We start from the raw sequence: 225255 nt of genomic DNA on the forward strand, positions 1-225255 counted from the left end.
CGCCGATCATCTCTTTGAGATTAAATACAGCCTAATTATATTGTTATATAATAATATTTGAGCACATTTTCCCACGAATCAGTCTGATTTTGGTGTGGTTGTGCTGTTTGTTGATTCACTTGTCTCCTTGATGTTTGTAGCTACATATTTTCGTTGTAGAAACAAATTGGCTGCTGGATCAGTCTATTACCACAAGCCATTGGCACGTAGAGCAGGGCTTGCAGAGCACACCGACATGGTGATGTCATGGCATTTTATGGTTAGATTCACCCAGATATCAGTACAATGAAAGAGGTGTTGGTGTGGCCAACAGGTTAACCCATCCTATGCTCAGTGTGGATCCCAATGCCCCAGTGCAGTGACATGGTAGCCCATCCTGTGGTCTATGTGGATCCCAAAGCCCCAGTGCAGTGACACGGTAGCCCATCATGTGGTCTGTGTGGATCCCAATGTCCCAGTGCAGTGACAAGGTAGCCCATCATGTGGTCTGTGTGGATCCCAATGTCCCAGTGCAGTGACACGGTAGCCCATCCTGTGGTCTGTGTGGATCCAAGTGCAGTGACACGGTAGCCCATCCTGTGGTCTGTGTGGATCCCAATCCCCCAGTGCAGTGACAAGGTAGCCCATCATGTGGTCTGTGTGGATCTCAATGCCCCAGTGCAGTGACACGGTAGCCCATCCTGTGGTCTGTGTGGATCCCAATGCCCCAGTGTCTTTCAAGTGTCTTGAAAAGCGCTATACAAATGTAACATTCATTCATTCATTCATACATACAATTCCCCTCCAGGAAATCTGCGAAGTGTAGAAATGTGGAAAATTCAGGTGGAATTTGACCCTACAGTCCTGGAGCCTCTGAACCGCACAGCTTTCACGTCTCACTGCTGCTGAAAATCTGCACTTTACAGCCACATCGGCTGACAGGGGAATCTTGACAGCAGAAAAGGGACGCAGACATCGTCCATCAAACACATGTGGCTCTGAAGAGTGGAACTGGATTATAGAGTGGACTGGTACTCGGCACTCAGTTGTTAACCTGACAGCCTAATGGTGACATCAAGCTATGGGAGCTGATCTCAGAAGGCAATGAAATAATGAGTGTCCTGGTGCATTCAGGTCTTGGGGTGGAGGACCGAAGAGAGTTTAGGTCGGCAGCTGCAGTCCTCATTGGCCACAGCCCTGAAGGTTTCAGAACTTAATCAGAACCCAAATTATAGTTCTAAAAGCGTTGTTATGAGTTAAAAAGTTTGTCGCCAAACAGTCTCATTGGAGGCTTTTTAATTAGTAACACCTTTGCAATAACATAAAACGCCAAAACATTTGTGTTTAGTATCACTTTGGGAGCCAGTGACTACAGTTGCAATGAATCGCAAAAAGACAAGAACAGAACTGAATGAGTCAGTCAAAAGATTATGAAAAGAAAAGAAAAATAAAAGAAAATGTCTGTGAGGAAAATGTGTACAGATACCTTAAACGTTGCTTGCCAATATACTTTTGTAATGAAACCAGTAAATTTGCAACATTATTACAGGATTCAGCAAGCGTCCCAAGACTTTCTGTGAGCGCGGTGTGTTTACACTGAGCCAGAGCCATGTGGAGAAATGCAGGCATTGATTTTGTGCCTTTTTTTTTTTTTTAAACCAACACCCTCGACCACATGACCTATCTTCTCCCAACCCCTCCCCCCCTCCTGTGTAGCTGCCTGTTTCAGACATAAAGGATGTTCAGGATGACGGGGGGAGCATCCTTCTGACAGAACCTTACCGGCCCCACTTCTGACCCCTTTGCTCCCCTGTAGATGAAATCCCCCCCCCCACTCCCAGGTTGTCTCCTGAACATGACCTCTAAGGGCTGGAACTTTCAAGACGATGTGTGCCGCCCCACAGTCCAGCTGAGGAGAGATCAGGCCTGCCGACCATCGCCCACAGCGGCAGTTGTGCGAGACGTCAACGCTGCTGCAGTTTGATTTAGCGCGTTGGACGCCCAGAAGAAAAAACCCACTCACTCTCTCCTCAGGCATCCCAACCTACCTGCGAGGTAGCGAACAGCCACCAGGTGAGTGCGATTGGGCCGGAGAGGCCAATGTAGGGTCTTTGGGGAAGTTTCAAAGTGAGATGGCAAAGTTCATGCACGCGTATGCTTATAAGAAGCTAAGTCAGTGTCAGTCTATGTCAGTGATCAGCAGGACGTTGGTTCGAATCCCACGACTGGCAAACTGATGTCACCGTCGGGCCCTTGGGCAGTTGTTCCAGGGATGCTGGAATGCTGTGCTTTCTCAGATGTACGTTACTTTACATAAAGGTCTATGGTAGTGATCAGAAGGACATTGGGTTGAATCCCACGACTGGCAGACTGATGTCAGTCGGGCCCTTGGGCAGTTGTTCCAGGGACATTAAAGTGTTTGCCAAATATACAAATGTGATGCAGCACAGGAATGCCCGTTTTGTTAAGTTTCGTTCTAAATAAACATTTAAAAGGAAATACTATTATTTGTCTGATATTATTCTAGATTATAAATCTATATTATTATAGTGGTTATGTCTTTCCATAGGACGTACATTTATGGCTGTTTTTATTAATATTATGATTTGGACACATTGGTTGGCAACATATAATTTTTGCAGCATAACGCAGTAATACATTTCACAAGTCTCTACTTTATGGACACGGTGGAATATAGTGTCACTGTTTACTGTCTGGAGTTTATATTTCGGTAATTTGTAGATGAGATTTAGGAATGATACAGGGCACATGGCCGGTAAGTTGTGGGGACATTGACAGGCGGCCTAGGAGATTTATGTTGCGACCGGCAGAGATAGCGGTTTAAATCTTTCCATTCTGCGGCCGAACAATGACTTGGGCCACTGCCAGAGATTTACTGATTACCATCTCTGGATATAGCGGCACCTGCAGCCACAGGCTATTTGTCTTGGAATAACGTTATAAGAAGCAAAATACAGTGGCTTGATTTTTAAGGTTTTTATTACAAAACTGAGGAAAAATGTACAACTCAGGAAACACTGTACAGTACATTTGAGAAGAACTGATCTTTACAGTCAATGCTAATTCAAACACATCACTGGTGACTTCAGTATCACAGGAAGGCATGAGGTAAGGACATTTTATTTCTGTTTACCAGGGTAAAGGGTGTGTAAACATTGAAAAGACATTCCAATGGAGAGCAAAAACAAACCAGTCTAAACGATGCAGTTTTTATCAAATTCCAAAATAATCCCATTTATTAAAGAAACATTGTCACCGATTCTCTGTATGTACATAACATTTAAATTTACGTTACTACACAGAAAATGCAGGTATTCGGACATGTTTGAAAGGATAAAAATGACCTATTAAAGCAATCGTGAAAAATGATATGAGGCTTCTTTTTCAGACTAAAGGTCCCTATGTCACATATGTCAAATCTTAAAACCATCTTGTCTTTGACTTAAATCTGACATAAAATGGCAATTCCTTAAATGGGAAAGGCTTGGAGAAAGGAATGGCGATGAGGAATGACTGTTCTCAAAACGACAATTATTGCCTTGATGGTGAGAATGTGTTGCATAGAGATTAACCATCACAAATACATCTAGAAGCCCCTACAGGTCACAGAAGTCATTGTAGATCCTAACATGCCACACAGACACACACATACACACACATACACACACACACACAAACAAATGAGTATATTTAGGCCCCTTGTGTAAAATTTCAAATACACTAAACATATCCAGTTCACACGTGGTCGTCGAGATTAATAGCAGTTAGTAGTAGTTACCAGGCTTGTAGCCAGAAATTATTATTATTTTTTTTTTGGGGGGGGGGGTCCCCTAGGGTGCGTTTTTCCAGGTTGGAAGCAGATCTCGAGTGGGGTTCAAACTTGCAGTATTTGCAGTGGGCTAGTATCTGTTTGGTTAGTAAAACATTTGTAATTTCACCATCTGCCTGGTAGTCACTTGCATATCTGGGATATAAAGCAGGTGATTGATACACAGTGTGTGACACCTACAGACACCATGCAGGACTGCAGTATTAATCATCATTGTTCCAAATGTCCTTCAGTGTATCAGGAACTGACTTTGTTTATTTAAAGACGCCCGGTGTCCTGTGGTAGGACATCATTTGTACCGTATAAGTGAACTTTGTCCGGAAGCGAAGGTCCGTAATGAAGACGAATGAACGGTGGGTCTCATGTGGCACGAGGACTCGGTCACAGTCTCACATTTCACTCCCACAAAATGTGCCACCTTCTAGATTTTACACTGCGGAATGTGCCACGCATACTGGCATGAGTCATAAACAGTGATGTCACAATGTGATGAGATTGGTTTTCCATTTAAGGTAAAAAAAAAAAATGAAAGACAGAAACTACTTAGAGTAAAAAGTGACTTAGGATTAAGGAAAAGCGGTACACCAAACTTAAGCTACTCTTTCAAATGTTTTGAGAAATTTGTCCCTGAATATTTATATTTTATAAGCTGTACATTTCGTAATTTTCTGCTTTTTAATGTTTTATAGAAAACATTTCCCTCACAAATCAAAACACAAAGCTTATAATTACATCTGTACATTTTATTCATCTCCGTGTTCTACAGAACTATATTATCAACAGTAGCGACTGAGATCTATCACACCAATACTACACCTGTGGACCTTTTTTGTAACATTGTTACACTGATTTTGAGGAAACAGCTTTAATTGCTCTAATTGTAGCCACTTTTTATAGGTATTCATAATTCTGAGGGTAAATTGGATTAAATGCATATTCAGTTCTGGAACCCAAACTGTCAACCAGTAATTTTCAATCAATTCCATCCCAGAGAAGAAGATGGCAGATATGAGCATTCATCTGTGTGTAACCTGCAGGAATATTTCTTATCCTTAATTCTTTAACATTTAAAATTCAGCACGTCTCAGTATACACAGTAAACTGCTGTATAAACATCTTTTAACGTGAACTTAGGAACACAGGAATTTAGTTTTTAGTGGATCGACAGCATTTCAGTCTTCGTTTTAGTCCTTAAATCTGATCTGTGTAAGTTTTCATCTTTGCAGAAATCTACACAAAGAGCACAATCGCGGACATTAATGATTTACCCTTCACCCTTCACTTTTTCAACAGATCGATTTTTTTTTTATAGAATCATTCCTCTGCCTCTATTGGGGATTTGAACCTGTAAGCCTAGCGATAGCAGCCCCAATTACTCTACACCTTCTAACCTCTAGAACACCTACTGATCAACAGCAAAAATCACCATAACGTGTTTGTCAATATGAAGGACACATGCGCTGATGGGCAGAATAGCTCACAAAAGCAATTTAAATAACTGGCAGGGGATCATTTAAGTTCCTGAAAAAAATTACACCTATGTATGGTCTGGTTTTATAATGGCTTAAAACAGTCATGTTTAATTCACCAAGAGAGAATCCATGTTAAATTACAGGAATATGGTTTCATTTTCAAAATAGCAGTTTCAGTAATAAAAAATGTATGGTAGCTATAATTCCTTCCATCAGTAGTTTAAATTTTACATTTATTTGATTATGCTTGTAAAACAGGTGTTATTTATTTTTGCAATACAATTTAAAGTTAGAGAAAATGTTACTCTGATGAATTTCAATTATGAAGGTGATATTTCTTAAGTTCCTAACTATGCATTCAAAAATAAGGTTGTTAATTACATAGAAGTTAAAAAAAATAAATGTCTTATTTAAAACAAAATCACTGTAATATTAAATGTTCTTCCTCCTAACAGTCAGTTACGGGAGATGTCGAATCTAATGTTTGTACTGTCAACTTAAAATAGGCCTGACACTTGCCTTAATTCTGCATGCTGAAAGCATGGAGAATCGGCATCGCTGTCACCGTGATCCAGTAGCAACGAAGCCAAATGTATCATGTGTACAGCCACCAAAAAGACAAAGGAAAAAAAAAACTAAATAAAGATGGATAAAAAGACGAATTGAACTTGATAGACAATTTTGAGTGCTTTGATTTTCGGGCAAAGTTAGACAGGCAGAGGCGGGACCGGCAGCGATGGCTTAGCGCTCATGAGACCTCCTCCCCCACACCCTCTTCTCGCTGAGGAGAGAATCCCCAATCTTCCCAGCTTTTTTTCATTATTCCACACTCACTAAGACACTCTGCGCAACCCCTGGTGGACCTCCTGGTTTACGGCAAACGAGTCTCTTCTCGACAACGGAAATGAAGCACGACTTCCCCCGGTGGCATGAAACGAAACGGCCACTCTCCGCGGACTTGGGGTTTTTCGGTGCGAGGACGCGACCGATCGGCGTCACGACAAAGTCACTTTAGTGGCTTATCTAGGCCTCAAGGCCACATGGGGTTGCCTGGTGAAAAATGAAAATGAATTTATAAGACCATTTAAAGGTTAAAAATGGGGCCAGGTGCCGGAACGAAGAGGAACAACTGATCAAAAAGAATCACCTGTGGCATGTGAACAAAACTGAATATCAATGATGGTGTATCCAGTGTTTTGCTGCTCTAGTGGCTGCAGGAAGCGAGACCTAATTGAAATCATCAGGAGGTCCAGGAGGTTAAATAGCTATTTTTTCCCGAAAACACTTCGAATATTTGAAACCCAGCCTGTTCTGGGTTCAGATGAAAGGCTTCACAGAATGCGTTATATGATGGCATAAACATCCACTGTAGCGTTACTGTCGAAAGAGGGTCATTAAATGGGGAATGGACACATAAATAGGCAGATGACTGGATGGGGTGACCATTTGTAGCACTGGCATATGACAAACGAACCAAAAAAGCGTTACTCTATAAAAGTGATCATTGTGCATAGTTTTTTTTTTTTTTTTTTTTAAATAAATCATTTATCCTTTCTTTTAATGCTTGTCTGCAGAGTGAAAAGGTGGTGAGATTAGATACTTTCTCTAGTGCGCATAGATCACTGTTGCACTGGAGACTTCCATCATCTTCTCCAAATAAAAATATTATCTTATTCATTTGTTTTTTTTTGTATTCAAACCTCCTCTACCACATTAACCGCACATATTGATACTAGCTCAGTCCAGGGTTGAGTCCATGTACATCGAGTTGAACATTCTAGCGTATTTTGGCCTAAAATCTTGCCGTCTTCTGAAATCCTACCGTTTCCCTGTGTTCATACCTCCCCAACCCAAACCACTGTGTTACCCTTCTTGATGTCTGACACCTCGCAGTGTGGCCTGTTCTGTTTCCCATTCAGCACGAAGATGGACTCCGTCGAGGGTGTGACCAGGTACTGGCCAAACAGACCGCTGGAGACCACCACCCTGTTGGCGCTACTCCAGGGCCAGGAGTTGGAAGGGATAGGTTCTTTGATATTCTGTAGAACATCTCTCCTCCCCGTGGACAGGTCAGAGAGGAACAAGTCCGTTCCTGACCGGGAGGTAGCAAAGATGGTGTATTGGTTGGCTTCTGTGAAGGAAGGCTGGAAAGCCAGATCTGAAACGTTCAGGACAGCCTCAAACTCATGACTCTGCTGCAGCACCCCCTGGAAGGTGACTGTCTGCACCATGACCTTTCCGTGTAGGTGGTCCGGCGTGACCACGTAGCGACCGTCTGCGGACACGTAGGGCTTGCCCGTGATGTCGCGGTTCTGCCCGATGACTGAGTCGGTGACGCCGTCGATTATGAGCTGGGGCAGGAGCGAGGACGAGTTCTTGCCCAGGCACTCGATGAAGTAGTAGCTACTTAAGTGTGTGTAGGCCATGCTGAGCGGGACGCAGCTGTAGTTCTTGAGGCTGATGGTCTTGATGCGATGGAAAGTCTCCAGGTCGATTTTGTGAACGGCGGTTTCCGACTTGAGGAATATGAAGCCAAACCTTGGTACAAAAAATCGAGGAAAAAGTCAAGAGATTTCAGTTTGACTTTTGCTAGAATGTTGTCTTATTTCCAGCCTTGGCGTTGACTTTGTCACAGAAACTCCACTTGAAATTTAAACCGTTTTTGAACAGAAATCCCTCTAAGATTAACAGGACTGGAAAACAGGCCTGGCTGAAGTCTCGATGGAAGTTGGAGTCACGTACCTTACATGGGTGATGATGAGATTGGTGGGAGGGATGAAGAAGTCGTCCACTCTCTGGAACCTTGTTCGGACTGCGTGATGCTCCTCTCCAATACTTGCCTGGGAGACGACCTGCAGAACCGCAGCGAGCAAAAGCAGAGTCGTTTATACTTAGGGCAAAAAGGCATCCCTAAATGTCTTCAGAAGAGCCAGCATCTACCATTAAGTCCCTCCCCAGTTCCACGCCAACTGCAGTTTACAGAAATCTGTGTTTTACCAAGAGTGCCAGCTTCAATCTCCCCACTCATGCAGTTTGGGCTGACTCACTGCTTGGATTAAAACCATCCTGTTAGCTTTAAACCTTACATAGTGAGTGCAGTTCAAATTACAATAAACTGAAGAGGTGCCAATCTTCAACACACTTCTTATAAAAGTAAAATGCAAACAGGGTGGGGGGGTGGATTTAAATTCATCACAGGTAAGGGAACAGATGGCTAGGCACAAAATCAGAATACATCGTGTACAGATATTTGGAATTTTTGCATAAAATAATGATTTAATTATAATAGCCGTTGTATGATTGTCACGAAGATTGCATGCTAACATTCTGTTAATGAATTAACGTTTAATGAAATTTCCAAAATGTTCTGTAGTCGTTGTTACATAGCAGATAACTGATTTATCTACGCTACGCTGTGTTTATGATGTATCAAAAACAGTTTGTACAGCGGGCTGCTCTTCGGGGGTTTATCTTGACACTAGGTGTGACGCTAACAGATCAGCACTGTGAAAGTGGCCTCTCAGGTGGATATGTGATTAAATTCCTACACATTTTATCTTCGCCCTATATGACCTTCCAGTTTGATGTGAATAAAATGCGGCAGGCAAACTAGCCTTGGACTGTAATGGGCAGACTGCTATGCAGGACCTTGAAAATAGTCCTCATGAAGTGGAAAACAAGACGATAGCATAAATATATTGAGGCCATGTCGCATCTCCAATGTTGGTGGTCCGAATCACGCCTTGACTCTGTGTGTGAGGAGTTTGCATGTGCCTGTGATCGGAAGGTCATTGGCTCAAATCCCACTGTCAACAGAGTGATGTCACCGTGTCGCCCCTGAGAATAGTCCTTAACCGCAATTGGTCCAGGGTTTGGCTGACCCTACCTTCTCAAATCTATGTTGCTTTAGAGAAATATAAAAAAAAAAAAACACAAAATAAATAAATACATCCATCTTCCATACAGGTTATTCAATACAGGATGACTCACAATATATGTATTTAGTGTTAAACGGGGGGGGGCGGGGGGGAGACACCCCATTCAGGTGATGTCAGCTGGCTTTCTGTCAGGTTAAACGGAGTATCTGCTGGGTTTGTTCTGCTCTCCTGAAGGACAGGGATTACATCGGCAGCAGCTGGCAGTGCCGGGAGCCCAGAATTACAGTGCTGTCACTGACCCATCAGTTTGGCATCCGCGCACTAATCACTGCTAGCCTTACATGCCAGGGCCTTTGTTTCTATGAGCGAAAGACATCAATACACGATTCCCCCAGGGTGGGGAGTTGGGGGGGGGGGGGTTTCCCCACAAACGTTTCCCATACAGGCCGATTATTAGAAATGAATGCCTTCATTAATTAGAGCTCAAGTGCAGTTCCAGAACACAAGATGTATTACAAACGAGAGACTCGCTCCACTTACCCAGAATGCTCGGTTCTGTAAATTTTAACGCCAGCTGCCATTTTTAATCACTTAACGACTGCTTTTCCATTTCGCCGTCATGTTTTTAGGCTTAGTAAAAATTGTAATGTATATATTCATTGAACTGAAACAAGCATTACCGTGAAACATTAAAGAAAACAAAATACCTGGAAAAACAAAGGATAACGTAATGGTGTTACATTTTTGTTTTTTGTTCTTTTTGAGCGAACAATGGTGGTGCAAAATGTTACACTTCTGCGATGCTTAATACATTAATTTTACTGTAATTAAATCATTTTATGTTAATTGTTTTATCACAATTGTTCCGCAAATCTATTTTATTCACTTACTGTAATGTTGATGCTATCAGTTTTCCCGAAACGGCTCGCATGCATATTCATAATGTTTTAATTAGGAAGTATGCTGGATAGCGCAGACGCCATTTCCCAGTGTGATTTCCGCCTTTTTTCTCGAGTTCCTTGATGGGTAGCTAGTCTGATGAAAAAGCATGTTTTTTTATTTTATTTTTATAACTCTCCACTACCAACCTGTCTGGGTACAGGACAGTCTCTGAACGTGTATAAAAATGCAGGTATTAATCTCTGCTATCTTCCAGACTTCCCTCGCTTTGTGTTTAATGAAAAGACGGTCAAACCCTCATGTTTGCAGAATGATATTGAGCTATTTAAAAGAAGAAGAAAAAAAAATACAGGGAGAGGTTTGATATTTCACCGCTCAAGCAAAATGGTTCCTCCGACAGAGATGAATTCTCAATGCTCAGGCCAATTATTTGTATTGCAAATGATAATGACATTATCGAGTCATTTATTTGTGGTGTGAACCATTTGCCCTACACTTTATTATGTGCTTCTCTAGATATTGCTTTATTGCATCTGAGAGCGATTCATATCCCGTAAATAATTATTCACTGCCCGCAAGCCCAAATAAGTTTCCCAGAATGGCTCATCTGGTGACCTCAAATGCATGTCGGTCATCCTCAAAAGCTGTTTGAGGAACTTCTCTAGCCCCTAAAAAGGAATAAAATGAGGATAAATCCTCCTCGTTTGATGGAGGACCTTTTCATAGGTCTTCTCCTCCTGTTTCGTGAGGCTTGGTGCTCCCTCTCCCATTCAAGGTAAGGAACGGCTGGCAGATTAAGGCCACGGAACGGGGAGAATTTGGCTAAGCACTGAGACAGACTCCCTTGTTAATAGGAAGCTCTCCATTACAATGTGTTGAGAAGGGGCTTTGTGGGATTCTTCCTTTGGAGAAAAGGAGGGGCGTTTTGTCTTGTGGAAGTGCAACTCGGTCCTTGGTGGTGAAGGTGTAATTTGTCCTCCGCCAATAGTCCATGGTGAAGATACCCATCCCCCCCCACAACACCTGTGTTTAAAAACAAAACCATGCACCTGTGGTCGCTGCTTGGCTGAGGTTTGTCCACCCCCCCGAGAAACACTAAACAAGCACACTGGTGGTGGTGGTTGGGGGGGGGGGGGTGTTACCATCTAGCATCCGGCTGACCGTTAAACACAAAACACATGGTGATAATTTTCTCTCTAAATGTCCAGAGACTGAGGCAACAGTGCTTGGGAACACAGCGACAATCAAATTTTTGGTTGCCATATGACAGAGCCTAAGAGAGAAAGCTCTTCATGATTGTTATTTAGTGCTCAAAATTTTTCCAAGTACAGTGGTACCTCAGAACTCGAACGTAATCCGTTCAGAACTCCGGATCGAATCCTAAGAAATAATCAATGAATTGGTTCCCGGCCCCAAAAAATGAAACCTAAATATGTTTTTTTTTTTTAGCATTTAAACACAAAATGAACTGGATAAAACAAGAAAAGCATATACCGTACTAAACACATCTAAGGACATTTATCAAAACAGTAATTTGTAAAGTAAGAAAATAAATGTATCCAATGTGTAAAGTTAAAAAAAAAAAACAATGGGTCCTGCCCCGATCGTCCGCTCCTTCCGTGTGCCACGCCCCCTCGTTAACCCCGTGTGGAATCCCCGTGTGATCAGCTGTTTCTTGTTGTTGTCATGAGTCCTCTGTATTTCGTCCGCGTTTCAGTTTGTTTCCCCAGTCCGGTCATTGTATTGTCCGTCTGTGTTTTGCCTGCCTTACCTGTAATTAAACCCCGTATTCCCCGATACCCTGACGTCTGCGCATTTGTCTCCGTTCCGGCCCCGCTTGGCACGACAATATTATTACGATAAAATGTATTAATGGTTTATTGTTAATATTAAAATAATAAATAAGAAATCTTTATTTTAAAATGTATTTAATTATATAATAATTACTGTTACTGTCTATCATTGTCTAAATATATTTTTACTGTCTAAATATATGTATTCAGCCAGTGTAAACATGCACGATGCTATCACAGCGAATGCGAGGCTGAGACTGAAGCGTTACCCTTTGTTTCCGCTGACTCATTTCCCCGCGCGTACAAGTTATCTTGGGTCAGCATTCACGGTTTGACCTCTGAGATTCAGATAGAGTACTAGGTAATTTTTTTTCCTAACTGGTTGGTTCGACTTTTAAGAAATTTGAGTTCTAATGAGTTCGAGAACTGAGGTAGCACTGTATTTGTTTACTCAATATGAGTCTGGTATTGTACAGTAATTTGAGAGCACGAAGTGTAGCGATCTTTGCGTCTGTCTCAAGGCAATTTCTCTCAAATAACAAATATGCCACCTTTCAGTTGTCATTATTGACTGTCTCCATTTGGTCGGTCTGTTCATCGTTTGATTCAAGGGGCTTGTTCAATCCTGATACCATGATAAACACCTCAATTTTTCCATTCTCGGCATGACACTGGGAATCTCGTGGCCATAAAAATGAATGCAATGTTCCGAGAAGGAAAATCACATACGTTTGTCAAGGACAGAGTTAACTTTGGTTGATTAAGTTGATGCTCAACATCAACTGTGTCCTGAATGGAGCCCATCATATTTAACATTCTGGTTTGATATAAATTCAAAACAATCTCAGGTATTCCATTCATTATGACTTTCATGACCATTCATTAAGATTCTACAATGATATCTCTAATATTTAATGGGTCAAAGAATAGATGTTTATTGGCACTTCTTAACAGATATCTTAGTCCATAATACATTTTGCAGTTGAAGTCTTGGGGAGTTTATACAGCTGGGTTTTCACTGAAACAGTCCATATTTGGCAGCCCGCATAAAGGGGTCTACAAGCCTACTTCCATAACCATAAGGTCACCTCAGGCCTTGATGAACCAGCACTCACCTGCAGGGTGGGATGCGTCTTGCGAAGATCTCCCCAGCTTAGCACCCAGACTTGGTCGTGCGACTTGTCGTAGTGGAGCTTCACTGGAACTGGGTCCGTCTCCACCACCTCGGGAGGGGGGAACCCGGGGGAAGAGTTCAGCTAGGGGTAACGCTGTCGTCGAGACCGCAGAACCAAGCCATCCATCACCAGCCATTACCTGCTCTGGCGCGGATGTACTTACACCAAGGTACCCTGGGCATTTTGGGTGTTTTCGCTCAAAATCTGACACACCATAATTGGGATGGGAACTCTGAATGATTGGGGGGAACCCAGACGTAGATGGTTTCTGACAAGGGACCTGGGATTCCTAGCCTCACCCCTGAATTAGCCCCCCTCATGAAAACAAAAACCCATCTACCACCTCCTGTGGCTCAGTCTACACAAACAGAATGGCCTTCGCCGACTCCCCCACGAGCCCCGAAGACAAACCATCAGCAAATAAGCTGTAAGCGGTGACATAAATGAACGAAGACAATGGCTACCCACTTGCACGACTTTCTGGGCTTGAGTGTCCACCACCAGCAGTCTGTTCTGAAGGGGCTGTGAGATGTAGATGTACTTGTCCCTGACGCTGACGGCAGAGGCCCAAACACACCTCGGAGGAGAGTCGCCTTCTGCTTTGGGACATATTTCCTCCTGCAGGCACAAACCAAAAAAGAAGCCATTTCCATTGCTGCGTCAAGGCAGTGAAGTAGAGGAATTGCTGTTTGAAGCACGGACAGGCTTTAGTGATTCTACATGCAACATCGATTTTATGCAAAACCCTATTACAATTACTCAGGACTGTGAAACTCTGATCTCTTGAAGAAACAAGTAACTTGGGCTATATAAAAGCTCCTGGGTCATTTGAGAGATGTTTCCTGGTGCTTCACTGATGAATTGGATTCGAGTGTAATATTCAGTTGTGCCTCAATAAACTGTAAACTCCCTCAGAAATGGGGGGCTATGGGGGGCAAGGGAGCCTGTAAACAAACAGCGTTAAGTAGCACAGCTGGCGTGCGAGAGCCTCGGGACGGTGCGGCAGGCAATCGTCCGCGCAGAGGAAGCCGGAGTTCAGTGGGAGGTCGCCGGTAGCTTTGGCGCTAATGTCTGTTAGCGGTTAATCCCCTAAGCGATGAAACCTCGGGGGGTCCCTCACGTAGCTCGCCACGATCCTGTCCGTGCGCTTAATGTGCTTGTGCGTCTCGCAGTCGGCGGGCTGGAGAATGGTGATCCCTTCGTCGGAGAAGATGTAGAACATGTTTCCAACGCTCAGCCCTGAGCGGAGAAGCAAAACCAATGAAACGCCTTGTTAGCACACTCCACTCTTCCACGTTGATCACACGAGGATATTAAATGTATGGTCCATTGATGAATAACTCGATTCAATGAACAAACTGACAGCAAAAGAGAAAATCTAAACTTAAACGCAGAAAATGATGAAACTAGATAAAAACAAAGGCCACTTTACAGTTGGTGTGCCGGTATGAGGCTTCTTGTAGGAGGTGCAAGTAGGTCAATCTCTATGGGACAAACTGTACAATTAACTGAAAGGCTGTACTGTGACAAAGGTGTTTTCAGCTTTACGCTAGTGGGCAATTTCCGGGCTACGTGAACGTAAAGAAAAGCTAGGTGTCGACATTTCGTGCGGGCAGCCATCTAAAGCGACAATCTGCTGTCTGTCAGCCGTCTAGCTGTTCAGATGAATACGCGGCAGCCTCAAGCCATCTGACCGGAGTTTACACCACGAGCGAAAAAAGTAACCAAAGTAACGAAGTACGAAAAAAAATATATATAGAAATAAAAGCTGAAAACATTTTTGTGACAGCACTTGACCTTGAAAATACTGCATTGGGACTTTGGGTACGTCAGGAAAATTTGGGGTGATGGAATTTGCTGATTATTTATTTGTTGATATTTGTTCAGAGGGCATCGTGACTGATGTAATGGACATGGATTTTGAAGCAGACAGACACGGATGGTCGATAAACACCAAAGGCTTCCTCAGTACCTTCCTGTCGCCACAGTATGTTTGCAACTGCAGCGTCGCGGTGCCGGTAAATAATGAAAGAGAAAACAAAAAACATATAAAAACGTCACTTTGAGTAATGGAAGATTAGGGCTTTAAAGAAGCGCACGTTGGCGTCATCTAGTGAACACGGTGCTGCACTGTCACAAGTCAAGTGTGAACAAAAATGTATTTTTAGCTTTTATTTCCTCATGCACAGCCTAATCACCAATAAAATCTCCATCAGCTGATGTCTGATGTCATTTCCTCCTTTGTTAGTTTGATGTGTATTACAGCCTCCCTGATCTGAATACGTAAAACGTAGCTAAACTTTCAGCCAGCAATTGTTTTCATTGTGAGTGTGTGCCCACTTATACACCACCAAACCTCACCAATCCAACAATCCAACAAATCCTAAGAACATTAAATTAAAAAGCTGTGGTTTGTGTAACAGATTATGTGTGAATCTTCTATTCTTCTATGTGTAGGTTTATGTCCCAGTTCCCACATTTCCTGTCTGTTTTGCACTGTTTGCAGTCAAGGGAATACACAAAGCTAAACTTAGAAGTCATCTCATTTTGCTTTAAAATACATTTCCTTTAGAAAACTGAATATTTCACTTTAATGCTTAGAAAACCAACAGAACTTCAAAGCGTAGGCTCTGCCTACTGTAAATAAATGTAAATATGGCGTGAATCTTGAGGACGTGTAAGGCAGGCCGTTCAAACTCACGCGTCTTCCTGGCCGAATCTTCCACGAACAGGGAGGAGATGTCCTCGTCCACGCCCACGTCGTTCTTGGCGATGCAGGTGTAAGCGCCAGTGTCCTCGTAGCGGACGCTGCTAATGTGCAGCTCGCTGCCGTTTGCTGTCGAGGTGACACGTCGATCACACTTCAAAAGAAATTCTTTCAAAAAGCCCCCGCCCCCCTCCTTAGCAATTTTGTACCACTTCACCAGGCCGCTTCTCAGAGATGCAGGCAAAGGGCCCTGCTTGGCATTGTCACCCCCTCATGACCCGAGCACCTTTGAAGTGCATCTGTACCGAACAATGAGACTTGCGGGGGAGCTACTTAAATTCGCACAGTTGGGGGTTATGTTATTGTTCGCTCAAAAGGGCCCAAGACAGAATGGTTTTCACGCACTCCGTCAAAAACGGCAAGTGCAACAGGTACGTGCGACCGAACGCGCCGCCGTATTCCGTCTCTCGTCGCTGTCGCCGTTTTTGCTTTCTCAGCTCTCCTGTCTCGCGTGAGCTGATGGATGCTTCTGGAAGGCATTTCCAGCTCGGGGCGAAATGAGCTGCGCTTTGAGCGCAGACGTCACGCAGAGCGTTTGTTTTTTTAATTGCCGCAGAAAAGGGGCCGATGTTACTTCAGGGGCACGTCGTTGCCTTTTAGACAAAGGGCAGGTTGATGGTGCTCTGAGGCGATGCTCAGTAAGTTGTGGTTTCTGAAAACAATTCAATTCAAGGATTGCAGGGGGACTGTCTCTACATTAAACCAACCCAGAAAAAAGCAAACATTGATCTATGCTGAAAAAACCAGTATAGATCAGTATATTTCCCTTGCTGGTCTATGCAGGTTAGTGCTGGTTTGGTGCCGGTGTACCTGGCAAACCAGGATAGCTGTGTTGGTCCACCAGCACCAAAATACAACATATACTGGTCATGCTGGTAACCAGCTATGCTGGTGTATGTGTTTTTTTTTGCAGAATCTCTAAGTCGACACTTTGAAATTGACTTGCAATTGATTTAAACAGAGTTCTAATTCTATTCTAAGAACAAATGTAAAAAGGTTATTTTCTGTATGTTACAAGCCATGTCGATAATGATGAACCTCACATCACAAAAATGATCTGAATGAATTTGAGATACATTTAGATGATAAAAAATACTAATGGAATTGACCATAAATACATATTGACCATGATGGATGTGAATAGAGTTGGCAGACCCCCACCCCCCATGGGGCGGGGGGTGTCCCTTATTTCTCCTGATTGGAAGTGGCAAACCTAGACTGGGACTTCTCCATAACCCTGCTCCACACATTGAGAGGCGCAATCACATAGCAAAGTGGAGCCATCCCCCACCCCCCTGCAGCTAAAGAGTGAACCACACACGGCGCTGTGAACCACCCTCCCCCCCCCCCCCCACACCGCCACGAACTTCAAAAACTGAGTGCGGCACTTAGCCGCGATGCCGGGGAAAATAGGTAACGCTCGCCGATTCCGCCAACGCCCTGCGAGCCATCGTCTGCCTCCTCCATCGCAATTCCCGATAAATATTCATACACTTTTTGTCAGAAATACCCTTGGAGGGAAGGAAATAAATAGCATCGCTTTACAGTTAGCGCTATCTCGGCAGACAAAAGAAAACACCTCTAATTAAATACCCAAGATGGTGTCTATATCTAACGCTTATTATCTCTCCACTCATCTTGCAGAAGAACGTTGTTTAGATTCACGGCTCCGGTTTATCTCCGTTTGCATGCATAGCGAAAGAATCCGCCTAAGAGAAATGGTTTAATAAGATAGCGTTAAGCTGTTATTTCGATGTATTTCTTTGTGCCAGGCCGCCGCATTAATACTGGGGAACCGCTACACTTCCAATCAGCGCTCATTCATCCATTTCCCGTAACTGCTTATCCACTGCAGGGTCATGATAACTCTAGTAAATAACAATGACGGAGGTGATAATTCTTGTTCTGGGTGTTCTGGGTGCGACTGAAAAAGAAGTGGCAAAAACGATATCATTGTTGGCGTGTGTGGAGGTCCATATCTGTAACACGGCGTCTTATAAAGCTTTTCTAAGACACTTAAGTGATAAACTTCATAGACGATAACAGGCTATTACAGTAGGTAATGACCCACGCACAGCCCATAAACTGCCCTCTGATGCAGGTCACGGGGGGAATGTTTACTTAAAGCTTTAACAGAAGGATCCACACTGGAACTCACACCAGATACCTTCAGGATATAAGGTCATAACCTCTTTAATACCTGATTCTGGACTTATGGTGTATTTTTGACTCTTTTGTTAAGACGGGGGCAGCTGTTAACTCTCACAACGCCAACAGCAAGACCAAGACGCACAATGTTATGTAACACAGCTATAGAGTACTGTGCAATAGTTTGATGAAAGGTTAAATAATAATAATAATAAAACGCCTTTGCTCTTGGCGTCAAACCACCTGGGCTGATCCTTCGGAGATGTTCTTCAGAGGCTTCTAACCGGCTGCCTTACCTATGACAGAGAGCTGCTTGGAAAGTCTGGGCTGCAGATCCATGCCGTTCTTGAGCCACACGATGCTGGGATTTGGGATACCGTCAGCATAGCAGTGTAGACTAGCTGCTACCCCGGGTTCCTGTGCCTGCGTCTCTGGGTACACAAGGATGACTGGGGGCACTGGGAACACATAGGAAGGGGGGCGTCAGAGACCCAACCAGCCCACCAGCGCCCACCTCAACTAATATTACCACCAGTGGTGGGTAGTCCAGGTCCAGAGAATAAAAGTCCAGACCAAGATTTTGTTTCAGCCAACCAGTTGAGTACTCAATGACTGTCACTCTTTATACTCAAGTGGTTGGTTCACCCAGCGCTGAGTTCACCCACTTTCACTGGGACTGAAGAACTTGGTTAATAAATTAATAAATGAAAATGGTAATATTGTGCTTATTGTGTGATGAGAAAGAAAAAATATACTATAAAACTCGACCCAAACTGTGAGGTAGGGGCAACACTACCTAATCTGCATAATGGTTTGCAAATATTTTTTGCATTATTCACATATGAAAATGCTTTAAAACCAAGGTCTGAGGCCCGCTAATCATGAAATTAGATAACCTGTTTTTTGGAACAATTATATTTGCTTAACGTATTGGCTGAAGGGCTTTCTTCTCTTGTAGCTTTAGAGTTTTTCAATTAGCAAAAAAAAAACCCACTTCATAAACAAGAACAATTTCATCTTTTCATGCCCGCTAATTCCAAATATTTCTGGTATTGGAAGATGCTCTCTTGTAATATGTATTTGATGGTGAGTAGTGAATGCGGTAGTTTTGGATCACTATCATCGATTTTCTACAGGCAACAAACTGTTCCTGAACCTCCGGCAGCGGGGAAATTCTGGTAATTGCACCGTTCAGCCCGAAGTCTTACGCAAATCATTATCTAAAGCCTCCCACATTCCACTAGCCACTAGCCATTTGATGTAGCTAAGCAATGTTGTTTGTCTCACTTCAGCATAACAGGAGTTGACTCTGCTTCTTCTAGTCTTATGTCCGACTATAATGTGATGCTATGCTTTGCAGGACAGAGAGCTGTGAGCGAGGTTATGGTTACTCTGTAACAAATTCGCCTTCGCGCGAACATATCGGAAGTGAGTGTCAATTTCATTCGGAGAGGTTCACTGGGGATAAAAGGTGAAAAATGCATAAAAGATCACAAATTTGAGCGGAAAACAGTCGTCTAGACTCAATGTCGTTTTCATACTTCTGCTTCCATAACATAATATCAAAAAAAAAAAAATCAAATATAAAAGTAACAATTTACTTGACGGGCCACAAGTAACTTAGTAACTCAGTTACTATTCAAGTACAAATTATGAACAAATGCAGTAACTGCATGAACTGTTATGATTGATTAATGATGAACGAACATGGGATCAATACATAATTAACACTTAGTTTCTGGTTAATTAATACATTAAGTAAGCGTGTACTAGTATATTAAGTGTTGCCAAGAAAACGTAATGGTGGAATTAAGAAACACTTTCTGAATGAAACGGAAAAGGTAGGTGTGTGTTTAGGCAGTCTGTCTTAAAGCCTTCAGATTCCTAGTAACTTTGTGCCCGGTTGTGACTGAATTGAACATGGAGTCCCACGTCTTCCATTACTAACCATTCACCTGCAGCACATGTATCTGGAAGAGGTCCTCATATCCGTAAGCGTGGCAGCTGTAATTGCCCATGTGGATGGTCGTCACTTTGGTAATGTACAAGGAGCCATCATCACCAAAGTCCTAATGAAGAGAAGGGGGGGGGAGGGGCAACGGGAAAGTCATGTGACCGCCAGCCAATCAATCACCACGCTTTACCGTGCGACCCCAGTGGAATGGTAGGGAGATTCGAGCCCTGACATCCAGCTCAATCATCCTGATATATAGGAAGAGTTAAAAATAAAAAGCGCATTAGCGTGATTAATGAGGCCAGTTGTTGTTTTTCAGGATGCACAACTCACCCGGGGGTTTCCGGCTGGGCCTTTAAAGGGATTAAGGGATGAGATCGTGCTTAAGTGCGTGGGAGTCAGCCATTCGTGGCAGGCACCTTAACACCAAAGGCCTGCTGTTGAAATGCCCATAGGGGTGGTTGGCCCCGCTCGGCGTTATAGGCCATCGCTTAGACATGCCTATTCCTCACCAAGCATTACGGCCACCGAACAAATATTTCATTTTCAGCCGCTTAAATAAAGCAGATTAATTTACTTAGAAATGAACAGCATTAGTGCAATATTAATAATACATCAGTAATGCTTTTTAAAATGTATCAGTAAATTATGCATTTTGAGATACACTTGTTTGGGTCCATATGTGCTAAAATCACAATTAAAAATGATGCATTTGGGAATGGGCTTCCCATCCAGTGTGTAGTGACTTCACGGCCTCTACCGGCTTGGGTTGGACCTGGGTCTCTCCCAATGAACCCGTCCAGGACATGTGGTTAGACGGTGGGTATAGTCATGATTTGCTCCCGCTCCGAAGTGAGTTATAAAAATTGTAGTAAAATGCGACTCAGGTGCAGGGCTGAGTGGAGAAGAACGAGACACTTCGGATCTCCAGGAGAGAAAATGAATGGTCCTGTACCAGGGCCATGGAAGAATGGTATTCGTGGCTTCACTGTACCAGGGGCGTGTACAGGGCGGGGCCACTGGCCCCAGTTGAAAGCCGATTGGCCCCTGGAGTGCCCCGCCCCTGTCACACACCAATTAAAAACATATCATTGGTTAATGATAAGGTTGGCCCCTCTGTCTGAAGGCCCAGCAGACGAATGAAAGCTGGGCTGACATGTTAATTCAAGCAACGTTTGGTGGCAGTCGTTTTGTTGTTGTTGTTTTCATTTCAGCGCTGTGAAGGTTCACGCTGGGGTGTGTTAGGACCCCGACACTGGGCAGCGTTCCTCGCATCATGCGCTGCCTTCCCTTCTACAAACCGGATTAACAAACCGCATCTGGGGACTCGGACGTCTGGGGAGATTATTGGGTGCGAGCGTGTTTGTCCGACCGCATCAAACCGCCGAACTGGGCTTGAGCCAGCTTACAGTAGACAACCGCTCCACAGGAGCTGTCAAGGACGGCACAGCCTCTCAGTCAAAACTCTGTTCAGATATCCGTGGTGGAGCTGCTCGCGTGATCCTAAAATGAGGCTGCAGTAAAAAGCCGCAAAAAAAAGTGTCCAATCAGCTGATAGCTGATTGGCTTGCTCCCCTGTCACTCACCAATTCTAAACATGTGATTGGCTATTGATAAGGCTACTCCCTGATTGCTGCATTAAACGGAAAAAAATAAAGGTCCGTTAACGCGTTCGAAATGCGAACGTCAGAAGCCACTGTACCGTTCGCGCAATAGCAGAAGAAGTCTGTGTGTTTTCGTCGGAACTTTGAGTCGTTTATTAATTCCTCCTGCTGACACACTTGTTTACCAACACGTGTCGTCGTTTGAGGCTTCGGTGGGCATGCTCAAAAGGGCCATTCATTAACAGGCGATTAAAGCGTTTTTTTTATATCAGCCAATCACAGGCTCGCACTGTCAGGTGTATAGGTGAGTGCCTTGCCAGCGAGACAACGCTTCGTTAACTCGGGCTGATTAGTGGCTGCAGCGCGCACAGATTCATTAGTCGTCTGTTACATGGGTCCGCGGTCTTCTGAAAACAGCATGGCTCCGATTACTGCGATCACCATGCACGGTCTGTGTATCGACACCGACGCGTTTCCTATGGTGTTGACTTAGTTGAATAGCTGAATATCGCTCTCCGACTTCTCACGTGTTGATATTAATTTAATGTTAAATTGTTGCTGCCACTGTGGTGTAACTTTAGACGAGGAGCAGAAGCCACAGTAGCTAGTGGCAGAGACTTTTTATCCTGAATGTTGCAGGTTCAGGTCCCAGAAAGGATTCTGCATTGTTCTTTACCAGAAAGGTAATTAAAACGACCAACTGTTGAAACAAATCTTAAAGTCATGGCGAGGCAGCTGGGAGATTGACTCTGACCTGGAGTATTATAGTATAGTATAACTTCATAAATTATAAAAAAAATGTCTTCAGAATCTATTGTAAATGGCAATAAAGAACTTAATGGTTTTGTGTAATTATATTTTTATATGTATATATATTTACTGCATCTACATAGTTTGCATTTAATAAGATGAATCTTTGATGTGCAAACCTAAAAGTGTTCTTGTTAGTCAAGCAACAAAAGAATAACAAGTTCATTTAAGAAATTAAAATGAATTAAACTGGTATTTGTTAGAATCAAAAGCCTGACTTGAAACTCTGCGCATTGGTATAATCTTCAGGGAATGCCTTAATTAGTGATCCCCAAAGACTGTGATACACGCAACATGAGCTATCGGGAAAAGCGTTAAATTAGTGTGTGTAGCTGGCAATTGCAACAACAAATGGGATTGGAGATTCTAGAACCTACATTGATGTCCTCCAGGTCCAGGAAATTGAGGACGATTCCGTTTCTCTTCCAGATGACCGGTGGCCGCAGTGTCCCTTGGATGGCACAGGACAGCATGGTGCTAAGGCCGACGGTAACCGTGGAGATGCTCACCCTTTGATCTTCCGGGAGAGTGAGCTGTATGACCTCTATGGAAACGAATAAAGAATTATTTTTAAAAACGTTTGCATTTACCTCTAATCAAATTAAGCTAGTGCTTGTGAGGAAGAAAAAAAAATCATTATATGGACTGAATAAAAGGTCATATTTACAGGGAATGTGGGAACGTTCATCTGCACTCGACTGAACAATGCAGTTGTCCTCCGCAAATCTTTTTGGGCTGTATACAATACAGGAGAAAAGCTCTAGGGTGCCTCTGATTGGCTCGTAATTGTAGTAAATAGGCCTGAATGACCCTAGATGAATAAAGGCACAGGTCTATTGAAAAGTGCCCGACTAGCCAAATGAATAATGATCCTCAGTGGCTGAGTGAAATTTAGAGGGACAAGCCAAGCGTGAGCACCGAGTGAGTGCCTACCCACGCCCCGAAATAAATTTGATTCCAACTGTTAGTCCTTTGAATCCATGAACCATAAAATCCCAGAGCAGGTACTTCCAGCATATTGATATTTTACAGCGTGTCATAAACACTTTCAAGGTTTTTATTGGTGTATCTGGAATGTACTACATCGACAGGAAGGGAGGCCGTTGTTTTTAGTGAATAAACAGTATGCTCAGAAAATTGCTGATCTCTTAACATTACTCTGATAGTGGCCCCCAAATTGTATTGTGAGAAATGGCTAGAGGATGGATGGTTGGAAAATGGAGAATATCAACCGCTAATCATCCTTATGACAAATCACACAAGCGTGTACAATATTGGCCCCGATTATAAGAGAACCCCCCCCCCCCCCATGCATTTGGCAAATTTTGCTGTCAAGCACTTGCCCCCTCAAAATCTCTGCGTAGGTCCGCTCGTAAGCACTAATATGTTACCCAGAGGAAAGTCACATGACACACAATGAACATGCGGACCTATGGGGGGCGGGATTCAGGCCTCGAACCCGGTACATGCGAGGCTCCTGCACACTACCCACTGTTTTACACACAGGCGGTTCGCAACATACGAAAATCTCGACTTACGCAAAAAATATCAGCGATACGTAATTTACAAAACCCTTAACACAAACAGGCAACATACGACTGTTAGTAAATTTCCACTTTGTGTTCTCATTTATTTAATCTGTATTCTTTAGTATGTATTACTAGTATATTTTTGGCTTATGTGTTTTTTTTGCCATAAATTGTCTTGTACGGTGTGGGAAGGTAAACCCAACATACTTAAAACTTGACTTACTTGAGGGTTTGTGGAACGGATGACTAGCGTCAATCAAACTGCTGGTATATTTATCTAATATACATATTTATAGCACATAGTTCACAGCATTCAGCTAAGTGGGCTCTCGTCTCCGGATCTGTCTCCCACAAGACATTCGTGATACAGACTTTCTTCCTACCTTTCAATCCCGCCTTAAAACACACCTTCTTCAGCTCGCTTATTCTGCATGATATATTTATTCAGTGTTATATTAACACTGGTTTTATTGTAACTGTAATACATTCTTTTATTCTATATTGTGACTGTTGATTTCGTGTTTGTAAGGTGTCCTTGAGTGTCTCGAAAGGCCCCTTATAAATAATAGGTATTATTATTGTTACTATATTTACAGTGGTGAGCCTATTGTAGAATGAGAAAAGCTGTCCAGTCCCAGTAATCTGCTTTCCCTACATCTTTTGATTAGCATAATTAGCTTCGCGCGGCCAGCCATGCGTTACCGCCAGCCGCAGTGTGTTGCAGTGCCGTCCTGTGTTGCAGTGCGGCCCTGTTGCTGTCCCCGCCAGCGTCTGATTAACATGTTACTTAGAGCTGTCTCCCGCAGTCACGGCCGGGGCTGGAATTCCACGGGGGAAAGGAATATGCAGTGGGGGTGAAGGACAGACTATCAGTCTCCTCCACGGAGCCCATGGATTTGACATGGCTGGGAGCCGCGTCACACATGAGACCCAGTCTGGCGCACAGTCCCAACATAAGCTGGCCTGGAACCAGCATTAAATGTGCTCTGATTTCAGTCAGTCCACTTACCTCTAGAGGAGTTGGGGGGGGGGGGGGGTCACTTTAGGACAGTGGTGGGCAATCTTATCCGCAAAGGGCCGGTGTGTGTGCGGGTTTTTGGGGCAACCTTTAGGTCAGCTGTTCAAACCCAGGTGTGAGGACTCCTCAGCCAATCAGTCCTCTAATTAGTAATATAATTAGGGAGCTGCAGCGAAAACCCGCACACACAGCGGCCCTTTGCGGATAAGATTGGCCACCCCTGCATCGTTAAAAATGCCGTAATGAACAGTCACGAAAAATAAGTACTGATAAATAATGTAACGCATACCGATTAAACGTTATTAGTAAGAGCTTGAATTTTATCTGTATATTTAAAACATCAGGTTATTCCAAAAGCAAACAGATAAGAAGAAATTATTGTATGTCCCTGCTCCCCCCCCCCCGTCTTGTGGCCCCCTCTTGTTCAGGTATGTTCCATGGTACATGGATTGTGGTACCAGTCAGGAGTCACTGTGATAGTGTGACCAGTATGGTCCTTCACCACGTTTCTGGTGTCGATCTCACATGGTAGACAGCGTATTTTCATTCTATTTTTTCTTAACAATGTTTTTATATTCTGTTGTATTAAAATTTCGGTGCATATTGGGTATGGAGAAATTTGATTAAGAAATCACGCTGCAGATGTATGTCCGACTGTGCCACGAATCTGGAAAATCGCATCATCCCTGGTTGTGTAACTGATACGAGGATTACTTTCTGAGAATCAGTCGGCATGCAGTTTATACCTGGCTAAGGACGTCTGAAGTGAAATTTCAGCTTTTGCACAGCCGAGTTTCTAATATTTTAATGCTGTGAAAGGCTGATATTCCTTGCTGAGAGCCGACCTCGCTTCCGCTTTCATACAAACCAAACAAACAAATTCCTACAACCGAATATGATTCAGACTCTTCTTCAATAGCGGACAACAGCCTTGAATGCCCCCTTTGTTCACAGCAGGCAGTGCGTGGACCCCGTTTGGTTACATTTTTAATAATAAAAATAATGATACTTTATTTGCCGTGTCTGCAAACAAAGGTACAGCTGCGTAGGAATGCTTTGGTTTTCAGATATACGACCTTGTTCTCCTATGAGAGACACTGACTCCTATACAGGTGAGAGTAAAGCTTTGGGTCTGAGCGCACGGTCAGCCATTTATCCGGCACCACTGGTGCAATTTTCGGGGTTAAGGGCAGGGCTGGAAAATAAGCTCGCCCGCTCGCCTGAGGCAGGTGATTCAGACAAAGGGCGAGTACAAAAAAAAACTGGAACACTTGCATGGAAAAATTGCATGTCAGATTACATTTTTTACTGAAGTAGCCCAGATGGCTAGTAGCAGGGCTGGACAGGGATTAAAAATCAGCCCTGGGGTCCCCTACGATAAATTTATCTTAGCGGGGGAGTCGCCCACGATGAATTTCGCCCGCCTACTAAGCCACTGGATCCCTGGGAAAAAGCCCACAATGCCTGGTGACCGGCCCTTGATCTCCAGCCCTGGCGTGAACATTAGCTTCCTATCATAGCTCAGGAATTTAAGTGATAAAAGAGGAAAATAAAAAGATAGACACGGCTAATTGTGGGCGTGGCAGAATAGCTAAAAACCTTCCCAAGATGGACGCCTATGCGATGCAAATATCGTTCTAATGAACTTTTCAGTGCCGTGACTCAGCTACTCTGACACTTCGCATTAGAAAGGCCGCCATTGACGTTCCCCCCCTCTGGGACCATCTGCGGACGAGCCCCCCCGCCTCCCCCCCCACCCCAACTTGTCCTTTTTAGCTCTCGGAACAGTAGGACCGTCCAGGCAGATCTGAAGTGTTAAGCTGAGCACTTAGGCAGGACCCTGCGGGACGGGCCGCCGTTATCGACTCGGGGGGGGGGGGGCTCACTGCTTCCGAGGCCCTGCTCTGGGGGGCCCTATTCCCCAGCCCTCTTAGGCGACTAAACGCATGGTTTAAGGGGAATTAGACAGACGCAAAGCTCATGTAGCACTTAATTGGCCATATTGTAATTTAATTTACATCCGCGTACATCATTGTCAGCCCTAGTCAGAGGTTCCTTTGTAGAATTCTCTCTTGGCATGAATGATAGTGGTTTTTAAGGAGAAATTGATCGCTTTCGGGAAAGGTAACCATGCGGCAGGCTAGCTAGATGGCAGGGTATGCGACGTTCTCAAATAACGGTGAACGGAAGCGTGACATCGTGGGAGCGGCTTATGAACTGTGACATCATCGCAGGTGCGGCCTTCAACCTGCCTGACTCATTGATGGGGGGCGGCTTTGACCGTTTACACCTTTCTTTGATTAAAGCAGGCCTGCTCTCTCTTTTCCTATTATGTTAACATGCTGGGGGGGGGGTTAGCCAGGTGACCTTGAGTCCCAGAGGTTTTTTTCCCTCCCTACGTGAGTTTTTGGTTCCCTCTATTCTCTTCAGCCTTAGGTTTGTGTTCATTCCTTCTTTCTGTCCTCCCCTTTTCCCTGTTCCATTTGGGATTGAATTGAGAGACGTGAGGAGTTTTATATATCTGGGTGTCCACATTCCTGATGACCTGACGTAGACCTGATGACCTGACGTAGACTGTTCACATCCGAGTCCAGTCCAGAAGGGCTAAGCAGCGCCTGTACCACCTGCGACAGCTGAGGAAGTTCAGGGTCTCTCCAACGATCCTACGGACTTTCTACTCAGGCGCTGTGGAGAGCATCCTGACTCAGAACGTTACTTCCTGGTTCAGGAATAGCTGTGTTCTGGATCGCAAAGCCCTCCGGAGGGTGATCCGTGCAGCAGAACGCTGCCGCAGGTCGGCCCTTCCATCTCTTCAGGACATTTACATCAGAGATGTAGGAGCAGGGCCTTCAGGATCATCAAGGACACATCCCACCCCAACAACAGCCTGTTTCATGTTCTGAAATCAGGAAAGAGACTCGGGAACATCATGACCAGGACTGAGAGACTTAGCAGGAGTTTCAGCCCCCAGGCCATACTGTAAGGTCTCTGAACCTAGACATGCCATTGCACCTCCCACCCTGATGTACATTGTGCTCTTGTACCACTCACCATATCCGTACTGTTACACTCACTCACTTTTTTATGTCTGTGTTACTGTTCATTTTGAATATACTTTCTCTGCTTGCATTCTTAGCTTTTTTTTGCACTTTTTTTTTTTACTTGTACCGTCTACAAAAGAGCGTTTTAGGACGCATTTCACTGCGTGTGGTACTTTGTATAACTATGTATGTGACAATTAAAGAATCTTGACTCTTGAATGTATATAATCAGAACTGCATGTGGTCGCTGTCGTCTTGAGTTCCTTTACGTACTGTATGTGAGCACTGACAAGCGGAGACAAACTCCCCGTACGTGTGAACATGCCTGGCCAATTAAACCTAGTGCTCGTACAGTAGCATGTGCTTTTAGGGCGTATCAGTGCCAGCCAACCCATTAGGGGCATTTTCATTGCCGGTATCCCCCCCCCCCCACCCCCAAGACTTGCCTAGAGCTCCACATGGGCTCTGAGCAGCACGGATAATTGTATCTGTCCATTATTATTGGATGTTGCCAGATGAGTTGACAGGGCCTTCTCTGCGGGAGGGAAGGTCAGGTGACTGGGAAAACTGCCGCTCTTCCTTTTCTCTTGCCCCCAGTCATCTTCCAAAGCCCCCAATGCCCCTCCTTTCGCAGTTCACGTCACCTTCCTTTATCCACTTCCTGCTGTTTCGGCTAACCCCGCACCTATGCCGACTGGGATCAAATCCCCGACCTTTCACCATTCCACTTAGCTGACCTTGAGTACTTCTTACAGGTATTTCGGCAGTGACAAGACACAACATTATTTCGAAAAATTTTAGCAGATAAAACAAGTACGGTATGTACAATATGTAGCATATTGTCGAGTCACTGTGTTAATGTAGTATGTTGTGCTATATTGTCTAGTAAATGTTGCATCATGGGACACAGGGAGACAATATTTCATCCTTGATGTTTACGCAAGGCTGTATACAATCTTAGGGAAACTAGGCAGCTACCTAAACATATGAACATATAAAACATATATGTCAAATTAAAATATTTATGTGCAGGCATAAATATGGCCAGCTCTAACTATAGGAGGAACAGGCAGTTGCTGAGGAAACCCGAATGACCTTGAAATTATCATCAGGTTACTTGGTAGGGGGGGCCTCCAAAGTAAAGATTTGTCTAGGGCCCCTAAAAAGGTGGAGCCAATCCTGTGTATATTGATGGGCTGACAATGAAAATCTCTTGAAATGTCATATATCTCATAAACTAGGCTTGCTTTGAAGCAGTGCGCTGTTCTGGAAAACAGACGGCACTGTAATGCCGGTTTGTCGCTCCACAATCCATCGGTAAGTTCTTTTCACAATCCTGGATACGCAGGGCTTCAAAACGAAGTTACTTATGCTCACTCGACTGAGAGAAATCCAGGTGTGCGAGTCATCGGGCTCGCCGCAGTAGGCGTTTCTGTTAGCGGCCCGAACGCCGTGAAACCGACCAGTCTGTTCAGCAGTAATGGAGATCTCAGATTAAGAAAGAGACAATTTGGCCTGCACACTCGGCAGCCGGCTCTAAACACGGTAATCAATCGTCGGCAAGGGGAGCCACACAAGACTAAATATTTTGGGAATCAGGATGAAACACCCCACTGCAACAAAATGATCTATGCTCTAATTTCTTGGTTGTAAGCTCATTTGTAACAAGGCAGCCGATTTCTCCAGAATCTCTGTGGGCGCAGAAGAGCTCCGTGTGGCTTTCGTGCCGTCGTTACGGAGAGCAGGAGGGAGATCGCAAACTACCGAAGTTCACAAAACAAGCTTAAAAGCCCTTAGGGTTGCAAACCATGTTTACGAAAGTCTCATTAACACGTGGAGGAGGAACCTTGCCTTCACGCTGGGCCCACTTTCTCCTGCTCTGTCGGAGCCACGGTCGCCTAAAATCATGCCGGTCTAAAATAAGACCTAATGTGGAGTCACTCCGCTGCTCGCTGGGCGAGACCATGCCGACTGTTTCTCACATTCTTCTCCCCGCTGTTCACCACACGTTTTATTTTTTTTTTTTAATGGTAACTACACGTCACACAATTGGCACAATCGCACACCTCCAACTTAACTCCTTTCAAAAAGTAATACAAAGGATTATACAGACAGAGCCAAGACAGAGGTCAGCTTTTGGAATGGTAAGGGAGATTCTGTGAAGGAGAGGATTCTGGGAAATATCTCGCGTGGGCGATAAGACACCCTCCCCGTATTGGCATAACTATGTTATTAAAATGTTGCTAGACAGCCAAAAAAAAAAAGAAGAAATAAACTACTCAGTGTGGTAATTCCCTCTTTCGGAACTGAAGTTTTTTTGTCGTATGTAATGTGACTGCGTCTCTTTGGGTGAAGTGCTCAGCGCATTTTTTTTCTGTAAGACGGGAAGGACTGCAGATGCTGCGATTGGACACACGGTGATGTCTATGACCTCATCAACCTGTCATGGGCTCTGTCATCATCCTATAAGTGCTCGGAAAACCAAAAATGCCACGTTCTAAATGCTTTTCTGTGGTATTAGTATTTAGCTTAAAATTAGCTTGTTTAGTGCAAACAGATATTTTTTATGCATTCCTGGTTCTATGGGTGTGGAACTTGCATGTTTTCTTGGATCCGCTTGCGTTTCCTCTGGGTGCTCCGGAGCCTGCCACGGTCACAGAACATGTGCCGTGGAAAAGTGGGGTCTCTGAATTGCATTAGTGCATGATTGTTTGTGTGCGTGTATGTGTGCAGAGGTGGAAATTTCAGGTCCAGAAAGTAAAAATCCAGACCATGATTTACTTTCAACCAACCAGTTGAGCATAAAGAGTTACAGTCACAGAGTACTCATCTGGTTGGCTGAAACAAAATCATGGTCTGGATTTTTACTTTCTGGACCTGAAATTGCCACCTCTGTATGTGTGTGTGTGTATTCTGTGATGGACTGGCATCCCGCTCAGAATGTCCGCTACCTTGTGTGCTATGATGCTTGGGACAGACTTCAGAATCTCTCTGTCCATTTACCGGATAAAAGGTTACGGATGGATGGATTGATTTTTCCAGTTTGTATAGTCAGAATCTGTCTGTCACCAGACGTAGCAGAAATCCATGAATGGCAGTCAATCGGGAGTTTCCCTCCTGAAAAGAGCCCATAACCATCATTATTCCTGCTCTGTCATGATGTCGGGCCTCGCCGACAGAATCCAGCACCTCAGGCAGCGAGACGCTCAGATTTCTCAGGTCCCTCTTAGCGAGAGTTGCCGCCTGGATCAGCACGCGGCTACCAGAGTCCCAGGGGAGGGCATTAACGCGAGAGGGCAAAAGGGCCAGCTAATGCGATTAATTGCCAGCCTGAGGGTTAAAGAAATGTTTACTGAAACAAGAGAAAAGGGGAACAACCGTTGCATATTTAGACTTTGTGTTATTAAAAACTGACACCATTAACCTGACTGTTACAAATGCTCTCAGTGCTTATACAGTATTCACAGAGGTTATAATGGACGGTCAAATATTTACAGCTAAAACCGTCCCTTTGCTCAGGGTACAGACCTATTGGTAATCAATCTGGTAATCCGATAATTAAAATCACATAGCAGTTCAATACTAGGCCGCAGCCAGAGCGCCTTTTAATTAATTTATCTGCTTGTCTGTTTATTTTCAAGGTCCGTGTATGGCCAGCAAGTACTTTTAGATTATTGCTTATTATTTAGCGCCAGAATCAGAACCACCGGCCTTTAAGATAAACCTTAATATATTATCAGTTAATTACGGCAACATCAATAACTTCCGTTAGTTTCCTTGCCTTGTGCTCCTTTTTGCAGGGATAGCCTCCAAGCTAACGGGTCTGTTACGCCTGTTAATGCTGTAAAATCTATAGAACAAAGATACCAGTTCAAAGACACCAGAACTCTTTCCACCTCTTGAGATTTCAAAGAAATAATCTGTAACGTTAAACAAGGGGCTTTTGCTTTTATTTACATACTTTGTAATGAAAGAAAGCACACAAGACAGGATCGCTAAGTTTCTGATATATTAATGATCATTTTCGCATTTTAGGGCTGCAAACCTAGCAAAAGAAGTCATTCTGTTAGAAATCGAAGCACAGAATGTACTAAGGAAATTAGATTAGACTGGAAAAAAACAGAACCAAAGCAGATATTGGTGCCCCGCTGGGTTGTGCTCATCGCTACCTAGTCAAAGCCGAGATCCGTACTGAGAGGTGCATGACGACCACATGCCAGGCTGGGATCGCAGCGATCATAACGGGAGGAAAATCAAAGCCTAGCAAGTGTCTCATTCAGATCATGAAAATGCGCATCGCGGGGGAACGGAATCAAAGACGAATGTATTTTCTAGTGCAAAGCTGTGAGGCGAGTGCAGAACCTAACAAGCGGACCGCGATCAAAGTGTTTTATTACCCCAAAACCCAACAGAAACGACAGAGGGAATAAGACACCGCACTCCGGACACACTGTAATTATGAGTCTGTTAGCCTGTTTCCCAAAAGAGTTGATAAATAACAGAGTACAAAGTTACATCCCTTACCTTTGGTGTCCCTTTAACTATTGGATCTAAAGTTTTATATTTTACGAACATCATCACGGACATTTGACTCATAAGGGGAATCTGCAACATATGTGCGCCCGATAATGGCCATACCGGTTCCAATCGAGTATTGCGAGATTAATAAATGTCTTTCACTATAGCAGCCTCATAGATAAATACAGTCGTTTTTTTATGGGTGCTAATGAGCGCTGTTGCTGCCTGGGACGAGGTGTGAGTACTGATCGGTTTCTGGGGTGTTCCGCAGACCCGCCGTATGCTCCGATTAGCGCATTTATTTACCGTGAATGGTGACGCAAAGCGCTCCAGTTATGAAGCGAGCGGACATCGTCTGCGGTTGGGGGAGATTTATGCTGTGTGCTGAAGAAACATCACTGTCATGGCCTAAGAGGAAGAGGAGCTGTTCTACAGCGTTTTAATACGACATGAAGCAAAATGCGTAGGAGATGCAGCTGGGACACCTTAAATGTCTACAAATGCGCTGTTTTAATTAGAATAAATGATGAATAACTTCAAAAACTCCCGCAATACCACGGGCATTGCACTTTTTAAATAATGGCATTGGAAATAAAAACGCACATGCGTATTATAAAGAACTGCAGTGTTTTTTTTTTCTTGCACCATCTTAATCTGCCCGTCTGTAAAACTTGAACCCCCCCCCCCCCCAGGGAAGGCAGGGAGGCAGAGGAACCGGGCCGGGTCGGATCATGCAGCCGCACCCCGCTACCCCGCGAGATGAGTGCCAGCCGCCCAGCATGGGGGCGCTTATTGTCGGCGCCAGAGGTGACGATGCCCGAGGAAAGGATCGCAGACGCTCGGTAGAGATCTTGGGGAGGCATGGGCCTGCCCGTCCTGCGCAGCTTGCGGGGGGGGGGGGGGGGTGAGAGAGAGGACAGCCTAATGTTACCGAGTCATGGAGGGCGGCCGTCTGAAAATCACAAGGCTGCCAAGTGTCACGCATCTGGCGTGACACTCACGCTTTTAGAATCTCACTCTCACGCAACAAATCTTACAGCAAATCTATATTATTCCATTATAAACCTAAAATTAACTACATCGAAAGCAAAAAAAAAATTGAGGTAGTTTGCAAACCCTACATATTATTTATAAGGTAATAAAACTCTTACATACATGTAAATGCGTGCACATGTGTGTGCAGACTTGTCTCGAATCAAGGGCATAACTTTGGGTTGAGCGTTGGGGGTGCTGAGGTCTCTACCCATTTAAGGGGGTTGAGGGGATTTTATTGCCTGCTTTTGATTATGGGGGGTGTGGGGGGGGGGGGGAGTGGTTTAGCCCCCCCCCCCCATCCCCCCATAATTCACACCCAATGGAAATCTCACTCCAACCAGCTGATCCAAATTGGCAACCCTGCGTGAGTTTGCAGTTCAACCTTTCCTTCCTAATTATCTTGACAAGGTTATGAGAGTAAACATCATCCATTAAACATCCATTGTTAGCATAAGCAAAAATGAAAGAGACAGAATGTGATGGCAAACTGTGGAATACCACTTCCGACGAATGCCAGCTATTTTAAAAAAGCTATTTTATATTTATGCTTATTAAGCAACTATAGTTAGCTTATTAACAATATATCACATATTACAAGCCATATTGACCGCTTTGCTTGCTACATTTATAGCAACTATCCATAATACTTTTGTTAGCAGGATAGATATTTTCTTAATCTAAAAATTCTAATTATTTGATGTTATTCTTTATATAGTTTATGTCTTGCGTAGATGCATACATGCAAAAGATATGTGTAGTAAAATTGGTCATGTACAGCGAAGTTTTCGGGGTTTATTTTTTGAAAAGTTACACTTTGGGAAGAAACCCTCAGACAAATTCACGCCAAATATGGTTTCAGAAACTTAAGTGGAAATTGTCTAACGCAATCCTTTATATTGTTTGAGAAAATCTTCCAGATCTCAAGATGATGTTCTCAAGATGATTACACAAAGCCCACAAATGATACAATCAGGAGTTATTGATTTTCTTTCCAGATAGTTAGGAGCAATCAGCCTGTTACTTTGAACATCCCATTCTATTAGAGAAATCACTGATTGTTTTATATTCTTCTTAAAGGAATTAAAATTAATCGATAATGCAAGAATGCTTATTTGAGTAGAGATGCATGCCAACACAATGGCTTGAGAATTCTGTGGAAAATTTTTCCATTACACCAGGTAATTGTATATATCAAGTCTAGACAACTTCGTGCATTAATTTCAGTAGCAAAAAAATCCTAGCTTGATCAGGTAATATTTCCAATTTAACTTTCCTGGCGGTTATATTTTGTTTTTACATAATTATTATATGTATTTAATGTTATTTAAATAAATATCTATGTCATTTGAAATTTATAATACTGATTAGCAACTCCTGCTATAGTTAAGAAACGGAGAAATTTCTCACAAGTACTGTAAGGCTAAAGGCTAAAGAAGGCATCTCGATAGGTGACTGAAATGATATATTCTAGAAAAGTCTGCCGTTCTACCTGCGATAGCTGTAGTGTTTGCGCCGTTGCCACGGGAACGGATCTAGACATGCGACAGAATGATGCTGTGCCGTCTACATGCATACCAACTGCGGCCAAGTGCAAATGGTGCGCTCTGAACGCACACGCGCTCCTTTTAGCGTGGAGTAATGCATTCCTCGCATAAACTACTGACAGAACTAGGTTACCGAATTACTGCGAAGCAACGTGTCCCACTGAGAACATTAAGCATGCTGGGCTTGCACCATAGTGCACTAACAGTGCACGTGCACTTTATTAAACAAATTGACTTATCTATACGCTAAGAAACGCTCCCTAAGTACAGTATTGAGTTCTTGAGGGTCTGGCCCACATAAATAGCCCAAATAAAGGAGAGAAATATATTTTGCAGGCTAAATTAGCATTTTAATATGATTCTAGAGGGCTTGCCTAATGGAGAACCCTTTCTCATCTCAGGCATCTGTACAAATGTTTTCGTAAAGCAGAAGACCCAAACATTTGGCTATGTGGGGGAAGGGGGGGGGGGGCAGAGGTAATACCAACATAAATTAATCTGACTAATTCCAGCTCTGGGACGGCCAAGGAACAAAGGTAGGTCCTGCACACAGGCATCAGGGAGGTTAATGGGGCTGATCGGCAGTCATCTGTGCTCGTCCTGTTGGGCACACGCGAGGCAGGGCCCAGACCATCATTTGGCCATGGCACCAAAGCCAGCGGGAATCCCGTTCGTGGCACTCAGCCTTCTGGACCCAGCTGTACACCCCTCCCCCCCACACCGAAAACGTGCCATCGTACACGTGACCCTGCGGGCACAAGGTTTAAAAGGACGCCAGGACGCGGACTAGAGAGAATCGTCAAAAACAAACAGCTAAACCAGATGGAGCAGGATAAAATCGGGAATGAAACCCAGAGCGGGGAATACGTGGAGAAAAACAGGAAGGCAGGAAGCGAGGACCCCAGAGAGGAAGCTGAGGCCACACTTAATCCTTTCATTTGTCACCCAGCATTTTACTTCCTTCGACAATCTGGAGCTAACCTTTCTTGTTTCCCCCGAACCAGAGCGGCCTCACTGGCATAAAATGTATAACGTGAACGTAACCGTGTGCGTTTCTCGTAAATCGCACCAAGGATCAGAACACATCAGAGGCTCTGTTAAGTAGGACTCCAGATCCATCTTATGTCTGAATGTCCAAGGTCTAATCATAATGGCTTTTCTAACTGCTGTAAAAGGAAACGTCCAATTCCCTTCGCGGTTCCTGTCATTCGTGTTCTGCATTTATTTAGCCCCTTTGTTCTTTCGAGATTTTATGCAGAGACTCATGGAGGTTATTCCTGTGACCGGTGCCCACGTTCTCTCCCTGGACCTTGGCTGATGTTTAAAAAAATTGTGCCTGTGATTTGGTGAGCCCTGCTGCTCCCAGAATGCTCTGGGGCAAAATACTTTCATGAAGTGATGAACATGAATTGTTCTGTGGGTCTCATTCTGGTGAAAATACTGGAAAAAAAAAATAAAAGCAGAAATAAAATCCATCTATTATGTTTATGGTTAATATTTTAATGTGGTGTGCAGTTATAAATTGACACCATTTGGTAATACAGCTGATGAAGACACAAAATACCTTTTGATCCTTTATTTTATCATGTTAGTCATAACTTTTATGAACAAGTTATTGACCATCTCTCCTCTTTCATATAAATCCATGCATCTTAAACTACTTATCCTGACCACGGTCACAGAAGGGTTAAACCTTGGATATGATACTAGATCATACAGGTCCGAACTACAGACGTCCCCCGGGTTACGATAGTCCGTTTTACGATATTTCGACTTTACATGGGCACATTATTCAATAAATTACATAAGATATTGAACACTTTATTATAAAATAGGCTTTGTTTTAATGATGTTGCGCTCCTGTAGGATAATGTAAGTGTTCTAAGCATGTTTACGGTAGGCTAGGCTATGATGTTAGGTTAGGTGTACTGTATTAAAATGCATTTTCGCCTTGCGATATTTTCGCCTTGCGATATTTTTATCGGAATGTAACTACATCACAACCCGGGGAGCGTCTGTATAGTCAAATGTGTAAAAACAAATTCAGTTATATAAAGACACAACACAAAGGTTTATAGAAGCGGACAGGCTTTTCTCTTCACAGGGAACAACACTATCCTTTGTTTGTTAAATCAGGACAAAGACACACTTTGGTCTCCGGTGCGTTGCGGCTGATCCGAGAACAGCATTGCTGGGCCACCGGGGGCCAGAGGGACCGGCCCGGCACAGTGCCACACTTGTTTGAAGTCGGGGGCGGTGGGAAAGGTCCCACTCGGGCCCGAATCGATGGGAGCGCAACAATACATCATTTGCCACTCTAGGCGCAAGAATCGGAGCGGGCAGGATAAAAGACGGCCGCGTGCTGGGGGCCTAACAGCCAGGAGTCTGCCGGTGAATAATTGCATGCTGGTATCCAAGGACCAATACAAAGCGGTAAAGGAAAATCAGAGATGCGGGGGGGGGGTGTCCAGCTGCCATAAATGCATATAGACTAAGTTCCCCAATCTCAAGTGGACAGAAACACATCCCCATTTAATTAACAGAAAGATAGCACTGCAATGAAATGAACAGACCATGTAATTAGCCTTAACGAATAATAGTATAATTGCAGCTTAAGCTGTATTATTTCAATGACAATAAAGTCATTCTGTTAATCAATTATGCACCGCTGTCACTGTACTGATATAGCAATTTCATTTAAATGCAGATGATGTCTAAAATAATATTAAACACAGTTAATTGCTGGGATATTAAATTTAGCTTAAACTTCTAATGTACTTATGAAATCTGATTTGATGGTGTACTACTCGAGTCTAAGCGCATCAGGGAACTGACTATTAATAGATCCATCCTTTCAAAGTCCTCCAGGACTAACCTCACATGTCACTGAGACGAAACCCTTACTCTGAAAAATGGAGAAGGTGTTGAAGGTTTAAGAACTGTGTGAGTACTGTGTGAGTACTGTGCGAGTACTGTGTGAGTACTGTGCAATGACTGTGCCATAGGGGCTGAACCATTATCACTGGCTCCAGCTTGTGAAAAAAAGGCCTAAAATGCTAAAATGCTGGTCAAATTCAGCCCCCACCCCTTGACAGGTTCTTGGCCAATATCTTGCCCTCTCTCAGGATATTTAAAACACCCCACACTCCCACCTGTGATGCTAATTTTCTAAAGCTAATGACATTGAGTCTTGCAGAGTAGCGATCACTGAGACATTTATCCGGCCCGGACACACTCCACCAGTTATGTCATTTTAATGTAAAAGAGGAGCATCAACACCTTCCTCCCATCCTTGACGGAGAGTAGGCTGTTCTTCAAAAAGTTCTTTAAAAAAAAAAAAAAAAAAAAAAAAATCTTATAAGTACACTGAAGTCATATTAGAAGTGCCGGATTAAGCGGGCATGATCGGAACGTCATGCAAAATGACAAGTCACGTTAAATTCAGTGTCACTGCACAGGACGTGACGGCGGGACTTCAGATTCCAGGGCATATCTCCCGTAACGCCGTCGCGAGCACATCACAGGGCGTTTACGCCACGCAGGCTCACGCGCGCGGTTTGTCAAAATGTTCTTCAGATGCCCTTTATACCTCATGTCCGATGGCTTTCTCGTTTCCGCAAATCGAGGAGCCTCTGCTCTCTTTCATCCCCGGTGTTGACAGAAACCCTGACCGCATTTAATGAGAATTCTAGAATGTTTTATACTTGTGTGCAAACTTTATTTGGTAATAATTACACAAAGTTGGTGTCCTTTGGCGTAACGCCAAGCCTGCTGATGCTCATGCTCCACAACTCGCTCGAGATTCTCATAAAGGGTCGTTACCGGTAACTGAGTTGTGAAGCGGAGCCACTGGTTCTGCCTGCACCAGTACCTGCTGTGCCGGAGGTGTTGGCTGCATGTCCTTCAGACGGGGCCCTCCGACCCTCTTGTTACAGCTGCGTGGGCTCGCATGTGGATTGCGGATTGTGAAGTTCACGCGCATTGGATGCCAAGCTGTCGTGAGGCTTACGTTTACCGCTTCACCGTTTGCGTTTCCATGCAGTCAACGTCATCATATAACTATTCATAAACTGCTCAAGAGGATAGGTGCACTTTAAGAGTCCTTCTTGCTGAGGTGGAAATTTCAGGTCCAGAAAGTAAAAATCCTGAAATTTCCTCCTCTGCTTTCTTGTTATGGTTCAAGCTTTAATGCAGCTGCATTGTATGGTGTTGCCAAAGATTTTTTTCCAGTATTTTTCATCCATCCATCCATCTTGCTATCAGAGGAATCATAAGGTAAAAGGCACAGGACAGTCAGCATGGGATACTCAGCATGGGATACTCAGCATGGGATACTCAGCATGAGATACTCAGCATGGGATACTCAGCATGGGATACTCAGCATGAGATACTCAGCATGGGATACTCAGCCTGAGATCCTCAGATGGGATACTCAGCATGGGATACTCAGCATGGGATACTCAGCATGAGATACTCAGCATGAGATACTCAGCATGGGATACTCAGCCTGAGATACTCAGATGGGATACTCAGCATGGGATATTCAGCATGGGATACTCAGCCTGAGATACTCAGTATGAAATACTCAGATGGGATACTCAGCATGGGAGAGCAGCCCATAGAAGGGCAAAGATAAACACAACTGGCAGTGACATGCACAGAATTTTTAAGAGGCAGGTTCTTGTATGGGGGCAAGGTTGGGGGCGTGGCTGTGTTGGCTACTGAGGTAGGGGTTCCCCTCGGTAAATTTTTCCAATGGGGTGTAGGTTTTGCATGATTGTCAGTTACTGAAAAGGAGCGCTTAGAACTTTTAAAGGGGAGCACCTCCAATTGTTCAGCCAAAGGGAGCAGGGGGCACAAGCACCGCCCCCCCACCCCCCCCTGTCTGCCTATATGATGCAAATCCACCTAAATACATGACTTGAGAAGGTGATGAAAATTACCCACAGAGATCCTATCAAATCTGGCCTTCTAATCATCCCCTATATCTAACTGGTGAATTTTCTCCTGCCCCTTCACCACCATAGCTACTGTGTGGTGAGCGTACTGGTGCAGAATGGCTGCCATCGCATCATCCAGGTGGGGGCTACACAGTGGGGGTGACTGAAGTGGCTCCCCATTGGAAACCTGTGTGATGGGAGAATGTGCAAACGGCACATAAACAGAGCGGGATTCGAACCCCAACCCTGCAGGAGTAATGCAGCAATGCTACCTACTGCGCCTCCTTTAGTGCTTTTTATGACGAATTTATTTATTTTCATGCTGAGATAAAAGTGCAGCACAGTCAGTGCATGAAACTCACGTCTTCACTCCGCATCGCTTTCTCTGACCTGCTCGGCACCAGTGCAGTGCGGCGTCACTGCAAAGCAGTGCGACAGGGAGAAACTCCAGAGCATGACTGGAAAGCGCTTACTGTTTCCATGGAGATCATTTTCACCCCCACCCCCATGCGGCGTGGCGTGGTGTGGCGTGGGGGGCAGGGATGCATGGACGCTCGCGACATGCGGCTCCTATTCCTATCAAACTCGGGCACCGAACCGATCGCTGCCCACCCCTGCCAATCCGGAATCGAAAAGGCTCACGGTGGACGCCATGGAGACTGCGCAGACGTCTGCAGTTAGCTGCGCAGTCGAACAGGGCCTCGCTGCAGAGGGCTGCTGTTTTCTTGGAAATAAATAATAAAGGCAAATAAAAAATGGATTTTAAAACGAAAAAACAACAAATGGTTTAATATGCCAAGTCCTTTATGTGAATTTATTACTTAGATATGAAAGGATAACCTGTTTTACTGACTAATAGGCCAATAACAGTACATTAGCTGTGACACAAAAACACTACACTTGCAGAACGCAAAAACATCAGTCTGCCTTCCACCTGCGTACCCAGTGCAGGGTCTTGGGGAGTGTGGAGCAAATCTCAAATAGCACTGGACAAAAGGCAGGGGACACCCAAGACGGGGTTCCAATCTATCAAAGGGCACACATACAATTCGTGCCAATATAGGGACAGCAATTATCCAAACTGGTTGTTAACTACATGAAGTATGGAAGTAAGCCAGAAGGAATCTGCACAACAAACAAAGAACGAATTCTATCTACACACAGCGTGGGCGGGATTCAAACCCGCGACCGTGGACCTATGAGATGAGAGCACTAGCCAAAAGTTCTTGTTGTAAACAGAGATCCGGCGCGCAGACTGATTGGGCCGGATTCAAAACGGCTTCACGGAGCTGCTCCGTTCGGTCGCCGTGGATACCGCTTACGGCATCCAAGCGAAGGTGTCTGTCCGATGGAGGCCGCGGCCGTAGACGAACTGGCCGGAGGCCGAGCGACGGAGCGCGAGCAGCACCGCGCACGTAGCGAGCAGCACCGCGCACGTAGCGAGCAGCACCGCGCACGTAGCGAGCAGCACCGCGCACATAGCGAGCAGCACCGCACACATAGCGAGCCGGTGGCTGATTGTAATGCGAGGCGTATTCGGCCGTTTGTCACACGTAAACGGTGTACTACAGATGGAAGGTCCGATACCACAGAGGGACAGCCTGAAATGCTCCAGTCGTTAATTGCTAATATAAATTTACCACTGCTGAGGACCATCTGGGACAAGAATCTTGGTTACGGAGCATTGTTTTTGTTGTTTTTGTAGGGTATGGTAGTCAAACCCAGTTAACGGTTTTGGAGGCAAATTAAAGTTCAACCACTACTATCTATACACTCAGAGTTCGATTGAAAGCGGATCTTCAGATAACAAACGAATTGTTCTGGAATCATTCACTTACGCACTCTATATGCATGAATATTTTACAATATGACTAAATTTGGATGTACATGTTGTGCTGGAGAATAAAATATGCTTTCTGGTTGCTCATAATATTCCTACAGAATACCATAAATAATAACTAGAGTAGTTCTTTGGAGACTAAAGTAAACCAACTTTGTATTATTATATTACATTTTAAGAAAGTTATATACATATATTGTGTTTTTTGTTCTTTCACTCCCAACAGCAATACTGTAATGTTTTGGGTAAACTGGGGAATGTAAACATTTTATTCCCAAAGAACTGAAAGCCAGACTATTTATTTTTTGCACGGTGAGTTAAATTGACCATCCCTAGCTAATGGCTAATTTGCATCCCTGAAATCACCCCCCCCCCCCCCCCCCCGCCGCAGTGTAATCTTAGGAGGAACGACATCACGAGAGAGATACGCAGAACAGCACATGGGGGTCGGCTGACCGCAGTCCGGGCCCCCGGGCATTTCAGTGGGGACCAATCACGTTTGTAGCTCCGCCCCCCCACCTCACCTCCTTAATTAATTAGGCAGATGATCTGCTGACTTCGTCGCCCAGGCCTATGAAGCTCCTCATAATTCCATGATTAACGGCGGCGATGGGAAACAAACAGAGCGACCTGCGCATGTGAGCAGGTGAGCAGGAGGGGGCGTGGCCATCCCCCACCGGCCCCGCCCCCAGGAGATCACCCCTGCCCCACTCCTGCCTCCCCCAGCTTCCTCCATTTGTCTCTTATGCTACCCCCTGTATGCCAGGCGTCAGATTTATGTGCTCTGCCTCGGTGGCCCTTGGGGTGCAGATATCACCCCTGCGAAACTCAAGCCGTTCGGCTTGTTTCTCTATGAGACACACACACACACACACACACACACAGCAGCTGGGGTGTTTTTCACAGAGATATTTATCTATCTACATTAATATGGCAGCAGAAAATTTTATAGCTTGAGCATATTGCTCTACTGTAAACAAATAAGAATATTGCGCTACTCTAAACCCACAAATTCCATCGATCCATCTATCCATTTCATAAAACTGCTTATCCTATTCAGGGTGGTGGGGGGGGGGTCCGGAGCCTGTCCGGGAGGCTACGGGCGCAAGGCAGGGATCAACCCAGGATGGTACGCCAATCCATCGCAGGGCACACACAACACCATTTACTCTCACACACACACACCTACGGGCAATCTGGCAACTCCAATTATCCTCTGCAGCCTATTGAAAGATGTATACAACATGCTACGTGGCTGCACAAAAACAGCCATTCTTACAAATACCAAAATGCATAGAGTAGTCTCTCATTTCATTTGTTTGCAACTGTTGGACACTGGTGGCACACAGGATGCGCTGCTAATGCTAACGCTAATGCTAACGCTAATGCTAACGCTAATGCAAAAGTCTCACTGTTTCAAGCAGTTTGTGCTGCAGCCAGTGGCATATAAGAAAGCCAGCCTATCCGGAGGGTAGCAGGTAGTTAATGATGCCAACTAGTATCTTGCTGGTTTCTGGTTCAAATCCCACGAGAAGGTCCCTGTCGTCGTACCTGCTGGTCGACGTACTTAACCTGAACCGTTCTGGTAAAACATCTGTCTGTATAAATGGGCAAAAACTGTGAGTTACTGAGGACAAAATGCATCAGTCAAGCAACTAAATTAATCAGACACAATTAAGTGAAGATTTACCTGTCTGAAAGCAGGACAGCTTTAAAAAAGTGCAGATTACCTCTCATCAATCCTGTTTCCCCCCTTTCTTACTTGTTGAGACAGTGAATAATGAAGCCATTACAGCTCTATCACATATAAGGCCCAGGGGCTTCTGGCATTGCAAGGCTAGCTTTTTAGTCAGGCTTGTACTGCACCGAGGTCCCCGGCTAATCCCAGAGCCGCTCCGATTGGGATCCGGATTCCAGGTCACCAGTAACGCGGTTTGTGTACAAGCAGGAGGGCAGTTAATCACGGCCGGGTAGCTTAACAAGCTATACTTTTTTTTACTAGTCTTCTTTCCATTCGCCGCAAAACAGCGAAAGCGTTAATGCGGCCCATCTGGACGGTAAAAGTGAAATAACTGCGCGACGACGACAGTGACTCCACTAAAACCAGTCATTACGATGGTTAATGACCAGCCGGACTTAATGGGTCCAGTTTGCGGGCCCTAGAGCTGAAACTTCGAATATGGCCAAACGCCATTACTAATGGGTTGATTTATGGATTTAATTAGATTGGGTCAAACTGTGTTTCTTTGGCTGTCAGATCATTTATTCGGGAATCACAAACAAGCAAATAAAATGAAAAGAAAGGAGTAAAATTGTGGAGAATGTTCTTCTTTCCCAGCCATTGATTCGACGAACTCAGACCTAGGTTTCTCAGTTGTCCTCCATCCATAACTTCAGTGGCATATTTATATCCAGGGTTAGGCTGTACTCTTCCAAATGACACCGTATGTTAGGTTATCAGTCCGGTGATTCTGGAAATGATGACTGGCAGTACCTGATATATAAGGATGGTGCAGCCTGAATAGGCTCGCTGACACGATTCCTCTGGAAAATTGGCACCAAATCCCATTCTGTGCTGAAAGGTCCAACCCCCCCCATCCCCCTCCCTCCCCCAGCATGTCACATGACCCCAGGAGGGTGACTCACGGAAGGCGGTGTAGAACTCCTGCAGGGTGAGGTACCCGTCGTTGTTGTAGTCATCGTAGCGGAGCAGGTCTTGCGTGGTGCAGTCCAACGAGCCGTCCTCCAGGTGAACCTTCATAGATATCTACACCAGGGTATGACCAGAGCAGCAACAGATCTCAGTCAGATCTTCTGAGTCTCTATGTTCTCAATACACTGAAGTATTACAATAATCTTATTTGGCTGGCTATGGGACCGGATTGGGAAACACTGATCTAGATTATTCAGGTGTGGTCAAACAGCATAGATCTACAGTGGAACACTGATACCTAGACAGGCAACCCGTATGCTGTTCAATTATTACTAGCATTGATAACATTTCAAAAACTCTATTCTACGACTAATATCTGCAATGACTTCTACTACTACAGGAGAACATGACTATACTGAATGTTCGGGCTTTCATCCTGATCCTGATCCATTGTGGCAGGCATGAGTTCTTCAGTGTTGCATTATGGGAAATGCCCACCTGTGCCAGCTCCTCCTTGCCCAGGTGCCCGTCGCCATCTGTGTCCAAGTACTTGAACATGCCGTCCACCAGCTCTCTCTTCTGGTCCATTCTCTTCTCCTGAACCTGTACCTCACCGCTCCGGTTTTTGGGATGCATGTCCAGCAGCACGCCCTTCAGCTTGTTGTAATCTGCCATTGTGCACGTGTCACCTGTGGTGTGACAAGAGTAAAGATGTCCTCCTCAGGATGCTGGCACGTGACAATTTTACTTACACAAAAGTGGTCTGAGGGCAGAATGTGAAATGATTGGTTCAGAGAGATAACCAATCGGATTGTAGAGGAGGTGGGACCAAGACATCTGATTGGTTGGTCCTGCCACCTCTAGTTGTTTGGTTCCACCTCCTCTATAATCTGATTGGTCATCTCACAGAACAAATCGTTTCTACCATCTGCCCTCATTACATTTTTGTATAAGTAAAACTCCCATGAGCAGGCATGACCCACCCCGTCATAGGCTTGGCCCAACCAATCACAAGATTGGATTACCTCGTCATAGGCTTGGCCCAACCAATCACAAGCTTGGCTCTTGGATAATCCTGTGACCAACCCAACATTTAAAAACTGGAGCTGAGCCCGGTCAGGGATGGCGGCTTGTAGACAGCATTATTGCGAAGAATTCCAAGTAAGATGTTTAATGTGTGAATAACGTGGCGGGGGAGTGAATACTTATGCAAGCCTATAATGCATATAACAGATGCTAAACGCTGTGTTTGGTTAACCGTGCATTTCCTTTTTATGCCCCGGAATCATTGCACATATTCAAACCTTACATGCCTCTAATTTATCTAATTCTGCGTTGCTGTACCGCGCGAGCTCCAGTAAATAAATGGAAGGTGAAAGCAAACATGATTAATCAAGGAGAGGAAGTGATTATTTCTTACTGGAAATGACATTATGCAAACAAAACCCCGCACGCCGTGCTGCGCTTTCAGGCCCGGTTTAAATAAAGAAAATCATTCTTTTGTTTTTGAAGCACGGCGGCGCGAGTGTCGAGTGAACGAGGTGTATGTTTCGGAGAGGCGGCGAGTGTGCAGTAATGAGCAGCTTATTGAGACAAATAAGCCTGCGGTCCAGACCCACCTCCAGCGAAGACCTACCTGAGATTTAATAACCAATTCCGAGACTTAGCATTAGTCATCGCTAATTAATATAACAGACAAATCTTTATTGAGATAATACACTCCGTAACCTTCATGAAATGCAGGTTCGCCTCGCTGTTTTTCTCCAAGCATTTTGAAGTTCTTGTAGTTCCCTTCCCTGCTATCTCGGAGATGTTATCCCTCGTTTGAAGCTCGGCATTTTAATCTCCAGGTACACAATGAGGCTGGGTTTAGCTACAGAGTACTGTGGACCTCCTAGAGAGTGTGTTTCTGTGCCATGTTGTGTTCTGTTATTGGTTTTGGGTTTACATCAAAACATCTTCAGAAGATGTTGCTTTTTTCCCCTCTTCTATTAGCTGTACTCTTCCATTCCAGGAATGGCCACATTTATTTTCAATGCCATTTCTAAGATGTCTTGATCAGTTTCATGCTCATGAGTATAATATTAGGCTATTTCCTGCACCTGTTCCCCTCCTCCTCCTTTCTCATACTCCAGATGATCAATCATTGATGAGCCTGTCACAGAGGTGGGGAGAGATTCTATTTTCCAGTCAAAACTCTCTAATGAAGTACATCTATCAAGCTTGAGTCGTACAGGAAAGGTCAGTGGTGAATCGGAACAAGTTGTTATGACACGCCATTAATCCGAGTCCCTCAATTACCTCTTATTTTTGAAAGGTCTCATATTCTCACACAAGGATAAGCAACCAAGGTAAATAAAGCCAGTAATCATGACAACACCTCAGCTAAATTTTTTGACGAATTTCCCAACAAAGTTCAGAATGGTGTTCTAGACAGCGCAGGTTATAGAACTCTATGATCTATCATTTTCCGGGAGGTACCTGAAATTCACTTGTACATTATTGCATCCCTGGATTGATGGTGTTTTTCTGTAAACCTTTAACTCATTTTTCATATTTAACAGGGAAAAACCAAAGAGTGACCCATCTTAAATATATTCCCTCAGAACAGATGGTACCACAAGGTTACTGGGCATCTTCAGGTACAGTACCAGTCAAAAGTCCGGACACACCTGCTTTTCTCTCTCTCATGTTATTCTCTTTATAGTAAAAGGCCTTGAGACAATCAGGTAGTACATATAACATATTGCACTGACCAAGAGAACTGCTCAACATCTCAAATTTTAGACTCATTAAAATAGCCCCCTTTTGTTCCCATGACAGCATTGCAGACTCGTTCAACCAGATCCCAGAAGTAACTACCTGGGATGCTTCTCCAACAGGCCTGAAGGAGTTTCCACAAGTTCTGGGCACAAGTTGGCTTCCTTCCTCTTACTCTTTGATCCAACTCATCCCAAACTAGTTATATAGGGTTTATGTCGGGGGATTGTGGGGGGCATGTGATCTGTCACAGCACCCCATCTTTTTCCTTTTTCGCAAGATAATACAGTGCTTACATAACTTTGGGGTGTGCTTAGAGTTGATTTCTTGTTGAAAAACAAATGATTTTCAATACATCTGTCCAGGTTTTGACTGGTACTGTGTGTGAATCTCTTTCCTCCCCAATGCCGTGCCCATGCACCAGAGAGCAGACAATAGCGCAGATGCAAACTCTTCACGTTGGAAAGAAATAAATTCACAAGCAGTGAATGTGCATACCAAACCAGGCCAAAGATAACTTCCAGAAAACACACATAATGGCCTCCTAAAATGAATGCAACACATTAGTAGGGTTTTACCAATGCATGAAGGACACCAAATGACAAAAGTAATATTCATTTTAGAGCTTTTAAGTTTTCTAAACATTTTTCCTGTTTTTGTGCCTTGGCTAAATTTAGCTCTACATTGATTCAAAAATAAGTTCTTCGCTTCTGGCTTGTGGCCTGGACTTGTGTGTGTGTGTTTTTTTCTGTAGACTGGATAAGTCTATCCTGGGAATATTACAGAGGTGAAAGTGACTTAGAGCATCTGGCCAGGGCGAGATGCTTGTGAAAAGTTTTCCGATGACTTCCAGGGCGCAAAGCACTTGTGGGCTCGGTTGTCGCAATGTCTTCCAAGATTTCACGGAATGCCCCCTTGTGGAATTTGCCGGTGACTTCTCAAATATGGTGTATCTGCTCTGGAGGGTAAACTTGGCAGGAGACAGACCCCAGAATCTCTCATGGAAGTCAAAATAAGTCATTGGCACACGCTCTTCTAGGCTGACAGGAAACACATTAGGGTGATGTTTTTATTTTGATGTTAAACCATGTTCTTGTACGACATGTGATGACTACAAAATGGCGGCGGAATGTCAGATATCACCCAGGCGATCCTTCATCGACACGAAGCCCTCAAACATCTCATGCTCGGCATCGCTTTTACTTAAGCACTGGCGCTACATTTCGGCAAGCCAGCTTATTTATTTATATTCACTCGCTCTTTTCCCTCCCTCTCCTCTCTTTTCCTGTGCCACTTCTCCAGTGCTTGTTTTTGGCTCCCACCCCCCTCTAACCTTTTCCTATTAGCGTGCGGCAAATTGCTTTGATTCCTAGGAGAGATGCCTTTGATTGGGTGAGTGGCCAGCTATCAAAAATATTACCGCTTTTTTTTTTTTACGGGGAAATCAAAATGGAGCCCTCAGGTAATGTGTGTGTGGGTGTGTGTGTGTACAGTAAGTGTGTCTGAGATGGCACGATATTTTTTCTGGTCCAGTCCCAGTACTGATATTAAAATCCTATCCTATCTTTTCCCCCTTTATCAAATACTAAGCACTACAGTAAATGAGATATTTGTATCAATATGTTTCAATTAGCATGGCAAACTGCATTTAGCGTCGTGGCGCCGTTGTTTGAGTTTGCTAAGAATAGGGAAGTATAAAGGCCATGCTGCTCAAACAAAAGCCGCGACGCTACGCTGCAGGAAGGAATCCATGGCGACGTGACTTACGGGCCGGAATCTTTGTTTCATTCAGTGCCAACTTTTGCAAAAATGAAACGAAATTTCTTCTTGTGTAAACTATGCAATCTGCTGCCAAATTAAATATGATAAATAAGAAATCAAGCATAGCAACGTCACTCTATATCCACGACTAACCATTTCTAGTCGAAAAGAAGTAAAACGGACGAAAATTAAGCAAACTTTGGAAAGAATACAAGTCTGAAAATATCTGGTTTGTGTACATTTTACTGTGTTGAGACTTTAGAAAACTCAGCACTGGCCTTACATTCATGTACTCTGCAGTTCACCTTTTTCCTTCCTACAGTGTAAAGTACAGTAACTGTTTTCCCACATGGATAACATGACAGTCACATGATCCTCACGTCTGTCGCACTAAGGCTACAAGCATTTTTGTGATTTTCATACTAAGTCTGCCTCTGATTGGAAACTGGAAGCGGTTTCTTACCCCCCCCCCCCCTAACTGGTATCAGCCCGATACTGATAGTGGGTATTGGGTTGATGCCATCTCTCCCAGATACACATAACAAAATATATGCCCCCCTCTTTAGCCTCCCTGCTTTCATTTCTGGGTTATAAACGAATGTGGAGGGCAGGTCTCTTCTATGACCCTGTTTAGATTTCTGATTACAGGTATATTCTGTGGTTACAGACATTATTGGTCAGATTATTGTTTTTTTCTGCATCTAACTGCAAGCGTTACTTTGTGGTAATAATAATATAATAATAATAAATGCAAACAACATGACCATAGAGTCTTTTTTGATGGATCATGATTTTTACCGAAATGTGAAAGTTTTCTGTCACCGTGACTTCACTGCAGATAGATTGGTATCAATGAATACCGTCCCTAAGCAAACCTCGAGGTCATGTAAGCACAAGGAAAGAGACAGAGTGCTGTGACAGATGACCTGCCCCCCCCCAGAATCCCCCCACCTGAACCCTATAGAGCTGGTTTGGGATGAGTTGGATCAAAGAGTCAGAGCAAGGTAGCCGACTTGTGCCCAGAACTTGTGGAAACTCCTTCAGGCCTGTTGGAGAAGCATCCCAGGTGGCTGCATCTGGAAGCTGGTAGAAAGAATGCCTAGAGTCTGCAACGCTGCCGTCGAAGTAAAAGAAAGATCACCATCGATCTACATTATACTCATTTCCATCCATCCATTTCCTCTAACTGTTTATTCCGTACAGGGTTGCATTGTGAAAAATCAAAATAAGCAATCAGTCCATCTGACGTCCTCACGCTTAGCGAAAATGCCTCACTGAGAATGTAGCCTCACGTCTGGCATCCCGACCTGGAGGTTCCGCTTCACGTCCACCTCTGTGATGCTTTATGGGCCGAATGGCGCCGCTGGCTGCACCATCGTGGTGCCGTTCAGCGGCTGGTTAGCGCTCTGTAGCTTATGGCCGGGTAAATGAAAGGAAGTAGCTAGAGGAGAATCAGCGTCACAGAACAGGAGCAGCGCACCTAGGAGGTCTTCGCTCGCACTGAAACCCCGACAGCTGGAAATGTCAGCACTGAACTCTGTCAGTCCAGGTCAATGCCAATAACCATGGAATAAGCTTCAGATCACATTAAAGAAGGCTTGCAATTTAGAATGGTCGTGGAGAATTATTCTTATGTATTAATCCTGAACGATGGTGATGCGAATGCGCAAAACTCGTCCGTATTGAGCTTGTTCTGTGTTGCTTGAAAGTAAGAAGCAAGTTTCTGAGCTCCTTCAAGGACGGAGGCTAGAGTTCGCCTGTAAGATACTACTGGTCAGGCTGTATGGGGACAGAGAATTACACAGTCCTGGGCGTCCACTGTCAGGCAAAGCAGAGGTGGGTAATTCAGATCCAAAAAGAAAAAATCCAGGCCAGGATTTTGTTTCAACCAACCAGTTCAGTACTCTGTGACCGTGACCCTTTATACTCAACTGGTTGGATGAAACAAAATCTTGGTCTGGACTTTTACTTTCTGGAGCTGAACTTGCCATCTCTGAGGCAGAGTATAGACTGGAAATGACACCCCTGACTGATTGGACTGATTTCAGAAGAGAAAATGAACAGAGCTCAGTGATTCTCTCCTACTAAGGGTGTTGTGTGGCCCATTGGGTTAGAATACTGCATCTATGATCAGAAGGACACCAGTTCAAATGCCCTGGTCAGCAAAATGATTCCACCATTGGACCCTTAATCATCACCCCTACATCGTTCCAGGGACTGACTGACCCCGCTCTCATAAACATGTACGACGGCTAAATTAACAAAATGTAAATATACTCCAGGGCCAACGTCTTATCTTATAGTTAAACACTGACTTTGGAACCCCTTGGTACCCCCAAAACATACAGTGATCCACAATAATGGAACAAATTGCCCAACCACTGATCATTCTGGCGGTGATGACATTTTCAGCATCAATAACCCCCCTTCCCCCCCCCCCACACACACACACCTGCAATGTGAGCCACAATAATCTCCCTGCTTCCTGAGGCTGTTCGCTAAGCTCTAAACACAGGACAGACATGGGGGGGTGGGGGGCTCTATGTAACCCGGATGGCTGCTCTGCTTGCTGGCTCCATTGCCTCTAGGGGGCACCGGTGTGCTCCTCACAGATGCCAACTGTTAGGTGCTTGTCTGGAAGCGTGACCTTGCAAGCGTGTTCACCCCGATTCACCCCACATTCTCTCACAGGCCGCCATTACTAAACCCTCCAACTGAGCCCCAGCTTGTGCGCTTACGCAGATATGAGACAAATCCCGTTTCCCTGAACGCCTCGGACCGCAACCATAAGGTGATCCCATACAAAACTCAGTTTTCTCTTGGCCTCTAATGCAGAGTGCAGCTTACAACCCCCCCCCCCCCCCCCAGCAATAAACGGCATCCTGCATCCCATAATGCAACATTTCTCCCTGACTAAGGAGAGTGAGGTCTCCCAAGATGACAGCTAGGCCCGTGTGCTATCCCCAGGTTCTGGAAGGGTGGGGTGGAGACAAGGCCCCCTCCCCAGTACTTGAGTGCAGTAGTTACTCTGTTAAAAATGCAATAAGTACTGCAACTATATTGATTCCTTCATCAATGTAATGTAACTTAATACATTTGATTTCTTTTTTGATTACTTTTCTAACATATGTTTTAAACTGGGCAATAAAATTGAAAAGTCCCAATGGCTTTGCTGGCCCATGTTACCTGAAAATACGCCAAAATATGGTATTTCTGCATGGTGAGATGATGCAAAGCAACAAAATGTACGTTATATTCTACATACAGTAAAACCTCGGATTGCGAGTAACTTGGTTTGTGAGTGTTTTGCAAGACGAGCAAAATTTTAAAATAAAATTTAACTTGATAATGCGTTGCAATACGAGTATTACGTATAGGCCTAATCCACGATTGTTTTCATCGGTAAAGTGCAAGTTAATTTGTTTTTATGTATTTTTACTTTATATTTAGTATTAATCATTTTATATGAATATTTTAGGGTTGTGGAAAGAATCATCTAAGATTTCTTTATTTCTAATGAGAAAATTCACTTTGATATAAGAGTGCTTTGGATTACAAGCACGTTTCCGGAACGAATTATGCTCGCAATCCGAGGTTTTACTGTATAAGCTTTTTTCCAAAAAGAATTTTATATTTGAATGCAACTCATTTGTAATTGTCCACATTTTGATTAGTAACTGCAATCTTAATCACATTTTTGTCTCATTAACTGTAACGGATAACAATTACATTTATTTTGCGAATTTCATTCGCAGTTTCGTGTAACTAGTTATTCCCTAACACTGGATATTTGCTGTATTTTTTTTTTTACTAGTGGCGAGACCGGCAAAGTGTTTGTACTCCAATGGACGCATTAAATGTCTCATTATCATTTCTTCTTGTCAAATGGAATGCCTTCAAGGGATGTAAAGACAGAGAGAGATTAGACACCTGATAGATATGCCGTCCTGCTAGGATTTTAATGATCGGATGATGTGACAGGCAATAATACCAGAGGCAATTCAGCTGTCCAACTAAGGCTGCTTGCCCGTCCAGTGAAGAGCTACCAGGCGAGATAATCATCTTAGATGCAATTGCCACCCAATTGTTTCTGCAAAATCAGAAAGGCTCGCCGTCCGCTGTTACCTGGCGATCGCTCATTAAAACCGCGTCATTCCACTTAAGATAATTACGATCGATGATCAAGAAGGCAGTCTTCACACATGATTACGTGTGCCGCAGTGAGAACGAGAGCACGCCGGCAGGTAGTGTGGAATGTCAAGGTGTGTTACACGTACAGCGATTCGCAATTAAGTCGAAGGTCTGGAACTGTCTGGAAACAAGCTCATTTTAGCGGTGGAAAAATCAATAGAAGCGTCTTCTAGGAGATTATAAAAAAAGTAGCACTTATTGGTCTCACTAAAAATCACTAAAAGCAGGGTAAATCAATGTTATAGATGTCCTTGTTTTCCTACTTTGAAGCACGATGTCAAGTTCAGGCTGGGCTCTTCTTAAGGAATCATCCGCAGAAAACAAATAATAAGCATTCGCTTGATATGTATTCTACGCAACACAACACAACACTGTTCATCATCAACAACTGAATTCCATTCAAATAATAAGTCATAAAATCTGGCTCCTGAGTAAAACTTGAGAAGCCTGAAACGCTTCTTCACAATCTTCAGGCAGCTAGACAAGAAGAGGTGTGACCCTCTGGTACTTCAGGGCTGTCACGTGACACACTCGGACCAATCACAGACGCACACAGCTCGCGGTTACGCCCACCGCACTGCGTGATTGACAGGTCAGTGTCTGCTCAGTGAAAGGTGGGGAGTGAATGCAAAATGAGTGCAAAACAACTGCAAAAAAATAAGCAAATTAACAAATGGAAAAAAAGAAATGAAATGCAAATGTATTCTTTTAAATTATTCACTTGTTATTGAGTTAACAATGTTCTGGTTGTTTTTTCTGGGTTTTTGTTGATTTATTATTTATATTCATCACATTTCACTACCCCCCACAATTTGTTTCAGTGTTCTCCAGTCTGCTGAGAATCACATGACTCCAGGTGAAAGAGAGATGTGTCACAGCTGTGTACCTTCAGGCACACGTACCACTCACGCTAATGCTAATTAGCGGCATATTCAGAGACGGCCCCAGAGAAAGTGGACATTAGCTTTGCCCCTCACATCTGCCCCTTGCTCATTCTTTGACACGAGACTCCACCAGGGGTGGGTTCAGGCTGATTCTAGGATTTGACCCTTAGTTGGGCTGATTATTTCTTTTGAAAACAAAAAAATGTGGTTTACGGAATGGTTAATTGTGTCTTGCGCTTCCTGCCCTTCCTAATGTAGTCACTGGTTTTGGTCTCGGCGGACCTTAATCAAATGCATGGTCTAATTCACAGGTGTCAGACTCCAGTCCTGGGGGGCCGGAGCCCTGCACATTTTTTGGTTTCCCCTCGTTTAACACACCTGATTCAACTCCTTGTGCTAATTACCACACAGCTCTTGAGCTGAATCATTTATGGTGGAACAGGGAAAGAACTAAGCTACACGGGGCTCCGGCCCCCCAGGACTGGAGTTTGACAGCCCTGGTCTAATTGGTGGTAAACTCCGTCCTTTTGAAGATGTCAGCCGATGGTCGCGTCACGATCAGTCATGAGGCCCCGCCCACTTTAGTCTGGTTCGCCGTGGTGATAGTTTTGGGCCCTCCTGTGCCTTCCTGCACCCCCCCCCCCCCCCCTTCCCTGCCCCCTGTCCGGTACTTGTCCACTCAGCGGTCACACTGTGGTTAAAATCGCCCCCACTGCCAGATCCGATTTCCTTTTTTTTTTTCCTGAGACATTACAATTTCACCAGGCTATTCTTTGAAATTTTACTTTCACCTTCAAAAATTATTGGATATTTACCCCCTCTCCCCCCCCCCGGTAATATGGTTGCCGGCATCACTGGGCCGTTATTAGCCGCTACAGCTGCCAATGATGGCCCGTCTCCCGCTGTTAGCCTGGCACTTGATATTGACCCATGAAACCAATACCCTGAAGCACAGCCTTCAAGGGCGACTTTAAAATGAGCTGTTCTCGTACCAAATAGCGCAGGCCGACCGCCCCACCGCACGCTGACAGCAGGCTGGTCACCCGGGGGCTTGCCCGCACCGCCGTCTAAACCAGGCTGCCGCAGGAAATGCGTTATTCAATTAGACCTGACGTTTGCCGATTTTCCTCTTTCCGTGGAAAACGCGATGCGCTGTACTGGGCATTAATGCACCGGACCTGAGCTTTACAATGATTTTGAGACTTCAAGTCTTCATTTTGAGACAGCACCTGTGGTGGGGGGGTAGTAGATTCCATAATATCAGATTTATTCTCTGTCTGTCCATCCGTCCATCCAGTACAGGATGGTAGTGGAACACCCTGCCAGTCCACCACAATGCCAGTCCACCACAATGCCAGTCCACCACAATGCCAGTCCACCACAATGCCAGTCCACCACAATGCCAGTCCACCACAATGCCAGTCCACCACAAATGCCAGTCCACCACAATGCCAGTCCACCACAATGAAGATTATTTATTATTACCAAAGAATTAAACAACAACGGTACAAACGACAACAACAAAAAGCAAACAATCTCATCAGTCAATGTGGTATTTTGTTTAGAGGTTTCCATTTCGTTTAAACATGGTAAAGTCTTTAGTTTACCGACAATAATGAGTAAAATGGGCCCCTAGGAACCACACAAAGCCCAGACCCCGGACTCATGGCTGCATTTCCACCCAGATCCGGCAGCCTGTGATTCCGCAGTCGTCTGGCTTGTCCGGGTGACTGATCTGAGAACAGCAGATGAGTGGAGTGCATTGGCAAAACCCTAATTAAACATCCTGACGAATGCTTTTAATTTCCCCTCACAGTAACATCTACAGATTGAAGACGGTGATAAAGACAAAACGAAAGATGTCGCTTCCTCCAGCAGAGATTTCCTTTCCTTGTTATGTTCAATACATGGTCTGAATCCTTCTGAATGCATTATTTCCACTTCCATAACTAACTTAATTTCCTAAATTCAGAAGGAACAAAAAACACAAACTCTCAGTTTTCTCTAACTGTTCCCAATCCGTTCCTCGGCAACCTGCAGACAATCCACGTTTTTGCAATTTGGCCTGATTAACCATAAACCCACCCACCCATCCATCCATTCATCCATCAGTCTGTCTTCTGACCTCCAGTACAAGGTCACAAGATCTCCATATACCTCTGTTTCCCATCCTGGTCCTCAAGACCTCAAGATGGAGCAGAACTGTGGACTGTGTGGCAGGGAGCTGGGAGGGAGCAAAAACCTGGACCGTTCATGGGTCCCAGAGGACCGGATTGGGACCCTTTACTGGAGGTCGGAAGACAGATTGATGGATGGACAGATTTATGGTTAATCAGGCCAATTCACAGAACCCCAAAAGTTAAACTCCTCAAGTATTTCACATGCTGCACAGAAACTATGATTACACTGGAGCATAATGTGAACACTTTGACTCAACTGCTACAATCCTTCTCTTGGGTCCCCTGAACATCCCATAATTAGTCTTTAGGGAACTAGATATGTAAAAGACATTGTAATTACCACATGAAACATGATCCTGCCGCTCCTCCCGTTCTCACCGAGCAGGTAAAACAGGTACAAATGAATAATTATACAATAAATAATTCATGAATGCATGTACAATGTATGTATTATGGAACATTAGTGAAACTGTAAGCAGGAAATATCATGATATTTAATTGGCTTGTATTGCAGGAAGATTGTCACAAGGTCGCGATATTTCAGTTATATTCAGTTATAAACCATCCTGTCAAATGGTCAGCCAATTGATAATGGCTTCACACCCACAGGGAAAGTGAGGTAGCACCGCGCCCCCCCCCATACTGTGGCTCAAAGTCATTTTATTTTCATGCCCAGAATTGTCCCCAAAGCCCAGTGGTTATTTCATTTAGTTCCGACGCTTTATTTATTTTTGACCGACGTGATTGTCATGCGCCTCGCGAGCGAGGTGAACGCGACGGCACGTCTGGCTGCGTCGTGAAAAGCGTCCCGTCATGTTCCAGAGCGTCAGATCGCTCTCAGGCCGCAAGCAGGGCTCGGACTCTCCAGCTTTAGGCATAGATATGGTTTGGTTTTAAAACTCGCAAAAACTGAAGTCCATTTAGCCAAACGCCGATTAATGCAATAGCATCACTAACAAAGTACAATAGGTACAATAGGTACAATAGGTACTTTGTTAAGTACAATATTTTTTGGAATTGCTGTGCAACTGATGCAAAAGTTCGATGCCTTTTCAATTAACGAACGTCGTCTGGATGATGCAATTTGAGTTCAAACGAATTAACCTTCGCTGTGCCGTGCTTTCGTTGTTTCCCGTCCCCGCTCCGCGTCTCCAACTGCATTTCGAAGGCCTCGGTTAATTCAGCTGCAAACCACGGCGACTGTGTTTCAGAAGCGCAGAGGTGTCCACACTCATTAGCCTGCTTATCAGACATGTCTTCTCCACAATCATCTCCTCTGATCATGCTGTCATTTTACACAAGACTACAAAGTATCCTGCTACTAAGGGTCACATCCGCGTGCAGAGAGGCCTAATTGAACTGGATTCAGTCTCCCTCCATTGTTTTTCTCATTCCCAATACCGCGTCTGAGAATCTGATACACAATCGGGAGTGGAATACAATTCAAAAATTTATGTAATGGGGTGGGGGGGGGTGAATGAATCCAAACTAAATATTAAGGAATACATGTCTTGTAGATGCCATGTTATACCTTCATACCTATAAGTAGCCCCAGTGGCCTAATGGATAAGGCACTGGCCTCCTAAGCCAGGGATTGTGGGTTCGAGTCCCATCTGGGGTGTGATGTCTTTACTGACTGATCTGCGGTATTACTCAAATTTATTCTATTTTATATTATTTTTCTTAATTTATGTTCCATGTTTTTTGTGTATGTATACATCAATACTGCAAAGGCAAATTCCCAGTACATGCTAGCGGACCTGGCCAATAAAGTAAATTATGAATCTATTATTAAGGCATTCATAAAAAAATCTAAGCGAGCATCACTTCCAATGAGATGAATAAATACCTTATCAAGACTTGCCTGAATCTGCCTATACCGGTGAAATTTAACCTGCAGTGTCTGGAGCAGTGTTTCGTACTCGAGGTAACGGAATACGAATCATTCGGGAGCGAGACCTGCCGGACGATCCCATCGCCCGCTGCAATGAGTGATTATGAGCATTAGGGGCCCGAATTGGAGAAAAGTAACGGGACCTTCAGAACGGCACGACCTTGTCGGACAGGACGCACGGAGCGGGCAATCGCTGCCGAACGCGGATCTGGTTGTTCCTGAAAAGCTTGTGCCAGGATAGGATCAAAGACAATTACACAAAAAAAGTTACATAAAAACTCCACTGAAACAACTTCAAAGGAATTAGCATAAGAATAGCCTTTTGAAAACTTACAAAGGATTCAATTACCTGCGACTGTATCCAGACCTATTAACGATACGCTGTGTTTAATTACAGTTTCTATGTTTAAATGTTCTGCTTAAAGTCATGATGAAAAGTGTTCAATGTCGTGTTATGTATTTCCATTTTACATACATATATCCCACCTGTTAATTGTATGAGATATTTATGTTTGTTTATTTCCACATGTTGATTTGAACCAAAATCACATATCTGCTGCAACAGACCCCAGCGCAATTCCTGCACTGTAGAGATCTGAGCTGGATTGTTGGTGCTTGTGTCTTGGCAGCTGCTGTGGGATGCAGCGTGCACCGTTGCAGTTGCGTTACCAAGCTGTATGTGGGAGTTGCATTGCTGCCAGAAAGCAGTCACTTCACCGCATAATAAATGTAACTCTAAATATAGTGAATTTTTAAAATTCCCCATAAAGCACAGGTGTGTGCATCCATGTTCGACGACATAACTATATTCCTTTAGGATTTTCTGGTACTCTACCTTCTCGGTTAATGTAATCAACAACCTCTGGCTCAGATTATCAAATAACAAAAATATGAAAACAATAAAGAAAAAGTACAGATTTAAAAAGTATTTTTCTTGCGGATACCTCTGCAGAATGCCTGTTTCAGGTTTTACTATCCTGTGGTGATATTTGTTCTGACCTGATCCCCAATACGCACAAACTTCACAGCAGTCTCCTGGCAGAGAAATCTACCCACCGGTAAATAATTCACATCGCGGGGAGCCTCGTCTTGACCCGGGGAGAATTTCCCAGATGTCTGTGCACCTGCTGATGCATTTGGAATCCTGCCTCTTGTCATGCCTGCTTGCTTTAATTTACAACTGAAGCAAACAGGCTTCAATTCCACTTTGTTCAGCGGCCCGCGATCAATCTTGGTTTTAATTGTTGCCTGCCTTCGCACGCCGTGCCATTTTTATTTCACTCGTTAATGTCGGAGACACGAGGCGGCCCAGGGCTGGGGGGGGGGTGGGGGGGGTGCACGTATTGCGAATCGCTTGTTTCATTATCTCTGTGGTGCAGGAATTAGGCTGGGATCTGCTGCAGCATATATGCGGTTCTGGTCCAGAAAACAGAACAGAAATGCATGAAAAAACCAACTGTGTTGATCGTCAGGGTGGTGTGAGCAGGAATGGTCCAAACCCATGTGACACACTAGATGAGATTCAGTGCCTGCTGGGGACTGACTCACTGGCTTAAAAACTGCCCCCCCCAGAAGATGGCGCCCCACGTGACTGCCCTTTTGCCTAATGGCCTGACTAGCTTTGTGCGAAGTTAGTTATTGGACACCAGGGGTGTTTCTAAATGTGCGTACTTGTGTTCTGGCGCACCCGTTTGATGTCATCTTCCATCGCCAAAGACTAATTCCAATACTAAGAACAGAAGTATAGAGGACGGTAAAAATCCCCGGATATTGCTGTTGCCCCGCCCCCAAATATCAAAATAGATCGGTTGCATCCTCGCAGAACGAGACCGATCCCATGATTCATTGCACCCCAAGTTCACTCTTGGAAGTCAAGTTAGCAAAGCAGGTCATGCTGAGACCACAAGTACGATATTTGCGTTTTTGGTATAGAGATTCAGCCCACGAAATAAGATGAGATCAGTACTAGTTCTGAGGTCACTATCTCAAACATTCATATTCTGTCAAAACAAAATATTGTCCATTTCGTTATTTATTTTTGGAGTTGTTTCACATAACAGTTAGACACCTTTAACCCCTTTATAGAACTTGGTATCTAATGAGATAATGAGTTTAGGTTGACCTTCTCAAAGACACAATACCAAGTAAAAATCTTGTGATTTCGACCTTAAACCATCTGTTCTATTTCTTAACCATTACGCCCCCTGCAGTTAATGACAAGGTAATGATGCTTCAACTTCAAAGACTATCTTTTAGAAATTACTTGATGCCTAACATCAATGCAGAGTTGTAAGTGCCACGATGAACATTTAGTTTGTTACACAATTATTTAAAATCAATCTGATGTCCATGTTTTCATATACACTTGCATGAATTCTTCTTCATGTCAGTTCAAACTGATTCATACGATTCATCCCTCAGATATCATTTTGCTGTAGGAAAAATCAGTTAATTTAACATAACACTCAATAGTTTAATGTGCTGTTTTAAACCTTTGAGAATTACAATGTTGTCGGGACGCTGACCTAAAATTGGCTGTTTGTTCTACTACAAATATAAACCATTACAACAGCACTACATATGCCATGTTCCATCTGAGATATTTCTGTAAAGTCACCGGAATGACAGCTAGTGTCAGCATTCTGAAACAGACACAATAACGCACCAGCTTGTAGTTATCTGACAGAGGTTTTTCAGAGAAATTTCAGATCCAGAAAGTAAAAATCCAGAACAAGATTTTGTTTCAACTGAGCAGCTGAGAATAAAGAGTCACAGTCACAGAGTACTCAACTGGTTGGTTGAAACAAAATCTTGGCCTGGATTTTTAACTTTCTGGACCTTAATTTTCTACCTCTGCTGACGAACAAACTAAACAACTATGTGAGATCAGAACATGCCCGCCACCGGTTACGGTCCCTCAGATACACTGTTTCCACAAAGTTGGCTCAGCGTTGGCTGATGAAAAACCTGTCCATGAGTCATACTCTAGAAATACTCATCGCGCACTCTCCTAAACCCATGACCCGGAATGAAACAGGCGACCCGCTGTCTGATTCCTCTCTTTCTTTTGATGTTGTAGAGGTCCCTCAGCCATTCCGAGAGTAATGGATCACCGGACCACTTCTCAGTACCACTGCAAAAGGGAAGCATGGATAGGCTTCACTTTAACGGATGCTTCAAAGATTATAGCAGCCATATGCTGACAATGTGCACATCTTCCCTGAGAGTAGCACTAAAACCCAAAGGAACTCAACAACATATCGGAAATAAAGTAAAAGCTTTTGAGAGTAATTCATCACATTTTTAGTGAAAAGATCACAACAAATGATGAAAACGCAAACACAACAATTGCACTTTGGCTTATTATCAAAGCACTCATCTAATGCTAAAACAAACGCAGAGGTTACATCACAATGTTCAGGTTTGTATGAATGATATAGGTACTACTTTAACCCTTAACGCGATATTCCGACTTTCTGAATTCTCAGATTCAGAGTTATCGACGTCTTCGCTTGTCCTCCGCGCCTCCGGTGACCTCAGTAAATCAAGTTATGAACTGGTATGTTAAGGAAAGTAATTTGTAGTTTCAGTGGGTAAATTAAAATTCCCGACACAAACACACGGCTGGCCGTTCCCGGTAATTGAGGCTTCGGGGAAGGTAACAGAAAAGAAAGTAGCCCCAACAGAATTTTAGAAGTGTATTTACTTTATTTTTGTGCAAACACATTTTGTTACGCTAGCAAAAACCTTCAGTGAAAAATAATCAAAAGCTCTTTTGTATGTATTGCAACATTACAAGTACATCTAAGAAAACCCTTCATTATACATTCAAATATGACTCTTTGTGGAGTCATAAGAGTGTCACTTAACCACTTTGTACAAAATATGTCAAAGCAGAGTCACACTCGACTAATATTTGAGACATGGTTGAGTCGCACTTGAATGATGCTTGAATCAGGTTTGAGTCACGTTTGAGTCAGCGCTGGAATATTTGCACGAAACCATGCACCTAATATACATCATATCAAATAAACTAATCAAGTTTCCTCTTTTCAGCCAAAAAAACTACACAATGCCAGTCAAATCTCAGAATTTCATAATATCATAATCTGAACCCCATTTTCCTGATGCTGCAAATGTCGAAGCTTCAACCTCTGTCTCGTGTACCACAGCTGGCTTTATAGTGATAACAAGCATTACCATCACTGTCCTATTTAATATCGTAAAAGCAGACAGACTAGCTTTTCCCAGATTTCCCTCTGGTCAAACCCAATTAAATTCAAAGAAAAGAAACTTTGGCCAGCGAGGTAATTACTTGCATTAATATTGCCCGATATAATCACTGCAAAGGAAATTATGCCATCACCTCACTTTGCTCGTAATTACTGGGAAAATTAATTGGCAACTACCCTTGGAATTAAAGCAAAACCAAAAATCAAGCCAAATGAGGCCTGAGGTTCACTGGCTTTACATAGCCATTCGTCCACCTGCTCGCAAAGGTTAATTACAGCTTCTCATTACTCTGTGTCGTGTTTGTTACACAAAACAACTGGTCCATTAACTTCAGTTACAAACAATTTTCTGGTACTGGGGTACATTCAGACCACCGACTTCGTAACTTTCCTATACAGAATGCTAACCTATGACTTCTGTTGTTCTTTTATTACAACAGTCACACAATGGTTACAAAAGGTTGAGTCAGGTGACGAGGATATTTATGCCTTGTTACCGACTGTATACTTTGTTGCATTCTTTGTTCAGAATACCCTGCACATACCCAGAACCTAATGCCTCAGCACAGTGGAAGCCATTCCTAAATCCAATGTTTTCCTCTATGATTTCTTTTATGTTATCGACAATCAAATCTTCTACATCCCTGTGTCACATGGATTTACCACCGCTGTCAGGGAAAACAAGCTATAGACGGCTGTTCTGTTACTTTGTGACACTCGTGCTATTCATAAGTTATGCTGTTTGTTTTGTACGCAACAGTAACCACTAACTGTGTGATCTTTACAGTACCTCTGCTGCCTTTGTGTTTTTATCACTTACGCCACATGACTACATACAAGGTGTCCTTGGGATTTACTACCTGACGACTTGGAATTCCAGTGTTTGCTATTGGTCACTAAAATCAGGAGGGTGTTTCCCAGCCTAAGGAAGTCACTAAGGGTGATTCTCCTGCATCTGTCTGAGATAGACACGCCCTTGTATGCATGTCCCTATTGCGCTGCTGAATAAAGAACGTAAATCGGACTGAAGGCTACAGGCAACTTTCCATGTTCTGGAAAACTTTGGAATAAGTAGCACAGCAGAAAATGCATAAAACTTTTCATCGCCATGGTGATCATCATCCACTATCATCCCATCTCACACGGTGCCTTTGATTGTTGATGTTATCTCCTCTCAGATCCATCAGAGGTATCCCCATATCTACAAAAACCAGATCGTTTCATATTTCGCCATTTTCTTCTTTCCAGCCAGACATTGCAGGACAGTGCACATGGGCCACAGGTGTAAACTGTGTTTACTGAAGTGTCCCTCCCATTTTCGGAGATATCATCCATGCCCTAGGGATGATACGGCCAACTGACCTCTCCTTATTCACCTTAGAGGCCTCACGCTCTTGAGATGAGCTCCTCAGATGTTCAGGGAATCATTTATGCAACTTCCTGCTCATGCAAAATAAAAGCACGACTACGTAGTAACTGGAGGTGTAACAGGAACCGGTGTACAGCTCCAGTTGCTGACACTGGTTTTGGAAAGCTAGATGGTCATGTGATCATTTTTCCACACACGAGCACCCGCATCTATAGTGGCAGTAGAGCAGAAATGGATAGCTCAGCTCCAGAAAGTAAAAATCCAGACCAAGATTTCGTTCCAACCAACCAGCTGAGTATAACGAGTCACAGTATACTCAACTGAACGGTTGAAACAAAATCTTGGTCTGGATTTTTACTTTCTGGACCTGAGCCATTCACCTCTGTAGTCATTGCAAAGCGCCACGTGAGGGAATTCTACCTTTTGGCCAAGATCAAAAGGAAGCCAGCCGGCACAGGGACTCATCAAAATGCACAACTCGAGGCACAAAACGGGACGGAACAGACAGCAGGGCTCTGGTTCCCACCAGCAGGGTTCCGGTCATGTGACCCAGCCTCTACGTGATGCGGTGGAAGTTCTCACAGTTCCTCCCCCTGACATTACTGTGCAACAATATCCACCCAGATGTATGATCTGAGCTTGACAGCAATCAAACTGAAAGCTTTAAGGCTTCACTTAAACAGGACCAGAAAAAAAATTACTTTTTAAAGTCTTAATTCTAGATAAGCCAGCTCAACTTCTTGTGGCCTTGCTATAGATATACATGTACACATTCAGTCTACAGTTTACAATCCCCATTTCTGTTTAGGTAATACAATGGTTACCATGGGACCATTATGACATCAGCGCCACAATATTATAATTGTCAAAGTAAATAATGCTAAGCGGCAATCAGATGGCAAAAACCCATTGATTCGGGACCGCGTCGTCATCCCATTACAACCTGTCATGCCTAGACTACTGAATAGATTTGTAAATCGAAGATTAGCATTAGTATTTGTGCGGCGAAAAGGTTGTTTAAAGGTTACCATCTCAACCCTCTCAGAAGTAATTGGTCTAGGAAATGAGTTTGTTCAAGCTATGAGTTTAATTGGAATTAAACACCAGCGTAATTTGGTGCAGTGCGCCATTCTAGCTGTTTGATTAAGCATGTGCATTAGCACGTGGCGGAACATTAACGCGACGTAAGAAAAGGGGAATATATACGCAGAACGCACACAGATACTGCGAAGCAAAAGCTGAACTAGCTTTCCATTCTTACATCCATCTAATTACTTCGACTTGGTGTCTATTTTAAAAGATTTCTCATTAGACTCATAAAATATATCACTTGGTAATGAGATGTGAAACGTTTCATACTGATCATTTACACCTGGAACACGGCGGTAATAAAATTATTCTGCGGTGTGATTCGGAATCAGTTATAAATGAGGCTTACCAGCTGTTGACATTCATTTCTGACGCCCTCACTTGCTTGTAAATCTGTAATTAACATTGTTGATCCTTGTGTCTTCCTTAATTAAATCACGGAGATCTAAGGGATGACTTTATGCAGTTATTGATAATGGCTCTCAATTAATTGCACACCCCCGCAACATCAATCTTATTTCACTGCTATACACCTGCTAATGTAATTAAACCATTCAGACAGTGTGCAGCAAGTCCCACATTTCTCCCATTTCAATATGACTACTATTAAGTGTTTATATCATTCGGGGGGAAAAAAAATAAGTCGAACGCAGATCTTTAATAGATGCTGAGATTGACTACAGCCAGAGGTGTAGTTAAAAATTTTAAGCCCCCAATCAAAATGTCACTTTGGGCCCCTGAGGCATTTGGGGCCTCAGAATTTCATATTCAGGGGCCCCTGTAAAGTGCTATGTATCCATGAGCCTCCGAGGCCCCTGAACACAACAATCGCAGTGCCTGGACCTAGACTGACATACTGCCTCACTATTACCAAAGCTTTTCTTCTATTTTAAAACAAATCCACCGCTAGGCTGACCCGATCCGCACCGATGTTCTCCGCTTTACACCCGCACCATCGGGCGAGTCATGCTAGGGCCGTCTCCGTAACCTCACCTGGGAGACGCGATGACTGGCGGGCAGCGGGATCATCACTGACTCACCGAAGGCTGGCATGGATTGCACCTCCGGGACCGTCAGTCTAGTTAGCGTGCTGAATCCTGCGTTCATTCTGTTTTATTGCACCGGGTGGGGAAGGGAGTGGTGTGGTTTAGGGTTAGGCACAGGAGAGGGAGCACTCTCGAGACACTGGAAGAAGACGATGAGTTACATCCACCCAGGGAGTAGCTGGTCCATTTCTTCCGTGTGCTATAAACGTGTTGCTGAGCGCTCGTCAAGTTTGGGGGGGGGTGGGGGGGGGGGTGGGATTGCATGTCATTGTGACTCCTTCCCAACAGCCACAGCGCCATTCCACTGGGGTTTCCTGCGCAGGAAAATGGAATTCTCTTTAAAAGCAATTATCAAAGAGACTTCGATACGTGGCTACCTTACAAACGACCTCTCGTTTCGAGCCGTTTCCGCCGTACGCTCGCATATTTGATTGATGAATTCAGTGTAGAGTATTTAATGCATGATTTAACTGCAAAAAAAGTACTAACCACCCCTCGTGAAAATGTTCACAGAGATTCACTATCTTTCGCCAGGTTCGTTTTTTTGAGCGGATATTGTATTTGCCTTAATTGAAAGAGAGAAGAGGGAGACAAACTGAGAACAAATATATTTGATATGATTATTATAATTATGTCCCAAATGATTGCTTTTTCATCTTCCACGTTAAATACTGTAGGTGTTAGGTTAGCCAATCATCACACCAAATAATTGCCACTTAGGAGAGAGCTGTAGATCTGGATTACCAAAAAAATAAAACAAGGTTAAATGATTAACTTCCCTTTCAGATGTTTAATTTTAGGTTAGGAACCTGGAATTTGCCGGTTCGGCTTTTTAACCCGAGGTGTCCCTTTCCACATTACTGGGGGATTAAAAGCGGACTTCTCTAATGCAGCAGTTCACAGAGCACTTCTGCATTAATAAGTAAGCCCTTCACGATGCGATTAGGCTTTGAAATCACGACTCCGTGGAGGCAGCAGCGCGTGCACACACGGACACGCGCGTGCGCGCATACCAACGCGCGGAAGATCGAACGAGGTCACCCGCGTTCCGCGCTCCCGCGTGCATCTGAGATGTTAATGAGCGGTAATAAAACACGGAAAAGCTCATCGGCTTTGCACTTTAAATCCCCAAGGTTTTTCTTCCCAACCAGTAGGTGTCTGCAGTTACACTTAAAGGGTACTTACTGTGGTACTTTTCAGACTCCAAGCCTCGGGAGACTATTAGTTGAACGTTAAAGTTGTTTATCTTTTAGGCTTCAGAGGCGTATGCATTAAGAAGTGATATATAAATTTCCATTTGTATCTGTGCGTGTTTTGTACCAAAAGGTGCAGTTCAGTCTTATGTGCATTTAAGTTCTTCCATTAAATTACTTTACCATGCCGCGACAACAGTTTACAAGCTTTGCTGCTTTGTAAAACACCTTTGTAATTGCGCCGTGTTTATAAATCGCGTTCTTCATCACTGCTGTTCTGAGATGGGAATTAACTCGCGTTAAGGAAGGACACCGAATTAGCGATTGTGACGCTGTGTGCTTCTCTTTCAAGGTCAGCAGCGAGGTTAAGCGTTTCGCAGATCAGTACATAAATCACAGATACTCCAGACATCACAGTCAGGACGAGAAAAGGCATTCTATTTTATTTTATTTGTTACATTCTTCCCTGGAATACAGCTTTAAAACCAGGTGTATTCTAAATATACCTGCCTGTATTCTTCACCATGATCTATATGACACTTCAAGCTCTGGACTTAAGCTCTCCATTTCATCTCTTATCTTACTACTTAAAATATTCAGATGACTAAGGTACAACCTCAGTCAACTGAATTTTCTAATGAAATATACTATGTACAGCCATTCCTTGTCTGTCCTATTAAAGCTTTCTTAAAGTAAACGTAAATACTAGGCACCAGTGAAATACAGCTAGGTCCCACAGACCTATTTACCGGCTGTACGTGAAAGGAGTGGCACCCCCTAATGTTGGTCTTAAGAACTGCGATATGGGATCTCCAACTCTAGGTTGCTGATGTCATAATGGTCCTATGGTAACCATTGCCATAGCTAAACAGAAACACATCTGCATCGTAAAATGTTAATTCCGTTCCCTTCACTGCCTGAAATTGAACCTATAGTCCAAATTTCACCTAGGGACAACTGCGATTGCTATATTGTCACACAACCATTAGCTAGATGGGCAAAATGAACCGGCTGGGCTAAATTAATTAATTTGTCAGTCTGAAACTTTGCTTTGTTCTTAGGCTTTTGCCAAAAGCTTTCACCAAACTAAACCATAAAAGTAATATATTAGCACAGAACTGCTCTAAAAAATGCTTAAGAAAATGTGAACAGAGGGTTGAAGTTGTGACGATGGCCGTTTCAACAGGTTCTGCATTTTTAATCTCTTGCTCCATCTCTGCCGTACGATTTGCAAACGTTTATGATTCTCAACCTGCAGCAAGTGCGAGACCTTTAGACCAAGGCGAATGGATCAGCTAGAGGCCGAGGCCGACAAAATCTGTATCACAACAATTAGCTCTACGTCTGTGAAAAATCGCTCTGCCCAAGACCCGGACAATAACGAACGAAAGTACTCCCCGTGCAGTCATGGCCAGCGCATTTTGGCTTTGAAGTGCAGTCGAAAAAAACGTATAATAGATTCAGTCAGGACGGCATAGGGAACACAGTCAACTTGGAGGATTGTAAAAGCAGGCTGGGAGAACAGCATTTTATTAACAAGGCAAAAAAGAACAATCGTGGATCAGGCGTGAAGATTACAGTGGGATATCCGTGGCTTTAAACACTGCAAGAAGAGAACCAGGGAGAGACGATCGGTTCTTTTGCACCCAAGACCAGCAAACTCTCTTCTCCTGGTCATTGCTATTTAAAGGGCCTCCCAATAAGGTTGCAAATTGCAGCACTGCATGAACAGGATCAGGTCCAAATCCTGAACTGCCTATCCGTCCGATCATAGTGTAGCTGTCCCAGGCTGAACTAGTTCAAGCTGTTCCACTTCATATGGAAGATCACATACCCCCCCCAACCCCATCCCCAGCTTGGATGTCCCTGTTGGCATGGCAACCTGTGACAATGAGCTGGGTTGATACCAGGTGTCTGAAATCCTTTTGTAGTAACGATGTGGATGACACACCATGAATGAAAATGGTTCTAAAGGATGTAAACCAGCTAGTCACTCAGAGCTTTGCTGTCTGTTTAACAGCGATCCACTACAAGGATGCAAGGTCCTTAATGAGGATCCACTCTCAACTTAGATTACAACGTTGCGGAAAAGTAACAGGCCATTTGTCAGCTAGTGCTTTCCTATATAAGGCGCAGTGTTTGCTTCCCAGGTACAGCGTGGGATGTTCTTCACTGTGAATCGCTTAGGAAGATCTGCCCTAATGCTGGTGGTACGGCTGTTTTTAAGGAAACACAGCAAGGAGAAGCAAAAATAAAATGATATGGTGCTGCATGCAAACCAAATGGGAGGATTTGTAAAGCGGAGAGACCGACCAGTGCTATAAGAGTTTATTACAAGAGTTTCCGTACTGCCAGTGATGTATTGACATGGATTTTTCATTTTTAACAGGTTAGTGTAGTACAGCTGTTGCTTATAACGTAGGTCTCTTATCTTGAATATAGACCTTCCCACAAAGGAAAGAGGAACTTGTTCTGGCACCAGGTGTAGGACATAATCCCGGGGATAGCGTTCATGTGGATCCACACTATAGTTATTGTTTATTTTTTAAACTCCCTGTGCTTGTACCATATGATCCCCAGGGGTGATGCTGCTTACATTCAGGATCTCTGGATTTTGGCAAGGTGTTCAACAATGTTTTGATGGGGATCAGATCGCGTTCCCCAGGCTTCTGGAATCAGTCCTAGCTTGTCCTTTCTGAGCAGGTGGAATGACTTGAAGCACAAAATTTCTCTAGTGTTCAGAGTGAGACATAGCATGGCTTTGTATGTTTAGTTAGAATACTTGGGCCATCTGTTTGTAGATGTGTTTTAGACTTGTACATTCGGGGTCTAATTGAGCTCTGATTCCAAGGACAAGAAATGGTTTGCTTTGCAGCTGACTAAGATTGATACCGGCTCTGCCCATTTTTGTCTTCAGGGCTCTATAACTGGTAGAATTCTCATTCCTTAAATCTTATTAAGCTTCTGGGCTTCTCCCGAAACACTGGGAATCAAGTCACCGACACAAATAGTTGAAGCTCATTGTTCTGGTTTCATAATGAAACACACAGCAATGGCTTTCAAAGAGCTCTGTTTTCCCACTGATGCGTGAATTAAAAAAATGAGAGAGAGGGAAACTTCTTTTGGGAAAATGAAGGTGCTTGACGATCTCCCCAAGCAGGGTTGTTTATGCGAAGATAACAAGAGAAAGTGTTGCACTGACTTCCGCTATCTCTGGAGTAATCCCTTGGAAACACATGTTTTGAGAAAGACCTTCGCATCCAAACCAGAAAATCAAAAGAATTTGTTTGTACTAGATCAAGGATGACATAACTCAATATTTTTTATGTGTAAACAGACCAGTAACATACACGAGAAATATTGCAAGCGATTAACCTGTCTGTGCATGTATGCATTTCATGCCACAGCGAGATTTACAGGCAATTGCATGCTAGGCAGTTTATTTGCGTTTATCCGTGAATGTGCACAGAAAAAACACAACCTTCCTACTTTCTCTGAGAGAGAGTGACGTTTATTGTGAATGATAATGGTGCAAAACAGGGTATTATTATCTGGGACAAGACATCTATTTCAAACAGCAAATAATTTAATACGGTTAATCTATGGGGAATAATTAACTTAATGAGGGTGACCATGTGGGACACCGGCCAAACTGGTATCTCACAGAGATTTTATTGTCTTGCCAGTCAAAAATGTTTGGGAAACATTCAGAGACATTCTCTGCGTGCAAGATGATTTTTATCGATATTTTGCAGTCCTTTACTATTCTGTTGTCAACAATTATGTGTGATTTCTTTGCATTTCTAAAGCCCATTTATAATCACTTTCAGTAAATATGTTTCAGAAATGTCAAACTAAGCTATAATTCCTAACCCTGCTGTGTAAAATATCTTAAGACCAGCCAGTGAAGCGGTGCATGACAATCTGTGCGATCATTGCAAAAGCTTTGTGATAGATCCACCTTTTTTTTTGCCCTTTGTGATTCCAAATCGAGTCATGCGGAGTCAGACTGAGAACGAGTGTGATGTCCCATAAGACTGTCTTTTCAGTCTCGAACACGTGCCATCCTGTCATCTGTTTGACTGTCAGAATCTCCAATTTATCGACGACCCTGTAAAAAGCAGCTCGCACCGGCTGGTAGTTTGACAGGGTCAACTGCTGCTTGCAAACAAAAGCGGCTTATGGTGGCCAACATCTCCCAAGGAAACGTGGTCGCCCCCTGGAGCGTGGAGGCCACAGTGCACGACAGTGATTTGTGGTGGATATGATGAATATAAAACAGACATCAAACCAGAATGAGATGATGAGAGTACCGGGGCCCAGAACTTACGCACGAAAGACTCATATCCATGTCTGCCAAATTGGACCTGTATGAGGTGCAATTGATTGTTATTTAAAATAAAAAGAAAAAATTGAAAAAAATTGATTTGACCCCCTGGTGATTAAAAGAGTTCATTCTCTTTGGGCTGGCAGATCCTCCTCCGGTGGATTAGGTTTGGCTCCGTAGGCAGTAGCTTCAGTTCAGAGACCTCCTGCGGGCTTCCCCGTCTAGTGAAAGCGGGCCGGTACCCTGGGCCGTCTCCCTGGCGGCTCCTCTTTGTCGGCACGGTGAGATTAAAAGCTCTCCACTTCAGCGCCGTTGTTGCTAGTCGCTACGTATTAGCCGACTGGATTTAATCGAACAAGGGTCAGGCCAAATAGCAGCCACTAAAACCGCTTCATTATGACTCTTAAGGAAAACAACTTTTCTATACAACAGATTCTGAAACAGGGGGCTTTAGGTGGGGTTTCTGTTAAGCCATACCTTTCCAGGAAGTCATATGCACAGCGGCGGTGTCTTGGTAGGAGGGTATACAGACGCTCCTCTACTTACGAACTTTCAACTTACGAATTTTCAGACATACGAACGAAGAGGACTGTAAGTCCAAATTGTGTTCATTGGGCTCCCGTTTCATGTCCGCAACATTGATTCCGCCTAGTATGACTTTTGGCTGCTACTCCCGCTGCACAGAAGCCCCCAGCATCCAAGCTCTTTGTACTTGCGTAAACCCTTAAAATGATGTTGAATGACGACTTACGAACATTTCAAGTTACGACTGGCCGTTCGGAACGTATCTCGTTCGTAAGTAGAGGAGTCCAGAGGAGTCCATATACGTACTTTTCTTCTGACTGAGCTGCATTTCTGACTATTTTTACATAGCTATACGGTAAATCCATTGTCTTAGAGGCAGGTATATGCCGTACACCTGTATGAACCCATGACTACACTTCTGATGTACAGCTAACAGTACATGTTAGACAGAATAGGGACCACGCTGTTGATGTCGTCTTGGCAACAAGCATCTAAATTCACTGCATTAACTCTTCGATGATATTTCTGACTAAGCCGACCGTGCAGTGGCCCACACAGGTGAACTGCTGCACATACAGTATGTAATGACGCGGCTTTGGCAGTATTATTAGTAGTCGTAGCTGTGCGTGAGTATTTTAAGCAAAAGTAACTCGCTCTGCCGTTATCCGCAGCCAAAAGGGACAGAAGTAGATTTAGGTTGCAGCTGGGACTGTTTGTGTTCCGGCTCCAATGAACATACCACCCACCTGTGAGATACAGTCCGTGTGTCTGCAAGCGGCAGCCAAAAGCTTACATAAAAACTACCCATTGGAACGACTACAGTTTTGCTGCAGCGCTTGGCATGAAAATGATTTTTCTGTTTATAGGACAACTGACATCAGATATTCCATCTGTCTTATCTGCATATCTGTCCACTTGGAGGATTTAATGTTCTGCACCTTGAAAACAATGTCAGTCTTGGCAAACTTTTAATGGTTCGCTAACACTTTTGTCGAAGCTAGTGTGTTTCCATATTACTATTATTAATAAGATTATATGAAATTATATGATAAATCAGCAGAGATTTGGGATAAAGACTTGGCTTAGAATGCTGCTGAGTGGGTCACAAAGATACAGTTACACTTGAAAAACTCTAAAAGCTGAAAAGCCAAAAATAAAATTTTCCATCCATCCATCCATCCATCAACTATTTATTCTGGTTTGAGTCATGGGAATTTTTTTTTATGTTATATGTAGTTACGCCTTCTGTTGTTTAGTTGATTAAATGCCTTATGTATTGGCTTATATATATATATATATATCATGTAGCTTATATTTCCCGTGACCCATAACAGGAATCTCGATGGCCACAAATGCATGCAGGCCAGAAGATGAAACATTACATCATAATGTACGGAAAGATGAGACTAATGCGTTACATTTTCTCCAGGTGAATACATGTGCAGTTGTTTTGCTTTAAAAACCATGCTGTAAAAATCAAATTCCCACTATATGTGTGTGTGTGTGTGTGTGTGTGTGTATATACAGTATATATATATATATATATATAGAGAGAGAGAGAGAGAGAGAGAGCACAATGTAAAAAGTAGTATTAAACCTTCCTGATAACATATAATCAACCAAATGGTAAAACTTAATTGATATTAAAGTTTATAACACAGCTTTGATATGGTACATTAATGTGTCATTGGTTTGTACTCTGACAAGCGTGATTTGTGGCTTTCTATTAAAAGATGACATTCATTACAGAGTTTGACCCGACACTGGTCGTGTACGTCTCGTCTGGGACATTTTCTGAGCTGTGTAGATTTGGGCATGGATGGTAGGGGCATGTCCCTATCAATGTTATGGGAGTACTGCGTGTGTTTAGGGGGTTGGGGGCTGATTTGGTCCCTAAAAAAACCCAAAGTTACGCCCTGAAGGAGAATTCCAACATGAAGCTCCTAAGTTCATTATTTACGCGACTATTTTCTGATACGAAAGACATTTAAACAAGATTTGGAAAGAGCAAAACAAGGAATACTTCTGAAGCAAGGACAGTTTGAGGGATAGTAGTAATATTTGTGTTCACAGTAAATTTGGCACTGTTTGCAGTACGACTCTCCGTTTGAGAAGCCAAGCACTTTGTGTTCCGTTGTCCGGGCGATTGCCACGAAGAGCTTTGCAGACATCGGGCAAAAATTTCATCATTTTCTATGTTTATAGTTTTTCTTTTCCTCCAGCAGTCACCATGAACATTAATTATGAACAATTTCTTGATGCGCAAATCAATCTGGTGTCACTGGTGACAAGTTTCAGCACTTCAGTAGTGGCCATCGATAGTGAAAGTAGCTATGGCGCTGCTTGTTTGTTCGATGTGATCCATCTTCCGCTATCTGCTCAGTAGTGCGAGTAAGACACAGGTTTTCCCGGTAACCGGAGCTGAGAGACGCTGCGCTTCGCTCCGCTCCCCACGCGGTTCAATCCCCTCGCCTGACAGATCTGACGTCACGCTCCGCCCAGTACGCAGGGGTGACAGTGTTCTAATTTCCCCACCAATTCCCCGCGGATGAAGAACACAGGGAAAAAAAAAGTGTGTCAGCACGTCTCCGCTAACCAGCCAACCTCAGAATCCCTGCAGCTGCAAACATGCGAGCGAACGTTACTCAGTCAGTGTCGGGAAAAAAAATAAAAAAATCAGCGCCAGCGTTGAAATTTCAAACTGCGTTAACCTCTCTTTCCTGTGCGATATGCAGCCTAGAATAAACAAATGTGGGTGGCGGTTACCTAAACTTTGTATACGCTCTGCATACATATTTATTGTTGGTGGATAAAAAAAATGATATAGATACTGCTTCAATCATTCATGTCTCCGGTACTGTCTAAGAGTCTACGGTCGTGTGATCATGAATGCAAACCACGTGTTACTGCTGTATATGTTGTTTATATATTACATGTCTTGTCTTGGCTAACAAATCGCTAAATCAGTCTGGTTGTGATGACACGTACAGTGACAAGCACTGAAGAATTGAACTGAAAAATAGGAAAATCGGGAAGCAGGAAATGGTATGGGTGTGTGGGGGAAGGGGATTGACTGTGTGCCAGGAATTAAAAAAAAACATAATGATCATCAATTTGTCCCTCTGTAATTTTTATTATAATGAATAATCCCCTGAATTCATATTCCTGCATCTCCATGGTAATATTGAGTCCGTTGGTACCTAAAATTAACAGACCTCTCTGAAAAGAATATTCCGGTATGCTGTGTTATGAGAACAATAGTAACAAATGATTCTTGCCTCCCATTAAGTCCATGAGGAGAATATATTAGGTAACCTTTGACCAAACGTAATATATTTAAAGACAGAACTGTTGACTTTTGCAAATAGCTTAAGGCTTATTGATGCAAATCTGTACAATCTATATGGTGACTGGAAGTGAATTTAACTTGTCAAACTGGATTTGGAAACGCGGTGCACCAATCACTGCACCTGCGTGCAATTTTTGTCCACATTATTACACCTGTTTGTTAACACGGATGCCAGTAATATACCAATAAATGAGCCAGCTTCTGCAAAATGGTGGGTAACCAGTATAATCCATGTCAGGGGGACACTTTGATCCAGGACAGGATTTGTAAATTACCATTTCAATCAAAAGGACCCGGATTTCACTTGACCACTGGGTTCTTGCCGAGTGCTGATTGGTCAGTCTCCTATAATCACGCATGTGTCACTGATATTAATGTGCAAAGCCGGATGGGTCTTTCAATCAAGGAAACGAACCAGTCAAAGCACAAGAACAGCTGAACTATTTAACACAGGAGCCTTTCGGGTTTAAGGTAGTTTGTAAAACCTGAAGTAGCTCAAAGTGTCCTCTCTGATATTGCTTGTCTGGTCACCCAAGTCAAATGTTATTCATTCTGAAATTATCAAGGAATTTGGTTGATATTTTGACACCATCTTCTGCTGTTCGTCTACAGAATGTCATTCTCATTTCATGCTGTCTGCCTAACGTGTTGAGCCGTACGCAACTTAGCGAACAATTCGCCCTTTTCTCCCTTGTTATCACCTATTAATCTGTTAAAATCATTTTAGCAGTTGTTGTCACCCTTAAAAATGTGTTGTTTCTTTCACACCACAATTTAAACAAGAAACTCAATTAACTTCCCGTTTTCATGTTTTAATCTGTTTTTGCATGGTTGTTCATTACTGGATTCTACCTCTTACTTTGCCCTCTCCATTTATATTCTAGAGTCTGTCCTTGTTTTGGAAATCATCTCCCCCGCTGTGGTCTGAAAAGATTGTTTACTCATTCAGTTATGATAAATGTTATAATAAATAAAATTTGACTTCAGTGAAGCAATTCAAAGCATGACAATGAATTCATGTCCTAATGTGCTTATTGAACACATATCTAGTCGAAAAAAACCCACACGATTCACAAAAGATATTCATTGCTCATAGACAGAATGAATAATTGAAATGCAAAACTGAGAACTGTCAAAATTTTTACCCCACATCTTGCAAATATAGTTCTTAATATATGTTTCTTAATTATGTAAATGCGTAGCTTCTTGAGAGATTTTTTTTTTTGTGATTATATTATTCTCTCAGTGAAAGATATATAAATAAACTAAAACTGACATTTAGAAATCGCTCTTCATTTGAAAGAATTTATGTCCCACAGTGCAACCGCTGTAATGTGCAAAAAGGCAATTGAACACCTGCCTAATTTGGATTAAACATGCATGACAGAAAGTGTTGAAGTTCTCTTCCCATCTAATGCAAAATGACTCAGGGCCCCCAGGATACTTGCTGCTCTTGCATAAGCAGCTCTGGAGAAGCCTTGGCTTTGGTTAGCAATGCAGATCTATAAACGAGATGAAGCGATGCTTTTTCGGGCTGCGACAGACGAGCGATTTAGCTCCCTGCTACTCAGCAATGGAATTAAAACTTTAAAAAAAAAAACAAAACACAAAGCATCTTCTCACTCTGGTATGTCTTTCACAGATTTATCAATTAGCAGGGTCTAAAAAGATTTCCGCAGAACTTCACTACATCACCATGCTAGCTCACATTTTCAAATGCCGCAACAAAAATATGATGTATCTTATCTAATCTCTGTATAAGATCCGTCAGCCCTTGCCATTATATCTAGAACGTTGGTCAGTGTCCGATACAGATTTTGGACTGAAACTTCTGGGAAAGTTTAACGAGGAAAACTACTTCTCAAAAGGTCACTTTAGGCTTCAGTATATTTACGTTCTTTTAATATCTAGGTGCCGTGACTAATTTTGAATTTCATAGAAAAATTCTCCATGAAAGGTAAACTAAGGGTTTAGAACCAAATCATGTTTAAAAAAACTGTTGAGTTCCACAGAACAGGTTCCACAGAACAGAAAGCCTAAAAATACATCTCTTTATACAACAGCCTTCAAACCTCTCCAAGTCTGCCTAAGTCTGCCTACTCCACTCTCTTTCTCATTGCCTTTTTGTTTATTTACCAGAATATATTATACGGGTACAGAATGTATATGTAAATACAGAACATGTATTAAAATGCCAGAAGGAACAAAATCACATGCAAAGAGTCTGTTACCATAGGGAGCAGAGGCATATATTCTAAAAATGTGCAAAATCTCAAAACCGTGTCTTTTGTCATTTGCTACTTTTCCCCAATAGATGCAAAGAAAAGACTATGGGTACCACCTTTTACTTTCAAATGCTAAAGTATTTTATTCTGCTTTCAGTTATTTTATAGCCAATCTATCAGTGGTCTTTTGGTTTTCAAACTATGTAATGATCAGCTTCGGTTTAGTGATAAAACTATTTTAACTGCTTTCCTGTGTTTCTTGCTATTACCAGCTGGTACACGTGCACAGTATATACTGCATGTACGTGTGTACGTACACCTGACATACATAAACAGCATTTCTGAGAAATTGTGCTTTGGGAAATAGCTATGTGATTTTGAAAAGTTTGATCTCAGAGGCCTGGACACCAGATACACAGTCTGAAGAACGATCGCTCGCCAAAGTTCTCCACACAGTCGATGACATTCACATTAGAAGAGACAAAAACATTTTCTTGGTGTGCCATCAAATGAGAATGAACAAGTACCTTGGCTCGGGTCTCTAGAGCCAAAATGAACCCGTCGTGCAGGTTTTGATCCAATGGGGTGACATTATGCTTTACGTGAGTTACTTGTGCAAATCCCTCATAAAGAATCAGCGGGTGAATCGTCTGATTTTGCCTTCTTCCCGGTGTGTGCCTTACCTTTGAAGAAGCAGTCCCTGCTGTGAGTAACATAGATCCTCTTTTTCTTCAGGCAAGCGGTGCGGTAAACTTCACAGTGGTTTTCGTAGAACTTGCCGTCGGAGCCACAGGCGGGCATGTAGCTGGGCCGGCACCTCTCCTGGCAGGCGCAGTGCGTCTGTCCCGTCCCCTCGACCAGCACACACTGCTGGCCCCGACGGCAGAGCCTCCCCCTGCAGGCAGCGTGTCGCTCCGATGCAGCGCGGCGCCCTGTGAGCGATGAAAACATCAATAGAAAAATACCAATAAATTGTTTATTAACAATCAGCCCTCTGGTCACACGATCTCTTGCAGTAGTGTGTGGCTCAGTGGATTAGAATGCGCTGCAGGATCAGAAGGTTGTTGGTTCAAATCCCATTGTTAGTAAAGTGATGTCACCATTGGGCCCTTAAGCACGTTTCTTAACCCAAATTACTCCAGGGACTGCCTAACCCTGCGTCCTCAAATGTACTTCGCTTTGGAATAATGCTAAAAATTTTTTTAATGTAGGTCTGATGTGTTATTTTTGCTGGACGATTTAAATGTTATTATTGTATTCATTTATGCTGGAGAGTTCTTAAAACTAGGCCTTTTTTCCAGAATCCCAGAGAATGACAGTAATGATGGAAAAGACTGAGAAAGGACTGAACTTAAATAAAAAAGACTGATAGCAAAATGCAAACGATTAGTCTTCATTTGCACGGTTAAGTGAAACCGGAATGAGGGAATTGCTGAAGGCCTTCTTGGTGTCATTCGTTGGCTCACATATACCTGTCAATCCACATCCATCACTATCACAACCATCCTGTTCCGTGGTGATTTAATACATTTTCTACTAAAATTGTGCAGAGGTTAGCAACTGTTCTAACTTGGGCCGACCTTGTTGGACCGAGGGGTGTTGAACGGACTGTGAATGCAGAACATGGGCTGCGCTTATGACGGGGGGCATCTATTTTGGTTTTCGACCCCCATCCACACAGAAAATTTCAGGTGAAACCTGGAATTTATGATGTGGAATGTAATTTTTCTCACTCTGAGTTTCTGTTACACTTTTTGTCTGCATGCAGTTCCTGCGCAAGGATTATATTTCCTGGAAAAAATGAATAAGAGTTTATATACATTCAAAATGTCCAGTTTAAAAATCAGCGCACAGAAAGAGAAAAAAAATATCCCAACCCTTTAAACTCAGTGTTAGTGAATGCACACAGCTTCATTATGTTGTTCATCTAGGTCAGTTTCAAGGAAATAGTTTAATTAGACAGATGAGTTTTCCTAACGACGCAGCCGTTCCAGAGGCCTCAAGGACTGACCTGGCCCAGTGGTACTGACAGTGTTTCTGCCACAGCGACACAGTGGGTGCCAAACAGGAAGAAAACAGGTACATTTCCTTTGAGAGCACATGCGGTGCCTTCAATCCAGTCCGCTAATTGTTCTGCGCGTCCCAGGAAGCCATCAATGGGAATTCAAGAATTCTTCTCCCACGTGACCTTGTTGTGGGTGTCAAGGTCAGAGAAGATTACTCGAGCATTTGTATTCTCCAAGCGCCGAAGATTAAATACTTAGTGTCTGACGTCTGTTGATGAAGCTGTTTTTTCCCCTTTCCCTCCAGCTACATTTCCTCAGGCAGGAAAAAAAAAATGGAATGAAAATATCACAGTAGTTGAGATTTTCGCCGTTTCGCTTTGGCTTGTCTGCGGTATTCCCGCTCGACTCCGCTTTGAGATTTGTCCTCACACCCGCATACTGTAAATCATCTTTATTCACTTAATTCACAAGCTTTGTAGACTCCATTCTTATTTACGTAAGCAACCGAAAAGCAGCTAATCCAGCCCAAATACGCTAATGCACAATAGCCGTGCGTGTTTCTTACAAATTCACCAAGAGATCTTTTTCAGTGCCAGGCTAACCGTGGGGCTTGTTTCCATTGATATGCTAAGCTAAGCTAGGCTAAGCTAAGCTAAACTAGTGAAATTCCATTGATTTTTTTTTCCATTGCAAGGCTTTAAACTTGCCCTGTTACCCAGTAGCAGTACAGCCAAGACAGCATTAACCTTTAGCTAATCACATATGTAACATTTAGATCCATGGTCATTGTTGTAAAGCCTGTTCCAACTTATCCTCTTATAATATTACCAAGGATGGCTTATTGAATGATTTTATAGAAGGGAGAGATATCATAAACTAGCCACATTCAAATTGTTTTCCCTTTCATCCATGATAACATACTTATTGAAAATGTAACAAAAACGTCCCCGTTTGGCTCTGAATAATACCAACAATGAAAAGCACAATTTCTATTGAAGTGTTGCAAAATGTTTGCAGGATTAGTCGCCGTTAATCACTGGCTTCCTGTTAATCACTTCAGTGTGGCGTTTGCGCATTTTCAATACCACTAAACTATTTTTTTAAATTATTGTATATATATAGAAAAAATATATGTCAATAGGCTCTTGGGAGAAGCTGCTTCGAGACACAGTCTGCCTGTTTGCACCTGAGGCGACGACGTTCTTGGAATTATTCAAATAAACAGAGCATTTAAAGGCGATCACAATGCGCTTTTCATCTTAATACCACCGAGGGATGAAGCGATGCTTGTTTTTCCCTAATGTGACTGAAGGATCTTGGCAAACGCTCCTAATTACAGGGGAAGTGCGGGAGCAGCGTTTCCTGCAGGGTTTCTGCCGCGTGACGCCCAAGAACGAGCCTCAGCCAGCTCACGCGCCTCTTTGTTTCTGTCAGATTTCTCCAGCTTCTGACATTTTCCAACGCGGCTTGGACACCGAGGTCACCTCCTGCAGGATCCATCACTCGCAGCCTGAACAAATAACAGAAATACCTGCCGCCGCGTCACGCCAGCTCGCCGGTTATTTTATTCGGTTTAAAGGAGCCGAACCTAATTACCTCCAGGTAAAACGCGTCAAGCGGCTCTCTTCGCGACACAGCCGGGCAAATTGCTTCTGACAAGTTTCCCCGTGCCTGAGTATCGATGGGTCTCAACAAGCGGTGGTCTCAGACCCTGTGCGGTGCTGGGTTCGAGTTAGAGAGGTCGCCTACCTGCGGTTGGTAAATGACAAACGCAATGCCTGGCGATCGCAAGCTGTGAGATAAAAATGCTTCTAACCTGCAGCTACATGGTCTGAGAAATATCTACAGTACTCTATCTATCTATCTATCTATCTATCTATCTATCTATCTATCTATCTATCTATCTATCTTTGTAGATACAAATATGTATACATCATATGTAGACAGGGCTGTCCTTAGAGATTTTGGGCCCCATGAAAGCATACCATATGGGGCCCCCAACCCACACCAATCTAATTATGTTTTAAGGCCCCTGTCAACCAGGGGCCCTTGGAATCATCTTTCCCGCCCCCCTGTCCTTAGGTGACTCTAAGTTGGGTTCTGCATCCTGGCCTTGCATTTCCTTTTTAAATCCACCCCTAAGCGAGACAATTATTGCTGATACTCCTCAAAGTAACAGAAATCATCAGTCCCATTTTCGTTTTGCTGACATTACAGTAGCACTGACAGAAAGCTCCGGGAGCTTGTGTACAGGCTACAGATCATTGAAAAATGTTAGAAATGCACCGCTAATGATAGCAAACTGCACTGTATGGAGGAGATAAGAAGCTCTTAAATCGCTTAAACGGCAGTAGTAGACATTATCTTCAATGAATGCTTATGTATTGTTTATGAGAGCCAGGTGCCTTGTTTAAGCAGGAATTACGGTTGCCTGTAGAAGCGTTTTATCTACATAATATGTCACAAAAGTAATTTATATCCTATCATTGCATGTAATCAGTGAGAAGATGGTTATCTTAAAATCAATAACTGGACCGAGCCGCACTCAGATGGAAATTTCAGCGCTCATAGCGATATCCCCTTTCATTAGCGCTGTTTACCCCTGTAATTTATGCCGCTTACAGGTATATCAGCATTCGGGTTTTGCTCCAGATCTTATCCGAATCTGCCGCAGGCTTCCACAAAGCCTGATTACGAGGACGGAAGCGGTGCTTTATCACAGCGGCGTGCGGCGATGTGATGTTTTGGGGGGGGGGGGGGGATGGACACTTGGAGGTGAGAAAAAGATCCCGGTCACAGCTGAGTAATTATACACGCCTCACCGGAACACTTCCCGCGCGGTATTAAAAGCGAATGAATTCTCGCTCCCACAAGGATTATAAAGAATCGTAATGGAAAAGGTAATCAAGTGAGACTCAGAGCTGGCTGTTTATGAGGCCGCGCCGCTGTGTCGGAAGGCGATATAACGCCTTTAATTTATTAGCCGTAAAGAAAGGCCATTTACCATGCTTGGAAGTTGATCATCGGGCAGAAATGTGCCTTTTTCAAACACTAATTAATTTTAAAGTGGTGCAAAAAAAAGGGGGATAATGGCAGGAGCAATATTTATTAAAACCTCCTTTTTTTATAAAATGTAACTGTAGATGCTGGATTTTAGAGATGACTTGCAGTTTAAACCTGGGGTACTGTGTGTGTGTGTGTGTGTGTGTGTGCATGCAGTGCAAAACAAAACAAAAAACACACCATACCCAGAATGCAATGCATCACACTGGGAGCCCAGCTGCCCATCTGGGAGTGCCATCTCATCATTAGTTCGGAAAGGTCCTTCAGTCTCTCTTAGCAATGCACTCAAACTCACTGATTAATTAAAAATGATTAACACACTTACCAAATGCATCTGAAAGTAGCATGAATTATTCCTTTAACTGATTCATCGATGTGCTCAGAAATAGCTCTTTTTCAAATAAATACTTTTGATTTTCATTATATGCGCTTACAGGTTCAATGTCGCATTTCCCTGAATTGCAACTCACAGATCATTCTAGAATTATAAAAGCACAAGCAAGCATATTGAACGTATCTGCTCGGTTTAGCGTCAAGGCAATGTGCTGAAAAGCCCAAATGATGAATCATTAAATTTGGCAGCATGGAAGACACAGTACAATCCGGGATTTGCCGGACTGAAGTGTTCAGCTGCGGAAGGGCCGATTTAACATTCATGGCCACTACAGCAAATTACTGTCTTTTTTCCTTATATGCGTTAAATTCACCAAACCCCCAAAACCATAAACAAAACTAATGAGAAAAACTGAAGCTAGCAATGTACTAGAAAATATTTACTGGCCAGTAACTGCTGTATCATCACACAGATGCAAGCAAGGTTGCCAAAATGCCAAGAGTTCCCCCATCATGATTAATTAATGTCGTTAATTACTGAAAAAGTAGAGCAATTACGTGAAACGCAGCCTTAGTTCCCGGTTCAGGCACCACTGCTGGCAGGAAATGGTGCTAGATATTTACTCAAAGTAAACATGCAGTAGTGAGTAAATATGTAATGAACATTGAGAGCACTGTTAAAAATGAATGCCATTTATAAATAATAAAATGTGTCTGTATAGTATGAATAAAGTGTGGAATAAACACAATCATTTGGAACACATACAGTATATAGTGTCCTTTCATGCACTGGCACACTGAGGTGGGTAATTCAGGTCTGGAGAGTAGAAGTCCAGGCCAGGATTTTGCTTCAACCAACCAGCTGACATAAAGAGTCACAATCACAGAGTACTCAACTGGGTGGTTGAAACAAAATCTTGGTCTGGATTTTTACTCTCTGGACCTGAACTACCCACGTCTGCTGTATCCTGTCAGGTGCTTTCTGGGATGGGGTCGCACATCATGGGGACCTGGTTATAGGTTTGGGAATAATGCCCAGCAGGATGGCGAGTCTGATACTGCATAAGAGGTTATTAAAGATGGATGGATGGATGGATGGATGGACGGATGGATGGACGGACAGATGGATAGATATGCAATACATTTTGCAGCAAAGAGTCCCAAAACCTCTCGAGTCTTCAGAGTAAATCAATAATCCCACATTGTAATTGCCTGATTCTGTATGTGTTGACAAAATATTTAAAACTGCTTTGCAGAGTTATACATTTTCCTCCAGTTGTAAGTGAAGTCAGCTTCGCATGCTGACGAAGGCCAGTACTGACCCGGATCAACGTAGCAGGTTCGACCTTCAGATCGCATCGAGCTGACAGGGTCAAATCTGACCTTTGGCTTATTGGCGTAGCTTAATACAGTCATTCATGTGAGTCTAAGGTTCAGCTACTATGAACATTGGAGGTCCGTCTCTCATTATGTATCTTATTTTAACCATGTAGTTGCATTCATGTTCTATTTAGAAACAGAGTCTATATCTGAAACACCTTCAGCATAATATAAAATGCAACTTCTGTTATTAAAGTATTGCAGAATTAAATGTATTTACTTGCATGTTCCTTTAGCTGAGAAAGTAGTTGTACCCAGATGTATGTGTGTGTTTCTAAGAGCAGGAAGGTGTAGGTTCCAAACCCTTTATTATGTCTCTTATATCTAACGCAGATACACATCCTAGAGAGGTTGACCATGTTCCTTGATGACGCCAATGGAGAACAGTGGCATCATAATTCGATCCAGGAATGACATTTGATTACTAGTCAATAATGTATCGCCCTTTTAGATTCAATCTCTCTTTTGTAACTTAAAATTACACCTGTCCGGTGGAATAAACAAGAATTAAAGCTGAACGACAACAGAATGCAGGTGCAATCAGGAAGGAACAAACTGTATCAATTGCTTTAGTGATACATTTAACAGTTTCGCATTGTTTGCTGCTGAATGATTAGCACGAGAAATACAAGGAGATAAGAGTTCTTTGCAAAGAGTCGTCCGGATTAATAGCCTGTCTTGTTCATGGGTCAGTCAGAATCAGGGTGATGGGACAGAGCAGGGCGGGGGGGGATCACTGGGCACCAGGAGGAGAAGGAGCTAGACCTGGCCTAGACTGGCCTTAACCTGCCTGTTTAATAAGTCAAAGAAATCAAGAAGTAACAGGGGAAAAAACACATCCATATTTCACAACTGGGGGGGGTGTGGGGGGCAGATGAGGACAGACATGGCGCAATGTGGTTTCTGGGGTTTTTAGAAGCCCTCCAACCTGGAAGGAGAGTTCACGAGGAGGACACGACGGAACACACTCGCTTTCAATCGGATCACGATACATAATAGATACCCGCATGAATAAGTGATAAGGGGCTTGCCATGAGAAAATGACAGCCTGTGAGAGACGCAAAGAGGACGGCGGCGGCTGCCTCCTGAGCCCTCGAGCGCAGTCTAGGCAAGGATGCAGGTATCGGAAAAGTGCCATACACTTCTGTCATTGTTTATGCATGATTCAGTCACATGTGCTTTTGGGTGCGCTGGAAAGGACATGTTTCTCTGTCGGCGAGTTGACATGGCGTGTATCGCCGCACTGAAAAGCAACATGGGTGGCTTTTGTGGACGTACAATGGCAAATCGAAGGATCAATGACCGTTGTTTCAGACAATTGCACCCCATCCCAGGTATCCTAGAGCCATCTAGACTTGCACCGTACGAATGGTCACATGGCAGTACGGGGTAATCAATTCCCTAATTTTACTTGCTGTAAATGGATTGTGTGGAACAACAGGAGCGCTTTGCCCCGCCATGACCTGTGTAATTACAACATAATGTTTAAAAAAGTGTTTAAGAGCAATGCGCTCATTAATGAGTGCCGTTTAATCAATGGAGCTGCGAATGAATCCTTCCGTGGTCCCTCCCGCGACTGGATCACAGTCATGAATTTTTTATGGGCTAAAACGCTGGGGTATAATTGTTGTCAAGTCGCCGTGGCTTTCAAAAACCTTGCTAATTCCACTTCAATAGAGTTAATTAGTTGAGGCTCACGTAGGGTCGCCAACCTTGACTTCTGGTTTCGGTGAGGAGCGTTTTTGCTTTGACTGCGATGTATGACAGATTCACATTGTCTCTCCTGTGGACTTGCAGGCATTGTTAGAATTCTATACTAGACCTGTCTGCACGTTTACGGATGGGAGGCAGCGCTGGAGTCAGGGCGGCGCACCCATGCGCTACGCGGAAGGCCGCTTTCCTCGTGCAAAACACCATACCTGAGCAGTTTACATAATTAAATTAACCATCCTTGACTTTTTCCCACAGTCACTTGCTCTTAAATGCGGAAAGTTGGGGCACTATCCACAGCCTGACATGTTCACACATACGCACACACACACACACACACGCGCGCGCATATATACAAAAATGCATTACTTGGATGTAGATTGTTTAGGGATGAGTGACTCTGTTCCCGAGAAGCAGTGATATTACGAGAGCAGATGTGATGCGTGACTCCCGGGACTGGCACAGGGGAAACACTAAAAGACAATTTTGACCCTGTCAATCCTGAATAATTCAACAGAAATCAGGGTTAAAATAAGTACACCATGAAGCAACTCATTATTCATGGGCTTTGGGGAAGATGGGGGGGGGGGCTCTGACATGGTGAAGTTTGAATAAGAGCAGCTTTACCCCCCCACGCCGTGTCTGAGCGGCTGTCTGCACGTATAACATTAGCTCCGTTACAGGGGCGGAGCCAAGGACCCGGGAACACATCTGAACAGGGAGGGGGACATAGGAGCATAAAGTCATGTCTGTGGGTGTTGTAAAGGGTGGCGTTGGGGGGGGGGGGGAGTTTGGAACGTAATTGGATTAGTCTAGACTGGGGCCCAAAATGATATGCTTTCATAAGGTCCAAAATCTCTAGCAGCACCCCTGGTCAATAAGACAGACGGGAGCCCTCAGCCAAACCAAGTGTAGCAGTAATGATGGGAACCATCAGAGATGGAGAATAGGAGGATAAAATGTTATCTGTGTCTCGGGATGGACGCCAGAATAAATATGTAAAGGAGTGAGCGGTTGTCAGCACTGATGTCTGCCAACTTTCTGGAAAAAATGTTTTTTAAAAAATAAAAAAAAAAACCTATTTTGATCAGGTTTGCTTTGACGTGATTTAAATGCACTTTTGGGAGAGCACTGAATTAAACAGGCTGATAAAGATTAGCATTTTTTCAGCAGCTCTCACTGCATCTTGTTTACAACATGGGGGGGGGGGGGCGCCTTTAGAGGTTCTAAGTATCTCCTTGGTTGGTTGGCAAAATCTACCCTAATCCATGCATGTCATCTTGCTGGGTGAGATGTGTAACAGAAACTTCATAGCAGGAAATTTGTATGGAACGTTAACTTTCTGTTGTTTCACGTGCGTGCACTAAATACTTTAATATAATTTCTATGTCTTTGGAGGAAATAAGACATCTTTTTTCAAATTTATTTTGATTTTTGATTTCACAGCATGTCCTCTTTAGTGTACAACAGGAATAAACATGTTTCCTTACATCAGTGAAAAGACAGATGCAAAAACAGAATGTCCATTACAATGGACATAAATGAATGGGTGGGGTCTCAGGAGGATATATTAAATATCAAAGCAGGAACAAAGTATGGGGTCACTGTGCAATTACAATCCAAGTATGCATTTCTTAGTTTAGTAAGACTAATTTTCCAGGGATTTCAAGGACAGTTTGAACACAAACATACTCATTTGCAGTAGACTCAAAGTACAACTTTAGTCAAGTTGAATACTGCTCATCTGCTGTTAGGGAAAAGCACGGTCTAATCTGTCTAAAACACCAGTATAACATGCCCACAAATTATATGGCCTATAAATGAACGAGTGGAACAAATGTATCCAAAACTTGGCATATTTGTTAGCCCGTCGGTTGTTAACAGAAGTTATATTGCCGGACCCTGACGAGCGCACTCTGTCAAATCCTTTTCCACGCATTCCTTTAATATTCGCTGTCATTTTTATGGGTGCATTCGATTTCCAGGGACGTTTTCAAAACGAATGTCTCTCTAACTGGGCACGGCGTCTTGGGGGGGGGGGGGTGGTCTTATGTGTCTCTTGCAGATTTGCGTTCTCTAAGCACTGGCAGATATGCGCGGCCCCGCGTGCATCGTGCCCGTAAATCCCTTTAATGCGTGTTACGCCCCGTGCTGCGCGTAGACATGCTGAAAGGGATTGATGAGACATTGCGTACAAGTTGCTTAAACTGGGAAATCGCAGCATAATTAGATGAAAGCATGAGTACATGCAGAAAAAAATGAATCGTTATAAGAGTGCATTTGGCAGGAGGTGTCGGTCTCGCCGGACAGGAAAATGCAAGTATTCGGATGTGCAAATACAATCACAGATGAGGGCGGTTGTTACGCTGGCTGCACAGTAGAGTGCTGTACTTCTTTATACAGTAAGACGTTTTAAATATCTGTTAAACCCATGTAATGATAAAGATATACGAATGTAGTTTAAGTTTTGCCTTGAAAAATGTAGTGGACAAATTAAATAAAAATAATTATTCTTACGGGGGGTCAATTAATGTGTTTGAACTGTCCAGGCTGGCTCTTGGTAATATTGTCACACTGCTAACTAGCTAATGGTGTATTTAGCCATGTTTATTGACATTATTTTCAATCAGCAATGGGAGGAAATAGAAAAGCATATGCAGAATAGCTTGACTCCAAGTCAGTGGTCTTATATGCAAAACGCTGCTTTTCGGTTATCGTAACGAGCTTTTTGGTTATCGTAACGAGCTTTTCGGTTATCGTAACGAGCTTTTCGGTTATCGTAACTCACGTAAGTTGTTCCTTTTTCCTGTAGGTGAACGGGAGTTTATTTTTACCCCAAGGTGCAACAAAGGAAGTTTATTGTGGACATTTAGCATCATTTATACTTCTGTTGATCCTTGCCAACGTAGCTACATGAGTTTAATGATGTTTCGCTCGTGTGTGAGCTGTATATCATTTGCAGATTATGTGTTATGGATTGCATATCGTTATTATACACGTAGGTGGAACGCCGATCTGACCAGACAATAAGAGCCGCTCGAACTACGCATCTAATAAGAAGCAACACATTTCTCTACCTGCATAAACAGAGTGAAAAGCAATTGATTCCCTTGAACCAATCGCAAGAGCAGTGGCAGTATGGAAATGATTCAATCAGACTTTACATCTGTGATCTGGATTGCTTGCTGCAGTGTTTAATTCTCAGACAAGGCATGGGCTGGAATGTTTTGTTGCTGGACATTTTGGTAACATTACCAATTTCACCGCTTAATTTAAGTGGCCGAGAGTAGATTCGTGAATAGTGAGGGAGCACATTCTCTGGAGAACGAAGGAGACAAACGACGGAGCGATCTGTGAGGAGCTCTGGAACATTCCGGCATCCTTGGCCTGTTTAAAATTCTGCCGATGTGTTTAATGTATAAAGGGCATTCATATCAAAGTTCAAAAATTTCATTCCATGCTGAAAAGCCCTTGTATGGTCATTGAATCCAAAGTCACAATGGGATTTTTTTTTACCTTAAATATATTGACCTAATGAGTGGACATGTGTTTTAATCTTTCCATCAGTTACATGTTAGCTGACTGTATGGAAGTACAGCAGACACCCACCACAAAGGGAAAAGGTAGTGGATAACTTAAACATTACATCGGACATGTTTTCATTAATGAGACAGGCTCATGAATTCTGTATTTTCTATTCAGTTAACTCAAGTCCATTTATGCAATGCCAATAAAAGTCAGTAAAGAAACATTTCTCTCTGGCGTTGACTGCTGTTTCATTGGCTTGAATTTAATCAGTTCAATTGATTTTTTTTCAGCGATCACTGCAATCTGCTATTGTTTAGCTATGTAAGGTAACTGTAGAATACAAATTATGATGCACTATATATAGTCTATCGCAAAGAAAACTATATGTGCGCACAAACATACTCTCGCGTACAGGTGAATTAATGGTGATTTTTTTAAAAAAAAAAACCTCGAATCAGGGATTAGAGAATTAAAGTAGAGTGGAAATAACCTTGAGTTTATTTTAAGTCCTTTCCTGGCAGCGTTGAAGCATTTATCAAAAGGGCATAGAGACAGACGTATTTTAGGTCATGACACCATTGACAGATACAGCCCATAACTCCTCATTGCATTGTGACTTTTTTTTTCCTCAGCAAATGCAGTTTTACAGCAGCCTATACAGGGAATAATTAACTGACTCACGGCACTTTTACTCCATTCTGTTACATAATGGGCAATCTAAAGATCATTAGTAATATTAAACGCTTGACTTGTGTTATTTATTATGCTGCTCTGTTTCCTATTAAACCTTCGACCGGACGTGATTTACGCCGAGGTTGGCTCCACGCGTGCCTTGAGACGGTCTTAACCGACCTCTGGTGAGTTTCGGTGAGAGTGATCTCACCGATGGATGAAATTGCTCGCATGTACTTGGCCGCCATTAGCATATTAAATCCAACGGCCGTTCCAGGGACTCAGGCTCTGCCAGCAGCAGGAGGGGCTTCTGTCTTTTTCACGGCCCCCAGGAATACAGTAGTTCATATGTAGCCACATTACCGATAACTGTTTCAGTCCCTTACTATTTTTGAGAGGTTAGCTGTTCTTGCATAGTCCTCCTATGGCACGAATTGTAATTTTGAGAATGACATCGATATTATCAGTGTCCCCATCCAGCAAAGTGTCTGGAAAATGGATGGATGATTGAACATTGACATCATTCTGAATCTGACCGCAGACACAGCAAGTCAAGCGAATCACTACCACATCTCTGAATATCGCCCTACTTAACTACCCTCTGTGCATATTAGCATAGAGCATAACACCTACCGAAAGAAGGGGAAAAAAAACAATTAAGCTTGCAAAGCAGAAAACTATAATGCCCATTTCGAGCAAATTACCATGACATTTTGTCCCAGTGGTATTTCCCATGATTCATAGTGTTCTCCATAAAAGGGGAATGGAGATAAATAGCCTGCTCTGCTCCGAACAGCGAGCTGCAGCCAACCATGCGATTGGTCATAAAAGCAGATGTTACCATCATCTGACCAATCCCCACGGGGAAACTTTTCAGTGGGTCCTTAACTGCCATATTCTCCGGCAGACCCATTCCACGGGAATGGCGAGTTTCGGTCTCGCGACCTTTTTGCGTAGCGTTGCCAAAACGCGCACCTGCGTCGGAAATTAACCTGCATCAGATCGCTGAGTTCCGGCCATTTTGCTGGTTTACGGTGGACGGGGGACTCGTTTATTAGCGATGATGCGATGCTGGCAAAGCCGAGGGGGTTAGACCAAGGGCTTGAGTTAGCAATTAGCACGCGCGACGACAAATCCAGCACGCCATGCTAAAGCTAAACGGCGCTTGAGTGGTCTTTCGCTTGCGATATACATCAACATGCGCCGGTATAACACACATGCGCACACAGAATCCCATCAGTGCAATTCACGCCCAGAGTCACAGCAAGCTACCTCCCGGACCATAGTTGTTAGCGGACGGCGGTGAGCTAAGGAGAAACTTTTCCACGTCATTTGCCTCAGCTGAGGAGCAGGAGCAGCACATCATGGCAAAGTGCCAGAGACAGTTCATTCCAAGGTTAGCTGACAGTCACGGTTTAGTTCTGGGTTAGCTGTGCGAAACTCTGACTTATGTATTCTGTTGTTTTAACAGGCGCCACCTTGAGGCTGATTTGAATATTGCGTTTCTGTTTTTTTCCTTCCTCGCACCAATCTATGGCGCAATGAAAGAATCATAAAAATATGACAACTGGCTGATTAAGACAAATGGGGCTCAGTACGATCGCCAGCGATACTAGACCATGAAACTAAACTGCAGAACGGATATCAGCCTGGCCTTTTACTGTCATCGGTGAGGAGATGACCTCAGCTGTGCCCTAGATGCTGAATTTTTCATTTGTTACTTTGCTATTCTTGATACAGGGTTTGTGGATTGTGTAGAGTCTGCATGCTCTCTATTCTATCCACACGGCTTTCCCAGAGGTAGATGGTTCAGCTCCAGAAAGTATAAATCCAGACCAAGATTTTGTTTCAAACAACAGCTGAGTACTATGTGACTGTGACTCTTTATACTCAGCTGGTTGGTTGTAACAAAATCCTGGTCTGGATTTTTACTTTCTGGAGCTGAAGTATCCATCTCTAGGGTTTCCTCAAGGGATTCCAGCTGCGTCCTGCATTTTGAAAAAAAAAAAAAGATGTTCTGTAATGTGTGTGTTATGTGAGTGTGTCCCCTGTGGTAAGCTGGCATTCTCTCCTTGGTGTCCTCTGTACTCACCGCAACGCTGTACTGAATAAGCGTTTAGGGGGCGGCCTGTAAGCCTTGCCTGGCTGATTCTGGAACATTCTGCGGCACTCCTCTGGTCGGGGCACCGCCAGCTCCCTTGGTCAGGCAGGGCGTCTTGGTGGCGTAAATCCTGGCTCGATAAAATGTGCGGCAACCCAGCATGTGTAACGGCTACTGAACAGCAAGGCCCACAGATCGGCTGATAAATGGGGCAGGGGTGAGACGTACGGCCTGGGGTCCCCGTTCACCTCCGAGCATCCTCACATGATCCTTCGATGAAGCCCGTTATGTAAATGCTCCCGTTTATAACCCATCTGCCCTAATATCACGGCTCATTCGCGTTCGTCCAAAGCGCTCGGGAGCAGCAGGCAATGCACTGCGGCCCCCTTTCTCGCCGCTCTGGCTTCATCAAGGTGCGGAGTCCCTTGTTTCTCCCAGTCTCCCTTTCAGCTCCCTAATTACATATCTAACCACCCTCTTCGAGTCCCCGAGTGCGTCCCCTAAACCTGTCCCGGGGAGGAGCTCTGTGCTGGGGAGGCACTACCTTAAAGGCCTCGGCCAATTTTTATAACAATTAGTGCAACACTTACGCCCTTGGGCTAAAGATGATATTCATTATACATTATTCAGATTTTTTTTGGCAACTAGTTTATGGTGTGCTCCCTAACTATTAATGAACTGTTAGCAATCATTTGATGATATATTAATAGATAAAAAGATTCATTTACAAATGACCTTAGAAAGGTATTACAATCATATCTAGCTCCTGTAATTTACAAAGCAGCTTGTAAATCACCCGCAAATATAAAACAATGGCTAAGTAAGCATACTCAGAAATGAGTTATAATTGAGCATTTACATGCGCCTTAGAACATACTCAAAATATCTGGTAATACTTTAGATTAACTGCACCTTCATAGTGCCTTTATAATGCATTCATAGAACATTCAGTGCACCTTCATGATGAATTCATAGAACATTCAGTGCACCTTCATGATGAATTCATAGAACATTCAGTGCACCTTCATGATGAATTCATAGAACATTCAGTGCACCTTCATGATGAATTCATAGAACATTCATAAGCATTGTGTAAGTATACTTTATTAATGACATTATTATGTGATAATAAACATTATAATTAGTTATACATTATAACAATAAAAATTATAATGTATAATCATACAATGTTTCTTATTAAGGTATGTTAAGGCTATTACGGTTAGGATGTTAGGGTATACTTACATGCTGCTTATGAATGTTTAATAAGCATTATGAAGGTGCACTTAATGTTCTATGAATGCATTATGAAGTTGTAATAAAAAGCATTACTGAATATCCATGTAATTTAATTGTAAGTGAATCATTTTATTTATTAATAAATGATCAAATGATGAGTAACAGTTTATTAATAGTAAAGCAGCAGACCTTAAAGTTACTTTATTTTTTAAAATCTAATTAGGAAGAGCCACATATTACCTGCAAACGCCTTGCCATAAGAATGTGCACTCTAGGTTGCTGCAAATATCTATTTTATTAATATTGTTTATCTGTGCTTGGGGGCCTGCGGATGCCCTTCAGACAATGGCTGCCGAAGCGGGGTCCGCCAAGCCCCCGCATTCATCTCCCTGTTTACTGTCAGCAGCTTCAGACTTTCATCTGGCTGCTTCTAAGCGGCTCCGCACCATGGCGACTGATCAGCGTACGAGGCGAAAGCGAAGGGCCCCATCCCTGATCCCGCCCGGGGGAAATAAACAAGAGAAGGGAGTGCAGTGTGTTTGGGGAGAGCTGGGATCGGTCCTAATGGGAAAAGCCCAGGACAGAAGCCCCTCCCCAGGGCCTCTTCTCTACCCCGACGCCATGGGTGGCTGGGATTGAACCTTTTCTGACGGCCCCGTTTATGCACCCACACAGCCCCCCAGTCTCCCTTTAAATCTGCTCATGAAACATTCTGGGAACCCCTCCACTGAGCCTCAAACTACCCTGATAACTTTCAGTCCCTCAAACCCAGTAGTTTACACGCCTGACTCTGACCACCAAACTTTAGTTTGTGAAAGGAAAAAAAAAATGTATGCAGCTGAAGACCAGGACTGAGAGAGCGTGGAATCATTTACATTTTATTTCTTTGCTTTCATCCAAAACTGTGCTTGTGGTAAAGCAGGGGCAGCCAGCCCCTGAGGGAATTGCAGATTAAGGGCACTGAACAAGTACCCAGTGGTGATGTCACTCTACAGAGACTGGGATTTGAACCAGCAACCTCCTGATCATGGCCTTAGTGTCTTCAACCAATGGGCCACACATCACCCCCTAGTGGACTTCTGACCTCACTGACATGACAAATGGTTATGGAAACCCGATGGATGTTAGTCAGTTTGGGTGATAGTTATAGGGGAGAGGCAAGACATTAAGTACAGTAGTGTAATATGGGCTCTCTACAGCAAATAATAATAAGGTAAACACAATCACAACACTTCATAATAAAAAGATTGCACTTAAATTTCACAAAAAATAAGGCGCAAATTGTACTGCAGTATTAAAATGTGCGCGGGAGCAAGCAGTCGGAGCTGAGAAAGACGACCAAATATTACACAGTAAGTTTCTTTTTATGTAACGAAATAGCACAGTACAGGTATTGTATCTGTATCATTTCTGCTCATTGTAGCTGTCCATCATATGTACAGTACTGAATGCATACTGCATTACAGGGTATATATGGACAGGGGGCCGTTACAGTATATGGCAGCGCTGCCCAGTGTTCCGCAATGTTACACTAAGCGATACAGCCGCCAACGTCCGACTGCGTCCGCTTTCAGGCGTGTCTCCATCAGTGTATGTTATTCGCTACGAACCTCGGATGTAAATGCAATCGGGCGTGACTCGGTAAGCCGACGAATATCTGTACGAGCACACAAAACAGCATTCATACCCTAACATACCTGTAGATCTAGACACGCCCATATTTAGCCCAGTGACCACATTTCAAGTGTTTACCATAATAGTGGGATTATAATTTGTTTTGTTCAATTGTGTTAAAAATTCTTAAATAGAACCATTTCCTACAATGGATTAATATCAGCTTTGCTTTCTATTCCGATATGGATTTCACTTGCAGCTATAAATTGTATCTGTCGATACAGTTTTAAAAATAGCAACGCGTTACATACAGTACGTCCAAAGTCACAGTGGGAATCTTGCTGCTGAGGCTCTCAATAATGGTTGGCACTTAGTAATCATTCTGCTGAGAGAAACACTGCTAAAGGGGGTTTTCATATTGTCCCGATTACAAAACAGCATGTCTGAAGTCTGAAATGAGACCATCACCCAATACAATACTCACTGCAGTCAGGAAAAGGTAGAAATGCTTAGCTGGAACAAAGAAAATCCCATCGATTTTTTTTTGTTTATCTGTGGCCAGACCTAGGTACTTTTAAATGCCAATAGTCTGAGTCACAAAAAGTCTGGCTTTAGACGGTCTTCATCAAAACAATCCATCATTGTCTTTCTGCTCTACAAAAATCTGATTGCCCTTTCAGGTAATAGCCACAACACAACCTTTACTCATCAGAACTTCCTGCAGTTGTTTTGTTTTTCCTTCAAGAGAGCACAGCCGTCTTCGCTCACGCCTAAAAGCTCTTTCGTCCTCATTGCTCGAGAAATCAACGTGGACTGTGATTATGATTACAGCTGGCCGACCCTGTGCTGTGACCCCCAAGCTTGGTCTCACCTGTATGTGTGTCTGCGTGTCTCACAGAGAGTAAGATAGGATATGTAAAACAGAGAATTTCCCCACAGGAATGAATGAAGGATCACTATACAGACGTTCCCCGGGTTACGATGGAGTTACGTTCCGATAAACCTATCATAAGGCAAAAATATCGCATTTTAATACAGTACGGGGGGGTTCTATGACGCAAACCACACAGAACTGGCAGAGATCAGACCACAGTGGGGGCTCTGTGGCGTAATGGATAGCGCATTGGACTTCTAGGCTTTAACAAGGTGAGGCCATTCAAAGGTTGTGGGTTCAAGTCCCGCCAGAGTCACAAGCTTTTGGGGGCAATGTCACGTGTTTGTGTGACTCATGGAGATCAAGATGAGGCAGGTGAAGAGAGAATTTCCCCACAGCGATGAATGAAGTGTCACTCCTTCGAATTATCTATAATTATGTATACCGGCTTTGGTTTTTAACTGGTACACTTCTAATTGTGCAAATTTGCCAGTCCTGACTGAAAACAAGGTACGAAAGCGCGTTCAAATCCATTACACGGATATTTTTTCAAGCAGATTTTACCTGCATCATGAGGATACTGGATCTACCTTTGGAAGATTTCCTGTTGTGAAGTCCTTGTGTATTGTTCATGTTGGTACATAAAAACAGGTGTACTTGAGGCTAGAGCCATGATATCGCTGACTTGGCCTTAAACAGGAATATCGTAAAAAATAAATGCTAAGGATCTATATCTGTTTAGGAATATTCTTTCATCCAGATAGCAGGGAGTGTAAAACAGGGGGAAACAGGTCATTACTTAAAGGGGACCGATTATACTTTTCTGGTTTTCCCCCTTCCCTTAGTGTGTCATACAGCTTTATATGCATGTAGGTGGTCTGCAAATTCTTAAGACCCAAAGTACACGCCAAAGGGAGTAACTCTCACCACAGAAACCACTCTTCCCTAATCTGCCTGAAACGCCTCGTGGGAATTCCAGCCCTTACTTCCGTGACATGGTGAGGTCACCTCGTAACTCGATCCTTATTGGCCGCCTACCTGCAAGGATCTGCCTGCAGACAGCAAGACGGGGGTGGAAAGTGTAGGCCAAGCTGACCAATCAGAGCACACTGGGCTCATCGGGGGTGGGGCTTAAAGCTCTGGCAGTGTTTCACACAGAGTGAATAGACATATATTGTATGAGAAACATAATGTGCTGTTGGAACATTAAAGTTTGTTAATCTATTGCAGTAGACCTGCAAAATAAAATGAACTGTAAAAATTTGCATAATAAGACCCCTTAAAAGATTAGACTGGTGGAAATACATCTGGAATGGACGGGTTTGATGTAACACATACACACACCCTCCCACACAGAACCTCCTCTCAGGGCTCCTAACATCATCACTGGTCAACTTTATCTCTGGGCTGGTGAACACAATTAGGTTTCAGTGCCAGAGCTTACAGTGGTCGTCGTGGAGAACATCTGACTCCATAGCTCCCATCGGTACTGCCACGAGCTGGAACAGCACGGGCGTATTTCAAGGTTAAGGGAGTCGGGGTCCATATCTGATGCCACCTCTGATAACAACACTACCAGAGAGCACAAAGACATGAAAAAAGAAGGGTACAGGGAAAAAACGAGTGAACGGTCAGCTGAACGGCAGGCCTGCAGACAGAGCTTGTGGCTGCAGACAGAGGGCTTCAAAGGTCCATCCCATCATCCAGAGGGAAAATGGGTACTCTGAATGAATTTGAAGTAGGGAAGTAGTCCGAGGGATGCTATTTTCCCCCAGCGAGGTGCTTTTGGTCACAACAAAGTCGCATCAAAACAGAATCTATAATCTTTTGCTGCAAAAGCAACATGTGAAGCCATAGGGGTGGGGGCTCCAGACTGTAAAGGAGGTGGGGGCTCCAGACCGTAAAGGAGGTGGGGGCTTCGGACCGTAAAGGGGGTGGGGGCTCCGGACCGTAAAGGAGGTGGGGGCTCCAGACCGTAAAGGGGGTGGGGGCTCCAGACCGTAAAGGAGGTGGGGGCTCCAGACCGTAAAGGAGGTGGGGGCTCCGGAACGTAAAGGAGGTGGGGGCTCCAGACCGTAAAGGGGGTGGGGGCTCCGGACCGTAAAGGAGGTGGGGGCTCCAGACCGTAAAGGGGGTGGGGGCTCCGGACCGTAAAGGAGGTGGGGGCTACGGACCGTAAAGGAGGTGGGGGCTCCAGACCGTAAAGGAGGTGGGGCCTCCAGAACCTTAAAGTAGGTGGGGGCTCCGGAACGTAAAGAAGGTGGGGGCTCCAGACCGTAAAGGGGGTGGGGGCTCCGGACCGTAAAGGAGGTGGGGGCTACGGACCGTAAAGGAGGTGGGGGCTACGGACCGTAAAGGAGGTGGGGGCTCCGGACCGTAAAGGGGGTGGGGGCTCCGGACCGTAAAGGGGGTGGGGCTCCAGACCGTAAAGGAGGTGGGGGCTCCGGACCGTAAAGGGGGTGGGGGCTCCGGACCGTAAAGGGGGTGGGGGCTCCAGACCGTAAAGGAGGTGGGGGCTACGGACCGTAAAGGAGGTGGGGGCTCCGGACCGTAAAGGGGGTGGGGCTCCGGACCGTAAAGGAGGTGGGGGCTACGGACCGTAAAGGAGGTGGGGGCTCCGGACCGTAAAGGGGGTGGGGCTCCAGACCGTAAAGGGGGTGGGGGCTCCGGAACGTAAAGGAGGTGGGGCTCTGGAACGTGAAGGAGGTGGGGGCTCCAGACCGTAAAGGAGGTGGGGCTCCAGACCGTAAAGGAGGTGGGGCTCCGGACTGTAAAGGGGGTGGGGGCTCCGGAGCGTAAAGGAGGTGGGGCTCCGGAATGTAAAGGAGGTGGGGGCTCCAGACCGTAAAGGAGGTGGGGCTCCGGACCGTAAAGGAGGTGGGGGCTCCGGACCGTAAAGGAGGTGGGGGCTCCGGACCGTAAAGGAGGTGGGGCTCCGGACCGTAAAGGAGGTGGGGGCTCCGGACCGTAAAGGAGATGGGGGCTTCGGACCGTAAAAAAGGGGGGGGGCTCCGGACATTAAAGGAGGTGGGGGCTTCGGACCGTAAAGGAGGTGGGGGCTTCGGATCGTAAAGGAGGTGGGGGCTTCGGACCGTAAAGGAGGTGGGGGCTCCGGACCTTAAAGGAGGTGGGGGCTTCGGACCTTAAAGGAGGTGGGGGCTCCGGACTGCAAATTAAACAGAATAGATAGTTCGGGGTTTAATCACCAAATGGCGTTTATTACACCCGTACTACTACAACCCACACACTGGCACTGCCCACCGTGCTCGCCGCCACGTTTACTCCTCATACACACGGTGGGCGCGCGCACACATACACATACACACACACTATGTACAACAACAAACATTAACCACTATACATGACAGCCCAAACGGCACATTTATAATCACACAAGCGATTACTGAGAACTATTTACAAGCTGGCATCAGTCCAACATGCCGCGCTGCCCGCCGGTTCCTCCGCGCTGCAGTATTTATTATGTAAACTTTGCCCAAATTCTGTCCTGGGTTTTAACTAATTCATTAAAAAATCACAAAAACACTTACAGGTAATGAAAATTAGTTCAGCTTTAGCAATTTGATGATGCATACACCTTAATTATTAAAACGTATCGATATCGGTATCGTATCGGCGATACTTTCCCTGTATTTACTTGGTATCACATCGATACCAAATCTTGCAGTATCACACACCACTACCAGTCGAAGGAATGGTGAGAAGCATTTTTAGTACCAAAAGTAGTACTGAAGAGTATTACCAAAGAAGTACCAAGAAGTAGTACCAAACAGTAGTAGCATTAAATGGTTGGGACCATGTAGCTGGCATTATCTAGCAAGTTGTTTTAGCTTTATTTTATATTAAGTGAGAAGTTATATTTCACGTTTGCAGTACCTCGTCCTTCTATAATTTACCGAATTTGGGTGTCTGGTATTACCAAAACTAGTATTTAATGTCTTAAATAAAATCAACCTCTTCACTGATGCTTTACAAGCTTTTTCAATGACGTCTCTTCAACATCACGTGTTTTTTGTTAGCTTGCATGTTGGTCAGCTGCAGTGCCTGAGCAGTTTAAAGACATATTTCAGGCTGAGTCAATTAATATATAATCCACAATTTTTGTATTATTCTGTTCTCAACAAAAATGTATCTTGCTGAAAGTGTTCCCAGAGATGGGCGTTGAACTGCCCTCACACAATCACCTTTTAATTAATCCCTAATTGCATAATTAGTCATGTATATCTAATGTTCCACGGAAAACACCTTTGCGCAAAACCGCTGAAACGCAGCCTGACAGCCATGATGGTCACATGGTCGGGGAAAAAAATTCCAGGCGGCTGCTTATCTACAGCTAAACGATGAGAGTCACGTAGTGCTGTATTTCAGCTATGCGGGGTCCTGCTAAGTCAGCACCGCTTGTTTTAATGTGGCTGCTGTTATACATGCTGCATGCAAATGGCCTGTCTTGATAAACCGCACAAGCCTCTGCCAAATGGTCAATTGCTTGGGTCTAATCACTGCAATGTCCTCTGCAGACAATGCAAGACTTTGCATCTTTCACGCTGCATGGTGGGATCTTCTCTCTCCCAAAAACACCTGAGCACCTCGGAGTATCTCCTCGCTGATAAAACGGCAAGAAAAACGATTTTGTGGAGTGGAAAAGGTGCAGATTTATAGATGCTGTGCTAAAGATATTGATTATTTCTGAGTTAGTCTAGGGGTGAGGGATTCGGCCAATGGCCGTGAGTTTTTTTCCTTTTTTGTCTTTCTTAGCCCCGAGGGATTGATTTTGCAGTATCGGTGGCGGCATCGCGTGCCGGCGATTCCCAAAAAACAAACCGGGTGCAGAGTTCGAGGCCTGCTGTCAGATCACTGCTATAGTTCTGGCAATGAAACATTCTGGAAAACATGACACTACGCTGTCATGCGTAATGGACCGCAGTGAAGCACAGGTGACAGCATCACAGATGAGTGCCGAGGCGGGGAACACAGAACGGAACATTTTGCCCATTCCTGAAAGCCCCTCTGTGCTCCCCCATAATTCCACACTACATTCCAACATGGCCATGATATGCATTATACTCGCAAGTGAAAATATGCAAGTTATGTGAATTACCCAAGATATGCACGGTTCAATCAGTGGCACTCATTACTCATATTAATTAATATTCTGCTGACATTTTATCTGAGGAACAGTGCAGCGCAGTGATATTTGCAAGCAAGAAACCCTTATAGCGTGGAAAAACCTGCCGTTCCTGGTTTGAACTGGGCTGCAAGCATTTTCTGATGATGCACATGGTCTGCCTTCGGTAGGTCACCTGACTCCTTTAAGCCAATCCACACACAACAATCTGAGACTGTTCATGGTCTTGGGGGTTCTATACTAATCATTGTAAGCGCACCTTATGTGATCTAAATAAACATTAATTCCCATATAGGTGATGCATGCAGTAAACATACACTACTTCCTTGGTGAACAAAATAAGACTTACAATGTCTCCCGACAACACCGTAGCCTTTCAGATTTAAACAACTGAAAAACGAAATTAAAATTTAAATCCTTACAGCGCTGCAATCTGGAATGTTTTGGGTATGGTTTTAGGGAACATCGGAGCATTTGGTGAAATTAAACTGGGACAGTTAAATTCACCATGTTGAAGATGGGGCTTTGCAAAAGTAAAGAATAGCAATTATAGTCACAAAGCTTAAAATCTTAGAATAGTCACTTGCTCTGCAATAATAATTTTCAAGTGTAAAAAAAAAAAAAAAAGCTTTCTTTTTCTTGGGGGAAACTCAGGACTGGACTTGTGTGTGTGGAAGATGAAGAGAATGCAATAGACAGGAACCTAGAATGGTTCCTTTTGTCCGTTGCATCCTCTTTGATGTGAGTGAGGTGTCACATAAAACATCCTGCTACACACAGTCACACTTTGAAGGTGAACATATGCCAGGTGACGCTGAAAAGCACTCTGGGATTTTGGGACACATCCCAACATCGTGGCACAAGAATTTCACACCTGATAGTTGCCTCATTGTATTCTGATAATGCTGAATATTGATTCAAGTCTTTGTCGTGTTTCTGGGACTGGACCTGTCGGGACATTCCCTTGTTTTGTTCCGCGTCCTGCTTCCCTCTGTTGTACCTCTACTGTGCTGGTAGAGTTAAATCTCTTTGGTATGGAGTGCTTTGTGGCGGAGCACTGTCCAATCCAGGGCTGAATTATACAGCGAGGCCAGATTCAGGGCACCCTAGGCGCTGTGATGGTGTTTAGATAGTGGCTGTCTAGTGGCATTGATGGCTTGATGTGAACCGCATGCAGACGGTCCAACTCGAGGCTTGAAAAAGGCTATCAGAAAAGCCCAACTTCTGCTCCATCGAGCTGACTGGTGACAACGGCGTACTCCGATACCACACACACCCGCGGCCTGCGGCCAGACGCTTTCAGTATATCGAGGTCGCTGGGCTCTCGTGTTTTGACTCGATCGCGTGTGATTTCTGCTGTTCGGTGGCCATTTTTAATTTGACGGGGGCTTTTTAGAGAAATCTGCTTGGGCTTCTTGGTTGATGAATGACTGCAGGGCACTTTCATTTCTGAGACAGGTGGGGGTGGCTTGTGTTTAGCAAATAGCAAGTGTCAGCTTTTTGATTGATTCAAGGCTGTTTGAAAAAGAAGGCCGCATGCTGTGCAGCATAACCACCTGCAACAATAACTGCAGAAGCCGTCGTCGCATTTAAATACAGAAAAACAGCAACAGTGAAAGTAATTATATACGTTCCTTATAATAACGAAAACTAGGAATGAAAAGGAATTAAATTCTGCAGCTGGTTTATTGTTTTGTGCTTTATATTCAGTCTTTTATGATATTAATATTGCAAATGGCATTGTTATTCAGGTTAATAAATTATGCTAAGTTATCCCCACTTCTTCAGACGGAGTGTAGTATTTGCCTGAAAAGGCAATTGTCTTCAGTGTAAAAATAATGTCTGCCTCTCTACCTATCTGAATAATTAAACCATTTTTATTTATAAATACATTTCTTTGAAAGAACGAAATAGTAGAACAAGGGAACCCTTTGGGCAAGACCTACCTAGAACTACGCAGTTAAAAATCTGAGACACAAATGATTTTACTGCATGAAAAAAACATGTGCGCAGTGAGGGGATTAGTCTTAATTATTGAAATGAATCTGTTAAGCGTTCACAGTAACACAGCATACAGTGTACCTGTTTTTGCATTTTATTTTCAAAATTCTTCCAGTGTAACAGCATGGAGTGTTGCTGTTTACGGGCAACTGAAGAAGACGGTGCTTTGCAGTAAATCAGGTCGTGTCGTTAAACTGTCTACAGACATAATACCAATATTTGACTTAGGTCTGAATCTACGGAATAACCACAAGTAGGAGCTACATAAATCTGCAGGGACGGCTCCTGTCATAATAAAGCCTGCGCCTGTCATGATCAGACACATGTTTTTAAAATATGAACATTGCATACTGGATGTAAACCAGAGTTTCTTAACCCGGTCCTCGGGGACCCCCAGACAGTCCACGTTTTTGCTCCCTCCCAGCTAACCTGCCAGAAAGTCCACATTTTTGCTCCCTCCCAGCCAATCAGGAGCTCGGAATACCTAGTACGGGTGCGCTGGGAGCTGGGAGGGAGCAAAAATGTGGACTGTCTGCGGTCCCCGAAGATCGGATTGAGATACTATACACAGTTTATTGTCATGAAAAAGCATGGGGGATAAATATGCATTAAGATCATATGCACCTTCAGCAGTTATGATATCCATTATCTTTATCTTAATTCATTATACACCAGCTATAACTGACATTTAAATGGTCCCCCAGGGTCAAATGTTAGGACTGAGCCGATGAAATGGCATAATATTCTAAGCAGCTACACTTATGAGTGATGTTTCTGTTCCAAATTTCTCCAGAAGGGTGGGTCCCTCCCTCCCCCTGCCTCCCCCTCTCCCATGCTGTCATCTGGAGGCCCCCAATTGGCGTAATTGATTCGAAAGGCTGCCTGCTAGCCACCCCAGAAAGGGAACTTCTGAAAGCTACAGGCTACCATAGCAACCAGAAGGTAAACAAAAAAATGTACCCGCAGCAAACACATTTATATTGAAAATATTTCAGGTCAGATTCCATTTTTAAAACGTTTAGAGCTCTGGACTTAAAAAGGAAAATATAGTTTTAAAACATAGCAGCTGACAGATCCTAAACAGACCTCAGTATTTTGCCCTTACAGAGCAGACTACACAAACTGTTACACAAATTGTTATATAACGGCCACTTGAAAAGTGTTTTTCCCAAAACCACAAGATTTTGATATTTAAACCCACCACAGAATTTGTGCACCACTTTTAGGGCATTAACACCTTCATGTGCGAAAAAAAAACAGTGATGCATAATGAAAATAGACAATTTCATTAAGGACAGGAGAATTTGCCTGTCAAGTGCAGTAAAGTGTAATCAATTTATGAGGTGATGAGTGAGCTGTATCTCCACAGATTAAAAGTGGTAACGCAGGAAAAAGTGATTTTAAAAATAACATTTAACATTTAAAAAAGAGGAAGCTCTACCTCAATCCCATATCGAGCTTTTAAATCCGAACAGCCTCTTAGCATTAATGAAAACGTGACAGGCAGTCTTATTAAAGCAAGTTTTTCATCCGTTAACCCGTACGCTATTTTTTTGTGTCATATTTCAGACAGATCTTATTTTGAAACGTTGCTTCGGGGAGTTTCGTCACCTTCGGAATACAATTAGTGCGTTTTTATTATGCACTTAAAGCAAACATTCGCCTGAGTACTTGCAATTACAAAACAAATAGTCCCTGAGTGTCTGGCTGATTAGTCAAAATTGTCTTCTAGCTATTATACAGCACGTTCACCGGTACAGCAGGGGCTAGGCGTCTCCGAGAGCCTAAATAAAACATCACCGCTCTAATAAATTAGGATCTGCTACAGCTTCGGGGCTGCAACTGCGGTTTAAACAAGCAATATTATGCCCCAGGATAAAGCACCGTTAAAGTTACAGCAGAAACAAAACAGGAAGCTAACCGTTTTAAGAAGGAACGACAAACTAATGAAACAAATGGCTCAGTGCGATTCTGGGCCCGTGCAGCTGTAGCTACCGTTGTGCTGCTCAAAAACTGATCTCCCGTCATGTGACCAATGTAGTAAACTTACATGCGAAAAGGTAGCCATCCATCTTCCGAGCGCTTATCCATGACAGGGTCGTGTCGAGGTCTGCAGCCTATCCAAGGTAGGATAGGATGCAAAGAAGGGGACAACCTGGGTAGGATGCCAGTCCGTCACAAGGTACACACAACGGGAGACTTACAAATGCTAATACGCCTAATAGCATGTCCTTAAGAGGCGACTAGAGTACCCAGAGAATACCTACTCGTTACTGGGAGAACAAACAAACCCCTCATACACAGAAAAGGGCAGAATTTTAAAATCTCAGTTCTACCGGTGCGAGACCCAGTTACCATGGCACCCTGTTACCACCTCATACAGAAAGGTTATCCCCATTTACGAATAATCGCAGTAACTGCCCATCACATTTCCTTCAGTACGTTTCTTTAAGTGTCCAGTATCTAAGGGAGTAGACAGGGGCGGGGCCACAAGGGCACTGGCAAAGGCTGATTGGCCCCTGGAGTGCCCCGCCCCTGTCACTCACCACTTCAAAAAATATCACGGACCAATGATAAGGTTGGGCCCTCTGCATGAATTATGCCCCTCCCAAGTGCTCCACCTTAAAAAAATCGGGGAATCGCCCCTGCCTGCATCCTAAAAAGACCCGGGATTATAGGACTCCGCTTTCCAACTGGTTAACCTGGTTAAGAGTGAAAGAGGAAATTACCTGGAGTTTCCGTCGTGGGCGCGCATCCCAATTTATTACCGATATTAGCACGGGTCTCCAGAATAAGTCACGCTTCACGGTAATCCCAGAGCACTATTTTAAAATTATAAGACATCATTTTCTAAAGCAGTCTGTAGTGTAATTCTAGTACGTTTCACACGGTATATTTTTATACCTGGTGGGGAACATAAGGCGATTTAGAGGTTGGTGAAGGATGTGCCTTGTTTCGGCCAATAAATTAGCCTCACATTACCAGCTCCATGCTGACGGCCCCAGGATAACGGCCCCACGCTACCGGCTCCATGCTGACGGCCCCAGACTAACGGCACCATGCTACCGGCTCCACGCTACCGGCTCCACGCTACCGGCCCCATGCTAACGGCTCCTTGCTACCAGCTCCATGCTGACGGCCCCATGCTACCGGCTCCACGCTAACTGCCCCATGCTAACGGCCCCTTGCTACCGGCTCCATGCTACTGGCCCCACGCTACCGTCTCCACGCTACCGGCCCCATGCTAACGGCCCCTTGCTACCAGCTCCATGCTAACGGCCCCACGCTACCGGCTCCATGCTGACGGCCCCACACTAACGGCCCCATGCTACCGGCTCCACGCTACCGGCCCCATGCTAACGGCCCCTTGCTACCAGCTCCATGCTGACGGCCCCATGCTACCGGCTCCACGCTAACTGCCCCATGCTAACGGCCCCTTGCTACCAGCTACACGCTACCGGCCCCACGCTACCAGCTCCATGCTGACGGCCCCACGATAACGGCCCCATGCTAACGGCCCCTTGCTACCGGCTCCATGCTACTGGCCCCACGCTACCGTCTCCACGCTACCGGCCCCACGCTAACGAGCCCATGCTAACAGCCCCACGCTACCAGCTCCATGCTGACGGCCCCACGATAACGGCCCCATGCTAACGGCCCCTTGCTACCGGCCCCACGCTAACGGCCCCACGCTACCGGCCCAGCGCTAATGGCCCCTCACTAATAGCCCCACGGCACCCGGGTCTTAGTGTTCCATCCGTGTGGAAATGCCGGATCCGAGATCATAGGGACAATACAGCCCCCCCCCCTATTTTTTGCCCCTCTGAAAATAGCTACTACAAAACCATTTAGTGATTTATCCTGTATTTAATGTTAATTTTAGGGGGGAGGAGGGATGTCCCCTAAGGGTAAGATATTACAGTCGCCCCTGAAGTCGGACCCTCACAGCCGAGTGTGATGTCGGGGGTTTGAAGGTGCGGACAACGTCCGGGGTAAGACATCGCTGGCATCTGGCTCACATCGAGGAATGTAAGTGCTAAGTCGGCCAATTCAAAGGTCAGTCCGTGTGAAAGAGGGAGAGACAGGACACAGCGGCATAATTACTCTGATTTATTTACCCTTTTACTTCTGAGTGCATCCCCACGAAACAGGTGAAGACTCTTCCTGTCTCTTTCATAGTCTTGCCACGACACCGGTGTAGTGACATTGTTTTGATGCAGTTTCCCCATTTCATCTTCTAGTTCTACTACATTTTCTTTACGTTTTTTTTTGTTGTTTTTAGCAAGCTGCGCCAAAGTAACGGTGAGCTGTACTATTCACGACAAGAGAAGAGACGGGGTCACGTAAATGGCTTTCGCATTAGCTCCACATTTTCACAAAGCACACGCATTCACTGTTCATTTGCATTTTTGTCGAATTCATTCACGTTTTTTTAAAGGTGGCATTTAGGGGGAGATCAACGGTCCTTCCTGGTTATTAACGGCCTTTTACCTGCTGTTGCTATTTGTCTGGGCGAAGTTAAATCACCCAAAGGCATAATTCCCATAAAAAGTACAGGTCCTGTTAAATGGCACTTCTGAGCAAGACACAAAGGCAAGCCGTTAATTTGGGGTCGATCGCACCCGTAAGGCCGGTGGGGGGGGGCAGGCTAACAGTGACTCTCGTCTACCTCCCCCTCATGCTGCCATGCTACAGTGCGTCGTAAATATAAAAGCATAAGACTTCCATAAAGTGCCTCGGAGAGAGATCCAAATTGCATATTGAATTCGGGAAAGTACACCTTCAGAGTCGGAGTCTTGGCAAGGCCACCGCATCTCGACTGCCAAAACGGGGATGCGAGTAATTGCTTGTCAGAGAGCGAAAGACAAAAAAAAAAATAAAAAAAAACGGATGCAGACAGTACAAATATTAAAAGCTCTGTAATTCTGCTCTAAGTGCATTTAACTCTTTTTCGCCTGACAAAGCTTATTTTTTGAAAGCCTCAAGCCGTCGACAGCCTATACCGTTTGCGAGGCCCTTCATGCAAACAAGGATATATAATTAATGAACAGCTTTTAATTTGAGGCATTCTGGCTTGAACAACAGGCAATTATTTTCAGTCTGTTCCTCTTCGTGGTGCTTAACGTTAAAATAAATTGATGTAGTTTAGAACTAGCTGGAGCGTTCGATACAACCTGACCGCGGACTGATCTGCAGGCAGCAGGATAGACGCCTACCCATTGACCTGAGGACCCCATTGTATACATACCTACAAAGAATTCAATTGGTCACAACCAATTCAATTAGCCGAAAACAAAGGAAATAATACTACAACATCGATGCTGAAATAAAGAAATTATTGTCTGTTTCCTACACCGATAAAACTTTCTGGTCTTTTGATAGCTATTCTATAAAGAATGAATGTAGAAGATGTCCAGGTGTGACTCAACGTGGGGGACCCTGAATTGTAGGCAGGCATGGCAACAGGACACCCCGAGGGAACCGTGCAGCGTTTCATGGCCTCTGGGAGGCATACGGTCGGCGGCCCGGCTTGGCGGTTATCACCATACAGACACACAGCGGCGTCTGGATAATCTGTAGGGGGGAGGGGGGCAGCATTAATAACAAGTGGGGGGGGGGGGTTCTTCAGCACTCAGCACAACCCGCGATCCGACCGCCGGGCCGGCCGCCAGCTCCGCCGCGCTCCGCCACGCCAAACAGATGCCTGTCTATTATCTCCCGCCACTGGTCTCCACCCAGATGTGTTCCCAGCAGCCAAAAAAACAAGCCAGCAGGGCTGTGGTATATATTCCTGTTCACCCTGCTGGGCCTGCGTATGACTGTATTTTGATTTATCGGTGAGGACGCGAACGGACACCAAAGTCAACCCCGCACGAAAGGTCACAAGACTATTCAAGAAATCAGCCGATGATGGCACTAGAAGGTTCTACAATGGAATAATTCTACAGTCTATTGCCATGTGCATGGCAAACGGTGTCAATTCCACTGTGCAATGACAATGTGTCCGTCAGACCACAAATTAAGCACAATACACAGGTCAGAAATACATATTAAGGTGTTTACAGTAAGTAGGTTATGCAACTAGTTATGACAATTAATGTATAGATAGTGAAATATACAGTGCAACGTATAGATAATGCAAATATTGCAAAGGTGTGGATAAGAGACAAATAACTTGGAATGTACACATTTCATTTAAAGAAATTTTGATGAAATTGCATATGTTTACATGACCTGTGCAAACCTGGCCTCTTCAATGTGATCGTATCCCTGACACAGAGAGCATACGCGAGTATTCTTCAGAGAACGTGTTTACTGAGTCATATAACCCGACTTGACAGCATCTGATTAATATTTCTGCTCTTCCCCAGAGGTATGCAAATACACTTTTGTCCTTTACGGAGTGACAAAGTCTTGCTCAGGACTTAGACGAGGTTCCTATTCCCGGCTAGTCTAGCGTGGAAGGAGAGCGGATCGCACGAACTGCATCACTTGTTTTTAAAAGCCTTAAATATGACGTGATCAAAGCGAAGACTCCATTTTACACCTCGATATAAAAGACGCCGCTTTCTCCATCGAGAGAAGTAATTCGGCGCCCTACTTTGGCTCCGTCTGAGAAACGCAAAGTGCTGCATAATGAAAATCAATTCCAGTCCGCTGATAAATGGCGCTTGCATGAAGTTTTAATGAATATTGCAAAATTGTTTCGCGTTGTTGGTGCTTTTAAGGCACCAGTCTTATTTTCAGTCAAAAAACTGAATAGCGCATTTTAGTACTAGAAATTCAATGGCGTCGTAAAATATGATTAAAAACGGCTGAACAGATACCTGCATAAAGTGAACGTACTTCCTACAGCTGTACTGTAACGCAACCTCAGTTTCACTCTATATTTAAAAGAGCACACACTTCATTCTGGCCTAATATATAAATAGGCTCTGTGATATTGCACACTCAGGAAAATGGCCACCACAACTTAAAATTCCAGATTTGTGTCCCTAATATCAGCATTGATCCTCTTTTTCTTTTCAAAAAGATCCATCTACATTTCAGTACGATTATAATCTGTTGAAATGGAAGCCCAAAGAGAAAATTTAGTTACCGCGGCATCTTCACATATATCTATATGAACGATCAATGAAAATCGCACGGCTTTTATTTAATTCCCTTGAATTCATGGGTCATGCATAAGATATGTTACCCTACATAAAGGCAGGCTCAGACATGGACTGCTACAAGATAGGAATGGCAGAATGTGTGAACAGGCCATGGGATTGGGTGGTTCAGGGAGGAGATGTGACACATTGCAGTAATAACGATGAAAACAATAACAATAATCAGTTGTATTATTAGTAGTATTAATTTAATGCCGTCACAATCATTAAAAAGCATTCAAAATGTTTCACAGTGAGGATATTATGTGACAAACATGGTACAGCATGAGTTCTGGAGGATGGGATGGTGTCATTGAGGGAAAGAGAATCAGGTGATGGGACCGGAGTCGACGTACTGTTCCAAGCGTCATAATCGCTTTATAAGCAGTTATCCCATTACCAATCCAGCTTTCATCTGAGAGCGCAGGACCCAAGAGGAACCTGCAGTTCAAGGTTACCACCACGCAGAGAACATCTTAACCACTGAAAGACTCCGGAAAACGATCCAGCTGATTGCTGCAAAGCTCGCTGCGTGTTCTTTGATGATATTAGACCAGAGGTGGGATTTGAACCTGCTTTTGCTACATGCTGAGGCACCATGGGATGCGATGATGTAATAACATTTATCTAATGCTGATAACAGATATTTAATTGAAAGCCATCGCGTTGGGTTTTTTTTATGGTTCTGTTCAGTTATTATATTAAGAGAAGTCTTGGTGACCTTCAGTGTTCTTCAGCTGAATGAAATTATACATCTCGGTAAACGCATTATCAGACGGAGAGTGGCTCGCTCGTCTCCCTCGTTGAAATGGAACGCCGCGGTCGATTCGATTATTTAAATTCAGTTTTTTTTTTTTTTTTTGCAGATTCCCGCACTCTGATTCCACCCCTCTTGGGCGGAGTTGAGCTCGTAGGCCGGGAAGGTAAAGCTCGCAGGCAATGAAATGTCATTAAGGAGGTGTGAGGGCTCATTGCATTTTCCCCCAGAGCATTCTGGGAAAAACTACGCTGACTGGACACTCTGGGGGGAAAAAAATGGCCACGAATCGGATGCGAAACTCTTTCAGTGCTTTAGCCAATTGAAAAATCTTTTTTTATTAGTCTTACATTTTCCTAGAGGGTTTAGGGAATAAATCCGCCACAGATTCCTTTCTTGCAGGAAGAAGTCATACGATTTTTATGGCAAAACAATCGTTTAATGTAGCATATAACTCAACTTTACTAAGTATGGCACTGGGACCAGCCTAAGGGATGTGTCCTCATCCTTACTGCACTGTAATTTAAATACATTCGCTTTCTCACTGATACCCGTATGACTTGTTTTTTTCTTAGCTGAACATTCCTGTATATTTTACTCCCCCAATTCCCCAAATGGCTTCTTTCAGTCATTTCGAGCTCATTGAAGTATGTGCCTTTCAGCTGAGTCATATGCAATTGCCACCCAATTATTATCTCAATCAGTGTTCCCCAACCCAGTCCTCGGGGATTGCCAGACAGTCCACATTTTCGCTCCCTCCCAGCTCCCTGAATGCCTGGTACGGGTGTTTGGAGCTTGGAGGGAGCGAAAAATGTGGACTGTCTGTATGGATTGGGTTGGAAAGCACTGGTCTAAATAAACCACAGGGCTTATCCACTTGGGTCCGGTTCTTCCTGTGGTTTCGATTCGTGATGGCGCTCAAACTCTCACGGCAAAATCTATCGTCTACTGTAACATACCGTTTCGCAACCCAGTGTTCTCGGACCCCCAGACAGTTCCACATTTTCGGTACCAGGTGTTCTGTGTTTGTGATTGCTTGTTTGTTTGGTTCAGGTGGGCTGGGTGCTGCGAGGGAGTACAAATGTGGACTTTGAGGCTCCATGAGGACTGGGCTGAGAAAAACTGATCTAGCATAAACTGAGAACATTCGATTGCAGATTAAGCCAACCAAAAAAAAAAAGAAAGAAATAAAAATAGACAATCGTAATAAGAAAAATGAAAAAAGTTGCTTTTTTTGACAAAACTGACCTTTCCGAAGGCTTACAGAGAGCTTGCAGTTATTAAAAAAATGTACAAAAAACCAGTGTCCCCTATGCACATCACAGATTTCACAGGTAACTTATCTCTGAGAGGAAACTGGGACACTTTGATTAATGTCACAGTCGGTAAGTGAGGTGTGTAGACACAACAATACAGTCTGCTCAGCGAGGGACGCGGCGCAAGTGGCGGGAACAACCGGTGGGAAATGCCAGGAACCGCTGTGATTTTTTATTTATTTTATCGGTCCTCGCATAAAACCGCGGCATGTTTCTCTCGACGGCGAAGGTGCTCAGCGAACAATAAACGATCAGTCTCGGGAGGGATCAGCGCTTCTTTCTAATTTCCTCTAATGCGAGGTGTCTTGTGTTTCGGGCTGAATAGAGCCTAAAAATACAAAATAGTGCACAAAGCAAGACCAAGTGCCTTAGGCTGTACTTGTTAGAGCATCTTTATTGACTGTGAAGTGTCCAAATTTTCAATCCTAGTGTTAGAACAGTAGTTGGATGTCCTCTCTGTGATTTCCTCAGGGGTAAATAGCCTGTCTGTCTGTCTCTCTGCCCGTCTGTCTGTCTCTCTGCCTGACTGGCTGTCTCTCTGCCTGACTGTCTATCTATCTACTGTATCTATCTATCTATCTATCTATCTATCTATCTATCTATCTATCTGTCTGTCTGTCTGTCACTCTGCCTGTCCATGTGATTGTCTCTCTGTCTGCCTGTCTGTCTGTCTCTCTGCCTGACTGTCTGTCTATCTATCTATCTATCTATCTGTCTGTCTGTCTGTCTGTCTGTCTGCCTGGCCGCCAATCAAAGCAGTCTTTCTGCTGCAAATATAAATAATTATAATTTGCCATCTTACTTAGAGCTCATCAAAGCTATTAATCTCCTGCAGCAATTCAATAATTTGTAATGCCCCCCCCACCCCCACCACCCCAAGCATTAATAAATGGGTCATATTAAATTTATCAAAGCAAGCTGTTATGCGGATTGGGATATTCCTTAGACGTTTCAATTTACTGAACATCATATTTTGAAATTATTTCGACTAATGAAGCAATTCGCAAACTTAAAGGATGTCTTGGAATGAAATTAAATTAAATTACAAGCATTTCAATATATGCATAAACCTTGCAATATGTAGGAAAATGTCTTTCTGAATATATGCTTCATAACTGCATGACATTCTTTTAAGGGGCATCCAGTCACAACTAATACATTTGAAAAATCTAAAAGCCCCACTGACAAACTGAATACAAACTCTGGCAGAATGCTGTACACCCTTTGCTCTGCTTGCAGGATTAATAGCATTAAAAATGTCTCAATTATGCGACCACTATAGCAGACAGACTATGGCACAGCTCAGGAACTGGTCCATAGCATTTGTGTAGCCAGTATGATCTTCGTTCTTTGGCTGTTTTAGCCGGTGGGAAGTACAGAGGTGCATCGTTCAAGCAGCGAGGTTATTTATCGTCCGATAAGCATAAGTATTCGGACGTAGCTGTGCCGCTTGGTGCGCACTTGTCTTTAGCTAGTCTGCTAGAAGTTTTGTACGTGTCCGTTATGACAGGATCTGAAAGCCACAGTGAGGGTGTCGTGAATAGCGGAGGTGGAACGTTCAGGTCCAGAAAGGACAAATCCAGACCCAGGTTTTGCTTCACCCAACCAGCTGAGTCTTCTGTGACTGTGACTCTATATACTCTAGTGGTTGGTTGAAACAAAACCGTGGTCTGTATTTATACTTTCTGGACCTGAACTTTCCACCAAACATTGTGAAATGTGGTGGATTCTCACATAATTTTATCCATTAGTATCAATTCAAGATGGAGGGAAATGTCTACTTCAGATCAGGAATTTAGGAAATGATGTCAGTACTCACAGTTTTTGGCTGCATTTTCTGCTCTTCCGTTTGTAGGTCCTGCTCCTTCAGGCTACAGAATGAGAAGAAAGACACACCAACTTTTACAGTTACAATTAACCACAGGGAATGTACTGTACTGACCCACGTTCCAGGTCAAAACATGCACCTTCCCGAAAGTGAACATTCCGGCACGCCCGGCAAGTCTGATTACGCCCGACGTCTGCTGGCAGATCATGGGAAGGCTGCACCAACATGGCCGCCATCCCGACGATGTGTCTCAACCCTTCCTGTGACATCACGCTCGCTTCTGGATACCTCCTGTGACATCCGCGGTGAGCCGGTGCCGCCGTGAAGATACCAACAAAGACGAGGGGTGGAGGGCTCTGCAGCGTTTGTAAGATCAAGCAGAGTTCCTGGACTACTAGAGCTCACGGGACTACATAACATCTCACCTCAAAGTGTCAATCTTCTCCACAAAACAAACAAGCAGGTGATGGAATTTAAATATAATGAGTGCAGTGGTACAGTGACTCTGGACAATCATCCCATCCAGGGCAGTTACCCTACATTGTGCCCTATGCTGTCTGAGTTAGGCTCTAACTGCCCCCATAACCGGAGAAGGATCGATGTTTTCCTTCACACTTGTCCCTAAATCACACTGTGCAGCCCTTAATATACCTCCTGTTCACCACAACATTCTTCAGTCACCATCTGACTTGAGCTCATCGCCCTGCCACTGTAACTCTACAATGGCTTTTGTGTTCCATCACCTTGAACAGCGTGAAAGCGAATCATTTGTCCGATTCAGATGTCAGCATGAGACGTTCAACGGGCAAACATCGAGGTATTTCGAAAATAATACATGCTTTTATGTAATCCATGGTTCATGTTCTCTGCCTTTTCGCGTGGCTGCATGTTTATGGACTGCGGCAGAACTCCTCAGTGGGTAGGAGAAGCCAATGCAAACGCTGGAAGAGCATGCAAACTTCACGGGAATCACTGTAATGCACTGCCAAAGCTTTGAGCTGCATACATGCCAGAAATAATTAAAGGTACAATTCACCACTGAAGGGGAAAATGAGGCATCTAAACCCATGATAGGTAGACAATCTTGATTCGTCAATTAAGAATGTCAATCACTGGTTTTGGGCGGTTCTCATTGGTTACGGTGGTTGACAGCACACTATAATCCCACCCACCACAGGTTCTGAAGCCTCGATTTTCACCATCCCTGATGTTTTGTATACCTTTTATTATGCCTGGCCCTGCAGTACAATACAGAGCATCCTTTGTACGAAATCCAAGACCATAATGAGGCTTGCAGTGAAAGCTTGTGTGTGAGACACTGGGTTTAGCTGGTAATTCATTGCTTTTCTGGGCGATGAGACAGATTGTAGCCTTTCATCAACCGCAAAAACCAGTAAGGGAAACTGTGCCCACTCTCTGTTTGTCTGAACTGTACAAGGTTCGGGAAAACGGATGGTTTTTGGGTTTAGTCTCACGAAGTGAGAGAGGTTGCTGTCCTAGTGGAGATGTACTTAACCTGAATTACTGCATTAAAATATCCATCCACGCTAACTGATAATATCGAAAGCATCAGGAAGACAAATTAATAACAGAGGAATACTTGGTGAATTTGCATGATTTCAACGATTATATGCTGCTACTTGGTACTGACAGTGCAAATTGAAATTTCCCACTTTCTTTGAATATCTTTATCCATTAGGCTCTAAATATGCATCCACACATCCATCTACTGGCCACTTTCGCAGAGTAAAATGGAGTGGGATGGGGGCGTGTGTCTGTGGGTGCCTGAAGCATATCCCAGTCAATATAGGACACAAGGCAGTGGTACACGTGTGTGTGTGTGTGTGTGTTTGTCTGTGGGGGGGGGGGGGATCTGTGTGTGTGTGAATGGGGGGTGGGACCTGTGTGTATGTGCGTGTGTGTCTGTCAACAATCAACAAACTAAAAATGCCAAAAGTCTCGTATTTTGTTTGGTTACTTATGGTTAAGCTTAGGACTGGGTAGGGGTTAAGGTCGTCATTGTAGGGATTAATGATTTTCTCATAGAAATGGATGGATGGTCACCACAAAGACATGAATACACATATGTGTGCGGTGTGTGTGTATTAATGTGTGCATGACTCTTATCAGAGCAGCAGGGAATCATACAGGGAGCATCTGTAACGAAAGTGGAATATCTTGATTTTAAAGATGAGATTATAATGGGTTTAACCGTTTTGAGTGTTCAGCATCATTGGTTTAGCGCGAATGAAATGACCCGATTCATTCATCTGCTCAGTCACTACAAAAAGATGGGGAAGGATCTTGGTTTGATACCCCGGTTTCAAAGACAGAAAATCAGAATTGGTTAATCATATTTAGGTTGTTAACTTATTAATCGTAATAACTGATTAGCAAATCAATCAAGGGCATCAAGCAGGGGCTGAGATGCTTTAACGAGCCGCTCCTTGCGCTTTGAGTTGCCGTAGCGACAGGCTGAGGACGCAGCCCCATTCACTGTGAAGTGAGACGTGTTTCTCGCATTGTAATGGTTTTATTAAAATGTAATGAAAGTCTGAGGGACTCGCTGCCAAAATGAATTCGCAGCCGACACCTGAATGGGTCCTAACCTGAGTGCCATTTAAGCCAAAGCTGACAGCACATACAATGAAGGCCTTTGATTAATTGCTAAATGATATCAGTGCCCCCCCGCCCATTTCAAGTATATTCCATCTTCTGCGTAATTAAACTAGAAACCCTGGAATGGCGACTTTTGCCAAGCTGAATAGGAAAAGTTCACAGGAGATCTATCTGCCACCATATCTAACCACTCCGATGAACTCCAGAGATGTATATGGGGGGCGGGGCCACATAGGGACCGCCCCCAGCTGAATTCTGATTGGTCCGCAGAGCGCCATCTCCCCTGCCACTCACCCATACAAAACATATTATTGGCTAATGATAAGGTTGGCTCCACTGTATGAATTATGGCCCCTCTTATGTCCCCACCTTAAAAAAATCCTAGAATTACCCGATGAGTGGTGGCACAGAGGCAATAACAGCGCAGCGGTCAGCGGTGGCGTGTCCGACTGCAGCCTCGACACGAGCCTGTGATGATAGGGGTCCGGCACGGACGTGGGGGGTGAGATGAGTCACTGACCCATTGGCAGAGAAGCAGCAGGAAACCCTTTTAACAAGAGCCAGGGGCCTCACTTCTCTATTAATAAAAAAACACAGGGGGGGGGTGATGCAGGCCTGCAATTTTCACCTCGTCAGGTTTTGGAAGTAGAAATAACCCCCGAAACTGCGGGGTCATAAACAGACTGGAGAATGGAGTTACCCAAGGTCACCCCCCCCCCCGCTCAAATCCCCTTGCTATCTTTCAATTTTCCAAACACATTTAGAATTTTTGAGTGCACAGCGATACTGTCAGTGGGTTTAATAGAAAATGTGTTCACACTAAATGCCACCTTATCTGGTGTAACCTTTAAGCACATAGTCCAATTTTGATGTATATATTAAAAATTATTTCACCACAGCTACTTAAAATACACCTCCCACCAATAGCAAAAATAACGACTTAATAACTTGACTTAATATTGATTTAACAGTGAAGAAATATCAGCCATATTTTACTAATTTAATACACTGGTACATTGTTTTGTACACTTCAATTTATTCTTTAATTATTATTTATTCTTTATATTTTGGTGGTAAATGGTTATTGTACTACTAATTTTCCTTTGTTTATTGTCTGTTTATTTACGTTACACTTTGTTATTTCTTCTTATATGACAAATAAATTTCCCCCCACAGAGATCAATAAAGTTCCATGTTATCTCAATATTAAGTGTATAACAAATGAAAAACTAAGCCAGTTTAATTAGTTTACCAGTTTTTAATTTATTTTTCTTTATTGTTTTTTTCTTTATCTTTTTCGTTATCATGTGCAGTAGTAGCTATTGTACAATAACTGAGCAAACTGTCGACTATCTCCCTCTGTCTTTGTACGCAATGTGATTTAAGATGCTGCAGCTGCTCGAATTCTCCGCCCCCCTTGGGAAGAGTGACGTTTCAGTCTCCCTGTGACGGATCTGCAACTGCAGACAGAAGTGAAGGGAAAAAACTGTCTGTCGTCTTTTTTTGTAACAGGTGTGCGACTGCTTTTTGAACATTATGAGCTGGTTTAATTCACTGGAATAAATGTCTGTTCTCTTCAGTCAGCCTGCCATTGCCTTACAAACCTCCTTGACATCATTGCGACTGATGGTCTAGTTTTTCCTCGCGTTTATTTAATTCCTAGGGCTGTCACACTTTTATCGCCTCCCCTATGAATCTAACACCGTAGCCTGAACAGACTCCTGCATTTGCTCCTCAGTGGTAAAAATGTGGGATTCTCGTTATTTACTGTTTTGCTGTTTATCCAGTGACTTCCCCGATATAACGAAAAACAAACACATTGCAATCTGGAAGATGTGTCGTTTGCACTGTGACTGTCGTCTGGCGTGAGACGGTCCTGCAGAAACGTGTCACAGTGGCTAAAATCCTGTCACACTGCATCAGGGTAAGCAGCCCTACAGTCCAGATTTTGGGATTTTGTGCTGGCAGACAGAAATGAAACCCAGCAACTGCTGTGATTTGCAAAACATAATAAGCAGAATGTGTTACAGTAGAATAAATATACAGAAAGTTTGAAAAAGTCAAAATATTAAACCGAAAGGGTAATTATGGAGTTTCTTATATCTGTATTCAGGTTGGAGTATAAAACTGAATGTTTCAACACCACTAAAGACTGACTTCTAGATCCCATGGCCAGTAATTAATTAAATGCATCCAGAACATTCTTGGCCAAAAACCTTCCACCCCCTCCAACCCCAAAAAAACTTTTCCTTTTATGAGCCTTTGTCGGCTATATTTGACAAAGCTGTGCTCCATGAAATATTTAGAGAAAATTGTGACATCGAGCTATTCTACGAATGTCAAGGTAAAGTCCATTACTGGGTCTTGTCTGAGTATGGTGAACAATACCTCTTTGTTCATAATATTACATATTTTTCTGACAAATCAGGAAATACCTTATAAATATTATTTAGTTAACAACACACCAATGTACTGTATGACCTCAGTACACATGTCCTTAATCTGATTTGCTCCAGTCCCCTTGCATACGAAATTACTGGACGTTTCTTATAATATAAATAGAATTAGTTTTTTCTGTGTTTGTTTTTTCAGTCTTACACTGTCAGAAAAAAATACCAATTTGTACCTTTGCTTGTACCTCTGCTTCAGCTGTACCCTCAAGGGTCTGCCAATCGTACCCTTAGCTGTAAGTAAATGTACCTTTTAAGGTACAGAAATGGACTCTGAGGAACATTTCGGTACCATTGGGAGTACATTAGTGTTGTTTGTACAAAGGCTGAACCCCTTTTTTTTCTGACTACAAATACGCTTCTGTTGTATTGTGATTCCTATTGCGTGTCAAATAAAACGAGTAAAATGATGTTCTCAGGTGAAAAGCATTCATCATCAGCAGTCTGCTATATCGCTATATCGTCTGAAACAGTGACTGTGTTATCATCTGCAATGGACATTAGTTTTTTGTTGGTTGTTGCTGTTGTTGCTGCCATGTGACTCTGCTACTGATGTAGAGGATTAAGCCGATAAGTTAAATTAGGAAACAAAAATCAAACCACAGGCATCACAGAATGCCCATAAACTCACATTGATTAGGAAAGTTAATTAACCTCTCTGATTTGAAAGGACAGATTAAAAACAAGGTTATAATGCATTTAACTAGAACTGAGCACTGCCAGGTTGTAAACATATATATAATAAAGGATATTACATTTATATAAGACACCCAAAGCCCTTCACAGAAGCAATGGGGAGCCACTTCAACCACCCCCACTGTGTGGCCCCCACCTGGATGATGCGACGGCAGCCATTCTGCACCAGTACACCCACCACACAGTAGCTAAGGTGGTGAAGGGGCAGGAGAGAATTCACCAGTTAGGTACAGGGGATGATTAGGAGGCCAGATTTGAAAGGGCCACAGTGGGCAATTTTAGTCAGGACATCGGGGTACCACCCCTGCTCCTTTGAAAGTTGCCCAGGGATCTTTTATGACATCAAAGAGTCTGGACTTTGGTTTTACATCTCAGCTGAAGGATGGTGCCATTTTTACAGCACAGTGTCCTCGTCACTGCACTGGGGTATTGGGATCCACACAGACCACAGGATGGGCTACCATGTCATTGCACTGGGATCCACACTGACCACAGGATGGGCTACTGTGTCACTGCACTGGGGTATTGGTATCCAAACAGACCACAGGATGGACTACCATGTCATTGCACTGGGGCATTGGGATACACAATGACCACAGGTTGGGCTACCATGTCACTGCACTGGGGTATTGCAATCCACACTGATCACAGGTTGGGCTACCGTGTCACTGCACTGGGGCATTACAATCCACACAGGTCACAGGATGGGCTACTGTGTCACTGCACTGGGGCATTGGGATCCACAATGACCACAGGTTGGGCTACCGTGTCACTGCACTGGGGTTTTGCAATCCACACTGATCACAGGATGGGCTACCATGTCGTTGCACTGGGGCATTACGATCCACACTGATCACAGGATGGGCTCCCCCTATTGGCTACACCAACACCTCTTCCAGGAGCATCCTTAGTTGGTCTCCCATCCAAGTTCTGGCCAAGCCCAAACCTGCTTAGTTTCCAGTGGGTTACCAGGGTGCAGCTCCCCCCCCCCCCTTATGAAAGCAGATCCTTCTCATGGAACCTTTCATACATACTGTATATATACGTATGAAACAAAACACTCCAATAAAGTGATTCACGTACAGTTCTGGTCAAATTGCCAAACATTGGTAGAAATTTGTTGTTACACATTCGATTTACTGTATGTTTGTAATTTTTTTTGACAGATTTAAAGTTTTCTCACCTAGAAAATATAGATATAGGATCTGAATGCATTTGAACACAGTTACACGTGATATCCCAAAACAATGTTAATATATATTACGGCCAATACCCTTTATAATTTTTATTTTAATCAGTTTAAGTTATTATTTACTATACGATATATTTTTACCAATAGTTCTTAAATATTTTATTGACTAATACCCTATCCAGAGTGTCTCCTGACTTGTCCTCAGTATTTCCAGGGATGGTTTATAGCAGGGTTATTCAAATCACGGTCCTCAAAGTCCGAGCACTCCTGGTTTTCCAGCCTTCCTTTACCTCTCAGTCAGTTGTGAAGCCTCTGACCAATCAGAATCAGTCATTATTAAACTAAATACCTGGGAGAACTGAAGACAAGGCCTGGATTTGGAATCGAGGTCCAGATTTGAAGAACCCTGGTTTATAGGGACAACATGGCGCACCACTGGGTAAGGCCATGGTAGGTGGGCTTTAATGGTAGATATTAGAGGTCAACTTTTCAAGAAATATATATTATGAATTAAACCTGTATTATAAAAGAATCTACAGGCTCTGTAAGCAGAGTTGTTGCAAGCATTTTACGTTCTCATGTTTGAGTGCTTAGATACATGTGTATCATTCAGTTCTCTGAGAAAAATTCCATTCAGAAGAACCCTAGACGACAACGTTAACTTAATTTCTTTGTCGATAGTGTCATCGCATGCTGCAGGGATGGGAAGTGCACACGAAGGAAAGGTGCGACGACCTCGAAATAAACACTCAAAGGTGCCAAGGAGGAGACACCTGCCAGCAGAAGTGCATTAGATGACAAATCAGTTGGCTGTTCTTGAAGACTGTCATCTGTGGGCTGTCAATAATGCATGGCGGACGTGCAACACTGTGGTTCCGGAAGCGCTCGGATTTTTGCGGAATTTGTTGGAGGAATCCTGTTATTATTGAAACAAATTCCAAAATACTCCATCACCCTGTACTCTCTAAGCAGTTTGGGTGGGGGGGGGGTTAGTGGATTACATTTCAAAAGGCGAAACCTTAACACATTCGGAAGTTTCGATAAAAATGACAAACATGACATAATTTCGTCTTATTTTACGTCCAAAGTAAATTTCTTAAAGAGTCCTTAAGCTGTTCAGATCCTGAGATTAGTCTCAGAGACGCACGGGAAAATCCCACTAGGCTGTTCGCCTCTCCAGGCGTAATAACACGCTTTTGTAAAAACGCGCTCCTTTGTGTCTGGTAACGCCGACGGGCTTTCTAAAGCACAAACATTAACATTCTGTCCATCCCCGAAGCGCATCCTGATCTCTTCAGCAGATATCAACTTATTCTGATAAACCAGCCGTGTCTCCGGGGCCCTCGTCAAACCACAGACCTCCGTCTTATCTTTCACACACAAACAAACACACTCGCACTACCTCGGATTTACGCAGTATCGTACCGCAAAAAGTTCCCTGAGAATAAAACACGCCTGCTAACTTTCTGCTGATCCTGGTACAGAAATTTATTAGCAAATTAGCCACAGTTACAGAAGCGCAGCGAGAGGCTGTGGTAATGCTTTGAGGAGCACTGTGAGGTATTAAATTATGCATTTCAGATGAGTTATTTAGCATTATGCAGCTGATAATCTGCTGGCTGTGTACAAAACGACTAGGAATACACTGTGCCCATTTTATAATTAGGTCTGTCTTGGAGTTCTTTCTTTTCTTTTCTATCTATCTATCTATCTATCTATCTATCTATCTATCTATCTATCTATCTGCTGAAATTTTCTTTCATCACACTGCAACTTCACAAAACAGCCACCGCAGGACAAGTATATGACTAATTAAGGTGTTTGAAGCAGTTAAACGTATTTTATGGATTTTCATATTCTGGCATTCTTGTAAACATTCGTGAAGGAGTCTGGGTTAGCCCGATCAGCTGCGTTTCCATGGTGACTGATCAGCGGCTCCAGGAGCGGAAACGCCAGCAATCATTAAAGGTCAGAGGGAGACCTTGACCTCTGACCTGCCTTGTTGCACACATCCATCCCACAACAAGATGCTCCTCAATTATTAGTGTTTATAAAGACATTTTTTTTTTTGCATCTAAAGTATTTACAAATAAAAAAATATACCATATCGCCCCGTAATCCTAAATTGGGTAATTGGTTGTAAGATGGATAGATGAAATTAAACAATGTAAAGTATTCTATTTATTGTTGAATAGGCAAAAAAGTGGCTAATAATGAGTACTCAGCAAACCAAAACAAAATAGGCTTTGAAAAATTAATCATAGTCCAAGTGTGAAATTAACGACCTACATAAATTATACTTCTGTAAAAAAAAAAAAAAGTAAAAAAAAACTGCTGATTTAAGTTATCCTTAGTGGCATGATTAACTAATAGAAAAACATACTACATCTATTATAAACACACGCTTCACCAATATAGGGATTATACTTGACGTGCGTGGCCATAATATTAGGAATATTATGGTAATTAGAGTGCTAATTGTTGCTCAACATGAGGGCAGGGCAGGCCTTTGATGTGGATCACATATCCAGGGCTAACACTCTGGTCAGGGGCCTCATCCTCGACATCACAAAGCACAGAAGGCATTTTGGCAGAGTACACCCTACGAACCGGGACAGGGAGCAGCTGGAAAAGCTCAAAACCACTCTCTTTTATCACCAAACCAGCTTTATCAAACAATCCAAAAAATCTGGTCTCCACACTAACCATATGCTTGTAGAGCTGAGGACTGAAAAATTAAAAAGTTCTTAAATCTATAGCACATACATTTTTGGGGGATGGTGAGTGCTGGGTAGTATTGAGGGGGGGGGGGTACAGTGCGAGTTGAAAGGTGGGAAAAGTGAGGCTCATACCCTAAATATGCCTCTGTGTACACGAGTGACACACAGTGACGAATGATTTTTATATCGCTTACTCACTGTCATGGATATTCCTGGATCGCAGTCAGTCACATTGCAAACTTTGCAGTGACTGCCGGTTTATGCAAACAGCACCCAAGGGCCAATCACGTATGCGAGCGATTCACTTGAATTCATTCATTGTAAATTGTTAAAAGTAAATGATCTTGTCAAATACTTTTGTTTTGGGAGAGGTGCGATCGTTCTTTTACTCGTTTTCCTCTATCCGCTCTGCTCTTCTTTTTCGTTATTTACTCTTTCCCTCCTCCTCTCCCTTTCTTCTCTCCATCCAAACAAGTAATGGGCTTATCGGGTAAATTAAAAAGGCATTTAAAAGAGAAACAGTTGCACAGTAATATAATTTAAATGGGAACAGCTATCTTGGCTGCGGAGAGTATTTTGTGAACAATGCCTCGATGATGAAACTGTAATGAAATTTTGTTTGCCGAAAGACATAAGACTAGACAAACTCTTTTCTTATCTAAAGTATATTTTCGGATGAAGCTCATCTTTGAAAACCCTAAAAAGCTTGAGCTTGTCTAGAAATTGGCATTAGAATCGTTTAAGGAGGCCTTACCCATTCCATGTGACCACAAAAACCACATTTCATCAAATACAATGGACATAAAATCCTTTATCTGCCCAAACTCCAACCCCAAATTTATCTCTGCTCTAAATGGCATGCATTACAGGGCTCCGATATCTAGTGGATCTCGAACTGCTGCTGAGCCCATTTCATAATAAATAAGCTTTGGGTGTCTAGGACTGATAAATCTGCTGAAGGTGCATGAATTTAAGCGCGGAGAATAACCACCAGATTAACCACCAAATGACACATGAAATGATGGATTAACCACCGGATGACACATGATACAGAAGACATTCTGAATATGGAAGTTAGGGGAAGGAAATCTGAAATACAAACTAAATCTATATTAATGGGACCCCCCATAACCACTGGATGGATGGATGGATGGATGGATGGACCAGACCCCCCATAACCACTGGATGGATGGACAGACGGATGGCTGGATGGATAGATGGACGGATGGATGGACGGACGGGCGATGGGTGGATGGACGGATGGATGGATGATGGGTGGACAGACAAATGGCTGGATGGATGGATGATGGGTGGACGATGGATGATAGATGGTTCGATTGATGAAAGAATGCAAGGAATTTGATAATCATACAGTAATTCATACTACTAGTTAGACAGCAATATTCAATGACAGGTCTTTAAGTTGTCATCTGAACTTAACGATACATCCATACTGAAGACAGCTGTAGCTTTGAATCCACTTCTAAGTGTCACAAGTAGAGCACATGAGCTTTGGGCATTAGCACAGAGACACCTCGCCACCCCGTCATGAAAGGTTTGCTCGATTTATGTTCACACATCTTGGAGAGGAACTGTCGCCTTTGCAAGCTCTGTCTCAAGGTAGCAGAACCATAATCTGAAAAGCTGAATTTACATACTAAAATTAGACAGAAATGTTCTTCAATGTGTCCTGACATTCTAAAACAGCCCGTCACTAACTAGCCCTACTTGACATACCACGTCACACATGAAGACCACCCACCAACTCGTCCCAATATTACCACTTACCAGAGGTGGATAGTTCAGGCCCAGAAAGTAAAAATCCAGACCAAGATTTTGTTTCAACCAACCAGTTGAGTACTCCGGTCTGGATTTTTTACTTTCTGGACCTGAGCTATCCACCTCTACCACTTATTACCTGCTCTCGTAATTTTAAGTACGGTACAAACATTGAAAGCACCTTGTCCCCCCCCACCCCCACCCACCCCGTTTCTTGGAATGAGGTAATAAATCATCCCAGTTGTCCTGGGTTTGCTTATAACACTGTGTCACCCATATGAATCGCAATATAAACCCAATAAACATTTTAAATTACCAGACTTTCTTCTGGGTGGATGCGAATCCATATAGAGATGTAAGTATTTTTTCACAAGCAGGTGCTATAAGCAGAGCATAAAGCTCTCTCTTCTGACAGACCTTAGCAAATAAAGCCAAACTATTGTCATATACTCCATAATAAATTACAGCCTACCAATTTTTTCCCCCTCGCTGCTAGGATTCATGTACTGTAGTGTGGCTTCATCTTAAAAGTCAAGCTCTGTTGGTTGATTTATAATTTTCCTATAACTCTCTGCAGCTAATATATAGAGTTCATGCATTAACAGGCTGGTATTGTACAGCTGCCGATTTTATGAGTTCTTAAGTAATTGGAATAATCACAAAGACTGATGATATTTCGTAAAACCCGGTCAGCACAATTTTAATGGAATAAACAGAGAGTAGGCAGGTGAAATCGTGTTAAAAATGATTAATTTCAGCAATACAAAAAGAATGCATAAGGAAGTTTTCTCTCATCCCGCTCGGCCAAGTTCAACGGGGTCAAACATGGAAGCAAGCATGCTGCACACCTTCATATATACACACACGTCAACATGTGCACATTCTGAGGCTATATCTGAAATTACGTTTCCCCTGATCGCTCGCATCTAACTAGTGCCGACGTTACCGAAATCGAGTTTTTAAATAATGACTTCTGAGGACTGCAGCGATTTGCTTCTTAATGGTATGGTGGGTGTCGAAATATATTCGGGGGAGGGGGGGATATTTTGGGAAAGATTAACACTGAATTGTCACGATTGAAAGGCTGTCCTTAAAGTCATGCGACCCCCACATTACATACAGTAAACATCAGACAGTCAGGGCTGCATTGTGATGGACGGGATGCTGGCAAATGGGCTCCCAGAACCCACAAACTGAGGTCACAGCCAAGGACCAGACCCAAATTTATGTTCCTATGACTGGCAAACACAAAATAAGAGGTATTTGAAATAAAAGTGAGTGGTATTTGAATATTTATGTTGTGAGAATGCTCTGTTTCAGGACTCTCGTAATTGGTTTAGTAACTTAGCAAAGTTAAAACGGATCTATCGGAATGGATTCTTTTTGTTCCACAGGACAGTTCCGATGTGTGTGGCCATGCCCTTTATAATTACTCTGCATGCCATGCTAACCTCTCAAACAGAAAGTCGTGGACAAGCAATGAGGGCTTAATTAAAGGTGTTATTGCTATTTATTTTCTTCGCTGACGTGACACTTGCCGTCTCCACACGGTTATAACAGCCGGCGAAACTGCGTTCACTTAAATAGCATCATAACCAGAAGCAGAGAATAATCCACATGGACAGGTGTGATAGAGAATCTACGCCCCGAGGCAAATCAATATGAAGCTCACGCATTACATTTAAAAATGACTATATGTTTATATTATTGACAAAGAGATAAAAATCTAATCCTAATTACTGCAATAAGTGCGACAAAATATGTGAAACTAAATATGTAGGCCCAGTTGTTGATAATAATAATAATAATCAACAATGTACGTGTAATTTACACCCGAGGGGTACGGTATGGTAGCTATATGGTGAACAGCATAGGCGGTCGCCTAGGGCACCAACTTCCGAGGGGGCACCGACTTACCAGCCAGTTTCACTTTGCCCTGGAGACGGGCACCGGCACTCGATGATGCCCGGCTAGGTGGCCGCATTGGCGGGTATTACAGTTGCCTTTTGAGCTTACGGCACAGCTCAGACGGGAACCTGTCACATGCCAGACAGCCTCTCCGCACCTCTCATCCTCACTGACTGCTGTACAACTTATATCAACACTGAAGTCGCCGAGTCTGCAGGACGTGTCCCCTTCAGAGGCTTTTGAACCCGGTTTCCGGTGCTCTCTCGCTTTATACAAGCGGGGGGGGAAAAAATTATGAACTTGGAAATTGGGTTGATAAGGTATCAGCTGGTTCAGTGCACGCACACGCTATTGAACTGTAACCGCGGATATATGCTGATCGCACAAAGTTAGCGGTGGGGTCATGATTAGATATGGCCAATTATTGGGTAAGTGAAGTAATTTGACGGAAGTATGTAGCCAAAATGGGAAAACACGACACTGTTACCAGAGTGTGCTCTGCTTTTGAACAGAGAGATTAAAGCACCCTTATGAGAGGCAGCAAACCAACACCCAGAGCCACGATAGCATGGTAAAACAGTCATTTTATCTGATTTGTAAATAATTCCTCCCAATTCCCCAACTGAAACACACGCCCCACTTAAACCTGCTTTCTGGTACCATATGTCCGATGTTCACTAGCAAAGCGTATCGTTCTGTACCCTCAGTGGTAAAAATCGCAAAAGAAAAGGGAGCAGCTTTTTCATTCATTTCATCTTATTTTTACCTCCCTTTCTCTGTAAGCCTGGCAGGTGCTCTGTTTGCACTGGAGAGTTTCGGAGGAGAGAATTGCCCCGGAAAGAAGGAGGGTCGAGCATTTCCTAGATCGTCGCCTGCATGACTTTCCCATGGGTGAAAGTGGACGGGCTTAATTGCATTAAGAACTGGAGGATGACAGTCAGGGAGTCTTTCTGCATATCCCATCATGCTCTGCTCGGCATACACACACAGGGGTGAGAGTGTTAGGGTCTGAGGAGGGGGGAGGCCATATCTCCAGCGCCCCTGGGGAGTTTTTCGGGAATCTCCTAGGCGGATGCTTGATTAGTCCCAAGCTGTATTTATGCATCGGAATCCCTCTGCTGTCACTTCTGTGCTCCACCCACCAGACAGGAGCATTTTTCAAACTGCAACCCCCACCCCCCTCCCCCCAAATGCATCAAACGAACGACTGGGGCGTGTTATTGGAGATGAGTTATCGATTCGAGGGTCTGCACGTTGTGAATGAGGAAGTAGGACCCGGCACGAGGGGGAAGTATTCAGGAGGGAAATAGTGGCACAGTGCGTGTGGGCGTCACCCTTTTAATGGATTCCTGCACCCAGTATTTCTTCACGGTCGCAGAGCACGTCCCAAGGCACCAGTCAGCCAATGAAAATGAGTTTTTACAAGACAGCCAATCAGAGATTCATTGCAGACCTTCCCACTCCGCCCCCTCAACAGCTGTACCGAGGCATCCTGTGCAATTCATTATTCAATCTCGATAATGGCGTCGGTTTTAGCTGGACTAGGTGGTAGGGGGTGGGGGTCGGGGGGGTACAGATATGAACGTTACGCTTACCTTAAGCTGGATATCTGCTGCCATATCTTCTGCTACAGGCTTCCCTTCAGAGCTTGGCCATCCCTCTCCTGGCCACAGCAAGGCCGCTAGCAAGACTGTCCATAGCCCCGTCCAGGCCATTGGCGTCGATCTGTCAGGGAGAACGGAGCGGGAGTGAAACGGCTGCCCCCCCCGACCGCATCGCAAAGAGCTCAGGCCAAACCACCACTGACGACGACCGGCCAGCAGCACGCGCCCAATTAAGCGGAGTGACTGGAGTTTGTGTAACACCCTGGTCAAACTGAGCATCCAGACAACGAAGTCGGGTTACTATGAGATAATTACAAATCTACTGTATCTACTAAAAGTAACACGACTCCACAGCTTTGTGGAATCAATTAAATGTGCTTCTGTTATCTGAGTCGAACATTTAATCAATAATATGAATTAGGATTGAGTATAACTTGACTTTATCTGTCATTCAGTTTTTGATGTTATGTTTGTTGTTCTATGTAATCAAGTGGCTGATAATATATAAATATAAATATATAAATTAATTTTTAAACAGAAACTCACCTGAAATGACAGGGTCAGAATTCAAGAATCTAGAATCTAGACATGCAACAACTTTCAGGCCTCAGTATGTGATTTCCTATGCCTAGAATGTAAAATAATAATAATAATAACGTAATAGGGTGTAAAAATGAGCCATAATTAGTCCTGCGATTCATATGTAATTTTATTTTCTCAGTGAATTGTAAATGGGAAAAAAAGAGCCCAAAATCCAGGAAGTTGTTAACAGGCTGTAAACAGTTATACAGCGTTTGCCCAGAAATCTAGCGAAGAGCACAGGTGACAAGGCAATAAACAAGAAATAAGATGCACCTGTATTGCCTGATGTAGGTGTCAACACCTCCAGGGCTGGATATAGCACAGGAAACGGGCAAAATTTCAGGTTAATCACAGACACAGGATAGAGGGAGGAAAAACTGTAGGAAGGTTACAGTGAATTAAACAGCGCAGTCAAACATGCAACGATTTTGGTTCCTGTTCCCTTTTCCCTCTATTTGATACCTAAGGGGATATTGACCGTCTCCAAAAGCTCAATTTAATTTCAATCTGTTTCTTATTGATTATGGATATTGTCATTCTAGACTTTGTGAAAATCAAGTTTAAGGTCATTTGATGTGTTTCAGAGTGACAAGCATGCGACCATCCAGTTCCAGTCAGGTCTATGTACGGTCAACTGTCTGGTCCGTAGCCTGGTGCACACAATGTCTGGTTTGGATCCTGCTCCTCTTGTTTTGCTGCCCCATATTGCACGTCGCCATGGATTCAACGTCGTCCGGTGACTCCAGGAAGCACGCCGATGAGAACTGAGATATCTTTTGCTAAACGTGAACATATATCGAGCGGCCAGGACCTGATTTCCCAAGACTCTGCGTTAGCCGACGCGACAAGTGCCACAAATTATACCAGCAGAAAAATGAAAATCGTTACCCCAAATTAACCCGCCTAATTTATGGGCAAAAACGTTATGCTAATTTAATCAAAGTCCCCAACCACTTGAGACGAAAGGCCCCATCCTCGCGGCCGGCACACGCACCCATACACTTTCGCTAACAGACTTAATAACTTTTAACACGGTTGCTGGCGGACCAACATCCCGTGTTGCGTTAACGAGGCCGTGACCAGTGCCGCGTTGCCGTCGGTTACTGTGCGCCCGTTGTGGATTCGACGAGAGAGAGGAAATGGAGCTGCCCGTCAGGGAGAGAGCGACTCGTATTTCACCCACTATCGCTCTGACACCAGGTTAACGGGATGAATTCTCCCCGAAGTTTTATACGACAAAACTACGTGGTAAATCTCCAGCCTCCTGAAGTGTTTCGGAAGTTGTACGGCCAATGCCACCGGGGACCTAAGACGGCGAAGCGTTCTTTGTCCCGACACAGAGGAAGATGCACCCACGGACTCACAGCTGAGACGAAGGTGACGGGAAACCCGCGGAAACCAGGACTGCATTTGCATTTATTATTTTAGCAGACACTTTCATGCAAAGAAACTATATTCAGCTCAGTGCAAACAAGGTCAGGAAGCACAGATATTAAAGATTTACTACATGTCTAAATTACATGCAGAGAAGTTGTTCTACGATACAAATACTCAACAATACAATACTGTAGAGTCTAGAATTTCTCAAAATTTTATAAAATCACGTTAGTTAATATTTAGGTAGTGGAGCAGGAGCCTTCCAATGTTTCTGGACAAATGTGCAGCTTTTTTATTACTGAAAAGTGAACAAAAACCCAAAGCCCTGAGGTCAATAGCTCATTCCTGCTTCAAACGAACGACATCCTCAATGATCATCCGTACTTATCACAGCTGTGAGGAACATCATTTATTTACACTTTTTTTATAGGACACCTGGGTTTCATTTGGGCCAATTTTCTTTTCGTTCACCTACGTGAAGCTACTAGCTAGTTGCTCAATAAAGATAAGCGTAACAACTTTGACCTTTCTCGTTCTTTCGTTCGGAGAGTAAGGAGATTATTCGATGATGCTTTGTGGACAGGGCAAGGTCCCTGGACTGAAATGTACCACACGTCTAAAAAGCCGGCTTAGTTCTCAGTGCGCTGGTGTTTATATAGCCTGAAGCATGCTGGAACAAAGTCAGCACGGGGCAGATAAAGCCTTAAATTACACATATAGAGATCCTTGACATTTCCTGGCCGGCCTGAGCCACCATCCATGTTAATTAGCATCTGACTTTCTTTAAATCCCTTTAGAAGAACGGCGCAATGGCCAGGTGGAGGTAAGACCTTGTGGTGCCCCTGCTGTCCTGCACGAGATGAAGGGAAGCCTTCTCTATATCACGGGCCAACCTACCTACGAACGAGTCAGAGTCATGATGACTGGGGGGCTCAGCCATTTGGGGGGCAAGATGGACGTAACATAACGCTCAGCCAAGGAAAACAGAAAATTACACATATACAGACGAGTGCTTGGATGATGAATGGATGAACAGATGGATGTATTTTTGCCTACTTTGTTTGTATATAGTATTTATATAATGTAAACAATGTGTGTATATATCCATTTAAGACCATTGTACTTATTAGTTTAAATTCAATTTTATCTGTATAGGGCATATTCACAACATTACATTGTTACATTGTCTCAAGCGCTTTTAAGCACTTTTTTACTTTTTAGCACAATGACCTCCAGTATACTTATATTAATTAATAAGGCTGTTTTTGGCTGTTTGACATGTGTATACATATTTCACCTGCACAAAAACACATATACATAGAGTTCTCTCACATCATTATACACAGCTGTAACTAACTGGATTTGTAGACCCAAAAATGTGAATGAGTCATCCTCATTAGCAGTAAAACGCGTCCATGAGTCGCTCCCACCAATGTACAACCCCCTTTAGTTTACATATAAAAGTAAATAAAAAGCAACTGAAAATGATCAAACATGCACATGGAATAGACCACACCACTTTCAGCTAGGACGTGTTTGCACAGCTAAAACGGATTTCTTTGTTTAGAGACTCGTCTGAAGTGTAGATTCAGGACAGCAAGTCATATGTATCCCATAAGTAACAGCACCGTTGTCTAAATTAACACGTGACACATAGAGAAGCAAACGTAAATTCTGTGTGTTAATGTATAGTGTAAACCAGGCACGATATGTCAGTAGCAAGACATATATATTTGATTTATTTAATTTATTTGATACTTTATTATCATTTGAATTAAATAATGCTTTTATTATTTACTAAATAAAATCTAAATTCACCAGTATTACAAGAGGACAAAATCCACAGCAATTGTCTATTTATTTGTTTTGTTTGTTTGTTTGTTTTGATTGGTATTTTTTAATTTTGTGTATTTTCTCAAGATATTCCAGATCATAAAAATTCTAATTATATATAAATTACCAAAACATCCTGTAGAATCTTTCACAATGTTTCTGCAAATGTATTTTGTAATGCACTCAGATGTTTTACATACAAAAAGATTTCAAATGTTTTTGCATATAATAAGATTTAAAGGCTATATTAGTAGCCTGCATGGTGTAACCCTGTCACCTTTTACTTTGAATCCTTAAATAATGCACTGTAACACATTTGCTAATGGTGCTTTAATGAGTATTGTGCTAGAGACATGAACATCAGTCAAGCATTACCACTGGACGATCTGCATCGATGCAGTGGGTCTTCAATCGCCTGCCGTGGATTATAAAACTGCACCGAGGATATTCTGACTATACTGCATTACTGCCCGTACTACGCCATTTCCAACTTGAGTGCCTAAACATCCGACATATATCGCAAACATGAGCATAATACAATGTCTAAGCAACGTTTACCGATATATCGTGAATGTATCTATATACGTCTCTATCCAGTCTATTTGCTTACTTGGGTTTCCAACGTACTGGGAATTCACATGTTGCGTATTCAAACTACTGGATTTCAGCACCACGCTTGTGGACAGCTCCGTCTGCAGCGTAATAAGGATGCACGTCTTTTGTAAACTTTGTTTAATCCACAAAGAAAGAAATGCTTTAATTTTTAAGATCAAAATTCGGCGGGCATCACTGCTTTCAAAAATGCACAAAACAGAAGTTTTCGTGGATCGGGGGGTCTTTTCTTCTTGGCTATAAGCAGACGTGCGAGGCATTATTTAACAGGGCTGCTAGAGCGCTTTTCCAGCCGGGATGGGACGCACTTGTGATGCAGCCTATTTCCCGATCGCTAACTTCTCTAGCGAATTATTCTTTCAGTCTTTTGATTGCGACTGGTTAAGCCTCCAGTTTAACCGTCCCATTTGGATGCGAAAAGTCAAACTACAAGAAGGATGAGCGCTTATTCAGATTTATTCAGCATCACTGACCAGCACTGGCCAAGCCATTTTAAGCAACTAAGCCTTAGTACAAGCGAAACACAAATTGCTTTTGTCTCGCGATTAATACACGCAATTCCCTCTTAAAGTTGCACCCCAACACGTATAAAATTGTTATAAAGTAGGATTTTTGTGTCAATACGTGTCACGTTGCCAAGTCACACAGCTCTGAGCAATTATGCTCGAAATCGGAATTACCGACAATAAACAAACTAAAGGCATCTCTTAAAGCAGAAAAAGGGAAGAAACCACCGCGTGTATTTACGTGATGTGCTTAATGATGAATGAAGATTCATTATGCCTGTTTTTTATATAATAGCTCCTGTATGTGCTTCCACTAAATGTACAATGTCAAACAGATTTTTCAGTTAATCGTAAAAACGAAATGAATACATAATAATTACAAATTTAAAAAAAACTTGAAAAGGAACCTTTTTAGGAATTCAGTTTTCTGTCACTAATAATATGTATGTGCACAAACAATACCATGCCTGCTTATCATTTGTAAGTGCTCCGTACCTGTCGTACTCCGCTGGCGAAGAAACGTGAGACCGCCGGTACCCAGATGAGTCGCAGAGGTATTCGGACTGGATTCGGTCTGGATGCGAAGCGGCCGCCTTACTTCCACGTTTGCCGATCACTTCTCGTGATTTAAACCTGGGCTCCGGCAACAGGGACGTGCTTCAGCGTTCAGACTCTCGGCTGCGGCACCCCATCCTCGCGCGTCTGCCCCCCACTCCGCTCCGGCTTGTCCTATTTCAGCGGCTCCAGACTACACTCCTCCTGACGTCACACGCTGCATTACTAACATATCTGCATATTCCAGTCCCAAACTGACACCTGTGCCTATTTCCGCGCGCTCCGTTTCCCCAGACAATGAAATTCATAAATAAATAATCGCAATGTCAATAACTACTACATGTAAATAAGCTAAACAAATACTAGGTTTATAAAACCCTTGTGCAAAGCTTGTCTCAGGTTTAATGGTTTGAATATTCTGTTAGTTTTTTTTCCCCCGAAGAATAAGATATTATGCATAAAACGTCCAATACGCATAACTAACGACCAGTTTCTAAGGTAAATTAGTAACTAACCTAGTATTGACGAGATCCAGCCAGTGGCATACAGAAACCTTCTTAATATTCTGTTTTACACCAGAGGAAAGGCCTGAAGATCAGAAGGGTGGCCGCTAAAATATACCAGACGTATATTTCAAATGAACCTCTGCCTCCCTTTTCAATAAATTACTTTTCCAAAGCAATTAACATTATATGTGGACAGAGGCCAGATACACCCGTCAAATCAATTTCAGAGCAGCTGCCGAAGCGCACATGCCAGTCCGGAAGCTGAAGGGAAAATTCTACTGCGTCTGACATTTTAAGCAGCAGCACAGAGCGGCATCCCCCATCATCTCACTTACGCTTACTCACACTCATCTACCTTAATCAATGATATGTTATTCCCTAATTTTACTTGCAAAGTTTTTATATATTTTAAAATGATTTGAATCATTCACTTTAAAGAGCTCCGTGGCGCTTAGGCACGCGCCAGTACGAAATTAGCGAATCTGAGTGTCAGGGCAGAAGGAAATATGACTGGTTCAAAGATAACAACTAACAATTAGCGACTAGAGGAGGTGGAGAGATAGACATCTGAGTGGTTCGACCCAGCTCCTCTATAATCTGATTGGTTATCTCTCTGAACCAGTCATGTTTCCTTCTGCCCTCAGAACATATTTGTGTAAGTAAAACTCCCATGAGCAAACAAAACAGATGGGTATGGTCAATCAGTCAATCAATCCAAAACCCATTTGTCACATGCACAGTTTTACTCAGTATAACGTGCCGTGAAATGCACGGTTTGCCTAACCCCAAAACTCAGAAACCGGGGACAGAAGTATGAAAAGAAAAGCCGTTAGACATTATATATCAAACAATTATGAGAAAAGAGAACAAGAGGACTTAATCGGCACTGCGCCCCCATTGCTTCCATTCGACCGCTGCCACCGGTGTCTCGTACGGCGGGACAGAGAGGCGCGGTTACAGGAGGCCCCGAGTAATCACAGCCGACGGCTAAACCCACACGGGGCGAGAGGACCCTGCAGCGCGGAGCGAGCTTTCGTAGCGGAGTGTCCCCAGCGGCTCTGCGGGGGGCTTATTTAGTGCTTAGAGTCGTAGCCTACAGCGTGATAAAACCACATAATGAAAAACACAAGATATCCAAAATAATACTCCCCCAAAATAAATTGCGTAAAAGTGAGATAATGGTAGTTATCATGCACTAAGCCATTTCTACCGCCTTCTACTCTTCTTGTAAAATCAACGACGGATGCGTAGGCAGAGTATGGTTTGGACATGGGGGGCAAAAAAAAAAACGTATCTTGCTTACCCTTTGTGTTAACACACATATCTGATGCATACAAAATGCATTATTTTGTCCACCTATAGGGTACCAACAAACCACTTATGCAAAGGTGTAGCATAGAACAAGGTTTTATAATTGCGATTTTATAATTGTGCTAGTTCCCCCTCCCCGCCCCAATACACCCCAAACTCCACCTACGGACAGATACAGGGAAAATGCCCGTTTCTTAACTTTCTGTCTCATTTCCCGCAGCTTTCTCTATATTTGGGCAGGAATCACAACAAAGGAGCCATGATTTATTTGGAATGTTGTTTATGATTTGAAAAAGTTCTGCCTTCAAACCTGATTATCGTTCAAAACTGAAACTCATTTTGTTGTTTGAACCAGTGATCATTGAAGAAAAATGCTTTGAAGTGAAATTAAATGAAATTGCCCCAAAATGTGGCAGCCTTTCCTACACGTTCCACTAGTCTTGTGTGATACCTGTGATTTTATGTCCTAACAAAGCTTTTTAACGCCCTGTTTTCCTACATCGGTCCTGCGCCACAGAAACTTTCCAGTAAAAGTTTCGAACGTGCCCAAAGATTGTTCCACAACTTCCTATTTAATTCGAGATCCTTTTCGCTCCCTCGTACATTGTGTCTCGCAGAGACGGGGAAATAGATTCTTCGTGAAAACTTTTTGACTTCAGAGAGGTGATTATGAGGTGAGAAGTGAAAGATGCACTTGCTTCACAGTTCACAGCAGTAACAGCAAGGATTGTTTGGGGATAACAAGTACGAGAGCGGAAACACTGTCTCTCCTGATCAAGAGGGAATATAAGTGGCAATGCAAAGGGACGGAGATGATGTCTACCTGCCATCTTAGCAGTGAAGGCTTAGATACCAGAGAAGATCCTTGTTTACAGTATGTGGCATGTGCAGCAACTTTGATTCATTTCCCTTCAACGCATCAAAAAAATACAAAAGATTCAGCAAAAAGAAGAAAAAAAACCACAACGAGGTGCAGCTGCAACAGGAATCCATTTAGCCTTCGACGTGTTAAAAAATGCATCGGCGCTTTGACAGACATCAATGACTGTCATGCATCCAAGGGGCAAAGCAGCACTCAGGCGTAATGAAACCTGGACGGCTTGTTCCTTTCATTTCTTCTTTTGTTACCGCTTCCCCCCATGTGACACACACAGACGTGCCCATTGGTCCAGGCAGATGTCACTCCCACCGCAGATATTGACAGGGGCGTGCCGGATCTATTCATAAAGCCAACACCATCCCGTCCGTTTGCTATGCGCTGGACAGAAACAGTGTGGGCGCCCAAGAGAAGGTGATTCATCACGTCTTAATGGTGCAAATATGAATCGATCGGCAGGGACTTTAAAGATCCCAGCGAGCTTGTCTCTAGTGGCGAGTGCGTCTCAGTGTACGAAGCCAGCAGACGCGGTTAACTGGGCCTCATTTTTAGCTAGCTTTCCTCCCTTCTTTTGTCACCGTCACATGTGACACGAAGAGCACTAATATCACAGTCTTTGTTTCCCAAAAAGAAAACAGAAATCGCATATGATAAACCGTGATTTTTGTCGATTTGTCTCTGGGGAGATTTAATAAAAAAAAAAAACGGAACGACAAACAGGCCCTGCTTGTTTCAGGAACCTTTTATCTCACTGTGCCTCTCTGTCCCCCCCCCCACCCCCCTCCTCCACTGCCCCCCCCCCCCCCACCCCCCTCCTCTACTGGCCCCTTTCATCAAAAAGAGGGTCAATCAGAACATGCGTTGTGCTCAATTTTGCCCGAAAAATGGGCCCCATCCCCCACATGAAGTGCAAGCAGAGGACTCACCTTCATAAAACCCTTTCTGGACAGACCCGAGTTTACGATCTCCACTAGTCATTACTTTTGTTTTCTGCCCCTTGCCACAGATTCGACAGCATGCAAGATGGATGGATGGATGGATGGATGGATAGACAGACAGACAGATAGATAGATAGATGGATGGATGGATGGATGGATAGATAGATGGATGGATGGATGGATGGATGGATGATGGATGGATGGATAGATGGATGGATAGACAGATAGATAGATAGATAGATGGATGGATATCTAGGCATCTAGTACCTCAAATACAAACATAGGCAATAACAAATGGTCAATACCTTTAAAAGTTGTATATCCTCCTGAGACCCCACCCATTCATTTATGTCCATTGTAGGGGACATTTTGTTTTTGCATCTATTTTTTCACTCATGTAAGGAAACATATTTATTCATGTTGTACACTAAAGAGGACATGCTGTGAAATTAAAAATAAATTTGAAAAAATCTAAATTGTAAGATGTCTTATTTCCTCCAAAGACAAATAACCTAAAATTGAAGAACACTTCAAAGTGTTCAAAGTGATTATCGGTGCAGGAATAATAATTACTAAAAACAAAGAGATGACGGAGAGATCAAGGGGCGGCATGTCTGACACGGTGATGCACCTTGTGCTCTCGCTGATGGGAAACTTGCAAACCTACAGACCCCAGAACTGCAAAAAAAGCTTGTTTTAATGGACAACATTAATATGAGCTTGTATTTATTTATTTTGAAATGCCCTTAAGCAAAATACGTGCGGCGTGTTCTCTATAACACTCATACTTATATATAGCTTGTAAATATACGTACGCAGGTTTCAATTATCAAAGCACTGGATGGGGAACCAAATGATACTTTGCTGCTTGGTCATTTTTTTCTTCCCAATGACATTTCAATCGATGCTTTTTCGCTAGATGAAATAGGTTCATCATATGACAGGATGCAGGTGTATCAGATGAGCTTTTGAGTCAGGGGTGGGGTGGGGGGGGGGATGGTTGGGGCGAAAGGGGGTTTGAAATGCCCTGGTGTCTTCAAAGGAAGCATCAAGATGGAGAGGAAATGTGGAGATTAGCATTGCCGTTGGCTTGAGCCCGCCGTCTTGTTTTTGGTCGACGCAATTCCATGACGGGGAGGCACCGTCTCAAGGACTGGATTTTAAACAAGAAAGACAGATTACAATAGTGGTGTGGCAAGTGCAAGGAGGCGGAGCAAGGGTGAGACCAAGATGGTGAGGGGAGGGGAGGATGCTGGGAAGGCGTGGTCACTCCCCCCCTTCCACATAAGATGGTACGGTCCCCAAAATTCCCCAGTATATTATTTCAATAAAGGAATAGCTTTGAAGATGGTATGTCTTCAAGCACGATGCATAGAGAATCCAATGTAATTATGTGGAGTATCTGCACCATCTAGGGTCAGGACGACCGCTAATGTCCTCGGATAGCAGCTGTGTGCTGAGGTACAGAAAATGCAGGCCGAAAATAACATTCCTGGCTCTTAACTGGAACATAATTTGCCATGAATGGAAATATTCATCCCATTTGGGATGCATTAATATATTGAAAATTCATGTTAATATCGAGATTTTATATAGATTTAAATGCGATTAAAACATGTTTGTCGGGAAGCTGTAGGAGAGACCCTTAGATAACGCAGATATCGCAGATGCGGTTTAATCGGTGAATATGATGAATATTCATGTCCTACATGAATATGGTGGAAATCAACAGACGTCCTAAGATACCACCAAGGCCGCCAATTTAATGTCAGTTATGGCCGTGTACGTACAGAGGCTGCATTAAGCTCAGACTCTTCCTGCAACTCCCTGTGTTTATGAGAGAATTGGCGGCGAACAGCCACCCTGCCAGGTCTTGGAGAGGGTTTTCAAAGCTAGGTTTTTAGTTATTATCAGACCAAGCAGGAATGGAGCTAAAATGGTCCAAAACAGGCCAAAGAGGGGATGGTATCGATTTGTTCTCCTGTGCCGGTGAGCTAACCATTGTGGGGATGTAGAGGATAAGATAGGGCCAGGTCTTCATCCAAAAATCCTCACACTCAACAAATTAAGTAAAAAAAATAAAATAATAATCAATCATTTAATTCATTAATCAATCATTCAACCAATTTATTGACTGATTGATTCATCCATTCATTGATTCATTTATTGATTGATTGATTCATTTATTCATTCGTTCATCCATTTTCAATCCATGCTTGTCCTGTGCAAGGCTGTGGGAGCGCAAACCCTACTAGCAAAGACAAATGAACAAACACCAAATATATGAAGAGGCAGAACTTACGCGAAATTAGTTTGAAAAAGCACTAGTGCTTTTTTATTTAAAGTTAATTTAAGTTAAATTGATTAAAGTTACCACAAGTCAAGGTCAAATAATATGCTGAAAAAAATTGGTTAATAACATATTTCATGAATGAAGGGAAAACGTGTGCCAATTCTAAGCATATAAGGCTTTTAAATATCTGGCCAAAAGTAGGGGAAAAAAAGTGAGATATACTCATTATTTTTTAATAATTCCTGTTAAAGGAGAAAATCAACAAAGAAATGTAATTAGAGACCAAAAACAATAGAGAAATGTAACCATGGAAAATAAGAAATATGTTACATTCAATAAGCAGTTCAAACTAGAACCTATGGGGTTATTTATAACATAATGATATTAGAAATGAAGATAGGGGCCAGAAAGTAACTGCAGGTAAATCTTCACAATAACCTTCATATAATAAAGTATAAGTGTTGCCCCTGGTACACAAACACGCACTCAGGGCTAAGAAATGGCCAGTCGCTGCCGTGGAATCTGGTCAATAAATGCGCCTCTAAACATTATCGAAAATACATTCTCATATCGATCGGCACGATTTAAATACAACCGCGGCAGGCAAACAATTATATGAACCGATGGGCAGCTTAACAAACGCTTCGATTCGACTAAACCCAGAAGATAGTTGCCGCATTTGCTCACATTTGCTTACAAAGCTGTTCTGGCTGCGACAATGATTAATAATTATTTGTCATATACTGCTGGAGGCCGCCACGGTGGGTTAGCGGGTTGCGGCGCTGCCTTGCACTTTCAGGGTGGGGGGGGATTGATTCCTAATCCCTCGTTTGCATGTTCTCCCAGTTTTACACAGGTTTTAACTGGGTATTCTGATTTCCCCTGTCGTGCAAAGGCTTGTACTCACGCACAGTTTCATTAGGCTAAATTACTTTGCTGTACATGTGGCGCGCAGAACTGTAAGCGTGTGTAACCCAGCCTTGTGCCCTGTGTGGCCTGGCAGACATGTGGCCACGTAGGAAAATGTCACGACAGCGTGGCATGGTGCACAGGGAAAGAGGGTGACAATCCCCTTGCGGCTCAGAGACAGAAAGGTTATACTAAGAGAACAGAACAACAAAGGCAAAAGCAGAAAATTACAGGACCACGAGGGGTCAGAACTAAACACTACAAACAGAACCATAAATAAACTTACAAAGGGAACCAGGCAACTCAGGGAACAAACTTTGGAAACAATCAAAGTAACAATACACAGTGACACGAGCACAACAACTGACTGGAGGACAGAGCAGAAGCAGGTACTTAAATACACACAAGACATGATGCAGGACAGGAGAGAATCATACCCAAAAAACCAACCAATGAAAGCTCAGGACAACAAGGAACAGATGGGGCTAATTAACAGAACTGGAAAGCTTAACAGACATCAAAACTCGGAGACACTAGTAATACAATCCAAAGCTAATCAATGCAGAATGAAAGGAATAAAACGACTACCAGAAGAAGGGCAAGCAGATGAGAGAGAAACAAACAGAATACAATAAACACTGGGGGAAACAGAAAAAGCAATACAGTAAATACAACATAACATATAAGGCTGGTCTCTGGCCAGCCTCAAACCCATAACCAGAGGGTTAACAGTCTGAGCTACATGCCACTAAGCTATGCAGCGGTCTAAGGAACGGGAAAGCTAGTACAAAGAGAGAGGAGTGAACAGGACGGCCAGCACCTCCTGCTGGCCAAATGCGGAAGAGACATGAAGGGCAGGGACAGATGGGTGCTAACCCTTATAGGAAAACAAATGGCTTCGAACCCTAACCCCCACCCGCAATATTTTTGTTACCGCTCGGGCAAGTAGCCAGGCACTAAAATTACGAGTATGAACCCTCCTGGAAATTAGCTCTACGCCCCCAGTTGAAATGTACAGAGGATCACAACCACCCCACCCGCACCCCCCCCCCCCCCGCCTCCATGACAAAATTTTTCCGCCCCAGGTCGGAAAAATTCCACAAGAGACCTATCGGTATGGTTCCTACACAAAATTTATTTTGCATGTAGAGTGTAATAATTTAATAAAAACACTTTTTATTCATTTATTTCTGGCTACAGACCCGCTGCCTGGGATTGGCACCATGTGATCCAAACCAGGATAAGCTGCCAAATGGATGGATGGATGGATGTTCATGGGATGCTTTTTTTTCCGAGCCAAAGTGTACGTGCATCTAATATGTAGGCAGGCCTCGTGTGTTTGTAAAAGGCAGCACTAACCTCCATGGAAAGAGTCAGAGGAGCAGGTAAGAGTGTGTGTGTTTATGTCTGACCTTTAAGTTCACAGGCTCATTTATTTTTTTAACAGATGCTTCCGTCCAAAGCGAGACACAAGCGGATGGTGCATCAACAGCATGCAACCAGGCTGGGCTTCTAATCGGGGGCCAGTAATTAGTGCTGGTTAGCATGTTAGCCAGAGCCCATTCAACGCATTACTATTTACAGTAAGAAGCTAGCGAAGAGCTATTCGAACCAAAACAACACGAGGTCTCATCACAACTAGGCGTGAATTAACTGCACACGATATGTAACCATGTGTAATATTTGCTGAGGAAGAGAACTTTATATGGGACTGAAAATGGCTTTAACGAACAGGGGAGTAACCATGCCGACAGTCGACTCTACAGGAAGTGAAGAGTCATGTTGTTGTAGAAAGGGCTAGAAAGTCACAGACTCTGTGACACCCCAGGACGACAGGGCCTCCCCCGGTCTGACAATATCGTATAAACACCAGCGGTGTATACCCCCACTCAAACCATGCATTTGCATGAGGCCCCAGAAATTATGGGGCCCCCTGTTGGCCACAAACACTCACTACACTAGCGGCCCCAGAAATAACAAACCCAGCCCTATATATGCAAACAGGAAGTATTGATCAGGCAGTCTGTCAGCATTAGTACAATGTAATAACTTTATTAATTCATAAGGCGGATACATTTTCAGCTCCATTTCGTTATCACATTTATCATGAAAGTTAACTTTTAAAAAGCTTCCAGCTCTCATATTATCCAGCACAATTTGGCAGCAGCAACCCCTGAAATAATTCACAACTCCGCTGTTCTGCGAAAACCCTTTGGTTGCTCTGAACTGAATATAGCGTTAATATATATATATATATATATATATATATATATATATATATATATAATATAATATCTTTTAAGCTCATCTTTCAGAATGAATATTAGTGGACTTTAATCATGTATTTTTTTTCTCCAAGCTACTGCACACGGTGTTCAAATAAGCCAAAGGTTTCCACACAACATTTAATTGAATATTATTTCTGCCAAGTCCAGTGAGACTCCAAAGCCAAACAGCATAATGACTTAAAGCAAAGAACAGCAGGCGGCGTTAATGAATTGAGCTTTATTACGCGCGGTTTGTCTGCGCGTGTGTGTTGCTGCAGTGCATCCTGTTGATTATCCTGAGCCTGAAATCAAACAGACCTTCCATACATTTAATAACATAAGTTAAGAACAGTAGAAAAGTATCATGTTTAACAGACGCATTTCTGTAAGAAAAAAGAGAAGCAGAATTAAGAAGGCAGGGTCAGCCAGTCCTTGGAACAGTCAGGGGTTCTGGGTCAATTGGTAAAACCACTCATCCAACCTTGGGATCTGACCCAACAACCTTCTGATCACATGCAGTGTTTCTGAAAATGCAGAGCCACACACCAAATCTACGCTGACCGCCCATCAACTGGGGAAAATATAATAATTTAGCACGTTTAAGGTTTATTCATGACAGGTTGGGAAAGAAAAGACGCATGCAGAGTGCTAGGGTGTGTGATCTGAATACCCGCTGTGGGCATTTCCTTCAGAAACGCCATTTTGGTTCCCTCCCTTTAACACCCAGTGAGAGCACATTACACTTTTACCACACAGCCTTCATCATAATGACGGTGATTTATTTAACAATTAATGTAATTATTTAAACTTGAGTATAGTAAAGGCCTCTGCAATCAGGAGTTCTGCGTGAGCCGGATGAGAGGTTAGCGGGATTGGCTACGAGCGTAGGCGGGGAGGAAATGAGCTGGTCTCGCCTGATCGGGCGCTGAGCTGGCGGAGAAGGGGGGGGGGGGGGGGGTGTTGAAATAGCAGTGAGGTTAACAGGTATAAACATTTTTCATAGATTTTAGGACAAATCAATGCAAACGATCAGTTAACTCTACTCCCACAAATAGATTCCAGTAACCCTGACTTAGCCCCATGGAAAATTAGGGAACGATCGCGAACAAATACCTGCAGCGGACAGGGTGGCCCGGGTAAGAAAGTTCATCTCTGCGATTTGAGTAGGCATCGAGCGGCCTGGACCTTATCTCCAGCAGCCGTCCTGCTGCATTAACTACACTTTTCGGGACAACAAGACAGCCAGCTGGCTCGTCCCTGTTTAATGGCTTTTCAAGACAACCCTGAAGCTGAAGATTATTGACAAACGAACGTCTACTTACTTATTTATCTATTTATTTGATTCCTGCGATGGGTTGGCGCTTTGTCCTGGGTTTGTCTCCACCTTGTGTCAATAGCTTCTGGGATAGGTTCCAGACCCCCAATGACACTGCGTATGACAACTGGATATGGAAAATGAATGGATGAACATCCATCTATCCATCTATCCATCTATCTATCTATCTATCTATCTATCCTACCAGTCAGAAGTGTTTGCCCACCGCTTTTCCATTTATTTCATAAACTGCTGATTTTTTCTTGTTAAGTTCTTGTTAAGCATTAGAAATTTGAGTGAACAACTATAAATGAAAATATGTCAAATAAAATAAGTTTGCTTTATAACATGGAAAGAGTTTGTAACAGTGCATGTCTGACACCCTATTAACTGGTTGTGTGGTGATTGTATAGTCAGATTCTAGGCCGTCCTTTAACTTTAAATGCACTAGTTACCTGTTTCATCTCATGAGACAGAGCAGTATTTAACGTCCCTTGCAGAAAGAATGCCTCAGATACGACATTTTCCTGTTAACAAAGGTACTCAAATGGTGAACATACTGCAAATGTTTCTATTAGCAAAGAATATTGAGTGTATTTTTAGTAAATGTTAAGTGAGTAACATGAAAATGTAGATAATCCCAGTGTGTGCAAAACTTTTGACTGTATCTGTTTGTTTGCTTTTAAGCAGCAAAGCATTATGGTCCATCTAGCAAAACAAGTCAGTTTCTGGCCAAATATGAGGACATCACAGTTAGCCGCGTTCCGACACACCCTTTACTGTTTAACTTGAGGAATTACGGCACCTCAGACATAGGAGTAATTATGATCCAAGGTTAATTGCTTGATCTCCGCCATATGCAGCGTTTCATTAGGCTAAATCGTTCACGATTGCCGCGCGGCATTCCTCCCCAGCCGGGGACCGCCGAGCGCTGCTGTCGCTCGCAGGTCCAGAGGCCAAAGCTTGGCGGTTCTGCTGTGCTGTGGCCTTGTCGCCGCTCTCCCCCTAAACACCCGGGCGCGGCAAAGGCAGCGTCCGCCTCGCGCGGCACGCTCCGGAGCGCGTGCCAGAAAGTCCTTCTTCTGAAGAACACGCCGCATCCTGAGGGAAAATTACTGACATTACAAGGATCATTACCTCCAGATATAAACGCAGCGCATCGCCCCGGCTTAATGATGCTTTGATAAGCTCTTTTCTGGGAGTAAACATAATCCGTTAACTTTCAATTCTTTTGTCAGGTGCACAATTATATTTTAGGCTGAATAAATGCCACATTAGCAGCTGTAAAAAAAAAACAGCATATAAAGCAAAATATTGTGGAATACTGATCTCGCTACAGGTAATAGACGTGAATAAGGAGAGAGATCCTAAGACTTAATCATTATGCTGAAGGGTTATCAACAGGGCCACACATGGAAATTCGGGGGCCCCTGACACCTTGGGCCCCACCATCGAATATGTTTAACATACAGTACGCAAGGCCTCCTGTAAAGTGCTGGGCCCCCTGAATCTGCCAAGGTATCCATGTTCCTCCAACGCTCCTGGCTGCCAAATAAAACATTTGTCATCTTCCACTTAAACCCCTAAACATGGATAAATATTTGAATTTAAAACGAGTGCAAAAGCGCCACTAAATTGTTTTTGTTGGTTTTGTTGTTTTTTTTTAATGCAAATCAGAGTCATCTGGAGTCTTTTTGGAGATTTTTTCCCCATTGCTTTCTAAAATCTGAATTGTGCAGAAACAGACATAAATCTTGTGAAAACAGCCCTCTTTGTAAGAATGCTTGCTTCTGACAGGTCATTCGAGGGTCAGTCTGTTACTATCGTTTTGCTGCCTCTAATCTCACAATGCACACACACACACACACACACACACCGTCCCCCCACCACCTAGCAACGCTGATTTTCGAAATCTACCACAGACATAAATTTGAAGTGGCTTTCTTCACACTTTGGTGTCAAGCCAAATCGTGTCAACACGCCAGGAAAAAAAGAGATCCGCACAATGACAAAATGACAAGTCCATCAATCTTTTTTTTTTGTCCGCGAAGGAGTGATCCGTGCCGTCAATCAATAATGGACACAATTAGACCCTCCCCTGGGGTCTCTGGGCCCATGCACAGCTGGACAGGAACAGAGTGCATCCTGAAACACGTCAACCATGTGTTTGGACATTACTCACACTCTCCTAGGACACTCTGACATTTCCTTGGACAGAATGTGAGAGGAGGACACCATGATTCAGTGACCTGATGTCCAATTTGGGGATGGTGGGGGGGTAGTGGAAACAATGTGTGTAGGAATAAAGAGATTCTAGAAGGGCCAAGTAACTGGCATATTCAAAAGGGATAGAATGTTCTAGAACATACGTCCCCAACCTTATTATTTAAAATGAGAGCTACTTCTTCAAAGAAAATAACCAAGGGATATTCAATTTAATACAAGATCAGTTCTCCTTTCCTGTGGATTCTGCATCACTATGCCATTTTGCCTTCGGTTTGGGTTCATGGCGACCCATGAGATTCGTGCCCCAGTACACACTCGAATAAGTAAAATTTTAATTACAAAAATTAACGTAAATGATCCGATTTTTAACAAGTTCTCGAACACCACACTAACACTGCATATATCGACGGAACTTTTGCTTTGGAGTTTCCAAAATTCACTGGCTTTTCATAATCGTCTTTAGCATATGATTGGTAAATTGTGATTTCGTAAGTTGACTCGAGCGCTCCCAGAGCTCTTAGCACAAACCTCCGCTCCCTCCCGACGATCTGGCAAAAGCACTTAAGATACATCAAAAGCCACGCTGACCCTTTTATGTTCTTCTGGAAATTATTAATATTACTAAAAACTTTAAAAAATCATTTGAGGATTGCAAATGCGTATTTGATTTCCCTGGGGGACGCAGTACGTTCTGCGCATGCAGCTATTTCTCTGTGCTTCTGAATTCGAATGAAAATGTGAAGCCCAGCATTAAAACAAAAAAGCTAAACAAATGCTAATTGCCTCATCTTTAATATTAGCAACTTAAGCAGTGAGCAAATGGGGGGAAAAAACTCACATTAATACAGTATATTAACTCAAAGCATGCTGTTAACATTCAGAAATGACCATCCATCCATCCGTCTTCCTGAATCATTTATCCCATACAAGGTTACGGTGACATATAGGAATGTGCTACATTGTAAAGAATACAGTCATTAAAAAATCACTGTGGTTGGATTTGTAAAGGTAACAGAAGACAAACAAGGTTCTAGAATGTACAACTGGCATTTAGACTGTGAAATGCCACATTGTATGTCACTTCCTGTTATGTCTGTAGTTTGCAAACTAGAGACAGAAACATATGTATCATATGGTTACAGCACATGCTCCGATATCCACAAATAAGCATAATGAAGGACAGGGTCCTTAAATGTTATCCATGTGTACTTGCAGGTTAACGGTTAGTGTGGATTGCGTTGTTTATTTATTTTTCCGCTGACACAAAGGTCTTGAAACCGGTGTGCATCTCATTAATTGTTTAGATTTCACTTACATGTTAGTGCAGAGACAGCCTGAATCTAAAATCAACAAACTCTGAGGTCGTCCCAATTAGAGTCAATTTGCTTGGAGTATCTTGAAAGGCCAAGCGAAGCTCGGATGTAAGTAGGAGAATATGCTGCCTGAATTGACAAGCACAGATGCAATGATCCCTCTTCAAACTGGTATATGTTCTTCTAAAAGTATATGTTAAAGCAGGGTTTCCCAATCCAGTCCTTGGGGACCGACAGACAGTCCATGGTTATGCTGTGATTTGACACAAACAAAATACAAACTTCAGACAACAAACAGGCAATATTCCTGACAGTTTTGTATGGTTTTATATCATCAAATAGGAAGTCATTAGAGTACCTTTCAGCATTCTGCTAATCAAACAAATTAGCCAACCCTACTGGGAGCTGGGAGGGAGCGAAAACATGGACCGGCTGTGAGTCCCCAGGACTGGATTGGGAAACACTGTCTTAAGGGATTAACTGTGTGAAGAAATTAATACTACCTCATCATTTTATTGATTATTATATAAATGATATCTTAATGTCTTTCTTTTCCTGTTACCCTATACTAGTGAATTGACTGGAGAGATGGATGGATGGATTTCTTCTGCATATATAATGCAATGAACTTTCCATGCATTCACTTACAGCAATACAAATATAACTGTAAAATGTAAACAAGCTATGGTAGTGATGGAACATCTATCATCACACACTATTCTGGAGGGTGATGCTATGGGACCTCTGGCCTGTACCTCCAGTGAGAATCAGTAACCTGGGGAAACATGGAAACCTCTTTTTCTGTTACCGCAAAGCTTGCCATTTTCTGGTTTGAACTTTGAACTTTTCCTTGTAGTGCTACTCTAGATGGGATCTTTTTTTTTTCTCCCAAGATATTCATGACATTTTTGAAAAGTCTATGTGGCAGCTTATCTCCACTGGCCACTGCGTGAACATCCCCTACAGACCTGTCAAACGTGTACAATCCCTTCTAATCAGCACTCACTCTCCTGCAGAGTCGGGGGGGGGGTAGGGAGGTATCAGCTACGTAGGTTATGAATTGGAGGACCAAGCACACCTCTGCCCTACACTGGGGGGAATGTTTTTTAAAATGCAGCAATGGGGGTGTCACAGTAAGAGGAGACCTCCTGGGCTTACAGAAAAATGGGCAGTTTCTCGTGATAACAAGTGCTAATATCAACAGGCCATGGGATCATGGGTAAATGGGAAAAAAAAGCCGGGCCGAGGACAGAGCCTTGTGGTACTCCATAAGTAGAGGGGAAGAGAAGCAAAAAAACAAACATCTAAGTAAGGTTTGGAAAAAAAAGGAAAACGAAGGCTCAGAACAACCCTTTAAAAAAACAATTTCTTTGAATCAAAAAAAAGCATTTTCCATGTGTTGCTTAGCAACTGGAAAACGTTAGACTAATCATGCAGAAGGGGCCTTAACAATCTTGTCACTGGGAAATTCTTGATGTGTAGCAGAGATATCATTATATGCAAAAGTAGATCAGTTCTGCCAACAAAAAAGCTTCATAGATACCAGGTAATAAAGCAGCCTTAGCTTCTGAGGTAGGATCCATTATACCATGTGCTATCATATGCTATCATATGCTAAGTGACACGCTCCTTAAAAAATGACACCAGTCCTACAGAGGGACATAACTTCCACATCCCTGCTCCTGCTAGTGTGAATTTCACGATTGTGTCTAATCAGTGTAAGCCCGCCGTATAGGCAATTGCCTAGGGTACAATTTGATTAGGGGGCGCAAAACAGCCAGTGGAAAAATAACAGAAGAAATACCTTTAGTTACATTCCGCCACATTACAGTGATTCAATACTCTGTGGTCCTGAAATGTTTTTAATAGAAATAAACTGACAAAATTAATTTCCTGTTGCTGTGGGTGGTGGTTGGGGTGGGTGGTGGGGGGGTAATCGTATCTCGCCTAGGGTACCAGAACCCTGGGCCAGCCCTATGTCTAATAACATATCTAATAGCATTACAAGGCTACACTTGGTTCCGATTGTTCTATGATAATCTGCCTAATCCATAAGATACTTTTCAAGGGGGGACTTTAATCTGCTGTGCAAAGTATATCAAAATAAGAAGTACTGATTGCTGTCTATTCAATTTCCCCCAAGTGCTCAATTTAAGTGAAATACCTGCCACAGGATGGATACTCTTATCTACCCAAAGAGCTAAATCATTTTTAGATGATCAACAGCTAATCCATTGCTCCCAGAACCCAACCACATTTGATAGCACAGCACTGGCAGGAAGAGCTTTGAGCACCTTGGTGGAAGTTTAACCTCTCCTACTGTCCAATCGCAATGTTCCCATGCAAATTAACCTCTCCTACTGTCCAATCGCAATGTTCCCATGCAAATTATCCTCTCCTACTGTCCAATCACAATGCTCCCATACAAATGTTGAGACAGTAATAATGCAGTCACACTGTCTGTTTCTCTGCCTCTCTTCTGCCGCTAAGATTCACCATAGAGTATGTTAAAGAGTGGATTTGTGTATCTCATTTAATGAGGCAGCCACAGTGCGTTCAGAAGGTCACATGACCTCACTTGGGGGCTTTTAGAGACACATGCACCTCCTACGGGCGCCAGCCGAATTTGACCCGAAACCCCCGAATGAAAGCGGGTATTTCTGAGACGGCGCCAATTTGTGAATACAAAGGAGTCATTCCCTGGATGCTTGCACAATAAGCAAGGCCATGCCCTATTGTTTGGGGGGTTGTGGGTATGGGCATTGCGGGGGCATGGAGACCCTGGCAGATTCAAGGGGCCCAGCACTTCATAGGGGCCCCAAAATCTACCATTGGGGGCCACCCGCTCAGCAAAATATACTGAGAGGTAAGAACCAACTCCCTCCCTACTACTGGGCAAAATCTATCTATGTGGGACTCAACCCAAGTAGGGAGCCCAAGGTGACATTCTGTCAGGGGGCACAAAGACTCCACTTGTCGATATAGTTTTTATTTGTAGTGTCTTTACTTGGGGGGGTACAAATAATATACTATTATGCTCTTAATTAATCATAAACCAACTCTTACTTGATGTATTAATTAACCACAAAGTCATAGTTGCAAACATATTACTGATTTGCACTTAGTGGAAAGTCGTTGAGCTCAGTGTTAACATAGAATGGCAGCACCCCCGTGACAACATGCATGACCCCCCCCGCCCCCCCCCCCCCCCCCCGCGGCCTCCCTAAATGCATATGCTACTTGAGCCTGAAAAAATGGTATTATTATTACTGTTATTATTATTTACATTTATTTATCTGGGCTAAACTTTTGTGCACTGGGAACAGGCGAAACACAAATGTAAGCGCATTTTCTTGACGGACTCCTAACGAGGCTGCGCCGGTGCGTCAGCGGCGGAAAAAATAATCAAGATTGTGGAAACAAGACAATCTAAAGAAGAAATCAGAGTGAGTGATGTGACTGCAAAACATTGCATAAGTAACTTATCCGTTTTCAAAATTGTCTTTTTACGGTCAAATGCATTACGGTCAAATGCATCAGCTCCCCCCCTAACAGAACAACTGGCCCCAGCCTACTTCCCCCCCCCCATATATACTATTGTATATAGTGCATATGATATGGCAGAGCAAAGTGAGAGGGCATACACTGGCAGAGCGAGGTGAGAGGGCATACACTGGCATAGCGAGGTGAGAGGGCATACACTGGCAGAGCGAGGTGAGAGGGCATACACTGGCAGAGCGAGGTGAGAGGGCATACACTGGCAGAGCGAGGTGAGAGGGCATACACTGGCAGAGCGAGGTGAGAGGGCATACACTGGCAGAGTGAGGTGAGAGGGCATACACTGGCAGAGCGAAGTGAGAGGGCATACACTGGCAGAGCGAGGTGAGAGGGCATACACTGGCATAGCGAGGTGAGAGGGCATACACTGGCAGAGCGAGGTGAGAGGGCATACACTGGCAGAGCGAAGTGAGAGGAGCGAAGTAAGAGGGCATACACTGGTGAGAGTAGGGATTCCCTGCAGTGCTATGGTGTGAAGTGCAAAGCACTTCCAGTGAGCCCATCAAATTTAATCTAAGCCATCATCATTGTTTCTCAAGTAGTTTATTTAAAAAGAGGTAGAGCATATTAGCATTGCCTGGTTCTGTAGGCAGTTTATGGTTCAGTTTGATAAACTGCTGTTTAGCGTACTTAGTATGAGGGGAAGGATCTTGGCAGATACAGTTGAAGTGTAGCTAGTTTTCAGAGCTCTGAACTAATACCGTGACCCAGGGAGGGTGAGGGAGTCACACGTCGAACATCTAACATCTCGAAGTCTCAGATGACGCCCGTTTTCTCAGAGGACCAAGGGCAATAACAACAGTTTATTAACGCGACGCGACTCTGACAAATGCACGGCGTCCGCCGCGGGAAATTAGCTCGTTTGAACTACAAACGGGACCCGTCTGGGCCGGCATCTGAAACACACTCGGATGCGTGAGCATTGGCTGAGGAGCACATTTTAATTGACTCCTGATTGGCTAACTTCAGACGATGGAGCAGATCCCGCTGTTCATGTTGACTAATTATTTCCGGCCCCCCGCTGGTGTCCACGTCCAGCTTCGTTCTCATTAGCAGGCAGGAGTACCTCCGTATGTTGCTTTTAATGTTTTTTCAAAATTGTAAAAAACATATTCTCACCCCCCCCCCCCCCAAGATGGTTTTGCAATCAGCAAAATTTTACCTAATTGTAAAATTATTGGGTCTAGTTTACCCATCCCATTGTACAAGATCTGGCTATTCCCCTGTCTAACATACCCTTCATTTTTGTTTCTGCATTATTCTGGGAAAACTAGACACTTTGATCATTTACGGTTTACGGTATGATTAATGAAAAATGATTAGCTGGGCTGGATGGTTTGCATGCAGTGATAGTTGCCCTGTAATGGACTGGCATCCCATCCAGGGTGCCGCCTTCCCAGTGCCCTTGGACTGGACTCCAGACTCCCTGTAGCACTGTACTGGATAAGGCCTTTGAAAGGCAGGTGGATCAGGGAATGGATGTATATAACAATTTAACATTATTTATTATTTCATATTATGGCAATATCACGTAAGATGACCTTGGGATGAAAAGGTCCCTGATAATGCCAGAAAAACATGAGAAGCTGCTCCCAAGCGTAAATATATTTAATCCGGCCTTTGATGCCAGGATCAGTGCAGCGTATCCTGAAGTCGAGTTCTGCCGCAGGAAGGATCACATTTTCGTTTTCGCAGCAGGGCTGTAAACATGAAGGCGGAGTAACATGATGGTGCCATGTCAAAAAGCTTCCGCCTTATCCTATTGGTGGGTTATGGTCACGGGGTGAAGAATCCACCAATCAGGTGCACTGTATTGCAGACTGGCCCTCCAGGACTAGAATTGGGGAAACCAGTTTTATACTTGATTGGTTGGTTGAATCAATCCTGGTCTGGATTTTTACATACTGGACCAGAACTTTCCACTTCTGGACGAGATCATGTGACTTGCAATCCAGCTGGTATACTTGATTTTGTGTAAGGAATAGAGAGTGAACCTAGCTGTCAAATGTCCGCTGCTGTTCCTTCTTGGGATCCTGATGGTTTTTGTTGTTGTGTGATGTGTGGCGGGGGGGGGGGTGGGGGGGGGGATTTCAGAGGAAGGACCAAGGTCATATAATGATGCCTCCCACTCACTTCTCCTGGACATTCTTTCCAATTATTAAAAGACTGAATTGTTTTCACCCAGCACAAGTAAAGCCGCCCAGGTCCTGATTCCTGACCCCAGCCGGGCCCCTACCCATTTTTATTTCCTTGTGGTTTTATTTCCCCCCCACTGCTTCTGCAATGCCCATTTTGTTTCCCTCCTGTCCGCCTTGCCGCTTCCCTTAAAGCACCCTCCCCAGGTGAAGTCTCTGTCCTCCCACGTCCGCGTCATGTGACTCTGCTTCGCCATCTCGCCCCAGGGTGAGCCTCACAGTCGACTATCCCTTAAAAACATACAGAGATGTCTCAAATGTCCCCATCTGTCACAACCGGCTGAAGTGGGACAATCCAGAGACTAACATAAATAAGTGTCTAAGGTGGACATGCCTCGTATTAGTGAAGTGATTAGTGAAGTGCAGTGACTTGAGTTATTGAAGCATAGTTGAAGATGAAGTAACCATTAAATAACTAAAAAAGCAAACAAATTGGTGATTAGACTCCTAAGAACAGGATGTGTTTTTTTGCACTGAATCATCGAGGCATAGTTTTCTGTTAGAAGACAATTTATAGAAAACGACTTAACAAACTAGACGTATATCACCTAAGAGATGCTCATGTGAAAAAGCATTACCCGGTCACCATTTTTCCCCCCCCCGAGAGCCAATATCTTTGGACACCTCTTCCCGGTCACGTGACCAGCTCAGAAACACAAGCGTGACGAGCGGAGCAATGACTGCGAAAGCCAGCCTGGATTTAAATAAACGTCAAGGCGAAGATGGCATCCAGGGGGGATGACTTTGATTGGATTGCGTTAGCTGGAGGAAACCAGAAACGCGGCTTGCTCCGTGTGCGCTGGGAGCCGCAGTGCCCCATCCGGTAACAGGAATAGACAGTTTGCTACGCATGCAGCCCTGCACACCACTGGGACCCCCCGGTCGTCTCAAATTATGCCTGTCAAGAGCTCGCGCATCCAATCGCTGCTGTAATTGACAGTGTACTAACATGCGAATTATGCTAGTTAGCCGACACTGCGAGACGAAGGACAATGGACACTGCAATCGTAGAGCAGTGCTTTAATGTTGCTTCCGCAGTTTGGAGCATCGACAGTGGCACAGTGGTTCGCACTGTTGTCTCACCTTTGACACCTGGTTCCGAGTCTCTGCCCCAGTTGTAAGTGTGTGGAGTTTGCATGTTCTCCTTCCAGTGTGTTCACTGGCTTTCCCCCACTGACCAAAATCACGGTGTCCCATCCTACGTTAATCCCTGCCTTTCGCCTATTGTTTCTGGGATAGGACACGCAGGCAAGGCAGGTCAATAGAGTTCAGAGACTGGGGCTAAATTACTAAGATGCATCTGGTATTAACATCATGGCTGTGTCATGGAGTCACAGTGAACTGTGATATGTTCATGCCCCCATGTATTGAGGTCATTGGTCACTGAACCACAGTGCACGGGTGCTGCCTGAGTCATAAATACAGGGTGAACGAATAAATAACTCGCAAAGCAATGCTTTCCGTGTTATGTCACCTCTGTACCCGCTCTCCTGCGAAGAATGAGCCCAGATTTTTTTATACGACAACTATTGAATTTTTAATTAACAATTTTGCCAACCGAGGGAAATGGCAGTCATTCCACTCAAAGCTACGAGACCATATTGACTCCCCAGCAGGAAAAATTTGCGGCTCGATTGTGCTGTTAAGGCGTCTGCGTTACCTGAAGGTAAACAGGCTGCCTTTTCAGCCGGTTTATTTGGCATCGTCACATCCTTTTGAGCCCGACTCTGTGGCTTTCTGGAACACACCGTGAAGGAAGACAATATTATATTAAAACAGGGTAGTCAGCAAATGCATGATTTTCCTTTATAAATGAAGAAAAACCTGAAAGCTATAAACGATATTTCCCGAGTGGAAGCAACAGCTCGATGAGGTTTAACGTCTGCAGCGGCAGATATTAAACACGTAGCGTTCTGGCTTGAGCAGTAAGGGTCGCAGATGGTGGATAAATCATCTCAAAATTCAAAAATGGAAACATGCTGATGAAATTTAATAGCAAAAAACATAAGCAAATACTTATGTTGACAGTGAGGCTGTGCAGATGTGTCCTTCAACAAGGAACATGACTGAGCTGGGTCAACAGAGATATTACTGCACGAAACAGAAAGGATTTGGGGGAAGCAGTTCTTTGGGTCAACTCTCACGCATTCCCTGGGGTCAAATTGACCCCCACAAAGGCACACGTCAGGTGACTTGTCATGTGAGAGCTAGAGTGTGGCTGGGTTGTAACAAGGCAGAACCAATCCCAGAAGGCGAAGGGCATAGAATAGGGGGCAGTTTATAGGCTAATATATAGTCTTCATTTTAGCTGCACTGTCTTGGACAGAAACCCACAAAAACACCGACAGGCTCATTCTATGGTCTCAACTAGGGATGGAATCAAACCAATAAACCCTGGAATCACGAGACAGCAGCATTGACCCATATATTGCCAACCCCAGTCGATGAAGCTACTGATGGAGTCCCTCAAATTCCTGATTGGACCAGCCTTCGAAAATAACAACAGGGCTGTGAGCACGACGGTTCTGCTCTGATTATGATTGCGGCAGTTCTTCGCATCTTTTTACTTAATCTCCTTCAGATGCACAGAAAGGCACAAAAAAAAAAATAGCCCGACGTTGACTTCTGATTTCTAGATGTCCTTCAGCACGCTGTCCGGAACCCATCTCTCGGAAGAAACAGCCGGCGACCTGCTGGGTAGCTAAGTCAGTCAAACATCATGCGATATCTCGCTTTGATTTCTGTTTTGTCCTTTTTTTTTTTATTGCCGAGCCTGTCCACCTGTCGTCGCAGGAAACACACTGCTGGTTACTGTTAATAACTGTTGCTTGTTTTTTTTTCTATACACTGTGACTTGCTGCTAGATACTCTGTTGCCAAAGGACACCTCGGAAAATAAGATGATATTAATCGGCGGAATCACGCCGCGTCTCCATAGACCCAGGTAATGGAGACGATGTCAGAGATTCCGAGATTAGATGAAAGCTGCTCGAAGGTGTAGCCTACTTGTGAGGCTTCTGTGGGCTCCCAGGGAAATTGCGGCGCTGCTGGATAACAGTAACCAGCTGAACGAAATACATCTGCTTGCAATTGTATTTAAATAGCTAATTCCTCACCTTGTGGAAAATTGCAAAAACACACCAGTTTCCCAACCCCCCCCCCCCCCCCCCACACACAAACACACACCTTCTTTGGCCAAATCAATCACGTTAAAAATTCAAACTGACACCAAGCACATCGACTGCATGTGATACACATAGGAGTAGGATGTAAATTCGAAGAGGATGAGTTTCTCGATGAATCATCGCTATCTCTCGTCAGTGAATGAAGGTTCCAAACGTAGTTAGGCGTTACCCAGATGGCAAAATAACCCGATTTTCCTCAGCAAACGTTCTGAAACGAGATATCTAACACTTAAGTGAAAACTGAAGAGTCATTGTAACACTGAGGTGTAGCTGAGGGCTAAAGTAGACATATCGCATGGTTTTGCTAAATCTGAGCATTTTTGATGACTTTCTGATGTTATACCTGCAGGGAAATATTGGTGTAACGGAGGGGCATAACTCTGAGTTGAGCATTGGGCGGGGCGGGGGGGGGGTGAGGTCTCCATCCATTTAAAGGGGTCCGGGGGGGGGGGTTGTATTGGCTGGTTTTACCATAATTTATGCCAAGCATTCCTAAATATCAGAACCTCAAATGTTTCAAGCCTCTGTGAAGACATTTTCTGTGTCAGTGGCCCTGGGCTTTATGATAAATATTGTGGGTCCCATGATAACTTTTGCCATGTGATAAATTTTGCCGACTCATCAGCCTACTGGGAAAATGCCCGGTGTGCCAGATGGCCAGCCCAGCTCTGCAAGGGTATAGAAAATCCACACAAGGGAGGGGGGGGGAACCTATATCAGATAGTTTTGGATGCAGAGCTGAGGGCGATGATTGTTTGATGTGTGTATCTCAGCCTTGAATCAGGGAGTGTTGCTCATCTCACACGCTTGGCTCCTTACCACTCCGTGCGTCAGAGCTCACATCAATCATTTCATCCATATTCATTCAGAAAGCGAGTCTGCTGAGTGGGCAACCTTCGGCCGAGATCCTGACATTTCGAGGTTCGGCCTTGGGCGTCGCCAGCCTGGAGCTTCTGGCAAGCAAACAGGTCGAGCTTGTGACATGTTTAGTGTTTATCTTTGCACACCCCAGCTGGAGCGCTAACCCGGAGTTAAAGGAAAACATCTCTGCGCGGATTGAGTTTCAAAAATACTAGTGAAGTAATTCCGCAAAGTTTCAACTGCCGTTGAACCTGAGACGGATCAGTGGAACAAAAGAGAAGGTAAAGGGGAAAAAAAAAACACTTTTCAACGGCTCACGTACGCACCTGAATATTGTCGAAGGAGACCAAGTATATCGAGACAGGTGCGGTAGTCTGTGCTAATTCCAGTAGACATTGTGTAGGACAATGCGAGGCAGCCTTTCTCAGAGAGCCGGCCCAGGGCTCCCGAGGTCAGCGGAGGGATTTCGGGAGAGAGAGATCGAGACGCACCAGCTGTGCGTGTGTCGGCTGTACAAGATTAGCACAACCAAAGACGGCCCACTGCTGGCTCTCATTAGAGCTCCGAACACAATTCTGAAAATAAGATTAGCGTATTCTGCCAGAGAGACAGGAGGAGGGAGAGGTTATGTGTGTGTGTGTGTGTGTGTGTGTGTGTTTGGGTGTGTTCTAAAGAAGCCAGCAAGCTGCCAATGGCAGTTCCAGTCTCGCTATCCGAGGAATGAGCGCGACCAGCAGATGTTGCCAAAATCTTGCCCAGATGGGATACATTTCCCTTCCTCAGTGAATTTCAGAGACAGCGTGAAAAAGAAGCGCATTGAACATCCCTGTTTGAGAAGCCCGGGCAGGTTCCTTATTGATTAAATATCAGTGTTTAGATTAATACTATTTGGATGCTATTTGTAATAATTCCTTTTAATCATGGCAGTCAGATCATTTCGCAATCGACGACACAGACCTGCTGAACAGTAAACGGAGCACACCGATTACCCAATGGTGTCGCAGCGCTGAACAAACAAAACTGCGGCGTACGCAGCAATTACAGAGTCGCAAATTCAACTTTTCAACTTCAAACATTCATGTATAATTGTCTTCGACCTAATATTTCCCTACTGAAACAAAATTAGTTTCGGTTAAAATGCATTCAAAAACAACATTTATTTTTCTCCAACATCATCAGATGTTTTTGTTTTTGTTTTGGTCTCGTTGACAAAACACAATAGCACCTTCACAGCAAGGGAATTGTTTAATAATAACGGTTAGAGTGAGCTTCTCATGGGCCTGCATTTCCTGTAGAAACACAAATGTGTTTCTCTTTTGTTTCCTGCTGTGTCTTTCGCGTGGCTTTACTGGGAGCAAAGTCTGCACATTAATATATTATGAACTTCGTATTGATTTGCTGCACGTGGGCAAAATGGCAATCGCTGAAGGAATTCCCAGTCACGCAGGGACACCGGTAAGTGTTGCTGGCATGTAGGGGACAGGGGAAAGACGGACAGAGAGACGGACGAGAGGAAAAGCAAAGAGGCGGCTAAAATAAATAAATAAAAATAATTAAATACGTGAAAAAGGAGGAATATGGGCCAGACGATGTTTATGTTTACTGAGCTGTTAGCTCACAAATATAATAAATAAATAATAAGAATTTTAAGAGAACCATTAAAAGTCCTTAAAGGACAGATTAATGGAAAAATGACAACATAATCCACACTTTGCCTCCATGATTTGCTATGATATCACGTCGACCCCTGGTCATGTGACTGTCATGTGACCCATCTCTCATCTTGGTCATGTGACTGTCATGTGACCCATCTCTCACCCTGGCTTCTTTTCTTTTTATAACCGTCGCCCCAAATCTCAGTGCCCAGTCTCTCTTCTCAGCGACGGCTCGCCTGTCATCAAACTCACTTCAGAGTTATCAGCTCTCATCTCCTTCTCCCTGTCTGCAGGGACCGAGGTCAGCTGAAACGCCCCCAGACTGCTCTGGCTCTCTCCTCCCCCCCCCCACTACCACCTACGTATGGACGATTCCATTCCATCCACAATTACTCAGGAATCGGCTATTGATTACCTTCCAATGTCTACCACTGTGTTCAACAGACCATAGATGAACACAGAGAACTTGCTTGCTGAAAGAAAATTATTATTATTGTATTATTCATACATAATGAACGGATTTTTTTAATGGAAACTGAAAATGTATTATTTTTAAATTAATTTAAAACAACCTCAGTAAAATCTCAGTAAATCCAATGTGATGCAGGATGCAGCATGTTTTGTTTTGCTTAATATCTGCAGAGCGAGCTTGTGTATTGTCCTGCTGGATTGCTGTGCCTATTCAACCCAGATTCCAGCAGACCGATGGCAGAAAAGGGCCGTTCCGCCAGTAAATGGGATGTATGGATTTTTTCTGACCCCCACCTGATGGATTTTCATCACCAGGCCCAGGATGTGAAACCACCTCAGCCACCCCCACCTGATGCCGGAATACCATTTTCACACCCGAATTCCTTCACAGCATTTTGCTGTCAATTATAAACAATGTGCTAATTAAAATAATGCCAAACAATTAACCGAAATCCACCCATCCTTTCACTTTCCATAAACACTGGAATCCAGCCCTGCCTTTCACTTTCCATAAACACTGAAATCCAGCCCTGCCTTTCACTTTCCATAAACACTGAAATCCAGCCCTGCCTTTCACTTTCCATAAACACTGAAATCCAGCCTTACCTTTCACTTTCCATAAACACTGAAATCTGGCCCTGCCTTTCACTTTCCATAAACACGGAAATCTGGCCCTGCCTTTCACTTTCCATAAACACTTATCATTTACAGGGTGCAGGTGAGCTGGGACACGTAGGCCATGAAGCTGGAAATTAAAGAGCAAAATTATTTTTTTTTAATATATATCCTCCTGAGACCCGACCTATTCATTTATGTCCATTGTAGTGGACATTGTATTTTTGCATTTAGTTTTTCACTGATGTTAGGAAACATATTTATTCCTGTTGTACACTAATGAGGACATGCTGCGAAATTAAAAAAATAAATAAATTTGAAAAAATTTAATTGTAAGGTGTCTTATTTCCTCCAAAGACAAATAACCCACAATTGAAGGACACTTTTTTCCTTGGGTCTCAGGAGGATATATATATATATATATATATATATATATATATATATATATATATATATATATAATTTAGTGTTTCAGATGTTATTATTATTATTATTATTATTATTATTATTGTTAAATTCTGAAATATCCCCTTCTCCTATATTGCATGAAGACCAATACATTTATTATATATATATTTTTTTATATTATTATTATTATTATTATTGGTTGACAAAATTAGTTACATATCTTGTCATTTCTTGTTAGAACAGCAAAAACATGCATAAAATAAGTATGTACTTGTGCTGTTAGAACAAGAAATTACAGCTCATTTTAACCTTTACACCTAAATGCACACTTGCATATAACTATGTAAATCCCAGACGATGATGATGATGATGATAATTGTTGTTGTTCAATTGTAGTTTATAATAATAATTATTATTATCGATATTATTGTTGTTGTTTATGATACTGAAATTACTGTTTTTGTTATTTGGTTTGTAAAATATATTTTAGCTCCTAAAATGTGTTTTTAAAGATGACACAGATAAAAGTTTTCCCATGTACTAAACAGACCTTTACATTACCACAACTTTAACACAAGCAGAGGATTTCACCGCGCCCCCCCCCCACCCACCAAAGCTTAATCTCCTCCCGCTGCAGTGGGAAGGTGAGCAGGCGGGGAGAATCCCGTCAACCCCGCCATCTCACACGGGACAAGATTATGATTATTATCCACCCCCCACCCAAAAACCCACCACTCCATCCCTACCAATCCTCCAGTGTCCAGGAGAAGAAAGGCAAGGAAATGACCTTCTGTTTGGTCGGGGACTTTGCTCAGTTTGACTGTCCTCGGAATGAGTGCTATCTGGACCGGGCGGGACGTGCCGGGGTCCCGGCAGAGACATAAAGCTGTCATTCCTCTTATTCAATTGCAGATCGTGTTCCCGTGATCCACCCCCAGGTTCTGGCCCCGGGGGAACTCTGTCCAAAACCATAATGCATCAAATAAGTCTGTGATACTGTGAGTCAAAGCTGTCAAAGATGTAGCAATAATAAAATGAGGAAACGCGTCCCAGTCGATTTTCCGGATCGATAACAGAGGTGAAAGGGCGAGACGTATCGACTCATCGGGCAGGACTATTGACTTACGCTAGCCTGTAGATAGCGGCGTGCTTAAAAAAATAAACACTAATACAGACGGTGCAGAACAAGAATAGAATTTACTGGAATTGGAATTGTTATTTTGTCTTGCCGTATTTTAATAAAATCAGTGACTTACTGCAATATACTGTATGTTGGCCTGGGTGCATGTTGTCTGTCTTGTGCCTCAAATTTCTGCGTTGCATTATTTAAATTTGCTCAGACCGCTTTATTTATCACGTCGCTTGCATTTATTCCTTTTTCTTCTGTACCTTGTGTTTATTATTGTATTTATTCTCTGTCTGCTTTATGCCTTAATTGTTAGTTGCCTGTTGTCGCAGTCTCTCCGACAACAGCAAGCTGTGCCGACGTATATATCTCCACTGGCCTCGTTCGTGTGACAGTAAAGATTCTGAACTACTGAAAATGTTTATTTTCTCACAGTGTAAATACAAATGAAGCACAGGCTGTTCTGATACATGCAGCACTGTTCTGATACATGTAGATACTATTTTTAATGATGCCGCGATCGGCTGTCATGTGGCGCGAGCCTACTGTAGCTGTGAGAGGAGGGGTCATAATTAACTGCACCCAACAAGAAAAACATGCACGAACTGTTGACATGGTATTCAGAGAAAGCACCCCCCCCCCCCCCAAAACACACACATAATGAATACACAAAACCACGGAGAAGGAAACGACAGCATGTATTACTTCAGTTTATTTACCTAAACACAACTGTATAGCCCACACGAATTAATAAATATAGGCCTATTTGGATATTTCTGACATTCACAATTTTTAAAAAGCGTTTGTAATAGTTTAAATTGCTCCTGATCTTGTCAATTCGGCTAGATAGATCATTCGATAATTCGGATACTATAACCTGGCTGAATAAGAGTACACTCCGATATGAGTCCTAGCTGAGCTGAGCTGCATTATAGAAATCTGTATGCTCTGGTGTTATTTACTCAGCACCACGAAGCTGCCTAGAGGGCAGTAGAGTTCGCAATGATCGTCGCATTGTTTATTCGGGGAGAGCTCAGAGTCTCTACCAGCAAAGCATCCACCTCGGCTCGAGAATGTGCAGAATGTCAGATTCCCTTGATAACGCTCAAGCCGGCAGCATTAATAATATTGGCAGCTTGGTCTTACTATCGCGGCCCCTTCTTCAGCGTGATCTGGACAGGGAGCCTTTGTGTTTACAATACGTCTGCAAGGCTTTTTCAGTCCTGCTGCTCCAGCCACATGCATTGTCAGTGGAAAGGGGAGCGGTTCTGTGCCCATCGCGCCTTCAAAGCCGCTCTCCTGGGCTGACACCGAATCCTGACTCGTTCCTAAATTAGTCATTTAAAATCACCGCGGTGCGTGTCATTCTCAAGCCAGGCTACAGAATGCATTTCCACCGCTATCGCCGTCTCTTCAGCACCAAGAAGCAGCACTTTACGGCGGATAGCGACAGAATAGATCGTCTATAAAAAGCCACTTAAACAGACAGGTTTTAATGTCTGTTTGTTGATTTGCAAAGTAAGGAGCAGAAATTGATTAGCATAATCAAATCTGCGCACTTTGATTTCGTGAACAGAGTTCCAACTTCCAAGTCCGAAAAGGGCTGTATACCACTACCGGCAAATGCATTTATATTTACATATATATCTATTTTTCTTTAGCGGACGCTTTTGTCCAAAGTGGTGACTAAATGAGGCAAATAACACATTACAAACATAAGCCGACTAGGCGTAAATGCAGCTAGGCTGAGCTTCCAGTGATTGCCCAGGTACGAGTGTAAGGAGCCATCTTCTAACAAAGCGAAAGCCTAATAGGACAACTACTGAATGAGCAGATAATGCAACATTAAGAACATTCAGGGAACAAGGATTGGTATGAGACTAGTGGAGGTATTTATGGGGGTCATGAAGAGTGACAGATCATTTTTTTTTCAGGGGTAGGAGAACTGCAGAAATGCCGTGACCTCTGGGCCCGGGTTTAAATCTCCTAATGGATCTTAATGAGGGCCGTCGACACGCTGTAGCGCATGATTACCGGTAAAAACACCAACGCAAGCAGGAAAGTGCATCAGCAGATTGGCCGACGAATGCCGCATTTACTGAAGCTCGTCACGTTGGGTTGGCCATGAATTACGGGGGAAATCAGTCCTTATGAGACTATCGCTATGGGTGAGGGGAGGGCCATTATTACCCATAAATGGGCTCTTTCGCTGCTCCGGTGGACGGGCAGACGCTGAGGCGTGTCAGATGCATAAAACAAGCGGAAAGCGCAAGCTGGTTTAAAAACAACGCCTGTATCATCGCGGTGACTTGTTACCCATAATCCACCGCTGATTGTCCTTCTACTGCACTATTTCTTGGCCATGAAGAGCACTATGAAGTCAGGAGGTACGCCAATGGAAATCGAAGAAGCATAAGCACTTCCTGTCAAGAAAAACAATCAGCCTCTGATGTTATATGTGAAGAAGTACTGCTTTATTTTATTTTATTTATTTTTGCAGTTTTGGTAGTGCAGAGTGGTACAGATGTATACTTATTTCACGGAACTGTGAGAGGCACCACTTGCGCAAAACCATGGTTCGAGGCTAATGTGCTTTTATCCCAAAAGTCATACGAATTGCCGCTTGTTGGGAGAGTTGGTGGAATTCAGCACATAAATGAGCAGTTACAGGGAAATACCTGGAGTCGCGATATGTAATCAGATCCCAGAGATAAGCAGATTTTCCCCGAGGCCACAACTGAGTTACACCTTTTGGCTTCACCTTTATAAAAACCACCGTAAATCACGAACAAGCAAACATACAAATAAATAAATAGAACAGTAAAAATAAACTAGAAGGGGAACTCCCACAGATTATATTCTATTAGAGACACTCCCCAGGTTACGATGGGGTTACGTGCCAGTAAATGTATCGTAAGGCAAAAATATCGTAAGGCGAAAATGCATTTTAATACAGTACACCTAACCTAACAAGCATCATAGCCTAGCCGACCTTAAACATGCTTAGCACACTTACATTATCCTACACTTGGGCAAAATCATTAACACAAAGCCTATTTTATAATAAAGTGTTGGATATCTCATGTAATTTATTGAATAATGTACCGAAAGTGGAAAAACAGAATTGGAAACCCCATCATAAAGTAACACGGACCATCATAACCCAGGGAGCGTCTTTAATTAAATATATCACAATGCTTTCAGTGTTAGTTTCACGTTAATAAAGCAGGCCTGTGCACGATTCTGATTTTGCAATGACAGATGAGTAGGAGGCTCTATTTTGACTTAGTAAATATGCTTGAAATTAATAAGTTTGTTTTCTTAAAGATGCCAAAGGGAAACTCAAACTTACAGTGCGGCCTAAGCCTGTGATTTACTGCCGGAATTCTGCCAGGAGCTGTTTTTTTAGCTCTCACCGAGGTCATCTCCAGCTTTGTCTCACATCCATCATCAGTCTGCCCCTTACAGTATGTGCCAGGAAGCCTCAAGGGGCCTCAGTGCAGTCCTGCAACACGCAGCTCGGCCACAGTGCTGGCATGTTACATCTGGAGTCATGTGACATGGGTCCAGGAGTTCATAGGCGCCCAGCCCTCTGCCCGCAATTGTTTAACACAACCTGGACTTAAATGCACAAAACCAATCATCAGATGTATATCTTTTCTTCAGAAAACACTTATTTTCTTTGTCCCCATTTGGTCCAGAAAGACATCTACGAGCAGATGCATCGACTGCCCGTGCCATCTCTGCAGGCTTTGTGTGGACGGCTTTGTTGACGTGTTTACAATGGGGTTAATACTAGCCGCATATAGCCAAACAGAAATAACTTCAAGGTTTAATATGACTCTCCATTATTACAGCCTCTTGGGTGAACGGCACATAGGCATTTTAGATGTGATTCGACCCTTAATCTTACAAACCCAATTGGCCTGCATGATTGAAAAGGACCCGCCTTATCGCTGCCAGTCAATATCATAGACCCAGTGGTGGTAAGTGATTGCTTTTCCCCCTCCTCATGTAGATGCTTGTCAAATTGAACAAGAGCTGGACTATTGATTCACTGATAACACCATAGGCAGTTGAAGGACTCATGATGTTAGTCTGTCTTTTTGCTCGTGAGGCTGGTCCTCTGGGTATATCCTGGCAAAATTCCACAAGACAGTGAAGTCAACAGGTAGAAGGTTCTCTGTCCTGAATGGGCAACGTTATTGCAGAGATTCCGCATACTCTACCTCATCGACGTCAATCAATTATTAATTACGTCTTCAGCATTAAAGAATCTGAAACAAGTCATGACACACATGGTAATGAGTTTTCAACGGCACCAATTGCCCTCATATGGGCAATGAACTAGCTTTTCAATATTTTCATCTTCACTCTATTTGGTGAGTCATGACAGTTTCTTCACTGACTAGGTAAGGAATAAAGACTGCTGTAAACAGAGATGTGATCATGCATTTAGAGAATTCTGGGTAATGCTTTACATTAACTGTCCCTTCATAATGCATTCATAGAACATTCGGTGCACCTTCATAATGCATTCATAGAACACTCAGTGCACCTTCATAATGCATTCATAGAACATTCATAAGCAGTAGGTAAGTATATCGCAACAGGCCTTAACAGCTTTTATATCCATTAATAACAAACATCATACAATAATTTTTGTTATTATATTTTTTCTTCTGCACGGTGATGGAGCTGTTTTGCCACAATAACTTGTCTCTGCCATTGTACTGTGCAATTGTGCATGTGACGGATATCTTGATATCTTGATATACTAATGTTTGTTAAAGTATGTTCAGTTGTTAATACCTACATGCGGCTTATGAATGCTCTATGAATGCATTATGAAGGTATTATGAAAATGCAGTCAATGCAAAGCGTTACTGAATTCTATTTATGCTGATATTAAAGCGGCTTTAAAGGAATATTTCTTGACTGAAGGTTTGGAGTTTCGCCAAAACAGAGGTAAGAGTCGGGGGGGGGCGGGAACCAGAGCAGACCCCCACTTTCCTTGTACTGGGTGGTGTTCATGCCCGTTCTCATGAGGCCAAGGGGTCCGAAAACCCCGCACTGCTTCCAGGGAAGGTGTAGCCCATGGAATGAGCGGGCTTTGGTTTCTGCGCGCCATGTTTCCGGAAAAAGAATGAAAAAGTCAACATCACAAATGATAATTTCAACCAGCGTCAACACACGAGGCGTAGAAGGCGCAGGGGGGGGGGGGGCGTGCGTGTCTACGGCGTAGTGCGAGACAATTCCTGCCGAGATAATCTAGTCTGAAATCAAACTGAATATCTTCTCTTTTGAGCGAGGTGAAAGTGCACCAGTGACGAACAGAGGGATACCTACGGCTGTCTAATCCATCTAATAAAGAGAAAAATAGCAGAAGTATGAGTTCTGGGATGACATATACACATGGGCTCACCGACAGCTCAAAGCAAGAGGCTTGGGTAAATAAAGGTGCCTGCAGAATTGCTTTTATGCAAGTCACGTCCAACGAAAATCTCACCATCACGGAATGTGATAGATTCTATGCACCTGGATGAGATTTTACTTACTACACACTGGGGGGTAAGAAGGCCAATGATTCTGAAGTTGTAACCAACTGTCAAAATGAAATGCGTTTCGTATTTGCGGCATAATATTTTAGCAAGTGCCGTATCGACTACCGTGCCCATTAAACTGTCCTAAATAACTGTTAAATTTTATTATTCCACGATAACAAACTGAAATATACATACTTATTGTTTACTGTTTTTGAAATCACCGGTGTGAAATAAGAAAGACAATGGATTTGCATCGTAAACTATTTCCTAGCTTAGCCGTGTCTCTGATTTAGCGCCAATGATAAAACTCTGCGCTTGATGTGGGCCATTGGGACACACTGGTCACGCTAACCCTTCAATAAAGCTTTCAGGAGACCATCGCTTGCTGCCTCCCAGATGATATTGCTCAGCTTCTTTCGGAAGTCCGTCGCTTCCTCATCACCCTCCTAGGACCTGCAGAGTCTCTAACTCTTTTCCGTTGGTCCACATAGATTTGTCTCATTAGACTGCTGCATTCCCCTCACTGCTTATATAACCCTCCCGTCTCCCCTTAACAGAGTGTACAGACACCCTTGGATCATGCATCTCCCCTTAGTGCCTTTAAACCCACCTCCACCTGCATGCTTGACAATTTCATAGCACTTACAAAACACACGTGTTCTACTGGCGTATGCATTTTCCAGTACCATAAATTGTAATTTCTGTTAATCTGTTATGTTGTTGTATGGATAAGATGGCCTGTTTTATTTATACTGTTAGCTAAATGAAGTCGTTCATTCAAAAATATCAAAGCTGAGCCTGTTTCCATTGGTTATGGTGAATGTCACCCGGGTCCTTACACTAAATAACCTTCGGGCAGTTTTCAGGGTTGATCGATGTTGACAGCAAAGACTGCTTTGATTTTGGGGTCCTGCCTGGTTAGCAGGCTAGTTGGAAATTGTGAAATCTTGACCCTATAGCAAAAAGGGAGTTAAGAATGGTATATAAGCTAGCCATCAAAAAAAATGTTTAAATGATCTTCCTTTTGGTGTAAAAGTATGATGTGACGTCTGTCAAAATGTCTTAGCTCAGGCATTTCAAAACCTTTCCTAACATCACTCCAGTGTTTGTAGTAACCACCCAACACCCCCCCCCCCCCAAACTGCTTATTCACCCACCTGCACACCTCGTATGGCTAATCAATACCTCATCAAGTTATTTAACTCATTTAGTTAATTAAGTGAGCCGGTGGTGAAATTTAACAAATTATGCGGAACGCCTGAGGTGATCCCGAGGAGAGGTTTGGTAACCGAAGCAGGGAACTTCTAGCTGTCCAATAATATATGGAGAACCTTTTTGGAGAACAGAGGAAATTCTTTTTGCTTTTCACTAAGCTTCTGTTCCACCTGTAACCCATGTCATATATGTGTGTTATATTTAGTCATAAATATTCATAAGCCTTTTCAATTAATCCTCACACCTGGTTGGGTTTTTAAGAATGTTGTCAAACAGGCACATTGTGTATTTATGTGTCAAAGGACCAGAGGACTTTGCCCCTCTTCTTAATGACAAGCACCTCCTTCATCCACTTCCCTCCATCTCCATCCCTGGCATCTCATAAAATCCCGCAGCCCGCGAGTCTTTTCATTCAGTCCCGCCGTCAATCCATTACCCAGTTCGGCGCGCTTTCAAGTGTTATCGCAGGAAATGAGAGGAGAGGCTCGCAGGTTAATGGAAGTGCAAGCCGGGGGTAAATGAGACGATGGCTCAAGCAGGACCGGCCGCCGGGAGCCGGGAGAGGGGGAACAAACAGGGTGAAGGTTGGCAGGCGCCTCCCTTAATGAGTTCCTGTTCCGCGGATAGAGAAAAGACAGAAGAAAAGGTCACCGGCTGGAACATCGACGCGGAAGCAATGAAGGAAATTTGCCAGACGGCCTACAGGCACAATAGTACAACATTAAGAAATTATTCTGTGGAAAACAGGCAGGCTTTGAGGACATGTGGGTCAGATGATGGCAGGTTACATATACTGTATGGTAAATTGGGGGCCTTCAGAGGTCTTTGGCTCTGAAATGGACACACTATATAGATTTCGGAGATATTGTGCGGTGGCAGGAGGTAGTTGGTAGAGAAGCCCCCCCGCAGCGACGGAGACACCCACGGCAGCTCTCTCCGCAGAGCTATCTCTCCTCCAATTATGCTAATTTCCTCTAAACTTCTTAAGGTGCTAAAATGTATTTTTTTAATCAATGAATATTTGATATAGAAGGGTTGATGATTTTGGGCCCGAAAAGCACCCAGGAGCTATTCCACCCTGTAAGGCTGCGGTGGGAAGGGTGGGGGGGGGGGGAGCAGCCTCGACGATCGTACCCCTGTGGGGGTGTTTGAAAACATGGCGCCGAGCGAGAAGAACCTGTCATTAATGGTTAGGGAAGGAGCGGCTTTGTGAGACGTCTCCCATAGGTGATCACAGTGTCTTATTAACTGAGTAGATTCAAATACACCCACCCACTCATCTTCTCTAACCACTTATCTGTTTGGAAGATTTCACTCAGTCTGGAGACTTTCCCAAGCACCCAGGGATATATATAGGGGCGGGACCACAGAGGCACTGGCTCCTGTTAAAAGCTGATTGGCCACCTAAGTATCCCCTCCCCTGTCACTCACCGATTAAAAACGTATCATTGGGTAATGGCAAAGTTGACCACCTCTGTAGGAATTATGGCACCTCTTTATGGTGACCATCTACTCCAAATCAGGAGGGAGACTATGAGCTACGACAGGGTTTGTCAACTACTGTTACATCCATTTCAATTAAAAGGACACAGATTTCACTTTAGCACTGAGTTCTTGCCGCGTGCTGATTGGTGAGTCTCTTATAATCATGCATGTGTCACTAATGTTAATGTGAAACAGCTGGATGAGTCCTTCAGTCAAGTAATCAAACCAGTAATAGAACAGGGTTATTCAAATCACAGTCCTCGAGGTCCGAGTACTGTTGGTTTTCCAGCCTTCCTTTACCTGTCAGTCAGGTGTGAAGCCTCTGACCAATCAGAATCAGTAATTATTAAACTAACTACATGGGAGAACTGAAAACAAGGCCTGGATTTGGAATCGAGGTCCAGATTCGAAGAACCCTGCACTAGACGAACCAAACTATTTAGTCAAAGACAGGAGCCTTTCGGTTTTCACGTAGTTTGTCAAACCTGAAGTAACTGATTGTGTTCCCCTGCAGGAACTAGAGAGTAGAAGGACGCTATGGACCAGCTACCTTCACATGGAGACAGAGGGAAGATAAGGTAAACTGTAGCCCTTAGGGGGACTAATCAGACAGTAGGAATCGGAGTGATACTTTGTGTTTAGCGCTGCATCCTAAACGTGTAACACAGGAGAAGGAAACACGAGAAGACTTTCGATTTCCAGGAGTGTGCGATAAAGAACAAATAAATAAAGAAATGATCGCTTCAACAGCAAGTCATACTTTCTCGGGCTCCAATTATATGACCCGCGGTGGTCTCATTAATCCAGCCGTAGGCAGGTGGGTCGTTCTGCTGACATCTGAAGCTAATCCTACACACAGCCTTTTTTGGTATGGCGTTACAGGCGAACGCGTCTGGGAAATAAAATAAATAAATACATGTAGTTGTCCCCGTTTCTAAAAACTCTGTAAAGTAATATATATATTAAAAAATCCATGCCTGCTATTAAAAATAAAAGCGTCCATTTTTAGAGGTGAAGGAAATTATTTTTTTCCAGGTCTGAAAAGAGAGGATGTCTGCTGTCTTCAAGAAGAAGGGATCCTGAAAACACATTATCCTTAACAATAGGGCTGTCTTGGCCCGCGGTTGGCCCAGGCTGCAGGACGGTCCGGAGCGAGCCGATCGCCGCTTATTTCTCGATTAAGCCGCATGCGGGCGAAGTGTAAGGGAAGCGAATTTTAATTCCGGTATATTCAATAAGCCCGTTCTGCTGAATGAGATGTGAAATTGGGTGCCGCTCTTATTTCGGGTCCGGCGAATGGGGATGTTCAATCAGCCACTTTGGGCCGCTTTAATAGCCATTCGGGGGGCGGCGATAACCAGCCGCCGTGACTTTAATTTTATTTTACGCTCCAGCTTCTGTTTGGTTATTTTTTGTAGAGCACACCTGAAGTGGTGTCTGTTTCTGAGTTTTATAGAGATGACAGAACACACTGTGTGCGGGGGCGATAGTGTGAATATAAAATTCAGATGTAATATATTCGTAAAGCCTGTAACACCGCCTAAATAGGTCATCGATTGTATGTAAGCTAGAAAATCGCGTCGATCATCACAAGAAAGCACGTATAAAGAAATATTTATGACTAATAGGTTAACAATGATATACAAAAGTACATATATGTAAAAATACGTTTATAATTGCATAATTTGAAAACTTGACAGATGTTTTTTCCAAATCGATTTGCAGAAAACATCGTAGGCCTATAATCAACAAATTAAATAGTGTGAGAGTACAAAATGGTTTAAAGGCGGTGTTATGATAAAGACATAGGACTAGATCATCAGTATAAAATACTCTCAATTGGACACAAAAGATACAATTATAATAACGAATGAGTTGAGTTAATTAGGCCTGCATGCACAATGAAAAATATCTATTTACTAAAATGTTTTTTCCAATTAGACAATAAGCAGCTCTCATAACTTCCGACATGGAAGCAGTTAAGCGTGAACATAAACCGCTTTACAACATGCGGTTTCCTCGTTATCCAATTCAGTTGTTATAAAGATCGCTCATATTTGCTGCTTATTCTGTATTTTTGCATTTACTCGTAAAAACATGCTTGTTTGGTATTGTTTATTAATATTTGTATACGTTCAGACTACAGAATAAAATTATTAATGTGCGGTGTTATACCATTATTGCTGTTTGATGCTGAGATCGGCAGTCTTCCGAGCGCCCGCGAAGCGCCACTTGCTCCCCGCTCCGCCGCTCTCTCTAGCGCGCTGTGTTTTACACTCGGCACCGCTACATTTTGCGCTTTCTTCCACATTACTGTATAGCAAATCCATTTATTGGTTTTTCATCAAAAGTTTGGAGTGAGATTACATTAGGGGCGAAACGCGTGAGCCCTGGTATATGTGTGTGTGTGTGTGTATGTGTGTATCTACAGTATGTAAACCTGGGGGGGCAGAGTGTGACAGCTCTGTGCCCGTGATCCAAAGGTTGCCAGTTTGAGGCTGGCCTCAGCAGAATAGCCATGTCTGTAGGCGCTTCAGCAAAGCCACTTAAGCCCCCCAGCTCCATGGATGCTGCTGCCACCAGCTGCCCTTCTCTGCCAGGCTTGCTCTCCCCTCCCGTGTCTGTCTATCATGGAGAGCAAGATGGGGGTCGGCCGAAAGAGAATTTCCCCAATACATCGATAAGCATTCAATATATACGTCGATGATGCATACGACATTAACATTCCATAATTACCTGGAGTAATTTCAATGCTTTTAAAAAAATAAAAAATGACTAAACACCCCCTGAAATTTCGTCCTCTTGGTTTATTTACCGGGCTGAGCCATACCCCTCATTTACCACGCTCAAGGCCGGATCACCTGCATCAGAGACCCGAAACCTCAGGGTAGGGGTCGTGCCCTTTCACCCCCACCCCCCCGCCCCCCCCCCCCCATTTGAGGCTGATTGAGGTTGGCTTCCAAGCCATCGAGCAGCGCGAACACCAGGCTGCCCCCCCTCAGCCTGTCCGCCCAGCACGGGGCAGCCATTAGCGGCAGCTGTCGAGGACATCTGCTCGGGCTGATTACCATCACAGCCAGGCGAACCCGAGTGTGAAACACTGAGCTCCCAGGCATGTCCCGGAAAGACAAAAGGGGCAGAATGGTCCAGAAAGCCCCCCCCATGACCTAGAAGCATCTCCACTGCAGGGTTCAAGTCTGGGTTGAGGGCGTCTCCTAAGTAAAACCCACATCCAACTCTCGCTTATTTTACTCACTTCTCCGTTCCACCGTCAGCTGGGAATCTGACCTCCTTATAAATGATTTCTTAGCCTTCAATTATGAATGGGGCACTTTGGGAGATTTCCGGTTTGATCAACACAGGGATGCTCATGCGGGCTGTAAATGTATGTTTGTCCTGGCAGGGATCCAACGACTGTGAGATCATTGATGGTTAATGAATGTGACCACAGAACTGGATAAAAAAATAAACAATTTTCACGTCATCGCCGCAAAGCTGATCATTTACATCGTTTATTTGCAGTACTTGATGTAAATCCATCCATCCATGCATATTTGAACCTCTTATCTAGCACTGAAGTCTGTTCCCAGGCAGCACAGGGCACAAGGCAGGGGTAGACCCTGGATGGGATGGCAGCTTTCCTAATGGTGCGTTCCATTTGAACTCTAAAGTCCATTTGAACTCTAAACTTTCCCAGTCGGAGGAACCTCTGCAGCCCCGACCTCGGAATTCAAGATGGCTGCACCTCTCATCAACAGAGGTGAAAGCTGTAGTGTCTCATTAAATCAGTTGCATGTACAGTACAGTCCAGCCACTATCTGTGGACATGTTGCTATGGTGTTTGTATGTGGAAAATACTGCATAATGCGTTGTAATCGACTGCTGTTGCTAACGATAGCTAACAATGAACCTGGCTAGAGCTGGCATTGTTAAATACGTTTCTGACTTCTTGTACTGGAACTGCTTCTGAGGAGGTGGCCAGAGGCTCTGTGCCTGTGATCAGAAGATCACCAGCTTGACCCCCAGCCTCTGCAGAAGAGTCACATGTCCGTGGGCCCTTCAGCAAGGCCCTTAACCCCTTCGGCTCCAAGGAAACCGCACGTTAGCTGACCCCGTGTGAGGGTTAGCCGAGAGAAGCATCCCAATGTACCTGCACTTGCACAAACAGCAAATAAGGCATGTTTGCTTGTAAATGTGCTTGGACTGCAGTAAGAAAGTCGCAGAGAGGGATCAGAATTTGGACCCAGAACTGAGCTACAAGGCTACTGTGTTACCCACTGCATCACCAAAGTGCTCTTGTTTTTGAAAGTAATAAAGAAACTTAATTATAACAAAACAAACTTTTTTCACTGTTTCATAATGTATATAAACTGTGCGTAAATAACGGGTTTAAATAGGCCTGCATATTATCTCCTGTGCCTAGAAATCTTCGCCTTCCCTCATCTGAAGCAAATATGCATAGAAATGACTATCAATAATCTCTTTGTTCTCAGTTCAATAAGAAATTGGAATTCCACTTGATTTCAGCATCTGTAATGACCAAAACAGCCTTCGAATTGTGAATAAATGGTTTCTTTAATCACGAAATGGTTTGCTTTTCTATTCAAATATGTGTAACAGATTATACTTAACGGTATTTTGCATTGAAACCGTGGCCAATATGGACATACATTTCTGAAGGAGGGTATCAGAGCACGCGGTGTTGACATTTTACCAATAGATAATATCTGGTCGTTTTCAGCAGAAACATTTGTTGTTCGAACCAAGGAATCGAAGCTTTGACGAAGACAAAAAGTTAGTTCTATAATTAAAAATAAGTCAATTATTAAAATAATTGAATAATAATAATAAGGTAACATAACAGGCACTGACTAACAAAAACGACCATAATTAACACGCCACTTCGAAGTGAATTAAAATGATTCATTATGCATATATCTTCCTTTTAATTGTATATATGAATTGCACATACATGTTCCCAAAAAAATGTTAAATATATGTAGTACATAGAAATCATACATAAATATATACTGTCACACACATACAAAATGTGTCTATATACACAACATTCATCATATTTTGTCACATATACATCTGTTCATTAGAAAGTGTATTATTAAACAGAATATATTTTATATATAAAAACCAGCAATTCCTTCCGTATTCTGCAATATAATGTACATTTATCAGTATAAATATAGAAAATTATTGAAAATATATGGTACACATGTAGTTAAGGGAACGTATTTTTAGGAATATATTGATCTATATACTATACTAACAAATAAGTCAAAGAAAACCTAGGCTGGTTTAGGGACCCCATGTCCTCTTTTCGGGGGGGGGGGGGGGTTCTGGGGTTGCTGCTAGGGCACCGATGATGGTTCCGTCATGCATTGACGGAGTCGCTATCATAGGAGGCCGCCTGATCTGCTGTTAGGTTCAGCTGTACTTCAGAACATTCCTCAGTCACATCTCACAGGGGTAAGAACATGAGGGACACAAAAAGCCATATTTTAGCCGCAACCTCAGGCTCTGCGACTTACAGTGTCTTGCCTATTCAGCATTAGTTGCTTCATGGCCCAGGGATTCAGGACACTCAAGCTGCTCTGGCTTCTGGCTCCTTCAGCTCCTCATAGCGCCTCATCTGCTCATTTAGGATGAGCTCCAAACACCTGCGTCTATGGTGAAGATGGAAAGGCACTGACTTGGTGGGGGATCGACGCAGCCTGCAGCCTTTTGGAGGAACAAACCTGGAAGCCTTGGTGGTCTGTTCCAGAAGGACAGGCGAGGTGCTCACATAGCAGCCTTCTTCATGCCATTCGTGACTTCATGGGAATTCCCAGCGTTAGGACTGCGCAGGATGCAGGGGGCGAAGACGATGGCCAGTGAGAGCGTGGACATGCGATTGTGGGCTTCCTCAATGGCCACCCTGGGAAGCAGAAGACTGTCAGTGCTCGAGGAAGGCATATGTAGAGCATATGTAGGGCACATGTAGAGCCTAGCTTCACAATTCTGTGTGATGGGGTCCAGTGCATTGTCAAGGACATCTGGGAAGTGAGCAAGGGATGCCATCCCACCTGACCATGTGGAAGATCAGCCTCTCCAGTCATGGCGTGCAGGAGGGCGCTGTAATGCATAAATGTCATAAGACTTTCAGGCAGCTTCTGTAGCCACTCTTTAATCAGGCCAGTGACGGTGTGGATGGTGTGGTCCTCTAGACACAATGCCTGGGGGTCTAGATGATGCACAGGATTGTTATAGATACAGAAATGGGCACTGCAGTTCTGAGAGGATCTTCCCAGAAAGAGGACCAGTGCCCACTGGCTCATCCTTCTCCAGCTGCTGCCGTAGCTTCCTTACGCGGTTGACAGCACCAAACTTGCAATAGAATCCCTCTGTGCAGAAGCCATTCAGCTCCACGTTCTCCAGCAGCCACTGCAGGATGATGGACAGTCTTTGGTCCTTGTTGGTCATACAGTGAGGATCCACACCAAAGACCTGGGAGCTGCAGGCCTCAACATCAACACCACAACAGCGGTGCTTCAAGATGATGTAATGCGATTGGAGGATAAATAACAAATAACTACTGTAACGAAGAATCAGAACGCAAAGTGGTGATGCTCTGCCAGGTGATGCTCACAGCTGCACATGTAGGCCTTGCCTCAGATGTAGGACGTGCACTGGTCACATGGTTGCCGGGTGATCAGTCGATGGCTGCTGAACGCCTGGTCCAGTGTATGCTTCGTCTGCACAGCAATAACAAAGTAAGGCTCCCTGTGAATGAGATCCAGGGGCTCCTAGTCTCCAGTGCAAATTGAGAGGTTCAGCTGAGATATACTCTGAGAGCTGTCCTTCTGCCGCCTGCTCTTCTTCTTCACAGGCTGTAATACACAAAGATGCAAGTGTAGTCATATGTGTGAAGCATGTGACTCAGACTCACGTATGCCTGCTAGGTACCGTCGTCCTGCAAATCTCAATAAAGATGGTGTCCCTTTGTCCCTTTGTCCAAAATCTGGGCTGCTTTAACCGGATGCTTCTTCAGAGTGTTCCTGAAGAAGCCGGACATGGTCCAAGAGCCACAGGAGGACACTGTTAAACCCATTGTACTGGAGCGACATAGTCTGGAACCTAGTTTCGACAACAAGAGAAAACCATCAATGATAATTCTGAATCACAAGATTTTAAAAACAAATCTGACAAAAGATCCTACATTTTAGAATCCTAACTGGCTTGCCCTTGGTTGTACTGAAGTCTTGACAAAAGGAAGCTTGCTGATTTTTCTCCAAAAACAAAAGTATATCACAAAAAGTTTGGAACGCTTTTTATGACGAATTAAAATGTAAATGAAATAAAATATGAAATAAATGATTAAAATATTAAATGTGAAATGACTAATTTAAACTTTGTACAGGAGCTGGAATAATTGAATGTTAGTGTCTATTTCCGCATGCTTGTAATATGATTATCGTGACATTTCTTTATTTCTTGATTGCTGGTACCTGATGCACCATGAAATAATTAAATCTGTTCGTGGACATAATCTATCATCTGATTGGTTATATTGCACTGAAAGTAATGACAAATCAATACAGCTCTTCTGGTCGATGTCTGAACGAGAGAGACGCCTGAACTCCGTCCATTTCAATGGGCCATTTTTTTTTTACACCAATGAGAGATCGTAGAGCCTCTCAGTAGTTCTGGAGTTGCAGCAGAACAAGCCATTTGTGATGCACCTTAAAAGCGTAAGACATTTTAAAAAATCAGATTGTATGTCATCAGCACATCAGAATGCTATTTCATCCAGCATTATAGAATTACAGAAAAAAGGCTTCTAATCCTGTTTTTCCATTTTTGCATGGTGGCGGGGGCTAAATATTAAACAGAATATTGTAGCATGTGATCTTAACTCCCTAGGTTTCGCAAGCTTGTCCCTGTTCCTTACTTTTAATAAACCGAACATTAAACTCCCCAGTGGTATGGCTGTTTAGAGGTAACTTTTAAAGTTTACCTGAACAGTCTCTTTACTCAGATGACACTTCTGACCAGACGGTATACGGCGTCCCAATTTTATTCTGTTCATTCTGCTTTCCGATTAATTTGTATTGGCGAAAGAAGGTTGCATATTGTTTGCAGTAATTGACCTTTAGTTTGATATGCCATATCAGTTTACATAAAATTTACAATCTACTTATTTCGATATGATGCATATGCTTTGTATTGTGGGATAGGGACGTGCGCAAGCTTTCCTGTATCATACTTTTCTTACGTCTTCGAAAGCAACGGCTGTAACCTTTTTACTTGTTCCATATTTCAGTTAATATGTATAAGTAACTTATTTATTTTCCAGACGCTGTTTTAGTTCAGCAATGTGCAAAAAGACGCTAACGGTGTTTCACTGGATTGCAGTGATGCTAATTTGCGATACATGCCTATATATGTTAGCCTATCTTTTATTTGTAATTCCGTTGATAATTAACATTTGCACTTACCGGCCAGCTTTTTGTAGGCTACCTTTGCTGTGCTAGATGAGAGATCCCCTAAGAATTTTCTGTGTTTGGTTTAGTACAGTTTCACTCATAGATTTTCACCTGTCACATACGGAGAAAACTCGTAGCGGGAACAGGGGTGAAATCCCGCTTATTCTAGCGTCATCAAAGATAACCAATCAGGAACTGAGAATTTAGTTCCATATCCGTTTCGATCAAATTCGCTTTGGTTTTAGTCAAACTCTCACACATACAGCTATTCTCATTCACAGCTTACCATTCTGTGTTACATTTACTATCATTTTGTTCCTTACACATGATTATTTGAATTCACGTGTACTCTATTTGTTTAGCATATGGTGTTATTTGGTTTCAAATATAATGTTGTCTCATACATACAGTACAGTATATTAGACCAGGGGTGGCCAGTCTTATCCACGTGTATGCAGGTTTTCACTGCAACTCCCTTATTAGATTACTAATTAGAGGACTGATTGGCTGAAGAGTTGAACAGCTGACCTAAAGGTTACCCCAAAAACATGCGTACACACCTTTGCTGATAAGATTGGCCACTCCTGTATTAGACCTTTGTTTTGCTGACATTAACTTACCATAGTTGCATACATATATACATTATTACGACCATACTTACATATATTACTAACCTTTGTTACACATTCTATCATGCAGTTAACAGGGCTGTGTGTATGAAAGTATGATAGTAATAGAGAGTATGATTGTTTATATAAGAAGGTATAGTATTTGTAGTGTTTGTGTAGTATATATAGTGTTTGTGTAAGAGTATAGTGGTGTATGTATGAAAGGTGTCGTAGTGTTTGTATTAGTTTTGTATTGTGGTTTGTGTGAGATTGTGATGCTGTGTGTGAGACCAAGTATGAATTATTCCTCTCGTACATTTTTGTTTCGTTATCTGGATGTATGTAAGCCTTAGTTGTTAGAATATGATAGCCATTTCGCTGTTGGCTATATACGGCAGATATTAGATAAAAGTAGTGTCCAATGCATTATTATTTAAGCTCACCTATTTGTCTGGAGTTTTGATGCTTCTTTATAAACAGAATGGCACCCTGTCCTTCGCTCAATAATATCTAGTGCCTGGTGAGCCACATCCCCCCCTTCCCATTTGTGACCCCAAAAAAGTATTAAAAATACTTATGAAGTTTGAAGTTTACCGGAGAGCCTTCATCATTTAACGTTTTTTTCATGTGTACATCAGTGAAGGAGTGCACGGAAGTTTAAAACAGGGGAAAGAACCTCAAGGTTTGTTTTTTATCAGTAGTATTCATCTTAATCATTAATAGAAAACATAATTTTGTTTTTTGGGTCAGCCAGATGGTGGCGAGGCTTGGAGATTAATCGCGCTATCGGGCGCATTAATACAGAGGCGCTTTAGCGGGGGAGCAGCGAGCGGAGGTGAGCGCATGTTGCCGCTTGCTTGTGGTCCGGAGAAGATGCGGATCTCACGCTGCCACTGTCTCAGTAGACGGGAGGACAAACGGGCGCTCCATCCTTCTCCGGATACCAGAACCCCGACTTGGGTAGGATGCCGTAGTCCTCTTCACACTCCTCAGACTGTTACTTTTCAATCCAGAGAGAAATATAACCCAGTCACCGCCCCCCTTCACTGTGGCCCCTTCAATACGAGTATGCACAATCAATGTCAAGTCCATTAAATGTATTTTTTTTCTTTTTTTTAAAAAAAAACGAAATAAGGAAATGAACCAAGGAAGCATTCAAATTTTAATACGTAGCTTAAATGAAGCGGAACCCCGGTAAAGACTTATAAAGTAAAGAGATGTTAATTTATCCCATAAAAGAAGGAATGGCATTGAATGAATCTGCAAACTGCAAATTTATCAGATGTTTGCGGAGGGTTAAATAAGGTAACTGCTATGAAAGCTTGAGATTTTGCCTGTTTGCCAGCACACCTGTTCTGTGTGTTTTTTTTATGCAAATCCCGAACGTCATAATCGTACACGTACGCATATCTTCTGTGATGACAATGTCCTCCTCGAGGTTAAGATTTCATAAGGTTCTTCACATCAGGAGGATGTTAGAGGACTAATCCTTCTACCTGATAAGTTGTTCCAGAACGTTCCGCTGGTTGTGGTAATTCCCGCTGTACATGATGAAAATTAAACGCAGGCTGCAGTTTGTGTGGTCAGGAATGTACGACTCGTGGCACATTATTCTTCGTCCACTAGACTTAAAGTGATTCCCTGTCCAGCTTAACCCTCTGCTGAACATGGATAAGAACGAAATTGCGTTTCATTAAAACCTACTATTTATTATCACCAGTGTAAACTCATTGTAAACCTTTGGAAACATTATAAACATCCCCAAGATACCCAGTTATTATGTGCTGATGTAAAATCGCTTTGCTTGTAATTTTAACATAATTATAGATATACTGTACATACTATACCGTCCAGTATAAGGTGACGTATGGTACATTACAGATAATGTAAACTGCTGGCATGCAGCGGCTCTGATTCAAATGGCAGTTCTGTAAAGTAATAGACATTTTTACACTATTTTTCGACATATAAGGTCTATAGAATTAGAGAAACTTTTTTGACAAATAATAGCTTTTAGAATCCTCCAGTGTACTTATTATTTATTTTAATTTTTTTTGTAGCACTCATTATTTCAATATTTCAAACAGTTTCAATGTATAATTTGTCAGTATACAGTACATAAGGATCCCACGGATTCAGAGGTAATCTCAGGAAACACCCCCACAATTGAGAGAAGAAGTAGCAGTGGACCAGCTTTCCCACAATAATTAATTTTGTTTACATAATACTCATTAATTTCTGTAAGAATGAGGTTAGCATGCCCAGCGGTGCTGGACGTACAGAAGGAGTGGAGCCCTAGAGATTTTAAATGCCTTTCATGCTGTTCTAGTGGTATGTAGTTTCCTCATTTTCACATAGATTTTCAATATTTCAATAAGTTTAACCAAACTACCATCTCTGACTGTTTGCATTCTGCTTGGTAATTAATTTATCAGACGCTTTTATTCAATGCAACTGACAGTAAACGTAAGGGTTACAGTCCACATGACTAGTGTAATGTTGTACTGTACTTGTTGCGTTTCAACAGCTATACATCAAGCTATAGGAGCTATAACATTGCTATGCAGCACTATACTATACTATACTATACTACCGAGGGCATAACTGGGCTCAGCATTAGGAGGGTGTTGAGGTCTCCACTCATTGAAATTGGTTCAGGGGGTTGTATTGGCCCGTTTTGATTATTGGGGGGGGGGGGGTTACAACCCCCCATCCCCCATCCCCCCATCATATATGCCCATGTATGGCAATGCGAAACAGAAGATAGGGACTGATTTACGGAGTCCGCCACACTTCACAAAACACAAGAATGTAAACGGCGTCCGAGTAGAGCGGGCGGATCAAAGGTGAGTGGCTCACGGTAGAGCGTCCTCAAGCGCGGCCGTGTTTATGATGAAAGGGGATCTGTGAATCTATGCACAGGATGAAAAAAATAAAAAAAAAATCAAAATAAAGGGGAAGGGAGAGGGAAGGGAGGGCTGTACGATTGTCTAAGGACAAAAAAGAAAATGAGCAAAGACCAGCTTCAAAGTTAGTCTTCCATTTTTATAATGGCGCTATGGATCTCGGTACAATCCCGGCAGGAGATGAAAGGACATGGAAGGAAAAGGGGCACCTGAGAAGCTGAAGTAGCTGGAGAGCATCTCGTACAGCCCCCGTTGATTATGTGAAGGTCCAGGGCTTCTGTGGTGTGTTTCCACCACACTCAAAGCTCTATTCAAAGAAATTTGCTTTTAAAAGTGACCTTTAACCTTTGAAGTGCACACAAAGCACATCACTCTTCTAAAAAGGAGTGAGTGGGTTTTTATCACATTAAATCAATCAGTCACCTTCTGGAGGAGCGTATATCTAGTCACACTTCAGATGGGTGGTGATGTGTCTCAGCGTGGTTGGTGCCTTGTGGTAGACTGGCACCCCTCCTCAGTGTACCCCTCCCTTCTGCCCTCTGGCTTTCTGGGATATCTTCCAGTCCCCCCATCACCCTGGACAGGATAACCGATTAAAAGATGGATGGATGACTGGGTGGATGGAACAATTATTCTATTTTTGTCATCAATAATTGGCTGAATTGATGGGAAAGTTCTCTGTCTTTAGCTTCTCTTCCTATTTTTTTTTAAATTTATGTTATTGTACATTATTTATGACAAAACACCAATGTGACAGTTCATAGCTGCACAGCTGAGCAGTTTTGCACCTTAGTGGGTGGCTCAGCGGGCAGTCACACCTTCAAGGTTGGTGGCTTAGTCCTGACCCTGGTTCTCTGTTTCTGGAGTTTGGACGTTCTCCATCTGTTGGCTTTTTGTGGGCGCACCTCTCTCCTCCCCCAGTCCAAAGGAATGTGGATTGCTCTGCGTGTGTCCTGTGATGGACTGACATGGACTGTACCATTTTTCTGGGAGAGATGGGCTTCGGCCTAATTATAACCTAGCAGTAAGCGGCTGTGGAAAACTTATGGATGGAATATAGCTCAATATTATCCATCAGAATTTGCTTGTTGTGTTAAAAGGCTATTGGCTGGTACCCCTATCACTTCCTGCAGTACGCTGTTTCCCTTATGGGCTTTGGAATGCTGAGCATTTCAGATACAATTCAGCCATGTTTCTGCTGCAGTACTTAACTGTGAGGCTGCGGGGTAGCACCATGGTAAATTCTGATGGACTTTTTTTTACCACAGACATGATATTTAAAAATGTAGGCCACAAATTTTTTTGCCACGGATATAGGCGAGTGTCACCTCAGTCACATTTGTCTGTGTACAGTGTACGGATAGGTTGACGATTCCTGGTGAGGCCTATTTTGAAGATGTGGTTTTATATATATTGATATATGATGAGCATTTCGTGACTCTTATTGACATTGACTCTGGCCAAATGTGAATTTGGTAAAGCAACTGTTATTTACTTAGGCAAACAAGTTGGTCAAGGTCGGATGCAACTGGTAGATGCTAAAGTATAATTGCGAATTTTCCGATCCCAACCTCTCTTTGCTAGTTGTGTTGATTTTTAGGAATGACTGGAAATTGTCACACCTTTTGTAAGAAGTTTTCTACTGTTGTGTTTCCTTGAACTGATTTGCGTGGCAGTGTATTATTTGTTAGGTTGAGTTTGACTCTGAAGGAAACCGAATTACCCAGATGAAACAGAGAAAGCTTGTAAACTCCGTACCCACAGAGTGAAGGTGGGATTTTGACCCACAACCCAGAAGATACTGTATGAAGTAAGCGTCACCAACTCACCTGTGGTGTCCATCATTCAATATTACATGGATACTGCATGCTGTTGAATTAAAATTCAGGGATTATTATAGACAAGGCAAGTTTGATCAAGACAGTAGGATCATTAATATCTCCTGAGCCAATCAGCCAATTTGATGCCGTGTAGCTATTTACTGCACTTAATTTACCGTTATTGTGTCAGGATATTTGAATTACCTACAAGCAGGGGTGTAGTTAGAGATGAATAGATAGGGGAGCTTTTTCTTTACTTGGGGGGACAACAGCAAGCTTATAATATAAAAAGCTATTCATGACTTATAAGCGAATAAATACACATTTATTTGGGGGGGGGGGAGACTAAAAAACATTTTAGGGGTGCTAACCCCCCCTCAAAATAGGCCTAACAAGATCCCTGCCCAACAAGCATGTCAAAAATCATCAGTCTGCTCATACGTATATTTTTCTCCAATTCCCAGTTCACCCTTAGATATTAAATATAGGGTCAATATTTCATAATATACTTGTAGAGGTTACAAACACAGAGGTACCGTAAAGCTGCTGTGGATTTATTTGAAAGATGTCTTTTGGGGTATTATATGTACCCTGTTATTTTTATTGCCGCTCTTATTAGACATCCACTGTTTTTGTTTTTTTCCCGTTAGTTGTTGTTTTGCAGCTACTAACAGCAGGGGTTCCTACGATATGCCATTTATAGCTTATCGTCTATGAGTGGAGAACACCAGAGCAGCAACTGGGCCAAGTTCAGGTACCTAAAGAGTCCCAGTCCCAGTCCCAGTCCCAGTCCCAGGCTGCTGGGCAGCTGCTTACCTCGTCACAGGTGTCCTGGATGAAGCGAGACGAGCTGCCTTCCATGCTGATTAGGCTAATGACTTGAGAAATGCATAAAAATAAGTCAGACGACGGCCGATGTCAAGATTTCAGAATTTAATATCGACAAAAAGCTCAATGATGGAATACAATACTGTTCTTTGCAGGGAATACAATGGTACCCGTGCTTTTGGCTTCAGCGAATGTTGGCAGGTTAAAGAGGAGCTCAAACTAATACTTGGTCGCAGGAATTTGAAGATCTGTAACGGATATCTGGAGCTGGAAGAATTTGGGGGGGGCAGCAGAGGAACTGGCAAAAACGTGCCCCCCAGGTTATGCAACACTATAATGAGACTCTGTAGTACTTCATCAAAATCACAAAAAGCCTCAAGAGAACCTGTGAGACTCACCAATCGAGACAACAAAGGCTACAATTTACATACAGCGTGTGACGTGGTGTCGAGAGTGAAAGACTTCACGCAATAGCGGATATTTATGTGAGCATTGTGTGAGAAATTTATAGTTAGGGCATATGTAATACATATTTACAGCTTGATAAAGGGGACAACATTGAATTCAGTGTAGCTTGACTGTGAGTAGACTGTGAATCAGTCAACTGGAGAAAAACAAGAAGAGATTGACTAGGAGACAAGTTGATGGAAAAGTTGATTTTTTTTTTCCGCCAGAAAAACGCGTATAGAGAGCTGAGGCATGATCGCAATTCGTTAACCAGTGAAAGCCCATTTTATGACGGACTGTCATGCTGCTGAAGGTGAAAGGTCACACTGGAGAAAAGGGGGTTCACCCCCCCAAGAATAGATCAAGGAAGCTTTGCAACTAAATGTGTGAAGACCACAGTGACAGAATTGACCCAGAAGTCTGTCAACGCAGGCGAAAAGGTTAATCAATCACAGGTGTGATGTCAGTTACCGCCGGATTCCTTCAGCTGTGTTGGGGCACAGCTGTGTAATAGGGACTGAATACCGTGAAACATTTCAGACAGTCACTGCTGCACTGAGAAGGATGTTTTAAAAAAAAAACAATGTTTAGTGTATTCTATGGAGGTTCTCTTAGATAATCGGAAAAAGACTCATCGTCCATGAGATACTGGCCAGGAGAGTAGTCTAGGAGAGACATCCCTTCCTGCTATATGTGTGCGCTTTTTCTGGGCATAAATTTGCCACTTTTTGTGTCTGTGCACTTGTCAGCTTGCATTGTTGTCACACCACACTTTTGCGGTTACAAATCCTCTCGCAATGTCAAAAAGAGGCTTTTTTTTAATGACCAAATGATAATTGACCGAAATGCAGTAAGTGCAGCTACAGCTGGCTGTAATTCAGTGGTAATTTAGGCAAATATCAGCCTGTAAATCGTGCAAAATAACAAGTGTTGACTGAACCATGATATTTTGTCCATAGCTAATGGCCTCTAAACCGTGAGGAAGTTTTTTGTAATCACGATTGATTAAAAGCAGACTGATGAATTACTGATAGCTGGCTGCCTTGTTTTCTTGCTTCTACAGAGACCGAGGCAGCGTGAAGAGTACACAATTCGTTGTGTATTTCTGCAGGTTACATTAATTAAATGTGTTTCTAGAAATTTCTGGGACTTGAACAAGCCAATCCATCAAGCCGTTGCGATTTAATAATAAAAAATCGGCCAGATTAATGAGAGACTTTGCAGCCGTGGTTGAAGGAGTCTTTTAAATCTTTGCTATGCAAATTGGAGGCATAGTCAAATATTGCATAATCTCTTCATTGAAATACAGCTCATCAGTGCTATGCAAAATTTATCCAACACAGTAACAGAAGGCATTGGCTTTGAGGGAAATGTATTCAAAGTTAAATTAAAGATTTGGTAGCACTAGCTGTAGCGCCACGCTATCTGCTGCTTCATCATTGGTCTAATTAGTCACAGCCGGCCCCATTGTCATGAGTGCTGAGACAAAGACCAGCTGTGACATGAAAGGCGGTGGAGACGTCTTGTATGGAGCCAGACAGACTTCAGTCATGTTAAAGGAGAATGACATTTTTTTGGGGTCATGGGAGTTTTACTTGCACAAAAATGTTCTGAGGGCAGAATGAAAACTGATTGGTTCATAGAGACAGCCAATCAGACTGTAAAGTAGGTAGGTCCAAGCAACCAAAGGAGGAGGGACCAACCAATCAGATATCTTGGTCCTGCCTCCTCTGGTTGCTTGGACATACCTGGCTTACAGTCTGATTGGTTCAGAGAGACAACCAATCATTTTTCGTTCTGCCCTCAGAACATTTTTATGCAAGTAAAACTCCCACAAGCTTTCTCCTGGAATGTCCTGCAAGTTTTTTTTATGGAGTACTGAAGAATTTATAAAGCAAAGGAATGTTTACAAAGTTTTTAATTATTTAGTTAATAACTTAAAGACAAATTCAGTTAAAAAAAGTTTGAAAGTGTTTTTTACACAGATGGTTGATGCTGCGTGGAAGGACTTTTGGAAATTTTCCATCTACAACCTTAGAAGTTCTTTCAAAATGTATGTGAAACACTTTATCTGGTTCCACAGTAAACCTTCCCTAATGGGTTTAAATCACCAGTAGCATTTATGTATCTGGCTGTTTATCCCAATTTTAGGCTATGTGGACTTATCAAGCTCAAAGAAACAAGCGGGGCTTTAGAAGAGCCCTTAGGTAGACATAAATCCAGTGGTCTGCCCCCTGTGGGTCATGGCATGCGCTGCACCCTGAATGAGTCACACTCAAAGAATGTTAGTGCCACATTCATCTGAACAGAGCATGTGCGTCTTAGTGGTAATTAACAATGGAAACAGAGGATAATTAACAATGGAAAATGATCATATGTTGATTCCCAAAGAAGTAATGAAAGCAAACTAATATTCTGCAACTTATATTCAGTTTTGGTGCTTGTCCTTTTTTTCAGTACTGGTGTTTTAAGGAGATGTTTAGAGTCTCGTATGCTATCAACAGAGGTGGAGATTTCAGGTCCAGAGAGTACAAATCCAGACCAGGATTTTGTTTCTACCAACCAATTGAGCATAAAGAGTCACAGTCACAGAGTACTCAACTGGTTGGTTGAAACAAAATCCTGGTCTGGATTTGTACTCTCTAGACCAGAAATCTCCACCTCTGGCTATCTAAAAGCAAAAACCCTTTTGTAAGGTCTTTTATTTAAACCATCCAAACGACACTGTTGAACTCTTACAGGTAGTGCGTCAAAAATCGAAGAGCTGTTAATAATATTTCTGTATTTCTCTTTCTTTTACTTTTTAAAGGTTTTTTCTTTTAATGGTTAATGTTTAATGTCATATTTAAATTTACTTTCGAACAGAATTGTTTAGGCCACAGCATTTGCAGTTGAACGATGGATGGATTTTTTTTTCTCCTTCAAGGAAATTTGTGTTGGTCCTTTGATTTCACCTAAATTGTTAGCATTGTGCATGTACGCTGTGTGCGAGGCTCGGGGGGGTTAGGAAGGCCACCTTTTCAGATCGCGCAGTCGACTGAGCGGGGGGACCTTGAGCGAGGCCTTTAACCCCAGATGGTACAAGGACTGTGTCATCCTTCGAAAAGCACGCATGTCACTTTGGATAAAAGCATGTGCTAATTGTGTGTAGATGTCAAACATATAAAAAAAATGCTTGCAGTGCGAGGCAGGAGGGTACGCCTCTGTGCTTGTGATCAGAAGGTCACCAGTTTGAGCCCAGCCTCCTCAGAACGGTGGGTCCTTGAACGACGCCCCTAACCCCCCAGCTCCATGGGTGTGGCTGCCAAACTTGCTGTGACCCATATACTGTGCGTGTCATAGAGATCAAGATCGATTTTTTTTTTATAGCGCCTTTCACAAGAAAGTCACCCCAAGGTGATTCACATGGGTGTGTTGTGACACATTCCTGTATCATTTATACCGAATAATTCAGAAACAGGGCAAAGAAAATGGGATAAGCAAAAAGAGAATGTACCCATGAGGGATCAATAAAGTGTCATTATGACTTATACTGCACTCTGTGTGTGTGTGTGTGTGTGTGTGTGTGTGTGGTACCAGTCAAAAGTGTCGACACACATGCTTTTAATTCATTTGTCTCTGTTTAAACTATACTATTCCCCCTATAGTAAAAAGCCTCGAGGCAATAAAGTCATTAAATTAAACAATTATTCTTCAAAACAGCCCCCTTTTGCTTCGACGGCAGCGTTGCAGACTCTCAGCATTCATTCACCCAGCTTCCAGATGCAGCCACCTGGGATGCTTCTCCTACAGGCCTGAAGGAGTTTCCACAAGTTCTGGGCACAAGTCAGCTACCTTGCTCTGACTCTTTGATCCAACTCATCCCAAACCAGCTGTATAGGGTTCAGGTGGGGGGATTGTGGGGGGGGGGCAGGTCATCTGTCACAGCACTCTGTCTCTTTCATTGTTCACAAGATAATACAGTGCTTACATAACCTGGAGGGGAGCTTGGGGTCAGTATCTTGTTCAAAAACAAATGATTTTCAGTATGACCTCCCGGGATAAAGGGTAGACTTGCGGGAAGCAGTGACAGCACCTACCCGCTTTGAGTCCGTCAGCACGGCCTTGAAGTGACTCCCATCTCTACACACCTGCCCGCTCACACCTCAGCCACAGTCAAAGGGCCGCAGTCAGGGCAGCTGTGTCCCTGGATAATTACTTACTAATTAAACCTAATGTTTAAATTGTTAAATAATCAATAAGCTATTGTGGCTGTTCACTGATTGGCCGGGCTGTTTCCATGACTACAGAAGGGAAAAGGAGAAAAAATATACCTGTATATTAGTGTGTGGGCCCCTCCTTGAAAAAGGAGACCCTATTTGTCCATTTGTAGATCACAGGTTGGGTTTTACGATGCCGACTTGTCTCGCGTTTGTTTTGTGCGGTATGTCGGAGCCGGCCGCTTATCGCCATGGCGACCATCGTAACTTCATTTTTATCAAGCAATCAAACCTTGATGACGGTACCCTGACAACAGAAAAACTGGACGAAAACTCTAATGAGTTTATTAAGGTCGTATGTGCTAATTTCGTCAAAATATCTATTCACCTTTCATAAAATCAATATGATTTAATGACAGGTTGTTTCTAAAGGTCATATAGGCAGAGATTATTTATTACAAGGAAGAGTCTTGTCAAAATTAAATTATGCTAATTTGATGATGGAACGACAAGCACAGGATCCCATTAGTGACAGACAATATGCCTACCGTGAACCATGGCCATAATGGTTTAATTTGCTCTGATTTTTAAATTATATGAATTCTTGACGTATTTTTAATTGAGCAACAAATATATTTTTAAAAATTGCAAACCACTTCCTCTACTCCCTCTATTTACACACAGAGGTGGTTTTGTCGTTTCTGGGGCTCCACTCAATAAGTCACTCTGTGCTCCCCCCCCCCCCCCCCGCCAGTGAGTAGAGTCAGAAGGTGAAAGCTAGGTAGCTTTTAAGCAGAACATGCTGCTGTGGCATCTATTGAATGTAGCTACTGTTTGTGGCAAATGGACCCCCCCCCCCCCGCCCCCCCAAATCTCAGGGGCCTCTGCTCATGTGTTTCATTCACATAAACAGCCAGACATCCCTTCTTAGGGATATTGATTTCAGGGAGGCAGATGAGGGGCATCCGGGAGGGAGGGCGTGCTGGCCAGTGAGTGGCTGGTATTACGGTAATACCGTATACATATTGGCGACTGGGGTGGGCGGGCAAAATTTGCTGACTGGGGCTAGAGAGTGGGAGTAAAATTTGGGGGGGAGGCTGCAGCAGTAAAACTTATTGAAGGCTAATTCTACCACCGCTGATTACCGGATCAATAAATTTCTGGAACGTTGCACATGATCTGTGGGCGTCACGTAGCTAATGCCAATTTGGGGGAGATGCCTGGAATTTCCGGCAGAGGTGGGGTGTCTGAAACAACCCTGTGGTAGTCTGGGGGGCATCTTGAGCATGGAACGTGGTATCAGACCATGAGGTGGGGAGAGGAAATGGCTGACCTATGAGTAGAAGGCCCCCATTTCAGTGGCGGCCATTGATCTGCCCGCTCTGATTTTCACTCAATATTAAATCACCTCTTGGTCCACAACGTAAAGCTACTTCCCTGGCTGTCGCACCTGGTTGTTGTTTGGCCAGAAAGCTTTCAGTAATAGAGACTCTTTCTTTTATTTATTTATTTTTCACCTGGGGAACTGATCTCAATCTCTGCTCGATTTTCTCACTGGCTTTCTTATTAAAGGACATTGTGTCCGGCCCTTTTGTCGACTCCAGCAGGCTACACTTTACAAAAGTTCCCCGGCGCCATTGTACAGTGACAACAAATGGATCTTTTGTGAGCTGACTGATGCTGCTTTTTCAGCGGGGCGGGGAAAAACCTCCCTCTCACTCCCGACGGCGGCATTCTGCTCGATTTAAGAGCATGCGGCGGCTCTGTCGGGTATGAGTGCGTCTGTAATGGCCGCCGGCTTTAACGTAAACAGCGGGATGCACCAGCGTCGTCGCGGTAATGGAGTAGCAGTCTTTTTGTGCGGCAATTGTGCTCGTCCAAAACTCAAAACACGCTGTCTAACTTTTCTCCGGATGCACTTGTTTCCACAGTAACGACGTTAACTGGAGTAACTGAAATAGCCATTATTTACCAAACGGGTTAAAAAAAAATCAGCAAATCAGAGCATTCAGATTTCAGTTAATTATCTATTACTTTACAGGTTTCTTGTGACCCTATACTGGATGATAGAATGCATGCATGCATCTGTTACACGCATGCACTTCATTTTTAACGCTAAGCTTTCTGCATACAGCTGTTTAGTTTTTTTTGTCATGCCCACTAGTGTGATTCAAGACCTTTCCGTGTGATACAGTCAGTGACAGGCATATATTCCATAATCGTTGGATAATTACGCAATTAATGCGCCGCAATAAAATCCATTATAAACCACGAGAGCCATATACACTGCATTGTTCTCCTTGAGCTCAAGGCCTCCTGAGGATCAGTTGGAGGTGGACTTTCACTTAGAACCAAAAGCATGTATGTCACTGGGGGGGGGGTTGGGGGGGGGCTTTTACCTGAGCAGGTTATTACAATGGCAATACCACCTTGGACCAGGAAGGGGGTGGTTTTAACTCCGAAGTGAACAAAAAAAAACTCAGCAATACACCATTAATCTTGCTGGCAGATATACAGCTTTTAATTGGAGCAGTGTTCCAGCCAGCTTCCATTGGTCAGTTGCCCCCAGGTCTCTGTGCTCTGGGGTTGGGGGGGGGGCGGACGGAATTCCGCCAGCCATCACCCCAGCGGTCGCGTGGCGCTGTGAGGCCGTGCCCGCTATCGATTAAACAAGATCTGGCATTTCTCCTTCTGCACTGCTTCCTGTAAGTAAGGGGGAGTTGATTAAACACATCTGTTATGATCTTCTGCCTTTCCACGCGGACGTAGCGTGCACCCCCGGCAAAGTCGACCTTCGGAGATGGTGGGGTGCCGCCTCAGTCCACCGCCGGCCCACCGCCCTGCTGCTGAGTCTGCAAATACCCAGCGACCAACAATGAATTACCGAACTGTTAGGACGTTTTCATTTTGCCAGAAAACCTACATCTTTCTCATTTCACTCTGATATGTGTTTATTTATTCACTCATCCATAATATTTCTGTACAGCTCTGCTGCTTTTGTCGTTCTCAATTACAAACATTCCAGCTTTGTTTACATTTACATTGTGTGTTGCTGTCAACATACTTTGTGTATTTTTTTTTTTCCTTTGCATGCCTTGTCTGTCTCTGTACTTTATGTAGCTATGTAGCTTAGCGGTCCTGGGAAACATTATTCATGCCAAGATGTGTAGCTGGGCGGCGTGTAGCTCAGTGGGTTAAGCCCCTGTGCTTGTGAGTGGATGGTTGCTGGTTTAAGCCCAGGCTTCAGCAGGGATGTTATGTCTCTGTTGGGTCCTTGAGCACGACCCTTAAGTGCCCCTAGGGTGTATGATAAATTGCTTGATCCTGTGTCTGGACTGTAAGCTTTGCTCCAAACACTGTATGTGTGTATCTCATATTGTGTGTATAAAGCTTAAAGTAGAGCAAGATACATGAAAAGCATTCTGATGTACTTGAGCTCATGATTTGTAGCTCAACAAGTCGAATATTGTGCTGACTCTATGATGGTTGTGGGTTCAGATCCTGGGGATATGTTTCAGCTATGGCCCTTTCCTGAATTGTAAGGTGCTTTAGATAAAAGCATCAGATAAATGTCATTCTATACAGTATGATTGGTGTGATGATAAAACCCCTTTTTTAATGTTTAATTAAATTTTATGAAAAAGAATTTCCCCCTAGGATCAATAAAGTATATCTTATGATGACATAACATATCTTATGACATCACATCTCATGACATCATATCTTATGACATCACAATATATTGCATCTTGATGTATTTGTCAATAACAAAATGTCAATTGTATGTCACCTGACTATAACTACACAACTAAGTGTTTCGCACTCTAACACCCTGCCACCATTTCCTACGCAGTTAAGGAGCTTCAATCTTTGGACCATCAATGGAAGGTTCCTTATTCAAGAGGACAGGTACAAAAACAGTATCATGCCTTTCAGTTTCATTCTCTTTCCATCAAATCATGCCAATAGAAAAATCATACAAAATCGCATAGAAAATTTCGAAGTTCCCTTGAAGTTTCCACTGGAAGGCGATCAGGGAGAGAGATGAGGATTTGCTTGGAGAGCAGTTGTTAATTATAAAAGGCATTGCAGGGTGGGAGTAATGAACCTTACATTGCGGGGAGGCTGGCTGTTATTCATAATGGTCCTTTTGCCCTTGTCTTTGCCACTATCTCTTTGATGCCGAGAAGCTCCTTCAGTGTCTGTCAGCTGTCATTTCATATCTGCTCTCGTCCTTCTCATCCATCACTATAATTTGCATTCTATTTGTTAGTAGCTGGCTCATCAACTCCTCGCCCCCATCGCCACCCCCTAAAAATCTCAACCCCTACGCTGAAAACTCAGTGGGGCATCTTGCAGCCTTCCTAAGTGAGCTTCCTAAGTGAGCCACACTCCACTCCCTAGTCAAGCCCTTCTGACTCAGTCTTGGTTTTTTAAAAAAAAAAAAAAATTCCTTTAGCAGAAGCTAACTTCCTTAGCAGTGGTGTTACCTTGAAGCCATACTGGGGTGGGCTTTTGGGTGGGTGAAAGTTTTTGACAGTGGTGAGGGATGACGATGGTAAAAGTTGTTGAAGTGGGGGGGGGGGGATGTGGTGACAGATAAAAATCATATTACATTTTGTTTGTTGGGTGGCCCGGTGATTCATTTGGATAACCATGTGACCCGACCCATAACTACGTCCATGATCCTTAGCATCTTCTGGAAGCTACGGCCAGCCCCCCCCCCCTCCCCCCCCCAGGTAAGCTTCGGTAGCTCCTGCATGTGGGCCGGTGACAGGGAAAGACGACGGAGCGAGAGAGTGCGCGGAAAAGGTTAATTGGTTTTGTTGACCATCTGTTTTTGAAATGGCTGCCGGGCCACATATCAGCGCGCCGAAGACTGCATAATAAATAGCCGCTGCGAGGATTAAATAAATCAATTGGCGGGATGAGCGGTAACCTGCAGATCGTGTTAATGGAGCAGAAGTTTGGCTGGCGGATTCCTGCTCGCTGAGACTTGATGCCTCTGACCTTTTCTACATCAGGTGCAGCTCCCTACGGAACCTCAAGGTGAATCAAGTAACTTTAAACAGCGGGAAAGAAACGGTAGCGGAACAGTGATAACGATACAGGGAAAGTTCCGCAACGGAACACCGTGAGATCAGTCGTCATTAATCAGGCTTTTTTTTTTTTTTTTAAACGCATGTTAATAAACTGCATGGTGGCTCAGTGGGCTGCACTGTGACCTCAGACCCAGACCAAGCAGTTGAGCACAGAGTGCTCAACTGGTTGGTTGAAACAAAAATCTGGTCTGGATTTTTGTTTTCTGGACCTGAACTATCCTCCTATACCTGCAATCAGGGCTGGTTCTATCTTTTCAGGGGCCCTAGGCAAAGCCTTACTTGGGAGACCCCCCTTATCAAGAAAACCGATGATCATTTCACTTCTTCCACAACGCATGTAATTAGGGGACCCTTGGCAACCAGGTTCCCCATAATCCTGTATTAGATAGTCTGTGTGGAAGCCGGTTGGATTAACAAATTACACTAGCTGTCTTGTGTGAAACGGCGCAGCAAGTCCGCTGTGCCGAGCAACAGGATTGAGTTTTCAGACGATAAATAAAACAGCCTGCTGTACCGGAATGCATCTGTGCGCATCGGCCGTCTTCATCCACTCCACTTTGTGGCCTGTGAAAGCTGAACTTGTGCCCAGAACCTGTGAAATTACAACGATGAAACCAGCCCAACCTCTCACACCAGTGTCTGGTGATCATTGCCCCAGAAAGACCCATTCGCAGCTGTTAAAGTAAAGCTCCTTGACGATTTAATTTATTTTTTTTTCTAAAGGAAATTTAATAGATATACTGCTTTTTTTCCTGCCTACCCAAGGCCAGAGCTCTAAATCTACTCTTCTAAACTATAGCTGCCACATAAAAGACGTGCGTGTCCCGATAATTGAAACTTAATAATGTATACTGTGATATACCGCGTGACCCGTGAATGAAGAGCGTAAGGTAAAAACGGCGCAGCCTCGACAAGTCTTGTTAAATTAATTACATATAGCGGGTAAAACAGTTGCTCAAAATCAATCTGAAGATGCCAAAATCATAATAACTGTAATGAACATGAGAATTTTTTCTTGTGTACAGTTTTTCCTAGATTATGCAACATATATATAGACCAAATAATATTTTTATAATCTAATAAGCCGTATTACATACAGGATGCCGCTAAAGATGTGCTCCATGGAAGCATATTATATTGGGCCCCCAACCCAGGTAAAACAAATTGTGTTCCAAATTATTATTCAGAAAGCTGTCAGCGAGTCACGTTAATCGCTCCTGTTGTCGCACGTCGGAGGTTTCCAGCCCGCAACGTTTGCGGCGAGTTTCATTAGCGGCCAGTCCGCTGCTGTTTTACACCGAGACGCTTCGGCAGCTGCCGGTGACGGTGGGGCTCCGCCGTTAAACGCGCTCCCGTTCAGAGGGCAGCCGGGGATCTGATCGGGGGCAGCAGGTGCAGCGGAGCTTCAGATATCCTGGGTTGTTTGACGGCTCAGGAATGGAAAAAAAAACCTTGCATCTTTAGTCTGATCCCTTTTATTATGTATTTTTAAATTTATTTTGCAGCAGTATTACAGCTGCCATTTCGGTCCTCCGGGACAAATGTACTGCAGGCTTTTTTAGCATTAATACAATACAGACAGAAAGGGGGAGGAACTGCACGTCACTGCGCCTGTAATTTACGGTCACTAAAAGCAGTTACTGCTGCACAGCTGAATTTCACAATCAAATTTTAAATTTTTTTTTGTGTGAATCTTGTTATATATACGCGTACATATGCTCAATTTAGTCCGTAGTGTTGCAAGCTAATGAATAGCAAAGCAGCCCCTGGGAAATAGTAGGCTCGAGATTAATGGCACGGGGACATTGTTTTGCAAGAGATGACCAAAAAAACGATGTAATCCAGGGATTATCATAAATCACTAAACATACTGCAGTGTAAGACAACGGGAAGACTTTCATTTAATTTTAATTAACTGTGTTTGAACAGATATAAACAAAAAAAGAACTGTGGTCTCGGTATAGTGCAGTCTGCTCCATAATCTTAATTATATGTAGGCAGAGTTGCTTGAGACTAACAAAAATAAGGTTGCAAAAGCCTTTTATGTTTAACGTTCGGGAGAAGCATCTTGGTGCCTAAATTATATTTGCACTCTAATTAAGGTTAGAAGACATGCATAATTTAAATAACAGTATTTTTTAAATATATTGTAGGCCTGCTAGTGGATTGAAAATGGCAATTACAGGGGAAAAAATGAAAATCTAAGAATATTTGAAGAAGTAGATGAGGTTGGAACTTGTATTACACGGAAAATAGTTCGATTAAAATGAGATAACAGGTTGGGGAGGTCTATGGGGGGAACAACACAGCTAGACAGCGAGAGACGGTGGTGTCTTGTTTTGTTGGAGGGTGTCTATCTGTTATCAGAAAGGGTTTTCATTCGTTTGCTTTTTTGCTTTTCTTTCTTTCTTTCTTTCTTTCTTTCTTTCTATCTATCTGTTTGTTTGTCTATCAATCTGTTTCTTTGCTGTTCTTCAATGTTGTGCGCAGACTAGGTGCTGGGGGGGGTGGGGGGGATTAATGTTTGTATGATTGCCAGTTATTGAAAAGGGGCACTTAAAACCTCACAAGTGGGAACTTTCAATTGTCCCTCCCACCACACACACACTGACAGGTTTGTAATTATATCTTTGTGGGGACTCTTTCATTTGTGTGGGGAAATCATAACATGACGACCTTAACCCCTACCCAGCCCTAACCTTAACCATAAGTAACCAAACTTTCCTTACACACAATTGTCAACTCACCCTAACTGTTTAAACTTAAAATGGACATGCTGTCTCATGTGACATGTCACATGACCATTATGATGGCTCATATATTCTAATGGTAAGTAACATTTACAGCCAAACAAGAAAGCAGATACGATGTGTATTTAAAAAATCCTGCTTCATTCATTACATGGGAGAATTACTTTCCAAGGCCTCCTGTTTAAATTCAAATATACTGTACTGTGAATATGAATAGCACGATAGATACTGGTTTGGAGAATCAATTACGTAAATATTAATTCAGCCTCAAAGGAGCAGAGCAGAATTAGCTCTTGCCCACTTCAGTCCATTTCGCTTTATCGAATTATTCTAAGTGATACGTGTTGCAGAGCCCTCGCGTATAATTCGGAGAGCCCCCTGCAGGAAGAAGCCCACCAAACACGGGGCGCGTGTTAAAGCTTGTTAAACTCCGTTGTTAAAGCGCATCGTGAAAGCTTTACTGTGCTGCTTTTAGATGGATGAGAAGGCGGGGGAAAATGCTGAATCATAAAACGTGATTTTACAGAAAGTCCGGGCGACGGGAGTCAAATGTGTCGTCAAACTGGTTTCTGCCGGATTTCGTTGAAGGAGAGGCCGTGGAGGGAAAGCCGAAGTCATGCGGCCATCGGAGCGAGGGCCGGCAAAAATGAGTTTCAGCACGGCCACCTCCTTCAGCGATCGGCGCTATCGACTGAACGCACTTAGTGTTAAGCTTGAAAGGGGAGTCAATATCACACACTCAGCATCGATCCTCCGGCCAGTAAATATTCAGATTCCCCGCATCCCCTATGGATTCCAGTGACTTGGGCTCCAACAACCCCGCCTACCTCACCTGGTTGACCCTATGAGACGTCGCCACCTGCAGGTCGCTCATGGTCATAAAGATTTTCTTTGCTCCACACTCACCTTTTATATATTACCTTAATCTATGTAATGCAATGAACTCCCCTCTTTCAGACAGAATGCGAAGGCACATTTATATTAGGTAGATCGTTCTGGAAATGCAGTAAGCAGTAGTAAATAGACTCACCAGGAAGTAGGAAAGTATTAGAGGTGCTTAGAAAATGCAGATGAATGTTCCAGTAGAGAGATGGCACCAGCCTTATTGAAAACAGAGTGCTGTGTTCAGTAATTAACGGGCAGTTCGTGGTGTTTTTTTATCCTGTATTAGGTCAGATGTATAATTAAAGTACATCTGCTGTAGAGCATTGAATGACTGTAGTGGCTAAAACTGTGTCACTGCGTATGTGACCCTGCATGTACTGGTGACACTTTAATTGATGGGGCACAAACAATGTAGTATTATGCTATTACTTGGATATTAACCACAAACTAAGTCTTAGTTGCGTATTGATCTAATGTTTGTTGATCATTAATTAATCGTGACACATCTGTTATCATAAGCAATTACTCTCTGTCTCTCTCGCTCTCACTCTCTCTCTCGCTCTCTCGATCTTTTATCTCAAATAGATACTATATTTGTTCGTGATTTGTACTTCAGTAGTGACTGAGTCACTACTACATTTGTATGTATGTATGTATGTATACAGTATAGTGTGTTGTCATATGCACAGTAAACAGCCAGTTCCACTATGCAATATAAATCTTACATTGCATGTCATTCCGGTCACTGCTAAACAAATTAAACACAGAACTCATATCACAAATGCAAATTAAGGTGCTTACAGCAAGCCAATAAATACATTTACAATTATACTAATAAATATGTGGGTATGGGGCAATGCATTCATATGTAAATATGTATGTATCGCTATACTTTCCGTCCTGTTACCTTAGCAACCTAACGTAGGCCTATAGCCACCTATCAACAGCCATACTACAACCCATAACTTTACAAGATACTTTGGCATGAACGGTAGAAGCTGTATTATACGTTATTTTATTATTCACTTATTTTCCCCTTCAGATCAGTATAAAATATGAAACAGCCGCTTTGATCTGATTACAAATACGATTATGAATTTTGCATACGAATATCGAGGTGACGGCTGCGTATTATGTTGCGTGCGAAATTCCCCGGCGTCATGTTCGGTTTCATTTTCGTGACCAGCTCTGCTCCAGAGGGCAAAGTCAGCCCACCTGGCCCCAGGGTGGGGGGTTGTTGAACCAGCACCTCAGGTACCACGCCAGCTTTTTGGGAATGATGACTTCCCCTAAATTCATCCGACAGCCCGTTGAGACGATTCTCCGACATGGGTCACGTGGGGAGGGAGGGGCACAGTCAGGTTGGGAATTTTGGCCCTTTCAGCTTGATGCTGCTGTCAGGGATGTGAGCATGGGCGTAAATTTCATTTAACAGTAGGGGGGGACAATAAATATAAAATTTCTCATGAGCAATTTTTGAAGGGGACACAAATAATACAGTCAAATTGTACGTATAAAGATATGTCCCCACAATGAAAAACTTTGCTTCTATCATTATTATTGTAGCATGGAGACTGCGTCATTATGGTTATTTTCAAAGTTTTTCTCAGGTTCAATGACAAAGCAGATTTTTCTTCAAAACTATTTATCGCATTGTTTATGTTGTTTACAGTCAAGCAATCAACATACAATAAAATTTAAACATGACTGTTTAAATGCATAATAGATATTGATTATACCAAAAAAATACAGTGGGGTCAGTTCGGACGTAGCACAGTGCTCATTTAGTAAATGCACAGCTAAACAATATGCTAATTGTGGCCGTTAATGTTAAGTTAACATTATGCCAAGTCGTCACAAATAAAACAATGCATGGGAAACGGCTTTGGCGTGTTAGTTGCAACAAGCTATTGTAAACAAGCTAACATTAACTAGATAAGTAATATTTTAATCGTTAATATAGCAGATTCATGGAAAATTACATTGGTAATCAGCATTTTTGCCGCAACTAATTTATGAATGAGTCTGCATCAACTACATTAAAGAGAATCGCTTTATTTGAAGTGAATAAAATGCCCTACTTACTGGAGTTTAACATTAATTGAGCCGCAGCCACACACCTGATTCGTGTGTGTAGAGTAGGTGAGATGACCTGGGAAAGCAGGCAGTTGCCCAAACCACTGTGAGGAAGGGGAGGGGGAACTCAACTGTTTCTAAATGCATTTTTTGCGTTTTTTTTTCTACTTACAGAATTATTTTAGGTATACATACATATATTTTTCACAATAGTGCGATTTTTTTTTTTCTTTAATAATTTTTTTTGGGGGGACAACCCTCGGATAGGGGGGGACATGTCCCCTCCGTCCCCCCCGGGATTTACGCCCATGGATGTGAGGCTTCCTATTCTGTCTCACTCTTCATTTTTAATCACAAGGAGGGTGAAAAAATGGCTTCGGAGGCCAGATTAAAGTTTAATAATCCAGTTCAAGAGAGAACTGCACGTAGAACACTCACTTAAAATGCCAGTTTCAATGGCCGACGATGACACCGGGATTTTAAAGACTCCTTATCAAATATAAATAATTGTGAGCCACTATTAAGCCCTCTTCTGATTTAGATAGATGGACCTATTAAAGAAGAACTTAATGAAGTGTCTTTTTCTGTTCTCCCAAGGTTCAGCAATAAAGTTAAATGAGGAACAATTCCTTCCTGTCCATTATATTAAATTACTTATTCCGTTCTCTTACGGTGTACCTCGGGGTTCATTGAGCAATGGGGAAACCCTGATCAGAATATGCCTGAAACAAACCTAAAAGGAATTTAGAATGTTTTATGTATTTGTATATTTTAATTATATTTTATCATACAGCCTCTCCCCAGGTTACGATGGGTTACGTTCCGATAAACCTATCATAAGGCAAAAATGCATTTTAATAGAGTACACCTAACCTAACAAACGTATAGTGCACTTACGTTAGCCTACAGCTGGGCAAAATCATTAACGCAAAGCCTATTTTATAATGAAGTGTTGAATATCACATGTAATTTATTGAATAATGTACTGAAAGTGAAAAACATTTTCCCATCGTAAAATCGAAATATCGTAACACGGACCATCGTAAGCCGGGGAGCGTCTATATTTTATGGGGGATATCACTTGTAAAAGATGTAATGGCAGACCTTTAGGACGGGGGTGCTGTTTAATACCTGCATCTACAGAGGTTGTGGATTTGAAACAATTGTCAGCTTAGTTCAGTTAGGGCTGGTTAAGGTTAGGACTGGGTAGGGGTTAGGGTTGTCATGTTGGGATTAGAGCGTCCCCATAGAAATGAATGGAGAGTCCCCACAAAGATAAAACTACAAAGCTGTGTGTGTGTGTATGGGTGTTTGTGTGTGTGGGTGGAACATGGTTCATGGATTACTGTGGCCCAAAAGCTGGTTAATGAAGATTGATGGATGGATGGACCAACCCACTGTAGACCACTGTGTTGTATGTTCTTCTGGCCTAACACGACAGACCAATGTCACTGTTATGGATCCAAGTAGCCTGAACAAGTGTGCAACAAAAAGCAGATGTGAAAAGTGAAGTCATCCTGTAACGGGATTGGTGGAAATCTAAGAGAGGTAATTAAATACTATTTGCTATTGAACTGAGGTGAAGAAAATGCGTCACCTTTGTCTAAGTGCCGTGAAGAAAAAAATCACCCAGTGCTGAGGCAGGGGAACGATTTTAATCAGGCTTCTAAAAGAAGTGGTCCGTAGGATTCATTCATTTCGCAGTTCAATCAAGAAAAATACTTCATTTGAAAAAACTATAGTTGATAGTTTTGTGCCATTTCTTATGTCAAATCAGTGCGTACATTTTGTTTTTTATGATAAGACCTATACTCTAATCATCGCAGTCCTGAAACTTTACTGTGTGGCATATTTAATGTAATATGATTGCACAACCTTAACCTTGCCAAAATAGATTCAGCATTGACCGCAAGTTCTGCCTGCCTAAAACTATCACACTGTACGACATTATTAGGAAATCACACATGCTTCGGAAATCTGTCTCAGAGTGTAACCTTGACTCGCTTGATCCTGTGCTCAGGTGCATGAATACGTAAATTACAGTCGTTTGGGTGTGACAGGATAACTTCTCTATAAACAAGTCTGTCCTTACTTGACCTGCTTAAGCAAAAAAAATAAAATAAAAATAGCCAACTGAGACACTGGCCCAGAAATCCCTTTGCCCAAATATGCCATAGGGGTTGTTTAATCTGGATTTGTCATCTCACACCATGTGCAAACAGGTCTGACTTGCTCGATTATAATTTAGCTCTCGAGGTAGTTCCCAAGGTCAGGGATCTGATATTTAACTCAAGACTATGTGAACAGCCTGAGATTCAGGGAATTAAAGGCTCTTTATGTAGTCCTACAGTTCAAGATCTTTGACTAACATTTTTCCGTAAGCCGTATAGTCGGCATTCGGGAAAGGGACCAACAGTGAGGATCTGACAGAAAATGATGAATTAAATGACAGCTATGGTCGGCACGTCATTGGAACAGAAGAGACATAATAGACTTGGGGAGAAACAGCATGCGGAACATTCCGGTGGAAAGTGCACCTATAGAGGGCGCTCTAGTGTTCTAGAAATGTTTTCCTCCACAATTTCCAATTTGCCGCGATGAAGGTCGCTCATGCATTTCAGGAACGGCCCTCCTCGTTAATTACCTTGCTGTCTACCGTTTGATTGCCTAATTGCCGATTTCACCTGAAGTAAACTGCTTTTCCTCCAAACTTTCATTACCTGCTGTTGAGCATCAATGCGATATCTTCTTGATCCTCCTTTTTCAGATACATCGTGCCCCTTCATTACATTGTTACTTTGTTTTCAACTAAATTCTTCTTAAAATGAGGAATTTACAGTATCCGGGTATGTGATCTGTGAAAGGTTTTGGCCTCTCTGGGGAAATTCCATTCGTCTGCGATGATGATCAGTTATTTGGCATTCGCTCTATTACAGAAACAACAAACAAGCTTTGTATTTATCTAAGATCTGCAATCAAATACCAGACCAAATGGGATTTCCACACATTCTATTATAAGTCATTATTGCATCTTAGCCAGTTGGAGCTCTGGACGATTTATTTATATTGTTGCTACTTTATTTTGGTTGTGTGTTTTTTTGGGGGATATTTTTAAGTTTGCTAATTTTTCTCCTGGAGTTTGCAGTTGGCTGCAATAAAAATACAAAGTGTTCTGCTGCCCTTTAAGATTTAGTGCCACGATCAGTTTGGCTTCTCGGTGCCTTAAATCATTAGAGGGCATGAAAGACTTTACAAATGTATCGTTAAATCGGGTTCGACAGTGACGGCTAGCTGTGGCTCACGATGGACTGCTAGCTTTGCGGACTGGACGGCGACGCCTCCCTTTGATCGAAGGCTTGCTCCCGTTTTCCGTTCGCTGAGAATAAAAAATAAGTTCTTAAAGGTCTCACCCCCGTCTCTCTTCCCCCATCAGGCTAGTGGAGATGCAGTGTTTTCTGACATCTTTAAATAGATCATAGTGGTGTAACTGGTTTTAAATCAAGAGGAAACTTTAGCTGTCCTAGGGGTTGGGGGGGGCCGGATCAATCACAGAAAACCGAGGTCGTTCTTTTAGAGAACCTCCTTCAGGGGGAGATACGGGGGAGAATATGACATCATTGGAATATATAGTAACCAAAAATGGCGGGGGGGCAGCAATGGATTTAAGCACTTCTTAAACTTCTCAAGCGTACCTCCGCTTCCCATTTAAGAAATATCCATCCATCCAATTTCTATAACAGGTTATCCAATTCAGAGTCGCGGGGGGTCTGAAGCCTATGGCGGAGGCTATGGGCGCAAGGCAGGGAACAACCCAGGATGGGGTGCCAACCCATCGTAGCATTTAAGAAATATGTGCAACAATAATAGACAGACCATAATAGACAGCGTGTGACTTTGTCACATGGAACCATAACTCACAAAGCAAAATGCACAGGGTAGAGTATGTTTGGTGACAGCTGTGTGGTTTAGCAAAACAGCGCGGAATGACACCCTGTGAAAAAGACATTCCTGCATGAAATCCGGGACAAATTTGTCCATAAAAGGACTCGTATCAGTTCTAAGTCAATGTGAGACACACCAGGTGTTGAGGTGCTCCTGAAAAACGCATCCCAGCCACGACTGCTTTGGAAAAAGCATTGCGTGAATGACAGTACTGGGTTTGCAGTACTGGGATTGTCTGTGAGTATGCTGAGCTTCTGCACTTTCCGTCCAGATAAAGTAATCCCGTTCTAAGATGAGCCCCTGCTCACCCGAAGGAGCAACACGCGGTAACAGAGTTTAATTAACGTCTCCGCCTTGTGGCATGAAACACCCGGAAGCATTTTTTTGCGAGCCAGCTTTTTAATTGCTCTGATGACCGTTGGGCTGGTCCGTATGCGGTGGGAGGCTCGGCTGATATCTATTCATTTGCCTCCGTGCGTGAAAGACCAGGTGAAGTATCAGGGGTCCTCTTCGCTGAGGCCAACACCTGTCTTCGTTCGCTCTGAACAGCTGTGTCGGGCAGTGGCGCGGACGCCCGTCGCCATCGTTTGTGCCGCTTCGGTGTTAATTATTCCGAAAACGGCTCAATCCCCTGTAAGGTCCAGGGCGGATCTGATCTCATCAGATGGGCCGGGGAAATGGAACGACTCAGGGCGGGACACCACCCACCCGCAAGATCAAGTCCCAGCCTAAGATTCAAACCCAGCACCTCTGTTGATAACGATTTTCCTGCGGCTGAATCACTCAGTATAACAAGACTAAACTGAGGTTCGCAACTTCACTTTAGAACATGAAGGAATGCGAAAACAGCTAACCAGGGCGCAAAGACAAATAAATCTGTTTATGGCGAAAAAAGTTTCCTAAATCCTTTAAAAGCCCAATAAAAACAAACGGCTGGTAAATAAAGGCCTCCCTCTTAAAAGCAGCAAAAAGATTGGAATCAAATTTCTTAGTTAAATCTTGCTCAGTCTGAAGGAGTCTTCAAGGCTGTGTGCGTCGCTTATTTTGTTCATCCTGACATTGATTCATAGATCCAGAATCAATCTGTATGTCATGCATTTTCTGTTGGGTGTCGTCGAAAACAAACGAGACATATAACTGTCTGGAGAGAACTGAGGTGCGGAGGTATCAGAACGAGTGATTCACTCATAAGATATTGAATCTTTCTCTACTAGGCTAGTGAACACATTAATAAACAAATATGCTTGTTTTATGTTTTTCTGTCGTCATGAATCATAATTATCTGTAATACCCTGATGCAGAATTCTGAGAAGTGTCTTTATTAGAGATACTTAGCAAAGAGTGAATCTCATTAGCAGAGGCTAAGAAAAGCGAGAGTGTCGCCTCAATGCTGGTACAGAGGGGTCCAGGAATTTCTATTACATCTGCAACCGGCAGCGTAAGCAGAGCTGTCAGTGGTCATATTGGCTGTATTCATTTTAGCTGTGCAAATCTGGGATTTAATTTCGTATGATGGAGACGCAGCCCAAACGTAACAGAGGAGTTGACCTCGGCTCGCTTTAGAGGTCAGTTTTAACATCCTGGATGAGCCGTGCGTCAGAGCACAAACGAAAGAAATTAAACTGAGGTGCACAACTCCTCAAAGAACCGGCGTCCTTTCCTCCTAAATAGCTCACGCTTGTTAGCAGAACCCTGATCCTTTTTCCATCTATAAGAGAATATCGATTGCGCTAATATGTATAGCAGCGTTCAGTGAAATAAATATGAGAAATTGTGGTTTTATTTGTATTTTAACATTTCTCTTTATTTTTTCTTTTAATAGCCATATTACTTTGGTATTGATATTTACTTAACAGGTAATGTCAGCAATCATGATATGTATATTTAATTTATATCTGATTATGAGTTTGATACTTTGGAATTTTTTTTACATTGATTTTCTTGTATTTTTGAGTAGAATCCCATAGCTGTAATAGTCTAGTAATAAAATGGTATAATTTAAATGAATTACAAAATGAGCTGGAGATTAAGAGATTGTGGTAACTCAGCGTAAAGAGAACTGACTTTTCAGCGTCAGCTGTAAAGATGCTGGTTGATCTTGTTGCACCTTTGTGAGTCCGGTTTGTCACTCTAGGGGTCAAAAGGTCACTGGTGTGATTTCACCACTGGACCCCTGGGTGAGGCCCTTAACCCGGACACTCAGAGACACTCAGAGAACCCGCTGTCTGATCCTCATTTGTACTTTGCTTTGGACAAAAAATCTGCTTATGTGATGTTGATTTTTGCGCAGTCTTTAGCGTGCAATTTTTTTTGTCTAGTGATTTTTTTGTCACGTTGCAGCTGGCATTTAATCCCAAAGGGATACAAAGTAGCATCATCACAAATCGTCTCGAAAACGTGTCCTGAGGAGACACCGTCTCGTGCGATCTGTCTGAATTTCAATTAGGCTTCGGAAACTCAAAGTCGTCCTACGTGGTTCTGACGGCACCGTTCTCGTCCTGTGCAGTCTGTGGCGTCTGCTGCAAACGGATCACTTCAGTTAATCCAGACTTTGGGAACAGTTTGTGCGACGGGCTCATGGAAGGGATGTGGGCAATGAGAAGGAGAAGCGAAAAAGGACAGAAACCAGTGGAAATATTCACAGGGGAGATCAGAGTTACCATGGTAACAGAACTGATTGTTTCAAAACATTGAGGATTCTATGAATTTAGCAAAAATACAGGTAATTACAAAAAACAACAATGTAACTAAACGGAGGAGTGTTAATCTATCCATCCATCCATCTATCAATTCAACTTCCCACCATATAATCTGGTTCATGGTTATAAGTCATTATTGTGGTTCATAGATGGTGCTCATTTTTGAAACTGAGACACTGTAGTTGATGTCAAAATATAAGTTCTCTCTACACATCATCATTTATTCCTTTTTATTGAGTCTTTGATAGCAGGGTTGTGTACATCTCCTATGTAGCATTGCATTGCACGTAAGTATGCACAGAAATCACATTTCCTTAAAATTCTTTTGAATGAATTTTAATACTGAAATAACTACTGTTGATCCTATGAGCAGCTTTGAGACAGAAGGGTTTATTGAATTAACACACCTGGGGAAAGACATCAAAATAAAAGGAAGTAAACAGGAAACAAAAAGGAATTAACTAAAGACGATGAAATAAAGCACAACTAGGGAAACAAGAAAACACAGGGACTGGGACTAAGTAATAAGAGGCACTACAAACACCCAGTATCATTGACACAATGACCGACTAACAAGCTGACTAAGGGCAGGCATTTAAATACACACAGAGCATCAGCGCACACAAGGGACAGGTATATATCATAATCAAATTAACCAATCAAATCCACTCGGGTCAACAGGGGCAGATTATAATTAATAAGCATTAGAACTGGGAAACGTTAGCAAACAGCAAATGCTGACAACACCAAGAAGGACTAGGAACAGAAGTGCACACAAAGCATAATAAAATAAGCAGGATAACCCGACTCGAACCCGTGACAGGGGGGTATAGTTTCCAAGCTGCATGCTCAACCTGTTGAGGCAGATGGTAGCCCAGAAGCCTGGGAGCCACACTAGGACTAAGGGACTATACAAGAGAGACAGGAACAAGATGGCTAACAACAACTGATGGCCAAACGGAGACATAATGCATAAGACAAGGAAGGACGGGTGCTGACCTGACGAATCCTGAAAAGAAAATGCCCAACCACACGCTTCCAGATATTGACGGAGCTGATTGCCAGCAAAGAGGTAGATTCAGCAACTTTCTTAACAGCAAACGTCAAGATGTGTGCAGACGAGGATTTGCGCCACGTAATATTTGCAAATAATCATTTGGAATCGTCTGGTCTCTGCTGTTTGGAAACATGCCGAGAGTAGCAGGCTTGAAAGGAGACTGGAAAGTAGGTGAGTGAAATGGTTTTCTAGGTAATCTTAGTAGTCCTCACTTGATGAAGAACATGTGGGGACCACAGGTCAATGGGATCAGTGGACTGAAGATGGGTGGATGATATTTCTGCCCCTTCATTTGATTTGCTTTGTCCAAAGTTATGTAACTCTTGTGCGCTTGATTGGTTTCATATAGGGTGGGGGTGTTTTTCATCCACAAAGCAGGGCTTGAAGCCCACACCTGCAGGTTCTTAAGTGCTAAGAAGAGTTTTTCCACTACTTTTTGTTACCTGCAATTTCTTCCAGTTCTCGACAATACGCGGCAGCGGGAGATCACTAAGGGTCCAGCGAATGGGGTATTTTAAAGCCCAGGCGAGACCCGGAGCGCAGATTTTGCTCTGCGATTTTCCCCGAGTCGTGCCGTAATAGCGTGCCGTGAAACAGGAAGCAGCTCATGGCTGCCCGAGCTGAACATTAGCGAGAAAACACAAAAGGGGAGTCTTTGATGCTTCATCCATTAGCGTGCGGCAGTTTGGATAATGTGGGGGAATTACACCCAGTTGACATTCTCTCTTCGTGTGCAACCTACCTCAGTAGATGGCCTCCCCAAAGATTAAACTTCAAGAAAACAGGAAACGGTGCCAGATCCAACCCACTGAAATTATTTCGAACCAGCAGTGTGATGTTATGCAAAGTACAGCCATTTGAACATGATCATATGTTTTTTTTTTTTGTCGTTGCCTGAATTTTTTTAAAGTAAATAAAACAATCCCATCTATTGTTTCAAAATGCCGCCAGTGTGGTTCTAACATTTGACAAGGAACGGTAGTTCATTTTCACCACCTGCAACTGCCGGATTATTTTTTGCCAGAATGTAACTAGACATTGCAAGAAACTAATTTTTAAAAACACCCCAGCTCTGGGGATGCTGTCTGCGCCGTGACCCCCCAACTATGCAGAGCGAGATAGGAGTTGGCACAGAGAAGCATCCCAATGCACATATACTTCTGTAAATGGTAAATATAGCATGCTTGTTGATGATGGTGAACATTATGTAACAGATAGGTTGGATTTTCATCATTTAGGTTTTTTTTTTTTATGCAAAATGTTTAAAATGTGCAAATGCAAAATTATTCTTTACAGGGTGTTTTATCTTCTCAGGATTAGGTTGCTGTGGGGTTGACGCCTGCAGAAGAGGGTATGGCGATCTGGTTCAGTCCAACAGGAGACATTATTAATAAAAAAGAGAATGATAACATGGGCTCCTTTATGAATAGAGAACCTTATGTAAACCTTAAATATAAGATTATTCCAGTCAGAGTTGGCTGGCTTTCATTACCTGAGACATTCATAGGTACGGTAAAGTAAAGGATTTCTAAACCTGCCTGGGGGGCTTTGATATCCCTCCCACCAGCTCATTCTCAATCCTATACCTCTGTCTGCATTTCAGTACTTCAGTGTTTCCCAATCCGGTCCTTGGGGACCCACAGACGGTCCATGTTTTTGCTCCCTCCGAGCTCCCAGCCACGGGCAGAAACATAGACTGACTGTGAGTCCGCGTGGACTGGATTGGGAAACACGGTAACACTCATTTATGTGGTAATTAAGTAAGAAATTAAATAAGTAAGAAGAAATCTCAAAAAAAGGTGCGTAACAAAACGACTCCAAAGTCTCCCGCCTCGCAAGACGTAGTGTGCTTGTAGCTGGGAACAAACTTTCACGGCTGCATTTACGTCTTAATGCATTTTTAATGCGTAGCTATATTTGAACTTTTAAATGCAGAATGAAGCCAAGCAATCAGTATTTGTCACCCCCGTAATGTGTTCCTGTGCCACCCAGGTCTCGTTAGTTCCTGGCGTCACGGTGATTAATTAGGTGTCTGATGCTTTATTCCAGACTGCATATTTAAAGGAGAACGACCCGTCAGAAGGCGGGAGCATCCTATGGGTGCCGAAACGCCGGGGGGTGAAACTCAATCTGGACGGCTTCCGCCACTGTGACCCGTTTGTGGATAGCACAGGGAGCGGCGGACGTATCTGGCCCATGCGAGTTTCGTTTGCAGAAATAGCGAGCTTTAATTAAACTCTCTAAAATCAGGGAGGTGGGAAATTTTAAATTTCCCCCAATAGCTAACATCAACTTTGAATCTACATCAGTTTGACTCTATTTTACAGCTGATTTGCAGCTGTGGTTTAGAGGTTTGAAGTTTATTTTTTCTATATATAAATATCAGCATTGATGGGAATAAATCTGTATACTCGCTGCATATTGCAGAAACTGCACAAAATGCTGAAAAGGTGACATTTTCATGGAGGTGAGTGTCAGGAAATGCGGCGGCTGGAAACGTAAATAGCGTTAGGGAAATAGTCTGCTCTAAGCTGCTCCTGAAGCTGGGAGTCAGTGGTGTGATGCTGCAGAATCTCCTCCCAGACTGTAGAGGGGGCTAGAGTTTGTGGCTGGGGTGGCTAGAGTCCTCAATTTTAATTCAACTTCATTGTCATTGTGTCCGTCATATTGAGGTTTACATCACAAAGCTGGTTTGTAAGGAGAAGCTTCTCTCCTCAGTGAAGATGGAGCTGCATTGATGTCTACAAAGAGTTCGTTATTTTTATCATGAAATTCAGAGTTATTCTTGACAGGGGTGGGTTTTTTGTTTCTGGGCCCCCCCACAAAATGTTACTCCCCCCCTCCCCACCGTTTCAAAAACTAAATAAATAGCTAGTGAGTTGAAGCTTGTAGCTAAGATAGCTGGTTAGCAGAACATGCTGCATCTCCTAAATAAGGAACACGTTTACTTAATGTTTGGTGTAGTAACTGTTTCTGACCAACAGGGGGTGCAACTCAAATGCGTGCGGCCTGAGGAGGGCAGTTTCACCGTATTGCTTCTCCTTCTGACTAGGCACTTGCTTGCATCCCCTCCTGATGGCCGTCTCAAACTCCAGAGCTCCCCCCTGAGCTGCCAGAGTGGAACCCCATCCATTTTCGGATATTACTTTGTTTTGTCATGAAAGCAAAAAATTCACGAAAATTGACACTTGCTTAAACAAGCATCTGCTTGACCATCTGTGGGCTATGCTAATGTAAACACTGAATATTCAGCTCATCTTGGACCAAAGCGCGTTTCCTCAAGCTTGCTCGGGTTTTAGATCGGGGGGGGGGGGGGGCGGTTGGGGTGCAGAAATGACGAGGGAGATAAATTTACATGTTATTGTTTTTCCCGGCTCGAGCAGACATATGTTAAACGAAAGCCAAACTAATTTGGAACAATTGACAAGCTGACTGTCTTATTTTTTGCTAATTTATTTCATACAGATGTGATTCTCTCCATGCCACTTTCCTCCAAGAGTAATATGCACTCATTATTATAATTAATCATGAGATGACGACAAATGGTTGTTCATAATGATGAGTGTCAATAAGTGACAAATACCAAAAGTGTAAACGAGTATACTGCCCACGTCATTGTGATTATAGAGTAAGCAATTTCAAAATATAAGTGCCAATGGAGATGATTAATACAAACCAATCAAACTTTAAAATAGTTAAATCCTGACTGTCCTCTCGATTGAGGCGTTAGGCCTATACTCCAAACATTTTTCATAACAAAAACTTTTGTTTTAATGTGCTCTGCAGTCCCATCCACTCTTTTGTAAATATCAATATGTGCACTTTTGTCTTTCGATTTTTGAATCAAATCTACGTTGCTTCAAGCAAATATGGTCCTTTGGGGCTTCATTTAGCTAACGTATTGTCTGAGCCGGCTAAATCTGTCCTGGCGGAACGGAGCGGGAACGCGAGCAGCTGTTGAGGAAGCCGCGGCTTCCCGGATCCAGCGATGGTGAGAGCGACAGTTTGCGGCTGCGATTCGGGACGGCGATGCGGACCAGAGCCCGTTGAACCACGCTGTTGCCAGACGCTGGCACAGAAAATCCTGAGAAACCCATATGTAGCGAATTATCTGTAGACTATGACGAGTTGTTTTGCCGGCGAACAGCTACTTAAATGATACTAGCGATGTTGTAATCAGGTCTTCACGCTCACGGCTTTTTACTTTCTTTAGCATGGAACTTGCAAGCATGATTAGCTACGGATCGACTTAATAGTTGTTATTCAATCACATTAACATACATGATTATAAATGACCATCCAGTTTTGTTGCTTGTGGCTGCATTTTATTGACTAAGATCAATGTCGCATAGGTAAGCTGCAGTCCCAGTGCTGTCAAATAGCTCATTGTATCCTCCTCTGAATTAATCTGGACCTTCATAAAGACCATCCAGCAATACTTGGTCATGATAAAACTGGGAAGCGGATCGATTTTGCGATTAATATGCCCGTACATCTCCCCACAAACTGGAAGTGAGAGGTTCTTGAAGGCCTTTTCGCGTAGAGCTGCCAGTTTGCAACGTATGCATATTATAACTTAATATAGATGAATCGAGATATAGCAGCCGGCCAGCAGTGAGGCTTTGCCATAGAGTAGAGAGAGAGAGAGAAACCTGGCTGTGTAATCCACCCCTGCCAGGCCCCATTCGCAGGGTCATTTCTAAGGCAGCCAAAGCGCAGCAGGAATTGAACCTGGATGTGCAGTGCTGGCTGCGGCCTGTTTTAACCAGCACACCACAGAGAGGCCCTACTTGTACATTTTACAACAGCCTCTGTACTCACCGCTGCTACTGTGGGCCTGAAGACCAGATCGCAGAGACTGCAGAAAAGCGTATATAACCGAAGGCAGTTCGTACGGAGGTCCCACAGCTAACACGTCGCTTTACGCACTTCTGTCATCACACATTCATTACACAGCTTCACGTACTGCTCTCCATTTTTATTGTCTGTTTTGCAGTTATCTATATTTATTTTTATTGTTATTCTATTCTTGTTTATTTTGCTCTTCTTCGTGTTACATACAGTACTACACAAAAGCTTTAGTCAGTCAAAGAGAATGTTTAGAGCGATCTATCTGGGTAGTGTGTGTACAGTAACCCCCCCCCCCCCCCGTATCCACAGATGATACGTTCCAAGACTTACCGCGGATAATAACCATCAATGGATCACAAATATAACCTGATTCGTGAGTATATACATATGGTAAAGTTTAACTGACAATTGTACATTGTACATTATACACAGTACTGTGCTCTTTCAAATGAAAGGGATTCTGACTAATTTAGCCTAGTTCTCAAGAAACAATATAGCAATGAAAAAATACGGTATGTATCAAGGGATGACAGAGCAATGTAAATCAATGAAAAAACATAGGGTACTGTTACACATTTTATAGTTGAAAATATTGTAACATGTACCATAACGTTTAATGAGAAATTTAATTTGTTTAAAAATATCATAGATTATTGTGGATACTCACTGGCTTATAGCCTGTACTCACTTGGCACATAGTTTGAGCTTATGAAAGGATTTTTTTTTCCCGGACCATGGTAAACAGCAGATAAATAAAATCGAGGTTACTGAAATCGCAAATATGGGGGTTTTGTTGTATTTGCTCAGAAAAAAAAAATCACGTTTTAGCATTAGAATACATAAAAACATACAATAAAAACTATAAAAAACTGTTTTTCAAATGACTGATCTCCACCGCTTCAGTTCCCTGACCTCTCCTAGGGGCACCTCAGCCGTTCCATGTATTTGTTAAATTTCGCCACCAGCTCAATCATTCAATCAATCAATTTAATTTGCCAAATAATTCCATGAGGTTTTGACTAGCCGGTGGTTGAAAAATACATGGGCAAATACTGGGGGGTGGTGAGTTTTAGGAGAGGTTTTGGAATCGCTGAGCTGCCACTCTAACAGACTTGTTCTTTTAAACACGACGATCATATAAACATCATTTTCTCTGGCTGCCGATGATTCCACAGCTGCATTTCCTTTCAAGCCCGTCTGGACACAGATGGAAAAGCATTTCACTACACAGGAGTACAGTCTATGATTGTGTAACAAGGTGACAAAGTAATAAATCAAACGTGAAACTTTAGAAAAGAGGACTTGTTAAGAATCAGAGGTTTTTTTTTGGCCAAATATATGAAATATACAAATAATTTGTCTTTTTGGGTGTGCCCTGGTATAACATATAATGTGCAAGACAATTTAAAGGTGATGTACGAATGTGTACACATGAAATTTACACACAATTTTAACACTAGACTGCACTTAGTACCTCACAAGCAGGATAGGATGGAATAGATAGATAGATAGATAGATAGTCACAGCTGACTAAAGTACAAAGATTGTTGGTGCTTTTGGCTTTTTTGGGGAGGCTGGAAGCGATGGTGTACTGGGTGCTGTGAGATTCCCAAATATATGATTGTTTAATTCCGTCTGACTCGTTATCCGTCAAATCATTAGGATTCGGACTGCGGCGTCACACATAAATGGCGACATTCTTGTTTGCCGGTGCTGCAGTATCGCTCTACACGCCGGCGCTGAGATGCATGCCTCATACGTGCAGATGCGCCACGCGAACGCGGCCCCGTCATCCCCAGCGAAGAGCGAGTGTCCCAGCGGGACGCCCACAGGCAAGCTGGCTAGCAGCGCGATTTCACAAGTACGTGACTCACTTGACGTGAACTTTTCCGACGTCTGGATACTAAGCAGAAGAAGCAGTCCTGCAGTCATCTAGACATTGGGCCTCCTTCATCGCAATCAATCGATCAGTCAGTCAAAGGTCTTATTTGTCACGTACAAAATGGTGTTTAGTATAATGTGAGGTGAAACACTTGGTTGCCTAGATCCAAGACTGTGAAACAGGAGACCGAAGTATAAAGAGAGAAGACATTAAACAATAAACAATAATCATAAATATCCAAATATATTGACATGTAGAATGACGAAGCTGAAAGATGAAAGCAGTGAAAGTTCGGTCAACTCTGGGACTTGACATTGCTGGATAGTTGAATTTTCCAGATAGTTGAATGTTAATCTCGAGAAACACAAAATTATGACACGTTTCTTATATTTTAATTGCTTTATACACACCCCAATGATTTCTGTAGTGTTATGTTAGCACATTAATACTTAACAAAGCCAGGACAAGTGGAAAGGCTATTAAAGGGTGTCACTCCGTAGGCAGGTGCAGAATCGGACATATGCATTGTGCAATGCTCTTCTTTGTCATTTTTTTTTTCCCCATTTTCGGTTATTTTAGAGAATATTTTTAATACAATAGTGTTGTTACTTCCGTCCAGGAGTCTGGAGCTTATCCCAGATGCTACAGTATGTGTGCAAGGCAGAGAACAGCCCAGGATGGGGTGCTCATCTCAGAGCACGTACACTCACACACCATTCAGTAATTTCAATTGGCCTCAGCGTGTTTTTTGGACTGTGGAGGGAAACTGGAGGACCTGGAACAAAAACTCCACAATGACACAGTGAGAACATGCAAACTTGCAAATATGTTGCAATTGCACCATTATGTGAATACTGAATATGAAAGCCTTCACTGTAAATAAGTCAGTACTGACATAAGTAAGCTGTACGTGTATGTGTTGAGTAGGCTGTAGTAGAATATTGGTTAGACACAAATACCAGATATTGTCCTCATTAAGGATCCAAATTGCCTGTGTATAAAATCTCCCATCTCCACTTTCTCATCCCCTGACAACACTTCAGAAAGTGGTCTGTAATGGTCATGGGAGTTTTACTTACACAAAAATGTTCTGAGGGCAGAAAGCGAAATGATTGGTTCAGAGAGATAACCAATCAGATTATAAAAGAGGTCGGTCCAAGAAGTCTGATTGTTAGGTCCCGCCTCCACTAAGTTCTTGGACTCACCTCCTCAGCAATGTGATTAGTTATCTTTCTGAACGAATCATTTTTCTTTCTGCCCTCAGAACATTTTGTGCAAGTAAAACTCCCATGAGCGTCCGTAATGCTCTAAGGGGAGATGATCGGCATGGTTCCGTGTCAAGGGGCTTCCGGTCTTCAGTCAGGATCCACGCAGCGGACGTGGTGTCAGATTCACCGGCCTGGTGCTCACGCAGCTACTGCCATCGACAGCCTCAGCCCCAAAAGACCCTTAAAGGAAGCACAGAGCTGATAATGAAGGTTTTAATGGGATAATCTCCTAGGGCCGCTCTTTCTCAGGTAGAGCCGCGCGGCTAGAGTTCAGTGCCGCCGTCAGATAAGGCGGCTTTTGTCCGCGCGCGATTTTAACACGTCTAATAGCATTATGTAAATAAATCTGATAATCTCCTTCACAGACACAGAAGGTAATTTAAAACTTTTTGCATTTATATTGTGGGAGTGCAGAGAGAAAAAAGAGCACTTGTGGATTTTTGGTTCTTCGGTAGATGTGAGAACGGAGATAAAAACGGCAGGAGTGAAGCTAGTTGTACGGGAGTCACTGCGCTAAGCGTATTAGCAGACTCGGTCTCCAAAGCCATGCGTCCCCATGGAGATACAGCTGTGAGTCACACTCTCCCGAAATGTGTCACAGGGCATCCTCTGCCATCCCAAGAGTCCCCTGTCTCCATAAGCATCCTGACAAATAGGACGCCTGATTTTCACCTCGGCGGAAGAGCAAAACAAATTAAAATGCAAGTCCTGAGTCATTACCACCTCATCGCTCTTCTCTAAGAAGAGGACTCACTCCCAGTGTGATCATCTAACATCTGGCCATGTTCTATTGGTGTGCAGCCATTAAATATCATAAATGAAGAACTTAGGAACGCCCCTTTCATTTTTCTGCTCTGCAACACAAATCATTTTATCCGTCAATTATTAATAATTGGTGCAAATGTTTAAAACATTTTAGAAACTAAGTCTAGTTTAACATTTCTACCACAGTGTCATTTTACAGTTAAGACTCTGAACTGTAACATAGTATATTTATCAGGGGTCTTCAAATCTGGACCTGGATTCCAAATCCAGGCCGTATTTTTCGGTTCTCCCAGGTAATTAGTATAATAATGACTGATTCTGATTGGTCAGAGGCTTCACACCTGACTCACAGGTAAAGGAAGGCTGGAAACCCAGCAGTACTCGGACCTCGAGGACCATGATTTAAATAGGCCTGGTATATGTCATAGTAATATATTTCTTGTGTCACCATTTACAACTATTTAGACTTGATTCAACTTTACTGTCATGGCAAGTATAAGAACTCATGTACAAGTGCACAACTACAGCAGGATCTGTACGTATTCATTCCAGTATATAATTGTATGTTTGTATTTTTCCATAACCTGTGCCAGCGAGCGCCACGCTATGTTTAATGTGCGTAAGCGAACACAGCACCACATCAAGTTCCTCGCATGTGCAATAACGCTTGGCCGATAAAACGGTAGCTATTCGCGCAACTGGGAAAATATCAGCGCCGTCAATCTGATTCCGTCGTTAAATTAAACGCCATTAACACTTAAGTACTTAAAGATACACTGAAACAAACTCACGAGGCGACATGTAAATGAGGGCTGATTTTTTATTTTTTTTTACACGACCAGTGTGTGTGTTTACAGGCTGATCCCTGCGATAGTAGAGCGACGACGAGAGATTAACACTGAGCAATTATGGAGGGAAAAAGTCTTACTGCTGTTTGCTGAGTCTCTCTCCTCATTGCCTCGGCTTAGCGGAATACATTTATTATTAAACACGGGAACTTCAAGGATGCCTCTCGCCTCCATCGTGGGAAAAAGTCAGAGGGAATAAAGGAAACCTTTCAAGTGGTGGGGGGGCGTGATGTTCCTCATCAGGAATCAAAGCACTGTAATTTCCTATTGCCTTTTCCCCTTTAATCTTACTAAAGCTTCTATTACAGACCAGTTCTGCCTGTGATGGATAGGCTTCCTGTCTGGATAGAGCGCCACAGGAGGGGAGTGTTGGATTTTTTTAAGGAGTTATACAACGGGCCATAATTTGTATAGAGGGACCAACCTTATCATTAGCCAATGATATGCTTTGAATCTGTGATTGACAGGGGAGGGGCACTCCGAGGACCAATCAGCTTTCAGTTGCTACCAGTTTCCCTGTGGCCCCACCCCTGTATACGCCCCTGTGCCACAGTCAGGGTTAGTCTCTGTACCCAGATGTAGGGTAACAATTCTGTGTCACATGTACCTGAAATGGGTTGTTGAAAATGTATAGTTTGCATGTTGGATTTATGATTGGCTGACAGGGCTGTGAATGATGATTGGATGCTTTTTCTAGTTTTATGTTTTAACTTATCTTTGTAGCATCCCAGATTTCACGGAGGCCCTGGAGAAACGACATTGTATGGTACTCATGTGGGACGCCACACAAAAATGTTTGTGCTCAGGATATCCTTATGTGATTAGATGGCAATAAATAATCCTGAATTTTGAATGTAACCCCAAGCAAAAACAGGTGCTGCCAGGTGGGAAAGACATAGCAAAAGTGGCCTCTAGGTGGCGCCTTGATGGCTCCGCACCACAGTGGACTAGACAGGAACAGGCGTAGGTTACAGCAGTGATTCTTGGGCAATGAGTCACAAAGAGTTAAAAGTTACAGTAGGGATTCCTGTGAAATGAGTCACAGACTAACACTACATCAGGGATTCTTGAGCAATGAACAGTATTACAGGCAGAATGAGTCAAAGACAGCCATAGGTTATACCTGCAATGTACTGTGAACAGTCATAGGTTACAGCTGCAATATGTCGTGAACAGTCATAGGTTACAGCTGCAATGTGTCATGAACAGTCATAAGTTACAGCTACAATGTGTTGTGAACAGTCATAGGTTACAGCTGCAATGTATCACAAATATTCTTACACTGACAGAAAAAAAGTACCAATTTGAACATTTGAGGGTACAATTACTTGTCACTGGGGCTGTATCCCCAAGGGTCTGCCAATTGTACCCTTAGCTGCAGGCAAATGTACCTTTTAAGGTTCAGAAATGGACTCTGAGGTACATTTTTATACCATTGGGGGTACAACAGTGTACCTGGGCTGAACCCTTTTCTCTGACACTGTATCTTACAGCTGGAATGAGTCACAAACAGTCTTGCATTACAGAAAACCACAATAGAGAGAATGAGAGTCACACCAAGCTCCTTGTGGACCGCCTTGTGTATTGACGGATTAGGCAGCGGCACAACAGAGATATTGCGAAACGGAATTACCAGCTCAGTATGATGATCTCCGCATACATGCTGGGCGACACACTCCGTCGTGCTCAGCGCTCACCCAGCACAGCACCTGATCCCAGCACCCTTGACTCTCTGGCTGAGATGCTTAGAGACCAATTTCGGGGCTGCCAGAATGCATGGAATGAAATTCATGGCTGGTACCATCTATCCGTGAGATCCGTGGTTCATTCGGCAGCTTCGTGGGACTGCCAACCCTCAGCTGTTGCTCCGCCGCCCGAAGAGTCCACTCGAGTCTCGGTACGAAAATTGCTCGACATAACCGGCGATTGCTTCAGGGAAACGAGCGAAAAGTCTGTTGATACTATGTGCTGTTGCCATGGAACATCTTCCTTAAAGTAAACTCACCTGAACCACATAGCTGGCTGACAAAAAAACTTGGTTTGGAGAGTTACAGGCGAAAGATGCCGGAGTCATATTGCTCGAGAGAGATGATTCTAGAGAGCTATAGTGAGTTAGTTAAGCCCCTCAGCCGCACAACGCGACGCAGCGAGTTATTCCTGCAAAGTGTATTTCCGCAATGCCAAACGATTCGGCCAAGTTGTGGCTTCAAACTCTACGGAGACATTTCTCGATGACATTTTGAGGCCAGGTCACAAGTATATTCAGACGTATTGTGCTAAATGTCCTGGAAAATAAGACCAAATCCATGCATTTCGCTCCAATCCAGTCCTGCTCAAAAGTATAAGGAAGTGATTCTGAATTAAAGCGGATCACTCTGATTTTTAATATAGGGGGAATGTGAACATTTGTATTTTGTATTAAACTGCACCAAAATAGTGATGCAGCTAGATATCGAGAAGTCAGGTTAAGTACCTTGCTTGGGCATTCAATAAGAAAACATCTGCTGAGACTAGTGGCGGCAAGCTCTACATGAAGTCTGTGTCCTTAACTACTTTCTTCTTTTAGAGGAAAGCGAGGGAATCTGTGAGAAACATTGTATTTACAGGCTGTCAGCATGTCCCTGCCACGGCAAGATTCTGAGTCACACCACAAAAGTTAAGGAACGCCAAATTGAGTTAATCAACGCTCTTCTACCTCACTATCCACACCGGCCGATCGATACTCATCGCACTTACAGAAGATCGTCTCGGACGGCAATTTCCTCTGCACTGCCAGCTCTCGCAAGGCGGGGAGTCGAGGACAAACATTACTTTGCAGGACAAGATAAAAACTACGCTGGCCCTGCCTAGTCCTCTCTAGAGGCAACTTCACAATCCTGGTCAGATACTGGGAGTAAATTATTATTATTTATTTCTGGCAAAGCTGAAAAATTATGAGTTGTAGCTGGATCATCGCCCAAATGATGCTGGGGTCAACCTGGTCTTCTCAGAGGAGTTTAAGACCGTATGAAACTGAGAAGATTATAAAAGTGAATGCTTATTTTTGACAAATTTTAGTTTATTTGTTTTTTTTTATTTTGTTTTTTAAGATCCGGTTGGAGAGCATGTGCTGATGCAGTGCATTGCTGTACGCACTGCAAGGCAAAACCACTCAGGATCCTAGCTGGTGACCCCCCCCCCCCAGGCAGACACACATTCCAGTCCCACCCTTCACCACACCGCTTCCCTAAAACAACAGACCTGATCGTATTTCAGAGCTCTGCTCTGAATTGGTGAATATCGCCCATAGCGCTATAGTGAGTTTCTCATCAGAATGATAGCTGGTTCAATACCAGGTAACCTAAGGGGAATCTTAAACAGACAGGCATGCAGCTGAAAACAGGATTGCTGGAGTTTTAACACTGTTTACTTTTAAGTCACAGTAGAAGATCACCAGGATGAAGATTCTCTTAATCGTGTGTCAGATTTTCGGTATAATTCTTTCTGCAGTTTATTGTAACCGCCTACCCAAAACAAAAAATGCGCCAAGCTAGTAAGTTATTTCATGTCATCTCTCTAGAGCTGGTTACTAATCCACTTACCGTTCCAGGAAGTACAGGTGTTGATGTCGCTTCCGTTTGGCCTGTTTCGTTCATTGGCTTGAATTGCTATCTTCTCACGTGCCTTTTTCTTCCACGCCGTTCCAGAAATTTTTCCTCTTTTGCGAATTTCGTCATGTTACGTGCTCCTGCTTTCTGAGATTAGGTCCTATCCTGGGATGCGTTTCTCAAAAGCACAGTTGGTAACTATACTAGCAACTTACGTAGTTTTAACCATGCAGCTGAATGCTTTTGGGAAACGCACCCCCGAGCGGTAATAAATCTATTGTGTGAGAGTGACGGCTATCTGTCATTCTGTGATAGGCACCTAGACTCGCCCCGATGTCACAGAGGCTTGAATGCTCCCGCTGGTTCTTATCTGTTCAGTTGACGCTCTCTATTAATACTGAACAAGCGGACTTGACCCCCCCCGCGACCCGCAAGGCTTACTGCGTCTGGAGCTTCTCTGCACGGGAAATTTCAACAGAACCGGGAACCTTTTCTCTTTCTTCTTCTACACCAAAAGCGTAAACACACACAGACGCGCACACACAGACGCGCGCCAAATCCACAAATAAATCGGTCCCAGTCGGAAAAAACCCTTTGTGTTTCTTGGAAGCTGATAACAGAAAAGATTTCAGCTACTGAAGCGTGAGCCTAACTTTTCCTGCTGAAATGCTATTATGCCCCAGAAAGGAGCGCCTTTCTGAGTGCGAACAGGCACGGAGTAATAATTATATTACACAGCACATGGTTGTGTGGTGACTCATAGAGCGCCGTTTCCAAGGAGCCTTTCCGCGGATCCTCAAACAAAGGCCCGTTAAAAGGCCTGCATGGCTTCTCTCCTGATGCTCTGAACACTTTCATAACACGAGATCAACTCCCGGCCCGGTGCCAGGATGCCTCAGCTGGATGCGGGGCAGGCCCCGTCACTCACTGACGGCCTCCTCGCTTCTCGTCTCGGAGATGTATGAGCGTCAGGGGGCACGGCGATCCGTTCGGGCGACGTCAGGCCAACTCCTCCATCCGCATCTGATTTACCGCCACGTGGTTCCCTGTTTTGAGCCATGAATTTTTATCTATGAGGACTAACAGTCAAGACGGTAAAGAAGAACGAAACTATCCACCTCTACAATTAAAGAATAGTTTCCTGAGAGCTTCATCTCTCTAAAACAGGGTTATTCAACTCACGGTCCTCGAGGTCTGAGCACTGCTGGTTTTCCAGCCTTCATTTACCTGTCAGTCAGGTGTGAAGCCTCTGACCAATCAGAATCAGTAATTATTAAACAACTACCTGGGAGAACTAAAAACAAGGCCTGGATTAGGAATTGAGGTCCAGAGTTGAAGAACACTGCTCTAAAATGTTCTTTAGCCCCTCCCTCCAAATTAATGCACACTAATTGGTTCAGATAGCGTGTTCCTGTTCAGTTCCTGTACCTGCTGGTCCTGTTCAGGGTCACAGGGGGTCCAGAGTCTATCCTTGAAGGTACAGGTGCAAGGCAGGTAACAATCCCGAATTATGTGCTGAGTCATCACAGGGAACACCCCCATTCACACCTGTGGGGGGGGGGGGGCACTAGAGCACCGGGAGAAAACCCCATGACGACATGGGGAGAACATGCAAACTCCACACACAGAGCCACGGGCAGAGACTCGAACCCTAGACCCAGGAGGTATGAGGCGACAGTGTTAACTATAGCACTACTGAGCTTCCCCTTGTTCCCATTCGACAATGAAAATCGGACCCTCCCCAGGGGTCATTTAAGGCAGCTAATAGTCTAAGACTGTGTAATTGCAGTGATTGGGGACAGGCGATTGAATTCCCTACTGCTACATAAAAGATGGGTTTAGTTGACTCGGCTAACAGACATCGAGGAAGGCATATCGTCGAAACGTCAATATCAGTCTCAACCTTCTTTGTTTGTTTCTTATTAACAGTAGTAGTAGTAGTAATAATAATGATGATGATGATGATGATGATGATGATGATGATGATGATGATGATGATTATTATTATAAAAGTTTGTCTTACTTTTATTAGGGAAGAGAAGGCAGGACTATATTCAGAACAGCCCTGTGATAATAAAAATTGAATCAAACACACGAAGACATGTCTCAAAGTGTAATAGATGAATTTGCTGATGTGTATCAGGTATCTTAACCAGAGAACCACGTGAAACACTGAATGGAGAGTATATGAGGGTAACGGCGTAGCACTACATCACGGCCTGACAGGCAGCAGATGTTCCTGAATGCAAATCTTCCTTCAGGTGTCTCATTAGGAGAGCATCCTCGCCTGGACGGCCCACTCCCTCACGGAAGCTCCTCTTCCTGGCTCCTGTGTCCCGCACCAAAGCTTTCTGAGCTGGCAAAGCAGGCCGGGGCATCTGTGGGCCTCCGACACGCGTGCCGACACTCTAATGCGGCGTTTCTCAATCCAGTCCATGGGGACCGGCTGTCGGTTCCTGTTTTTGCTCCCTCCCAGCCCCAGGTAGAGAACGCTTGGACCATCTGGGGATTGGGAAACGCTGCAATACTCATATGGACATTTATGTGGTATTTAAGTAAGAAAAAAATGTCAAAAATTGTGCATAACAAAAAAATACTTCGCAACAAAAATGGGGACTGTCTGGCAGGAAGCTGGGATGGAGCAAAAACGTGGACTGGCTGCGCGTCCCCGAGGACCGGATTGGGAAGCACTGCTCTAATGTGCCGGCTTGCCCCGGAGTCACAGTCGCTTCTGTTGCGGTCGAGTCAGACACGGGAGGTGGGGGTGAGGGCAGCGTTTTTTTTTTCTCCCTAACAGGATGATGACTTGCCCTGTCCCTACACAGGCCCTGGCAAAGGATACCAGGCATTTGTGCCAGCTGAGCTGCCATCTTTGGCAACATTCATCTGTGCCGCAGACACATTCTTATTTATTACCCCAATTAAAGGCTTTTTTTCAGATTAGTCTGATATACATGGCCTTTACCTTTAAAGCGGGGGGGGGGGGTGCATCCATTTTCCAAGGGTCCTTGTGAATCTGGATCATTTCCCAGGAATGACAGGGCATAACCTGAAGGGGATAGGGTTAGGGATAGGGTTAGGGTTAGGGGTGGGATGCTAATCCAGTGTTTCCCAATCCGATCCTCAAGGACCCACAGCCAGTCCAGGTTTATGCTCCCGGACTATCTGGCAGGGAGCTGGGAGGGAGCAAAAACATGAACTGTGGGTCCCCGAGGACCGGATTGGGAAACACTGTGCTAGTCAATCACAGGGTAGACGCTAACACACAGTCGCTCACTATGGCCTAATCACATTTCTTTGGGAGGAAATCTCAGTACCATCATGCCACACACTACATGGGGCATCAGAACCATTTTCTTCTT

At 43.4% G+C, this 225255-nt stretch overlaps 1 protein-coding gene and 2 non-coding genes across 4 annotated transcripts; 2 read left to right on the plus strand and 1 right to left on the minus strand.

The window, feature by feature from the left end:
- Positions 1-2961: 2961 nt before the first annotated feature.
- Positions 2962-135601, minus strand: fstl4 (follistatin-like 4). Of its 2 annotated transcripts, XM_023803437.2 has the most exons (17): positions 135138-135601; positions 134563-134826; positions 129149-129278; positions 114181-114232; positions 78157-78405; positions 44947-45137; positions 44442-44562; positions 22708-22874; positions 19911-20031; positions 18259-18420; positions 15749-15883; positions 15020-15046; positions 14168-14286; positions 13516-13665; positions 12988-13095; positions 8044-8153; positions 2962-7839 (listed from the first exon to the last, which is right to left on the minus strand). In XM_023803437.2, the coding sequence occupies exons 3-17, from the start codon at positions 129266-129268 to the stop codon at positions 7137-7139; spliced, it is 2535 nt and encodes an 844-aa protein (XP_023659205.2). In that variant the 5' UTR covers positions 129269-129278; positions 134563-134826; positions 135138-135601; the 3' UTR covers positions 2962-7136. The 2 variants fall into 2 exon arrangements, with proteins under 2 accessions (XP_023659205.2, XP_023659206.2); XM_023803438.2 differs by lacking the exons at positions 15020-15046; positions 135138-135601 and having other exon boundaries at positions 134563-135085.
- On the plus strand, positions 57773-57845 carry trnar-ccu (transfer RNA arginine (anticodon CCU)). Its single transcript has one exon. It is a non-coding gene; the product is annotated as a tRNA-Arg (tRNA).
- trnar-ucu (transfer RNA arginine (anticodon UCU)) lies at positions 96217-96309 on the plus strand. Its single transcript has 2 exons — positions 96217-96253; positions 96274-96309. It is a non-coding gene; the product is annotated as a tRNA-Arg (tRNA).
- Positions 135602-225255: the final 89654 nt, after the last annotated feature.

The sequence above is a fragment of the Paramormyrops kingsleyae genome, chromosome 24, assembly GCF_048594095.1.
Source record: "Paramormyrops kingsleyae isolate MSU_618 chromosome 24, PKINGS_0.4, whole genome shotgun sequence".
In the NCBI taxonomy this organism is placed as follows: domain Eukaryota; kingdom Metazoa; phylum Chordata; class Actinopteri; order Osteoglossiformes; family Mormyridae; genus Paramormyrops; species Paramormyrops kingsleyae.

What these genes read in the sequence shown, in the direction of transcription:
- fstl4 (XM_023803437.2), bottom strand. Translation starts at nt 129,268, where the DNA reads ATGGCCTGGACGGGGCTATGGACAGTCTTGCTAGCGGCCTTGCTGTGG. An exon ending in GGAGTTCTACACCGCCTTCC is followed by an intron (nt 22,875 to 44,441) that starts GTGAGTCACCCT and finishes TCGTTTCCATAG; the next exon opens with AGGTCATACAGCTCACTCTC. An exon ending in ACAGGATCGTGGCGAGCTAC is followed by an intron (nt 13,666 to 14,167) that starts GTGAGGGACCCC and finishes TTGTGCCTGCAG; the next exon opens with GAGGAAATATGTCCCAAAGC.